Source organism: Odocoileus virginianus, chromosome 20, assembly GCF_023699985.2.
Source record: "Odocoileus virginianus isolate 20LAN1187 ecotype Illinois chromosome 20, Ovbor_1.2, whole genome shotgun sequence".
Lineage (NCBI taxonomy): Eukaryota > Metazoa > Chordata > Mammalia > Artiodactyla > Cervidae > Odocoileus > Odocoileus virginianus.
In genome coordinates this window covers 11,466,074-11,684,090 of record NC_069693.1, presented here as the reverse complement: position 1 = coordinate 11,684,090, position 218,017 = coordinate 11,466,074, and the positions used below count along the sequence as shown (strand labels likewise).

At 48.8% G+C, this 218,017-nt stretch overlaps 12 protein-coding genes, 1 long non-coding RNA gene and 1 pseudogene across 33 annotated transcripts; 6 read left to right on the top strand and 8 right to left on the bottom strand.

The window, feature by feature from the left end:
- Positions 1–19,332: 19,332 nt before the first annotated feature.
- On the bottom strand, positions 19,333–43,304 carry NUMBL (NUMB like endocytic adaptor protein). Of its 3 annotated transcripts, none has more exons than XM_070450840.1 (10): positions 42,944–43,304; positions 38,686–38,770; positions 36,696–36,835; positions 34,902–34,976; positions 34,742–34,816; positions 33,672–33,812; positions 28,342–28,531; positions 24,025–24,330; positions 21,838–21,960; positions 19,333–20,782 (listed from the first exon to the last, which is right to left on the bottom strand). In XM_070450840.1, the coding sequence occupies exons 3-10, from the start codon at positions 36,819–36,821 to the stop codon at positions 20,145–20,147; spliced, it is 1,674 nt and encodes a 557-aa protein (XP_070306941.1). In that variant the 5' UTR covers positions 36,822–36,835; positions 38,686–38,770; positions 42,944–43,304; the 3' UTR covers positions 19,333–20,144. The 3 variants fall into 3 exon arrangements, with proteins under 3 accessions (XP_070306941.1, XP_070306939.1, XP_070306940.1); XM_070450838.1 differs by lacking the exon at positions 42,944–43,304 and adding an exon at positions 42,548–42,784; XM_070450839.1 differs by lacking the exon at positions 42,944–43,304 and adding an exon at positions 42,548–42,784 and having other exon boundaries at positions 24,025–24,327.
- A 298-nt stretch (positions 43,305–43,602) lies between these two features.
- COQ8B (coenzyme Q8B) lies at positions 43,603–64,455 on the bottom strand. 11 transcript variants are annotated; one of them, XM_070450831.1, is made up of 16 exons: positions 62,016–64,455; positions 61,571–61,788; positions 60,862–60,966; positions 60,606–60,725; positions 60,399–60,484; positions 58,568–58,645; positions 55,355–55,477; positions 55,138–55,223; positions 53,765–53,905; positions 53,584–53,665; positions 52,520–52,613; positions 49,728–49,869; positions 49,468–49,575; positions 47,119–47,184; positions 44,886–44,972; positions 43,603–44,441 (listed from the first exon to the last, which is right to left on the bottom strand). In XM_070450831.1, the coding sequence occupies exons 3-16, from the start codon at positions 60,891–60,893 to the stop codon at positions 44,160–44,162; spliced, it is 1,527 nt and encodes a 508-aa protein (XP_070306932.1). In that variant the 5' UTR covers positions 60,894–60,966; positions 61,571–61,788; positions 62,016–64,455; the 3' UTR covers positions 43,603–44,159. The 11 variants fall into 11 exon arrangements, with proteins under 11 accessions (XP_070306932.1, XP_020759504.2, XP_070306933.1 ...); XM_020903845.2 differs by having other exon boundaries at positions 60,399–60,465; XM_070450832.1 differs by having other exon boundaries at positions 61,571–61,717.
- Positions 64,456–64,635: 180 nt separating this feature from the next.
- On the top strand, positions 64,636–82,402 carry ITPKC (inositol-trisphosphate 3-kinase C). The gene is made up of 7 exons (XM_020903844.2): positions 64,636–65,888; positions 70,451–70,550; positions 73,138–73,351; positions 74,789–74,993; positions 77,190–77,291; positions 77,906–77,977; positions 81,008–82,402. Exons 1-7 carry the CDS (start codon positions 64,755–64,757, stop codon positions 81,209–81,211), a joined length of 2,031 nt encoding a protein of 676 aa, XP_020759503.2. The 5' UTR covers positions 64,636–64,754; the 3' UTR covers positions 81,212–82,402.
- Positions 82,403–82,959: 557 nt separating this feature from the next.
- On the bottom strand, positions 82,960–89,904 carry ACTMAP (actin maturation protease). Of its 3 annotated transcripts, none has more exons than XM_020903847.2 (6): positions 88,851–89,904; positions 86,575–86,643; positions 85,931–86,055; positions 85,024–85,153; positions 84,849–84,919; positions 82,960–84,113 (listed from the first exon to the last, which is right to left on the bottom strand). In XM_020903847.2, exons 1-6 carry the CDS (start codon positions 89,162–89,164, stop codon positions 83,776–83,778), a joined length of 1,047 nt encoding a protein of 348 aa, XP_020759506.2. In that variant the 5' UTR covers positions 89,165–89,904; the 3' UTR covers positions 82,960–83,775. The 3 variants fall into 3 exon arrangements, with proteins under 3 accessions (XP_020759506.2, XP_070306942.1, XP_070306943.1); XM_070450841.1 differs by having other exon boundaries at positions 84,025–84,113; positions 84,849–84,924; positions 88,851–89,903; XM_070450842.1 differs by lacking the exon at positions 85,024–85,153 and having other exon boundaries at positions 84,025–84,113; positions 88,851–89,902.
- Positions 89,905–90,117: 213 nt separating this feature from the next.
- SNRPA (small nuclear ribonucleoprotein polypeptide A) lies at positions 90,118–100,791 on the top strand. Of its 2 annotated transcripts, XM_020903848.2 has the most exons (7): positions 90,118–90,223; positions 90,693–90,787; positions 93,670–93,842; positions 96,095–96,274; positions 98,371–98,544; positions 98,957–99,045; positions 100,413–100,791. In XM_020903848.2, the coding sequence occupies exons 2-7, from the start codon at positions 90,715–90,717 to the stop codon at positions 100,570–100,572; spliced, it is 849 nt and encodes a 282-aa protein (XP_020759507.1). In that variant the 5' UTR covers positions 90,118–90,223; positions 90,693–90,714; the 3' UTR covers positions 100,573–100,791. The 2 variants fall into 2 exon arrangements, with proteins under 2 accessions (XP_020759507.1, XP_070306944.1); XM_070450843.1 differs by lacking the exon at positions 90,118–90,223 and having other exon boundaries at positions 90,486–90,787.
- On the bottom strand, positions 93,020–95,350 carry LOC139029865 (uncharacterized). The gene is made up of 2 exons (XR_011482113.1): positions 95,215–95,350; positions 93,020–93,993 (listed from the first exon to the last, which is right to left on the bottom strand). It is a non-coding gene; the product is annotated as an uncharacterized lncRNA (long non-coding RNA).
- Positions 100,792–100,888: 97 nt separating the features above from the next.
- Positions 100,889–104,696, top strand: MIA (MIA SH3 domain containing). The gene is made up of 4 exons (XM_020903854.2): positions 100,889–103,454; positions 103,546–103,679; positions 104,154–104,264; positions 104,605–104,696. Exons 1-4 carry the CDS (start codon positions 103,328–103,330, stop codon positions 104,626–104,628), a joined length of 396 nt encoding a protein of 131 aa, XP_020759513.2. The 5' UTR covers positions 100,889–103,327; the 3' UTR covers positions 104,629–104,696.
- Positions 104,697–105,410: 714 nt separating this feature from the next.
- On the top strand, positions 105,411–117,128 carry RAB4B (RAB4B, member RAS oncogene family). 3 transcript variants are annotated; one of them, XR_011482112.1, is made up of 9 exons: positions 105,411–105,577; positions 106,775–106,855; positions 107,120–107,234; positions 108,764–108,826; positions 108,910–109,064; positions 110,690–110,785; positions 110,877–111,007; positions 113,455–113,606; positions 114,011–114,410. XR_011482112.1 is itself a non-coding variant. In XM_070450844.1 (8 exons), the coding sequence occupies exons 1-7, from the start codon at positions 105,562–105,564 to the stop codon at positions 110,990–110,992; spliced, it is 642 nt and encodes a 213-aa protein (XP_070306945.1). In that variant the 5' UTR covers positions 105,411–105,561; the 3' UTR covers positions 110,993–111,007; positions 117,044–117,128. The 3 variants fall into 3 exon arrangements, 2 of the variants coding, with proteins under 2 accessions (XP_070306945.1, XP_020759512.1); XM_070450844.1 differs by lacking the exons at positions 113,455–113,606; positions 114,011–114,410 and adding an exon at positions 117,044–117,128; XM_020903853.2 differs by lacking the exon at positions 113,455–113,606.
- A 151-nt stretch (positions 117,129–117,279) lies between these two features.
- On the top strand, positions 117,280–124,581 carry EGLN2 (egl-9 family hypoxia inducible factor 2). Its single transcript, XM_020903856.2, has 5 exons — positions 117,280–118,098; positions 123,244–123,363; positions 123,813–123,949; positions 124,127–124,194; positions 124,493–124,581. The coding sequence occupies exons 1-5, from the start codon at positions 117,280–117,282 to the stop codon at positions 124,546–124,548; spliced, it is 1,200 nt and encodes a 399-aa protein (XP_020759515.1). The 3' UTR covers positions 124,549–124,581.
- Positions 124,582–124,759: 178 nt separating this feature from the next.
- Positions 124,760–127,813, bottom strand: LOC110144036 (cytochrome P450 2A6-like). 2 transcript variants are annotated; one of them, XM_070450845.1, is made up of 4 exons: positions 126,910–127,813; positions 126,048–126,185; positions 125,534–125,633; positions 124,760–125,411 (listed from the first exon to the last, which is right to left on the bottom strand). In XM_070450845.1, exons 2-4 carry the CDS (start codon positions 126,138–126,140, stop codon positions 125,188–125,190), a joined length of 417 nt encoding a protein of 138 aa, XP_070306946.1. In that variant the 5' UTR covers positions 126,141–126,185; positions 126,910–127,813; the 3' UTR covers positions 124,760–125,187. The 2 variants fall into 2 exon arrangements, with proteins under 2 accessions (XP_070306946.1, XP_070306947.1); XM_070450846.1 differs by having other exon boundaries at positions 126,048–127,813.
- A 5,067-nt stretch (positions 127,814–132,880) lies between these two features.
- LOC110144037 (cytochrome P450 2F3) lies at positions 132,881–144,546 on the bottom strand. Of its 2 annotated transcripts, XM_020903858.2 has the most exons (10): positions 144,410–144,544; positions 142,939–143,130; positions 142,685–142,847; positions 140,063–140,212; positions 137,085–137,245; positions 136,657–136,833; positions 136,133–136,274; positions 135,187–135,374; positions 134,517–134,658; positions 132,881–133,365 (listed from the first exon to the last, which is right to left on the bottom strand). In XM_020903858.2, the coding sequence occupies exons 2-10, from the start codon at positions 143,107–143,109 to the stop codon at positions 133,184–133,186; spliced, it is 1,476 nt and encodes a 491-aa protein (XP_020759517.2). In that variant the 5' UTR covers positions 143,110–143,130; positions 144,410–144,544; the 3' UTR covers positions 132,881–133,183. The 2 variants fall into 2 exon arrangements, with proteins under 2 accessions (XP_020759517.2, XP_070306928.1); XM_070450827.1 differs by lacking the exon at positions 140,063–140,212 and having other exon boundaries at positions 144,410–144,546.
- Positions 144,063–166,406, top strand: LOC110143997 (3-oxoacyl-[acyl-carrier-protein] reductase-like; annotated as a pseudogene).
- A 29,217-nt stretch (positions 166,407–195,623) lies between these two features.
- LOC139030036 (large ribosomal subunit protein uL23) lies at positions 195,624–196,146 on the bottom strand. Its single transcript, XM_070451908.1, has one exon. It carries the CDS (start codon positions 196,139–196,141, stop codon positions 195,665–195,667), a length of 477 nt encoding a protein of 158 aa, XP_070308009.1. The 5' UTR covers positions 196,142–196,146; the 3' UTR covers positions 195,624–195,664.
- A 4,903-nt stretch (positions 196,147–201,049) lies between these two features.
- LOC110148802 (cytochrome P450 2A13) lies at positions 201,050–212,987 on the bottom strand. 2 transcript variants are annotated; one of them, XM_070450825.1, is made up of 10 exons: positions 212,887–212,987; positions 212,373–212,465; positions 208,277–208,439; positions 207,051–207,200; positions 206,662–206,822; positions 205,106–205,282; positions 203,722–203,863; positions 202,847–203,034; positions 202,051–202,192; positions 201,050–201,554 (listed from the first exon to the last, which is right to left on the bottom strand). In XM_070450825.1, the coding sequence occupies exons 2-10, from the start codon at positions 212,373–212,375 to the stop codon at positions 201,373–201,375; spliced, it is 1,308 nt and encodes a 435-aa protein (XP_070306926.1). In that variant the 5' UTR covers positions 212,376–212,465; positions 212,887–212,987; the 3' UTR covers positions 201,050–201,372. The 2 variants fall into 2 exon arrangements, with proteins under 2 accessions (XP_070306926.1, XP_070306925.1); XM_070450824.1 differs by lacking the exons at positions 212,373–212,465; positions 212,887–212,987 and adding an exon at positions 208,958–209,185.
- Positions 212,988–218,017: the final 5,030 nt, after the last annotated feature.

Sequence of the window (218,017 nt, the reverse complement as noted above, 5' to 3'; positions counted from 1 at the left end):
TGGGCTTCAGCAGCTGTGGCCCACGGGCTTAGCTGCCCTGAGACATGTGGGATCTTCCTGGACCAGAGATCAAACCAGTGTCCCCTGCCTTGCACAGCAGATTCTTAACCACTGGAGCACCAGAGAAATCCCTCCCCTTTCTTCGGTATGTCCCACCTTGTGTTGGACAGTGCTGGTTTGGACAATGCTGGTGACAATTTCAATGCCCAAGCAATCCCTGGTCTCTGCCTTCAATGAGCTCCAGTCGGAGACAAAGACAATGCATCGTCAGACGTGACCATTTGTGCTGGGATGGGAGAGTCACAGGAGAGGGGTCAGGGCTGGGATAAGGAAGATTAGAGGCTATCGGTTCCCAGGGGAGATGGCACCTGACCTGGCCTGAGAGGACATCAGGAAAGGCTTCCTGGAGGAAGAGATAGAGTTCTGAACAGTCTGTATTCAAAGATCCCTTTGAGAATCTGTTGAACACTCTGGACATTCAAAGAAGAAAAAACACACAAACACTGTGGGCAATTCCCAAATACTATCATTCCCTCAAGCACCTGTGCCTAGGCAGCCCATAATTATCCCATGACCCCCTCACAACCGCCTTGCTATCTAAATGTCCCAAGAATGGGGCTGGGGGATGGCCAACAGTGCTGGGAAACTTTGAGATGAAATTTCAGCATCCTGGGTGTGGGGTGGGGTTTTGAGAGACCCAAATATCCCTCTCATCCACCGCCGAGACGGGAGGGTGTGCTGAACATCTATTTTTTCCCTGCCTACATTCTCCCCAGTAACCTCTAGCTCCGGCGCTGGGGGGCCCTTGGCACGTGCAGAGACCAGCGCGTTCTCCTCTGGAATGTCCAGAGGGAAATGGTCCAGGCTGTCCCCACTCTCGCCAGACAAGCGCCGCAGCGCCCCCTGACGGTCACCGAGCAAGCGCGTCCCAAACTGCCCTCGCCCCCTAGTGGCCAATGCTTATTCAGAATTTACACAGTCATCAGTTAGCATCAACTGCTCCTTTACAACCTTTGGTCTGCTGGCTAGAGTCATCCTCGTCGCAGTCGTCAATGTCATTTCCTTCTTCATCACCACCACCATCATCATAGCTATTACATAAATAGTGCATCCTACGTACCTGGCGCTATATCACCTCATTTAATCCTCACATCAGCCCTGTGAAATGGGTTGTTACCATCTTCGTTTTCCTCATTTGAAGCACAGAGACATAAGTAAACTACTTACCCAAGATCACACAGCTACTAAGTGGCTGAGTCTGGGTTGAACCTAGGCAGCTTGTCTCCGGAGGTCACTTTTCTTTCTTTCTTTTTTTTTTTTTTGAAAAATTTGGTTTATTCAACTAAATGCAGATACTTTCAAAAGGTGTATCAAAGAATTATTTCTAAATGACTTTTTTTTTTCTTGCTATACACAGTGGTAAGGGCAATCCTGTCAGCTCTTAAGCTCTTTTTTTTTCCATTTATTTTTATTAGTTGGAGGCTAATTACTTTACATCATTACAGTAGTTTTTGTCATACATTGAAATGAATTAGCCATGGATTTACATGTATTCCCCATCCCAATCCCCCCTCCCACCTCCCTCTCCATCCGATCCCTCTGGGTCTTCCCAGTGCACCAGGCCTGAGCACTTGTCTCATGCACCCAACCTGGGCTGGTGATCTGTTCCACCCTAGATAATATACATGTTTCAATGCTGTTCTCTTGAAAAATCCCACTCTCGCCTTCTCCCAGAGTCCACAAGTCCTTTCTATACATCTGAGTCTCTTTTTCTGTTCTGCATATAGGGTTATTGTTACCATCTTTCTAAATTCCATATATGTTAGTATACTGTAATGGTCTTTATCTTTCTGGCTTACTTCGCTCTGTATAATGGGCTCCAGTTTCATCCATCTCATTAGAACTGATTTAAATGAATTCTTTTTAATGGCTGAGTAATATTCCATGGTGTATATGTACCACAGCTTCCTCATCCATTCGTCTGCTGATGGGCATCTGGGTTGCTTCCATGTCCTGGCTATTATAAACAGTGCTGCGATGAACATTGGGGTGCACGTGTCTCTTTCAGATCTGGTTTCCTTGGTGTGTATGCCCAGAAGTGGGATTTCTCGGTCATATGGCAGTTCTATTTCCAGCTTTTTAAGAAATCTCCACACTGTTTTCCATAGTGGCTGTACTAATTTGCATTCCCACCAACAGTGTAAGAGGGTTCCCTTTTCTCCACACCCTCTCCAGCATTTATTGCTTGTAGACTTTTGGATAGCAGCCATCCTGACTGGTGTATAATGGTACCTCATTGTGGTTTTGATTTGCATTTCTCTGATAATGAGTGATGTTGAGCATCTTTTCATGTGTTTGTTAGCCATCTGTATGTCTTCCTTGGAGAAATGTCTGTTGAGTTCTTTGAGGCTACTTTTCTGAACTGTTCAAAAATAATCCCGAAGTAATAGGATGGTTGGGGATTGCTTCACATTAATTCCACAGAACAGCTGTGTGTCAGAGTGGAAAGAAGCTGGGTCCCGGAATCACCATGTTGCTAGCTTGGATTATTTAATCTGTGGTTATTCAGTGAGAATAAACTTCTTAGCTATGGTTTTCCCAGTAGTCATTACGAATGTGAGAGTTGGACCATAAAGAAGGCTGAGTGCCAAAGAATTGATGTTTTCCAACTGTGGTGCTGAAGAAGACTCTTTAGAGTCCCTTGGACTGCAAGGAGATCAAACCAGTCAATCCTAAAGGCAATCAACCCCGAATATTCATTGGAAGGACTGATGGTGAAGCTGAAACTCCAATACTTTGGCCACCTGATGCAAAGAGCTGAGTTATTGAAAAAGACCCTGATGCTGGAAAGATTGAGGGCAGGAGGAGAAGGGGATGACAGAGGATGAGATGGTTGGATGGCATAACCGACTCAATGGACATGAGTTTGAGCAAACTCAGGGAGATAGTGAAGGACAGGGAAGCTTGGCATGCTGCGGTTCATGGGGTCACAAAGAATTGGACACAACTTAGCAACTGAAGAATAACTTTTGTTGTTGTTTGAACAACAATTTTGAAGTCTCTTTGTTGTAGCGACTTCGCTTTGATCCTAAAACTAGGGCACCAGAATCACCTGAAGGGCTTGTTAAAAGACAGAATCCTGGGTTCCACTCCCAGTAAGTCTGGAATAGGGACCTAGAATTTGGATTTCAAATAAGTTCCCAGGGGCTGCTGCTGATCTGGGGACCAGACTCCGAGAACCACTGCCCTCAGGAATACAGGTCCTTACCAGGTGTTGTTTTGTATGCCTATTGCTCATTCTCTCTCTTTGGGAGAATTACCTTTTTCACTCTGAGTCGTAAGGCTGACCCCACTGGAAGACTCCCAGCCTGGCCAATAAGTGAATCCCTCCCCTTAGCCTTTGCAATTGGTTCAGAAGTGGGCGTGGTCCTGAAGTCGGACCAATGAGAGTCAGTCCTCGGAGTATAGCGGGATTGTCGGGGAGGGGCCTCCTAGACTTGCTGTGCGGGAAGGGCACTGGCGTGGAGCGTTGGGGGCTTCCCTGAGGGAAACCTAGTCTGGAAGTGAAGCCAACACAGGCGAAAGCAGGGCTGGGAGATGAATAGAGACACTGTTCCTGACATGTGCCTCTGGGTCCAGTGAATCCCCAGAATGTTTCAGGAATTGGGCATTTTCCTTCATATCCTACATCAAATCTATAAGCAAATTCTGTCAGGTCTACCCCTAAAAGATATTCCATCCTGTATTTTTTAACTGAAGTATGTGCATGCTTGCTAAGTTGCGTCAGTCGTGTCTGACTCTTTGCGACCCTATAGACTGTAGCCCTCCAGGTTCCTCTGTCCGTGGGATTTTCCCAGGCAAGAACACTGGAGTGGGTTTCCATGCCCTTCTCCAGGGAATCTTCCCCACCCAGGGATTGAACCGGTTTCTCCTGCGTTTCCTGCGTTCCAGGCAGATTCTTTACCGCTGAGACACCCGGGAAGCCCCTAATTGAAATATAGTTATGTATACACTATTATATGTTACAGGTGTACAATAGTGATTCAAAATTTTTAAAGGTTATACTTCATTTATCATTATTATAAAATATTGACTGCATTCCCTGTGTCGTACAATATATCTTCCTGTCCTGTACTGGAAGAAAAGTTAGGTTCTTGATATAAATTAGAACATTATTGGGTCAATGACAAAATTGGAATACAAATAGTAGAGTAGGAAACTTTTGCATATTAATGTTAAATTTATGAAAGTTAAGTCATTGTACCGTGGTTATGTAAGAGAATATTGATATTCTTAGGAAATGCACACTTAATTATTTAGGAGTAAAAGGCCACCCCCCCCACACACACACATAACAGAGCAAATGTTAAAGAGGGTAAAAATGGGGTTTCCCTGGTGGTTTAGTGGTAAAGAATCTGCCTGCCAACACAGGAGACCCAGTTCCAACGATCCCTGGTTGGAGAAGGCTGCATATTCCCTGGAGCAACTAAGCCCGTGCACCACAGCTATTGATCCTGTGGTCTAGAACAAGGGGACTGAAACTACTGAGCTCATATGCCACAAGTACTCAATCAAGCCTGCTGCCCCAGACCCGGTACTCTGCACCAAGAGAAGCCACACAATGAAACAAAGAGCAGCCTCTGCTCACTACAACTAGAGAAAAGCCCATGCAGCAACGAAGATCCAGTGCAGCTGAAAAATACATAAATACAAGTATTTTTAAAAGAGAGTAAAAATATTAACAAGAGGTGAACCTCAGTAAAAAGTATATGAATGTTCTTTATACTATTCTTAGTCTGGCAACTTTTTTTTGGTAAATGTGAATTTATCTAAAAAAAAAAGTTAAAAACATGTTTTGAGAAATGAGAGATCTAAAATTCTGGACAACAATATCAGTATAAGTAGAACTGGGGAGATTAAAGATAAAATGCTCTACGTTCCAGGTAGTATTTGGTCTGAAGATTAAACTTTTAATTAAACTTCAGATCTGATTTTCTTTACAGTGTGTATGGTAAAGTTTCAAGGATTACTGCTAAAAGGATAGAAGTGGTACCTAGATTCGAAATTAGTAGAGGGAAAAGGAAGAGTAAGAAAATATGACATAGCAAACAAAAAGCACAATCACTTCAAAGAAGTCTTAATAAGAGCAAGGGTGGCGGGAAGCATAGAAAAAAAATGAGGACAGTAAAATTACAAAGTAATGGGACGTCCCTGGTAATCCAGTGGTTGAGACTCTGAGCTCCCAATGCAAGGGGCTCCGGCTTAATCCCTGGTTAGGGAACTAGATCCCACTGAGACCTGACTTGGGCTTCCCAGGTGGTGCTAGTGGTAATGAATCTGCCTGCCATTGCAGGAGATTCAGAAGATGCGGTTTCAGTCTCTGGGTCTGGAAGATCCCCTAGAGTAGGAAATAGCAACCCGTTCCAGTATTCTTGCCTGGAAAACTCCATGGACAGAGGAGTGTGGTGGGCTACAGCCCAAGGGGTTGTGAAGAGTTGGACACGACTGAGCGACTGAGCACGTGCGCGCGCGCACACACACACGCACACACACACACACACACGACCTGGCACAGCCAAATAAATAAATATTTTTTAAAAACTGATATAAAGAAATAAATAAAAATCATTTAAAAAATAAATAAAAAATAAAAACCACAAAGATGGTAGGAGTGAATGAAATACATCACTAATCACACAGAGAAAAAGTGTATTCTGGGTCTAAACACTTCTGGTTTACTTCACTGCTTCCACCTGTGTCCCACCCTCCTACCCAGACTTCCTGCTCCCACCCCTGCCCCTGAGTCCCTTTCTCAAGCAGCTAGAGCAGGTGTCCCCAATCTCTAGGATCTAATGCCTGATGATCTGAGGTGGAGCTGACGTAATAATAATAGAAGTAAAGTGCACAATGTAAAATGTGATGTGCTTGAATCATCCTGAAACCATCCCTACCCTATCCGTGGAAAAAATCGTCTTCCATGAAACCGGTCCCTGGTGCCAAAAAGGTTGGGGACCACTGAGCGAGAAGGACTCTGTAAACACCCAAGTCAGATCCAGTCCCTCCCCTGCTCTATCTCACTCATAAAAGCTGGGGCCCCCACTGCAGTCCACAGGACGCTGCTTCTGGTTTTAGAAGGACCATAGGACCATCTGCTTCTGGTTCCATTCCACACCTTCCCCTCCCTGCACATGGATCTCCTCATTTCTGTCTCTAAGAAACCAGACGTGTTCTCGCCCCAGGACCTTTGCACTGGCTGTTCCTTCTGCCTCGAGGACTCTTTCCATTGGCTCACTCCCTCACCAGCAGAGACCAGATAAATGAACTGGGTACAGCCACACAGCAGGATCCACCAGAATAACCTGTAACTACACATGATTACAAGAATGAGTCCCACATTGTGTTGAGTGGGAAAAGCCAGACATTTGAGATAATACATTTTCTGATTCCATTTACATCAACTTCAACACAGGAGAAACCAGTCCATGTTGTGAAGTCAGAATGAGGGCGACTCTGATGGGAGGGCAGATGGGCTGAAAAGAGCCCACCTTGGTTGGAGAGCTGGTGACAGAAGTGTGTTCAGTTGGTGAAAATTCACTCTACTGAGCACTGATGGTCTGCCCTGCTTCGCATGTGCGACGACTTCAATAAACAACTTCAAGAAACGAAACAAAAGAACACAAAATGCAATGAACTCTCCATGTTCCCACCACTCGGCTTAAGAAACATTTCCAGCCCTCAGGGCCCTGCTCTCCCTACACAATATGCTTTTATAGCAACATACCCAGCCCCTCTGCCCCAGTTAACTTTCCCCAGTTTACTAAGCACATCTCCCCACTCTGGCAGCTAGCAGGGAGGGAGTGTATGGGGAGGTCTTGGGGGTGGGGGAAGGGAAGAGGGATGGGATTTCCGGGTCCCATCCAGGCGGCGGGAAGTTAAGGCTCCTGAGATGCCCTTGCCCTGAGTACTGATGGGGGGACACTTTGCAGGGGGCCCCCCAAGTGCTCAGGGCCAGTGCCTGGAAGGTGGGACTCAGCACTGACCCTTCCTGCTAAGTAGACACTGGAAATGCAACCTGCTTGTTTGCACACTCTCTCTCGATCTCTTTCTGTGTCTCTTTCTCTCTCTGTCTCCCTCCCGGCTCCCTTCCTCCTTCACAATCTCTCGCTCCTCAAGAAGAAAAAAACTCACAACTATTTACATAAACTTTTATTACATCAGACTGTAACCAAAGGAACCACGTTCCAACTCTAAATCTTTCAATAAACTTTGAATAAATAGCAGGGCTTTTTATTTTCTTTTCTGTACTGTAAAGTTTATTTTTAAATTCTTTTTTACTGGCACGATTTTATATAAATGAGGTTCAAGAATAGTTCAGCCTTCATATTTCTTTTCTGGCCATTAATATTATTCATTTCCCGATTATTATGGGAAATAATCTTGTATAGCGAATGGAAGTGCTTGGCCGGTCTCTGTGATAGCCAAGCAGCATGCCAGAGGGTGTGGTGACATTTAGGAAGCGGGGGGCTGGGAGTGGGGTGCTGAGGGGGCCCAGATGACTTAAGGGAAGACAGGAGGTCAGGCGGGGACCCCAGGTGGGACAGGCCTTGGGGACTCTGGGCTGGAGGAGGCGATGAATCCCAGTCCCATTGAAAGTAGAAACCACAGAACACAATGTCATGTCGGTTGCAACGGGGGAGAGGGTAAAAGGAGGGCATGGCCACTCTGTGCCGACCGGGTCCCCACACCAGGAGATGGCTTAACCTTCGGGGCTGTGGATAAAGAAGGAAGGGCAGGTCAGACTAACTGCTGCCATCATTGAGTGCTTCTTTATAATTGTAAGGAAGGGCGCCCTTCCTTACAACCTGGGTCCTCACAGCGCCCATCTTACAGATGAGAAAACTGAGGCTCCAAGAGGAAGGCCCCAAGCTGTAGAGCAGGACTAGAGCTCTGGTCTCCTACTTAACCTTGTGCTTTGAAATCTTAACTTCAGGGCTTCAACCACTTCCGATTACTGCTTTTTCTCCATTAGGGGGGAAAAAAAATACAGAAACATAAAAAGCAAACATGTTTGATTACAAAGCCTGAGGGAATTTTTGGAGTGACAGAACTGCCATGAATCCTACTTGCGGTGGTGGTTATACAATTCTATGCATTTGTCAAAATGGAATACACACAGATACCTAGCCATTGATGACTTCTATTGTTTGTGAACAAGAATATTTTTAAAAGTGAATGTACTTTGTCTGGATCCCAATTCAAACAGAACAACTGTAAAACGATGTTTTGGGAACAGTGGGGGAAAACTTGAATAAGGAATAATTAGGAGATGACAGGTCCTTCTCCGTTGACTCTGTGGTAAAGAATTCACCTGTGATGCAGGAGCCACAGGAGAAGCAGGTTTGATCCCTGGTTGAGGAAGATCCCCTAGAGGAGGGCATGGCAACATATTCCAGTATTCTTGCCTGGAGAATCCCATGGACAGAGAAGCCTGGAGGGCTACAGTCCATAGGGTCACAGAGTCGGACACAGCTGAAGCGACTCAGCACGCACAAGAGGTGATATTTTAAATTTTGTTAGCTCTGATAAGGCATCGTAGTTATATAAAAATATGCACCCCTTCTTTATTTTTAGGTTTATTGTTGTATTTAAGAACGAGCATGTCCATCACTTGTATTTTTTTTAATGGTCCCAAATAGAGGGGAAAGAAGATGAAATGGCAAAATGTTGATATTTCTTGAAGTTGGCTGATGGGCCTATGTGGCTTTATTGTCTCTCTGCTTTTGGTATCTGTTTGGAAATGTTCAGGACCTAAGTTAAAATTTTTGAAAATTAAATTAAAAAGAAGAGTTCATTGTTGGTTAAGCACAATTTGGAAAATAGAGAAAACTAGAAGAAGACACTACTTCCCTAATCCCACATCACTATTGTAATTAAGATTTTGATGTATTTCCTTTCAGCGTTTTCTATTTTATTCAGGCTTTAAAAGTGGTGTGTGTGTGTTTTACATAACTGTGTGAGCAAACTGTTTATACAGTCCTGCTTTTTCCCTTCTTGAAACGTAAGCTGTTCCCTTGTTAAAACATCTTTGTGTAAACACAATCTCTAATGTTTGTATGGTGTTTACTCAACGGGGCAGTGTTGCCAGACATTGAAGCTGTTTCCAATTTCCTCCCATTATAAATAATGCCTCGATGCACATCCTTGTGCGTCCCAGAGGTGGAATTGCTGGGCCAAAGGGTGCGGATCCCTTGGCAAAATCTCCATAGTGTTTCTGCCTGACCCGAAGCTGAAATGACCTCATACGGTTAAAGTGAGATTTCACTGCTATTTGTTATTTCCTAAAAGTTTGATTCATGACTCGAGTTCATAAGAGGGTGTATTATTTTTTCCCCCAGTTGCAGGAAACAGAAATCCATTCACACCAGCTCATGTCAGAAGAGGGTTGTGTCAGCCAGCAAGTAAAGCTAATATTCAGTTTTGTTGGCCTGAAACAATAAGCCAGGTATTTTACCAGCAGAATTGGGTTTGCTTGGGAACAGGAAATTATAATTTGGGAAACGCACTCCACAGCAACGAACAAGCAAGTGGCGAGAACAAAGGAGAAGAGCATTCTTTTATAGAGGGGCGGAGCTCTTGGAGGAAGTCCATTGGAGGAAATTTGGGAGCTTGAAGTTTAGCGGCTTTTCATTGGCTGAGTTGTAACTTTCTCTCACTGGCCACGGAGTTGCCAGGCAAGAAGAAACTCTTCCTGCCTCCTACTGGGTAGTAAAGCAGTAACCTTCTTCCTGTTGGAAGTAGAAAGTCACACCTCTTCCTGTTCAGTCTATAATTGCCCCAGAGAGGCGGAGCATAACAGCTCCCCCTTCTGGCCTCGCCACTTCATACTTTTAATTAATAAATATTATTTTTGGCAGCACAGGATCTTTGTTGCTTTTTGCAGGCTTTCTGTAGTTGCGGCAAGTGGAGGCTACTCTTCCTTGCCCAACATAGTCTCTCAGGCTTCAGTCGGTGTGGCTCACGGGGCTTAGCTGTTCTGCAGCATTTGGAGGCTTCTCAGACCAGGGGTGGATCCCTGTCTTCATTTTAAGTGAGGCTTCTGTTTACTAATTTTCACAGCTTGGACAAGCTATCCTGCTATGGTGACTGTTGAGATACTAGATTATTTCTGTATTGGTTGGTAAATCGTGCTGCCTCAAGACCTGCACATTTCCCCTACTATGACCACTCCAATTTCCCCCACTTGCCAGACCACCCACAATGCGGGGGGTGGGGGGGTGGGCGAAGAACCTTATGATGAGGCACAACATTGAAGCATTCTGATTGCTCAGTGCCCAAATTACTGGTTGTTAAATATTTTGATTAATCTTGGATACTAGAACAGAAAAGCTGACTCAGATGGCTTAAAGGGTACAGGAAATTTGTAAGTCAAAATTCCACACTTGCCTGACTTGAGCTAAAATTGACACATGTGTTCAGCAGTGTCACCAAGGACCCTATATCTTTTCACCCCTCTACCCCACCTTTTCCAGGGGCATCTCCCAAGAGAGCCACCAGCAGCCCTTAGGCCACAGGGACCCTCATTCATATCCGCCAGCTTAAGGGAAGGACCTTTATCTCAGGTTCCCACACACACAAAGTAATAAGGCTGACTCTGATTGGCCAGCTGAGGTCACATGCTGTGCCAGAGCCAATCACTGTGGCCTGGGGTGGACCCAAATGCCCAGATTGGCTGAGCCAAGTCACCTGTTCCTCAAAGGTAACACCCTTTATTTGAAGCCACAACAGAGGTTCAAATTCCATTTGTCTCCATCTTTATCCGATTCCCCACTGTCGTCTCTGGCCAGTTTCCGGTGAAACAGAGATAATAATGACACTCACTTTCTAGGATTGCTGTAAGGATTAAATGAGTTCATTAATGCTGAGCACTTAGAATGGTGCTCATAGACAGAAAGCGCTTAAATGCTAGCTGCTATTACTGTCATTAGGCGATTATTTTCAGCTTTCCAGGCTGCCATTCTCTGCAAGTTTCTTATTTTTGTACTCCACCCTCTTTCTTGTTACTATTGCTGGGTAACAAATCCCTCCAAAACATGGTTGGCTTAAAGCAACAATCAGCCTTTTATCTCTCACCATGTCTGTGATCAGATTTTTGGGAAGGGTCCAGCCGGGCAGTTCTGCCGTGGGATCCCATGTGGATGTAAATAGTTAGTGGCTGAAGTTGGGATGGTGACAAAGCTGGAGGTGGGTGGGCAGCTCTCTCTTTCATTGTAGCCTCAGGGCTTCTCCAAGTGGTCTCTCCACGTGGGCTGGTTTGGGCTTCCTCAAATCATGAATGGCCTCCAGCAGTCAGACTTCCTGCACGGCAGCTCTGGTCTTCAAGTGTCAGTGTCTCACCCAGGAGGCCGAAACAGCCTCACCTCTTCTGATCTAGCTTTGGAGATCAAGCGGTATCACTTCCAGCACGTGCTACTGGTTACAAGAACTCACAAACCTGCTCAGGTTCAAACAGAGGGCAGGCAAACCCCACTTCTCAATGCGAGGAGTGTCAAGGTTCTAGAAAAATCTGCGGGATGGGAAACGTCATTGCAGCCCTCTTTGGAAATTACAGTCTGGCTTCTTTTAGTACTAACTTAAGTCCCACCTTGGTACAATCAGTGCCCAAGGTGGGTCACATTCTCCCAATCCCAATTCTAAATGGAAATAGTTTATTGAGAAGTTTCAATTCCTCGGCATCAAAAACACTATCATTTCCTTTTGTTTTTTTAGTGACTGCCTCCACCTTTGCTCTGTTAATTTACTTTTTCCTGCCAGAGAAAGGCTATGGGTGGCTCAGATGGTAAAGAATTTGCCCGTAATACAGGAGACCTGGGTCAATCCTTGGATTGGGAAGATCTCCTGGAGAAGAAAATGGCAACCCACTCCAGTATTCTTGCCTGGGAGAATTCCATGGACAGAGGAGCCTGGGGGGGCTACAGAACATGGGGTCACAAAGAGTCGGACACGACTTAGTGACTAACACAAAGGCTATAGGGAATTTTAATGACAATGTCACCAGATTCTCTAATGTTTCCCATATTTTCTTTCTGCTTTTGGCTGGACTGGGTCGTTGCTGTGGCGTGTGGTTTCTTCATTGCAGCGTGAAGGGTTCCTCTAGTTCGGTGTGTGGGCTTCCCTTGTTGTGGGAGTGTGGGCTTCAGGAGTTTCAGGGCTCAGACTCTCTAGGTCTGGCCCCTGGGTTAAGTTTCCCTGGGTCATGTGGGATCTTACTTCACTGACCAGGGATCAAACCCATGTCCTCTCCATTGGAAGGCAGATTCTTAACCACTGGACCACCAGGGAAGTCCCTGTTTCTCTCATTTTCATTCATTTTAAAACACAGTCTTGAACACTAGATTATTTTATGAAACAATTGCTCCCGTTTTTTAGGTGTAATAGTAGCATGGTTCTATCAACTTTTACTTTCACTCTGTAAGAGAATGGCCTCATTCTGAGAGGATACGGGCTGAAGTATTTAGCAGCCACGCCTCGGTATGGTTCAGCAAAGGTTCACACATGTGTGAGCACGTGTGGCTATACAGAGAAAGAAGGGAAACACCGTGAAATGTTAACAACTGCTTATTCTTGGGTTTCCCAGGTGGAGCTAGTGGTAAAGAACCTGCCTGCTGATGCAGGAGATGTAAGAGATGGGAGTTCCATCCCCGGGTTGGGGAGATCCCCTGGAGAAGGAAATGGCAACCCACACCAGTACTCTTGCCTGGAGAAACCCACGGACAGAGGAGCCTGGTGCGCTACAGTCCATCGGGTCACCAAGAGTCAGACTAACTGAATCAGCACGCGTACCTGCTAAGGCAGAGGGTATGCTGGAGTTCGCTGTACTGTTCTCTCAACTCTTCCATAGACTGTTTTTCCTAACAAGTATTTGAGGGGCGGAAAACGTCAGCTGAAACCAGATTCAAATTTCATGGGTGAGGGAAGTTCCAGCTTCTCCCAAGGACTCTACCCTTTCATCTCCCTCCAAAGAGGATGACACTTCCTTTCCCTCTTCCATCGTTTTCTGGGGGAGATGACAGAGGTTAGGCTAGCCCTGTGTCGAGATTTCAGGGTAGGTGGCTGGTTCCTGTTGTGGTGATCTTGAACTGAAGCAGTGGGGTAGTTGGCTGCTTTTGTTCCCATCTTTGGACCTAGTACCAATTCTGGAGATCCTGGGAAAAGTTCAATTTAACATCCTCTGACAGAAGCCTAAAGGCAGAGACTCGAGGTGGCTTTCAACAACTGATGGCTGTGATTCTCACCCAGGGGCAGTGCCTGGGGGCCTTTTCAAAAATGTGTGGGATATTTGGTGATTGTCACAATGACTTGGGAAAGGGTTGCTAAGGGCAGCTGTTCTGGATTTTGTAAAAAACTTTTTATTTTGTATTGGGTCAATTAGGGGCTTCCCTGGTGGCTCAGTGGTAAAGAATCTGCCTGCATTGCAGGGGCCACTGGAGACATGGGTTTGATTCCTGGGTAGGGAAGATCCCCTGGAGGAGGGCATGGCAACCCACTCCAGTATTTTTGCCTGGAGAATCCTGTGGGCAGAGGAGCCTGGCAGGCTACAGTCCATAGGGTTGCAAAGAGTTGGACATGACTGAAGCGACTTATTCCAAAGGACTGGTTCCAAAAAGGAAAAGGAATACATCAAGGCTGTATATTGTCACCCTGCTTATTAACTTATATGCAGAGTACATCATGAGAAACGCTGGGCTGGAAGAAGCACAAGCTGAAATCAAGACTGCTGGGAGAAATATCAATAACCTCAGATATGCGGATGACACCACCCTTATGGCAGAAAGTGAAGAAGAACTAAAGAGCCTCTTGATGAAAGTAAAAGAGGAGAGTGAAAAAGTTGGCTTAAAGCTCAGCAGTCAGAAAACTAAGATCATGGCATGCGGTCCCATCACTTCATGGCAAATAGATGGGGAAACGGTGGAAATAATGGCTGACTTAATTTTTTTGCGTTCCAAAATCACTGCAGATGGTGACTGCAACCATGAAATTAAAGGACGCTTACTCCTTGGAAGGAAAGTTATGACCAACCTAGACAGCATATTAAAAAGCAGAGACATTACATTGTCAACAAAGGTCTGTCTAATCAAGGTTATGGTTTTTCCAGTAGTCATGTATGGATGTGAAAGTTGGACTATAAAGAAAGCTGAGCGCCAAAGAGTTGGTGCTTTTGAACTGTAGTGTTGGAGAAGACTCTTGAGAGTCTCTTGGACTGCAAGGAGATCCAGCCAGTCCATCCTAAAGGAGATCAGTCCTGGGTGTTCATTGGAAAGACTGATGTTGAAGCTGAAATTCCAATACTTTGGCCACCTGATGTGAAGAGCTGACTCATTTGAAAAGACCCTGATGCTGGGAAAGATTGAGGGCAGGAGGAGAAGGGGATGACAGAGGATGAGATGGTTTGATGGCATCACTGATTCAATGGACATGAGTTTGGGTAAACTCCGGGAGTTGGTGATGGACAGGGAAGCCTGGCGTGCTGTGGTTCATGGGGTCGCAGAGAGTTGGACACGACTGAGCGACTGAACTGAACTCAAAGTGACTTAGTATGCACGCATGCATAGCCAATTAACAATGTTGTGAGTTTCAGGTGAACAGAGAAGAGACTCAACCATACTTATACATGTATCCATTCTCCCCCAAACTCCCCTCCCATCCAGGCAGCCATGTAACATTGAGCAGAGTTCCATGTGCTATACAATAGGTCATTATTGGTTATCCATTTTAAATGAAGCAGCGTATACATGTCCATCCCAAACTCCCTAACTATTCCTTCCCCCATCTTTCCCTGTTCTGGAATTTTGATGTCAAAGCCCCTTTTACACTCTTAAAAGTGTTGAGGACCCCAAAGCGCTTTTATTTATATGGGCTAGGATGTCCCTGACAGTCCAGTGTTTAAGACTCTGTGCTTCCAATGCAGGGGGCGAGAGTTTGATCCCTGATCAGAGAACCAAGATCCCACATGCCACATGGCTCTGCCAAAAAAGTTATAACTATTGATATTTACTATTGTGAATGTCAAGTCACTATATTAGAACTTAGAACTGATACTTTGAGTATATAGGAATCCACAAACACATATTCCGTTAGTTGGCAGAGCAATGACATCATCACATGTCATTCTGGAGCTTCTGGAAAACTCCACTGTACACTCAAGAGAAAACGACAGTGGGCTGGCCAAAAAACATCCTGGCATTATTACAAAAATAATGTTAACTTTGTGGACAAAAGGTCTGGGAAGCTCCCAGGGTACCCTGGACCAAACTTTGAGACCTGTTCTAAAGGCATTTATAAACCTGGGATGGTTAGGTATGCCAAATAGACTGCAGAGTACAGGACAATTCAGCCCCAAATGTCCAAAGCGCCCCTTTGGATGGATTGCTACCCCTTTCATCCAGTTATCTGTGACTTGGAGGGGGTCTCTTGCATATAAACAGTGTTGGTGGAGTGTTTATACATTGTTCCCTCAGATACAGGCTTGACTCCTTCATTTCAGTCAGGTCCCTGATCAAATGTTTTCTTCTTAGAGAGGTTCTCCCTGATCACTCTTAAAACTGAACCCCTTAAAAAAAAAACCGAACCCCTGGGGGGACTTTTCTGGTGCTCTAGTGGTTAAGACTCCATGCTTCCAATGCAGGGGGTTCTGGTTCAATCCCTGGTCAGGGAACTAGATCCCACATGTCATGCAGAGGGGCCAATAAATAAGTAAAACTGAACCACTAGAAATTCCCTGGCAGTGTTTAGGACTCTGCACTTCCACTGCATGGGAACCAGATTCTATCCCTGGTCAGGGAACTAAGATCCCACAAGCCTTGTGGTGGGTAAAAAAAAAAAAAAAAAAATCGCTACCTCCTCCCCTGGTTTATTGTCTTCACAATACTTTTCATCACCAGCCATTATATCACATATATACTTATTTTTAAAATCCTCTCATTAGAATATCAGCTCCAGCAAAACAAGGTTTTTCCTCCCCCCACCCCCAGTGCTATATCCCCAGGGTCTAGAACAGTAGCTGGCACAAGTGTTCAATTCATATTTTTGAAGGAAGAAATGAGGGACCAGACCTATTTTCCCATTAGCCGTGGGACCCAACAAGACTCTGAGGTCCCTGAAGGCAGAGCTTGTGTGTGTCATTAAGTATCCTCAACACTCAATACCTAATAGAAGCAAGCATTTCGAAAATGCTTGTAAAATGAAGAGAAGAATACATAATGATGGGAAGTCATCAGTGGTTGCCTGGGGCTGAGGCTGGGAACCAGAATGGGAATGGACTGAAAGAGGGCACGAGAGGAGAGATCCTTTTTGGCTGACAGAAATGCTCTAAAATTGGATTGTGGCGATGGCTGTATAACTCTGTAGAAACAATCATCACCCACTTAAAACAGGTGGATTTTATGATCTGTAGATTACACATCACCAAAACTAAGCACCGTCTGTGTGAGGGAGTAAATGAATGGGCACCCTAGGAGGTGCAGGGCGTCTGAGCCTTTCGCTGTACTGCCCTGGACGATGCTGGGGACACGGTGCTGACTAAGACCACCCAGAGCTCGGGGCCCGGAGGTGGGAGACATAGGCACAGGGGTCAGGGCAGGGATGGGGGAAGCCTAAGTGACTGCAGGAGATTCAAATGAGAAGTCAGAGACGACTTCCTGGCGGAATGAACGACTGAGCCAGACCCTAAAGGATCATGTTGTCCGTGACCGTGACACTAGTGTTTTGGGTTTTGCTGTTTTCCTTAAGCACTTTTCCTGTTAAAACCTTAGCACGGGTCGGGCGGGTCTCTCCACTAATCCGGCCCTTCCGCGAGTTCCGCAGGAAAGGGCCACAAGGGGGCGCTGTTCTATTGCGCTCTGGGAGAATCTACCGTGGTCGCCTTGGCCTTGCAGGAGCCGGAGACGGGAGCGGCGCGTTCAGGGCGGAGCGGGGAGATGGGGGTTGTGTGTCGGGGGAAAGGTTTCCGAAGGGCGACGCGTGTCCCCTTCGTAGGGTGGCGGAAGCAGCCCTGGGGAGCCGCTGATCGTCAGCGGAGCGGAGGGCCGCTCTCGGTCCTGCGCCGGAGCCCGCGGCGCAGCGAGCGGCTTTCGGAGGCGCTCCGAGAAGGGGGCGGCCCGGCGCTAAGCGCAGTCTGGCGTGGAATTTCCCAAAATAGCCCTGGCCGCTGCCGAAGGTTCCTGGAGAGGAGGCGCCGGGGCGGGGGTTTGGGTTTGGGGGGGGGAGGAGCTTTCCAAAGAGAATAGGGAAGGGGGCGCTCAAGCAGCCTGAGCTGCACGTCTCCCCAAAGATGACCTCGATGCGGGCGTGGGGTGGGGGGGATGCATCACGTGGTGTTAGGTGGGACGAGGTCACTGGGGAGGGCGGTGGCGCTAACTCCGCGTCCCTGGGTCTATTCTGAGAGAGTCTTCCTTGGGGAAACTGGCAAAGAGGAGGCCGTGGGAGGTCTTTGGGAGATAACGGGTCCGTGGAACTCCACAGCTGCTTCAGCGGGGGTTGGGGGGAGGGGGTTCGTGTGTGTGCACGCGAGCGCGCGCGTGCAGAGGGAGGGCGTCTGAGAAAGACTGCTTTGGGCACAGCGAAGAATGGTTTTCTGTAAAGATCGGCCTCTGGCACGGGAGACGACGGTCTTGACTCTGTCCTTGATTTTCTGTGTGCTAAGTGGCCTGTTTCCCCATCATACCAATAATTCGAATCACCTCCGAGTCCTAGGCTCTTTCTGCCCCTCTCACTCGCCCGTGGTTTGTAGAGGTGAATTGCTGAAATGGCCTTTTCTGGGCCTGGCCTTGTGCCCGGACATCAAAATGACCAAAACAGCCCCAGACCCATCCCTCACCCATAGTCCAGTGGGAGATCAGATAGTGACAGAGCAGAGCGGGTCGGGCCTGGTCTGGGAGAAACGGAGAGGAGTTAGGGCCAGGAGGGGGGACGCTCAGGGCCCCGGAGGACCCAACTGGAGACTGAGCGCTCTAGACTTGCCCTGGAGGGTGAGGGAGTTTTGAAAGGATTGGGTGGGGGCGGGGCCTTGAAGAGGTTCCACCTCTACAAAAAAGATCTTTGAACTGAGGCCTGAAGAATGAATGAGTAGCGTCCTGTGAACTGTTAACCGAGAGCTGACACGGATTTATATCTGATTCATCGATATGAAAGGGCATATCCAGGACATTTTATTATTAGGGGAAAATAAAGCAAGTGTTAGTCACTCAGTCGTGTCCGACTCTTTGTGACCTCATGGGCTGTAGACCGCCAGGCTCCTCTGTCCGTGGGATTTCCCAGGCAAGGATACTGGAGTGGGTGGCCATTCCCTTCTCCAGGAAGTCTTCCAGACCCAAGGATTGAACCCAGGTTTCCTGTATTACAGGCAGATTCTTTACTGAGCCACCAGGGAAGCCCCAAAGTAAAGCAAACTGCAAAAAAGGTTTTAAAAGGAATGAGTAGCATTCTTCCTGGAGAAGGTGCAGTGTCAGGAAAGGGTATTGCAGGCAGAAGAAATGGCATTTGCAAAGGCTTGAAGCACAGCTCCTTCTGAGCAGAGTCCTTTGCTTGCTCCCTAGGAACCCTCTTTGGTGCCCAGGAAGACCATCTGTCACAGGTCCCCTAGTCCAGGATCCAGCTAGTTGACGGGCTGTAATGTAAACCCTTGAGGGCAGATCCTAGGCTTCTCCCCTCACAGCCTGGTGGTTGAATGACTGGCCTTGAGGTCAACCAGAAGCTGTACTTGAATCCCAGCTCCCCCACTAGTCAGATGTGTGACCTTGGATAAGTGACTCAATTTCCTGATTTATCAAATGGGGATATGGGGTTGGGTTTCCTGAGACCAGCCTCCTCATTTTAAAGAGCTATAAAGGATTGAACATGTCATCTATATAGTATGTATTTTTAAATATATGACTTTGTAGATTGTTATCAAGGAACCCAGGAAACAACAGAGAAACTTAAAAACGTGCTGCCATGTCAAATGACACTTTGGCCTATGTTACAGAAAATGCAATTGGTGGCACATGAAGTCAGCTCAAAGCTGTGCTTCCAAACCTGATTATTTAAAATATTAATACTAAACTTATTAGCAGCAGATTTTATACACACACACACACACACACACATACATAATTCCTTGGTTCAAAATCTGTAAGAATTAGAAATGGGGTGATTAATTTGGGGTGCCCACTAATACCCACTTCCTGAGTCCTGGGTTACCTGCTACCATGCTATGACTCAGAGGTTAGTACACAGGGAGATCCTTTTTACTCCCTTTGGTTTTAGATGACAGAAGAAAGGCTCGGTCTCCACACCGTCTCCCCTGGATACACACCCTGCTTTCTCGAGGGGCACCATTATATTCTTCCTTTATTGGTTGTCCTTGTATAATACAAATCTGCAAGTTTAGATACAAAAAAATCTGGAAATAAAAGATAGAAAAGTACCCGCCAGGCACCCCTTCCTTCTTCCTGGAACCCCTCCCCAGCGGGCACCAACGTGAGGTAACTGAGCTTCTTCTTCTTCCCTTTCCCCTTCCCCCTACCCCACCTCCTGGCCCCCCAACTTGGCCCCCTATCCCCTTGAGACCTTGGTCCAAAGAAGAGGTGGGCCCCCGAGGGGAGGGGAGGGGTGGGCACAGCATTGGCAGTGAACGCAGCAGGTGGGCAGAAGGAAGCCCTTCGCTTGTGCTGTGTATGGGGGTGGGATGATCAGACCTGGGGGTGGGCACTCGTGTGGGGCCCGCGAGGGCCCCTAGGTGGGTATCCCACCTCCATCCCACCCAACACTGGAAGGTAGAGAAGGTCAACAACAGAAACAGGGAAATGTAGCTCGAACCAAGGCGCTCAGTGGGACTGTGGCCATCCCCCTGTGTCTGGAGTGAGGGGAGAGGAGGTTGTGTCAGCCTAAGTCTGGCAGAGAAATGGGTCCCTTAGCCAGGCTGGGTCCGTCCCTGAATTCCATCCCGTTGCAACCTGGGCGTCACAATGTCAGTTCCATAGTGGTTGTGGGAGGTGGTCGAGAGAAGGGGTTAGAGGGGCCATGGGAGGGAGCAGGACTAGGGGAGAGGCTGGGCCTCCACTCCGAGGAGTGGGACACCGGGAGATGAGGGGTGGGCAGGGCGGCTCGGGCTACAGTTCAATCTCGAAGGTCTTCTGCAGGTCGCCCGAGAAGGGGTTGGAAGGCTTCTCCACAGCAGGTTTGCCTTCTAACGCTGCCCACTGGGCCTCAAAGGGGTCCAACTCAGCGGCCGGGGCCGGTGCCGGCTCCGGGGGCCAGGGCGCCCCATTGGGGCGTGGACGGGCCTGGCCCCCAGGGGCGCTGGGGGTGGCAGGGGGTGGGAAGGCCCCAGCTTTGCCGAGCAGGGTGGCGGGCTGGGGCTGGAGCTGAGCGGCTGAGCAGAAGGCGTTGGCCACCATCTGTGAGGGGGTGATGCCCACCACGGGCACGCGGGGCATGGGCGGATAGCCCAAGCCAGGGTAGGCGGGCACAAACGGGGGCTGCATGTGCGGGGCCGGCAGGAACACGGCCACCTGGGCAGGTGTGGCGTCGAAGGGCCCCACAGGGGCAGGGAAGGGCTGCAGGCCGGGGTGCACAGTGGGCACTGGGGCCGCCTGCTGCTGCTGCTGCTGCTGCTGCTGCTGCTGCTGCGCCTTTGCCACTTGGGACACTTCCTCCAGCCACCTCTCAGCCTCCGAAGGGGTCCGCTTGTGCCCAGGCTGGAAGGCAGCTGCAGGGGGCACGGCGGGCTCACCCCAGGCAGAAGTCCCTGGAGAGAGAAGAGGGGCAGTTAGGGGGCGTGGGCTGCAGCAGAGAGAACCCCAGGTTGGCGACCAGACTCTGCACCAGGCTGCTTGCCTTGCCTCTAGCCTGGCTCCTCATTAACTTCACGGACTTTGGACAAATGACTTGACCCCTCCTGAACCACATAAGGTCATACAGCGCTCAGAAAATTCAGTTCTGAGATGCTAAGGTCCTGAGATGGAAAAATATAGGCAAGGGTGACAATCACACAGGCTGGCTTCCCTTCTGGTTGGTCAGTAACAAACCTGTTATTAAATACTTTCCAATATTACCCTTGGCTCTAATATTTTGACAGTATTGTTTCAGAAGGCTAAGATTCTAAGATCTCATGGCTCTTTCTCAGTATGTACTATTCTAACATGGTGAGTAAGTTTCAGTAGTTTTAAGTTTGTGTTTTTGAAGATTCTAGAGATTTACATTGTTTGGAATTCCAAGGTGCTTCCCCAGTTCTGGAATAAGCATTTGGCTCGAGGAGGATTGCGTGGCATTATTTTCTCAGAGAGCTGGCTTTCAAGGCTGTGAGATTCCAAGTTTTTGTGGCTCCAAATCTATTAGGCTCTAATATCTTGTGATTCAGAGACTGTAGGTGTAGATTTTACAGTTCTAAGACAGGAAGGTTTAAACATTGATCCCACAGTTCTAAAGTTCTAATCCCATAATTCTTATGTTATTTCATGGTTCTAGGATGAATTCATGTCCCTGAGATGACCTTGTGGTTCTAAGATGGTGCATGGTTCTAAAGTGGTAGATTCCATGATTCTACGATGATTCATAGCTCTTAAATGATCCATGGTTCTAAGATGATTCCATGGTTCTACAGTGATTGACTCCATGATTTTAGGATGATATTGAATGATACATGTTTCTGTGGTAATCTCATAGCTCTTAGATGACCCAGAGTTCCATCCAAGCTTGTGGGATTCCAAGATTCCCAGAGTCTCTGCAGTGGGCCTGAAAGGAGCAGGGGGATGCAGGAGCAGCACTGCAGGGCATCTGCCTCAGGAGAAGGCCAGAGTTTACCTGTCGAGGCTGGCGGTGGCCCTGATGCTGGGGCTCCAGCACTGGCGAACGATGAGCTGATCTGCGTGCACAGGGCACTGATGCTGTCGCTGTCGCCGGCACCAGGCGGCTCCATCTCAGGCACTGGGAAGTCAGGAAAGGGTGGAGGTCAGCGAACAGGCCCAAGCTCTGCCCTTGACCCCAGCCCTGTGGGTGGCCCTCACAAGGTGTGTGCGTTGATGGATTCACTCTGCCGTAACTAAGTGGCCATGGCCACAAAAATAACTGCATGCGTGTGTGTGTCACACCTGAGTGGTACAAGAGCCAGGAGTATGTGACAGCAAAGTGATTCAGTTATACATACATCTGTACATATATACATGCGTGTGTGTGTATTCGCTTTCATATTCTTTTCCATTATGGTTTATTACCGGGTATTGAATATATTAATAGTTTCCTGTGCTATACAGTAGGGCCTTGGTTACCTATTTTATATATAATAGTTGGTATTGGGTATGTGTTTTCTAAGTGTGTGTAATGGTCACACCTGGTTCTGCAACTTCTGTGTGTGTATGTGATTTTCGTTTGCTCCTCTCTCTCACTGTGTGACTTCCGACTGTGACACCCACAGCAGACTGGGACATCTGTGTGAGTCTATGAAATTTCTGGGTGGCAAGTCACATCCAAGCAAGTGGCTACAGGCGTGCGAGGCCTCCACATAAAGCCTGGGGTGTCTGCCCCCTCAGAGAGCAGATGTGAGCGCCCTGGGGGTGTGCTTACTGGCAGGCTGCTTAATGAGGACAGCAGATGCAAGGGTGTGTGCAGGACACGGGAGTGAGCTGCAGGGTATGGAGTGAGCATGCGTCATTCCCAGCAAGCGTTGGCACCTGCTCTGCAGTCACCTTGTGGACTAGCCCAGCCTCCTGGATACAGATCAACACTCCCACACCAATCCCCGGGGCCATAAGGGGGAGGTGTCACAGATCTGGCATTTGGGAACAGGAGAGCGAGCCAGACCGCATGACTTCACTGACAGCTGGGAGGAAAGGCAGCCCTCCTGCCTGTTTCCCTCGGGCAAAACATAGTTCCACGCCACCTCTCTTCTCTCTTCCCCATGGCAGACGTTGTTTTTAAATCATGACATATGCCATGTCTCTCCCCTTCCTGGTTCACGGCAGACATTAGTAATCAAACACGATGCTTTTCTCCCGTGAAACTCTTTGCTCACTTTACCCCTCACCCGGCCAGACCTCGTGGCTCTACTGGCCAAATGCTGGAAGAAAGGACTGGTAATGCCATCTTTCCTCCAACATAAAAGGGCATTTTTATTGGCTCTCTCCTATCACCAGCGTGGCAGACATTGCTAATCAATGATGACATACTTCCTTTTGCCTTGTCACTCTCCTAGGAAGGCATGTCTAATCAATACATGGGTGCTGCCTCCCACAGTCTTTATCCACAAGCAACATGACGAATTCGTCACTGTGCTCCCTGATTCCATGATCCCCAGACTACTTGTGCCCTTCGTCTTCTGCTTCCATAAGCCAAATTCTGGGAGTCATCTCTTGAGCAAAATGTAATACTCCTGCTCTCTCTTCTTGCTTGCCCACAGCAAATTTTGGTAATTAATCACGTGGTGTGCCACCTTAGTCTCTTTTCTTGTTCATGCCAGACACTGTAAGGAGACCGTAATGTCCATCATCACTCAGTTCTCCCTGCCCTAAACAGGCATTGCTCTGAACCTGTATCCTTCACCTGTATCTCATGGCTCTAATGGGCAAAAGCTTGGAAGGGAGCATTAGCCTATGGTGCTTCAGTCTCCTCCTGAGCAACAGCATGGCATCCGGGCCCAGCTGCTCTCCTCTGCCCTGCCCACGGAAGTTTTGCTTGCTCGTCAATCATGATGTACACCACCTCTCTCCTGTCCCTAACTACGGCAGACAGCACTAATTGATCATGACTTGAGCCACCTTTGTGCGATCCCTTATCGGAGCAGACTTTGCTAATGGCTCACAGCTTACACTACCTCTCTCCTAGCCCAGACTGATGGCAGACATTGCTAATTTATCATGATGCGTTCCACCTTTCCTTTGCCTGTGGCAGACTGTGCTAATCAATCGTGATGTGTACCACCTCTTCCTTATCTCTTGCTCACAACAGTCAGGGGCATAGATCCCAATGTTCCTTCTTGCTGAGTCCTGGGCTCACCTGTGCCCTTCACCTGGAAGTCAGTGCGGCGCTGCAGCGTGGATGGCAGCTCATTCAGCCGTAGGCTCAGCTGCCGTTTGAAAGGTGAGTTCTTCTGGCTAAGTGCTGGGAACCCACGGAAGGAACCCTGGCGAACCAGCTGCTCCAGGGGGGCATGGCGCCGGGGGATGGCAGCTGCAGTGGTGCCTGCAGCCACTGGGGTGCCTGCCTCACCCTTCTCACCAGGGGATGTGGTGGCCGGTGTTGGAGACACGTGCCCAGGCTGGGCAGGGCCAGGAGCCGCAGTTGGGGCAGCTGCTGCTTCTGCTAGAGACATGGGAGAGAGAGATGGTTAGATACCTCCCCTTGGCATGGGGGCCTCTCCGCAGTCCCCTTGATTGTTTTCCAACGCTGCCTTCCTCACCCCATGTGCTCTAGCCTTAAGACAAGCTCGTCAGAGCCCTGAAATGTCCCTCATCCCCACTCAAGCCAAGACCACTTTCCCCAGGAGGCCCATGCGGAGTCATCACCCAACCTGACCCTCTGTGTGTCTCAAGCTTTCTGTCCTCCATCCATCTTCCTTTGCTGCTTCTGCTATTTCTCCCTCTGAGATCTCCTGTCTCCCTTTCTAATCAATTTAACAAACACTTCTTTGGTGCGTGACCAATGTATCAGGCATTGTTCCAAGTGCCTTGAAAGGATGAACTCATTCAATCCTCACCACCACCCAATGAGGTCGAAACTATTTTACCCCATTTTACAGATGTGGTAACTGAGGCCCAGCAATGGCAAGAGACTTGCCTGAGCCACACTGAGAAGGAAGGGGTGGGCTGATTCCACAATCTGAGCTCCAAACGACTGTGCTAACCTGCCTCTTCCTCTGGCCTGCTCTCTCCATGTGATGCTGTCATCCTCCGTCATTCCATCTGCTCTGTTCTTTGTCTGCCTCCCACCATTCTTCCCGCCTCAAGTACCTCCTCCATTCCTTCAGTTGCGACCCATTGTTCTAGACCCAGCTTGGCACACTTCCTCTGAGGAGTTTTCCAGATTGTTTCAATCCCTCAGCTTGGGATCGCTCCCCTCTGGGGCTGCGCTTTGTCCTCTGTGGGCACTCGGTCTCCCCACTCAGCACAAAATGGCTGCCTATACACAAACACGCAAGCATCCTCCCACGTGGGCTCACCTGAGCCATAGCCTGAGTGCTGTGTGTGTGTGCTTAGTCACTGTTATGTCTGACTCTTTGTGACCCCAGGGACTGTAGCCTGCCAGGCTCCTCTGTCCATGGAGATTCTCCAGGTAAGAACACTGGAGTGGGTTGCCGTGCCCTCCTCCAGGGGATCTAACCGACCCAGAAATTGAACCTAGGTCTCCCGCATTGTAGGCAGATTCTTTACTGTCTGAGCCACCGGGGAAGATGAGTGCTAGTGAGGTTAAACTCAGGGGCTTCCCAGGTGGCACTAGTGGTAAAAAACCTGCCTGCCAACGCAGGAGATATGAGTCGCGGGTTTGATCCCTGGGTTGGAAGATCCCCTGGACTAAGCACAAGGAAGGCAGGGAGGCTGCCCAGCGCTTCTCCCATCGTCCACGAGGGGGCGATGAGGCCCTCCCCCAAGGTCAGACTTGGGGCAGTGGAACCAGGCTGGGATGCGTTAGAACCACTAAACCACTTCTGCCCCCACCACCTGGGGCCTCAGAAAGTCTCCTCCTATCCCTGGGCTGCAGGTTCCCCAACTGAACCTGGAATAAACATCTCCCTGCTGCCTCCCCAGGCCTCCTGAGAGCCTCAGTTGAGACAGTGAATGTTCAATTGCTCTGGAATCCCACAAAAGCTTGGTAAACAACTTTGTGGAAAGGGCACTGTTCTCCTAAATTGAAGAGAGCTCTTTTGTAGATGTGCGGTGCCTCCAGACTGTGAATCAGTGCATCATCGGGCAAAACATGGTGATGTGTTCAGCAAATCATATACCACACTTTGTAAACTCTCATTTTTGCGGTGCAAACTCTAAAATGCTTTCTACCTGGAAATTACAGTATCCTTTGGATGGAAACAGCAAAATCCATTGCAAACTCTAAAGCACATGATATTCTTGGTAAATTCTAATATCCTATATAAGTAGTAAACTTACCCACCCAGTGTGTTCTTTTGCAAACAATAAAATATTCAGGCCCTCTGTTAACTATACTTTGTAATCTGTTTTGCCACTGTTCTTTACAAATTCTGATAGATGATGTAAACAGAAAATATTTTGTAAACTGTGAAGAAATCTTTAAATTTGTCAAGAGGTTTGTAAGCGGTCCCATAATTTACCAAGAAAAACAGATGTTGTAAACCTGAATATTATAGCAAGTGATAAAAACTTGTTTTCCTAAACTTTTTAGCTAGAAATGTTTTAAGCTTACAGAAAAGATGCAAAAATGGAACACAGAGAACACAGGTTCTCTTAACCAAAGTTCCCCAGCATTAACTTGTTACGGTATTTGATCTGTCTCTCCTTCCATAATTGTCTTTCTGTAACATTTAAGTTGCACACAACAGCCAAGACATGGAAACAACCATCTGTCCATTGACAGATGAATGGATAAAGAATATGTGGTATATATATATGTATGTATGTATATATATATATATATATAAAATGGAATATTACTCAGCCATAAAAAGGAATGAAATAATGCCATTTACAGCAACATGAATGGTCTTAGAGATGATCATATTAAGTGAGGCAAGTCAGACAGAGAAAGACAAATATCAAAGATGTCACTTATATGTGGGATCTAAAAAAATGATACAAATGAACTTATTTACAAAACAGAAATAGGACTTCCCCTGTGGCTCACTGAATCTGCCTGCCAACACGGGAGATAGAGTTTCCATCCCTGATCTGGGAAGATCCCACATGCCACAGAGCAGCTAAGTCCATGTGCCACAACTGTTGAGCCTGTGCTCTAGAGCCCAGGAGCAGAAACTAGTGAGTCCTCTTGCTCCAAATATGGAAGCCCTCAAGCTTTAAAGCCTGCACTGCAACAAGAGAAGCCACCACAATGAGAAGCCCCCGCTTGCTGCAACTAGAGAAAAGCCCAGGTAACAAAGAAGACAGCACAGCCAAATATAAATAAATAAGTAAAATTAGGAAAAAATCCAAACAGACATGGAAATAGACTCACAGACACAGAAAACAAGCCTATAGTTACCAAAGGGCAAGTGGGAGGCGGGATAAATTAGGAGTTTGAGACTAACAGATACACACTACTATATGTAAAATAGATAATTTGTAAAGAATTTTATCACAGTATAACGTCTCACTTTGGGAATTAAACATGGATATGATACCATTAGGTAACCTAGAGTCCATATTCCAACTTCTTCCTACTCATATTCTTTATGGATATTAATATATATTTCAACACATATATATTCAAAAAATATATATTGAATTGAACATTGAATACATATATTTATATAATATCCAGGATCCAATACACGATCAAACATTGCATTTTTTATTAATAATATCTGTCAAATCTCTTCAGTCTCCTTTATCCTGAATCCCAATGGTAAATTCTTTGTAATTCTAAGCAGTGTTTTCCAAAAATTTAAAAACTAAAATCCACAGTAAAAAAAAATAAAAAATTATGTTTTGACCCAACACATAATACACTCAAATATTTAAAAAACACAGTTTGAGAACTTACAAACTGTTTGCCTTTGACCTAGAATGTTAAAGCCTGCCAGGTATTTTTCCAACTTTCATGACAGCAATCCACAGTAAGAAATACTTTTTACCTGGCAACCCGCCCCCCTCCCCCACCACGCACATAGACCCACTGACATAAAAGCACATAACTACACTTACCCTTATTACATTCCCCTACGCTGATATTTTTCTGTCGTTTTCCATTTTATTTCTTAAAATGCCAACCACAACCCAGCAATTTGACTTCGACAACCCATTAACAGGGTGGATACAGTTTGAAAAGCCTGGGAACCTCCTTGGGTTAGCAGATAATAAAGCGCTCGGTGAGCTTTGCCAGGGTTTGTGGCCGGTAGAATATTGCCCAAAGGACTCCTTAAACCCAAGAATGCTGCAGAAACTGTAACCAGACTTCGTGGTCGGTGCCTTGCTTTGTTTTTATTTTTCTTTTGGGGGGTGGCTTGTTTTGGGGTTTGTTTTGTGTGTTTTCTCCTCTTCTTTGTAAACTGTAGAGCCCCTGGACCCCTGCTCTGCTCACCCAAACCGGATCCCTTAGCCACACCCCCGGCCATCCCTTAGCCACACCCCCGGCCCATCCGACGCCACGCCCCGCCACGCCCCGCCACGCCCGCCGGGCAGCACCCACCTTTCTTTTTGTCCTGGGCCTCTCGCTCCGCCGGCCGCCCGCCCCCAGACAGGCGGAAGGAGCCCTCGCGGGCGAAGCTGGTGCGGCTGGCGTCGAAGGCAGCCGTGACCCCGCATTCCTTCTCCCGTCGCTGTTTCCGCTCCAGGCAGGCCGCAAAAGCACAGCCCACCGCGTGGCTCAGCCTCTCGCCCTGAGGGAAGAGGTGGAGTTGGGCTTAGCGACTCTGTGTGGTGCAGACCGGAAGCCGGGATCCCCGGGTTCCGGCAGCTGGGTGACCCCGAGTCCCTTCACCTCTCTTGGGCCTCCGTGCACAACTGCCCGAGGAGGGACAAAAGCCGCAGACAAGAGCGTAATAACTGTATGGCTCTGTCGAGCTGTATTACCCTCTGTGAACTTACAGAATGGGCAAAACTAGCCTGTGATGAAAAACCATCAGAACAGTGGTTGTTTCCTACAGAGTGCGGATGGGTACTGATGGAGCACGAGGAGGCCAGTCTGGGTTGGTGGCGATGTTCTAGATCTTGATGTTACACAGTTTCGTTATACAATGTACACAGTTGTCAAAACTCGACAAAAGTATACTTCAGGTTTGTTGGCAGCATGAATTTCACTTCAAAAGAAGACGAGCTGGAGGGACTTCCCTGGTGGTCCAGTGGTTAGGACTCCATGCTTCCACTGCAGCGGACATAAGTTCAAACCCTGGCCAGGGAACTAAGATCCCATGTGCCTCAACTTGAAGTCAAAAAAGAAAGCTGGAAACAAATACGAATTCTGCTTACTGGTATGCAAGCTGAAGTGTTTGGGGGAAGTATTCTGATGTCTGCAACTTTGAAATGCATCAAAAAATAAGATGTGTAGGTAAGTGATATCAGTTCAGTTCAGTTCAGTTGCTCAGTCGTGTCGGACTCTTTGCAATCCTATGAACCGCAGCACGCCAGGCCTCCCTGTCCATCACCAACTCCCAGAGTCCACCCAAACCCATGTCCATTGAGTGGATGATGCCATCCAACCATCTCATCCTCTGTCGTCCCCTTCTCCTGTCCTCAATCTTTCCCAGCATCAGGGTCTTTTCCAGTGAGTCAGCTCTTGACATCAGGTGGCCAAAGTATTGGAGTTTCAGCTTCAACATCAGTCCTTCCAATGAAAACCCAGGACTGATCTCCAGGTAAGTGATATAAGTCCAGACAAATGTTAATTGCTGGATCTGGGTAGAGGGGTGTACAAGTGACTGGTGACTGTACAAGTCTTTCAAGTTCGCCTACTTGAGAGGCTCCAAAGCCAGAGACAGCATCACTGACTCAAATGGACATGAGTTTGAGCAAACTCCAGGAGATAGTGAAGGACAGGGAAGCCTGGTGTGCTGCAGTTGATGGGGTTGCAAAGAATTGGACATGACTAAGCAACTGAACAACAACAACAAAGGCCAGAGAGCCTGAGATTGATGCTGGCTTCCCATTTCTCAGCTGTGTGACCTCAGGAAAATCACTTCCAGTATCCAAGCCTCCGCATCTGTAAAATGAGGGCTGTAATAGCACCCGCTTCATCGGGTTGTTGCAAGAAAGGTGAATGAATCTATGCAGGGCATGTGGCACAAAGCCAGGCAGAGGGAAACCCACATATATGTCAGCAAAAATCTTCTGTAGCCCTGGGTTGAGCCCTGGTTTGCATCCTTTTACAGAATCCTCACAAGAGTGCCAGGAGGTGGACAACCTTGTGAACCTGTTGTACAGATGAAGAAACTAAGGTTCGGTCAACCTGCCCATTATAACAAGTGAATGGCAGAGTCTGGATGCTGATGAGTATGTCTGACTTCTGTTCCCTGAACAAGAGGCTCTGCTGCAGGTGCTGCTAAGTCGCTTCAGACGTGTCCGACTCTGCGACCCCACGGACAGCAGCCCACCAGGCTCCTCTGTCCACAGGATTCTCCAGGCGAGAATACTGGAGTGGGTTGCCATTTCCTTCTCCCAGAAACAAGATGCTTAGTTGCCTCTTAAAGTTAAATTTGAGGATAAACATCCTCAACCCAATGCCAGCAATCTGTACCCAACAGCACATTAAAAGGGTTATGCACCATGATCAAGTGAGATTTATTCCAGAATGCAAGGTTGGTTTAACATATGAAAATCAATCAACCACATTAATAGAATGAAAGAAAAAAAAAACCCACATGACTCTCTTGATTCTCACAGGAAAAGCATATGACAAAAGTTGGAATAGAAGGGAATTTCTTCAACCTTATAAAGGACATTTATGAAAAACTCACACTTAACATTATCCTCAGTGGTAAAAGACAAAGCTTTCCCCTAGATCAGAAACAAGATGAGGATGCCATTTTCATCATTTCTATTCAACACTGTACTGGAAGTTCTATCTAGAGTAACTAGACAAGGAAAAGAAATAAAAGGCACCCCAAGTTGGAAAGAGAGAAGTAAAATCACTTCTGTCTGCAGAAAGCATGATCATATAATTAGAATATCATAAAGGAGCCACAATTAGTGCAAATAAATTCAGCACAGTTGTAGGATACAAAATCAACACATGAAAAAATCAGTTATATCTGTATACATAGGCAGTAAACAATTTAAAAATGAAATTAAGACAATTCCATTTACAGTACCATTAGAATAATAAAATTTATTTATTAAGAATAAATTTTGGTTAAGAATAAATTTAACCAAGGAAATAAAAGATGTAAACATTGAAAACTACACAACATTATTGAAGGAAATTTAAGATTTAAATAAATGGAAATACATCCTTGTGTTTGTGGATTGGAAGACTAATATTGTTAAAAGGGCAATATTTTCCAAAGCATTCTGCAGATTGAATGCAATCCCTTTTAAAATCTCAATGGGCTCTTCCACAGATGGAAAAGCTGATCCTGAAATTCTTATGGAATTGCAAGGGACTCACAACAGCCAAAACAATTTGGAAAAAGAATAAAGTAGAAGAACTCACACTTTCCAGTTTAAAAACTTACCCAAAGCTAAAGTAGTCACTGCAAAACAATGTGATACTAGCTTAAGGACAGACATATAGGCCAGCAAAACTGAGAGCGCAGATCCTGGAACAACTGGATATTCACATGAAAAATAAATGAAGGTTGATTCCTACCTCACATCATTTATAAAAATTAACTCAAAATGGATCAAAGACCTAAACAGAAGAGCTAAGGCTATAAATGGATGAATGGTTGGATGGCATCACCAACTCAATGGACATGAGTTGGAGCCAGCTCCAGGAGATGGTGAAGGATGGGGACGTCTGGTGTGCTGCAGTCCATGGGGTCGCAAAGAGTCGGACACGACTGAGTGACTGAACAAGAAGACTCTAAAACTCTTAGAATAAGACATTTGGTAAATCTCTATGACCTTGGATTTGGCAGTGAATTCTTAGATATAATAGATGACACCCAAAACAGAAATAACAAAAGAAAAAAATTGAGAGATTGAACTTCATCAAAATGTGTACATTTGTACATCAAAGGACACTATCAAGAAAATGAAGACACCCCACAGAATGAGGGGAAAGTTTTGCAAATCACACAACTGCTAAGTTCCTGGTTATCCAGAATATATAAAGAGCTCTCACAACAGTAAAAAGTCAAACAACCCAATTAAAAATGGGTAAAGGATTTGAATAGATATTTCTCTGAAAAAGATGTACAGTTGGCCAATAAGCATATGAAAAGATGCCCAACATCATTAGTCATCGGGGAAATACAACGAGATACCCCTCACATCTACAGGATGGCTATAATAAAAAAAAAGTGTTGACAAGGATAAGGAGAACTTGGAACCCTCATACAGTGTGAGTGGGAATGTAAAATGGTGCTGCCACCAAGGAAAACAATGTGGCAATTACTCAAAAAATGCACACTGCTATGTGTAAAACAGATAGCTAGTGGGAACCTGCCATATAGAATAGGGAGCCCAGCTCAGCGCTCTGCAGTGACCTAGATGGGATGAGAGGTTAGAGGCAGGTCCAAGAGAGAGGGGATATATGTATACATATAGCTGATTCACTTCACTGTACAACAGAAACTAATACAACCTTGTAAAGCAACCACACCCCAGTTTCAAACAATGAAATTTACTATATGCCCCAGCAATTCCACTCCTAAGTACATACCCAGAAGAATTAAAAACAGGTATTCAAACAAATACTTGTATACCAATGTCCATAGAAGCACTAGTCATAATCGCCAAAAGTAGAAACAAATCAAATGTTCATCAATGGATAAATAAAGTAAAATGTGGTATGTCCATACAATGGAATATTATTTGTTCATTAAAAGGAATGAAATTTAAAAAAAAGGAATGAAATACTGAGTCACGTTACAACAAGGATGAATCTTAAAAACATTATGCTAAGTGAAAGAAGCCAGTCATAAAAGATCATATACTGTGTGACTCAGTTTGTACACACTGTCTGCAATAGACAACTCCATAGAGATAGTAAGCAGGTAGTGACTTCTTAACGGGTATGAGGTGTCTTCTAGAAGTAATAAAATGTCTGGAACTAGATAGAAGTGATGGAATTGTGTAAACAGCATTGTGAATATATATGTCACTAAATCGTACACTTTACTTTGGGACTTCCCTGGTGGTCCAGAGGTTAAGTCTCCATGCTCCCATTGCAGGGGGCACAGGTTCCATCCCTGGTTGGGGAACTAGGATCCCATATGCCCCGTGGTGCAGACAAAAATACATAAATAAGTAAAATTTCAAAATAAGGAAAAATTCATGGAGTTGTGCCTGGGTCATCTGTACATGTTACTGTATGTATATGCTCCTCAAATGAGATAAGCTGGAGAAACATGAAGAATTATTGACAACGAGGAGGAAGATGATAAATGTTTTTCTGAGTGCTTCCTATATGCCAGGTATTGTTCCAAATTTGTTCGGTATCAAACCCGTCAAGTCTCACAATAATCCTCTGTTAGGGTCTGTGAATGGGTTTCCCAGGTGGCACTAGTGGTAAAGAACCTGCCTGCCAATGAAGGAGGCATAAGAGCTGTGGGTTTGATCCCTGGGTCAGGAAGATCCTCTGAAGGAGGGCATGGCAACCCACTCCAGTATTTTGCCTGGAGAATCCCATGGACAGAGAAGCCTGGCAGGCTTACAGTCCATAGGGTCACACAGAATCAGACACGACTGAAGCGACACAGCACGCACACACTCAGTGACTGTGAACACACCCCCTTTTCCAGGTGAAGACAGAGAGGAGAGGTAAAATGAGTGACTTGCCTGATACCACACAGAGGGCTGAAGTTGGGAATACCAGGGCATGGGAGTCAGTCAGTGGCTTTGGGCTTCGGTGGTACTCACTGAATCCTTGAGCGCCAGGAAACAGTGGCAGATCCAGCGACGGGTGGTCCCATCACGGCAGATGTAGGAGAAAGCCTTGTCCAGGTTGCGGTCAGGAGCACAGAAGGAGACTTTTTCGATGGTCTGGTCCACCAGCAGGTCCTGGGAGGGAGGCCAGGAAAGGAATATGAACTGTCTCCCGTGTATTCATTCAGTATTCCCTTCGTGTCTGCACTGTGTCCATCCCAAAGGCTTGGGGACCCTGCATTTGTTGAAACAGCTGTGGGCCCTGTTTACATGGGACTCCCAAGTTTAGGGCAGGAGTCAGACTCATCACCCAAGGAAGACAGGCCAGAGTCCCAGCCACGCTGTTCTTGATGGGCGGAGTGCTCAGGGCTGGATCTGGGAGGTGCAGGGGCTTTTGGGAGCAAGATGAGGTGCCTGACCCAAGCTGGACGGGAGTCCGGCAAAGCTTCCTGGAGGGGGTGAATCCTTTTCAGTCATTAACCTAATTGTCATCACGTGCTGGCTGGCTTCCCGGGCAGTCTCTGGGCTAGGGGCAGGGAATTCAGTGGTAAGCAGAGACCCAGGTCCTGGTCCACGGTGCTTCCATCTGGCCAGGCAGATGGACAATAAGCACGTAACAGCTAACATTTATTGATTGGAACACTTCTGCTATACCGGGCGTGGTTTTAAACTATTTGCACATACATTCTCGTTGAATGGTAGGCTCCACTTTTATCCCTATTTTTGCAGATGAGGCAAGTGAGGCATGACAAGGGTTATATCTTACCCTGCGCCCCCTTCATGCCCAGAGTCACCCAGCTGGAGAGTGGGTGGGCTGGAAGGCCAGCTGAGGCAACTGCTCTAGAGTCTGTGCTCTCACCCACACTCCACGCCAGTTCACAAATAGCCACAGGACTCATCCTGAATTATGACTGTGAGGAGTGCCGATATATTACAGGAGCACATAGCTGAATCTCGAAGGTCTCCAAGGGAGGGACACCCCAGAGGTGGGTGAGAAGGCCCCATTCGAGCAGGCTGAGAGGGGGGCCCACTGGTGCCCACTCCCAGGCCCACAGGTCTCCTACCTTGGTCTTGTCATCCACCACCCGGAGCCCATCAGCTGACACCCACAGGACAGACTTCACGGACTTCCGACCCATCTGAAATGCAGGCAGACAGCAGGCGTGGTCAGGGCTGCCTCTCCTGCTCTGACCTTGCTCCCTCCCGCTCCAGCCCCTCACTCACCGCCTTCAGCTTCTTCACAGCATCTTCACACACATGCATCCCCCGGGACTCCTCCACCTCCACGTGGCCCAGGTACTTGGTGGGGAAGAGAAGGGAGGACACGAAACAAGCACAGTCATCAATGCTTCTGAGTGTTCACTGGGCTGCAGTGTCCTATCAGGCAATGTCCTAAGCACATCGTGTGGATTAACTCATTACCCTGCATCTCAGACCTACAAGGTGGGGAACTCCATTCTCCTCCCATAAATACAAGTGAGAAAACTGAAGCACAGCTCGCACTAGTGATTCTCACTCTGCCTCTATCCCTGGGCGTTTGTGTGTGTGTGTGTGTGGAATATAATTGCTTTATAATGTTGTGTTAGTTTCTGCTGTACAACAACGTAAATCAGCTGTACATATATCCGCTCCCTCTTGAGTTTCCCACCCATCCCCTACCCCCCACTCCGCCCCTCTTGGTCATCACAGAGCACCAAGCTGGTCTCCCTGGGTTATACGGTAGCTTCCCAATAGCTAGCTATTTTATTCATGGTAGTATACGTATGTCAATATTACTCTCCCAAATTCGTCCCTTCTCCTTCCCCCACTATGTCCACAAGTCCGTTCTCTACGTCTGCACCTCTCTTCTTGTATCCCTGGGCTTTCTTAACACATCTCGGTGTCCTTCTGAGTGACACTGTCTGCCTCTGCGCCTGAGGACTGGCCTCATGCGATGACTGATGGGAGCTGGGGTACACATGCTCCAGCTCCCTCACCCCGCGGGTGGGATGGTTCCATTTCCCAGAGTTCCCCAGTGGCATCAAACTCAGTCGCTCACAACTGTAGTTTAGTAAAACACCCTTTACTGGCCGCCTTCCAGTCCTCATTCTCTCCAGCATTTCCTGCACCTCTCAATAGCCCCTCACACAAGATCCACTTCTAGGGGAAAGGAAAATAAGGCAGGGTGGGGAGGAGAGGCAAGTATGTGTGTGTGGGGTGGGGGACCCCCCGTTCTGTGACCATCATCTGTTGTCTTCTAACCAGGAAGATACTGAGTGGAGATTTGAACCTGAATCTTGCCATCTCCCTTATAAATTTTAGTGTTTGTTGTAAAGGGTCGTGGTGGTCTAAACCAGAAAGTACTTAACAGTAGTGACAGTGAAAGTCGCTCAGTAGTATCGGACTCTTTGTGACTCCCATGGACTATACCGTCCATGGAATTCTCAGGCTACAATACTGGAGTGGGTAGCTTTTCCCTTCTCCGGGGATCTTCCCAACCCAGGGATAGAACCCAGGTCTCCCGCATTGCAGGTGGATTCTTTACCAGCTGAGCCACAAGGGAAGTCCAGGAATACTGGAGTGGGTAGCCGATCCCTTCTCCAGCAGATCTTCCCAACTCAGGAATCTAACCAGGGGCTCATGCATTGAAGGCGGATTCTTTACCAACTGAGGTATCGGGGAAGCCCACTTAACATAGAGGGCTTTGCAAATGCTACAGAATCTTTGTGACCTTCTAGTGCCCCCACGGAAACTGTGAGCTCCCACAGAACAGCGTGACTCCAGGCGGGACGCGCCCCCCAACACACACTGCAGGTAATATTTTCCTGGCACAAGAGAATGTCTTGGGTTTTAATCCCAACTGTGAAGGACCCAGGTAGGGGAGGGGGGCGCTAATGTTGCAGGATCCACAGTTCTTTGCGGATGTCAAATCTCTTCCACACAGGCTGTCTCAGTCACCTCCCTGGGCACTGGAACGCCTGCGCACATGAACCGTGGCACACAGCTGCAGCCACGCCCAGCCGAGCCCCGCCCACTCACCCTGACCGGGAAGCTGCACGTGCCCTTGCGCACCGCGTCCTCGTCCGCCTGCCACTGGTGTGGGCGCGACGCTTCAGGCACGTAGGCTGGCTTCCTCCGCCGCAGGCTCTGCCTTAGCTTGTTCATGGTGCCCGCCCCGTCTGCTGACACAAAACAGGGGCGCAGGTCAAGGGCGAGGGTCAGAGGCATGGTGCTCAACATGGGGGGAAAACAACGCGCAGGGAGCACAGGGTCAGGTAACATGGCAGTAGGTTACAGGGTTAGGGGGTCACTGGGTCAGAGGATCTGACATTTGGGGGTCATGGATCAGCAGCGGTTAGGGGATCCTGGCACGGGGGCACCTGGAAGGCAGGGGAGTGAGAGAATTGGCAGCAGGGATTCAAAAGACATGGGGCTAGGGACTTCCCTGACTGTCCAGTGGTGAGTGATTCAGACTGGGTGCTTCCAACGTAGAGGGTACAGGGGCACAGGTTCCCCCTGGTCGGGGAACTAAGATCCCAGATGCCCTGTGGTGAGGCCAAAAAAAAGGCATAGGGCTAAGCGGCATGGAGTTCTGGGATGGGGTGTCCTGAATCACAGCTTTTAGGGGTCTGGAGCTTGGAGATGTGACAGTCAAGAGGCATGATGATCCAAAGTGATGGGAAGTTAAGGCAGTGGGGGACCTGGGAGGTAGAGGGCATAGCAGTCAGGGGCCGTGAGGTCAGGGGGTTTAGGGGTAAAAGGTCAGAGGTGGTCAGAGGCCACAGAAGTTGAGAGTTGCATGGGTCCAAATGGCGGGGTGGGGGACACAGAAGGTCCAGGGGTTGAGATTCAGAGCCCAGGCCAGAGAGTGTTGGGGACGGGCTGGTCTCTGATGCAGATACAACCACTCAGACGACTACTGTCTGTGAGTGTGTGTACAGCTGAAGCTTGTGTGGAAGGACGCAGGTCTGAGAATGGTTGTGTCTATGAGTCTGAGAGTATGTGTGTGAATGCTGTCTGTGAGGGGATGTCTGTGGCCAAGATTGTGATTGTTGTCTGAGTGTCCCTGAAGCTCATGGCTAAAGAGAGTGGTGGTAAGTGTGTGTCAGGGAATGTTGCCTGTGAGGATGGGTCTGTGTTTGAGCATGAAGCTGTTTTCTTTGAAAGGCCATGTCTATGACTGTCATCTTTGATGCTGTGTGTCTGTGTGAGGATGTTGCTGTTGTCTTTGATGACTTTTGCCCATGACAATGTGTGTCTGTGAGGGATACTCAAAACACCATGTTTGTCTAAGAGTGAAGCTGTTGGTGGTGAGGCTGTGTTTCCATGGCTGTTGTTTGTGACAGTGTGTCTGGGTCAGATCACATGTTGTTACAGAGAGTGTGGGTCTGTGAGTGTTGTTCTGGGAGTGTGTCTGTATGCAGCCATGTGTCTGTGAGGGTATGTGAAGACATGAGGCTGTTGTCTTTGACACTGTGAGTGTTATTTATGAAGGTGTGATGGTGTGAGAATGTGGCTACTATCTATGACAGTGCTGACTATTATTTGTGAGACTGTGTGTGCAAAAGTGTAGCTCTTATAAAGGCACGAGCACATGGGTGCTGTCTGTGAGGCTGGATCTGCTTGTGAAAGTGTGGCTGTGGTCTGTAAAGTGTGGGTCTGTGCGTGTTGTTGGAGAAATTGGATAAGAGGACATTTCTTGAGAGTCCCCAAGTCTGTAGCACTCTCCTGGGAGGGAGTTTGGATGTTGTTGAGGATTGTGTCTGCATGTTTGTGTGACCCTACACCTGTGCGTGCAGAGATGTTGGTGTGTGTCTGAATGTGTGTGTGTGTGTGTGTGTGTGTGTGAGACATAGTCTAGGTAGGTGAGTCTGTGAAGGAGGTCACTTGAATGTGACAAAAGTCATTCGTTGATGTCCACTCATAAGTGTGATTAAGCCTGTGTGACTGCAAGGATATTTTCTCTGGCTGTGCTAGGCAGACCCACCCCCTCAGTCACCCTTCACCCAGTCCCCAGTTGGCCACTCACCTGGCTCCGTCCTGGAGATTTCAGGGGGCCCCAGGGCCCCACAGGGGGCAGGGGGCAGATGCTGCTCAGGCCTCCTGGGTCCGCCCTGCCCGAGGAAGGGAGGGAAAGTTGAGAATCTGGCTTGGGGTGGGGCTCAGTCCCCCACCTCACCCCTTCTTTGGATATCAGCCAACCCCCATTCATCTCAGGATCCCTGATGAGAGTCCTGGTTGCTATAGCAACTGTTACTAAGGCGATCAGCCACCTGGTTGCAAGGACCTAGGAATGAGTAGGTGTGTTTGGGGGCATCCGTTGGGGGTGTCCTGGCCTCAGAAGGCTGTCCGTACCCAAGGGGCTGGTGCGGAGTGGGAGCGAGCGGCCCTGCCCTCTAGACACATGTCCAGGGCTGCACACACACATACAGTCACAGGTGTACATGCAACTCTGGTCTCCAGTTGTCTCCAGCACCTGGTTATAGCTCTGCACAATTAGTTACATACAGACACAACCACAGCTACACACACAGGATCACACAGATACACATCGACAGTCACAGCCACTGTAAATATCTGGCCACATATCCATGTTCACAGACACACAGTCTCTGCTACAGACCATTTGTCCACAGGTAAAGAATCCGCCTGCAATGCAGGAGACGCGGGTTCAATCCCTGGGTCAGGAAGATCCCCTGGAAAAGGAAATGGCAACCCACTCCAGTATTCTTGGAGAAGGAAATGGCAACCCACTCCAGTATTCTTGCCAGGAAAACCCCATGGACAGAGGAGACTGGGAGGGCGGCTACAGTCCATGGTGTCACGAAGAGTTGGACATGACTGAGCAACGAGGCACACACACATACAGAGTGCCAGGCTGCCTTGGCAGCGCCACAAATGTCTGGTCATACCAGCAACTGATACTCGGTCACTTCTCTTTTCTCCGCCACATACAAAGAGCCAGGTCCAGGCACACCCACCAGGGCAGCCCGTGAACAACCACACCCAATGAGAGCTGTTTCCTCAGGCACCCATCCAAGATATTCATGTCACAGACCCACCCATGAAGAATCACACCCTGCTGGAGGTCACCTATTAGCACCGAGGCACACACAGTGTTCACACACAGCTCCCCTGCTGCCTGTTGACATCCGGTCAGGGACACATGTAGACGTACTAACACACATTTGATCACATTCAGCTGCAGCCACATGTGTCTAGTCATTGACCAGCACACGGCTGTACAAGGACACCTAACCCCAACTGTATTGGTCACACCAACACACCTTTTTAGTCACACACTGTTACACAGTCACACATCCCAGTCAGAGACATACCTTTGGTCACAGTATCAGCCACACTTCTATGGATGGTCCTCCATACGCAACCACAAACAGGGACCCTGATGGCCATGGCCCGCGCATTAGAGAGAAACAGACACACAAACTCAAGACAAGCATACAACCATCCAGAGAAAGATCTCCCCGAGCCCCACTCAGACACAGCCAGACAGTTGGTGGCTCAGAGTCAGTCATACGCATTTCAGAAATGGTCATGTATCCAAAATCCCACCCCAGGAGTGTCCCCATTACCCAGACATGTATCACAGTCATGGTACATCTATTGCAGTTATCCACCATCCAACTCCCAGCTGTACTATGTCACATTATCCCAGAAAAACAAACAGTCTCTGTTCCTGCAAACACGTAAGTCACACAGACAAGTATAGGACCATGTACAATCACAGCCCCATGTGGACAGACACACCATATCTCACACACAAAAACATCAGCACACAATTTCCATCTCACACACCCAGATGGAGCACTTACAGCTATATTTACACAGAAGACTTGGTTCTGGATGGAGACATGTGTGCTGTCAGGAGACATTCACTCTGTCACCAAATCACACAAATTCAACAAAGCAGCCTAGCATGCCTGCAGGGACACACACCCACCCACCCCAAACAGCCACACTGCTACAGACTCACAATCTTACAGACCATGACACAGACACAAGTAGGCAGAGTCACCCAGGGTGACAGACATGCAGGTCACACACAAATATAGAAGTCACAGTCTCATACACACACCCCCACAAACACACGCAATCACCTGGTGCCAGCACATACAGACCCACCTATAGGTTGAGTCACATGCAATTAAATAACTCACTATTAATAGTCAGGGTTCCAGACTCTTAAGTCAAATACATAACCCAAATCACACATACACAACTACAAATGCAGTCAGTATCAACACACAGACCTAAATGTAGTCATTTATACAATCCCGATCACATACATGGATGTGGTTATGAACAGAAATATACAAGTCACAGTGCCAGAACACAACCTGTCACATAAGCACAATGTGACTTCATATACAAAGGCAGTCATACACCCAAAACTGCAGGCAGAGTTGTGTGTCACTCATGTGTTTGTGACAAACACATGGGTGACACACCTATAAAATCAGCTAGAGACACAACCACAAAGACTAGAAGTCATTAGAACAGTTGCACATGGACACAGAGTCATAGACACAACTCCACTTCCAGTCACAACTCCACCCACATCTTCAGTCAGCCATACACATGCCCAACCCCAGACTCAATGGATACACTGTCACATACCCAGTTAGAGTTACCAAGGTACATATGTGAGGGTCACAAAAGATGTAATCAAAGATACAACCAGAGTCACAACTACGCACACAGAGACAAAATGAAAAGTACAGGGTTCTGCACATGGAGCTAGCAGCTGTCATAGATAAACACAGTCACACAAATGCTGGGGTCACACACAAATACAGTCACAGGCACTATCAGACACAACCACAAGCATGAAACACACACACACACGATTCCTCACAGTCCCCAGCAGCAGCTCACACAGACACACACAGGCAGCCACAGTCACAAAAACACAGGGTCACACTCTTAGCCACCTCCCCTTCGCTGGCTTCCCCCCCTTCCCCCCAGGTACCACACACAAAGCCGCCGTCACCAGCACGGCAGACACTGCAGACAGACAGGGCTGTACCAGGTCCCTGGGGAGCCGCCCCCTGGCCCAGCTTGAATCCTGGAGCCTGGGGGGCCAGAACTGAAGAGGGAGGCGGTGGATTGTCTGCGGTTCGGGCCCCTCCCAGACAGCTGGGCAGCCCCCGGGACAAAGAGGGTGGCCCAGGAGACCTGTGCCCTGGGACCCTTGACCAAGCCTTTTTTTGTGTGTGGGGGGTTTGCCTGAAATTCCCATTATTTTATTCAGGCTTGAGGGGGATGGGGTCCCAGCCACAGAGACCTTGTTTTGAGAAAGGGATGTTCCTGGGACAGCGCCCAAGTGTGGGGGCGATGCTCTGCCCGGGATGCCTCTGAGGCCTGGGGACAGACTGTGCTTGGAATCCCCCCAGGCCTTGCCTTGGTGGGGGAGCTGTGCTCAGGGACCCCATTCTCAAGACCTTGCCTAGAGGGTTGTTGCGTTCAGAGACCCCTTCAGGCAGGGAGGGGTAAGGATTGTGTCTGGTGTGGAATCCCCTACTAGAGGCCTTGGCTTCCCACGGAGGTTGTGTCTTAGACCCCATCCCCAAAATCTTGCCTAGGAAGTTGTACCTAGAAGCTGTCCCCCTGTCTTTGATTATTTGGAGGGGGAGATCTCTTTCTGGGATATTTATCTTCAGAACCTGGGCAAGAGAGGGCCTGTGCCCGAGACCCCTGTTTCCCAAGATTCGGCTTGGAGCGGAGCGTATTCCTGGACCACCCCCCAACCAGGACCACCCTCTCCAGCCTTGGCACCCTCTCCATCCGGGTGCCGCGGCCACCTCCCACCCTCCGCCACATCAGCAGCGGCGCCGCCCCCCACCCGAGCCCCCCTCTCCTGCCCTTCTCACTCTGGCCGCCGCGCTGCGGGACATCCAGGGCTTGGGCGCCCCCGCCTCCCGCGGCCCCGGCTGGGCCCGGATCCCCGAGTGCTGCTGCTGCTCTAGCGGCGGCGGCGGCAGCTCTGTCTGACGCGGGCCGGGGATGGGGGCCGGGGGTTGGTGCGGGATGCACGCTCGCTAGCCTGCTCCGCTCCCTGGAGGATTCCGTTCCAGGGGCGGAGGAGGGCCCCTCCCTCTTCGGCTCCCCGCCCTAGCCCCGCCCATTGGCCTGCCGCCTGCTGGATATGCAAAGAGACCCCGCCCCTTGAGCAGCAGGCCCCGCCTATACGCAAATATAATCCCGCCCCCTTCGGTGTGGCCACCGCCCCGCCACGCCCATTGGCCCGTCGTGGGCTGAGCACGCACGTGAATCTCGCGGACACTGCTTCCTCTTGGTCCATCCAGGCGTGGGCTCCTTTCCCCTCCGTGACCCCTGACCTCAGATCCCCTTAAGTTCCGCGTCCGAAAGATTTGCCTCGGGAGGCGCCTCGCCGCCCCACATCCCCAAATCTTCCAGCTAACCCCACGGATCTCCCGGCCCAGCGGGGGCGGGCAGAAGCGGTGACGAGGCACTTTTTGCTGGGAAGGGGAGGGGGAGTGAACAGACCCCGACGTCCTGGTGCGCGGTCGGTTCAGCTTTGGGGGCGGGGGCGCCAGGCTGGGACGGGGGAGCGGCTTCTGGCCGCCCAAGCGCCTCTGCTCCCGCCCAGTCCTGTGGGTTTGGCAAAGCAGCTGGCAGGGGCATTAAGGCCCATTAGCAAAAAAGCGAGGTTGCTGGGAGCCGAGCGGAGGGAGCCAGGAGGCTGGGAGGTGGTGTGTGTATGTGTATGTGTTCTGGGGGGTGGGGAGGAAGGCCTTCTCAGCTGCCGCAGCCTTCGGAGCAGGTGGTCAGCACGTGCGGGAGGGGCGGGGGTGGGGGGCTGTAGGGAAAGGAGAGAAGGAGGTTCCTGGCAACAGATGGCCCAGGCAGGACTGGGGCTTTCAGACAAGAGGGTGGGAGGGGGCTGGCCATCTGCACCTGGAAGCAGCCTGCGGACCGCCCCCCCCCCACCCCCCAGCAGAGAAAAGAACTGGGGGAATGGGAGGGTCACTTTTATTGGGACTGAAGATTCACCCCCACCCCCGCCATGCCCTCCCCAAACACACAGGGGATGCCACCAGGGAGAAGGCAGCTGGTGCAGGGGTAAGCAAGGCAAAGGTGAGGGCTGCCTCCACCAACCACCACCCCCTCCTCTTTCACGGACCACATCTATGGAGGACCTGAGGCAGGTGAGGGGATCCCCCTCTAGCTGCCTCTGCATCTCCATGATGGCAGTGCAGAGGGGCCTAAGACTCTCTCAAATGTTTCCAGAAATAAATTAATACCAAGGTAGAATTCCTGGATGCTCCCTTTGGAGTGGGGAGGGCAAGACATGGGGATATGAAGCTGGGAGTGTCCTACTCCCAAGCCCAAGGTGGGTCCCCAGGCCTAGAGCAGGGAGCGGAAAGAGGTCTCATAGCAGGGGATGGCCTGCTATGGGGCTGGAGTCCTGAGATGGAGTCTCTCTGATGGGTCCTCTGGTTAGGAGGCTATGGGCCATGGCTATGCTTGGCGACTGGCCCAGTAACGGTGGTAGGTGTCCTGGAAGAGGTCCCGGCAGGCGATGTGGGCACGGAGGCGGGCGCAGGCCAGGAAAGCCCCGGCCAGCTTTCGGTGCAGGGCATAGGTTTCCTCGGGTGGTGGGCGAAGCCGGTGCCGCAGTAGCACAGGGATGAGGCCCTGCACGCGGCGGGCAGTGTCACCCGCCCCAAAGTCATAGGGGCCCTGGGTGGCGAAGGGCTCCCCCAGGATCATCACGGCCTCCACGTGGGCGTCTGAGAATGCCTAGGGGTCGGGGGGACCAGAGGCACCCAGTGTGGACATACAGCCCTCTGCTCCCTCAGAGTCTCAAGAACAAACAAGCCCTCAATTCCCCAGAGAGTAACAGGCAGCCTCGCTCCTTCCGGAGCCCCTAAGAGACAAGCAGCCCTCCTCTACTCCCCAAAGCACCCTTCCTGTCCTCTCAGGGCCTCCAGTAGACACATAGCCTTAACTCTCCTGGACAGAGATGCAGCTTCTGTTACTCAGCCCCCTGCCCCACCGGATGTACAAGCAGCCCCCCACTCCCTCTCTAGAATAGATGAGTGGTACCCCCATTTACCCCTCCTCCCCAGAGCCCCCAGTACAGAGAAGCAGTCCCCCTAGAGTCCCCCACTCATCCACAGTTCCCCCAGTAGAGAGAAGTGCTTTTACTCCCCGCAAGGAGACACCAGCTCCAACTCTCCCCACCTTGGTCTCAAAGCCTGTGAGAAATTTGAGGTCTCTCGATTTCTGCAGGACCCGGTCTTTATCTCCATTGGCTGCAGCCATCACCACCTGCACAGGCGGATGTGGGCACAGAGGCAGAGGGGTTCAAGGATGGGTCTGGAGATGGGAGTTGGAAGCCTGGCCCTGCCCGGATCCACTTCCGTTCTCCTCCACCTAAGCCCGCTCACCTGGAAGCCTCTCCCTCTCCACCTTACCCCTGTTTGTGCCTCTCTCAAGACTGTTCCTGAGCCTGGGGGTTGGGGTGGCCAGGCATCCCACCCACTTGGCTGGGAAGGCAGAGGCTGCCTGGAAGCAGGACAGAGGAAAGAAGATGCCAAGTGATGCTCACGGGTCTAAACACTTAGTTGCTAAAGGGTGTGACCATGACCCAGAACTGCCTCTGAGGTTGCCCTCTGGGATCACTTGATGTCTGGCTTCCATACTGGATTTGGAGCCCCAAGAGGGCAGGGATCCCAGTTGGGTGTAGTCCCAAGTGGCACAGGGTCTGGCACTCACTCAGGAGGCCCTTGGTGAAAACCCTTGTTTAGTAAATCAGTGTTTGGAGCTAAGCAGCTCTCCAACCATGTAGGATGGGCAGGAGTTGAGGGCACAGGGACAGACAGACAGAAGCGGGAGCCAGCCTGCTTGGGCTCCATCCCAGTTCTGCCACTCACTGGCTGAGTCTGGGCAAGTCGCTTTGCTTTGGGGGCCTCTGCTTTCTCATCTGTGAAGTGGGGATGATGAAAGTGTCTTCCTCATGGGGCTCTGGGAGGATGAAGGAGGTGTATCTGTGGAGTGCTTCGCATGGTGCCTACACGTGTGCGTGTGTACTCAGTTGTGTCCAACTTTTTGTGACTCTATGGACTGTAGCCCTCCAGGCTCCAAGGGATTGTCCATGGGATTTTCCTGGCAAGAATACTGGAGTGGGTTGCCATTTCCTCCTTCAAGGGATCTTCCTGACCCAGGGATTGAACCCATGTCTACCCGTGTCTCTTGCATTGCAGGTGGATTCTTTACCACTGAGCCACCAGGGAAGTTGCCCACATGAAGGAAACACCATAAATATCATGAATTCCTATCACTACAGTAAGTGCCCTACATACAAATGAGTTCCTTTCTGAGAGCACTTTCCTAAGTTCAGTTTTGTTCCTAAGCCCCCAAAAATTAGCCTGGGTACCCAGTTAACACAATCAGTTATATACTGCTGCTTTTACTCTTGCTTCCAGACATCTTGGGCTTGAAAGAAAGATGTTGTACTACTGTACTCCATACTGTACAGTATAACAAAAGCATAGACCCTTGTAGAGGATGCACGCAGGTGACAATAGAGGTGACAGTATACGCCAGACACGTGAACTAACTTACGTGACCAGACATGTGAACACAGGTTCGCATCTTTGAAAGTTTGCAACTTGAAGGTTCGTGTGTAGGGGACTTACTGTATTAAAAGGTGGATAGGAGGGTCCCTGCTTCCCAGAAGAGGAACCAGGCTCAGAATGGGGAATGGCACGGCGAGGAGGGGAAGGGAGACGAACCCTTCACCACTGGGTTGCCCCTTCTTGGGAGGAAGAGGGATACAGGATTAAATCTGGCAGTTCTGGTCTGTCCCAGCTCCTCCTGCCCCAGTCTGTCTGGCCATCTGTCATGCCTGTGGTCCTCGGGGGACTCGTGTGACAGGGCTTTTTTAAACTGGAAAAGGCTGGGGAGGCGGCAGGAGGGCCATGCTAAACAGGACTGTGGGGGTGGGGAGGGGATGTCTCAACTACCCAGAGAGGCCTCAGCTTTGTGCCTCAAGAGTGGCCTGCGGAGAGAACTCCAGGGAGCCTCTGTGTGTGTGTGTGTGCGTGTGCGCGCGCGTGCACGGGGGCGGGGGGCGGTAACCAACTCCTTCCTCTCCCCATCCAAAGGGGACCCCCCCACCCCACAAGGACCAGCTCCTCAAGCCAGAGCCCTGGGCCTTGTCTCTGACAACTCTCTTCGGCCAGCTCCCCCACCCCATTCCAGCCTTCTAGGGTTTAAGAAACCACTTGTTATTCAGGAGTTTCCTAATTCTATGTCCCTCCCCTGCTCACAAGCTGCAAAGCCTGGCTTCAGAGATCCAGAGCCTTATTATTTATTTCTTAATGCCAGATATTGTATTTCTCCTTCTCTGCAAGCCTTAGTATCTGGCTTGAGGCTTGGCCCTTCAGAGACCCCAGGGCTGAGGGGCACTCACCTCAATGTAATGGTCTGTGAATTCGGTCCCAAATTCCCGGCTTGCCCCGAAGTCCAGCAAGGTCACCTGGGATTGAGGGATGGTGAAAGTGACGCTGGGTGTCCACCAGTGCTCCCCATTGTCTGCCAGGGCCCATCCCTCTGTCCCACCCCACACACCTCCTCCGGCCCGAGTCCCTGACCAGCCCCCTCCCGTGACTCCTGGCTTCTGGTCTCCACACTTCAATCCATCCTCACATGAAGCTGAAGGGACCTGGTTTTTATTTTGGGGGTTCTAGTTGTTTTTATGATAACATGTTTCAGGCACAGAAGAAAAAAAAACATCCAGAGAATAAGAAAATACATGGAAAAGTAAAATCAATGCTCACAAATCCTACTACCCAGTTTAAAATTACTACCAATCAAAGTGGGGCCTGATTCTACCTCCCTCAGTCCCTAACCTCTCTTTCAGGGTCACTACTTTCCTGAAATTATTATTGTTTCCTGAAATTCCCATGCATGCATTGCTACATTTTCTACATATATGTGGACCCATGAACAATACATAGTCATGTTTTACATATTTTAAAACTTCACATACATGGCATTTACGATAGTTATTCTGTAAATTCTTTGTGTTTAACATGGTTTTGCAATTCACCCCCCACTGTTCTAGCTCTTTCATTCATTTTTTCACTGCCCAGTTAAGATCCTGTTGGGTGAATATATCACATTTATCTACTTGATGGGCACTGTGGTTATTTTGGGGTTTTGCTAGTGAATGAACACATGTGTAAGTTTCTCTGTAACCGTGGAGTTCAAACTATTGATCACAATCCACAGTAAGAAAATGCAGATTCAAAAATGAGGGGATACAAGGATACGCATGGCTAATTCATTGAGCTCTACAGCAAAACCTGACACATCAGCGTAAAGCCACTATTTGTTGTTGTTTAGTCGCTAAGTTGTGTCTGACTTTTTTGAGACCCCATGGACTGTAGCCTGCCAGGCTCTTTTGTCCATGGGATTTTTCCAGGCAAGAATACTACAGTGGGTTGCCATTTCCTCCTCCAGGGGATCTTCTGAAACCCAGGGATGGAACCCACGTCTCCTGCATTGGCAGGCGGACTCTTTACTATTGAGCCACCAGGGAAGCTCTATACTCCAACTTAAAAAAAAAAAAGGGAAAAGAAAATGCAGATTATTCTGGGCTCCAGTGCTAATGCACACATAAATATAAACATCAAACACAAGCGTCCTGAAACAATATGATCCCTCCCACTGGCAACATAGTCTATGCCTTTAAAATAAAACTGCTTCTGAGACCCGACGAATTGATGTCAGGACTCAGATCATCGCCCTCCACCCCCACCCTGGCCCCCAAGTTGGGAAAACTGCCCTCCCTGCCGTGGGAGTCTTGGAGGGATGCAGGGTGTCTGTGCACTTGGGGGAAGAAGGTGGCAAGGGACAGAAGCTGGATACAGTGGGGCCATGTCATCCTCAGCACATGAGAGGGTGCTGGAAGCTGTGGAAGGGACTTGTGTTTTAGAAGGACCCCTCTGGGGACAGAATGGCACAGATCACTGTGGAAAGCTACTGAGCAACCGAGAGCCTTTCAGTGCAACCTGTCACCCCCAGGCCTTTGGATGGCCTGTGTCCTTTACCAGGAAAGCTCTTTATTCCCTGCTCCTTAAATGGCTGTGCCTCTCCTGTCTTTCTGGCTTCAGCTTCCTTGGCCCCACTCACCCCAGGCACGTTAGCCACTTCCCCTGGCTTCCCACCAACCCCTGAGCCTCCCCCATCACTTGACCCCTCTGTGGCCTGTGCTTCCCTGCCAAGGTACTAACTGCAGGTCACACTGTCTGGTGATGGGGCCCTGTGTTGGGTGAGGAACTCTGGGAAGGCAAGGGTCGGTGCTCAAGAGGCAGTAGGTGTTAATACTTGGGATGTTCTAAATGAATGACAGGTGAGGTAATGACTCTTCTCCACTGCCACTAGGAAGTCACTGCCTAGCCAGAGAGTTCCCAGCATCCCTTGCACCTAGATAAGTCATGTGTCCGGTTCCTAACAACAGAATGGTGAAGAGAATGATGGGTCATTTCTGGCCAAAGCAGTGAGGCAGGGGTTACCTTCTCAACCTCTCTTTCCCCTTGCACTGGAAGGAGAGCCTTTCAAGGCCTGGGGTGGGGGTTGGGGGGGCAGGGTGGCACACTCACAAAAGGGAAGGAGCCTGGGTCCCTGAATCACTGCATGGAGGAGGCCGCTCCAGCCTGCTACAGTAGCTATTGGAGCTATTGTGCTGAGCTACCGACACATTGGGAAATATCTGTTACAGCAGCTGATGCACCCTGACACATCACAAGAAACCCACCTGGTGACTGGAGGCATCATACAGGAAGTTGGCCCAGTTGGGGTCCGTCTGCATGAATCGGAACTCAAACAGCTCCCGAAGACAAAGCCTCAGGAGCTGGAAGCAGATCTGGGGTGGGGAGAGGAGTAACAGAAATCTCAGAGTCATGTGCCCCTGTAAAGCCCTCTGGAGCCTGGAGGGGGACTGTGGTTCTGACCTGCCCCACCCGGCCAGCCCTGCCCCAGGGTAGCACCTTCTGACTGCCCCATGAGTCCATGTACCTGGTTCCGGATGTCCTGGCTCAAGCCCTGGCACTGATCCAGGGGGACCCCTCCAGCCAGCTCCATGCCCAGCACCCGTGTCGTGCACAGCTCCTGAATCACCGCTGGCACCCGAAAGAAGGGGTCATCTGCCAATAGCTGCCTGGGGCAGATGGGAGGGTAGGGGTGGGGACCTCACTCTTCAGGCCCCTGTGGCCCTTGGCGTGAGTCCTCCCCCTCCTCTGAGAAGTCTTCCATGGGAAAGTCTGTGTCTCGTCTTCTTTCCTGCCCTCTTCTTCCCTCTCTGCCCTGAGTGATGGCCAATACCTGGCTGGACTGACACCCATTCAGACATTTCCTTTATTCACTCATGCATTCATGCAACAAATATCTCTGTGCCTGCCCCTAAGTGTGGCTGGAGACCCAGGGACCACTTCCCTACCGGAAACACTTCTCACCCCAGGATGAGCTCAGTGTATTAAACTCAATGAGCATTACTTTCTCATCAACTTATTAATTCATCTATCTGAAAAACAGTCACTGGTATACAAATCTTTGAGTCCACAGTGATACTCACTGGCCACTCCTTGGAGTCATTATTCCAAACACTGACTAATAAAGGGCATTCTCGGTGTCCATCCCTGTGTTGGATGATGCTGGGTGACAGAGCAGTAAGAGGAGCCCCAGGCATGCCCCTGCTGCCCCCACCATCAGTCACAGAAGACCACATTCTAACAAACAGACCAACAGTAGATTGAGATAAATGTGTCACTGTAAGATATGGGGGGCAAAGAATATGAGCAAGGCCTCTGGTTGGGGACCTGTGGGAAGGCTGGCATTGGGGGTGGGGGGACAGGGAGCTGGGGAAATGATGTGGGTTTTATCCTAAGAGCACTGGGAAATTCTGGGAGGGGGTGGTCTCCCCATACCCCACACAGGGGTGCTCTGGCCCAGCCCACTTGACACTCCTCCTCCAGGTTCTACTTTGCTGTGCTGTGCTTTGTCACTCAGTCATGTCTGACTCTTTGTGACCCCATGGACTGTAACCCTCCAAGCTCCTCTGTCCATGGGGATTCTCCAGGCAAGTATACTGGAGTGGGTTGCCAGACCCTCCTCCAGGGGATCTTCCCCACCCAGGGATCTAACCCAGGTCTCCTGCATTGACATTCTGCTTTGGGGGCTGGTATTTTTGTGCTTGTTGATTAGATCTCTGATGTTTGAACTGCTCCTCATGGGCCAGGCTTCTGCTGAGCATTTAGTCAGCACAATTACCTCTTTTTAAAAAAATATTTATTTGGTTGCACTGGGTCTTAGTTCCAGCACACAGAACGTTTTAGTTGTGGCCTGTGAACTCTTAGATGTGGTGTGTGGGATCTAGTTTCCTGGCCAGGGATCCAACCCCGGGCCCCCTACATTGGGAGCAGGGAGTCTTAGCCACTGGACCACCAGGGAAGTCCCAGTATAATTCCCCTTTATCCTCACTTCCCCTGAGGAGGATGCTCTCTCAAGGCCACCAGGCGGATTAAAGCTACCCAGTCCATTAAGGACTGACCCAGGACTGAATCCTGAAACTGGATCCCACATCTGAGCCCAGGCCCCTAACCACTGCCTTCTACTGCCTTCGTATCTACAGAGCTGGGCTCAGTAAACATGTGGGCCACGCTTCGCACTGTGGAGGGTCTCACTGAGATGTAATTAATTGCAGTTTATCACGATGCCCCTAAGATACAACCACTGTTCCACAGAGCTGTAGTTCATTCCTTTTCAATGCTACGTGATACTGTGTTGATGAATATGCCATAATTTATTTATCCGCCCTGCTGGATAAGTTTGATAGATTTGGGTTGTTTCCAACTTGAGGCTATGAGTGTTCTGAGTATTCTGGAAAAGTCTGATGGTGTGTACTGCCCTAAGTGTCCCTAGAGTATTTAGTCAGGAGGGCAACTGTTGGGTTAGATGTGGATCCTGAGCTTTGATGATGCCAAACCATTCTCCAAAATGCTTCTATCCATTGTTCCTCCTGCCCATAGAGTATAAGGGATACCCTGGAGCCCCCAGCTCTTTTTTTTTTAAATTTTATTTTTTGGCCACTCTGTGAGGCACATGGGAATTTAGTTCCCTGACCAGGAATTGAACCTGTGCCCCTGCATTGTAAGGGCAGAATCTTAGGGACTGGACCACCAGGGAAGTCCCTGGAGCCCCCAACTCTTGACACACAGACACACACAGATGGCTTCATCTCTGTTAGTCCAGTGGGTATGATGGTATCTCGTGTGACTGAGTGCCTGTTGACAAGTCTGTCTTCTGCATCAGACTGCAGTGGTTCAGTGTCCCATTTGACAGATGAGAAAGTAGAGACGTTTAGAGAGAGGAATTTAGAATGCTCACAGAGGACACAGGGTGTGAATGAAGTAATGAGTGAAGGGCTGGATGGATGATCAAATGAATGAAGAGAGAAACAGTCTGCCAGCCCCACCCCAGGACTCCAGCTGCCAGAAGCTGTGGGGATACCCACTTCCCTTTCAGCCCATGAAGGAATCTGCAGGGAGGAAGGGGGCCTCCAGGGGCCTATGTGTGTGTGTTAGTCACTCAATCGTGTCAGACTCTTTGCGACCTCATGGACTGTAGTCTGCCAGGCTCCTCTATCCTTGGGATTTCCCAAGCAAGAATACTGGAGTGGGTAGCCATTCCCTTCTCCAGGCGATCTTCCCCACCAAGGGATTGAACCCAGGTCTCCTGCATTGCTGGCAGATTCTTTACTGCCTGAGCCACCAGGGAAGCCTGTCCAGGGGCCTGTAGGGGCGTCAGCTCACCTGAAGTTCTGGGCACAGGCCGCCTCACGACGATAGTCACACTCCCACGCCAGCTCCCGCTGCAAGGCCTGCAGGCTCTGCTCAGCAAACAGGCCTGGGGGTGGGGAGTGGGGGCGGGGGCGGGGGCAGTGCAGCCATGTCAGGCAACGAAGGCCACAGCCTGCCTCCTGCCCCCTGCCTGACCCCTCAAGCTCCCACTCAGGGACATCTTCTCTTCGCCAGTCGTGTCTGTCACTCTGTCTCCCCAGCCCTCATCCCTTCTGTTCCATGTTTTCACCCACACGGTCTGGGTACACACTCCCCTCGGCCCTTCACACAGCTGCGGGCTCTGTGGAAGCCTCTCGGCTGGGGTCTCTTTCTTAGGCATGCACACCGGTCCTTGGGCCCCTTTCACAGTCACATCTGCCACCTATTCTCTGTCCCTTTTTTGGCCACGCTGCACACACCATGGCATGTGGGATCTTAGTTCCCCGACCAGGGATCGAACCTGTGCCCGCTGCAGTGGAAGCGCAGAGTCTTAACCACTGGATGGCCAGGGAGTGCCCCTCTGTCCCTATTTCTTACTCTCTCGCGCTGCTTCCAGTGTCTCTGAAGCTTCCTTCTGGGCCTGACTGTCTCATTCTCGCTCTCCCCCTGCCCCCTCTCTCACACACACTCTGCTCCATCTCCCTCAGGCGCTCTCTCACATACTGCAACACACTCCGGAGGCCCCACTGACACCCCCTCCTGTTTCTGTGGCTCGTTCTCAGACCTCCTGTCCCGCTCTGCACATCCTGTGTGTCTGTTTCTGGATTTCTGTCTGGGCTTCTGTCTCTCAGGATCTCTGTCGGCATGTCCAAGCTTGACTTTGTCACACGCCTGTACCCTGGGCTCTCCCCACCTTGGTGTCCCTTCATTCTGTCTCAAACACCCAGACTTGGGTGCTCACTCGGGCTCACACATGTGAAACACTCTGCCCTGAGCTGCTGGCTACCCCTGCTGCATCCAGCCCCCACCTCCTTTATCTTCAGGGCGCCACCCCCCACAGTCGGGGTCGGGGTGAGGGGGGGTACTGGGTGCCTCACCCTCTGGCAGGGCCACGCTCATCTTGAGCACTGCCAGCAGGTTCTGGACGTCGCTCTGGATGCTCTGGGCAACGCCTGGGTACTGGGAGAGGAGGAGGGAGGGGAGGAGGGACGGAAGATGGGAGTCACCCCCTGGGGTGGCCAGGTGCCCACCCCACTCCCACCCTGCCTCCCCTCTCACCTGGATCTTCACGGCCACCTCTGTGCCGTCCCTCAGCATGCCCTGGTGCACCTGTCCAATGGAGGCAGCTGCAAAGGGCACCTCCTCCAGAGAGGCCACCTTGGCCTGCCAGTCCCCGCCGAGCTCCTCTTCGAGAACTCTCTGGGGAGAGTGGTCATGACACTCATCATCGTGGTTTCAGGCAGCTGGGTCCTCGCCCTGTGCTGGGCGCTTCATGTGTTAATAACCCCACTCGCCACATGCAGGGCTCTAGGCCAAGCTCTTGGCTGCTACTCCACTTTACGGATGAGGAAACTGAGGCTCAAAGAGAGGCCTCCTGGCCCAAGGTGATGAGCCAGGCACTGACAGACTGGAAGGCCCACACTCCCGAGGCTGTGCGGGCTGCTGTGGGGAATGCTATTATGTATGGTTAATCCGTCTGCAATGTGGGAGACCCAGGTTTGCTCACTGGGTCGGGAAGATCCCCTGGAGAAGGGAATGGCAACCCACTCCAGTATTCTTGCCTGGAGAATTCCATGGACATAGGAGCCTGGCAGGCTATAATCTATGGGGTCACAAGAGTCAGATACAACTGAGCAACTAACACTTCTACACCTCAAGATTGATAATTGTCCTCCATTATACCCATATACCCGTATATTGTTTTATTAACTCTACAGTTAACATGGTAAAAAAGAGCTAAAATTACAGAGCTCTTCCTGTGGGCTGGGCCCGGTGCAGAGTGGCTCAGAGATGGGCAGTAATTGCCCAGAGTCATATGGAGAGGGAGAGACCAGTGCTCAGAAGGCAGGCGGCTGGATCCTGGACTCCACACCCTTGCCCCAGTGATTAGAACAGCTCATGTCCTGGGCAGTTACTCAGTGCCAGGCGCTGTGCCAACCTATTTACAGACACACTCTCCTTTAATTAAAAAATGGTAATAAGAACAGCGAACATTTGCATGTCACTCGTGGTGCGTCAGGGGCCCTCCCAGGTGCTTTGCACACACTGGTTCCCGTAACCCCATGATGTGGGCATTGTTAAGAACTACCACCAATCATAGATGAGGTCACTGAAGCAGAAAGGGCAGGCCACGTGTCTGACCGCACAGGTAGCAAGTGGCAGAGCTGGGGTTTGAACTCCCAAAGTCTGGCCTCTGATCACAGTGCTTCACAGCCTCTTTCAGAGCCCTGAGCCTGCCAGGAACCGGACGAAGTGCTTTGTGCCTTCTTCTCACTGACTCATTACCACTATCCTCTGAGATGTGGGCTTTAGTGATTCCCATGTAACGAATGGGAACACTGAGTCAGACAGGGAGCTGAGCCATGAAGCTAGGAGGGCCAGGCAGGTGGGGCAGGCCTCCCTCACCAGTCTTTTCCGCTCGGAGCACTCACCAGCATCTGCCAGCGTGGCATGAAGTCGGCGCTCTGACGGACCCGTTCGAAGATGCGCTGCAGCTGGGGGCTGATGAAGCTGTTGTCTTGGAGGAAAGCGGGGAGAAGGAAGCCAGTGAGAGGGGAGGGAGTATCTGAAGCTGGGGCTTGGTGGTAGGTGGGGTGGGGTGAGGCTGAGGTCAGGGGTCAGGAGTCGAGAGTCATCATGCTGCTGTACCCTGGATGCTGAGCATTTGGCCAACCTTGAGGGCGGCCCCCCGAACTGTACACAAGGTCTGCACAATCCTCTCGGCGTTGGCCTCCGACAGGAAAAGGCTGGAGCCTGGCTGGGAGCCTCCCTCTGGGGTGGAGAGAAGCATCGTTAGTACGGCAACCACCAAAAAAATCATTATGACACCACTGCACAGACACCAGAATGGCTAAAAAAAGATGACAATACCAAGTGTTGGCAAAGATGTAGAACACTGGAATGCTGACACTGCTGGTGACTGTGCCACAGCCCAAGTCCTTTGGGAAACAGTTGGGAAGTTTCCACTGAAACATACAACTGTACCCAATTTCCCTCTGAGGTATATCCCCAAGAGAAATGCAAAAATGTGTCCACCAACAGATGCCCCAAGAAGGTTCACAGTAACACTGTTCCTAACAGTCTCAAAATGGAAACAACCCAAAGGACCATCAGTAGAAACAACAAAGGGACTCTGGAAGAGTCACGGGGTGATGAGGACAGTGTTGAATAAACAACCTATGACAGCTCACGGTAACACGGACGCACCTCTTAAACAGAATGCTGAGCGAAACAGGCCAGACACACGCAAGGATACACTGTCCGATGACACGGGTGCAAGGAGCAAAAACAGACACAACTAATCTCGAGGGTCAGAAGCCAAGACAGTGAGGATCCCTGATGTGGGAAGGACGTGCCAGAATGGGTACAGAAGAGCTTCTGGAGAATCAGCACAGCAATTCTCCAAGTGTGGTCTGGGGGCCCTGAGACCCTCCAGGAGATTCTGTGAGAACAGAACTTTCCTAATTATATCAATACATTATTTGCTCTTTTTTACCCTTATTAGCCTATAAATGTTCAGTGGAGTTTTCTAGAAGTTCTATGACTTGTGATGCTGTAATTGCTCTGATAACAGATGGAGTGAGTGTGTATATTCTTGTTTACAACATTTTTCAGTTTTTAAATTTCAATTTATTTTTTTTGGCAAAACTGTGCCAAAATAAAATGGGATCTTCAACCAGGAATTGAACCCAAGCCATTGGTGGTGAAAGCACAGAGTCTTAACCACTGGACTACCAGGGAATCTTCCCAAATTTTTCAGTTTTAATCTCCAGTACAGCACATATAGTAAATATAACCAAAATAAACAAGTTCTTGGGGTTCTCATTCTATTTTGTAATGGTTTTATTGAGATATAATTCACACATGATATAATTTACCCATTTAGAGCACACAGTTAAAAAAAAAAAAAGCACACAGTTCAGTGACTTCTAGTATTTTCAGTTGTGCAACTATCACCATGATCAATTACAGAACATTTTCCTCACCCGCAAAAGGACACCCATACCTATTAGCAGTTGTTGTTTACTCGCTAAGTCGTGTCTGACTCTTTTATGATGCCATGGACCGTAGCCCGCCAGGTTCCTCTGTCTATGGGATTTTCCAGGCAAGAATACTGGAGTGGGGTGCCACTTCCTTCTCCAGGGGGTCTTCCCAGGGATCAAACCCGTGGCTCTTGCATTGGAAGGCGGATTCTTTACCATTGGGCCACCAGGGAAGCCTGTGAGCTGTTACTCCCTCCCATTTCCCTCACCCACCTGCCCTTGAGCCCCTGGAAACCACAAATCTACTTTCTATCTCTGTAGATTTCCCTCCTCTGGACATTTTAGATAAATGGAATCATAAAATATGTGGCCTTTTGTGTCTGGCTTCTTTCACTTAGGATAGTATTTCAAGATTCAACCACACAATAGCATGGATCAGTCCTTCATTCCTTTTCATGGCTGAATAAAATCCCACTGTATGGATATAACACATTTGGTCTATCCATTCTTCAGTTTTAAAGGTGTAAATGGATCTTAAGATTAAAAAGTTTGAGAACTGCTTGTTTTAGGGTTTTTTGATACGGGTGCACAGATGCGTCCACTTTGTGAAAACGGCCCATGCTGTACAATTAGATGTGTGTGGTTCTATATGCAAATTCTATTATTCAATAAAGTGTTTATTAAGCTTTTACTAATTTCATAACAGTTATTGAGCTCTTTATTGAGGGCTCACCTTGTGCCAGGCAGAATTGTAAGTGTTTCTATGGATTCTTTGGCTGAATCTCTACAATCACTCCAGAAGTAAGAAAAGCCAATGCCTTAAATTTCAAGGTGAGGAAGCCAGAGATTCAGAAAGGTACCTTGCCTGGCTCTAGGTCACACAGCACAGAAGTGGCAAAGCAGGTCGTAAATTCAGTCTGGGCTTACCTTAAAGCCAGACTGTTCCTCCACCTACTCCCAACTTTTTGCTTTGAAAAAGATCCAAACAGACAGAAAGGATGCATTCAATCCTGTGAATACCCACACACCTGATTCAAAGTTTTGACATGCTCCTTCACCTGCTTTAACTGTACCCAGACACTGACCATTATTTTTGCTGACTGATTTGCACTCAACCTGTGCTAAGAATAAGAATAATCCCCTACACAATCACCATGCCAAAATCACATCCAAGAAAATTAACAATGGGACTGCCCTGATGGTCCAGTGGCTAAGATTCCATGCTTCCAATGCAGGGTGCATGGGTTCAATCCCTGGCCAGGGAAGTTCCACATGCCACATGACCAAAAAATACAAAATTAATAATAGAGTCAATAAATTTGACATTAAAAAAAAAGAAAATTAACACTAATTCTCAAATATCTACTACCCAGTCATATTCTGGTTTTCCCAATTGTCCCCCAAAGTCTTTTATAGTAATTTTTTTCAAACATTCAATCATGGCTCACACATTCCCTTTGTCAATTATTGTCTCTCTAGTCTCTTTTGCATTTAGAATATCCACCCCTGTTTTTGTTTCAAGACATTGACATGCTGGGGAATCATACCCACAAATGCTGATCTCTACACTACCCAGTCCATCTCTATTGGTCGCAGACTCTCAGCAGCTCTCCTATTTTTGTGCTTCCTCTTCTGCTTACAGTTAGGAACTCCACTGTGGATGGCTTACATTTTTCTCTCCCATGACCTGCTTCTACCCATCACCACTTTGACAGCAGCTTCACCTGCTCTGAGCACTCCACCATGACCCAAAGAGGTGGCTGTGTCATCAATGGCTCCATTCTCTGGATGAGGAAACGGAGGCTCAGAGAGGTGAAGCCACTTGCCCCAGGACACACAGCAAAGCCAGGGAGTGGACCTGGGCACATGGCTCACTTACCTGATTGTACACCTCCTCCAGGCAGGGACTTCTTGGCCACCTCAGCCAGTGCTCCCAGCCCCAAGCTCACAGCCAGTCCTGGGGAAGGGAGAGGAAGGCCTGAGTGCTCGCTTGCCCTGGGGCGATCTTCTTCCCCATCCCCTCACCACCTCCCTGACCCTCTTTCCTCTCTGTCTCCCTCTATGTACCCCTGTCTCCCATCTCTTTGTAGTCAACTCTCTGCATCCCTCTGACTCTACATCAGTCTCTTACTCACTGTCTCCCTGCTTGAGGTTCCTGTTCTGTTTTCATCCCTCTCTCCTTGTCTCTGTCTCCCAGGTCAGTGTTTCTCACCCCTGGCTGCACCCAGAGTCATGTGAGGAGCTTTTGTAAATGCGATGCCCAGGCCCCACCACTGAGGTTCTGGTTAAACTGCCCTGAGACGAGCCCTTGGCATGTGGGATCTTAGTTTCCCGACCAGGGATCGAACATAAGTCCCCTGCGTTGATTCTTAACCACTGGACCACCAGGGAAGTCCCTAGCGCTTTTTTTTTTTTTTTTTTTAAGATTTTTTGATGTGGATCAGTTTTAAAGTCTTTATTGAATTTGTTACAATATTGCTCCTGTTTTATGTTTCAGGTTTTTTTTTTGCCACAAGACACGTGGGATCTTAGCTCCTAGACCAGGGATTAAACCCAAACTTTCTGCATTGGAAGGCAAGGTCCTAACCACTGGATTGCTAGGGAAGTCCCTCAGAATTCTTTTTATTTGGGCATCCATCCCAGATGATTCCAGCATACAGCCAAGAGTAAGAAGGTCTGGAAACGATCCCCTTCTCCCCCCAGGTCGCTCTGTCTTCGTATGACTCCTGTTTCTCTTCTTCATGCTCACCTCTCCTTTTCTAAGTCATTTTATTCTCCATCTCTGCCCTTCCCTCCACCCAATATGTCTGTCTAGGCCTCCTCTCAGTTCCTCCTTTTGATGTTATCTCTCCAGCTCTGATTTCCTCTGCCTCCTCTGTCTCCTTGTCCTCAAAGACATCTTAAGTCACTCGGCCTCTTGTACTCTCACCATTTCCATAAATAATCATAGTTCGCATTTTCTGAGCACTTTCTCCATGTCAAAAACCATTCCCAGTGTCTTTTATGCACTGACTCATTTTGTCCTCACACCCTCATGAGAGAAACTTTACAGAAATACTTCCATTCTACAGAAAAGGAAATCGAGGCTAAGAGAAGTAACTTATCCAGACTCACAAAGTCAGGATGCATAAGAATCATCCCCTTGAACCCCGGGCAGCCTCGTGCCAAAGCTCTAAGCAGTGCATTTGACTCCTTCTTTACACTGTGAATCAGTATCTTTAAAACTTGAACCATGACTCATAGTCAAGAAGACATTTGCATTATAACCGATAGAGACCAGTGATACATAATGTTTCATGAAACAAGACTTCTCCCTGACTCTACATCTGCAGTCATATTTTCCATTCTTCTTTTAAATGCTGGTTGCAACCTACTAAATTATTTCATGCAGGTTGTGACCTGAAGTCTGAATAATCCTGGTGCAGGACCCAGGGTTTAGTCCTGTTTACCTCCCTTAGCGTCCAATTCCTCTATAGAATGGAAACACTCACTCACTGATTCACTGCAGAGACCACGTGTAGGGGGCCCTGCACATTCCAGGTTCTCAATAAACACAACATTCCTCTCTGTTTCTCTTGGTTTTAGAGGCCCTTGCCTTCATTCTCTTTCCATCTCTCCCTCTCCTCTCTCTGATTCACTCTCTCCCTTGCTTCATTCTGTAAATGTCACCTCTTCTGATCTAGGTCACAGTCTCCCACAGTCACACCTACCCCCAAAGTTGGCCAAGCGGCTGATGCGGGAGGCAGGCACCTTGCGTTCTCGAGAACGGTCACTCAGCTGGTGGGGAGAAGAAGGTCTGAGAGGGAAAAGACGGACAGAGTACCCAGGCAGTCCAACCAACCTGCCACCACACCCTTCCCCAAGCTCCGGAGGCCAGCTGCCTTCATGGGGGTGTTTCTGACTGGTACCAATGATACCTGGGGCCGGGGCGTCTTTCTGATCCGGGCCTCCCGGGCCTTGCGAATGTCCTCCTCACCCAGGCCCCTGCCAGGCCCATCTTGATGAAGTTTTTGGGCCCAAGAACCCCTACATGGCCCCTGCAAGAGACGTGAACACTGGTAAGGAGTGGAGGACAAGGTATCTGCATGGCCCTTTTAGACCCCTCCCTGTCCTTTGGCCCCCTGAAGCTGCCTTCAGCCTCTTCCCCTTGGAAACCCCTCCCCAGACTCTTACCCAGCAGCGGGGCCCTGGCCCCAGGGCCCCATAAGGCAGACCAATAGTCCGGCCCAGCTGTCCACAGGTCGCACGCAGTAGGCCTCCCACCTCCTGCCACATTGTCTGGGGGAGAAGAGGAGGGACTATATGGGTAGGAGTTGTAGGACTGATCTCTCCTTTGCCTCACGTTCCTCCGTGTCTACCCCAAGGCTCCCACCCGCCAAAGACTTCCTTCCCTGTTAATAGGCCCCCAGTTACTCCTGGTTCCTTCTCTCATTGCTAAGAACCCATGGCTCTTCCCGCGCCCCTCTCCAAACCACTTTCCCCAGTCCCATCTCCGCCGTTGCTAGGGTCCTCCCCCGTTGCTAGACACCCACAGATCCTCCAGGGCTACCTCTCCACTGCTCTGAGTACCCCCTCGTAGCTAGGCACCGCCTTCCTCTCTGTTGCTAGGCACCCACAATTGCTCCAGTCTTCCCCCCACCCCGTTACTGGGCACCTCCCCTGGTTGCTAAGCACCCACTCGCTCGGGGTCAGCTACGCGCTGGGGGCCTCGCGCTTCCGGGAGTCTCCTCACGCCCGCCCCGTCCGGTCAGTTAGCCAATGATGGAGGAGTAGGTCACTGACTGGCACAAAATACGCCCCGCTGTGCGTGACGGGGCGGGGCCTAAGGGTGGTTAGGGGCACTACAGGAGCTCGCACGTGCCATTTTATGCCTTCCACTCACCTCAAAGAACCTTGTATGCAGCAGACCTTTCAGTTTTCTACACGTCTTTTTTGCAAACTTTCCTCTCCTGTAGAAACTCACTTCTCCGTTGCGTGAACATTTCGGCAACCTCTTATTTGTACTCTCAGTAGGTTCAACGCATCTCTCCTTTGAACACATATGTCCCCAGCAAACATTTCCCTTGCACATGGAGCCCTTCCACTTTGCAAGTTCACTCTCTGTTTCAAATAGCCATATCCTGGTACCCAGCCTCCCTTGCACATAAAATCTCCCTTCCTTGCTCACCAACTTCCCGCCTCCCTGCCGCCGCCACCGCCCCGCCCCCCCCGGACTCCCCCCCCGCCCCCCGCCACCGCCCCATGTGAAAACTCCCTCACATTCAGCCCTTTGCACACCTGGGCCCCCCTGTTCCCCATACACCCTGCTCTCTTGGCTCCCCACCCACCTGCAGGATGGTGTGAGTGGGAGCTCTTTGTTTCCTGTAGGCCTGACATTTCCCAGAACACACTCAGCCAAGATTCCCTGTGTTGACTCAGGAGCCGCGGCATCCCAGAAAACCAGCTCCCAGCCCATCTGGGTGTGTGTGTTGTTGATGGGGGAAGGAGGACAGGCTTCAAGCATGCTCCCCCCACAATAGGCTGACTCACCCCTCTTCTCAGTCTGGAATAGAAGGAGCTGGCTGGGGCATCTCTCCTACCACTTGAAGAAGGGATATGACACCGCACAGAACAGTCTCCCCCGGCAACCGTGTCTATCCCCCTTGGTCAGGAATCTGACCTCCCAGTCTCTGTCCCTGTGCTATTCGACCTCTGGACAACTTTAGGCTTTTCTGAATTTCAGCTTCCCAGCCTGTATAATGCACTAGGGGGACCCTGCTATGAATTCTCATTGGTCTGTAAAGAGATGACTCATTTTAGAGCCCTGGGTCTGTGCCCAACACCCTTTCCAGGTGATTCAGTTTCAAGACAGAAACCACCCCCTGTACCGTATCAGACACAAGGGTCTGACTCAGGAGCTAGGTGGCAGCTCACCCCAAGGGGCAAAATACATAAAAAGCACCTGTGACAATAACTCATCCTACAAAGCTGTGACTGATGGTACCAAGCTGGGTACCACATGCCTCACGTACATGAGATCATATTAGCTAGCCTGGTGACTACAAGCAAAGGCTACAAGCTGGCAGAGCTCTGAGCCTCAGTATCCCCATTTGTAAAGTGGGGTCATGGCATTCCCTCTAGGGTTAGTGAGAGAGAAATGCAGTGAAATAGTGTCTGTAAAGAGCTTGGCACAGAGCCAGTAGAGAACAAGAGCTCTATACATGAGAGAAATTTCTTATAGTAAAACCATTCTTTTCAAAATTTCTGTGAAGTGCTTACCATATGCTTTTCTAGGCTCTGGGGACACAGCAAGAAACAATACAGACAATCTTTGCCTTCTTGGTACTGGTTTCTGGTGAGGGGCACAATAAATAAGTATATGTAATAAATAAATAAATGAGTATATGTAATTAGGTGACACTTGTTAAAGAGAAAAATAAACCTGGGAAGGACAGGGAGAGGAGGGAAGACTGTGCGTTTAAATAGGGTGGTTCAGGGAACTTCTCTGATGGTACAGTGGTTAAGACTCCTCACTTCCACTGCAGGGGGCACTTGTTCTTTGATCCCTGGTTGGGATCTAAGATCCCACGTGCCACTTGGTGCGGACCAAAAATAAATACATAGGGCAGTCAGGAAAGGCCTCATTGAGCAGACGTCATTTGAGTGAAGATCTGATGGAGGTAAGGGAAGGAACTATTGAAATAGCTGAGGGAAGAATGTTTCGGGCAGAGGGAAAAACCAGTCCAAAGTCCCTGCGATGGAAGAAAAATAGGAAAGAGGTTAATGGCAGAGTGAAAGGGGCGAAAAGGATAAAATGAGGTCTGGGAGGTAAACAGAGCCAGCTCAGGTATGCTACAAGGAGTCACTCACTAGTCACTCAAGAGTTGGACAGGACTGAGTGACTGAACTGAACTGAAGGTTCAAATCTATGCAATTTATATGGATGATCCTTTTTTTTTTTACCTCTTTGCCCGCACAGGATCTTAGTTACAGCACACAAGATCTTCCATCTTCTTTGCATCAGGTGAACTCATTAGTTGTGGCATGTGGGATCTAGTTCCCTGACCAGGGATCAAGCCTGAGTCCCCTAAATTGGGAGTGCAGTCTTGGCCACTGGACCACCAGGGAATTCTCAGATGTGTGATCTGGACTCACTGCTTTGCCTTTCTGTGCCTCTGTTTCCTTGACGGTGCGATGGGGATGACGATGATCCAACCTTTTAAGATTTTGGGTATATAATGGTAAGTGCAGCTCTTGGGACAAAGCAAGTACACAAATGTGTCATTGTAAATAAATTAAAAATCCCCATAAAAACCCTTTTTACAGATGGGGAAACTGAGGCTCAGAAGAGACAAGTCTGTTGGGAAAGGTAATCCTGGAAGTCAGTGTTGGAACCAGGATTTGGCCTTAAGACAATTTCTTTCACTGCTCTGGGCCACAATTTCCCAGTTGGTAAAAGTAATTGGCTCCTGTGACACTGAACACACCTTTTTCCAAACAATAAAGTAACAGATCCTCATTTTACAGATGAGAAAACTGAGTCTGGGGCTCAGACTGGGGGTTGGGAGCGGAAGTTACTCCCTCAAGGGGACGCGGCTAGGAACTAGCAGAGGCGGGTCTCAACCAACGCAAATGGAATTCCCAAGTTTCTGAAAGTCCTTCCCGGCGCAGCGTGAAGAATGAGCGGACTGCTGGACTCGTCGCAGGGGGTTACAGGGAGACTAAACTAGCCAGTCGAGGGCGTGGCGAGTTTGGACTAATTGCGGGGTGTAGCGAGGGGTCTACTCGGCCGCGATCAGGATACCAGCGCCACAAACACGACCTGTCAGGGACTCTCAGTCCTCCCAGCCAAAGGAGGTGGGAGGAGCCAGACAAGGCTCGTCCCTTACGTCACGTCCGGCGAGGCGGGGCTTCGGGGCTTTCCCCGGGATGGAGGAGGGAGTATCGGTTAACCCCTCCGTGGCTGGGCGGGCTGGAGCTCCGAGGGCCGGAACCCACGAATTGGGGCTCCCCAGCCACACCCCTCGTGGGATTTAAAGGGACAGGAGGGGCTGGGCCCGGTCGAAGCCCGAACCTTGCGAAAGGGCATGAGGCGCTGCCCGTGCCGGGGAAGCCTGAGCGAGGCGGAGGCCCAGGCGCTGCCGGCGGCAGCCCGCATGGGACTGGCGGCGCCGCGAGGGGGGCGGCGACGGCAGCCAGGGCAGCAACGACCTGGGCCCGGAGCTGGGGGCTCGGTGGGGCGGCCGGAAGGGGGCGGGCCCCGGGCCCGGACCGAGGAGTCCAACCTCCACACCGAGTCCCAGAGCGCCAGCCTCGGGTTTGAGTCGGGGGCCGACGGACGGGCTGAGCCTGAAGCAGCTGGCCTCGGAGCGGAGACGGAGCGGCCCAACCCAACGACGGAGCCAGGCAAGTCCATTCTCCGGACACATCCAGGAGGGAGCAGCCACTGGTCAGAGCTGGAGACAGCCGGTGACTGGACGGAGACCGGGACAGATGGCTTTTGGGCTGATCCACACAGGACTGACCTCCATTCTCAGCCCCAGAGGGCTAACCTCTGGGCACAGCCAGGGGTTGACGGGCCCTGGACAGAACTAGAGATACATGGGTCACAGACCCAGCCAGAGAGGGCCAAGCCCAGGGCTGATAACCTCTGCACCCACCAGAACAGGTCAAGCGTCCGGACCCAGCCAGAGGGGGTCCCTCTCTCAACAGAGCCGGGTGCCGACAGCTCTTGGAAAGAACCGTTCACCGAGTGCTCCAGGACGCAAAAAGGTACCGAAGACTCCTGGACGGAGCTTCACGCTGATGGCTCCCAGATACAACAGGACACTGAAGCAGCCTGGAAGCAGCTTGACCCCGGTGGTTTCCCAACACAAGATACCGATGGCTTGTGGTCACAGCCCGGCACTGACGGACCCCAGACAGAGCCTAGGACAGACTGCTTTTTGGGGGAGCCCAACCAAGATGACTCATTAGAGGAACCAGAACACAGGGAGTTGGTGACTCACCTGTACTCTCACCTGGAGGGTAGCCCCCTGACCCCTGTGCCCCGCCTCATTATCACTCCGGAGACCCCTGAGCCTGAGGCTCAGCCAGGGGGCCCTCCCTCCCAGCTTGAGGCGGGCAGTGGGGGCTTCTCCTCTGCCTCCTCTTTCGACGAGTCTGAGGATGACGTGGTGGCTGGGGGCGGAGGTGCCAGCGACCCCGAGGACAGGTCTGGGGTGAGTGGGACCCACCCCGCCCTTGAGCCAGACCCCCACAGGCCCCATAGCCCACCCCCGACTCCCCCACCCCCGCCTTTCCTTTGAGAAGTTCTCTAGAACTCCACCAGCAGTTTTATCTCCAGGCACCTCTTCCATCCACCAACCTCTTCCCTCTGACGGCAGGGTTTCTAGCTCTCCAGGTGCCTTCCTCTTCATTCTCTCCTTCCCCCCGCCTCCAGTCCTGGGGTCTAAAATGGATGGCTGCTGGCCGACTTCATGGCACCCAGGAACCCCTAAAAGTTGTGTGAGTCCTGTGAGTATATACACATGCTTTTGCAGCAAGGGTCTGTGACTTCTGTTGGATCCTCTGGACAGTGTGTGATCCCCCCAGACTTTAAAGAATACTAGTTTAGGGAGACAAAGGGTGCACTTTCTACCCCACTTTGCTTAGTCTGGGGCCCGTAGCTGCCTTAAGGAATCATCAGCCTTCAACACCCCTAAGCTCATTCACTTCTGTAGGCAGCAAGCACCCAGTATTTTTTTCTTATCATTCTCAAAGGGCTGTGTGAACCCCAAATGCTCAGGGACCCCAGCCAAGGACTCTGCAATCTCCCCACTGCGCTGTCCCCAGCTCCCCAGAGTGCTCCTGCAATCTCTTGTTTACATTCTCCATCCTCAAGCTTGGGTGCGGTTCTCTGCCGGTGAATCAGGAGGGCTGGCAGGGCAGGTTCAGGGAGGGAGGGTCAGTGCAGAGGCAGGTATGAGAGCCTCCTATGGGTCAGCCTGCTGGACCATCCCATTGTCCTGGGGCCCCTGGCTGGAGTCTGCCCTGAGCCCTGCTCACCCCACATGCTTCGTTCTCTGAACATGCTCACACATGTGGCCGCAGATGTAAGAGACAGACCTGCCCCAGCTTGCCTGCGCTGACCCTCTGGGGCTCTGCTGTTGCTGTTCCCTCTCCCTATTCTCTCACCTCCTTGGCATCTCAGAGCAGCTGAGCTGAAGCGAATGAAGAAAAGAAAAAAAATAACAACTCTCAAAAAAAAAAAAAAAAAAAAAAGCAACAGCTCTCACTCGCTCATGCCCAGCCCTGTGCCAAGCTCTTTCACTGATTTATTTATTTTTTGGTTGCAGCTTGCTGCACAAGGGATTTAAGGTCCTCAATCAGAGATCAAACCGGCTCCCCCTGCACTGGGAGTGCAGAGTCCAAACCACTGGTCCGCCAGGGAAGTCTCTGTGCTGAGCTCTTTGCTTGTATCAACACATTTAAACTTCACAGCAGCCCTGTGAGGTAGATACTATTATCCCCATTTTACAGATGAGGAGACTGAAGCACAGAAACTCATCCAAAGTCACAGATCTTGGAAGACACAAATTCCAACTTTTACTGAACGCTAGGCACTTTTTCTCAGTGCTGTATATGTGTTAACTTGTTCAATTTTTATAATGGCGCTGTAAGTTTGGGATTATTGTCTCCATTTTACAGAGGGGACACTAAGGCCTAGATAGGTGAGATCACTTGCTTAGAGTCGGCCTCGTCCGGTCGGAGCCTAGATTCTAACTCAGTTCTGACTGAGTTGAAAACCCAGGCATTTTCACCCCTATAATGTGTGGATCCATTCCTCCTCATCTGCCTTCCTCTGGAGCCTTTCTGTCTTCAGTGTTTCCTCATCCTCTAGAATCTGCCTCCAGGGCCCAGCTGTGACCAACATTTGAAGGTGCCCAGCTCCAGAGTCTTCCATGGCTCCCCAGGGCTTTCCTGATAGCAATCAGGAGTTTGGTCCTGAGTTCAGAGCTTCCTGTCTCCAGGCTCCTTCCTCTGTTCAGCTTCCCTTCTCCCCTCCTGACCCCTTCTGCTGTTGCAATGGAGCCTAAGTACGAGCTGTTCCCCGAACACACTGCTGCCATCCTGCCTCCGATTGTTGCTCAAGCCATTCCCACCGCCCTGAATACCCCTCGCTTCCTGCTCCCTTCGTTTTGAAATCCCATCTGACCTTAAAGACCCAGCTACTTTCTTCCTTTCCTCCCCGCTTCCTTCCTTCTCACGTGCATCCTCCTAATCAGGCAACAGACAGTCCCCAAGTCCCTGCTATGTGTTTGGCTCCATGTTGGTTTTGCCGGGAACACAGCAGTGACCCAGATGCTGCCTGCATGGAGCTCCTAGGTCACTGGGAGGAGACAGACCCATCACCAGGTAGTGATAGCTCGGAGGGGTCAGGGCTGGGATGGGGGAGCCCACAGGGTTGTGGGAGTCCAGAGAAGGTGATTGGCCAGACCTAGGGTATCAGAGAGGGCTTCCTGGAGGTGGGGAGGGGGGCATGTGAGCTGAGGGCATGATATCTAAGACAGCCCAGATTAACCATCAGATCTAAGAAAAAAAGAGAGATAAAGAAGATACTGCTTCCCATACTGCTTATGATTAAAGGAAAGAGAAACATACTTTCAATCAACTTCCTTCAACCCAAACTATATTTTTGGAGTACTTATTCTGTGTCGGGCCATGACTGAGGACATGCTTGTAACCATGGTAACCTCAGTTCTGCCCTCAATCAAACCTTGTAATCTGGCAGGGCTGTAGTGGATAAGCCCAGGGCAGTGAAGGCAGACCAGAAGTAGAACCCCCAACACTACACTGTGTGATTTAGGCAGGTGACTTCACCCCTCTGGGTCTGTTTCTGCCCATGTAATACAGTCAACAATTCTCCTGGGGTGGTGTTTTTAGGATTAGGTGGGTTATGCCACGCTGAGCCTTTGTCATTGTGCCTGGAATATTCCAGGTGCTTAGTAAACAGGAACCTTCATTCATCACCTCCTCTCCATGGCTGGCAGCTGGAGAAGGGAGGGAAGAGCCCTTCCTGAGTCCTGCAGTCCCACTCCCTGGTCTGTGTTTGACCTTCCCACCATCCATTAGATGTCTGCTAGGTAACAGGGCTTCAGGGTATAGGAGATAACATGGCTTTGACTCTCAGGTGGAGGGAGATGAGCCACGTAGGTTTTTTTCTCTGAACACAACTCGTTTTCCCAATCCTTGCTAAGAGTTTGGTATGTGTTTGGAGCAGAGAAGGTATTTGTGTGTGTGTGCGCGCCTATGTGTAGAGCTTCCCAGGTGGCACTAGTGGTAAAGAACCCACCTGCCAATGCAGGAGACATAAGAGATTCGGGTGCAGTTCCTGGGTCAGGAAGATCCCCTGGAGGGCATGGCAACCCACTCCAGTATTGTTGCCTGGGAAATCTCATGGACAGAGAAGCCTGGTGGGCTACAGTCCACAGGGTCACACAGAGTCGGACAGGACTGAAGCGACTTAGTATGCATGTGCTCACGCACACACACACGTGCGCGTGTGTGTGTGTATGCACATGGGCGTGTGTGTGCATATGCAGTGAACTCAGGCACTAACCAGTTCTCAAGATGCTCTTGGTTGAGTCAATAGGATACAACTAAATCCTTGTTTTCTGTTTGCTTCTCTTTTATTTGCTGTGACCACTTTTTCTCTGCATCTATGTTTCATTTTCTTTCTCTGTCATTGCTGTGTCTCCCATTCTGTTTCTGTTTCTTTGTCTTCTAGTAACTCTGTGTCAGTGGGAGGAGGTCAGGACTGCTGTAGTGCAAACAGCACCCAAACATAGTGACTTGGAGCAACAAAGGATTTTTCTGTTTTGGCTGTGTTGCTTGTGAGATCTTAGTTCCCTGACCAGGGATTGAACACGGGTCCTCAGCAGTGATGAGTGAGGTGAGGGGCCCCTGCTCCATGCTGTCTTCACTCAGCTTCTGTTTCTCTTCCCACAGTGCCCTGCCCCCCTTCCTTCTTTAATAGGAAAAAGAACATGGAGTCAGTCGGTGGCTTTAAGACTCCACCTAAAAGTGACACTTGCAGTCACATTTCATTGGCCAAAGCTCAGTTCACGAGGGCAGGGGTATTCCTGGCGGGGAGACAGGCCTGAGGCCTTCAGTGGGCAGCTGTTGGGGCTGCCACAGTCTCTGTCTCTGTCCCTGTCATCACTGTCCCCCGTCTCTATTTCTCTCTCTGTTGTTCGGCTTCTGTCCATCAGCTCCTTTATCATTTTCCCTGAGAGACCTGCCTTCATTCAGGAACAGCAGGCTCCCCCATTTTTGGTGTGTGTATGTCGTGGAAAGATTTGGGGGGGTTGCTGGTGACTGCAATAAAACCTAGCCTATCTTTACTCCTTTGAGAAGGACAGAGAGACACAGATAGAAAGTGATCCCACTGAGGGACTTCCCTGGTGGTCCAGTGGTTAAGACTCTGTGCTCCCAATATAGGGTTCGATCCCTGACTGGGGGAGATCCCTTATGCTGTGCAGCCAAAAAAAAAAAAAAAAGTGATGACACTGAGATAAATGGCAAGGGACTCTTCTCCTTTGCTGAGGCTTTGGGGGTGCTCATGATTACTAAAGTAAGTGAGCTTTGCTCACCCCAATGAGCTTAAGCCCAGTGATCCCAGGAAGACCCCCTGGCCCTTGGAAAGACCCCAGGCTGCCCCTTGGTTCCCTCTCAGGGCACTCGCCTCATCCCCCTCCCTACCTGGCCTCAGCCCTGACCCCACCCTCTTTGTCCTACACAGAATAAGCCGTGGAAGAAGCTGAAGACGGTTCTGAAGTATTCGCCCTTTGTGGTCTCCTTCCGAAAACACTACCCTTGGGTCCAGCTGTCTGGACACTCTGGTGAGAGCGGACAGGGAGAAGGGTGACTGGGGGCAGGCTGGGCTGGGCAGAGAAGCCTGGGCGGGGAAGGAACCGTTCTTTGTACTTTAGGTCCCCCATCTGTAAAATGGGCTCAGTGACAGATTCCAGTTCCTGGAACTGTTGTAGCATGTGCTTAGGCCTGGGCCAGGCCATTCATCCCTCAGGATGGAGGGCTGTCTCCTGTTAGCCTGGTGTCAGGGTGGTGGGGGGCAAATCTTTGACCACGGAGACAGAGGGGCCTGAGCTCGAATCCGAGTTCTGCTCTTTATTTGTGGATGGCTCTGGGCAAGTTACTTTCCCTCACTGAGGCCCTAGCCCTCCTAAATGGCAGTTCCCAGTCCCTGTCCCCATCCTGTGTCTGGAGCAGAGTAGGCCCCCAGGAAACAACAGCTATGGGGCTTCCCTGTTGGCTCAGTGGTAAAGAACCCGCCTGCTAATGCAAAAGATGGGGGTTCGATTCCTGGGTGGGGAAGATCCTCTGGAGAAGGAAATAGCAAGCCACTTGTATTCTTGCCTGGGAAATCCCATGGACAGAGGAGCCTGGCGGGCTACAGTCCATGGGGTTGAAAAGAGTTGGACTCAGTTTAGCAGCTAAACAACAATAAACAACAGCTTTAATGTCCCCCGTCCCCCCCCCCCCCTCCCCCCCAGGACCTAGCACAGTGTCTTAAGCACATAGTAGCATGAGGCCAAGCATCTAGCATTTTTGGTAAAGGGCTAGATAATAAATACAAAGTACTCAGCTCTGTTGTTGCAACACATAAGCAGATATAGATAATGTGTTCCAATAAAGCTTTTTTGTTTTCTTCTTTTTACAAAAATAGGCAGTGGGCTGGACTAGACAAATTGTTCCCATCAACAAAGGGAAGGGAACTTATCTTCCTGTTCATCCTCAGATCTGAGTCAGAGAAAGGCAAAATCTCCACCCCCCTCACCCCCTGCCCCCGGCCCCCCTTGCTGCCCCACAAAACTGTCAACACAGGCCTGCCATCTGTATGTATCCTAGTTACTATTGCTGAGTTTAAAAAAACTGAAAACAGAAAATTCAAAGCTTAGTGGTTAAAAAAAAAAAACGTAGTGGAATAAAACAACCATATTATTACACTCATAAGTTTTGGGTGATACCTGGGAATTCAGACAGAGCATAGCAGGGATGACTTACTGCTGCGCCATGATACCTGGGAACTCAGCTAGGACAATGGAAGGCTGCAGGCTGGAAACCTTTGGAGATTCATTCATTCACACACCAGGCAGTTGATGCTGGCTGTTGGCTGGTTCTCCATTGGGGCTGCCAGCTGGAAAGCCCATATGTGACTTCTCTGTGTGGCTGCTTGGGCTTCCTCACAGTATAGTGGCCTCAGCAGTCAGATTTCTTACTTGGTAGCTCAGGACTGAAAGGCAAGGGTCTGTGACAACAAAGTGGAGGCTGCGTCTCAGACTCTGAAGTCATAGTGTTGCTTCTGCCATAAGAAGCAAGATTCTGTCAAAATCAAGGGGAAAGGAATTAAAGAATTAGATTCTACTTCTTGATTGGAGTGGCAAAATTCTAGACGAGCATGTGTACATGAGCTACTCTTTACTTATCATATATATATGATGAAAACAAAACAAATGCCCCAGGAGAAGGGTTCGTGATTACTGTTACAGACATTTTGGAAAATATAATCTGAAAATACTATCTGCCTCAGTAAAAATTTGTCATTCTAATCTACACTATCTGCATGGCCCAGGAAATGCCAGATTTGTGAATTAACCAGGTCCATTTGTTAGCACTCTGGGACTCCAAGGTGAAACAAATTCGAATGTGCTCTGGAGAGTCATGCTCTTGACTCAGCTCTCACAAAGGTTCTCACAGTTGATCGTGAGCTCATAATCCAAAATTACAAAACAAATGAGGACATAGTGTGCTGGGAACCCGACTCTGTTTAAACAAAAATGCAGAACTAGGCCCTTCCTTCACCAACTCTGGCCAAGATTTTTTTTTTAATTGAGGGATAATTGCTTTACAGTATTTTGTGGTTTTCTGTCATACATCAACAAGAGTCAGCCATAGGTACACCCATGTCCCCTCCTTCCCAAAACTCTCTCCTATCTCCCTCCCCATTGCACCCTTTTAGATTGTCAGAGAGCACCTGTTTGAGTTCCCTGAGTGCTACAGCAGATTCCCACTGGCTCCCTATTTTACATATGGTATTGTAAGTTTCCATGTTACTCTGTGGATACATCTCACCCTCTCCCCTCCCCCCATGTTTATAGGTCCATTCTCTATGTCTGTTTCTCCATTGCCTCCCTGAAAAATAAATCCATCTTTTTAGATTCCATATATATGCATCCGTATACAATATTTATATTTCTCTTTCTGACTTACTTCAATATAATAGGCTCTAGGTTCATCCACCTCATTAGAACTGATTCAAATACATTCCCCTGGCCAAGATTTTGAGAGCTGCAGGGAGGGAGATAAAGTATTGCAGACGGGTCAGGCAAGATGATGGTGGCCAGGATCTGAGACACACGGGGAGGTGGCTCATTCAGTTTCTGACCCTCTTGTTGCTGGTGCTCATAGGGAACTTTCAGGCAGGGGAAGATGGTTGGATTCTGAAGCGTTTCTGTCAGTATGAGCAGCACAGCCTGGAGCAGCTGATGCACGACCCCCTGCGGCCTTTTGTGCCAGCCTACTATGGCGTGGTGCATCGGGAGGGCCAGACCTTCAATCAGATGGAAGATCTCCTGGCAGACTTTGAGAACCCCTCCATCATGGACTGCAAGATGGGCAGCAGGTAGGTTCAGGGGCAGCCATGGGGCAGAAGTGAAGGGTTGGGTGGATGTTTTTGAAGATAGCACCAAACTGATCTTCTTTTTCTTTTTAAACAATACTTATTTATTTCGCCATACCTGGTCCAACTTGTGGCATGTGGGATTTAGTTCCTTAACCAGGGATCAAACTGGGCCCCCAGTACTGGGAGCACAGAGTCTTAGCCACTGGACCACCAGGGAAGTCTTAAGCCAATCTTCAAAGTGATTGTATTAGCATCCTTTCCCGCCAGCAGTGTATGAGAATTCCAGTTGTTCTGTCTTGTCATCAATGCTTTATATTACCTGTTTTACTACTTTTAGCTATCTTGGTGTATATCTCTTTATTTTTTTAATTTCTGTTTCTCTGATGACCAAAGAAGTTAAGCATTGATTAGCCATTTGGATATCCTCTTTTGAAAAATGCCCATTTTACTATTTCGTTTTGCCCATTTTTTGACCAGGCTCTCTTCTTGTTATAAAGATTTGTAATTCTTTATATATTCTGGATACAGGTCCTTTGCTGGAGATACAAACACACACACACACACACACACACACACCATTCTCTCTCTCTCTAGCTCTCCCATTTTACTCTCTTAATGTCTTTTGATAAACAAAAGTACTTTTAATGTAGTACAGTTTATCAATTTATTTCATTATGGTTAGTAGCTTTTAAAGAAATCTGCCTACTTTAAGATCACGATGATCTCCTGTGTTTTCTTCTATAAGCTTTGTTTTTTAAAAAAAATATTTATTTATTTTTGACTGTGCTGGGTCTTTGTTGCCGTGGGGGCTTTTCTCTAGTTGCAGCGAGTAGGGGCTACTCTCTAGTTGTGGTGCACAGGCTTCTCATTGCAGTGGCTTCTCTTTGTTGCAGAGCACGGGCTCTAGGGTGTGCAGGCTCAGTAGTAGATGTGGTTCCTGGGCTCTAGAGCACAGGTTCAATAGTTGTGGCATGTGGGCTTAGTTGCTCTGTGGCATGTGGGATCTTCCTGGACCAGGGGTCAAACCTGTATCTCCTGCTCTGGCAGGCAGATTCTTTACTACTGAGGTACCAGGGAAGCCCCTACAAGCTTTGTTTTAACTTTCACATTTAGATCCGCAATCCATCTAGATGTAATTTTTATATATGGTGTGAGGCAGGGATCGAGGTTCATTTTCCCTTTCCATATGGATATCCTGTTGACCCAGTATCATCGATTGAAAAGACTAGTCTTTCCCCACTGAATTGCAGTGCCTTCCTCATCATAAATCGGGTGAATGTACTTGTGTGTCTGTTTGTGGACTCTGTCCCAGTCCATTGATCTATTTGTCTATTCTTGTGCCACACTGTAGTTTTATAACACTCCTTGATATCAGGGAGTAAAAGTCCTCCAGTTTTGTTCTTCACAGTTTCCCTTGTTACATCCTTTGTGTCCCAGGACCTACCTGGAGGAGGAGCTGGTGAAGGCGCGAGAACGGCCCCGGCCCCGGAAGGACATGTATGAGAAGATGGTGGCTGTGGACCCCGGGGCCCCCACCCCCGAGGAGCATGCCCAGTGTGCGGTCACCAAGCCCCGCTACATGCAGTGGAGGGAGACCGTGAGCTCGACGTCCACCCTGGGCTTCCGGATCGAGGGCATCAAGGTGAGGCCCAGGAGCTGCTGGCCTGTTTCCGGAGGGCTGAGAGCTAGGTCTGAGACAGAGTGACAGAAAAACCAACCAACTAGGATGTCAGAAGAAAACTGGAAAGATGCCTGATTTGGAGAGCGAGCAGGAGACTGCAGAGGATGGAAAAACAGGCCGGAGAGGTCCGCTTCTCTGTTCCTGCCATGTCTGTCACAGACCAAATTTTGTTTATCTACCTGCCTGAAAATCTCTTGATTCCATCTTCTTTCCCCCTCCCGAGGCCCTGTCCGAGTCCAGCCCCATCTTCTCGTACCCCAGCCCCTCTGGGCTCCCGGATGCTGAACTCACCCACTCTGATCCATCATCCGACACAGCAGCTGGATGGGCTTTTTTCTCCTTATGCAGAAAAGTTTTCTCTTTCTTCTTCTTTTTTTGTAAATTAAATCTATAGCTATCCACCACAGTTTGAAAGTCAAAATAATGTAAAAGAAATCTCTCTCCCAACCCTGTTGCTCTCCTTCCTGTTCTGTGCCCGCCCCCCGCCTCCAACCCCACACCTGCTCATGGGGAACCACTTGATCAGTTTCTTATATTTCTTCCTGTATATACAAACAAATGCAGCTGTGTATCCTACATTTTCCTCCCTTTCTTAAAAAGATGGCATGGTCCTGGAGAGTTTTCCTTATCATTGCAGAGAGAGATAGATTTTCCTCTCTCCCTCCTTCCTTCCTTTTCCCACTGTATTAGCTCTCTGTGGGTGTGCCACAAGCCCCTATAGATGGCACAGTGAAGTACTTTCATTTCTTTGAAAGGGTCCTCCTGTCTCCTGCCACAGGCCCTCTGCACTTGCTGTTTCCTGTGCCAGGGCTACTCTTCCCCTTTCCCCTGGTTGACTGACTCTCAGTTATTTTCCAATCTCCTTCCAAATTCCACTTCTTCTGGAAAGCCCTCCTTGATTTCTGTCCTACTAGTTCAGGGCCTCTCTTTACCTCCTTATAACTTCCTATATACTCCCTTATCTTATCTCCCTTTATGATGATCTTATTCAGTGTCTGCCTCCCTCATCTGATTATACCTGTGCTGTTACCTCTATGTTACCATTGCCCACAGGGCACCTGGCTGGCATAGCCTGGTAGGATGACTCAGGGGGCCCTTTGTACCTCTCTCAGATGTAACAAATAACATTATTCTCCTTTATTTTATTGCTTCTCTGCCTTTTGACTAAGATCAAGTGTAGCATGAGAGCTTTTCAGATGGCCCAGTGGTAAAGAATCCACCTGCCAATGCAGGAGATGCAAGACACGCAGGTTCGATCCCTGGGTAGGGAAGATCCCCTAGAGTTGTTGAGTCGCTAAGTCGTGTCTGACTCTTTGTGACCCCATGGACTGCAGCACTCTAGGCTTCCTTCTCCTTCGCCATTTTCCAGAGCTTGCTTAAACTCACATCCATTGAGTTGGTGATGCCATCCAACCATCTCATCCTCTATCACCCCCTTCTTCTCCTGCCCTCAGTCTTTTCCAGCATCAGGGTCTTTTCCAGTGAGTTGGCTCCTCACTTTAGGTGGCCACAGTATTGGAGCTTCAGCTTCAGTATCAGTCCTTCCTAATGAATATTCAGCGTTGATTTCCTTTAGGATTGACTAGTTTGAGCTCCTTGAAGTCCAAGGGACTCTCAAGAGTCTTCTCTAGCACCACAGTTCCAAAGCATCTCCAATATTCTTGCCTGAAAATTTCCATGAACAGAGGAGCCTGACGGGCTACAGTCCATGGGGTCACAAAGAGTCAGACACGACTCAGTGACTGAGCACTTTATTGAGTGGTGCCCAGCACTGTGCTATGGATCCTACACACTCAGGCTCTCCTAATCCTTATACCAGCTTTAGGAGGTGGATATTAACACAATCCCATTTTCCAGATGAGGAAATCAAGGTTGAGGCAGGTGAAATGACTTGCTCAAGACCACTGAGTTAGAGAGTATCAGAGCCATGATTCAAAGCCACATCCAAGCCTCTCCAAAGCCCACTTGGCTAGAGCAGTTCAGCCACGGGGTTCAAGGTCAGAGCCGAAGGACTGGTTGCTCAGGAGTCTGACCAGGTGGGCTGCTTCCCCTGACCAGCAAGCCAGCCTGGAGGCAGGTAGTTGCCCCCCAGAGGTGTCTGAGGCTGCTTGGTGTTGGGTGTGGGAAGGAAAACCCATGACACCCCTCGTCTTGCAGAAAGCTGATGGGACCTGCAACACTAACTTCAAGAAGACGCAGAAGCTGGAGCAGGTGACAAAGGTGTTGGAGGATTTTGTGGATGGGAACCACACAATCCTGGTGAGCAGGACACCCATGCCCCCATATTTAGAAGCGTAGGACTGCCACATCCTTGTTCCTCCCATGTTAACCATCTTTTGCTTTGGCTGACACTGCGCTGGCATTGTTCACTATCTTGTCACGGTTGGCAGGGCCAGGAGCACCCTGCTGTCATGTCTGGTGGCTGCCTCAGTCTCAGCTCCAGGCTTGATTGCCCAGCAGGCTGGCCTGGGCTTGTTCTCACAGTAGAAGCAGCAGGACAAGAGAGCAAGTGAAAAAGCAAGGTCTCTCAATGACTGGGCTCAGAATGGCCACCTTCATACCTGCAAGGTTCTATTGATCAAAGCAACTCATATGACCAAGCCTAGATTATAAAGGAAAGAGTCTGCCTCTTGATAGGAAAAGCTGCTAGGAATTATGGGCATTCATATAATCTACCAGCTACACTCTTGTCTGTGCCACCCTGATGCCTCCAATCCTGCCCCCCCCCCTCCCATTTCCCCATGGCTCCTCTCATCTCATCCTGCCTGGGGTCTAACCACTCCTTTGGGGGAATGAGATGGAGTCAGATCTCAAGGTGGGTAAGGACCCACAAAGTCCATGAACTAACAAAAAATCTTCCCTTTCACCCACAGAGAAAGTATGTGGCACGCCTAGAAGAACTTCGTGAAGCTCTGGAGAGCTCCCCCTTCTTCAGGACCCACGAGGTGCGCTGCCATGGGAACAGAGGGCCCTGTGTGTGTAGGGTATCTGGGTCCAGGTGGCCTCAGGAGAAACCGCTGACAGGGTCACCTGCCAAAGCTATAAAAGGAGACCCTGAGGGAATTCCCTGGTGGTCTGGTGGTAAAGACTCTCACTGCTGAGGGCCTGGGTTCAATCCCCAGCTGGGGAACTAAGATCCCACAAGACTTGTGGCACATCCAAAACAAAAAACCAAGAGGCCCCTCCCCCAGGTTTGGGGGGTTTGCTTCTTTAGGGTAAGCAGCATTAGGGATTTCAGGGAGGGGGACAGTTAGGAGCATGGACTGCAGGCAGCTGGCCTGGGATGAAGGCTGGCCCGGCCATGTGACCCTGGGCATATGACCTGCCCTTCTTGGGCCTTGGTTTCCTCCTGATACAGGAAGGGAAAATAGTACCTTCCTTATGGAGCTGCTGAGATGGACCTGAGCGAATACAGAGTGCTGTTCAGAGTGCAGAAAAGTTCCCAGCTCTTGTGATGATTTGTAGCCATAATTATTATTTAACATAATTTTTCTTTATTTTTGGCTGCATCAGGTCTTAGCTGTGGCACGTGAGATCTTTGTTCTGGTGCTCAGGCTCAGTTGCTCTGGGGCATGTGGAATCTTAGTTCCCCAACTACGGATTGAACCTAAGTTCCCTGCATTGGAAGGCAGATTCTTTTCTCATTGAAGAAAATAATTTTATTTATTTTTGTATCTTTGGCTGCACTGGGACTCTAGCTGCAGAGAGCAGGGGCTACTCTCTAGTTGTGGTGCAAGGGCTTCTCACTGCAGTGGCCTCTCTTGTTGTGGAGTGTGGGCTCTGGAGCATGTGGGCTCAGTCAGTACAGTTCCTGGGCTCTAGTGCACAGGCTTAATCGTTGCGCATGCATGGGCTTAGCTGCTTCACTGCATGTGGGATCTGGAATGCAGATTCTTAACCACTGCATTGCCAGGGAAGTCTCCATGATTACTTACAGTTATTGTTCCCTGCATTCCTCCTTTGGCAGCTCTCCCCCTCCCTTTCCCAGCCTGTGTCTCTTTGGAAGCTGTCACCTCTCTGGGGCTGTCTCAGGAAGTCTGTGGTGATGTCACCAGGTGTATCTCCACGCTCTTCCATCTCTCTCATCCAAGTCCCTCTCTCTTCTTTCTCCTGTTATCACTGACAGATGAAAGAGCCACATTTGGGAGTCGGGCGGGCCCGTGTTTGAACCCCAGCTGCCTGGGCAGTGGGTCTGCAGGCCTGTCTCCTGACCCGTAGGACAGGGTACCAGTAGCACCTGCCTCCTGGGTGTTGTGAAGTTTAAGTGGATTAACTTAGGTAAAGCCCAGCCCACAGGAAACCCTCAGTGTGTGCCAGTTTTTACTGTCACATTTGTCATCAGTGACCATCACCCTCATCATCGTCACTGCCTTTGAGCTTCACATGCGAGGCACAAAGAGGAGGCTTGGGGACTTTGTCTCTTCTATCCTCGTGTTTGGTTTCACTTGACTGGTGACTAGAATCTGAAAAAAAAACGAGTTGCCAAGATTTAAAATCTGAGACTTCACACCAAAACCGGGATTTCTAGTTCCCTTTGGACCACAGGAGACGTGGCAGTCCTGGGCCCCTCCCTATATGCCAACAGCCGTCCACACCTGGGCGGCGTCGCCTCTCCTGACAGCCATCTGCTCAGCTGCCCCATCATCTGGGTTCTCTGGAAGAACTGATGTTTGAAACCCAACTAGAACAAGGGAGGGGCTTGCAAACCTGGTTAGACAAGAGGAAGGAATGTGTGCTAATTAAAAAGAAAAAATTGTTTTATCTATTTATTTTTGGCTGTGCTGGGTCTTCACAGCTGCTGCTTGAGCTTTCTCTAGTTGCAGAAAGCGGGGGCTGCCTTCGTTGCGGTGTGCAGGCTTCTCATTGCAGTGGCTTCTCTTGTTGCAGAGCACAGGCTGTAGGGCACGTGTGCTTCAGTAGTTGTGGTTCCCGGGCTCTCGTGCACAGGATCACTAGTTGCGGCGCGCCGACTTAGCTGGTCCACAGCATGTGAGATCTTCCTGGACCAGGGATCAAACCCATGTCTCCTGCATTGGCAGGCAGATTCTTTACCACTTAGTCTCCAGGGAAGCCCTGTATTTCTAATTAAAAAAAAAAAAAAAAAGCCCAGTATCTCCCTAGGGCGGTGTGCCCAGCTCCACAAGGCAGTTTGTGAGCTGTGGAACATGGAATGCTGCAAAGATCCCAGGAGGGAGGGGCTCTTACCATCATCCCCATTCTACAGATGAGGAAACAGCCTGGAAAAAAGGAAGCCCCTTGCCTCGGGTCGCCAGTAGCAATTCCCTGGGTCTGAGCAGCTGCTGCCTCTTACCCTGAGGAGGCATTATCCACACCCTCAGTCCCCACCAGGCTCCTCTGACCCATTTAGGATCCTGCAGGCATTGGATTTTGTACCCCAGTTTGAAAAGGGGTAACAGCTAACACTGTTTTACATTAAATTTTTTTTTATTTTAGCTGTGTCAGGTCTCAGTTACAGCTCTTGGGCTTCTCTAGTCATTGACTTCTTTCTAGTTGCATTGCACAGGCTTAGGAGTTGCAGCACTGGGGCTTAGTTGTCCGAGTCCTTGTCCCTTGCATTGCAATGCAGATTCTTAACCACTGGACCACCAGGGAAATCCCTATTTTGCATTTGTTTATACAGGCCAGTCTTCTAAGAGCTTTATGTGGATTACTTCCTATATATAATATGCATAGCAGTCTTCGATGTAAATGGTACTTTTTCCATTATTCCCTCTTTGTATGTGATGACATAGAGATAAGGAGAGTTAAAAGTCCCCTGCCCAACTGTGGCAAAAAAAAAGAAAAGAAGAGTCCCCTGCCCAGAGCCCTGCAGCCTGTAAGTGGCAGAGCTGGGGCTTGAACCCAGGCAGCCTGGCTCCAAAGTCCATGCTATCAGCCACCCTCTCAGCTGTCTGCTGGGGCAGGGACCTTGGCCGTGCCTGCCCCTCCCTTTAACCTCATCTCTCCCTCTGCAGGTGGTAGGCAGTTCCCTCCTCTTTGTTCACGACCACACCGGCCTGGCCAAGGTCTGGATGATCGACTTCGGCAAGACTGTGGCCCTGCCTGACCACCAGACGCTCAGCCATCGGCTGCCCTGGGCTGAGGGCAACCGTGAGGATGGCTACCTCTGGGGCCTGGACAACATGATCTGCCTCCTCCAGGGCCTGGCCCGAAGTTGACCTGCTCCTCCATAACCAGGTTCATTTACTGGATGGTGCCCATCTGACTGGAGGGGCCCCGAGATGCGAGGGGGCCTGAGGTCAGCCACAGGGGAGCTGAAGTCCAGGGATGGGAGAGGTTGCATCGCACACCACACAAGACCAGAGTGGAAGATCCGAAGGGCCTTGGAGATGGGGGTGGGGCCTGCCCCACCCTTTGACGAGATGGGAGGTTATTAAGAACCGGAGAGGCAGTGTGACCTGGCTGGGGTCTGCAGTTGAGTCAGAACCAGACTGGGCCCCTGACCAGCCAGGAGGGAATGCAGAGGCTGCAGCTAAACCACGCGCCCTGAAAGAACACAGTGCACATGATTGCACAGTACAGGCGTGACCTCGGGCCTGTCACCACATGAGTGACTGTAACCACAGCCCCTCCCTCTGCGGGCTGGTTGCTGGCGGGCCGGGAGAACCAGACCTCATTAGTGAAAAAACGCAGCAGCTCTCCTCCCACCCAGCAGAGTTACAGCCCCCACTCTTCATCTGGGGGCTGCCAAGGCTGGCAGAGGCTCTGAGGGTGTGGTGCTGGGGGTCGGGCCTGAGAGCTGACACTGCTGGGCAGGGCTTGGTTCACCCTGTCCTACCTGCCCTTGGCCACGAGTTCCTCCCCTGCTCCTGGGAGAACTGCTGACCCCCTGCCGACCGAAACCACAGCCACATCCCATGCCGCCACCGTGACAGCACCACCTCGATCCTCAGGCACCAGCCTCAGCCTGGGGACTTCCTCCTTCTGCCCTCTGCCCTCTTCTGTCTCCTTCCTCCTAGCGGGCTGCGGTCACAGGAAGGGCTTTCAGACGCCAGGCAGACTTGGGCCTGGCTTGGGACCCAGCCACTTTCCTCAGTGCCCCCTCTCTGGCCTCTGCTGAGAAGATGCCCTGCTTGACTGGGCTTGAGGTGCAGGGTGGGTGGGGCTGGCAACTTGGTCCAAACCAAAAGACCCCAGCACCCTGAGGTGTGGGTGGAGCCCCTCCCCCTCAGCCAAAGCTCTGGAGTGGTCTTCCAGGCTGAGGGTTGCTCCTTTTCTACTGACCATCTTTATACTTATTTATACGAGAGAGGCAGTTGTTAGATGGGGCCGCGCTAGGGATCAGGAGGCAACATCGCTTCACTGCCTTCCCCCTGTGACAACACCCCAATAAACACATTCGTAGTCCACTTCGTGGAGTCTTTCTTTTGTAGAGTCTTTTTTTTTTTTGTATCTGAAGCTTATGGGCTCAAAGCTCATAATTTGAGCGTCAGCGCTGCACGGGGTGAGGGGATAATGACAGGTCTCAGGTAGAAGTGGGCTCAGAGCTGGTGATTCATTCATCAGCTTCACTGAGTTGCTACTCCTGTGCCTGGCTCTGTGCAGGGGACAAGGGTGACTGAGACAGCTCGGTTCAAGGGCTCCCAGGACGGTGCACCAGACACTGCCAACCTGGGTGTCAGGGTGGGATGGGTAAGAAACACTCCACTGTACAGTGTCTAATAAAACCCTCTTCGGACACTGGGGACACAGCATGGAGCGAGACAGACCTGTTCCTCCCCTTTCTCAGTGGATGCAGCAGGCAGTCATTGAATGGTAATCTCTCTGTCCCTGCCACCGGTCAGCCGTGACCTCAGGCCAGTGACAGCACTTCTCCAGCCTGTTTTTCCCTCAAACTGGGAGGACCTAGTACCCTCCTTACATGAGTTAACAGGGTTGTGAAGGGGTTGGCACAAATAACTAGCAGTGGGAGCTTTTGCTTTTTAAATCAGGAGAGAACACAGGTGGGAGAGGTGCTGAGCCTGAGGGCCTCTTCCCTGAGGAAATGACAAGCAGCCAGGACTGAGGAGTTCAGGAGTTGTACCGGAGGACGGGGTGCAGGGACCGGACACCACAGGCACCTGAGACCACAGGCAGTGGTGGCAGAAAGTGTGAGAAGGAAGAGCCTGGGGTGAGTTTAGTATCCAGGAGGATGCTGCATGAGGAGCATACAAGAGGTGCTGGAAGCTTTTCTGGAAGGCAGTGGTGAAATGTGGTTTGTGTTTGGATTTTGTTTCTGGCCACACCATGTGGCATGCAGGATCTTCGTTCCCAACCAGGGATCAGAACCTGTGCCCCCTGCAATGGAAGCACGGAGTCTTGACCACTGGATCGCCAGGAAGTCCATGGTTCGTGTTTTAAAAGGCTTCCCCTGCTCGACGTGAAGACACTGGGAGGCAGCAAGGGGTGCAGGGAGAGGGTGGTTGGCATCCAGAAATGGGTGGGTGCAGCACTGATGGTGGGGGATGGACAAGTCCTGGGGTCTCAGCAGTTGTCAGTCTTTCCCCTGCAGAGAGGCAGCTGGTCTGTGTGGCTCCTGGCTATAACCCCAGCCCAGAGTAGGTGCTCAGTACTGGCAGGTGGGCTTGGGGGAGTTGGGGGTGATGCCCAGGATGGATTCGGGGGGACCCTGCATGAAGAATCTCTGGTTGGAGGTCCAGTCCAACCCCTCAGGCTGTCACTCAGAAGGAGAAGCTGAGGCACGCTGTGTATGGTGACACAGCTGAGCTGGGGCCGCAGCAGCCTAGTGGCTGGAGTCGTATGGTCGGAGGAGCAGGGCCTGGCCACAGAGGCCGGCCTGCACCCCGCCGGCAGGCACCACGTACTCCCGGCCATCCGCAGCCCGAGAGGGCGAGAAGTCCGTCAGCTGCAGGTTGCTATCTCGGACCTGGTCATAGTCCCACAGCTGGTGGTGCCAACTCTTGCCCTGCTTGGCGAGCAGGTAGACAGCCCCCGGGGAGCCTTCTTCCGGCAGGGATGGTGGCTGGTGGGGTGTGCCGGGCACTGGGTGGAATAGGCCTGGCAGCTCGGGATCCTCCGAGTAGCCAAGGCTGGGCACACGCTGCACACCTAGCAGGACCCCTGGGGGGAGAGGGGGAGGCTGTGAGGAGCAGCTGAGTCCTGACGAGGGGCTGGGGCTCCCGGAGTCCCCCCACACCCCCCCCCCCCGGGGGGGGGGTGCTGCCAAGATCCCTGCACTGTACACAGCGAGGGCACAGCTGGGCTTGGATCTGAACCCACAGTGCTGGGCTGGAGAACTGCAGGCATTTTACATCCTGCCGATAGCCTGGCAGCAGTGAACAGAGCAGACATCACCGCCTAGCTGTTGCGAGCTGTCCCGGAGAGCCGTGCTCAGAGGCGTGCACACCAGGGCGCCGCCTTCTAGCAGGCAGGCGGAGAGACGAAGGTGCTGACTATAGCTAACAACAACAGACGTGGAACATACCAGGCACCATTTAAAGAATTTGAACATTCAAACAGCCCTCTGTCCTGGGAACTGTTGTCACCCTGATTTCCAGATGGGGACCTGGAGGCCCAGAGTCACAGAGCCTGGGAGTGTCTGGGCCAGGTTTGCAGTCCAGTTTGATCCTCCTCTGTGCTCTGAGTTTCTTGTTTGGGAAAAACCCTGATTGACAGACGCTGAAGTACCTGCTGCCGGACCCTGCTAACTACCCTGTAGGGACAAAGGTGGTCCAACCCTGGCTCCCGCCTGGAGTACTGTGGAAGGGCTGGCACGAGGGTGAGCATGTGAGGAGGGGAGACTGGGGATCAGGGAGGCCCACGGTGAGGGTCCAGGGCAGGGGAGGGGGAACCCACCTGCGCTCACAGCCCAGTGGGCCTTGTGGCCCTTCCTCTGACACGGCTCGTGGTTGAAGTCCTCGTCGTAGCTGCACTGCAGTCAAGGTCAATGCTGCGGGGCGGCCCCGGGACACCCGCCCCCCTCGCCGACTCCCCCCATCCCAGCCCAGCTCCCTCCCTGACCCTGGGATACGGGATAAGGAGGGGGTGTCCGGCGACAATGTGCTGCAGGACGTGGTCTCTGTTGGGACTGCCAAGGCCACCGCAGAGCACCTCTGCCTGGCAGCCCAGTGCCTCTTGGGCCAGCCTGCCCATGTCAGCCACTGCAGGGACAGAGCAGACACACGAGGAGCAGTCACTGCGCACCAGACACTGGGAAAAGGCTTTTAGGAATCAGTGCCTATAACCCTCACCTTGACCATCATCTCTTTGTACAAATGTGGAAAATGAGCCACAGAGAAAGACACAGATCCTGTATTAATGCATGTGTGTGCAATTTAGAAAACTGGTACACACGATCCTATTGGCAAAACAGAGACACTGACACACACACGCAGAGAATAAATGTGTGGGTACCCAGGGGGCGGGGGTGGGAGGAACTGGGAGACTGCAACTGACACATGTATACTATTGATACTATGTGTGAAACAGACAACTAATGAGAATCTGCTGTCTAGAACAGGGAACTCAACTCAATGCACTATGGTGACCTAAATGACAAGGAAGTCCTACAGAGAGGAGATACATGTCTGTGTATGGCTGACCGATCCTGCTCTCCAGCAGAAAATGACACAGCATTGTGAAGCAACTCTATTGCAATAAAAACTAAAAAAAGTGTGGGGAACAGAGAGGATAAGTTGCTTGTCTATGGTGACGCAGCAGGAAGCAGCAGAGCTGGGCTGGGAACCCAGGTGGCCTGGTTCCAGAGTCCACCTTGTAACACTCTGCTCTACTTCAGCGGGGGTGGGGGGTGGGGGTGGAGTGGGGTGAAGGGCGCAAAGAATGGAACAAAGTTCCCCATGTGCCTGATGTGTCCCAGCCAAGCTCTCCAGTCCCCTCCTGCAGGACATCTGGGTGACACCCTTCCACACCCAACCTACCTGAAAACATTTCCCCCTGGGCCGTGTATCCTCTCTCCATGGCCACCTGCACGAGTCTCTCCAGAGGGGTGCTGCCGGGGGGCGCCAGGAGGGTGCCTGCCATCCACAAGGCCACCAGCCCACACCTGGGGAGAGACAGGCCCAGTCCCCCAATCTCTAATTCGAGTCTTTCCTGGCCCCCTCGGCCCTGGAAGCTGGAGTGTGGGGAACAGTTTGCCGCCCTGGGGGAATTCCCTTCTTGTCTCCCACGGTGAGTGGGGAGACCGGACTTCCTCCTCCTAGGAGAGAGGATGGCCAAGGCCTGAACTCAAGGCTGGAGGGCTGTGGTGGGGTGAGAGGGTGGGAGGTTAGGCAGACATGTCACCTGGGCTTCCAGGAGGAGCAGGTGCCAACAGGGAGTCAGAGATAACGGACCAGATTCATTTGTCCACTTGCTTGTTTGTTTCAACTGTTTACTGGGCATGCTCCCAGGACCCTGACCTGGGTAAGTTCCCCTTCTCCCTCCCCTCCTCCTTCCCCCTAGGCTGCCTGGGATGAACCCACTCTTCCCACACTCCCCGGTCAATCCTCACAGAGGCTGGTGAGGGCAAAGGCTTGAGGGCACAGCTGGCCAAGGGGCTGGGGTCCCAAATCAGGGTACGTACTGAGGGCCTTCTTGGATGAGGGAGGGCAGGTCAGCACAGAAGAGGATCCACTGCAGGTCACTTCTGAAACTGAATCAGAGGCACATTCAGGTCATGAGGCAACCAGTTCCTAGGGTCTCACCCTCGAGGGCTGCTCTTGGCTGGGTCAGACTGCCTTCATCCCTGATGAGACACTTCCCTTCCCCACCTCTGTTTTCTCATCTGTTCAATGGGAATCATTCTTCTGCCTGCTATTCCCTGCTTTTTCTCAGCTATTGAAGGGGTAAAGAGCAGATGTGCAAAAGCTTTGCAACTAGGAGTCAGAGGAAGTTATTAGCAGGGATGTCTCTACATCATGCTGAGCCTTGGTGGCTCAGTGGTAAAGAACCAGCCTGCCAACGCAGGAGACTCGGGTTTGATCCCTCAGTCGAGAAGATCCTCCAGCAAAGGGAATGGGAATCCACTCCAGTATTGCTGCCTGGAAAATCCCATGGAGAGAGGAGCCTGGTGGGCTACAGTTGCAAGGAGTTGGACAGGATTTAGCGACTGAGCACCCATGCATGCTCTACATCATGGATTAAAAAATTAACGAAAGAAAGAAAGGGAAAATTTTATTGGAGCCAACCTGAGGATTATAACCTGGGAGATAGTCTTTCAGAACGCTCTGAGGACTTCTCCACCCACCAGATGTCAAAACACAGTCATATGTTAAGTTTTTGAGACAAAGCGTTATTAAAATATTGAGTTTACTCAATCCAGATTGAGTACAAAGCAAGTTGTGGGACATGGGTCATTTTGATCCCTTAACAAGATTAAGAAGGAAAGTCTTCTGATGATATTAAGAAGGAATGTTACTAAGGAAGTCTGATAAATGCACACTAAATAGGAGGGAGGAGGCCCAAACAGGCAAGGAAACATTTTACATTTAAATTTTATCTTGCTGGGATTTCCCTGGTGGTCCAGTGGTAAGACTTCACCTCCCAAAAGCAGGAGATGCAGGTTTGACCCCTGGTTGGGGAACGAAGATCCCACAAGCCTCAATAACCAAAAAGCCAAAACATAAAAAACAGAAGCAATACTGTAACAAATTCAATAAAGACTTTAAAAATGATCCACATCAAAAAAAAATTTTTTTTCTCTTGTCTTGCCATAAAACAACAATTTAATTTCATCAATGCCGAAACTCTGCATGTTTTCCACTCTCAAGCCTGTTTTTCATGCAGTTGGACAGGATAGAAATCCCTTTACTCAGCCTTAAGCAAAACCAGGTGATAGCTCCAGACCTAAGAGATCACTGATAGAGTCAGGCCCAGCCCCATCCTAGGGGAGGCCGCTCAGAATATTTTGGTGATTCCTGTCCTTCCCCCCTCCCAGCTAGGGCTCAGGAGGTGCTGGGCAATGTGCTTATATCTCTATCCCAAAGCCAATGAAAGGGGAAGGCTGGGAGGCATCCTCCTGATGAGAGGAGATATCACAGCACAGTGGTTAAAAGCAGGGTGTGGCCCCCGCCCCCCCACCAAAAAGCTTCGAGCCCCACCACCATGCCCTTCCTCTTTGAAGCATTGTGGCCAAGTGACTTAACCAATGTGAATCTCAGCTTCCTCATCTGAAAAATGGGGTAACAATAGTTCCTGCCCTGAGCGGGGAGAGAGAAATTAAAAGGTTGAGTTTAACACAGATACACTATTATGTACCTGGAGGAGGGCATGGCAACCTACTTCAGTATTCTTGCCTGGAGAATCCCCAAGGACAGAGGAGCCTGGCGGGCTACAGTCCATGGGGTCACAAAGAGTTGAAGTGACTGAAGCGACTTAGCATGTATGCATGCATGAATATACATACATACATACACATATTTATGTGTATCTGAATCACTGTACTATACACCTGAAAATAACATGACATTATAAATCAACTATACTTCAATTAAAAAAATAATAAATAGTAACTTCCTCGACAGCACTCAGGGGTTCCCTCCTCCAGGCAAGTCCCTGGGACCCCCCACTCCTGGGGCACTCCCTCTGGACTCCCTCCCGATGGGTTGGACCTCTCCTCTCGGGGCTGTCGCTGTCTGGTGGAGTGAGAGATGTGTTTCTCCGAGTGGACGAGGTGCTCTCAAGGAGCAGGAGCTTTCTTCATTGCTGAAGACACACAGCCACTGAAGGCCTTTAAATAGGGAGCTGAAGCAGACTGTTTGCCCTTGAGGAAATGGGAAACCCCAAGAGATGACTGAAGTGATGGGGGGAGAGGTGGTTGGGTGAGACCACGGGTGGGAGGGATGGGCCCTGGGACCCTACCGGTCCTTGTGCAGCTTCAGGAGCCTCTTCACATCCTCTCTGCTCCCAGGGACTGGGCCGGCCCTCTCCAAGGCCTCCTTCAGGAGCTGACTCTTCTCTAGGCCGAAGACATGAGGGGGAGCAAACCCGGTGGTGGGGGGCGGAGGCGGCAATGGAGGTGGTGGGGGAACAGGGGCCTGGAAACTCGAGGGTGGAAAAGCTAATTCGGGGAGGTTTGGGGTAAGGGGAGGAAGTGGGATATTAAGGGCCTGGGATGCAGGGGTTTCAGGAGGAGGAATTGGTGGCTCTAGAGGAGGAGAACATGGAGAAATCATTTTGGGGTCTGTGACTTAGGCTGAAAGATCGAGAATGGGAGAGGGGACAGATCCTCCAAAATGTGGTCACAGGGATGGAGAGTCTGACGGTCTTAAAGCTGAGCTCCTGATCTGGGAGCTGAAGTTGGGATTGCAAAAAAAAACAGGGCTAAAATCTGGAACCTTGGGAGAAGGGATTGAAGCTGACGCAAATCACAAGGAATCTGAGGGTTAACGGGTCCTTTAATGTGCAAACAGATCTGTGGTACAGAGTTGGGATGCAGAGCTCAAGGAGTGAGGCTTAGTAGGAGTTAACTTCTTATTCCTGGGCTAGTTTAGAAACTTGGGAAATTATGGGACACGAAAGCCCAGGCCTGGGGCAAGGCACCTAAAGCGTGGGATTTAGGACCCCTGGGCTAATAACTGGGAGAATTTAGAATAGATCCCACCCCCTCGCATCTCAGACCCGTTAGGAACCTTAGAGCTGACCTTTGAGTCAGGAGGTCAAAAGGACACTTGGCAGGGAAAATAGCCTAATTGTGGAGGAAGTCCTGAAATCGGGGCGCAGCAGGAAGTCTTGTGGGCTGGAGAAGGCTCGCAGATCGGAGATCGTTGTGAGCCCCTAAAACGGGTGTGGTAACAGGGTAGGGGTGTAAAGCGCGCCTACCCTTGCCGCAAAATGGCTGCCGCAGCGAACAGCCTTTCCCAAATCCCGCGGTAAAACTCGCAACTCAAGTCCGCCCCTTTAACGATCACGTGACAGAGACGGGCTGCCAAAGAAAGGCCTTGGAAGAGACTGCCGCGAGAATCGAGTCCTGATTGGCAGGAAGCGGGTGAGGGGCGCGGCCTTCACTGATTGGTCCGTAGTCGCGTGCGCCTCTGCTGAGGCGGGAACCCAATTGCCGTTTTTATTGGCAAAATCTGGGTCTGGGAGCGAGCCTTACTCTGATTGGCCAGGCTACCAAGTTTCCGCGCAGAGATTGGCTTGTAGACAGACAAAGGCGGGTCCAGAGGAGGAAGTTTTGTGGTCGGCGCTCAGCAGCGTAGCAGGCACCGCTTGCGGAATCTGAGACTATTCCGGTGAGTATTGGGTAGAAGCGGCCGTGGGCGCCTGGCGGCGGAGCGCTTGGCGCCCGGGCTTTCCTGCGCCTCGTGTAGCGGGAACTATTTTTTTTCTGCGCGAGGCCGGTGTTCGGGAAAATCGTGCCGCCTGCCTTAACTGGCTCTTACATCCGGGCCTTTTCTCCTGGGCTGGCCTTTGAGCGCGTGGGCCAGTGGGAGTCGCCACCTAGGCGGAGCCTAGGCCGCTCCGCCTACTAAGTCGAGTAGAGCATCCTGGGACTCGTAGTAAACCTCACGAGATTTCCCTCACCACGCGGGGAGGAGAAGCTGTGTTCTGCGTTTGCTTTGTTTTCCGAACCGTGCTTCCCTCTTCCCTCCTCTTTACCTTACTTGACTTTCTCTTGGAAGGAAGATCCTTAAGCAGCCCGTGTGGGACAAAAGGATTTTCAGAAACCCAGGACTGAGTGGGACTTTTTCGTTCTTTCAGACCTACCTCAGCAACTTACTCCATGGCAGTTCCCGAGACCCGCCCCAACCACACTATTTATATCAACAATCTCAATGAGAAGATCAAGAAGGATGGTGAGTTTTAGGGATAGTCCGGACACCAGGCTATCCCACACGAGCCTGCCCCCTCTTCTGTCCCCAGCATCCATGTCTGTTCCTCAGCCTTCTCCCGCCAAACTCTTTAAGAGTCCACCCTTCGGCCTTTGCACAGGCAGTGCGTTTGGTATTTCCTCATTTTCTCTTACACTTTTCCCGTTAACCTGGTCTTTCAAGGTCTTTCACGGTTTCAGCTTCAAGACCCCCCCTCCTCCAGGATGCCTCCCCCTTCCCTTTTCCACCCACGTGCCTGCCTCTGACTTCCTAAAACCCTTAACCTCCCCAGTCAAGTCCTGATGTGGCTATCAGGGGGCTGTCTCTTTCCTGGCCTTTGAGCTCCAGAAGGGTAAGAACTGCAATTGTTGGTCACTGTCATGCCCTCAAGTGATTAGCCCACAGTGAAAACGTTTCATTTCAAAATAAAGTGAAATGAACCATGATGGTGGGTAACACTGGGTACCAGGTGCTGATGTATAAATAATAATTACATTTAACTTTCACAGCAACCCTGCAGGAAGGACCTATTGTTCCCACTTCTCAGATAAGGAAACTGAGACTGCGGAGAGATATGGTTTGCCCAAGGCATACAGCATGGAAACGTGGTTGAGACCACTATATGGAATTCTGGTTAAGAACTCGATTCTAGATGTGACATACTTTTCTTTTTTCTTGAGCAAGTTATCGCTTTTTATTGAGCCTCATTTTTTTTATATATAGGAAAGCTGGGCAAAATCATATAGGAAAACTGGGCAAAATCTTTGCACAGGTGTTATGGGGAATATATGAACTAAACTTCTATGCTTTTTTTTTTTTTTATGGTACCTAGCAGTTAGTAAGGGTTGGATATAAGTGTTAGCTCTTATTATCTCCTCAAGAAAACTGTAAGGAGAACTGAAGAAGCATGCTGGCATTAAGTTGAAGTTACCGATAAAGTTGCTATTGAAGATAATAAACAAGCCATGTAAATTCCTCATATATTATTAGAGCATTGTGCCCAGCCAGTTCTCTGTGGAGCTGTGGACATGGTGACTGAGACAGTCCTGGTCCTGACTTCATGGAACACAGTCTAGTAGAGATGACAGACCTGCTCCCAGACAGTGATAGCCCAGAGTAGCTATGGCCATAATTGGGGGAAGTTGAGGCATAGTAGTCAAGGCTGGGATTGGGCACTTGGAAAGAGGTATTCAGGTTCATAGAACAGGAGACATTTTGGGAACGCCTACCAGGTAGAGGAAGCAGCATTTGTGTTACAATGAGGCAGAAGAGTGACTAACCTGGACCAGCACGTGCAAATGTCCAGGGGCAAGAGAGAGCCCAGGGCATCTTGGGAACCACATGTACTGTTTTGGGTGCCTGAGACCTAGAGGCTGGTGATGCATGAAGAACATTCAGGCAAGCAGTGCACGCTGGCTCCTGAGGCCTTGAGGGCTGGGTGGGGTGTTTTACTTCATCCTGAGGGCTTTGGGGAGCCAGGCAAGGGATGCAGTTAATTGTGGAAGATCTTTCCACCTGTGGAGGCTGAACTTGCGTGGGCAAGAAAGGAGACTGGGGAGAGGCCCAGCACCTAGGGGAATGACTAAGGCCCACACTAGGTTCATGGGGATGGCAGGTGGAGACAAATCTCGGAAATGTCATCAGGATTTTTGGCTATTTGCTTTCCTCTTTACTTGATCCCCCTTTTCTTTCCTAATGTCTCTTCGGCCGGGTATCTTAAGCTCAGGTGCCTTCTTTGCATAAGGCTGGTACCCTTTCCTGGCTGTCCATTTGCTAGGGAGGTTTGGTGGTCTTGGGTTCAGATGGACTTGTGTCCTGAGCCAGTGACAGATCCTCTGAGAGCCTCTATCCACATTAGTAAAATTGGGGCAGTTATAATTGCTACCTCATGGAGTAGAGGTAAAAATTCGGTGAAGTTATTCCCAGAAATCATTTACTACTATGTTTCTTCAGGCAAATGTATTTGGAGATTTGTGTGCTGGCAACTATACTGTTCATTAGGGTTTTTTTTTTTTTTTTTTGGGCTCACACCAAGGGGCTTAGGAATTTTAGTTCCCTGACCAGGGATCAAACCTGGACCCTTGTCAATAAGAGCACAGAGTCCTAACCACTTGACCACCAGGGAGTTCCCTGTGGGGATATTGTGATAAACAAATAGGATAGACTTGTACCTCTTCAGAAAGAGGACCAAACAAAAAGGAAACAAACATAATGTCAGGAGGTGGGAAATGCCTTGAAAGAAAAGCAAGTAGGTTCTCACAGTGGGGGAAATGACATGAGGGGCCTCTTATTTCACCAGGGTGGTCACGGAAGGTCTCAGGTGGGAACATCTCTGCTGAGTCCTGGGTGACTGGAAGGAGGCAGCCATGTACACATCAGGAGAAGGTTGCTCCTGGTAGAGGGAGCAGTCAGTGCAAAGGTCCTGAGGCAAGGTTGCTGTGACGGGCCTGAGAAAGGGCTGGGAGGCCAGTGTGGCTGGAGCTATAGGAGTGAAGATGGGTCATGGGGAGAGATGAGGTGGGAGAAGTCAGCCAGGGCCACATCAGAGGGGCTCATGTCAGGGTGCTGGAGACAGAGGAAAAGTGCTTGCATTTATCAAGCATTTACTGTGTGCCCTCTGTATGTGTGACTCGTGTTCCCCTGCAGCGACCTTGTTGGGTAGGTATCTTGATTGTTGACCTACTACAGAGTCAATGCACACGACCATCTGAGTGGTTCTAGGCTGCTGATGGTATCGCTCAGTACTCTGTCAGTGGGCTGATGGTGTCCCCTCTGGGCTGCGTTTCCTCTGAAAAGCGGAGCTCCAGCCCGAGGACATGATACCCTGGCCTACAGTCACCGCTGGGTCTTTGCTCTCCCCACTGCAGAGCTGAAGAAGTCCCTGTATGCCATCTTCTCCCAGTTTGGCCAGATCCTGGATATCCTGGTGTCACGAAGCCTGAAGATGAGAGGCCAGGCCTTTGTCATTTTCAAGGAGGTCAGCAGCGCCACCAACGCCCTGCGTTCCATGCAGGGCTTCCCCTTCTACGACAAGCCCATGGTGAGCACCGGGTGTGGAGGGTATGGGCGTGTGCTTGTGCCAAGTGCTGTTGCAGGCTGGATGGGTCTGGACTGCTGTCCTGTAGATCAGAGCCTTAAGGATGGGAGTTCCTCCTGTTGGTCCTCGGCATCCACTGTTCACTGTACTGGGGCTGTGGGGACACAAAGCAATCAAGGGAAGTCCCAGCTCTGCGCTCGTAGACCCACAGTGCCACTGGAGAGACACGCCTGTCTCCAGGTGGCGACAACCCGAGGGCTCAGGGCTGGGACGAGCGAGTGCACAGAACTCAGGGAACTTACTCTCACCCAGTCTGGGAGTTCGCAGGGGAACCTTTCTGGATGAGTAAGAGTTGGAGAAGAGTAGCTGAGAAAGACAAATGAACTAAGAATGGGAGATAAGCAAGAACCTGTGTAACTGAGGGAGTGAGTCACATTCATTCCGCAGAAGTGGAGGGTGGGAGATGGTGGGATGGGCATGGCCTGGAGAGTTGTCAGAAGTCAGGCTAAGGAGCTGATCCTGAAGGTGGATTTGATTTCAAGGTTGCTGGCAAACCATGCAAGGGTTAGGGAGATGCCTGTGGCTGTTGGGGAGGATGGGTTCAGTTGTGGGAGATGGGGTTCAGTTGTGATGGTGAGGCTGGGTCAGGATCCCAGATCTGGGATAAGGGGAGATTTCATCTAGGATCAGGGTTACAGTGATGGCTAACACTGGGTACCAGGTACTCATGTATAAATCATGGTTACATGGGGCCATGGGATGGGAGGAAGTGGGTTACAGATGTTCAGCAGGCCTTGAACAGACAGGGGTTCTGTTATTCAGAGTCCATGCTCTGATCCAGAATTCCTGCCATATCAGTCAGTTCTCTCTCCCTCTCTCAGTTCTTCTGAGTTTCACCTGTTGGGAATATGCCTCCCTGAACCAGCAGGGTGGTGACAGCAAGTGTCAGTACCTGCAGGTTCCAGGCATGTCATTTCACGTGGAACACATTGGCCCCAGGGGCACAGAGGCGGCCTGTGCCCTCACCTCCTTCCGGATGGGGCTGCTCTCTGACTCCTGCCTGTTGTCTCCTGTTGTGGGTGTGTGAGACCACAGTTGCCACATCTTCCATTGCTTTTCTGGAGTAGCTGGAAATTCCCTTTTGAGGACTAAAAATCATAAATCATTTTGTGTGGACCTTCCTCCCCTGCTTTTCTCTGACATCAGTGCTTGAACCATAGAAAGCACTGAGCCACTGTGAGTTCTGTCAGGGAATCCTGTCAACTCTACCTGGAAAACTTCCACTGAAAACATAAAGTTAAAAAAAAAAAAAAACCAAACTTCCACTCCAAAAAAACCCTCCACTGATTCTTCCCACTCCTCCCCTGGTACCCACCTAGTCCCAGCCACGACCCTTCTCCCTGTTTTGACCCCCTGCTCCTCCCAGGCCTCTCCATCCCGTGGCCACAGCGCTCCTTGGGAGTCACAAGTGAGAGCTCGTCATTCCCCTGCTTATAACACTCTGTGACTCCCAGCTTGCTCAGGAAAAGACAAAGTCCCCCAGGCCCCCTGTTGCCTCTGTGATGTCACCTGCCGCCTCATCCACGTAGGCCTCCCTTCTGTTCACCCCATACTCTAGCTCTTCAGTGGCTCTTCCTTTGCTCGAACGCTTTTTTCCCTCGATGCCTGCGTGCCTCCCTCCCTCCCTCCCTGTCTCTTTACCAGCATTATCTCCCTGAAGTCTTTCTGGCTGCACTCTGAAAATTTCAGTTCTTCTCAGCTCTTCACCTCCCCTTCTCCTGTTGGTTCACTTTTTAATCTCTGTCATAACTTCCCCAGAGAACTAATTCCACAAGAGCAGGGGCTTTTGTGTGATTGGCTCATTGCTGAATCCTCGGGGCAAATTTGGGTGCTCTGTAAACCGGTGAATGAGATTTACTTTGGAGAAGGTGTGATGGAAACCTCCCTGCATAGTGCTCCTGTCCTGGCCTTGTTTCCTTCTACCTTGAGCTGATGGTTGGAGCTGTCCCATCTTCCTATCAAAAAATCCCATCAGCCACTTCCTGAGAGCTTGCTACATGCCAGGCACTGTTTAGAGCACTTTTTAGCTCCTAGTCCTGGTCGTCCTTTGAAGTAGGAAATACCTCAGTACCCATTTGACAGGTAGGGACATTGAGGCCAAGGGATTTCGATGATGTTTCCCACCAAGCTCCAAGCAAGGTCTGATTTTGGCTCCTAAGTCCAGTCTCCTTCACCCTCTGCTCTCTGTTGGGCAGCGCATCCAATACGCCAAGACCGACTCGGATATCATTGCCAAGATGAAGGGCACCTTCGTGGAGCGGGACCGCAAGCGGGAGAAGAGGAAGCCCAAGAGCCAGGAGACCCCAGCTGCCAAAAAAGCCGTGCAGGGAGGGGCGGCCGCCCCTGTGGTGGGCGCCGTGCAAGGGCCTGTCCCGGTAAGCCAGGGCCCACAGACGCAGCGCTCTCACCACCAGGTCTTCCTTGGCCTTGTGGGCTGGCACAGGGTGGGGTAGGGAGAGTATCCCCTTGGGGATTCAGACATTTCCCCCCACTTCCATTTTTCTTGTGAGATTATGTGTGTATCTGTAGGGGGGGTGAGCATATGAATGATGCTGTCTCCACTTGGAAATGTCTAATGTCTATGCCTCCCTGCCAATTTCTCGGGATCTTTTTCTGTGTGTCTTAGTCTTTTTGTTTTTTCTCTCCTTGACCTTGGTTTTGCCGTGTCTTCTAAAGTCAGTGTCTATGAAGCAAATCCAGAGGAAACCACTAACCAGCTATTAGGATTAAAAGAATTTCATTTAACAAGGTCACCAGATCAATATGGAAAAGTCAGTTTTATTTCTGTACATTAGCAATAAACAAGGATACTTCAGATTGAAAAACACCTCCAAGAAAAGTGTGCAAGGCCGCCCACTGAAATGATAGAACATGGCTGAGAGAAATTGGAAGACTCAGTGCTATTAAGATGTCGTTTCTCTCCAAATTGGTTTAAGAGTCAACTCTGTTCCAGTCAGAATCCCGAGAGGTATTTGTGGGCACAGCCAGGCTGTCTGTAAATGTCTGTGATGGCAAAGCTGGGGCCTGTTGTTGAGGAATAGTATGGTTTCCTGAGGATGGGAAGATGGACCAGTGGGGCAGAGTGGAGTCCAGAAACCTGCATGTGTGTTTGTGGTCCCTCTGTATGTGACTGAGGTACCACTGCTTTCCAGTGGTGAAAGGGCTTTTTCCCCTAATAAATCGTACTGGACCAATTGGATATTTGCAAGAGGGGAAAGTTAAGCCCTGCCTGGGCTACATATAAGTTAATTTGAGATAAACGGTAGACTTGAGTATGTCAGCTCCAGTAATCAAAGTTCTTGAAGAAAACAGAAAAATGTCTTTATGACCTTGGTGAGACCGTAAGTAGAAACATCCTGTTTTCTAAACAAGATACAGAAAGCATAAAGTACTAAAGAAAAGATGAATGAATTGGACCCACTCTGGTCTCCAAACCTCCGAACCTTCTGATGGGTCGTCTTGTGTCGGTGTCCGTGTCTAGGTTAAATTGCCCCATCCTTACCCTCTCTGCTCTTGCTGTGCCCAGCTTTCTGTCCAGCTTTGACTGTTCACATGGGTTCAGCTCCTGTCTCCCCTGGGAGCACATGCTCTTTGCCTGCAGCCTCTCCCTTCCTCTTGCTGTCACCCCTTACCTTGTCTTTCTGCATCAGCCCTGACCATCCTCATCTACCTCTGCCTTCCACTGTCTGTTCTCCGGGCCTGTTTCTTTCTCCATACACTCTATTTATTTATTTGGCCGGGTCTTAGTTGCGGCATGCGGGATCCTTCTGTTTTGATGCATCAACTTTCCAGTTGTGGTATGCAGTCTTAGCTGCTCCGCAGCACATGGGATCTTAGTTCCCAGATGAGGGATCAAACCCGGGTCCCCTGCATTGCAAGGCACATTCTTAAACACTGGACCAAGGAAGTCCCCATAAAGTTTTAAAGCAGTACAGCATGCTGCTTATAGTGTTTATTTCCACCCCTTTTAGTTGATAATGTTTTTATTTTTCTTCTAGTCTTTTTTTTTTTTCCCCCAGTAGGCCCCCAAATTTGTTCATATGTCTACAAGCAAAGTTAGGCCATTCTGACCAATTTTTCTTTCCTTTTTTTGGGGGGCCATACTGAGTGACGTGTGGTATCTTAGTTCCCTGACCAGGGATTGAACCTGTTCCCCCTGCAGTGGAAGCACCAAGTTCTAACCACTGGATGGCTAGGGAATTCCCCTAACCAATTTTTATATGTTAAAAAAAAGTTTCTGTTTATTTTTAACTCTGTCTAATTTGGTGTCCCCTGTGACCTTGGGCCTGATCTGCTCCATCCATCCCTCTTTGGATGCCTTTCTTGCCTTTTCCAAGTCTGGATCTTTTCTCTGTGTCTCATACCCGGGGTTTCCTGTAACAATCTTTTCTCCTGTTTCCTCTCAACACTGAAATCACACCTCCTCCCACCTGCTGGTGCCCCTCTCAGCCCTGCCCTCCTCTCCCCACAGGGCATGCCGCCGATGACTCAGGCGCCCCGCATCATGCACCACATGCCAGGCCAGCCCCCTTACATGCCACCACCGGGCATGATCCCGCCTCCAGGCCTGGCGCCCGGCCAGCTCCCGCCAGGGGCCATGCCACCACAGCAGCTTATGCCGGGGCAGATGCCACCTGCTCAGCCTGTAAGTGTCTGGTCCTCCCAGGGTCTAGTATAGTCAGGAGACAGGAATGGCAGGCAGGGCACTGTTTTAGGTTGGGTGGTCTGGGCAGGCCTCCCTGAGGAGGTGCTGTTGGAGGATGAAGATTTAGCAGTGGCGTCAGGCCCTGGGACAGAGGAATTGGTGTGTTTGCTGGAGCAGGTCAAGGGGAGGCTGGAACGGGGGTGGGCTGCACCTCGCTTCACTCTGTGAACTTCTGCTGAGCACCGGCTTATGGGTGCAACTGTGCTCCCTTGTGGCTTACAGTCTAGGGACGGGCAACAACACGGGGTCTGTTAGGTGAAAGACTAGAAAGAATTCAAGCAGGGCGGGGCTGGAGGGCAGGAGGGCCATAGATCCCCGACCAGACTTACAGTCTCCCGTCGCTCTCCTGCAGCTTTCAGAAAATCCACCAAATCACATCTTGTTCCTCACCAACCTGCCGGAGGAGACCAACGAGCTCATGCTTTCCATGCTCTTCAACCAGTAAGTGAGGCCTGTGGCTGGGCTGGGCCCGGAGGGTGGTGGCTGCGAGGTGGCACCACAGGGACAAGCCTCATAGTTCTGTTGGTGGAGCCTGAGCCTGTGCAGGCGGGGACAGCGCCTGGAGGCCAGAAGGAGGAGGCTGAGGCCGGCCCTGCAGCGGCCGGGCATGGACGTCAGCAGTGGCCAGGATGGGCAGGCTGTCCTCTGCCCTTAGGGAGATGACTCTGGATCTCATCTTTCCAGTCTCTAACTTAGACAATGGCAAGGTGCAAGTCCAGCAACAGTGAGATGTCACTGAATGCTGGCTAGACTGGAAGAAGTCAGCCTGTTCAGACTGCAGGTGTGGGAGTGGGGGGTGCTCGATCCCTCAGGGATGTGGGTGGGTGCGGGCCATTGCATGGGGTAACTGTGCACTGTTTAGTCAAGTGCTCACCTAGACTTCTCTGGTGACTCAACGGTAAAGAATCCGCTGCTAATCCAGGAGATGCAGGTTCAATCCCTTGGAAAAGGAAATGACAACCCACTCCAGCATTCTTGCCTAGGAAATCCCATGGACAGTGGAGCCTAGGGTCACAGAATCAGACATGACTTGGTGACTGAAGAACAACACTTGATGACTGCTCCTGTTTATGTGAAATTTTAACATGCCCAAGGGACTGGGTGGGGCATTCCTCATGGTGTGGTCGGGACCTGGAGGCAGCCTGGGAGAAAGGCGAGGTCACGTGAAGGTGCTGGCAGCTAGAGGGAACAGGAAGAGCATGCTGCGTGGTTTTTTATACCAGGGTCGAGAGGAAATTTTGAGAAACTGAATGAAACAAAAACCATACCATTCAATTTTATACCATGTCCACAAAACAAGGCATAGTTTCTAAGAATACTGATGGAATAAAGGATACCTGGTAATCCTGAGGATGGTTGCCTAGTGGGGAAGGAATTAAGGAATGAGAAGAGGGAAATTAAAGAAACAGCAGATCATAAAAGTAGAGGGTAGTGGTTATTCTGGGGCTTCCCAGGTGGCTTGTTGGTAAAGAACTCGTCTGCCAGTGCAGAAGATGCAGGTTTGATCCTGGGTTGGGAAGATCCCTTGGAGAAGGGCATGGCAACCCACTTCAGTATTCTTGCCTGGAGAATCTCCATGGACAGAGGAGCCTGGTGGGCTACAGTCCGTGAGGTTGCGAAGAGTCGAACTCAACTGAGCACATCAACTTAGCATTGTCCCCATTTTGGGCTGGATGATCCTTTGTTATTGGGGCCGTCTTCTGCATCATGGGGTGTTTAGCAGCATTCCTGGCCCCTACTCACTGGATTCTTGAATATTCGAGGGCAGTGCTGAGGCTGGATCCCTGAGGTCTCTGCCTTTCTCTCAGGTTCCCTGGGTTCAAGGAGGTCCGGCTGGTTCCTGGGCGGCACGACATCGCCTTCGTGGAGTTTGACAATGAGGTGCAGGCAGGGGCCGCTCGAGACGCCCTGCAGGGCTTCAAGATCACCCAGAACAATGCCATGAAGATCTCTTTTGCCAAGAAGTAGCACCCTTTCCCCATGCCTGTCCCGGCCCCCTGTTCTGGGGCCACCCCCTACCCCCTTGGTTCAGCCCCCTGAAGGTAAGTCCCCCTTGGGGGCCTTCTTGGAGCCGAGTGTGAGTGAGTGGTCTCCACACAGCATTGTACCCAGAGTCTGTTCCCAGACATTGCACCTGGCGCTGTTAGGCTGGAATTAAAGTGTTTTTTGCGGTTTGTTTTTTCACAACCATTTGTTTTTATTTTCTTGTCTTTGTGTTTCCCTTCCCTGCACACCAGAATATTCTTAGTGTTTGAGAAGCTCAGCACATTGGGGATTGCAACTTTGGGAAAATACAGAATAGTGTAGCAACACTGTCCAAACTTAAGTTGCTTTTACTATTTTGGCAGATTTCTGTTTTGTCTCAAATCAGAATTCAGGGCAAGAAGTTAAAACCCAGGCTGCCAAGTACAGTTGGGCAGGTTCTGTACTGCACAAGGATGCTTCTTTTAATGGCACACCATTCACTATAGACTCGTATGTTGATTGCAATAATTTTCTGACATGATAGAGTGTTAAGAAAGAGGTTTTTTCTTTACCTTTTTCTAGACAAAAATGCTTTCTCTCATAGCAGGAGTCTCACGGAAACCACTATAGCTGCTTCAGAAAGAAAGGGAAGGAAAATGAGTATTCACGAAACCATTGAAAGGATGGTAGGAATGGCAGTTTGGGTTGGAGATGCTGAGTTCAACTTTGCAGCCCCTGATTGAGCTGCAGTCTCTGGAATTCCGGAAGAGGTCCCTGCTGCTGCTGCAGGGAGGGTCCTTGCTGAATTGGTCACACATGGGAGATACCAGCCAGGAGCTTCGGGCAGGAGGCTGATTCAGTCTCCCTTCAGTGCTGCAGCTGCAGTGGAAGCTAGATGTGGTTTCTGGCTGAACAGCTGAAGCTGGATAAGAAGGGAGATTGAATGGGGGACCTTTGAAGCTTAGCAGTCTGTCACAGATCTGACTTGACAATTTTTAAGTTGACTAAATGTGTGTGTGTGTGTGTATAAATATATATATATATATATATATATATATAGCTTAAAACCCTTTCTCACACCATATAGATAGCAAAATGAGATCCCTTGCCAGAAATAGAAAATTACCACAAAAATAAATACAATGAGGCACAGTGTTAAATTCTCCCTGGATGTCCTTTCCCGTGTTAAGGCTCTGAGCCCCAGCTTGCACTTGCTCTGCTCTCTCCATTAAAGAGGAACGACGGTGTTGGAAAGGCTGAAGACTTAGGGCACCACATGCACACTTCCTCCTTGTAGGATCTAAAAGATGGAAGCAGGAGGGTGATTGTCATCTTCACCACATAAAGTTATTGCAGACAGCACATGGGAACGTGGGGTCTCTGGACAGCCCCCCCGGCCCCCACGATAAGACAACTGATGTCCCCACTCTGAGTTTCATTTTTCTTCCTGAGCTGTGCACCCCACCTCAGGTACTTAGCAAGCACTCAGTAAATTCCACAGATAACTTTCCAAGTACCTAATACACACCAGGTACTGTTGTGGCATAGGATATGCAGTAGTGAATGAAATAAACAGGCTAATTTTAGATGCTGAGTTCTGATAGAAGTAGAACTGACATGATGGGGTGGTGGAGGTGGGGGGCAGTAATGGGTGATCAAGGGAAGCCTCTGGGTGGTGACATGAATAGAGCTATTTGATGCTTGTATGGTACTTGGTGCTGGGTGTTGTGTGTGTGGAGATGGCTTAGGCCCAGTATTTGACCAGGAGGAATCCTTCCCCACTCCAAGCCAGTGCGTGTCCATCTTCTTCCCCTAAAACTAAAGTTTGGACTTGCTGGCCAGAGGTGAGAATACCTGAGGAAAGAGATGGGTCTTCAGGCAAGTGGATCTCTGTGAAGCGTGGTTTGATAGGAGACTTGAGTTCACATCCTCTGCCACTGTTTCATACTGGCCTTGGGCAAATGACAGCTCCAAGCCCAGTAGTGATGGGTATGGGCCTACAGCCAGATCTAGCTTTTCCACTTACTGACACTAACCTTGGACAAGTTCCTTAAGGCTCTGTGCTTCCATTTCTACCTAGAATGGGATTATAATGGTCCCCCTTCAAGGTGGTGCAGGGTATGCATTTGAACTAATAAAAATATGTATGGTGAATTCTTTATTAAATAGTATCCCAGATGAGAAAGGTGAGGTTCTGAGAGTAGTTTAGGGCAGTCAGGAAGTGGTTTCTGAGAAGAAATAGTGATCGTGGTTGGACATCGCCTAGCCTAAGGCCCAACATATAATATTCACTCCGTACTTGAGAGCTGGGGCTATTTCTGGCAATCAAAGGGCTGCCTTGTTCTGCTGCCCCTCAGCACAGGAAATTCCAAGGTGGTTTTTCCATACTGGCTCCTCTTGTTCTGTCTCCGGGGGCACAGCTGAGGGGCCTAGGTCTCCAAGCCAACTCGGGAAAGATGGAATTGGATATTTTAACCTGCCTGTCTGAGCCTCTCTGTTGAGGGGGGTGACTTGTTACTTGGAGTGGCCTGGGCTGCCTTGGGCCTCTCTGGGTATTTCCTTGTGCTGGCAACCCTCACCCTGTCCTTGAAATGGTTCTGCCTGGGTAGCAGCCTCTAGGTGGTGTGGGCGAAATCTGGGGCTGGTTTAAGGAGGGGACCAGACCCAGAACACAGTTTTTCTTATGCTACTGCCGAGGGAGGGCAGGAGGAAACTGGAGACCTCATTCCTGCCTTAGCCATTGTCTTGCCCAGAGTCCATGATGGCTTGGTCCTTGGTGTTTCTCGGTGTCGTCTTGCTGTCTGCCTTCCCGGGGCCTGGTGCTGGCGGCCGCCCCATGCCCAAGCTGGCTGACCGGAAGATGTGTGCCGATGAGGAATGCAGCCGTGAGCGTTAGGGGTCCCGGGGGGTGTGGAGGGCTTTGGTTGCTAGCCTGTGTGGAGGGTGCTTTCACTCCCTTCTATATTCCTTCTCCAGACCCCATCTCCATGGCCGTGGCCCTTCAGGACTACGTGGCCCCTGACTGCCGTTTCTTGACCATACACCAGGGCCAAGTGGTGTATGTCTTCTCCAAGCTCAAGGGCCGAGGGCGGCTCTTCTGGGGAGGCAGCGTGAGTCTTGGAAGAACAGAGGAGGAAAGGAGAGAGAGCTGGGGTGGGAGTGTACCCTACTTTTTTACCTACAGGGCAAATCCCAGGGAGTGAACTGAAATAGTCGGCAGGGGGTGGCTGCTGTGATCCACTCTGTTTTTCTTTCTTAGCAATTATTAGGGCATGTCCTGTAGTGCCAAACTGCTATAGACACTGAAGGTACAATAAAGAATGATGCCTTTTATTCTGATGGAAGGAGGCAAGCCATCAAAAATACCAACTCGTGTATGCTGCTTTGAGAATTAGTATAAAGTGACTGGGTGACTAATTCACATGGGGTGGTCAGGGAGGACTTTGCAGCAGGCGACTTTAAGCTGAGATTGGACTGACAAGGATGGGGCCAGCTAGATCAGGGAGGAGCAAGTGTGCACAGGACTTCAGCAGGAATGAGCTTGCCATGTTCCCAGACCCCGGCTTTTAACTCCTCTTCCCCAGGTTCAGGGAGATTACTATGGAGACGGAGCTGCTCACCTGGGCTATTTCCCCAGTAGCATCGTACGTGAAGACCAGACCCTGAAACCTGCCAAAACCGATGTCAAGACAGATGTGAGTATCTTGGGGGCTGGCAGGAATCTGGAGGGAGGACCTTTGGGTTGCAGTGACAAGCAAAGATGCTCCTAACCTCAGCACCCTAGCAACCTCGTCGCCCTGGCAGCCTCGCTGCGTGTGCTGGAACAGACTGCCTGCCTTTTCTTATCTGAAAGATGAGTGATTTCTAAATCCAAGTTCGATTGAAAGCTGCAGAGTTGAGCACTCCAGGCTAATTTGCATAGCACTTGTGCAGCCAAACCTGGTCCCTGAGGCTGCAGCATTTGCTAAAACCACTAGATCCTTTGTGGTGTGACCACTGGTTTTCTCCCCACTGTTTCCCCTTTCTCTTTTTCAGATATGGGATTTCTACTGCCAGTGAGCTCAGTCTATGCTGTCAGTGCTGTTGTTTCTCCCCGACTTTATGCAAATACATCAGCCAAGTGCAAACTGGGTCTCTGTGGTCTTTGTGGTGGGGATCTAGAAAAAAAGTTTCTGAATCTAGCCAATCAACCCACCAACTGTGGTGACATAAGTGGTTGCTAGGCAGAGTTTCAAGGACTGCAGGCTCTGCTCCAAGATCGGTCGAGGTGGGCTCCTAAGCTTAGCTATTACAGACAAATGAGAAGATGGAATAACTGAACTGCCAAATTGGGGAATTATACTGTCCTCTCTAGACTAATAGAACTATTGAACTGTTAGGAATGAGCCAATGGGACCATGAGCAAGACACAGATCATAGAGCAGAGGTTTTCTGGGTTCTCTTGTTAAGATTTTCCGCAAAGGCAGGTAGGAGGTTAATTTGTGCGTACCATCCCAGTTTTCATCCTTCCTGCCTTTGAGATCAGTACTTCCAGCTCAGGGTAGTTCCTCTTCTAGGCTCTGTCAATCTTACACTTATTCCCTTCTTTGCATCCGTATCCCCGCCCCCAAGTCCGCTCCTACCCAATCTGGAATCTCGACTCTGCCCCTGGGCTCCTGACCAAATCCGTTTCTGAGCTGGGCGAAGCATCTGTGGCACCACCAATCGCTCGTCTTGGTCCCGCCCCTTTAGACCCTGCTCCTCTTATCACCAATCTGCGCCTTTGTCCCGCCCCCTACCTGCCGAGTCCTCCAATCCCGGCCTTGGGGAAGCGTTCCCTAGTATCCCGCAGCGTTAGCGGGTCGCGCCGGAGGGGGGTGGAGGCGGAAGTGGCGGCGCCGGCCCCGGGAGTAGGAAGGAGCCGGGGCTGCACCCCGAGCAGAGCGGCTGCCAGCCGAGGAGCAGGCGCGGCCGTGTCGCCATTTTGCGGCTCTAAGCGGCCGCCACCGAGTCATGGCTGAGACCTACGGTGAGGGTGGTGGGCGGGCGCTGGGGTCTGGGGTCTGGGCCCAGGAGGGATGGGGCCTGTGTATGGGGCGGGGCCTTATATGTCAGGGGGCGGGGCCTGGTATTATGGGGCAGAGCCTAGAGGTTGCTGGGAGGGGTTTAGTGGGTGTGAGGCTGAGCTTAGTTAATTTGGGCGGAGCCTGAGGGTCGGGTGTGGGCGAAATCGAGCGGGATTTGAGGGATGCAGTGAGGATGGGTCGTGGTAGACCTTGAAGGAAAGGATGATCCTTACTGTGTCTGGGCGCAGCCTGAGTGGATGGGGCGGAGCTGACTGTGAATGGCAAGGATCAAGCTTGATGGGCTGGGGGATACTGAAGGGATGCTCTGAACCCAGGGATTACCCTGGGAGAAAGGCTGGAATGCGGTTGCGGGTGCGCTTTTCTTTAACTAGGGGGTGGGACTAGCGGCAAGGGGTGGGGCTTAAGCTTGAGACTAGCAGTAGTGCTTCGGACTGCGGGAGGGAAGAAGGGACAGAGTTGGAAAATCCGGATGTATGGATGGTTAGAAAGTGAGAGAACAGGATTCAGTAGAAAGAACAATGGATTAGGAGTCAGAGGGAGCTGCATTCATTCAACAAATAGAGAAAAGCTGAGGGAACAATACAAAGAGGCTGAGGTAGGAAACAGCTTGTCATCTTCACGGAGTAGACAAGGCCAGAGGCTGGAGTGCAGTGAATGAATCAGAAAGTGGTAGGAAGCGACGTTGTGGGGCGGGGAGGGGGGGGGGGGCAAGGACAAGATTGTAGTCCTTGATAAAATGGTTTTCCAGAGGCTTTAGCAAAGTAATAGTTACTTGGACTCTGGAGCCAGTTGGTCTGGGTTTGAATCCCAGCTGTACCTAGCAGTGGGATCTTGGGCAAGTCAGTTAACCTTTCAAGACCTCCGTTTTCTCATCTGGAAAATGGGGATAATTATTAGTATACCTCCTTCACAGAGCTTTCCTGAAGGTTAAGTGAGTTGTTGATGTAAGAAAAGACTTTTACTTGTGCTGGGTATGTGGTAAGCACTCTGCAAGAATTATCTGTAATGGTTGTTACCCACAGTTCTGTATCTGCTTGTGTCTGTTTCTCTCCCTGTAATTGTGATGTTCTCCTGGTTTCCATCTTTCCTTGTCTTTCTCTCCGAATGGGTTTTTCTTGAATTTGGCTCCATCCGCTCAGACTTCCTCTTCAAATTCCTGGTGATTGGCAGTGCAGGAACAGGCAAATCATGTCTCCTTCATCAGTTCATTGAGAATAAATGTGAGTTTCTGGGAGTGGTTCTGGGTGCACTAAACCATGGACAGGGCCATGGTGGGGGCAAGTAGGCAGCTGTTGGGCAGGGGTGGGGCTGGCCTTAGGTACAACTTCAGTGCTGGCTGCCAGGTCCGTCCTTTGGTATACACTCTTTGCGAGGTCCTCCTTGAGCCTCAGTCAACCCAGCAATGAGAATGGGTTTGCACAGGCCTCAGAGGACGGGGAATCCTCTGAGTGCCCTGCTGTCTCTTCTCTCCCTCCCACTCCCAGTCAAACAGGACTCCAACCACACAATTGGCGTGGAGTTTGGATCTCGGGTAGTCAACGTGGGTGGGAAGACCGTGAAGCTACAGATTTGGGACACAGCTGGCCAGGAGCGGTTTCGGTAGGTGGGCTGGGCTCCCAGTGAGAAAGCATGGGGGAGAGGGGAGGAGAGAGAAGGGAAAGAGGCATGCAGAGTTACCTGGAAACATAATGACAGGAGCAAGGGCACACTGAGAGGGTGGGCAAGGTAGAGAGAGAGGGCAAGAGAGACTGCGATGAGCAGGTCCTGTAGTCAAAGAAAGAAGGTATCTTGGAGAGAGGATGGCAGACAGATAAAAAGAGATTGAGAAGGAAGCATGATTAAGAGTGGGAGGGCCAGGGAGGGATGACCGACCCTAGCGAGACCCTGTGGGATAGACCCATATGGCTGGAAGGATGGAGACTTATTTCCAGGGAGCAATAAGGCCTGGAGAGGAGGAGATGCTTTAGGTGGGGCAAGGAGCAGAGAGTAACTGAAAATGACCGAAACAGAAAAGGAAAGTTGAGAGGTACAGACACTCAGGAAGGGAGAAAAAGAGACAGACTGAGAGAGAAGAGGGAGATTAGGACACTCAAATAGAGGTGAGAGACAAAGACAGGGAGAATGGGACAGGTGTGGCCAGAGAGATGGAGAAATGGATGTTTTGGGGGGACAGGCCAATGTGGAGGGCTCAGCACACAGTATGTCTTTGGGAAATGTCTGCAGAAAAAGTGATAGACACATGGAAACCCTGAGTGAGAAATAGCCAGCAGAGAGAAACGAGGGAATCCAGCTCCTGGGAAAGGGTGGTCCCTGGTCAGCACTGAGTAGCTGCTGAGTTAATATTCATGTGAGAGTTCATTCTGTGAGCTGCCCAGAGACAAAGAGAGGATGCAGGAGAGAGAGGTGTGCGACTGCGCCAAGATGGCAGTAAGTGTTCTGTAAATGGTTGTGGTGTGATTGCACGAGTTCCAGAGGGATCCAGCCTGGTGACACAGCAAGAAGCAGACAGTTAACCACCCTGGGAATGGGGCCTCCCCAAACAGCAGGAGAGAGCTGAGCGGATGTAGTTGCATAGTGCTTGCCCAGGACTGGGCAAAGGGGGGATGACAGAAAATGTTGAATGAATGGGAAACAATGAATGAAAGGGAAAGGTTGACAGAGCCAGAGCAACAGAGATGGAGAGAAATAGAGAATTAAAGATAGATACGCATACAAGAGATAGAACGGTACATACCAAGGAAGAGATGCAGAAAGACAGGGACACAGAGAGAGTCAAAAGTGGGGAGAGGGGATTCCCTGGTGGTCCAGTGGTTAGGATTGGCACGTTCACTGTCGAGGTCCCCAGGTTCCATCCCTGGTCAGGGAACTAAGATCCTACAAGCCATACAGTGTGGCCAAAGACAAATGGTAGGGAGAGATTGTGACAGAGGTAGGCAGCCAAGATAAAGATTGAGGGAAGTAGGCTACCAGTGGGAGAAACTGTAGTGAGACCCAGACCATGGCCAGGTTTAGGAGGAGGGGCCAGCAGTGCAGAGGGGCCTCCGAACCACCAGTCTCTCTCCGCAGAGGGGGGCAGTCTTGGGGCAGACCCCAGCCTCGGGGGTGACTGGGTCCCCCTGGCCCCACAGGTCGGTGACACGGAGTTATTACCGAGGGGCAGCCGGAGCCCTGCTGGTATATGACATCACCAGGTGGGTGCACGGAGCGGGTGGGGTGGGGCCCGGGTTGCCCCCTGCTGCTGCACCTGCCTGCCTCCTGGCTCCCTTTTCCATAGCCGGGAGACTTACAACTCGCTGGCTGCCTGGCTGACGGATGCGCGCACACTGGCCAGCCCCAACATCGTGGTCATTCTCTGTGGCAACAAGAAGGACCTGGATCCGGAGCGTGAGGTCACTTTCCTGGAGGCCTCCCGCTTTGCCCAGGAGAACGGTGAGGGCTAGGTGGCGGATCAGTGGGGCAGGGGACCAGCAGAGGAATGGGGGCCATTCAGGGGGAGCCTGGGAGAGCCCCCTAGCTCTCTGTGGCTCTGCTCAGCAGGGCAATGTGCAACTTTAAAGGTCTGCATTCAAATCTGGGTGTTGGCCATGTGCGGGCTATATGACCACTCCGTTTCCCCATCTGGAAAAATGGGTGCCCCCCTGGACCACCTCCCTTAACTATCTATCACACACTCTGCTTTACATGGTGTATGATGGTTAAAGGGAGCTGGTCCAGGGGAACTCTCGGCACGGCTTGGATGAATGGGTGCTTGATGAATGTTGGCTGCTAAGAAGGTTTCAGCCACCATGGGGAGGCAGCATAGAATATTGGTATAAGGTGGAGACTGCAAACCCTGATGGCCATAGGGGACAGGCACGTTTTGTGAATAAGGGAGAAGGGCAGGGGAGACCCTCAGGTTAGCAGGCACTGATGTTAGGGGAATGGACAAGACTGACAGCCACACTGAAAGGTATGTAAGTACACTATCATCATAAAGACCACAAATAACAAATGTTGGTGAGGATTTAGAGGAAATGAACACCGGTATGCTGTTGTTGGGAATGTACACTGGCGCAGCCACTTTTGAAAACAGTATGGCAGTTTCTCAGAAAACTAAAATTGAACTACCATGTGACACAGTAATCCCACTCCTAGGTATGTATCTTAAAAAAACAAAAAACAAAAAATGAATTAAAAAAGATACCCCAGTGTTCATAGCAGTATTATTTATAAATGCTGAGATATGGAAGCAACCTCAGTGTCTATCGACGGATGAATGGATAAAGTGGTATATATACACAATGGAATACTATTCAGCCATAAAAAAGAATGAAATAATGCCATTTGCAGCAACATAGATGGACTTAGAACATATTACTAAGTGAAGTAAGTCAGAGAAAGATAAATACTGTTTGGTATCACTTATATGTGGAATCCAAAAACTAAACTAGTGACTACAATAAGAGGTATGCAGGTCTAAACTCATTTGAAAACATTGTGTTGGTCCACATCTGCTGACTTAGGGTCTGTCCATGTTCCTTCATTTTGTAACCTCTAGGTTTAGAGGATTTGCTATCAGAAAGATGTGGGTTTGAATGCTGGCTCTGACTTACTGTGAGGCCTTGTCACCTGGCTAATGATGGGTGGACTATGAATGGGGCCTGTGCTGGATGGTGCTGGGGACACAGTGATGAAAACAGCCCTGGGCCCAGCTCTCATGGTCCCACAGTCCAGGACGGAGGGAGGAGGACCATTTCCAGAGAGTGACAGTGCAAAGAGGTCAGGGCTGGGAAGGGGGAGGCGAACAGGTCAATGAGAGCCCCGGGAAGGCACCTGATTCACCCTGGGAAGTCAGGAGGGCTTCCTGGAGAAGGAGATAGGAGCTGAGTTCTGAAGGAAGATCCCGGTGGGTACCTGGGGAAGGGGGCATTCATGGCAGGGGAACATATTGTATGCAGGCCCGATGTGAAGGCTTGAGGGACAGAATGAGAGGTAGCAGGTCAGAGTCTGAGTGGAGGTTAGAGACTGACTGAGGCCCTGACCCTCTTGAGTTTCTGTCCCCCTGCCCCCAACAGAGCTAATGTTCCTGGAAACAAGCGCTCTCACGGGTGAGAATGTGGAGGAGGCATTCCTGAAGTGTGCCCGCACCATTCTGAACAAGATTGACTCAGGTGAGACCCCCAACTGACTGGCCTGGGAGTGGAAGGCAGAGCCCAGAGGTTTCCAGGGACTGGTCCTGACCTCTCCCCTCCCTCCCCCCAGGTGAGCTGGACCCCGAGAGGATGGGCTCCGGCATTCAGTACGGTGATGCCTCCCTTCGCCAGTTGCGGCAGCCTCGGAGTGCCCAGGCCGTGGCCCCTCAGCCCTGTGGCTGCTGAGACCTGCAGAGTCAGGTGGGATTCTGGGGACCCGGGAGCTGCAGGGCTGGTCTCCCAGCAATGGGGAGGACAGAGCAGAGACAGCGACATAGAAAAGGAGACACAATCAGGAAAAGGGGCTGTCTTCCCAGACACGGGAGATCCACCCATTCTTCCCATCCCACTGCCAGCTCTCTGCCCTGCATCTCTGACCCTCCCATTCATAATTCCTCAAATGTCTGTTGAGCACCTACTACGCGCCAGACCCTGTTCACAGCATGGGGGATAACAGCAGTGGGGAAAACAGGCAAGAATCCCTGCCTTCGTGGAAGAGACAGACAATAAACAAGACCCAGGAGCAAACTGTACAAAGCCAGAGCGATAAAAGCTATGGAGAAGAATCAAGCAGGGTGGGGAGGTGGAGGAGTGGACGGTCAAATGGGATGATGAGGGGAGGGCTCACTGAGAAGGTGACATTTGAGCAAAGACCTGAAGGAAGTGAGGGAGGGGGTCGTGTGGGGACCTGGGGGAAGAGTGTTATAAGCAGAAAGAAGAGCCAGTGCAAAGGCCCTGAGGTAGGATCCTGCCTCCCCTGGGTGAGGAAGTCAAGGTGGCCAGTGTGGCTGCAGTGGAATGAGTGGATGTGTGTGTGTGAGTGTGTTGGGGGGTAGGTGAGCAGAAGATGAGGTTGGGGTGGGGGAAGCAGATGAGTGAGGGCCTCGTGGGCCACGGGGAAAGCTCTGGCTTATACAAGCAGAGAAGGGACAGGATCTGATTCAGGTGTTCATAGGGCCCCTCTGGCTGCAAACAGAGAGACTGCGGGGGAGTGGGGGTGGGGTGGGCAGGGGTGGTTGCCCAGAGACCAGTGAGGAGGCTACTGCAAAGTCAAGACTGTTTGACCAGGGTAGGGGCAGGGGACAGGACCAGGGTGGGGGCAGAGGAGGGGTTGAAAGGTGAGTTAGGTTAGATCATCCTGGCCTCCAGGCGTGTCGCCTCTTGATGTAATTGCTGGGTCATCCTAAAGCACAAATCTGCTTCTTTCCCTCTGTTCTTCTGGTAACCTCCCCTGCCTCCTCCAGGAAGCCTTGCTTCCCCTGTGCTTCATTCAGAGTCCTTGGCAGGCTTGAAAGACTTGGTCCCATCCTCACCTCTCTGTGGGCGACTACATCTTGACAGTTCTTGTCTCTCTGCTTCAAACCCACTCGCCATTCCCCCCCCCCCCCCCCCCCGCCCCCCTCAGCCATTGACAGCTCCAGGATGGCCTTGGAGCAAAGTGGTTATACCCTGGAGACAGGTACTTTGACAGCAGGGCCAACCTAATTTCCAGATGAATGGATTTGAGAGAGATGAGTCAAGGGTGAGCTCTTGGGGTGGGGCTCCTTTCCTTCCAGGCCTCTGCATCAGCCGTGCCTGTCCTCCTACCTCCCTTCTCAGGCCAACTCCCATTCATCATCAGGTCTCTGCTAAAATGTCTCTTCCCAAAAGGGGTCACTCTCTCTAGATGGGCAGTCTCACAACTGCCCCTCCTTTTTATTATTATTTCCTTTTTTTGGCTGTACTAAATGGCTTATGGGATCGTAGTCCTCCAACCAAGGATGGAACTCTCGCCCTCCACAGTGAAAGCGCAGAGTCCTAACCACTGGACAGGGAAGCCCCTGTCCCTCCTTTTTAAAGTGTTCAACTCTGTCCCCTCCATCATTATTTACATTGTGTGGTGTTTGTCTCCCCCATCTGAGAAGGTGACACATCACAGACTCCAGAGCTGGGCTGCCTGCATTTATACTCCGACTCTCACTGCATAGTTGCGTGACTGTTGGCAAATTATTTAACGTCTCTGGGCCTTGGTTTCCTCATCTGTAAGTGGGGTTAATAATAGTACCTACCTCAAGTGAGTGTTGAGAAGATTAAGTCAAGTCATGTAAAGTGCTGAGAACAGGGCCTGACAGTCAGTAAACTAAGACTCAATAAACTAAAGACTGTTTATTATTTTTCTTCTTATCCAATTTAAAGACTCTGGGCTGTGTAGAAACAGATGGGTTTCACCTCAGGACATAATTTTGAGTCTGTTTCAGGGTTTTCTCAGTGAATCAAATCTAATGAGTGCATTTTGAAACTGTTGATTGCAATCTACAGGAGGAAATACACTCTGTATGTTGGTCTAATGCAGTCACACACATAGAAAACTAAAACACACATTTTCCTCATACTAATATTCTTAAAACAGAGGTGAAATTCACATAAATTTAGCTATTTTAAAGTGTACAATTCAGTGGCATTTAGTACACTCACGAGGTTATGCAACCATCACCTCTGTCTAGTTTCAAAGCATTTTCATCATTTTAAAAGGAAACCCCATACCCATTAAACATTCACTCTCTGTTTCCCCTCCAGCTTCTGACCTACACCCACTTGCTTTCTGTGTCTATGGACCAACATTATTATGTATGAAGCACTCTGGTATTTTTTATTTTATTCTATTTCAGTGAAAAATTGCTCAAGGCCCACCAAACTGATTTCCCTCCCCACTAATGCAGTTGTGCACATTGGGATCACCTGGAGAGCTTTAAAAGCTACTGATGCCTGGGCCTTACCCCAGAGATTCTGAAGTGATCTGGGTATTTCTAGAAGCTCACAGGTAATGCTGTCTTCAGATAACCACAAAGCAAGAACCGATTGTCCAATATATCTCTGACTTGGAAAACACTGGAATGAGACCTAGAGTTGAGGTAGTCCAGGAACACAGAGGAACACAGAGATACAAATGTGGGGATACAGAATGTAGACACCAAGACGTCCCTCTACAGACTCAAGGAGACAGCTCTCTGAGGCAAATACACAGGGGAATGTGGGTGCCCTCAGAGTGAGAGCTGCACATTACCTGCAGACAAGAAACAGAAAGTCAGAAAATATAGCAAGTTAGGGAGAAAAAGTATAGACAGAAGGGCACAGATAGGAGGGCAGGAAGATAACCAGAAAGGCGACAAAGCTGCAGCTGACAGACCCGGGACCCCCCCAGTTCACCACACACTTTTCTTACAGCTCACCTGCTCTCCAGGACCAGCCCTGTCCTTCCGTCTGGGGCCCAGACCCAGGCCCTGGGAGGCTGAGCCCCTCACCTGCCCTGGCCCCAGAGAAGCTGCCCTGCCACCGGCTTCCCTTCCCTGGCCTGGTGGGGCCTGGCTGAGGGGCAAGACTGAGCCATGGGGGAAGGGGGAATCTCTCCGTACCTGCTGCTGCTTCCTCTGTCTTGGCTAACCCCTGTTTCCCCTGAGCCCCTCACTCCTCTTTGAACATACTCAGAGAGTTCAAAAAGCCTGAGACCAGGGCCATTTGGCCTCAGCATCCCTGGCCCTGCCATTGCGAGTACGTGTTATTTATTACCTGGAGGCCTGTCCTGTCCCAATGCCCCTCCCCCCCATAAAGCATTGTTTACACCTGTGTCATAGCCTCTGTCATTTTGGGGTGGTGGGGAGGGAAGGGAGGCAGATGAAGTCCCTGATTATGTTTGGAGTCCATGTTTTAGGGTTGGACACGGTGTGGGGGTCCACTATGACTCCATGGCTCAGGTGTATTGTGGAGGAATTTTGCCCACATATGTAACACGAAGGTCCTTCTGTTTGTGATGGGTGTGATGGGATCTGTAGGAATGGGTGCTACTTGTGTGTGTGACACTTTGCTTGTGAGTGCTCTGTGCCTTTGGTGATTGTGTCTACAAGGGTGGTATTGTCTGGGACACTGAGGCTAGGGAATGAGAATTCAGGCCTGTGGGTGAGCCCTGGGTCAGCCCAGTGGGTGATACTTATGCATTTCTGATGCCTGAAAGTCTGAGGCAGTGTCTAGTTAGTGCTTGACTGTGTATATGTGCCCCTTAGATCTGTGTGTGTTTTGGTGTGTATTTGGCTCTGTTGACACACCTGTATGTGATCATGAACCCTGTGTGTGCCCCTGAGGACTGTTGTGGGCTTTTGTACTACCCTGACCCCCATGCATAGTTAAGATCAGTGTGTTACCTCCAGTGTCCAGGTGGACCGCTGACTCCTGCACGTGCTCTGCCAGGGACTGGTGTAGCCCACTGAGGACACTCCCAGTGACTCTGTCTCCCCTAGGCTGGCCTTAAACTGCCCTCAAGGGAGGCCCGAGGCCCTGCTCAGCCTGGGGGCTGGTGGAGGGGGCGGGGCATTTAAATGACCTCATCTGCATTTTATCCCCCGAAGTCAGGTCGTCCAGAATGTTCAAAAGACGAGACAATCATGCAAACGTCTCTGACTGGCTTTCCTAGCTGGTTTTATTCGGACTGCACACAGTTGTCCCGAAGGGGCAGAGCGGAGCGGGTCAGAATCTGCACATCCCTTCTAGTCCTCTCTCCCTTCTGTCAAGGACGTTCCGCTTTTTTCTTCTCCTTTATAAAATGTCCCTATGTAAATTACTTGCTGTCGTGCAAATTTACATACATTTCCCAACTATTTGCCCAGACACTTCTCAGTAATCCTAATCTTGGGCTGTGAGAAGGGGAGCTGTCCATGTAAATAATATCGATGATCTACATGCCACTCCCCGACCCCGCTACTCATCCTTCCGCAGCGTTCTTCGCTCCAAGGAGACGGGCCTGTCTATGTAAATGAATTAATTTGCATGCCCCTCCCACTCGCTGGATAACGTGTACGAGCACCACCCCCACCCCCGACCCGATCCAGCCCTTCACAACTGCGTTCCTCCTCTCGCACAAAAGGGGCGGGGCGGAGGGCGCAGAGAAGCCCGGCGTCAGCGTCGGATCCATTTATTTCCCTTTTCTCCTGGAAGAGGGTGTTCTGAACTCCATGGCCCCGCCCTGCGCGGCTCGCGCCTGCGCCTGTTCATCTCCTCCGCCCGGACGCGGTCACGTGTTCACCGGGCGAGGCGGGGGCGGGGCGTCGCGGGTGGTGGGGGCGGGGTATGGCGCGCTGTACGGCGCAGGGCGGCTGGCACAAACGGCGGCGCCGGGGCCGGAGGAAAAAGCTCGGTGAGGAGAGCTCGGGAAGGGAAGGGAACGAGGCGGAAAAGGAGTTGGAGGTCGGGCTCCGGCGCGAGGCGGGCGCGGTGTGGGGGGCGCGCGCCCGGCACTCTGTGGCGGAGCGCCGCGACCCCGGGGAGGGGAGGGGAAGGTGGGGGTGGGGTGTGGGGGAGGGAGCGCGCGCCGGGCACGTCGAGCGCCGGCCGTTGGGGGGGTTGGGGTGGGAGTCGGGAGCGCGCGGCGGGTGCAGGCGGAGGAGGGGAGGGGAGGGGGCACGGGGTCCCAGCGGTCCCTAGGCCTTGCCTTCGCGTCCTGCTGCGCCCCGAGGGCCCTCAGGGCCCGCACCGAAGGGACTTGGGAGGGGGCCTCTTTTTTCCCCCCTCGTCCTGTCCCCGAGTGCGTGAACCCTCCTCCACCCTTCGCTCTGTCTCCGTGGACCCTGCTCCCACGGCTCCCTTCCGTCTGTCCGTCTCAGGACCTCCCTTCCGTCTGGGTGTGTGTCAGCCCCTAACGGGCTTTCCTCCTGTTGGGCTCGGGTCGACCCCTTCACCCGGTTCTGCCGGGCTGTCTCAGGCCCACTCTCTTCACTTCTCCGCTCTGTTATTTTTTCTGTTTCGGGACCCCCCCCCCCCTCATTTTCCACTGTCTGTAGATCCCCACCTTCCTTCTGTGTTTTCCAGGCTGATCCGCCCCCCCTTCCCCCAGTCCTCGCCGTTTGTTTCTAACTTCTACTTCCCACTCCGCCATCCTTTTCTACTAAGAGTCCCCTCCTCTACTTTTTTGTTTGTGGGTCTGTGTCTGAGGATGTGTTTCACCCATAGCCCCCACTGCAGTCCTTTGGCTGTGGGTCACCTAACCAGCCTCACTTCTCCAGCTGTCCCTTTTATTGCCCCTTGTCTCTTCCTGACTCCCCCCAAGTCCCAGAGTCTCCGCCGCCCCCAACCCCCGCCATGACCTCAGGTTTTGGGGTCTTTGTAGCTAAGTCTGTCTTCCTCTCTACTGCCCCTACTACTGCCCCCACCCCCCTCCAGTGCACTTGCCTGTGTAGCTCTTCTTACTTTCCTTTTTTTTTTTCTCTCCAGCCACTGTGACAGGTCCCTTCCCAAGCCCCTAGGGACAGCAGAGGACTTGGGGACCAGCAAGCACCCCCAGGGCAAGAGAAAAGCCTCTGCCACCTGCCCTGCTTCATCCTGCCCCACGCCAGGCCCAGCCACCCCGGCCCCCGGCTGCATCAAGTGGAGGAGGAGGAGGTGGAGGAGGGTGGCACCATGGGCCTGGGCCGTGCCCTCCATGCCCGGGGGATGAAGACACTGCTGCCATGGACAGCCCGTGCCAGCCCCAGCCCTTGAGTCAGGCTCTCCCTCAGTTGCCGGGTTCGGTGTCAGAGCCCTTGGAGCCTAGCCGGGCCAGGATGGGGGTGGAGAGTTACCTACCCTGTCCCCTGCTGTCCTACCACCGTCCAGGAGCGCCCACTGAGGCCTCGGCAGGGAGCGGGACCCCCAGAGCCACAGCTACTTCCACCACAGCCAGCCCCCTGCGGGAGGGCTTCGGTGGACAGGATGGCGGCGAGCTGCGGCCGCTGCAGAGTGAGGGTGCTGCGGCACTGGTCACCAAGGGGTGCCAGCGGCTGGCAGCCCAGGGCGCCCGGCCTGAGGCCCCCAAGCGGAAGTGGGCAGAGGATGGTGGGGATGCCCCCGCACCCAGCAAGCGGCCCTGGGCCAGGCAGGAGAACCAGGAGGCGGAGGGTGAGGGCTGCAGCAGTGGCAGTGGTGAGGCCAGCGCCGGGCTGAGGGAGGAGGTGCTGCCTGTGGCGCCCGAGCGCCTGGCCCTGGACTACATTGTGCCCTGCATGCGGTACTATGGCATCTGCGTCAAGGACAGCTTTCTGGGGGCAGCCCTGGGTGGTCAAGTGCTGGCGGAGGTAGAGGCCCTGAAGCGGGGCGGGCGCCTGCGAGACGGGCAGCTTGTGAGCCAGCGGGCTATCCCGCCACGCAGCATCCGTGGGGACCAGATTGCTTGGGTGGAAGGCCATGAGCCGGGCTGCCAAAGCATCGGTGCCCTCATGGCCCACGTGGATGCCGTCATCCGCCACTGTGCTGGGAGGCTGGGCAGCTACGTCATCAATGGGCGCACCAAGGTGAGGCTGCAGGGACCTGCTGTGAGGGGTGGGGGGACGGGGACTTGGCACTTGGATGCCTAGTGTTCTGAGCATCAGTGGGTTTGGGGACAGGGTTTTAGGCAGCCCTGGTGCAGGGAGTGTCAGAGCTCACTGTGGACTCTTGTGTCCTGTGGGCCTTAGTTTGTGCACCTGCAAACTGTGGGTTTGGCCCATAGTCACTGGGATTCTTGACTTTGCCGGGGATCCTTTCAAAGAACCTGAAGAGAGGTGCCGCCATTCATAGCCCCACATCTGTGTCTGAGCCCTGGTGGGGTCAACAGCCCCGTGATGTCTGTTCACGGGCCTTAGAGCAAGTAGACGAGGTTTGTGCCTCTGTCTCTGCTCATCTTGTGTTCTTTTTGTCCCCTTATTTTTTCATCCATCCAAGTGTATCTGGTCCATCCTGTCCACTGTGCGTGTCTTGTCTGTCTAGTCTCCCCAAGTAGGAGAACCGGGAGGGGAGGGTGGCAATGGTGAGGCCCATGCCAGGCTGAGGGAAGATGCCCACCACGCCTGTGCTGGGCTGCACTGCACCCTGTATGCCATACTGTGACGTCTGCCTCATGGACGGCTTCCCAGGGGTGGCCGTGTGCTTGCTCAGGTGGGGGTCATGACCACATCTCTCCCATCCTGCCCCAGCCTAGTCCATGTCCTCCATCTTCTCTGTTCTGTCTGTCCCTCACTTCATCCTGGTCTGGCTCTGGTCTGTTTCCTTGATCTGCTTTTGGGTCTCCTCTTGACCCCCTTTTTTTGTTTTAGACTAGTAGTTATTAATCTTTTTCTTTCCCTTAAATCTGCTGAAAACCAAACCCTGTCTTAAGAAAAACGCTCATTTGATTGGAGTTTATGGGCAGTCATCAGGGCCTTCTGGGCCTCCAGCTGCCCATTCAGGAATCTGGGGTCAGGAGCCCTGCACAAGACAATAGTCCATAGGGCCTTTCAGCCTGCCAGCACATTAACTGTCTTTCATGGCGGGGTGTGAGGGCCTGGCCTGGAGTTCACGGTTTGGTGGTGGTTGGACAAGGCCCTGTAGGGAGTGCCCGCTGCACTGCACCAGTGATGCCTGGCTGATGGCACAGGCTGTGTTCTGCCCTGCAGGCATGAGGCTGTGCTCCTGGCGTCCCCTCCCTCCTCCCTCAGATCCCATCTTGGGTTCTGCCTCTGTGCAGCTTTCCTCTCAGGCAGGAACTGGCTCAGGGACCAGGGCTCCCCCCAGGCTGAAGCCATACTGGGCTCCCCCCCTCCAGCTGGAATTTTGCTCTCCCTCCTGTTACCTTGGTTCTGGAGGCAGCCCTTCAGGGGCAGGAGGTCAGTGGGAATCCTCCAGCCACAGGGCGCCCAGCACCTTCTCCCCAGGGTCACCCATCCTCACGGGAGGGAGGTTAGGGGGAGACCACAAAAACTGGATAGCCCAAGCGGGATACTTCTCCGAACCTCAGTTTGCTTATCACAGGATGGGAAAACCAGGTTAACTGCCTGGCTGGTCTGTGGCCATTTTAGGAGGGAAAGGAGAATGTGTGACTGTCCTCTCCTTCAGTGCCTTGGATGTGGTTGGAAACGGCCCTGGAGGGGGTGGGTGGCTGGGGGTTGAGACTTTTTTAGCCCTAGGAGGTAAGAACAAGCCTGGCTGGACTGAGAAGGGAGGGGAGGAGCCAACCCAATCACTGGAGTTCCTCTCTGACCTTCCTCTGCCCCAGTGAGACAGCAGCTTCAGCTTCCTCACCTTCAGAGGGCAACATCTGGGTTCTGCCCCAGGCTCGAGTAAGATGGCGTGGGGTGCTGAGATGCTGGGTGGCCACAGTGGTGGGGGGCTCAGGTCACCAGTGTGGCTGCAGCCAATCAGCCTGAACTGTGTTCCTCTGCCTGCCTTCTCTTCCTGGTTCCTTTGCTCAGTTGACCGGCAGGTGGGAGGGAATTGATTTGCACTGGCTTCAAGGTATACCATAGGGGTCCTGGGGAGGCCCTTTTAAGACCAGTTTGGGGTGGGGCCTGCTGCTGTTGGCTCAGTCCTGGGATTCAGACTTGGGATGGGTGGGTACTGTGTGTGTGTGCTTTGCGGGGCTCTTAGCATGTTGATTTTAGCTGCCCCTTAAGCTAGCTGCCCTTTCCCGGAGATGGAAGTGTAAAGAACACGTTTCCATGTTACTCTGCTTGTTGTCCCTTTCCCTTGTGGGCTTGGAAAGTAGATGCTTCTCAGGCCAGAGGATGCTTACCTCACCCCCAACTCCCAGGTGAGTATCTGTGGGGGGAAGGGTGGGGCCTTAAAGGGCCTGCTTCTGTGTCTAGCCTGACACAGGAGCCCTGCTTCATGAAAGACTACAATGTGTGTCCCTGCCTGCACGGTGGGAGGTCCTGTGAGGGTGCATGGGCAGGACACATGGAGACCCCGAGACCCAGAAGAGTACTTTCAGTCAGCAGCGCCCTTCTTGGCCCTAGGGAGCCCGGCCTGGCCCTGGGGGGCAGTGCTGGGTAAACAAGTGCCTGTGCTGATTTCACTTTGAGGGGGACGGCAGGGGAAGTCAGCCCAGGTGCTCCTGGTCCTGAGACTTGACTAACAAGGGGGACCAGTGAAAGACTGTTCCCGGCAGATGCAGAGGCCTGGGGGGTGAGCTCAGCCTGGTCAGGGAAGAGTCAGGAGGACTGTGAGGCCGGAGGTAGTTTAGGAGGCTGGTGGCCTTGGAGGCTGTGGTCAGGAATTTGTGTTCGCTGGGGATGCACTGAGGAACTTAAAGGGGTTTGAGCTGTGGTGAGGGGGAGTAAAGGGTCTCTGGCAGCTGTGTGGGGATGGTATGTGGGGGAAGAGGTTTCAGCCCTGGACCCCTTTGCCCACCCCATCCTCAAACAAAATGGGCAAACTCTCGGCTCGTATTCTCACTGGGGAGGAGGGCTTGCCTGTCCCTAATCAGTGACTCACTGGTTCCAGGCCACCCCCCAATTCTGGCCACAGCCAGGGATCCTTTGATTGTAGTGAGGTAGTTGCTCAGAGCACTGACCCGTCTGCAGGGAGTGAGCAGTGCAAAGAAAGTTCTTTGGAACCTGGGGCTGTGGGGGCCAGGACCTTGCCCTCATGTTGCCAGAGAGAAAGGTGCCCCACTGGGTGGCCATGGTGGTGGCCGTTGTCCTGGCTTCTTGCCCGGGGCAGGTGCTGTGGTGGGCCAGGTGCACAAGTTTACACAGAGCAGCTTACTCTCTGCTGGGGTGAGCCCCGGGGAATAATAAGCTGGGAGGAGGCCGAGGGCTTGAGTCAGCCTGGCCTGCCATGGAGTGCCTGGTAAGCCTCCTGGTTTTGGCAGCAGATGCCGATCTTTTTGATTGGGAATGTTTACCCCAGGGCTGTGGCAGATGGCCGTGGCCCCCAGGTGTAGCTGAGCATTATAGGGAGCAGGGGCCAGCGGAGTCTGTCCTGGCATCAGTGTGGGTCGAGGGGTCGACATAGAGAGTCCCCAGGTGGGGAGCTTCATGCCAGTGCTCCCTCATTCACCTTGTCCAGCCTTCCCAGTGGCTGTGGGCAGAGGACAGGACAGGGACCTTTAGACTTGCAGCCTGTGCTTTTAACTCTGTCATGTGTCAGGCATCATGCTGGGCGCTTCCCCAGACATTTGTCTTGTTTAGCAAGCTGTGAAGTAGTCGTTAAGCTCCATTTCAGGGATGAGGAACCTGAAACAGAGTTCAGTCCCCTGCCCAGCATCGCAGTTCTTGAGGCCGCAGTGAGACTTGAACCCAGGGGTTAGCTCTGTGGGAAAAGTGAAAGTGAAGTTGCTCAGTTGTGTCCAACTCTTTGCGACCCCATGGACTGTAGCCTACCAGGATCCTCAGTCCATGGGATTTTCCAGGCAAGAATACTGGAGTGAATTGTCATTTCCTTCTCCAGGGGATCTTCCTGACCCAGGGATCGAACCCAGGTCTCCCACATTGTAGGCAGACGCTTTATCGTCTGCTACCAGGGAAGCCTGCTGGGCCTATCCCCTCACACCAAACCTGTCATCTTGTGGATACCTCATGAGAAACAGGCCCGGAGTGGCCAGGCCCAGAGTTCGGCATGGCTAGGGTTGGCTTGGGCAGTAGCAGCAGTCAAGGAGAGAAGGGGAAAACCCTGTGGCTAGACCTCTACCTATGGAAGCCATGGCCCGGAATGAGGCCTAACTCTTAGGTCTGTGGGGATCAGGAGCCTACAGAGTCATATTCTCGGAGGGGTTCATGCTACTGCTGTAAACAGGAGGTGTTTGTTATCCCCGTTTTATCAGGTGAGGCATTTGAGGTCCGTTCAGGTGATGAGACCATCCAAGGCTACTTGACAGGTTATCCTTGGAGCTGTGATTAGATCTCAGGTTCTAGTCACGTTACACGTTTTGGTACTGTTCACATGTGTAGGAGACTGTATCTATCAGATAGTCTCTGTCGTTATAATCAGTGCGTCTCAATAATGGTGCAAATTAGAGTTACCTGGGAACCGTTAAAAATTCCAGGCTGCACCTGAGGCCAAGTACCTCAGAACCTCTGAGGTGGGCCTGGGCATCAGTGTCCCAGGTTATTCCAACTCCACAGCTCTGGGAGAGAACTCCTTGTGTGGGGCTTTAAGTCCGCATCCCTGTACAGAAAACGTTTAAATAACATTTAAATTGACTTTATTTTACTGAAAGGTTTGAGATTGGGATTGGGTTGTCTTAGAAAACCAAACTCTCAGTCACTGAGCTGCTTCTTGGTTCCACATTCTGGGCATGTGTGTGTTGTTCAGTTGCCAAGTTGTGTCCGACCCTTTGTGACCCCACGGACTGCAGCATGCCAGGCTTCTGTCCTTCACTATCTCGAGTTTGCTCAAATTCATGTCCATCAAGTCAGTAGTGTTATCTAACCATCTCAAACTCTGTGCCCTCTTCTCCTTTTGCCTTCAGTCTTTGTGTGCCTCATGTGTGTGTGGGAAGTGGGCTCTTGGGGCCAGGAGCAGAGGTTTCTTGTGGATAGAGGCTTGGCTAAAAAGGAGCGTCTGGGAGTTGGAACACTTGGAGCCCCCAGGACCCTTGAGGAGAGGTGAGGGGCTGAAAGGGGTGAGAAAGAGGAGGTAATGGCTGGCTTGCTCAAAAGTCCCTGCCTATCAGTAAACCCTATCTCCATCATCTCTGCCAGGCCATGGTGGCATGTTACCCAGGAAACGGGCTGGGGTACGTGAGACACGTTGACAATCCCCATGGCGACGGGCGCTGCATCACTTGTATCTATTACCTGAATCAGAACTGGGATGTCAAGGTAGGATGGTGGGGTGGGATGGCATTCATCCACAGCCTTTTCCTCTCCCCCGCTCAGCTGCTTGTATGGTCCAGGTCCTCTTCGCAGCCCACTGGGGGGCGGTGTAACGTTTTAGGGCCCTTCCTGGAAACGGCACCGCCGCCTCCTCTCCAGCTGACTCGGGGGTGGGGGCTCCTGGTGTTGGGTAATGGTGCGGTCTGCCCAGCCCCCAGCCTAAGGAGCACTTCCCCCGCCCCGTTTCCTGTCGTCTTCTGTAGCTTCCTGCCCATTTCCATGGTGATGCAGACTCCGGGTTGTCATTCATTTTCAGAGTCTTGAGTGGTGGGAGGGAGTGATGTATGCGGTTACTATGCCCCCTGGTGGGCCCTTGTGGGTTGGCTGTGCAAGGCGAGGCGGGGCTCCAGGCAGTGCTGGCCAGCCTCCTGCCTCATCCTCTGGCCCGCCCTTAGGTGCATGGCGGCCTGCTGCAGATATTTCCTGAGGGCCGGCCCGTGGTAGCCAATATTGAGCCCCTCTTCGACCGGCTGCTCATTTTCTGGTCTGATCGGCGGAACCCCCATGAGGTGAAACCAGCCTATGCCACCAGGTACGACCTGTATTTCTGGGGATGTGCCCAGCTACTCTGCCTGCGCCAGCAGTCTTATCAGACCCCTGGAGTGACTAGGAAGTGACTGGGATGCCAAGAGGGGGGTCCCTGGGGGGATGGAGACGGTGGAATTAAGAGTGATCTCTAATGGCCCTCTGGGGCTGCTCTGGTCCCCAGGTACGCCATCACTGTCTGGTATTTTGATGCCAAGGAGCGAGCAGCAGCCAAAGACAAGTATCAGCTAGGTACCTGCTTCCCAAATGGTGATCCCGCCTCTCAAGTCCTTCCTGTTCCATGTACTTCCTTAGGCCTCAAGCTGTCTCATCAATCTCTGATGAATCTCATCATCTCTTGATGAATCTCAAGTTACTGAACCTTACAGCTCATTTTTCCCCATCTTCGCCTACCTTCCCTAGACAGTTGACTCACCTGGTGTCCCCAGCATGAGCCCCATCTCTTGTGACGCTCTCCCAAGCTTCCCGGTTTTCCTTGGCCTCTGTTCCTCCCCTGATGACTCAGTCCGCTGTCCCTCTTCCTCCACAGCGTCAGGACAGAAAGGTGTCCAGGTGCCCGTGTCACAGCCGGCTACGCCCACCTAGTGGCCAGTCCCAGAGCTGCATGGACAGACAGCTTGCCCTGGCTTCTGGAGAGCCCTGGGCCCCGGTGCTGCCAGTCTTGGTGCCTGCTCCTTCCCCGCCACCACCACTGCTTCTGACTTTGCCTCCGTCCTGCCTGGTGTGGAGGGCTCCGTCCACTGCTGAGGACCAAGGAGGAGGAGAGGCCTCTACTGCCCTGGGATGGGGACGGGGGTTGTGACCTGGACAGGAGCCAGTGTTGGGGGCTGCCGTTACTGGAGCTGGGGGCCTGTGTCCTGCCCTGCCTGGTCATGGCCCTCTCAGGTTTGGAGAGCTGGAAGGAGGCATCGCCACCTCCCGCCAGGACGCAGGATCTGGGGTTGGGGTGAGTCATGGCCTCTTGCTGGCAAAGGTTTGTGGGGGACTATCCCCAAGCCCCCCACTCCTCCAGCCTGGAATGTGAAGTGACTCCCCAACCCCTGTCTCCATGGCACCTTTTGGACTCGGCTGCCACTGCTTGGGCAGGATAAAAGGTGCTGGGAGGAGCATGGGTGTGCAAGTCCTGTCAGCCAAGAAATAAAAGTTTACCTCAGAGCTGCACACATCTGACTCTCTTGTTACCTCTTTTTGATAAGAAGAGTCCTCCATCTGCAGTTCAGGCCTTCATGGACCGAAAAGGGTAAGGAGGTCTGAGAGCCAGTGAGCTGAGCTGAATCTGACTTTAGCAGGCCACGAGGTGGAGCTGTAAGGCTGGGGGCACTTTGCCCAGGCTAGGGCACTGCGGGGCGAGGTCTGTGTCGGAGTGGCTCCCCGCAGGGAGCAGGCAGAACCGCAGTAGAATGGAGGTGAGGTTGGGGCCAGGCCTGCACCCAGGCACGTCTGCTTTCCTGGGTAAACGGGTGCGGAGTGAGAAACCGATGCATGCCAGAGCACGTCCTGACTGGTCCCCTCCCTGCCCAGCCCAGACCTAGGGCAAAGGGCATGAAGGCGTTGTTGATTTGGAACTCACCCTGGTCATTCAGGAAGTTGGTGGGGTTGAAGCATTCTGGGTCCTTGAATTGGGTGGGGTCCCGGTGTGCAGACACAAGCAGAGGAATCACAAAGGTGTCCTGGGGAGATGTGCCAAGGTTACTCAAAAAAAAGACCCCGGTTAGAAGCCAACGCAAGGAATCCTTTGTCCATCAGCGGTGAACGCTCAGACCAGCTGATAGGCCCTCCCCGGCCCTGTGCAGAATCCCCAGACTCAATGGGCACCTTGGGCAGGAAGTAGCCACACAGGTGAGAGCACGCGGGAGCCCAAAGGCCACCATGCTGATGAAGTGCTGGATCTCGTGCAGCACAGCGTTGGTGTAGGGCAGGCGCTCTCAGTCCAGGGTTGAGGCGCGCTTTCAGCCAACGACATTATCCAGCTCAGCCTGCACTTTGGCTGGGGCCACCAGAGGTGTAAACTATGCATACCTAAGCCTCCAGCTGACCCCAAACCCCAGCCCCCTCATCCCTAGCTCTCCAGCTTGCAGACCTACCATCTCTGGATATTTGAGCAGAATGAGGAGTCCATAGCGCAGGGCGGTGCTTGTGGTCTCTGTACCACCAAAGAAGAGACTATGTGTCGTCATCACCAACGTCTCTGCCTCGAAATGGCTCTCCAGGTTCTTCTGTTCCTATGGGTACAGAAGACAGGTGCTGCTGTGTGCCAGGTGCCTGCTGGTGGGCAGCAGGGCCCTGTACCTTATCTATTTGATCTAGGAAGCTATCGATGAAATCGCGGGGCTTCCCGGGCTGCCGCGTCTGCTGGTGCAGCTGGATTTGCTGAGGGATGGAAACCCGAAGCTCTGCGAAGTTTTGAAGATTCAGTGGTGTGGGCCTGGGAGTCAGTCCAGGAGGGAGGGGAAAATGTTGTACATCTGGGGGGACAGGAAATCAATAGGACCTTGAACAAGACCATTAATTCCCTGTGGACCAGGACTTCGCTGTTGTAAGTTGCGAAACTTCCAACCTTCTAAGACTGCCCCATTCTAATGATCCATGCACTTGGGTTTGGCATAGACTGGGCACATGACCCTCTCACCTCGCCCCACCTAGAGCTCATGATGTGAAAGTTTTCATTGAAAAGGTCCAGGAGCCTCAGGAACTCCATGTCCTCATTGCCATAGCGGTTCCCAAAGACCATGGAGCAGATAACATTAGATACAGCATTATCCAGTAACCACCGGGGTTCGAACGGGGCTCCTAGAGGTGGGAACATGACGAGGTCATACGCTGGGTGGTTCAGATCCCACCCAGCTCTTGGGTTACTGACTTCGTTCCACCCAAACGCCTTCGCTCGGCCTTTTCTAGACCAGAGTCCACGCCCACAAATGGTCCCTCTCTTTTTCCAGGCCGTACCTCCAGTGGCTTGAAATTTCACCAAGCAGACAAGCCGCCTCTTCCAGGACACGCTCTTCGATGGTCCGCATACCCAAGCCGAACTCTTTAAGTGCTCCAAGTGCAAAATTGCGCAGCATCGGCCAGCGCGGCCCATTAGAAAACGCTATGCCTTGGGGGAGGTGTTGGGGGTGGGGATTGTTGGGAAGAGGTGAGAGGTGGTAAGTTGGCCACGCCCCATCCCAGAAGCCTCCCGCGAGGGAGCCGACTTTCTCGCAACTCTTCGCTCAGCTTTTCCAGATCTTTTGGACGCCACCCCAGCCTTCTCGGCCCTATCCACACATTGACCCCGCCTCTGCTCGTTCTGACCCCTGACCAGTGCTTGCTCTGTTTGGCTTTGACTCTTAGGCTCTTCTAGGGGCTGCCCAAGGAACCAGCTCCCCTACTCCCATTCGACCCCTACAGTGTAGCTCCGCCCCAACCTCTCCTCATTACCCTTGACTCTAAGAGGCCCCGCCCCATTTCTCAGATCCGGGTTTTTTTCGCCAACTGGATATTCCGGGTCCGCACTTCCGCCGCCCCCCGGGCCTCACTGTTTCCGCGTGTGAAGCGTTCGAAGACTGCCGTGGCCCCGCGGCCGGAGAAGGCATCTGCTTGCAGCACCAGTGCGTCCCGCAGCGTTGCGTAGACGCACAGCACCACTGCAGGCCCAGCCACACCGCAAACACCAGACCCCAGCGGCCAGAGAGCTACACGGAGCCGGTGGTCAGCGGGCCCCAGTCTGGGCTCCTGACCCCTCCGCCGCCGAGACCCCAGAGCCCGACCCCCAGCTCCCTTCTCCTTCGGATTCAGGAGCCCAGCCCCTCCGCCTTCCCTCAAAATCTAGAAGTTCAGGTCCCCAACCCCCTGCCCCCTCAGAACTAGGTGTCTGGGCCCTCAGTACCCGCCCCCCTCCCCCCACCGCCTTGAGCCAGAACAGACCTCTCTGCTCCCCTTCCCCTGGGACCAGACAGCGGCCGGCCGTAGGCGCCCCCCCCCCCCCTCCCCAGGACCCGGGAATGGGGGTTGGCTGTGGCAGCGAGACTCCGCCCTGAACCAGGAGCTCAGGCCCACTTCCCATTTTCCCTCCAGATCCAACTTCCCACCCCGTCTCCTTCCCCAGGAAGCAGGACTCTAGGCCCCTCAACCTCTCTCAGGACTCTCTGGGTCTAAGCCCTCAGCTCTGTCTTCATTCAGGGAGCTAAGAATTCCAGCCCTCAGCCCCACTTCCAGAAATCCAGAATTCTGACACCCCGCCCCCCGGCGCCACTCGGGGCTACCTCCATGAGGGCACGGTCCAGGCGTCCAGACTTAACTGCAGCAAGTTCCCCAGCAGCGGGGGTGGAGTGGTCCGGGGAGGTAGGGCTCTGAGTGCTGCGTGCACCCCAGCCCCGCCTGACTAGTGCCAGTAGCAGGACCAGCAATGACAGCGCTATAATGCCAGAGATCATGCCCTGATCCTGAATGCCCGCAGCTCCTCATTTCTTCTATTTTATTCCCCTGGGGTCTTGGGTGGAGCAAGGGTGGAGACTGAATGTGGGAGGAGTGGGCACCTGCCAACCTCTCTTTCTGTAATTTGTCAACCCAAAGTCTGCGCTCAGTTCTTTTCCCTGTCATTGGTGTGCTTGGATTCTCCTGGCCTTTCGTGTGTGTGTGTGTGTGTGTGTGTGTGTGTGTGCGCGCATGCGCGACGCACGTGAGCACCTGCCTCAGGCTGTCTTATTTGGTAGTCTTAACGCACTAGCATTTTCATGTCAGTGCACCAAATCAACAGGTACACCCTCCATAGCATCTTTGGGTCCATCTTACTTGTCCTGTAGTTGTGCATTCCTAAGTCCCCTGGACACCTCTGGGCCCATGAATGCTGGACCTTATGCTTTTTTAAAAAATTAATTGGCTGCACTGGGTTTTTGTCGCTACGAGTGGACTTTCTTTAGCTGTGGCAAGCAGAGGCTACTCTCTAGTTGCGGTGTGCCGGCTTCTCATTGCAGTGGCTTCTCTTGGTGCAGAGCACAGGCCCTCGGGTGCCCAGGCTCTAGTAGTTGCAGCTCAAAGGCTTAGTTGCCCCGAGGCATGTGGGATCTTCCTGCACTGGGGATCGAACCTGTGTCCTCTGCACTGGTAGTCAGATTCTTAATCACTGGACTACCAGGGAAGCCTGTACCTTGTACTTCTGATTCCTGAATACACCCTGATTCCTAAATGCACTTCATAAAACACTGCTAGTGATGTGTGCATTAGCCTGGCACTCCTGTGCTCCATGCCTGCGTTACCTAGGGACTCACACCCGAGCCCTTGTCGATTCCACACCCATTGCTCTTGGAGCCTTGTATGCTGTACTTGTCTCCCAGATGCTCACTAGGAGTCCCCTAGTGCCATTCAGCCTGGTACTTCCGTGCCTATCCTATGACTCCTGGGTACCTTCCCACAGTTGACCCCCCTGAATCTCCATACTTAGGCCCTGTCCTGAACTCCTCCATCTCTGTTCCCAATGTCCTGGCTCCCAGATGCCCCAAATGTCCTACACCCTTGCTGCTACACCCTGGTCTCCAGTTCCCCAGGCCCCTCAGTGGGCATCTCCACCTGAGGCCAGGCCATGATGGCAGATAAACGTGCCCTCCCTCCGGCTGGCCCTGGGAGTGTGGGCTGTGCTGGGGTGGGGTGGGGCCGACCCAGGCCTGGATGGGCCAGGGGTGGGGGATGTGGCTGTGTCTGTACTTGGAGCAGACTGCTCAAGAATGCAGCCCACCCTCCCGCCCACCCTGCCCTGCTGGACCCAGGCTTCCGCCAGGTGCCTGGCACAGGGCCCAGGCCCAGGGTGATGATGGGGGGGACTGTGCAGAGTCCAGGACTGGGCTTGCCTTTGGAAGTGTCTCTCACTCTCAGTCCCTCTGTTTCTCTATTCGTCTCTTTCTCTCTCTTCCCATTTCTCTCTGTTTTACTTTCAGGTTCTGCCTCTGTTTGTGTCTGAAAACAAATTTTCTCTCTGGCGTGTTCTTTTCAATGTCCGTCTTTTTCTCTCCCTGAGCCTCTTTCAGTTTATCTTTACCTTAATCTCCCTCTGTCTCTGCTTCCCCATCTCCCTGTCTGTTTGTGTAGCGTGTCTCCCTACCTGTCAGCCTTTCTCTGTCTGGTGAATGGCAGAGGTTTGGGGCAGGGCTCTGTTTAGAGGCACTGACCCTTCAGATAGCAGGGTTGCAGCAAGTGTGCCCTCCCGGACTTCACCCTCCAACTTCCCTCCCAGATGCTCAGATGGATCCTCTTTCTCAGCTATTTTTAAGAAGTTTTTACTGGATTTGTTACACTATTGCTTCTGGGTGGTTTTTTTTTTTAACTTAATTTTTTTTTTTTTTGGCTGTGTTGGGTCTTCAGGTTTTCTCTCGTTATGGCAGACAGAGGCTACTGTATAGTTGCCGTGGTTTCTCTTGTTGTCGTGTGCGGAATCTAGAGCACAGGCTCAGTAGTTGTGATGCATGGGCTTAGTCACTCTGCAGCATGTGGGATCTTCGCAGACCAGGGATCAAACCCATGTCCCTGGTGCTGGCGGGTGGATTCTTAACTGCTGGTCCACCAGGGAAGTCCACTTCTGTTTCATGTTTTGGTTTTTTGGCCACAAGATATGTGGGATCTTAGCTCCTCGACCAGGAATCGAACCCACACCCTCTGCCTTGGAAGGTGAAGTCTTAACCACTGGACCTCCAGGAAAGTTCCTTTCAAGCTCTTTTCAAGAGCAAGCGTTGAGTATTGTTCACTTCTGTATCCCCAGCACCTAAAATAGTGCCCAGCACACGGTGGGCACCCAGTAAATGTTCATTGAATGAAGGCATGGCTTTGTTTCATCCCTATTTCTGTGTCTTTTTTTTCTCTGTCTCTCTCTAATTCAGACTCTGTTTCTCTCAGTCTGTTTTTGGCTGAATCCTTGTAAATGTCTCTCTTCCTGCCTTGTCTCTATTTCATCTCTTGAGGTTTCTCTCCAGTTCTCTTTTTGTCCTCTCAGATCGCTGTCTTTCATCAGCTCTGTGCCTCTCTTAATTTCCATCTTGGCTTTAGCATCTCCTTGTCTTCCATCTCTTTGGACATCTCTGTCTCTCCCCTTTTCTCAATTCCTCTCTTGCTCCCAGTCTTTGATTTTCAAGATCTCACTCTATGTATCTTTCTGTCTCTTCCTGTCTGTCTCTTTCTGTCTCTTTTTCTTCACCATGTGTTTCTCTTTGCTGTCTCTCCATCTTTCTTTCTCAGGATCTGTGAATCTCCTTTTCCCCCTCCACCTCTGCATCCCTGCCTGGGCCTTGGGGCAGACTCAGCTTGGTGTGGGAACAGCACAGGGATTAGGGAGCCGCTGCTCCATGTGGGGACCGCCTATAAGCCTCCCTCTAGCTGGCCCCATACTCAGCAAAGCATGTCCCAACTTCTGAATGACCTTGGGGAAACTCCACTCAGGGAAGGGCCTCCCATGTCACCTCTGCCCCTGGCTGGGGGGCCAGCCTCATTCTTTCTGCCTCCAGCTCAGTGAAGCTTGAGATGCTTGCTCTTTGAGAAAAGCTACTGTCAGCAGGATTGTCAGCTTGTCAAATCCAGTCCCAGGTTGGGAGGCCCCATGCCTGGGACTGCTATCCCCACCCCAAAGGGAGGAACTGCAAGACAAAGAGATAATCCAGTGAGAGGGATGAGAAATGAGGGAGAGTTTCAGTCTTCCAGTGCCTCACTTCCCCATTCATTGCCCTTCCTCTCTGTCTTTCCCTGGTCATTGTTTTGTTTCTTTCTTTGTATCTTCTATTCTCTTTACCTCCCCAGGTCTCAGTTCTTGTATCTCTCTACTTTCCTCTGTGTCTCTGACTCATAAGATTTCGAAGAGCAGGGTGGGAGCCAGAAGATCTGCTTTCTACACCCAGCTCTGCTCCTTTCTGACTGTGTGATCTTGGGCAAGTCGCTTCACCTCTCTGAGCAACCTCAGTTTTGCTGTAAAAATATATAATAGCACTTCCCCGGTGGCCCAGTGGTTAAGAATCCACCTGCTAATGCGGAACATGAGTTTGATCCCTAGTCTGAGAAGATCCCACACACCGAGGGGCAACTAAGCCCCCGTGTCGTAACTGCTGAAGTCTGCACACCCCAGAGCCCATGCTCCACAACAAGAGAAGCCACTGCAATGAGGAATCTGTGCACCGCAACTAGACTGGCCCCTCCCCCCGATCACTGCAACTAGAGAAAGCCTGTGTGCAGCAAGGAAGACCCAGTGCGGCCAAAAATAATTAAATAAAAGCCTACCTTATTTAAAACAATGTATAACAAAGTTGCTTTGCGTCATGTGTATGTGTGCTAAATCGCTTCAGTCATGTCCAACTCTTGGCGACCCTATGGACTATAGCCTGCCAGGCTCCTCTGTCCATGGGATTCTCCAGGCAACAGTACTGGAGTGCGTTGCCATGCCTGCCTCCAAAGGATCTTCCCCACTCAGGGATGAAAGCCGCCTCTTATGTCTCCTGTATTAGCAGGCAGGTTCTTTACCACTAGCACCACCTGGCTTTGCCCCATAGGAAGATTTAAATGAGGCATTTGGACCAGTGTATGAATAGGAAGCACTACATAAGTAGTGGTACTTGTGATTTCCCAGTCTCTGTGTCTGTTTATTTCTCCGTATCTCTCACTTTCTCTGCTTACATCTCCATCTTTGTACACCACCCTGCATCTCTGGCAGACCTAGTCCATACCTCTCTGGGCTGCTGTCTTTTTCTTGGCCTTGGTTTCTTTACCTCTATCTTCACTCAGGCCTCCCAGCCTTTACCTCCCAGTCTGTCTCCAGGAAACACTTTCTCCCATTTTTTTTTAAACCTCCCTAAGAGTGAGGGTTGAATGCATCCAAACCAGGTGTCTCCCTTCTCTGCAGCCAGACCTTCCTTCTGTCCATCTTAGAGGACTGTCCTCCCTTTAATTCAGCCAAGGTAGGTTTGAATCTATTCTAAAGATAATTTAATAGAAACTGATACAAAAAGCCTCCTCCACCAAAGGGTGTGCAGTAGAACGAATTCTGTGGATTAAACAGGGCACGTGCTTTCCCTTCCCCATGGCTTTTTCTGCTTCGGGGGCGCAGAAGGTAAAGACAGGAATGTTGGGGAAGGGCATGCAGATGGCGCAAGGTGATGGGAAGCGAGTGTGACAGCGAGAGGGATGGGGCGCAGGGGGACGAGACGATGGATTGAAGCACCTCTCCAGGCAGGCCCCATCGCTCACAGACGAATCAGGAAGGGATGCGGCGTCAGCGCGCGCGCACGCAGAGCTGGTAAGGCCGGGGCACATTGCCGAGACCAGAGCTGAGCGGGGTCAGATCGATGTCCTCGGGCGCCCCCAGCGGCTGCAGCGAGAAGCTCTGCAGGATGGCGGTGAAGTAGAGGAAGAGCTCCATGCGCGCCAGCGCCTCGCCCAGGCACAGCCGGCGTCCTGCAGGAAGAGAGGACGGGGAGGAGCGATGAGACAAAGTGGGGGTGAAGGCCTCCTCCACTTTCAGAGGAAAGCATGAGAATAATGACTGGGGACTCACAGACCCATCCATCTAAAGGTCCGGGACAGACAGTTTAAGTATATCGTGGACCTCCTACAAGTGCAACCTTGCAGGGATTCGAATCCTGACTACCATTACTAGTTCTGTGATCTTGGGCAAGCCAGAGTTTCTGGGTAGGTATCTGAAATGGGGAGGATAATAGTGCTTCATTAGGTTGCTATGAGGGACTTGCCTGGTGGCTCAGACTGTGAAGAATCTGCCTGCAATGCAGGAGACCTGGGTTGGATCCCTGGGTCAGGTAGATCCTTTGGAGAAGGGAATGGCTACCCACCCCAGTATTATTGCCGGGAGAATTCCACGGACAGAGGAGCCTGGAAACCACTGAGCAACTAACGTTTTCACTTTTTTTCAGGTTGTTGTGAAAGGTAAATGGAGGTGAAACAATATAATGCCATGTCAGTTTTAGTATGTGTGTGCCCTCGCTGCTCTAAGCCCTATTATCAATTAATTTTGTCTTTATAACAACTCCCAGAGGTAGGCCTTTTTATGATCGCCATTTTATAGATGTAAAACCCGAAGCACAGAGAAGAGAAGGAGCAAATCCAAGGCCAAGTGGCTAGAATATAACAAAGCTGGGGTCTGGCAGCAAAGTGCATCTCTTAGCCACTGCTCTTACAGTTCTCAGAGGTAGCACTGGTGCACAGTAGGCAGTGTTGTGGGTTACCTATTATTATGCACCCTACTCCCTTTTCGAACACTCAGTTAAGCAGGAAAGATTTTTTTCAGCCGTTTAAAGACCAAAGCCAAGAAAAACCAGAACCACTTCAACTGCACCACCCAGTGGAGAGACTGATAATGACCATGTCCAAGTTAGATGACAATCCTGTCTCCCTGCCTCCCTCCACAAGGCTTTCAGTTGCCGTCAGCCTGTAGGGGAAGGCTTGGGGAGGAGAAAGGATGTCTGCACATCTAAAGCAGAGGATCGGGTGGGATGAAGAAGTAAAAGGGTCTGGAGAGTTGAATTAGGCTCGGGGAATGTAGGTGGAATATTGGGCCAGAAAGACTGATCGTTGCCCCCCACCACTCTCACCAGCTGAGAAAGGCATGAAGGCAGGACTCTTCTTGAAGGACATATTGGCATCCAGAAAACGTTCAGGGTTGAATTCCGTGGGCTTCAGAAATTGGCTGGGGTCGTAGTGGACTGTATGAAGGAGGGTGATGACATCCGTGCCCTGCGTGGATGGGGAGGCAGAATCAGTGGCCGGTTAGAAGGGCTGGGAGGTTCTCAGTAGAGGATTTCCACTCTACAGAGCCTGGGTCTCTATCAGGAGTCCAGGAAATGGGTGTGGGTGTCTAGGGTTCCCAGTGATGGGTGCCGAAAACAATTCTTTTGGGGTCTGAGGTAGGGATGTGGGATACCCTCCTTGTAGAAACAAATCTGGGGTTCCTGGGGAGGGAGTAAGGTCTTCCAGAACAGAGTTTAGGTACAGGAGGTCCCCAGAATGAAGTCTCAGACCTTGGGGATTTCAGAGAGGGGTCCTAGGGGTCACAGGGAAGGGGCCTGGTGTTCAAGACAGGGTCTAGTCCAGTATGGTATAGGATGAAGTCTTGGGAAGGGGCTGAGGTTCTGGATTTAAGGGCCTCAGATGTCTGTTGCTAGGGCCTGGGTCTTCCTTGCTAGAACCCTGGATGCCCGTATCAAGAGTGTGGGATGCCTCTTCCTAAGGTTTTAGGTATGGTTTGTCAGGTGTCCACCTCACCCTGGGTATCGTGAAGCCTCGAAAGTTCGTGTCCCGAGTGACACGGTGCGGCAAGCTCATGGGGATGACGTCTGCGAAGCGCTGCACTTCGTGGATCACCGCGTCTGTGTAAGGCATCGCCGGTCGGTCCTCCACTGTCGGCAGCCGCTCGCGTCCCACTACGCGGTCGATTTCCTCCTGGATGCGGACTGGGGTGGGAGGAGGGGAGAGCGGTTGTTGAGGGTATCACCAGACTCGGCTATACCGAAAAGAGGTGTGTGCGTGCGTGTGGAAGCAATCCAGCCACTGCTTTCCAGTCGAGGTCGGGGTCGGGGGTCGGGGGCGCTGCAAGGGTGCATGTGAAGGTTAGTTGGAGGTTCAGAGGGAGGGATGGGTTCAGAGATGCAGTGAGGGCTAAAGTTTCGTTCCCGCCTGGGCTTCCAGGGGCGAGGTTGTGCGGACGGGGTACAGGGCTGCTTGGAGTCCAGGTCCCACATGGGATTGCCGGCGGGGCTTGGAGGACTAGGGCCGCTGGAGGATGGATGGAGTGAGCGGGATGTGCAGGACAGCTGAGAAATCAGGGGTGGCGCGGGCGGCAAAGACCCAGTAGGTCTCCGCACAGCGTCCAGGCGGCCAGGAAGGTTCAGGGGAAGACCCAAAAGCGGGGTTCGGGAAGGCGGGGTCGCAGGCCGTGCGCTGGGAGGGGAGGGGCTCTTGGGCAGGCCCGGGCTCTGGGCGTCTGTGCGAGTTGTGTGTAGGGTCAGAGATGGGTCCCAAAGCAAGACCTTGCGGACGGGGTCTCCGTCCGGACAGAAGTATGCGGATCGGGGGAGCCACGTGAGTGGGGTCAGCCTCCGGTGGGCTTGCGGGTTTGGCTGTGGGACCCAGGCGTGAGCTGGAGGGTCTCGCTACCAGGCACACTGGGCAGGCACTCAAGGTCTGTGGGCGGGGCTCCCGGCGCTCGCACCTTGCACTTTTGGATACTTCATGAGCAGGAGGAAGGCATGGCGCAGCGTGGTACCCACGGTCTCGGTGCCGCCGAAGAGCAGATTGTGTGTGGTCATCAGCAGAGTATCCATGAAGAAGTGGCTCAGTGGGTCCTGCTTTTCCTGCAGGGGTTAAGGGCCGAGGATGTGAACCAAGGCGGAGGGAGAACTTTGGGCGCCGAGACTCTGCGACCCGCTCCTCGCAGACCTGCACGACTGATACTGGGTGCCAGTTCAGCTCCTCCTCTGTTCAATTTCCTTTCCTTGGAGGGCAGGGAAGGGAAAATCTCAGCCATGCGGCCGATAAAATAAACCTTGAAGGATTTTTAATGAGCCTGTTAATTGGCGGAGGCCCTGAGTGGCCCCAGAAAAGCCAGATGATCCAACTTCACTTCCTGGATGTGGGGAGTTCACACCCAAACGCGCTCATCTCGAGATCCTTGTTGGTTCGAAGCAGAATGGAAGGTCAGATCAGAGATGGGACTTCCAGATAGGGCTTACTTACCTCTGCCATCTTGGTAAGGAAGCAATCAATGAAGTCCCGGGGAGAGTTTGGGTCAAGGGAAGCCTGGTGTTCATGGACGCTGCGGGCGATGAGGTCCTTCATGCGTCCGTAATTCTTAAAAAGGCGTCGGTGTGGCCCGGGCACCCAGTCCAGGAGGTTCGGAAAGATATTGTACATCTAAGGATGGGGGGTTGGGAGGAGCAGGCAGACGAGAAGATAAGGTGAAGGGGTGTGTGTGTGTAGGGTGGGGCGGGGCCTGGGTGCCGGCAGAGCCCCTGCGGAGTGGGCGGGGCCGCATACCTCGGGGGCGGGGGTCAGACGGAGAGGGCGGGGCCAATAGCAGTTGCTTCCCTACCCACTGCTTCCCCGATAGCCCCGAACTGGCTGGACCCCCCAACCCTGTCGCCCGTGGAATTCGGTCTCCTGACCTCTCCCCAGGGGCTGCTCATGATTTGGAAGTTTTCATTGATGAGGTGGATAATGGTGAGCAGACGGTCGTCGTCGTAGTCGAAACGGGAGCCGAAGATCACAGAGCAGATAATGTTGGACACGGAGCGGCTCACCACAAACGTGGGGTCGAAGGGCTTGCCTGAAGGTGAAGGGCGAATGGGTCAAGGGGCACGGCTCCGGAGACACAGTGTGCGACAAACCAGGCTCCAGGCAGCAACCGCACGACATCCAACCCAACCATGTCAGTGTGACTCACAGCACTGAACGCCTGCTCCTGGCCACCTGACGTAGCACAGCAGCCCCCACAAAGCCTCTGGCCACACAACAGACAGCACAGAGCGCACGTTACCCTACAGCACATCGACAGCAATACTAAACAGCTGCACAGGGTATTCTTGGTGATGCAATACACGCATACACACAGTACAACTTTACACCCAGTGCCTGGCAACACTACAGCCTCACTCAGCAATGGCACACAGCAACACAACACCTCACACCCAATGATCTGATGACCCAGCAGGTCACAGAAAGCAGTACCAATACAGCGCATCCCCACACTGGCCATCACACAATAGCACAGCCCGGAAAACTGAATCTGGAGTTAACTAGACATAGTCTGGATTTTGGCTTGGCCTCTTAGTCTACATGTGACCTAGGGGAACCAAATTCCCTTCTCTGAGCCTCAGTTTCCCCATCTATAAAATGGACTTGATGATAGTCTTCTCCTCATGGGGCTCTTATAAATAGTCAGTACATGTTTGGCTGGGAAATGCTTAGCTAAGGGCCGTCATGCCATCATGAACCAAAGAAGGGTGGTATGGTAGGCTGAGTAATGTCCCCCGCCATGCTCCCCCCCCCCCCAAGATGTCCATGTCCAAATTCCAAAAGCCTGTGCATATGTAATTAAGTTAAGGATCTTGGGATGGGAGATTATTCTGGATTATCTAGGTGGGTTTAATGTAATCACATGGGTCCTTATAAGGAAGCAAAGGATCCGAATAGAAAAGGTGATGTGATGGGAATTCCCTGGTGGTCCAGTGGTTGGTTCTTTGTGCTTCTATTGCCAAGGGCTCAGGTTCAATTCCTGGTTGGGAAACTAAGATAAAGCTGCACAGTGTGGCCAACCCCCAACCCCCAAAAAAGTGATGTGGTGATGGAAAGAGGGAGAGAGAGAGGAAGAGACATTGGTGGATGCTATGTTGCTGGCTTTGAAGATGAAGGAAGGGGCTACAAGCTGAAGAATGCGGGCAGCCTCTAGAGGCTAAAAAAGGTGAGGAATTGGATTGTTCTCTAGAACCTCTATAAGTCAACTCTGCTCACCCAGTTTAAACTTTGGATCCCCAGAACTAGAGGAGAATAAAGTTGTATTGTTTTAAGTCACTAAATTTATGGCAGTTTGTTGCAGCAGCAACAGGAGAATAATTCAGGCAGTTATTATTCTTTTACTTACATCACATCATTTAATCCCTGAGCTATTACCTGCCACTTCTCCCCCCAGAGTCAGCAAGATTTGGAGATCAGGGTAGTGGGCCATTTACCTTTCTCTGCCTCAATTTCTTCTCCTGTAAAATGGGGTTTATGATAGTACTTACTTCTGAGGTTTGGGTGATTTCTCTTTTCTAAAGGAGAACTGAACTGAATGGGACTTCCTGGTGGCCCAGTGGCTAAGACTCCATGCTCCCAATGCAGGGGACCCACGTTCAATCCCTGGCTGGGGAACTAGATCCCATATGCTGCAACGAAAAATAAGATCCTGCATGCTGCAACTAAGACCTGGCACAGCCAAATAAATAAAGAAAAAAAGAAAAAAAAAAGGAGAACTGAAATTTTTAAATTTACTTTGGCCATACTGTGCAGCATGCCAGGTCTTAGTTCCTGAATAAGGGGTGGAAACTGCACCCCCTGAAGTGGAGGTGTGGAGGCTGAACCACTGGACAACCAGGGATGTCCCTGGGTGATTTTTCAAGGAGGTGATATACACAGAGTTTTGGAACAGTGCTGGCATATGGTAAGTAAGCATCACTTAAATGTTGATTATTAACTTCTTTTTCATGGTCAACAGCTTTGACCTGGGTTTATATCCCATCTTGGGCACTTCCCAGGCATGTGACTAAACTTTCTAGGCCTCAGCTTTATCTCTTGTAGTAACTCCCTAGGTTTTCTGGGAGGGTGAAACTTGTCAACACATGCAAAGAGTTTACCATAGTACCCGGAATCCTGTAAGCACTGGATAAATGGGTATTAATGTTTGGCATGAGGACTTTGGTATCTAAGACTTAGGTTTAAATCTTGGCTCTTCTACTTTCTAGCTTTATCATTTCAAGCTGGTTGCTCAATCTCTCTGTGCCTCAGTCTTCTCATCTGCAAAATGGATTGTTCTAAGGCTTAAGGGGCTTTTGGCTGAAAATGTGCTTAGCACAGGCCCCCACACATGGTGAGTTTTCAAGAGCAGAAGCAGCAGCATATTGTCCTCCACAGTGACAGGAGCAGCGCTCAAAATACCACACAGAGACAGCACAACAAAGGGATCAGGACATATTCTGCCACTCTGTGCATGCATGCTAAGTTGCTTCAGTTGTGTCCAATTCTGCGACCCTATGGACCGTAGCCTGCCAGGCTCCTCTGTCCATGGGATTCTCCAGGCAAGAATACTGGAGTGGGTGGCCAGGGGATCTTCCCAACCCAGGGATTGAAACCACATCTCTGACATCCTGCATTGGTAGGCAGGTTCTTTACCACTAGCGCCACCTGGGACGCCCACTGTCACCCTACCTCAAGGAAACACAGTGTCACAAACTGATTCACCTCCAGGGGGCGCCTCTCTTATCACTGGTCAAGTGAGAAGCCTCCAGGAGTTCTGAGTTCACACCCATGCTGTGGTATGGGGCTGCCCTGACCACCTAAGTAGGCTGGAGATGAATGAGGGGTATGGGCTGCATGTGGGGAACCAGACCTTGAGTTTTCCGAAGCTCCTCCAACAGGAAGTGGCCTTCTTCCAGGATCCGCTCCTCAATGGTCCTCTTCCCCATGCCAAAGTTGCGCAGAATTTGAACAGAATACTTTCTAAGGGCCTTCCACCGGTCTCCATTGGAGAAGGCAATGCCTGGGTAGAAGGGAAGGGCCAGCTCCACCAATGACCTATTCCCAAGACCGCTGTCATCTGAATCCCCTTTCCCGATGTCTGATAAGAGAAAGTCCCCGAGTTTGGAATCTCCCCACAGCCCTGCCAGTAAGTCCTTCCAGACCCTCTGGGCTGGGTCAGGTACCTCCTTTGAGCTTCCATAGGGCCCTGGGCTTTTCTCCCCACAGTCCTGCTTACCCTGTCTCTGTTTCTGCTATCACAGACCTGACCACTCTGGGCTGTCACTGTCTGACAAGGAACCTGCCCCTTCAGTGAACTGTGATGGCGGGGTGGGGGCCCGTCTTGGCCATCACTGTGCTCCTAGCATTGTCCAGTGCAGGGTTCACCACCCACAAGGTGCTGGTGATTGCTTATCGATTAATGAGTGCACAAATAAGGGAGAGAAGCCAGAAAAATAAACCTTGAGACACTAGGAACTCATCCAGGAGTGAGACAGACCCTGTTCTCTTTTCTCCCTGGACTTGGGGATTCTTTACACAGGCTGGTTATTCTTCCAGAATACTATTCCCTTGCTGTCTGCTCCTGAGTGGTCATTTCTTTCTTTTAGATTGCTATTCGGAGGTCCCTTACTCCAGGAAGCCTTGACTGGTGCTTCCTTCCTGGCTGGCTCAGGTGTTTCCTCTGGGCTCCCACGGCTCTGCGGGCTTCCCTGATCCCAGCCCTGACTGTGCGGTGTCTTTGACTGGGCTAGGAGCTGCAATAGGATATGCGGTCTCACATGTCTTTATTCTGAGTCCTCTAGTCCTCCAGTCCTCAGAGAACTGGATGCTAAAGAGGAAGAAAGTATCATGTTTTGCCTTCATTGTGTGCATCATCTCATCGACCTCTCGTAGCAGCCTTCTCATGATAGTAGACTGAGGGTCGGAGAGGGGAGTGCCCAAAGGTGCAGGCTAGGTGGCAGAACCCTGCTGTTACCCTCTGTACTGAATAATTAGATGCTGGCTATTTTTAGTAACAGATGATGTATATATCCAGATGTTTTCTGTCTAAGAGTAGCGGGGGGCATTTCTCTACCTCCTTGCATCTGCACAGGTAAGGTCATAAGATCAAGCCAGGAGACATGAAGGCAGCAAGTGTACTCAGTATCCAATAGGTGTTCTTTCTTTCTCTCTCTCTTTTTTTTTAAAACTAGAACTTTCCAACTTCAAATCCTGGGGCAGCTGGGACCCATCTAGTGTAAGGGCAAGGGGGAGCCTTAGTGATTCTTTAGGGGGAGACAAATAGTCCAAGATACAGGTCTCCAGGACCCCCTTTTCATTTAGAGCAACTTTCTTCTTTCCCTCCCATCTCCCTCCCCCTCCTTCTTTTCCTCTTTCCTTCCTTTTCTTTTTGTTCTTTCTTTCTCATATATTGGGCCATGCCACACAGCTTCCTTTGAGTAAGAGATTTATGTTACAAGAAATCCACAAGACTAGGTGACTTCCAGACCTACAGAGGACAAGATACTGAGCTAGGAGAGGTTTGGAGTGAGTGATGTGAGTTGCTGGATGGCTGGGGATAAAGTTGGGTGTGAGTTGGGATGGGGATGAAAGTGGGAATGAGGGGAGATAACGGGGTAGATGAGAAGTTGGGTCTGAGATTAGTGTGGGGATGGAACTGGGTAGAATGAGAGTGATTGGTAGACTGGAGTTGAGATTGAGCTTGGGGTGGGTCGATACGTGGTAGGATTGGTTTTGGTGACAGTAGTGGGATATAGCTCAGAAGTGAGACCTAGGGACTGGGAACTTCTGTAGGTGACTGAGATAGAAAATGGGGCTGGGGAGGAAAATGATAATGGGATTGAATTTGACTGAAGGATCAGGATGGGTTAACACTAGATGTTAGTATGGAGATTGGGAGAGGTTTGTAGTGGGAATGGAGGCTGCAGTGAGGTATAGTCAGTGTTGAGAGAGAGATGGAGTTGAGATTGAAATGGGGAACATGGAAGCAGGGTTGGGGGGGACTGGGGCTAGGTGGATAATGCAGACTGGGGCCAGATAATTTGGCCACTTGACTGAGATGGAAATGTGATGATGTGGTCAGGATAGAGAGAGAGGCATTGCCATGAGAGCAGGGTTGGAGGTGGGTAGAGATGGGAATGGGTATAGAAGTACAACTCAAGATGGCTAAGGGAGGGATTTCCCTGGAAGTCCAGTGGTTAAGACTCTGCTTCAAATGCAGGGAGTATGAGTTCCATCCTTGGTCAGGGAACTGAGATCCCACATGCCACATGGCACAGCCAGAGAAAGAAGAAGAAAAAAAAAAGGTGGTGGTGGGATTTCGGGGTGGTGAAGGTGGGACAGACTTCACCCTACTTGGCTCCACTCTGCCTGGCATCATCGGTGAGATCAGAAGCCCTGAGTGTCACCAAAATTGAGAGGACATTCTTCTACCCTTATTCCCTTCCTCGGTGTGGAATGGTTTGGGAGTGGAGGAGGTGGGGAGCAGGCTTACCATTGCCCTTGGTGAAGTTGAAAAAGACAGGGTAGCTGCCGCGGCCACTAAACTCCTCTGCCTGGTCCACCAGCGCCTCCTTCACGGCCTGGTACCCGCTGAGGACCACCACCCGTCTGGGTCCCAGGTATACTGTGTACACTGCGCCGAATTCCTTGCTTAGCTGCGGGTAAGAAGACAGAGGTCACAGTGGGCTCTGGGGCCAGGGACCCCTCTCCCTTATCCCTCCCTTCACCCAAGCCTAGTCCTTTGACCTTGGTGAAGGACGTCAGCATATCTTGGGAGCGAAGCTGCAGCAAGTTTCCCAGGAATGGGAGGGCCCTGGGGCCTGGGGGCAGCCGGCCCTTGCCCTTTGAGCCGGTGGTCAGGAGTAGACAGATGAGAGCCAGGATCAGGAACAAGATGGCTGTGCTTATGCTGTCCATGATGCAGGTAGTTGCAGGCACCTGGGTTGGGAGTTGGGTGCAGGGTGGGGGGTGGGGAGTGGGAGAAGGCAGCGCTGGGGAGGGAGTGGGATCCTTTCACTCCTCATCTCCTCCTGGAACTTGCCTCCCCCAGACCCCAGAAATGGGAGCAGATGGAGAGAAAAAAGGAAGTAGAGAGAGGGAGAGACTGGGAAACGGCCAGGGGATGGGGGAAGAGATGGAAGGAGAGGGGAAGGGAGGGAGAGAGAGAAAAGAGGGCATGAGGGAATCATAATACAGAGAGACAGAAATCAAGACCGATGGAGAGGAACAGAAGAGAGATAGAGACCGAGAGACAGAGACTAAGAGAGGCAGAGTTACATGTGGAGATAATGAGGAGACAAAAAACAGAGTCAGCTCTCTGGATATCTGTGGATGTCTGCCTTCTGTGTATCTATGTATGTATCTATCAGGACTCAGACACAACAACAACAATCTATTATCTATCTGTTGTCTATCTTCAGTCTGTTTTCTATCTATCTATGTCTGTCTATTTAACTATCTGCCTGCCTATCTAACACTTATCATCTATCATCTTTCACATAGTGATATAGAGAGATACAGAGACACAGGGACTGAGACAGACAAATCAAGACAGAGAAATAGCCAGACAGAGAGAAATCACAGAAAGACAGGCAGACAGAGAGAGACTAGAGAAGGGAGATAGAACTAGAGAAGGCACGGAGCTAAAGAAAGAGACGAGAGAGGTGGGGAGACAGAGCTATGCCTTGACTGAGAGACATACAGATGGACACGGACAGATAGGAGGAAGAGGGTGACAAGCAGATGGAGGGAAGGGGCAGAGGCAGACCCAGAGGCCGGTGGAGAAGAGAGTGACAGAGACAGAAGAGAGAGATACACAAAGACAGAGAGACACTCAGACGGACAGACAGACAGACAGACAGGCAGGGAACATGCGACAGAGGCAGGCAGAGACAGAGAGACCAAGACAGATGGAGACAGCGGGAGCGCAGAAGCAGAAACAGGCCGAAAGGTGTCCTGAACCCAGGAGTCACATTTCAGAGAGAGATGCCCCCTGGCTGGGTGAAGTGAGTCACAAAGAGTGCGCGGGACCAAACCCTGGCTCGGAACACTTTGGTAAATTCAAGAACAGGGTCCCAGAGACAGCCCCTGAGAGGTAGACCCAGAGACGCCTCAGACGGGCTGACGAGGCAGACCCTGGCCAGTCTCAGGACAGGGAGATGGAGCCAGTGACCCTCTCTCTTGAGAGTCACCCCCTCTTCTGTGACCAGCCCCCTACCTGCTGAGCTGCTGAGGTGTGTGAGGAGGGACCAGTCAGGCCGGCAGCAGCTGCTCCAGATGTGTGCCCAGGAGCCCAGAACTGAGGGGTGGGGGCTGCTCTTAAATCACCTCCGTCCACCCACTGCTTACCACCCTTTTCCCTTGTTCATCCAGTGACTTTTAATCCCTCCCACTTCCCTGCCTTACTTGCCTGGGCCGGGCCTCACAGCCAGCTGGAATGAGGCCTCGAAAGAGTGCCTTGGGAGCCCTGCCTTCTCCTCCCCTGGGCTGATCCTACCTCTTCTCACTGTGGCCAGTGCTGGCCATCTGTCCTGGAATGGGGGTGAAGTCTCTAATTTTTGTTGTTGTTGCCCTTGGGGATCCCGGATCTAGTTCTGGGTCTGGTTTAGAGTTGCAGGGCTTGGGCACAATGAAGGGGTAGGGATGAGGTCGGGGTCTCTGTCCTGGGGTGGGGAAGGTTTCTCATTCCCTGGGGCCCCATTTTCACAACTCTTCTCACCCTTCTCTGTCTCCTGCAGTTTGTCTCTGAAGTTCTGTACGTGTCTCTGCTTTGGCCTCTGCATCTTCTTGTCTCTTTTTTATGTCTCTGTCTCTCCCCATCTCTCTTCCTCTGTGTCTCTGTCTTTCACCATCTCTTCTGCCCCCTGATTTTCTTTGTGACCTTTCTCTTTTCTCTCTGCTTCTCTCTCTCCGCAGTCTTTCTCAGTTGCTGTCTCCTCCTGACTGTCTGAGTGTCTCTCTGTCTCTCACACCTCCAAGAGGTGGCGTGCAGTAAACAGGACAGAAGCCAGATTGAGGATCAAGGAAGATTTGAGAGAAGGGCAGGGCAGGGCAGGGCAAGGCAGAAACCTCACAAGACAGGGCCTCAGATGTGAAGGATACCCCTGCGACTGCCCACCTCCACTTCTGCCTCTCTCCTAAGCCCCCCACCTACTCTGATTCTGCCCTTGTCTCCTTCCCCCCCGAAACTGACCACAGTTACTCAACTCCTAGCTAGGTCAGAAGGGCAGATTGCAAAAACCTGAAGGTGGGCTAGGACTCTAGTTCCTTGGAGGGTAAAGTGTGGGAAAGAGCCCCAGAGGTTAAGAGTCTGGGAGGCCATATGGAGGTGTGGGTGGCCGCACCGCCCCCCAACCAGGTCCATTGGTAGACACCATGGTGGTTGTTTTTCCCATAGAGGGTGGGGGAGGAAGTGCTTGAAGGTCCTGGGGAATTTGACATCCCAGCTCTCAGGCCCCTGTTGGGATGGAGGTGGGGCCTGTGCTACTGTTTCAGTCCCAGAAAGGCTGGTTAGGGCAGGTCCTGAAAGAGGGGTGAAGGCTTGATTATGGGATTATGGATCTCTAGTTTCCCTTGGCATGAACCCCTACTTCCGGGGGAGAGGAGTAATACTTGATCTGTGGGAACCCCACAAGTGACTTTTCTCTGACCCCAGAGCTTGGCTGAGAGGGACCTCTTGGGACTTGCCTTTGTGGCGAACTTGGGACTCCTGAGAAGGGAAGTTTTAAGGGGCTTTGAGTTCTTCTTCTTCTTTTTTTTCATTTATTTTTATTAGTTGGAGGCTAATTACTTTACAATATTGTAGTGGTTTTTGCCATACATTGACATGACTCAGCCATGGATTTACATGTGTTCCCCATCCCGATCCCCCCTCCTGCCTCCCTCTCCATCCCATCCCTCTGGGTCTTCCCAGTGCACCAGCCCTGAGCACTTGTCTCATGCATCCAACCTGGGCTAGTGATCTGTTTCACCCTTGATAGTATACTAGTTTCAATGCTATTCCTTTGAGTTCTTCTTATGGTCTGACTTGCTGCCCTGCTGCAGAGGGAACTTGGGGTAGGGAGGGATGTATTGTGAGTTTCCTCAGCCTCAGCACTGTTGACATTCGGGCTCGTAATTCTCTTGGGGTGGGAGCTGTCCTGTGAGTGGCAGGATGTTTAGCAGTATCTCTGGTTTCTACCTCCTAGATATCAGTAGCAGCCCCCTTCCCAGTTGTAAAAATAAAAAATGACCCCGGATATTATTTAATGTCCACTTGGGGGCAAACTCCAACCCAGGTGGGAAGTGCAGGTGTGATGGGAGAAACTGAAAGACACCCAAGGGCAGCTGAACTTTCCTGATCTCCAGTTGGCCTCTCCTTGACTTCCAACACTTATGTTTAAAAATTTTTAAATTAATTTATTTTATTTTTGGCTGCTCTGGGTCTTTGTTTCTGCACCTGGGTTTTCTCTAGTTGTGGCAAGCAGGGTTTACTCTCTTCGGGTTCAATCCCTGCAGTTGGGAAGACCCCCTGGAGAAGGAAATGGCAACCCACTTCAGTATTCTTGCCTGGAGCATCCCCATGGATAGAGGAGCATGGCGGGCTACAGTCCATGGGGTCGCAAACAGCTGGACATGACTGAAGCAACTTGGCATGGCACGGGGTCATTCTCTAGTTGTGGTTCTCAGGCTTCTCATTGCAGTGGTCTCTCTCGTTTTGGGGAGTAGGCTTGACCAGGGTTCAGTAGCTGTGGTGAATGGGGCTTAGTTACTCCGTGTCATATGGAATCTTCCCAGAGCAGGGATCAAACTCTTGGCCCCTGCATTGGCAGGCAGATTCTTTTTTTTTTTTTTTTGACAGGCAGATTCTTAACCACTGAACCACTGAGGAAGTCGCAACACTTACATTATTCCCTGCCCTCTCAAGCCTCCAGACCCTTTTCTCCCTCTGTTGATGGTCTCATTTCTTATCCCATAGAAAAAGCAGCAGGCTCACCCGCCTACCAGAATCTGAGCCACATATGTAGCCTTGCTTTCCTGACAGAGAAAGGGCAACATTTCCTTCTTCTTCTCCTTTTTTTTTTGTGGGATCTTAGTTCCCTGACCAGTGATGGAACCCGTGGCCCCAGCAGTGGAAGGGCAGAGTCTTAACCACTGGACCACCAGGGAATTCCCAAGTGCAGCTTTTCCTGAAGATGACAGGGCCTCCCACCCCTGTCACTAGCTAGACGGCTTTCTTTCTCTTTATTGCATCGTGTTTTGTGTGAATGTGGGCAGATGGATTTTTTTCCTAGTTTAAATTGTTTGAGGTAAAATTTACATGTGATGAAATATACAAATCTGGGATTAATAGATACAAACTACCACATATAAAATAGATAAATAATATGGTCCTATTGTACAGCATAGGAAACTATGTTTAACATCTTGCAATAACCTATAATGGAAAAGAATATGAAAAGAATATACATATATGTATATGTATGTGTGTATATATATATATAGGGGCTTTCCTGGTGGCTCAGTGGTAAAGAATCCACCTGGCAGTGCAGGAGACACGAGTTCGATCCCTGGTCTGGGAAGATTCCCACATGTCTTAGAGCTACTAAGTCTGTGCACCTCAGATATTGAGACCGTGCTCTAGAGCCCAGGAAGCCCATGCACTGCAGCGAAGAGTAGCCCTGTTCATCAGACGTAGAGAAAAGCCCTCAGAGCATGAAGACCCAGCACAGCAAATAAATAAATAAAAGTATTTAAAGAAAGAATTGAAGATTGAAGGCAAAAGAAGAGGGCAGCAGAGGATGAGATGGTTAGATAGCATCCCTGAATCAATGGACATGAATTTGAGCAAACTGCAGGAGATAGTGGACAGGGGAGCCTGGTGGCTGCCTTCCATGAGGTTGCAAAGAGTAGGACATGACTCAGCAACTGAACAACAACAACAACAACAGCATTTTACAAAAGAATACATACATATATATATCTATATCTGAGTCACTTTGCTGTATACCAGAAACTAGTGCAGGGACTTTCCCGGTGGTCCAGTGGTGAAGAATCTGCCTTCCAATGCAGGGGATGTGGGTTCAATCCCTGGTTAGGGACCTAAGATCCTACATGCTGTGGAGCAACTAAGCTGGACTGCTGCAACTACTGAGCCTGCAAGCTTAGAGCCTGTGCTCCACAACTGGAGAAGACCCTGCACACTGTAACTAGAAAAAGCCCGAGTGCTTCACTGAAGACCCAGTGCAGCCAAAATTAAAACAAAACGAAGCTAATACAATATTGTAAACCAACTATAGTTCAATTAAAAAAGTATACCAACCTTGCATGAACATTTACTAAGTTTTGACCGCATATGCAGGTGTAGGGCTTCCCTGGCAGCTCATCTGTAGAGTCAATTTATAAAAAAAGGAAATATTTAAAAACAACGGTACAATTTGATTCTGAAAGATTCTGTATGGGAAGAAATTAGGGTCTTACTTTCTAGATTATTTTATTTCCAAAAAATTACTTATTTTTGGCTGGGCTGGGCCTTCATTGCTACAAGCAGGCTTTCTCGAGTTGCAGCAAGTGGGGGGCTACTGTTCATTGCAGTGCATGGGCTTCTCATTTTGTGGTTTCTCTTGTTGCTGAGCACTGGCTCTAGAGCACAGGCTTCATTAGTTGTGGCAAACGGATCTAGTTATCCCTCCACATGAAGGTTCTTCCTGTACCAGAGATTGAAGCCAGGTCCTCTGCACTGACAGGTGAATTCTTAACCACTGGGTCACCAGTGAAGTCCCCTAGATTGCTTTATGTTACTCAATTATAGTCTTTTGCTCCCCCTTCAGTGTGACACATAGAAAGAGCATGGATTTTGCAGTCAGTAGATTCAGATTCAAATCCTGATTCTGTAACTTGAAAGTTGTGTCACGTTGAATGAGTTACCAAATGTCTCTGTACCTCACTTTCTTTAGGAGTGAAATGGAGATAATGGGCTTTATATTGGGCTTTATATAATGGGCTTTACATTCCAGCCCATAATGAAGTGTCTGACCCAGGACTCAAGATGTGTTAAACAAGTGACTGAAAAGTGTCAGGAATGTTCCTGGTACATGGCCTGCATTTAATGATAAATCTTCTACACACTAATGTATGCCTGGTAATTTTTGATTGGATGTCAGTCTTCATAAATTTTACCTTGTGGGTGATGGATATTTTTGTGTTCCTATAAATATTCTTGAGTTTTATTCTGTGATGAAGTTAAGATATCTTTTGTGAACATTAACAAAAATGTAATTTCAAACTTAATGAAAAGCTTCAAGAATAGTACAAGGAACTTTTATGTACAATTTCCTCTGATTTGCCAATTGTTAACATTTTTTCACTGTTTATCAAAATCTCTCTTTTTCTCTATGAAATGAGAGTAAATTGTAGCCCAGGTGCCCTTATATCTCTAAAGTGTTCAGTGTGTATTTCTTAAGAACAAACACACTTTTTATTACTTTGATAGTAGTAGTATTAAAATAGGAAATTTAGTATTGCTGCAATATTATTTAATCTTCTGGTAATATTTCAATTTTACTAGTTGTCCAAATGATGTTCATTATAATAATATTTTTTTCTGGTTTGGAAGACCGGATGAGAGTCTCTTTTCATCGAAGTCTGTTCCTCAACCTTTATTTTTTTTAATTTTTATTTTTGCTGTGCTGACAGACCCTTGTCAGTGCAGGGGAGAAGTCCCAACTTCTGAACCACCAGGGAATTCCCCTTCAATCTTTATTTGTTTTTTGAAGCCATTGGTAGATTTGGCAAATCCTAGCCACTCATTTTTTTATACCAAATGTCTCTGTACTTCACTTTCTTCATGAGTGGAATGGAGGTAATACCTTACATTCCAGCCCATAATAAGTTCCTGACCCAGAACTCAAGATTTGTTAAACAAATGACTGAATAACATCAGGAATGTTCCTGGTACATTGCCTGCATTTAATGATAAATCTTCTACACATCTATGTATGCCAGGTAATTCAAAAAAATTAACTTAGTTTTAATTGGAGAATAATTGCTTTACAATATTGTGTTGGTTTCTGCCATAAATCGACATTAATCAGCCATAGGTATATACATGTCCTGTCCCTCTTTAACCACCCTCCCACCTCCCACCCCATCCTATCCCTCTAGGTTGTCACAGAGCACTGGTTTGAGTTCCCTGAGTCATACACCGAATTCCCACTGGCTATCTATTTTACATATGGTAATACACGTGTTTCCATGCTCCTTCTCCTTTGGTCCCACCCTCTCCTTCCTTCCTTGTGTCCACAAGTCTGTTCTCTATGTCTGCATCTCCACTGATGCCCTACGAGTTGATTCATCAGTATCATCTTTCTAGATTCCATATATGCATGTTAATATATGATATTTGTCTTTCTGACTTCATATAATAGGCTCTAGGTTCATCCACCTCATTAGAACCAACTCAAAAGCATTCCTTTTTAATAGCCGAGTAATATTCCATTGTGAATAAGTACCACAACTTCTTTATCCATTCATCTGTTGATGGACATCTAGGTTACTTCCATGTCCTATCTCCTGTACATAGTGCTGCAATGAACATTGTGGTTCATGTCTTTTCAATTATGGTTTCTCAGGGTGCATGCCCAGTAGGTGGGATTGCTGGGTCACATGGTAGCTTTATTCTTAATTTTCTAAGGACTCTCCGCACTGTCTTCAGTAGTGGCTGTGTCAATTTGCATATCCACTAACAGTGCAAGAAGATTCCCTTTTCTCTACATTATCTCCAACATTTATTGTTTGTAGATTTTGATGATGGCCATTCTGACCAGTGTGAAATGGTACTAATTGTAGTTTTGATTTGCATTTCTCTAGTAATGAGTGATGTTGGTCATCTTCTCATGTATTTGTTAACCATTTGTATCTCTTTGGAGAAATGTGTGTTTAGGTCTTCTGCCCAATTTTTGGTTGGGTTGTTTGTTTTTCAGGTATTGAGTTGCATGAGCTGCTTGTGAATGTTGGAGATTAATCCTTTGTCAGTTGTTTCATTTGCTATGATTTTCTCCCATTCTGAGGGTTGTCCTTTCACCTTGTTTACAGTTTCCTTTGCTGTGTGAGAGCCTTTAAGTTTAATAAGGTCCCATGTGTTTATTTTTGTTTATTTTCTATTACTCTAGAGGTGGGTCATAGAGCATCTTGCAGTGATTTATGTCTGAGAGTGTTCTGCCTATGTTCTCATCTAAGAATGTTATGGTTTCTGCCTGGTAATTTTTGATTGGATGTCAGTCTTTGTAAATTTTACTTGTCAGTACTGGATATTTTTGTGTTCCTATAAACATTCTTGAGTTTTCTTCTGTCATGAAGTTAGGTTACTTAGGAATCTTTCGTGTACATTTGAAAAGTATATAATTCCAAACTTAATGAAAAGCTACAAGTAGAATACAAAAAACTTTTATGCGCATTTTCCTCTGACTCATCAATTGATAACATTTTGCCACCCTTTATCAGAGACTCTCTTTTTCTCTATTTCCCTGAATTAGATAAATTGTTTGAGAATTAATTGTAGCCTTGGTGTCCTTATACCTCTAAAATGTTCAGTGAGTGTTTCCAAAGAAGGACACTTTTTATTACCTTGAGAGTAATATTATCAAAATAGAACAATTTAGTACTGAGATTATTTAATCTTTTGGCAATATTTCCATTTTGGTAGTTGTCCAAATAATGTTCATTATAATAATTTTTTTTTTTCTGGTTTGGAAGACTAGATGAGAGTCACTTTTAATTGAAAACTGTTCCTCAACCTTTTTTTTTTTAATTTAACTTTTTTTTTTTTGCTGTGCTGACAGACCCTTGTCAGTGCAGGGGAGGAGTCCTAATCACTGGACTACCAAGGAATTCCTCTTTAACCTTTGATTTGTTTTTGAAGCCATTGGCAGATTTGGCAAATTCCTAGCCATTCATTTTGTATACTGGATATCTTTGTACCTCACTTTCTTTATGAGTGGAATGGAGGTAATGCTTTACATTCCAACCCATAATGAAGTGCCTGACCCAGAACTCAAGATTTGTTAAACAAATGACTGAATAACATCAGGAATGTTCCTGGTATGTTGTCTGCATTTCATGATAAATCTTCTACACACCTATGTATGCCAGGTAATTTGTTTTTAAATTTATTTTTAATAGAAGGATAATTACAATATTGTGTTGGTTTCTGCCATACATCAACATGAATCAGCCATAGGTATATATGTGTCCCCTCCCACTTGAACCTCCCTCCCACTGCATCCCACTCCTCTGGGTTGTCACAGAACACTGGTTTGGGCTCCCTGAGTCATATAGCCAATTCCCACTAGCTAGCTATTTCACACATGGTGATATATGTGTTTCCATACTACTTTCTCCTTTAGTCCTACCCTCTCCTTTCCCCTCTGTGTCCTCAAGTCTGTTCTCTATGTCTGCATTTCCATTGCTGCTTTGCAGATAGGTTTATCAGTACCATCTTTCTAGATTCCATACCTAAGCATTAATATACAATATTTGTCTTTCTCTTTCTGACATACTTCACTTTGTATAATAGGCTCTAGGTTTGTCCACCTCATTAGAATCTCATTCCTTTTTATAGCTGAGTAATTGTGAATAAGTACCACAACTTCTTTATCCATTCATCTGTTGATGGACATCTAGGTTGCTTCCATGTCCTAGATCTTGTAAATATTGCTGCAGTGAACATTGGGGTCCATGTGTCTTTTTTCAATTATGGTTTCCTCAGGGTAGATGCCCAGTAGTGGGATTGCTGGGTCATATGGTAGTTTTATTCTTAGTTTTTTAAGGACTCTCTATACTGTTCTCCATAGTGGTGTATCAGTTTGCATTCCCACCAACAGTGCAAGAGGATTCTCCACAACCTCTCCAGCATTTATTGTTTGTAGACTTTTTGATGATGGCCATTCTGACTGGTGTGAGATGATAGCTCATTGTAGTTTTGATTTGCATTTCCCTAATAATGAGTGATGTTGAGCATCTTCTCATGTGTTTGTTAACCATCTGTATATCTTTCGAGAAATGTGTGTTTAGGTCTTCTGCCCACGTTTTGGTTGGGTTGTTTGTTTTTCAGGTATTGAGTAGTATGAGCTGCTTGTAAATGTTGGAGATTAATCCTTTGTCAGTTGTTTCATTTGCTATGATTTTTTTTTTTTTTAACCATTCTGGGGTTGTCTTTTCTCCTTGTTTACAGTTTCCTTTGCTGTGTAAAAGCTTTTGAATTTAATTAGGTCTCATTTCATTATTTTTGCTTCCATTACTCTAGGAGGTGGATCATAGAGAATCTTGTTGTGATTTATGTTATAGAATGTTCTGCCTCTCTTTTTCTCTAAGTGTTTTACAGTTTCTACCTGTAATTTTTGATTGGATGTCAGTTATTGTAAGTTTTTCCTTGTTGGGTGCTGGATATTTTCGTGTTCCTGTAAATAGTCTTGAGTTTTATTCTGTGATGATGTTAAGTTACTCAGAAATCTTTCGTGAACATTAAAAAATATATGTAATTCCAAACTTAATGAAAAGCTTCAAGAATAGTACAAGGAACTTTTATGGACATTTTCCTCTGATTCACCAATTGATAACATTTTGCTGCACTTTATCAAAGCCTCTCTTTTTCTCTATTTCTCTATGAATTATTTGAGAGTAAATTGTAGCCCAGGTGCCCTTATAAACCTCTAAAGTGTTCAGTGTGTATTTCCAAAGAACAAGGACACTTTTTATTACATTAGTAGTAATATTATCAAAATAGAAAAATTTAATATTGATTCAATATTATTTAATTTTCTGATAATGTTTTGACTTTACTAGTTGTCCAAAGAATATTTGTTATAACAATTTTTTTTAATAATCTAATAAAAATCCGTTTTAACCAAAGACTGTTGCTCAACCTTAACTTTTTTTAATCTTTTTTTTTTTTTTAACTGCGCTGACAGACCCCTGTCATTGCAGGCACAGAATCCTCACCACTGGACCACTAAGGAATTCCCCTTCAACTTTTATTTGTCTTCGAAACCATTGACAAATTTGACAAGTACTAGTCACTCATTTTGTATACTGGCCCTTAATTTTGATCTTTATTTTTTTCATGATTAAATTCATATTATGAACCTTTGGCAGGAAAATCACAGAGGCATTGTTTTGTTCTTCTTAGTGTATCGTTTCAGGAAGTACCAGATATCATTTGGCCAATTATTGGTGGTGTTAACTTTGAACAGATGGTTAATAGTGTGGAAGTTCTTCCAGAATTCTTCATTGTGAAGTTATTTCCCTTTGTAATGAACACAGGTTCCCTCCTACTTACTTTCTTATCTTGGATTCCAACAGAGCTTGACCTCCAGTTCCTCCAACCTCAGTGACTGCTCCTAATTGTGTCCTCATCTCCCCGAGTTCCAAATGTTGGAACTCAGTCCTTGACTCAGTTCTCTTTTCTCTAGTATTCTTTCCCTAGTTGATCTCTTCCAGACCTACGGCTTTGTTTCTTTCTTTATTTTTGGCTGCCCTGAGTCTTCGTCTCTGCCAGCAGGCTTTCTCTAGTTGTGGCAAGTGAGGACTCCTCTTTCTTGTGGAGTGCAGGCTACTCATTTTGGTGGCTTTTATTGCGGAGCACGGGCCCTAGGTGCCCAGTCTTCAGTAACTGCCACCCATGGGCCCGGGAGTTGTGGTGCATGGGCTGAGTTCCTCCAGGGCACGTGGGATCTTTCCAGACCAGGGATCAACCCTGTGACCCCTGAATTGGCAGGCAGATTCTTGTCCACTGTACCACCAGGAAAGGTGAGCCTTAGGGTCATAAATACCATATACTGTTGACACCCAAATTTATCACTCTACTCCAAGCTCTCCCTTGAGTTCCGGACTGTAATCAAACTTAATAAATCCAAAACAGAACTCTTGATATCACAATCCACAACTGCTCTCCCCCAGGCTTCTCCTCAGACAATGAAACACACATAGTTTTCCATTATCTGGATCCTCTCAAATTCTTAAGTTCTACTTCTGCCATTTTGCTTTCCTTTTTCTGCTTCCTCTGTGCTCACTTCTTGCTCTTTCTCAGTGTATCAAGTTTATGTCACCTCAGGGCCTTTGCACTTACTGTTTCCCCATCCTCTTCTCCCTCTGCCTATACTGATGTGGCTTGCCCCTGTCTTAGTCTGTTTAGGTTACTTTCACAAAAGCATCACAGGTTGGGTAGCTTATAAACAGTAGAAAAATCAATCGCTCACCGTTCTGAAGCCTGGAAGTCTGAGATCAGGGTGCCAGCACGGTCAGGTGGCAGCCCTAGTCCAGGTCTGAGACTTCTTGTGTCTTCAAGTGGTGAAAAGGACTAGGGAGTTCTGAGATCTCTCTCTCTCTCTTTTTAAAGATATTTATTTATTTGGCTTCACCAAGTATTAGTTGCAGCATGGACTCTTCAGTCCTCATTGAGGCATGCAGGCTTTTTAGTTGGGGCAGTTGGGATCTAGTTCTCTGATCAGAGATTGAACCAGGGTTTCCTGCATTAGGAGCATGGAGTCTTAGCCAATAGACCACCAGAGAATTCCCTGTAGTATATCCTTTATCAGTACACTAATCCCATCCATGAGGTGTCTACCCTTATGACCAGATCACCCCCAAAGATCCCACCTACCACTATCATCACCTTTGGCAACATATGAATTTGGGTGGGGGGACATGTTCAGATGTGTCCTCATATTAGTTAGGCTTCAGTTCAAATATCACCAGTCCAGAGAGTCCTTTCCTGACAAATTTGTCTAAATTACCAGTCTCTTACCTCATTGGCTTATCCAGCTTAATTTTTTTCTTTATAGTAATTATTACTGTCTGAAATATTATGCTGTTTGTGTTTCTAGAATCAGCTTTCCCCACTAGCATATCAGCTCAGTGAGAATGAAGGATTTGGTCAGTTTCATTCAAAACCATGTCCCCGGTGCCTGGGAGAATGCCTGATGTCAAGTGGAATATTAATAAATACTGGTTGAATCATTGACTGAATGAGTGAATTGAATGGGATCAGAGGCTGGTCTGCTTAAAAGTCTAGAGTCTTAAGACTGGAATTTGAAGGCATCTCAAATTTGGTTGACTAAATTAAAAACGAAAACACACTGTTTGATTCCATTTACATGATGTTCAAGAACAGACTATGTGAATCTAAGGTGATAAAAGTCACAGTAGTCATTAGTGAAGCTGAGCATCTAGAGCCCATGTTCTGCAACAGAAGCCACCGCACTGAGAAGCCCACACATCATAGCTAGAGACTAGCCCCTGTTCACTGCACTTAGAGAAAGCCCGTACACAGCAGTGAAAACTCAACGCAGCCCAAAATAAAGAAATGCAATTAAAAAACAGCAGACTGTAAAGGGTGGTCAACATATATGACACAACGGAGTCATGGCTTAGGGTAATGAATAAAGGATGATGTTAAAGAGTTTTAGAAGTCCTTTTTATTGCCTGGTTAAAAGCTTTCATCCTTCCTGCAGTGTAAGGATACAAAAGAAGATCAGAAATGGCGGATCTTTGAAGTGTCTTTTAAGAAATTATAAATTTTGAATTTCCCTGGTGGTGCAGTGGATAAGAATCTGCCTGCCAATACAGGGGGCATGAGTTCAATCTCTGGTCTCGGAAGATCCCAGGTGCCCCAGAGCCCGTGTACCCACAACTACGAAGCCTGTGCTCTGCAACAAGAGAAGCCAACACAAAAAGGCTGTGCGCTGCAATGAAGAATAGCCCCTGCTTACCCCAACTCGAGAAAACAGCCCATGCACTAACAAAGACCCAGCACAGCCAAAAATAAATAAATAAATTAAAACAAAAAAGAAGTTTTAAATTTTGAAATATTTCCAGAGGCACAGAAAAGCTGCAAATGTTACAGTTTTATTGAATTCACTTGAATTCTCTTAATGAGAACAAGTTGTGTAAGCACAGTATAAAGTTCAAAACTAAAATAGTAAAAACGAAAAAACACAACAAACCAAAAAGAACTAAAATAGTGTTGGTGCAACACTCTTAGCTAAACCACAGACATTATTTATTTATATTTCACAGCTCTTCCACTATATTCTTTTTCTATTCTATTCCATGATGCCATCAATATCTCACGTTGCATTTATTTTTTGTGTTTTCTAAATCTCCTCTCTTTTGTAATAATTACTCAGTCTTTTATGACCTTGACATTTAAAAAAAGTACGTGTCAGTTACTTGTAGAATGTGCCTCAGTCTGATATTTAAAAAAATATTTTCCTGGTTTTTCTGATATTTCTTTTCTGGTTTATCTTATGATTATATTGGGGTTGTGCATTTTTGGCAAGAATAGTACAGAAATGATGTGTCTTTCTTAGTTCATCCTATCAGGGGATACACGATGCTGCCCTCTGATATGTCTTATTACTGATAATGTCAACTTTGATCACTTGGTTAAGGTTTCTTTACTGTAAAGTTACTATATTTTTCTTTGCAATAATAAATATCTGAAAGAATATATTTAAGACTGTATAAAATTCTGTTTCTCTTCGAACTTTTGCCCATGAATGTTGGCATCCATCAGTGGATCTCACACACAATTATTACTGTGGTGTTTGTTCTAAAACTGATTTTCTGTTTCCCTCATTCCTTCTACATTTATTTGTTAATATTTAAAAATATTTATATTTATTTATTTGGCTACAACAAGTCTTCATTGCATGAAGAATTTTTAGTTGCGAAATGCAGGCTCTAGTTCCCTGACTGGGGATTGAACCCGGGTCCCCTGCACTGGGAGCCACTGGACCACCAGAGAAGTCCCCCTTCTACATTTATTAACTGAAATTCTTCCATAGGTAGAACTGTCTCTTCTTCCCAGTTTTTTATTTAGCCAATAGTTTATATGACTATGGTCTCTTATCCAAGAGACCATTTATTTTATTTCATGGATTAAAATCCAATATTTTGTTTATTTTGTTGCTCAAACTGTTTCAACTTTATCATTGTGAACTCCTTCAGATTGGCTCCTGTTTCTTTTTGACATGCCCCATCTTTTTTCAACTACTTTTTTTCTGGCATCATAAATTGTTCTTATATTTTCCCTTCCCCAGCCCTAGAATCAGCCATTTCCTTAAGAAGTCTTGCTTCCTTTTATTGGAAGGTGGTATTTAGACACCAAGATCTGGGTACTAGCTGTGCTCATTGCTACTGGGATATCCTTGCTTACTGACCCTCTCAGCAGATAGAGCTTGATTTCTCTCTCTCAAAAACAATTCATATTGATATCTCTGATTTCAATCTAACACACAGGTTCCATTCTAGCTTCCTCTATTTGAAAATTCTTTCCTTGATAGCAAAAATTTAGCTCTCATTTTTACACTATATTTACTTATGTGTTCAACCCTCATAGGTATATAAATAGTCTCACAACAGCTGACCCATACCCAGTGAGAAATAAATTTAGACTGAGAGAACTTTATACAAACAATTCTTTCTTTAAATTATTTTTTATTGAAATATAGTTTAATTGCAATGGTCTGTTAGTTTCTGCTGTGTGGCAAAGCAAATCAGTTATACACACACATATATCCACTCTTTTTTAGGTTCTATTCCCACTGAGTCATTGTGCCGTATGCCTGAAATGAACACAACATTGTAATTTAACTACACTTCAATTAAAAAATAATTGGGAGGACTTGGTGATGGAACAAGCACTTAGATGACTTGTCCGACCCCCTGAACTGCAGTTGGCCAGGTTCCTCTGTCTGTAGGATCCCCCAGGCAAGAATAGGGGGAGTGGGTTGCTATTTCCTCCTCCAGGGGATCTTCCCGACCCAGGGACTGAACCTGTGTCTTCTGTATCTCCTGCATTTGCGAGCAGATTCTTTATCACTGAATCATCTGGGCAGTCCGTTAATACCATGTGAAACACATTAAAAAAAAACAAACCCTGGGAGGTGGTTGGGAAGAGCGGACCCTTGTAGCATCCCTATCTAGCCCTGGGGCCAGAGGTTTTCTGTCTCAGATGGACACGGGCTAGGGGCATCAACAGGGTAGCAGACTGCTTGAAGGCACAGAGACACTACTGACTGGCCTTCATTGCCTGGAATCTCCGAGGGGTCAGAGCCTGCATTTGGAGACCTGGGTGGAGTTTATTTGGCATTGAGCTTTGAGGTGGTCATTAAGAACATGATGTTCAAAACACATTTGTAGGAGCAAACGCAAGAATCTGGGTCCAGTTAATTTCTTGGTAAATGCAGCTGGGATTAATAGGGATAAACTCTTAGTAAGGAAAAATGCTGAGAATATGCTATCTCTACTTCATACTAACCTCCTGGGCGCCTTGCTGACCTGTAGAGCTTCCGTGAAGACAATGATTAAACAGCAGAGACGGTCCATTGTGAACGCAGGAGGTGTTATTGGTTTCAGAGGAAATTCTGGCCAGTTTATGCACAGTGCTAATAAAGGAGAATTAGTCAGATTTTCACACGCTCTTGCTAAAGAAGTAGCAAGAAAGAAAATTAGGGTAAATGTACTTGTACCAGGATTTGTTCATGTGGATATGACAAAAAGACTTGAAAGGAAAACATTGAAAGAAAAATATTCCTCTTGGGAGGTTTGGAGTCCCTCTTCATGTGGCCCATGTAGTTGTGTTTCTTTTATTTACTTATTTTTAAAATAATCTGGATATTTATTAGAGAATTATCTAGCTTACTTTCAACATACTAACATTGAAAAGAGAAACAGAGCAGAGAGTATATCACCAAACTGGATTTTGAGCAACATCCAGACTTAAACAGTGCTGGAAGTCTCGTGTCACAACATATATGGAGTCCCAATTGGGAAAGTGTCCCAGGCAGCACATGGGTGAGAATTCAAAGATGGCAGTTCTGGGTTCCATTTATAATCCCAGGACGGATGAAAATCATTATCATCATCAATCTGTGACCAATTGCAGCTCTGGTTTCATATTAATGCTGTTTGTTTTGTTGTGTAAAACTTGGAATGTAGTTAAGCCTAGGGCTCAGTAGGCCAGGCCCCCTCCAGGGGCTCAACCATCTCAAGATGTCTTCCCCATTTTATCTATGGTGCTGCAAGTCTTGCACTCATAGCAGGCAGTCACTCACAGTCACTCCCAGTTAGGGCAGTGTCCAGGCAGATTAGAAGCAAGGTCAGAGGTCTGCCCTGCTTTGTCCTTGAGGCCTAAACAAGATTATTCATGTAATTTCCCTAACAGTCAGCCCCAGGATTGCTTAGGCTGAAGAACATAGGAACAAGGCAAAATAACACAAGCAGTCTTACTAATTCTATAAGTAACAATGTAGGATATATTGTAGGTTTTAGTGAAAACAGTCCATTCATAGTTAGAGATGGAGTGTTCCAATAAGCAGAGTTCTCAAACTTGAGAAGTTGGTTCATAGCAGTCCTTCCATTGCCTCTGTCAGTAAATGGGTACAGTTATCAAAGTCCAGATAATTTAACCACCTTTGCAAGAGTCTATGATTTTATACTTCTATTGGCCAACAGTAGGGCAGGTGAACACTTAGGTGTTGGCCAGGTGGTATTTTTGTATTACCATTTGGAGATCCACTTGCTGCATTCTCAAAGAAGCAAACTTAACAAGAGCAGTTCAGTTCAGTCACTCAGTCGTGTCCTACTCTTTGCGACCCCATGGACTGCAGCACACCAGGCCTCCCTGTCCATCACCAACTCCCAGAGTTTACTCAAACGCACGTCCATTGAGTCCGTGATGCCATCCAGCCATCTCATCCTCTGTTGCACCCTTCTCCTCCTGCCTTCAATCTTTCCCAGCATCAGGGTCTTTTCCAATGAGTCAGTTCTTCCTATCAGGTGGCCAAAGTATTAGAGCTTCAGCTGCAGCATCAGTCCTTCCAATGAACACTCAGGACTGATTTCCTTTAGGATGGACTGGTTGGATCTCCTTGCAATCCAAGGGACTCTCAAGAGTCTTCTCCAACACCATAGTTCAACTGAATCAATTCTTTGGCCCTTAGCTTTCTTTATAGTCCAACACCCACATCCATCCATATATGACTACTGGAAAAACCATAGCTTTGAATAGATGGACCTTTGTTGACAAAGTATGCTTTTTAATATGCTGTCTAGGTTGGTCATAACTTTTCTTCCAAGGAGCAAGCGTATTTTAATTTCATGGCTGCAGTCACCATCTGCAGTGATTTTGCAGCCACCAAAAATAAAGCCTGTCACTGTTTCCACTCTTTCCCCATCTATTTGCCATGAAGTGATGGGACCAGATGCCATGATCTTAGTTTTCTGAATGTTGAGTTTTAAGCGAACTTTTGCACTCTCTTTCACTTTCATCAAGAGACTCTTTAGTTCTTCTTTGCTTTCTGCCATAAGGGTGGTGTCATCTGCATATCTGAGGTTATTGATATTTCTTCTGGCAATCTTGATTCCAGCTTGAGCTTCATCCATCCCAGAATTTCTTATGATGTACTCTGCATATAAGTTAAATAAGCAGGGTGACAATATACAGCCTTGATGTACTCCTTTCCCAATTTGGAACCAGTCTGTTGTTCCGTGTCCAGTTCTAACTGTTGCTTCCTGACCTGCATACAAATCTCTCAGGAGACGAGTAAGGTGGTCTGGTATTCTCATCTCTTTAAGAGTTTTCCACAGTTTGTTGTGATCCATACAGTCAAAGGCTTTGGCATAGTCAATACAGCGGAAATAGATGTTTTTCTGGAACTCTCTTGCTTTTTCGATGATCCAACGGATGTTGGCAATTTGATCTCTGGTTCCTCTGCCTTTTCTAAATCCAGCTTGAGCATCTGGAAGTTCATAGTTCATGTACTGTTGAAGCCTGGCTTGGAGAATTTTGAGCATTACTTTACTAGCCTGTGAGATGAGTGCAGTTGTGCGGTAGTTTGAACATTCTTTGTCATTGCCTTTCTTTAGGATTGGGTTGAAAACTGACCTTTTCCATTCCTGAGGCCACTGCTGAATTTTCCAAATTTGCTGGCATATTGACTGCAGCACTTTCACAGCATCATCTTTTAGGATTTGAAATAGCTCAACTGGAATTCCATCGGCTCCACTAGCTTTGTTCATAGTGATGCTTCCTAAGGCCCACTTGACTTCACATTCCAGGGTGTCTGGCTCTAGGTGAGTGATCACACCATCATGGTTATCTGGGCCATGAAGATCTTTTTTGTATAGTTCTTCTGTGTATTCTTGCCACTTCTTCTAAGTATCTTCTGCTTCTGTTAGGTCCATATGTTTCTGTCCTTTATTGTGCCCATCTTTGCATGAAATGTTCCCTTGGTATCTCTAATTTTCTTGAAGAGATCTCTAGTCTTTCCCATTCTATTGTTTTCCTCTATTTCTTTCATTGATCACTGAGGAATGCTTTCTTATCTCTCCTTGCTATTCTTTGGAACTCTGCATTCAGATGGGTATATCTTTCCTTTTCTCCTTTGCCTTTAGCTTCTTCTTTTCTCAGCTATTTGTAAAGCCTCCTCAGACAACCATTTTGCCTTTTTGCATTTCTTTTTCTTGGGGATGGTCTTAATCACTGCCTGCTGTACAGTGTCACGAGCTTCCATCCATAGTTCTTCAGGCACTCTGTCTATTTGATCTAATCTCTTGAATATATTTGTGACTTCCACTGTATAACCATAAGGGATTTGATTTAGATCATACCTGAATGGTCTAGTGGTTTTCCCTACTTTCTTCAATTTAATTCTGAATTTGGCAATAAGGAGTTCATGGTCTGAGCCACAGTCAGCTCCTGGTCTTCTTTTTGCTGACTGTATGGAGCTTCTCCATCTTTGACTGCAAAGAATATAATCATTCTGATTTCAGTGTTGACCATCTGGTGATGTCCATGTGTAGAGTCTTCTCTTGTGTTGTTGGAAGAGGGTGTTTGCTATGACCAGTGCATTTCTTAGCAAAACTCTGTTAGCCTTTGACCTGCTTCGTTTTGTACTCCAAGGTCAAATTTGCCTTTTACTCCAGGTATCTTTTGACTTCCTACTTTTTTTTTCCATTTATTTTTATTAGTTGGAGGCTAATTACTTTACAACATTGCAGTGGTTTTTGTCATACATTGAAATGAATTAGCCATGGATTTACATGTATTCCCCATCCTGGACCCCCTCCCACCTCTCTCTCCACCCAATCCCCCTGGGTCTTCCCAGTGCACCAGGCCCGAGCACTTGTCTCATGCATCCAATCTGGGCTGGTGATCTGTTTCACCCTAGATAATATACATGTTTCGATGCTGTTCTCTTGAAACATCCCACCCTCGCCTTCTCCCACAGAGTCCACAAGTCTGTTCTATACATCTGAGTCTCTTTTTCTGTTTTGCATATAGGGTTATCGTTACCATCTTTCTAAATTCCATATATATGTATTAGTATACTGTAATGTTGACTTTCTACCTTTGCATTCCAGTCCAAATATAAGCTTTAGAAACAAAATTAGAGTGTCCTTTTAAAAACTTGATTAAAATCTTAATAATACAACAATAAGGAATTATCTCAGAAGTGAGTAATAAAACTAGAATTTAATGTTCAGTGAAACACGAATAATTTTCATTGTGAGGGCAGTAACCCAGCAGCCAGGGAAGGCTTTATCCCATCAAATAAAAATGAGGTTTGTCAGGGAGCCAGGAAAAAGCCAAGGGGCTATCTTGGATTTCCCATAACCCAGACAGATTTACAGCTATGGCTTACCCATTTTAAATTTCCTAATTTAGGAATAGACTATTGCCATGTTTTAAGGACATCAGATAGTAATAGTGAAGGAGGAAACAGACAGAGCTGGACTCCATCTCAGGCCAGGCTGCGAACATTAGGCTACACGCATGGTCACCCTCCCAATGGGCTCTGAACTTTGTGCCCTGTGTCTATAGACGTGGCAGACCAATGGGAAACCAGACCCCCGGATAAAAGAGCTTCAGGACTGGTACTTGGACTCTCCATTGCCTAAAAGAATATGCTAATTATCTCTGTAACAGAACAAAGTCATAAATTCCATTATGTTTATCGGGATATGACCACAGTCCTCTTGATACATGTTCACTGTTTATCTAGTCTTGTGACACATGAATCATGGGTTAACTTTGATCGCATCTCTCTTTTGCCTTGTCCAGACTAGTTTCAAGGAATTTGGGGAGGTGGGTTTGAACAAGTACACTCAGGGTATGTAAGGTTTTCATAAAAACTGGTCGGGGTCCTTGGCTAAGAGGAGACTCTGCCTTGGGCCCGCCAGTGTAATAAACTGCACTCCACTATCTGCATTGTCCTTCTGAGTGAGTTTGTTTCCTGGAATGCGTGACTACAACATTTGGTGCATGGGCCGGGAAACTCCTCACTTTGAGGAGACAAGTCCCATTTGGGACTACTCCAAGGCCTTGTGGCTTGAATCTTCTAGAGGGGGGAAGGCACCTCGCCCTTCTGGAAGGATTCTGCTTCTCAACGCCCGGACCTTTCACGTTAGCAGGTAGTGGACGACAGCAGGGTAACTGAGCACTCAGGTGAGGAGGAACCTACCCAGCAGGGTGGAAGAGGGGGCCTGATCACCCTCCCTGGGAGGGACTAGAAGGGGCACGGACCCACAGGAGCCTGGAATAGGCAGGTGGCAGCGATCGCTTGGTACACAGGTCGACAAGCGTGCTAGGGCTTAGGAAGGGGATTTGTGAAGATCATTTAGGAGGTGTGTCCATGCCATCTCAGGGAAAATTATTACCAAGCGATCGCCAGGGGATTTTAGGATAAGCAGGTGGCGGCGATTGCTTGGTACACAGGTCGACGAGCGTGCTAGGGCTTAGGAAGGGGATTTGTGAAGGTCATTTAGGAGGTGTGTCCACGCCGTCTCAGGGAAAATTATTACCAGCAATCGCCAGGGGATTTTTAGAATAGGAAACTGGTCCTTGTATGCTCGTATTCTGCCCTCCCCCAGGAGATGTCCCATCTGCTGTGAAATTCTTGACCCCCTCGGAATTGTTAGGCTAGAAGGAGGAGGATAGTATGAATTGTCTTTTCCGGAGATGGCCTGGGACATGGGATATTTAACCCATCTGTGTTTTCATTCGCACCTGATCAAGCCCACCAAGGCAGAATGGACTTTAAGGGAGAAACAGTCTTGGACCACATGGTGTTCTGGTTCGGCTGTGCTGACTGGCAGGTGAAGACACACTGATCCCCCTTCTCCCTCTGGGATCTGGCAGGTAAGGCTCTTCTCACCCCAATTAGGAAGGAGGCAGAATGGCAATTTAAGTGTCATTGAGTGGAAATATCAGAATTACATAGGGTACTGAGAACTTTGTAGACAGAACGAAAAGGATAAGTAGAAGAAGGTCCGAGAAGGTAAGCAAGATGGGGGGAAGTGAATCTAAGGCAACTGTATTGGAGTGCATGATTAAAAATTTAGAGAAGGGATTAGAAGAAGACTATGGGGTGAAGATGAAGCCTAACAGCCTTCACATACTCTGTGAGGTCGAATGGCCACCAGAGGACACCATGAACTTAAAAACAGTGGAAGCAGTCCATACAGTAATCACAGGAGAGCCAGGACAGCTGGATCAATACCCATCTACTGACTCATGGCTAGGGTTATCTCAAGACCCTCCTACTTGGACAAGGTTCTGTATCCAGAAGGTAAAGGGAAAAATATTAATGGCACAAAAATTGACTGAAGATTAATAAAGGAAATTCTACAGGATTTGGACAGGGATGACCTGACCCCCTCCCCCAGACTGGATGATGACGCGCCGGCCTCCCGGTGCTCCACCCAGACCAGAGGCCGCCAGACCAGAGGCCGCCTTAATGCCCCGATCCAGGGCCAGGTGAAGTTCCTGCGGCAGCCTCTGCTCCTCCGCCAGCTCTCTCAGAGTTCGCCAGCTCTCTCAGAGTTCGTAGAGCCGCCGTTTTGGCAGGCTCCAATCCCGATGACAGAAGCCTCTGGCCAACACTTCCAGGATCCAGCTCCAGCCGAACAGCCCAAGCTATACCCGCCTCTCCCGGTGAGAACTGACAAGAAGGGGAGGGAGACGTTGGAATTAAACAGAGACTGCTCTCTGCCAGAGAGCTGGAGGGAACGAAAGAGAACAGACAAGAGATTTACAGTGCAAGCTGCTGCTCTGGAAAAGTCTATCTCGGGCCCTCCAGAAAACCTCATCTGCCCCAGGGACAGGACAGTCCTTCAACCGGTCCCAACGGAGGCCCCAGGCCCCGTTACAGCCAAACCAGTATGCCCGGTGCTGAGCTTCTGGCCACGGGAAGAATGAATGCCCTAAGGCAAGGAAGGAAGAGGAAGCTCCCGCAGTTGTGGGGCTTGCTGACTTGGAAATTAACTAGGGCTGCTGGGGCTCAGGGATATCAGGTCCCCGAGAGCCCATGGTAACCTTAAAAGTGAGGGACCAAAACATTGACTTCATGGTGGATACAGGAGCAGAACTGTCGGTAGTAACAAAACCTGTGGCACCACTGTCCAAATAGACTACCGCTGAAACTGGGGTATCAGGAGAAGAGATGATTAAACCGTTTTGCCAGCCCAGGAAATGTCAGATGGGGGGGCACCAAGTGATTCATGAATTCCTCTACATTCCTGAGTGCCCAGTACCCCTGACGGGAAGAGACTTGCTCTCCAAACTAGGAGCACAAGTGACTTTCTCCCCTGAGGAGAGGCCCACCTTCTGGATGGACTCTATGATTTATTTGCCCTCTCTCTCAAGATGAGTGAGAGATTGCATGAGCCTCTGAAGGAAGAACCGGGTGGGCCGGAAGAGCATGAGAGAGCTAACTCGATTATTCCCTGAGATCTGGGCGGAAGACAACCCCCCTCCACCCAGGCTGGCTAAACATCACGCCCCAGTGATAATAGAACTCAAAGCAGGCACCACCCCGGTTAGAAAGCGCCAGTACCCGCTACCAATAGAGGCCTGAACCGGCATATTGCCCCACATCAATAGATTGAAACAAGGGGCATTCTAGTAGGGTGCCAGTCGGCTTGGAATACGCTAATCCTGCCAGTCAAAAAGGAAGGAGGACACGACTATAGGCCTGCACAAGATCTCAGGCTAGTCAACCAGGCTACTGTGACTTTACACCCCACTGTTCCGAACCCCTATATCTTACTTAGCCTCCTCCCACCAAGGACCAAAGTTTATACTCGCCTAGATCTCAAGGATGCCTTCTTCTGTGAACGCCTCGCCCCAGCGTCACAGCCCATCTTTGCCTTTGAATGGGAAGATCCAGTCGAGGGCACCGAACAACAGCTTATCTGGACTCCCCCATGAGGGTTTAAGAACTCCCCAGCCATCTTTGGGGAAGCCTTGGCTTCTGACCTGAACTCATTCCATCCGGAAGAGTATGGATGTCGGCTCCTACAATACGGGGATGACCTGCTGCTGGCTGCCGAAACCAAGGAAAAATGCTGGAAAGGGACCAAAGCACTGCTCCAGCTGCTGATGGAAGCAGGTTACCGGGTGTGGAAGAGGAAGGCACAGATCTGCAAGGAGGAGGTAAGGTATCTGGGGTTTGTTTTAAAGAAGGGCTCAAGGTTCCAGACCCTAATTGGGTCCTATATACTGATGGCACTAGCCTGATAAAACAAGGACAATGGCTGTCAGGTTAGCCAAAGCAGAAGGGGCCATCAAGACTGAAAAGGGATGGTGGGAATTGCCAAGTGGCAAATTATTGGTACCAGAGGAGCTGGCACACACTCTGGTAAGCCAAACACACCAAGTGACCCACCTCAGCCATGCTGCCTGCTCACAGGTTAATGCTGCCTCTCATGTATTCAGACAGAAACCTCTGGGTATTCAGCTGAAAGGCTTGCTGCCCTTTGAACACCTGGGAGTGGACTTCACTGAAATGAAACCTTACTGATACTACTGTTACCTGCTGGTCATGGTAGTGTATTTACGTTCTTGGAATGGGTGGAAGCTTTTCCTACCTGGACTGAAAGGGCATCAGAAGAAGTCCGGTGCCTGCTTAGGGAAATAGTTCCCAGATTTGGACTTCCTACCAGCATTGGTTCAGGCAATGGCCTGACTTTTGTAGCTGATTTAGTACAACAAGTAAGCAAAACTCTAAACATCAAATGGAAACTGCATACTGCATATAGGCCCAGAATTCTGAGACAGTGGAATGAACCAACTGAACACTTAAAGAGACTCTCCAAGTGGATCATAGAGACTGACTGCTCCTGGGTGGACTTGCTTCCGACGGCTCTGCTCAGACTCAGGATGACCCCACAGTCCCAAGGCTATTCTCCATACGAAATTGTGTATGGGAGGCCCCCTCCCATAATAAAACAGGTGTCAACAAATTTACCTCAGGTGAGGGGGGATAGGATTTCATAGCAGATGGAACTGGGTAAGGTAATAAATCGGGTAACTAAGTTTGTACAAAAAAAGGGTGCCATTCCCCCTTGGGGAACAGATTCATGAGTTTACGCTTGGTGACCAAGTATGGGTCAAAGATTGGAAACATGATTTGCTAGACCTTTGGTGAAAGGGCCCTTATGTTATTCTAACTACCCCTACTGCAGTTAAAGTTGCAGGTATTGTCCCTTGGATTCTTCATATGAGGGTGAAAAGAACATACCACACAGATCCAGAAAACGCTGAGTGAACTGCACAGAGGGACCCCACTGACCCTCGAGAGACTAAGACCGTCCTTAAGAAGAAGGAAAAGAAGATCCCGGACGAGCCCCTTCAGGATGAAGCCGCACAATCAACTCTTGCTTCTTGGCCTCATTAACGTGATTTTGAATTTAATTTCCGTTTCAACTCAGGACAATGTTTTCATCTCATGGGCACATTCCTATGCGGACTTGCACACCACCTCCAGCTGCTGGATATGTGGGGCTATGCCTCTGTCTGTGATGGATGAACTTTGTTGGTGGGTGTCCCCACTCCACCAAGGAGATTTTAAACCACTCTGCTCTTTTCTGGGATGACACAAAGAGACTTTCCCTCTCTTGTCAATCATAAACTCTCCTTGCTCTCTTGGTGTAAGACCTACAGTCAGTAGACTCGGGTCATAGGGTTACATTTGATATAAATGCCAGTGTAACATGAGCCTAACCTACAACAAGCCCCGATAAATCTTACATGCTATGTGGACAAGATCTATGTTTCAATGGTATGAGTATATTGCTGCCTTATTCGTACCCTCTATAAGGACAACAGATATTATGATTAAAGTAGAGGTCTTGACTAATTTCATAAAACAGGCCCTCCTAGATAGAACAAAAGCCATCCAAACCTTAAATGAAGAGCAAATCCAAATGAGAAAAGCGGTAATTCATAATAGAATGGCTTTGGACATACCAACAGCTGCTCAAGGAGGGACCTGTGCTATAATTAAGGTTGAATGTTGTGTATACACTCCTGACTTACCTGGCAATGTATCGACTGCTTTAGATGACATGAAAAACCAGGTAAAAGCTATAATTAAGGTTGAATGTTGTGTATACATTCCTGACTTATCTGGCAATGTATCGACTGCTTTAGATGACATGAAAAACCAGGTAAAAGCAATGTCAAATGAAAACATTCCTTTCTAGACTTCCGGCCTATCTTGGGTGAAGGGCAGTTGGTGGAAAACTATATTTACCACTGTCATAGTTGCCTTGATAGTTCTGCTTTATGGACCCTGAATTTTACAATGTATTATGAACTTTGCAACCCGAAGGTTGATGTCATTCTCCCAAATTGGCGGTCGGAGAGCCAGGGTGCAATATATCCCTATGAATGATGCTCATAATATGAGTTAAGAGCATCAAGAGGGGGGAATGAAGGAGGAAACAGACAGAGCTGGACTCCATCTCAGGCCAGGCTGCGGACATTAGGCTACACGCATGGTCACCCTCCCAGTGGACTCTGAACTTTGTGCCTGGTGTCTATAGACATGGCATATCAATGGGAAACCAGACCCCCGGATAAAAGAGCCTCAGGACTGGTACTTGGACTCTCCATTGCCTAAAAGAATATGCTAATTATCTCTGTGACAGAACAAAGTCATAAATTCCATTATGTTTATCGGGATATGACCACAGTCCTCTTGATACATGTCCACTGTTTATCTAGTCTTGTGACACATGAATCATGGGTTAACTTTGATCGTATCTCTCTTTTACCTTGTCCAGACTAGTTTCAAGGAATTTGGGGAGGTGGGTTTGAGCAAGTACACTCAGGGTATGTAAGGTTTTCATAAAAACTGGTCGGGGTCCTTGGCTAAGAGGAGACTCTGCCTTGGGCCCGCCGGTGTAATAAACTGCACTCCACTATCTGCATTGTCCTTCTGAGTGAGTTTGTTTCCCAGAACACATGGCTACAACAATAGTTTAATGAAAGTGAAGTTGCTCAGTCATGTCCGACTCTTTGTGACCCCATGGACTGTAGCCTACCAGTCCTCCATCCATGGAGTTTTCCAGGCAAGAGTACTACAGTGGGTTGCCATTTCCTTCTCCAGGGGATCTTACCAACCCAGGGATCGAACCCGGGTCTTCTGCATTGCAGGCAGACTCTTTACTGTCTGAGCCATCAGGAGGTCAAGTGAGGGGTTACTTTGTAGAAGCAGAAGGAGCTTTATCTACATGTACCATAGATCATTGTGAAATAATACTTATTTACTTTCCTGGAGAATGAAATGGCAACCCACTCCAGTATTCTTGCCTGGAGAATCTCATGGACAGAGGAGCCTGGTGAACTACAATCCATGGGGTTGCAAAACTTTATCAAAGCAGAAAAAGATTTTACAAGCAAATATAAATCACTTAAAGGCAAAGAAATTCACAATCTGTTATCAAAAGCTGCGTTCTAAGAAAACTTTGTTCTTTTAACAGAGACAGAAAACCAAATTCCGGTCTGGTACTAGTTAACTGTTAAAAACAAAATTTGTTTGTTTAGTTAATCTTAGAAAGTCTTTTCCATAAATCTTGAAGAAGTAGCAATATTCTTCTAACAGCATGAGAGTGAAACCACAGATGGCATGTTTAAAATGTAACTATGTTGCAATTGACAAAGCAACCTGGTCATTGTTGTGACATGTAACACTTTAATATGATAAATAGAATTATAATTGACAACACTTTATCAGGACATATCTGATCTTTATGACTTCCACATAATTTTTAGGATGTCTATATTAGTAACATTAACCATACGTATAACCTGAGATTTATCACTCCTCCAACAATACTTCCCAAGTAATTTAACATATCAAATGAACCCATGTAGTTTATTTTATTATTTTTTTATTTTTATTTTTTTCCATTTATTTTTATTAGTTGGAGGCTAATTACTTTACATCATTGCAGTGGTTTTTGTCATACATTGAAATGAATTAGCCATGGATTGAACCCATGTAGTTTAATACCTCTCTTTGGGATGTCTCAGGGGCCCTCTGAAGCATCCCAAAGTCAGCTAGAGGTGAAAAGAACTTCATTAGATTTTAATTTAGGAAGTTTTGCCAAAAATATCAGCAGGGTTTATAACACTCAGTCCAAGAGGATTGTATCAATCATTGTGAAACAATAGTCATTTGCTTAGCCATAGTTAACAAAAGATTTCAAAGGTAAACAGAACAGATCACTTCAGAGGTAAAGAAACTTAAAATCCGTTATTGAAGGCAGTTCAACATCTCAAGAAAACTTGTATTATGTACAAAATTTTTCTTGAGGTCCACTTGCCATAAAACCTCTTTCTCTTTTTAAAAAATCACTTTGTTTATTTAGAAACAGCCACCTGTAAGTCAGATCTACTTTCTTTTTTCTTAATAAGATGCAATTTCATTTCTCATAGCTTTTTCTTAAACTTAAAACACACATCTTATTTTCCTTAAGCAACTATGAACTGTACTTTTTATTAGCATTCTGTAATAGTTTGGCCACCTGATGTGAAGAGCTGACTCATTTGAAAAGACCTTGATGCTAGCAAAGATTGAAGGCAGGAGGAGAAGGGGACGACAAAGGATGAGATGGTTGGATGGCATCACGGACTCAATGGATGTGAGTTTGAGTAAACTCCGGGAGTTGCTGATGGACAGGGAGGCCTGGTGTGCTGCAGTTCATGGGGTTGCAAAGAGTAGGACACGACTGAGTGACTGAACTGAACTGCTCTTGCTAAATTTGCTTCTTTGAGAATGCAGCAAATGGATCTGAAATGAGCTGAAGCCTCAATTGGGAAAAGGGTCTCAGGGAGTGAGTCCGCTCCGTGGGTGAGACTTCAATTGTCTTTTTTTTAGTCTCCAGACATTACAGGGCATGTCCTGGTGGTGGATGGGGGCTTGCACTTCACCATGTAGCCTACTCATATCTATTATTAGAGTCAAGGGCACACTCTCTTATACCTGTGTTTGCTAACCAAACTTATTCACGCTACAGATGTTGATTTCTATCTTTGTATGAACATGTCTGTAAAGAACAAGCTGTGTTTTCTAAATGACTTGCATATTACAGGCTGTCACAATGTTGGTATACAGCCGCAAGCATTGGCTCCAAGAGCCCTAAGAGTCGGTCAGATAGTCCAGTCTCTAATACAAAATATCATCCATAGTATTTGCATATAACCTACCTCTACTTTAAATCATCTTTAGATTACATCTATTACCTAATAGAGTGTAAATGCTGTGGAAATAATTGAAATACAGTGTAGGTGCTTTGTGAATGGTTGTTTTTTGGAATTTTCTGGAATTTGGGGGGGGGGGGCGATATTTTCTGTCCCTGATTGACTGAATCCATCGCTGTAGAAGCCATGAATGTGAAGGGCCGACTGTACAGACATTTTGCAAGTGATATAAACAGATGTCATCTTAATTTATACATTTGGTTGCAAAAGTAGGAACAAATTGTATGGTCTGATTGTCATTAGTTGTTTTGTTGTATCAGGCTGAGTTCTCTGGAAGTTAACTTTGTGGGCCACTGCCAAAGTAAGAGTATTTACAGGGCATTGGATAGGTGTCATTACCTCATTAACCCTGCTAGGGTTAATTTTTTTTCCTTTTGCCTGTGCCTTGGATGATCAATTAGTATACATGTTGAAAAAAACAGACACAGACATAAATGTGGAGTCTGGTTTCTCTGAGTGGCATTGCTCTTCTTTGAGCAGCTGGGCACAATAAACTACAGATGTGCACAATTGACCCAACTTGTGGAAATTCTCAAAGATGGTGAGGCTTAACCCTTACTGTTTTATTTTTTTTTCCATTTATTTTTATTAGTTAGAGGCTAATTACTTTACATCATTACAGTAGTTTTTGTCATACATTGAAATGAATTAGCCATGGAACCCTTACTGTTTTAATACCTGGTACAATTGTGAGCTGCATAGATCTCTTCAACTTAGGAAGTGGAAGTGGTATTTGTTTGTTTGTTTGTTTTTTTAATCCACAAAGCATTCACTTTGGCTGGCTACTTAAAAACAGTGAAAGAAATAATGACATTTGAAAAATTAAGAGTATTTTCCATTAATGAGTATAATGATTCTTGAAATTTTAGAAAAATAATAATTATGAACAATCATAAATAATTTAACTAAGTATGCAAAAACAAGGATGTCTTTACAAGGAACAGGTAAAGCATTAGTCTTAAAAGAAAATATTTGCCTGAGATTAGAGATGAAGACCCAAACTGTGAGTGAAAATATGAGCCATTTTGTATTGATCTCTTTTGTGAGAAGAGAATGATAATTTTATTTTTTATTTATTTTTGACTGTGCTGGACCTTCATTGCTCCTTGAAGGCTTTCTCTGGTTTCAGTGCTCGGGCTTCTCATTGCAGTGCCTTCTGTTGTTGAGGGGCCTGGGCTCACTATTTATGGTGTATGGACTCAATTTTCCTGCAGCATGGGGAATCTTCCTGGACCAGGGATCGAACCTGTGTCCCCTGCACTGGCAGGTGGATACTTAACCACTGGACCACCAGGGAAGCCCCCATGATAATTTTAAATGTCACCAGATTCATGTTGATTTTTATTATCTATCATTTCAAAATGTTTTAAATATTTATTGCATTTAAATAAGTAATCTTTTTACAGTTTTATTGGAGCTGAGCATGATTTTATGTAAACAGATTAATTATATATTGAAAGTTTGTATAAAAGTATTAATAGGATATATTAAATAAATGCAGAGAAATTATAAAATTAAATTTGTGTTCTAGAAAAAAAATCTGCCTGCTGGGTTTTAGCTCCACAGAATATCTTCTCTCTTCTCCCAACTCATGTGCCTGGCTCTGAAGTGGCTCTCTGCCTCACTACAGATCTATGCTCAAAGTCTACTCTGCACAGACACCTTCTCTGATCCTTCTATCAGAAACGGCCACCAACATTTCTCTGCAGCTGTTAGATGCAGTTATTCTTTTTTTTTTCTTTTTTTACATGCAGTTATTCTTGTGAGGCACTCATCACTCCCTGACATGAGAATGTGTGTATCTGTGGGGCTCAGTAGTGTTTGACTCTTTGCAACCCCAGGGATGGTAGCCCAACAGATTCCTCTGTCCATGAAATTTTACAGGCAAGAATACTGGAGTGGGTTGCCAGACTGAACCCACATCTCTTACGTCTCCTGCATTGGCAGGCAGATTCTTTACCACTAGCATCACCTGGGAAGCCCAAAGTCTAATCACCCCCAAATGGGACATGAACCCACAATCCCTGGCTTAGGATGCCAGTGACTGAGGCACTCACTACTCCCCGACATTAGAATGGACATGTTTACTTATGGGCTTCCTAGGCAGCTCAGTGGTAGGGTCTGCCTGCCAATGCAGGAGATGGAGTTTCGATCCCTGGGTAGGGAAGATCCCCTGGAGAAGGAAATGGCAACCTGCTCCAGTATTCTTGCCTGAGAAATCCCATGGACAGAGGAACCTGGTGGGATACAGTCTATAGGGTCAGTCAGAGTCAGACACAACAGCACACAGCCTCTCTGCCCTCCTAGAAAGTCATCTGGGAGAGAGTAGGACCTGTTATGTCTGTTTGCTATGATGTACATATATTGCTTGACTCAGGCCCTGAAGGAATGTTCAGTGACTCAGTAGATGTTATAGAGGCGTGGACTCTGAAAGAAGGAAGACCCTGACATGAATCCTAGCTCTGCTTCATTCTTTCTGGGTGTCCTGGATAAGTGGCCACTCCTTTCTGAGCCTCAGTGACCCTGTCTGATAAATGGGGATGTTGGTCTTTGCACCAAAGGGTTATTGAGGGAAGTCAGTGAACCCAAGCTTGTCACAGGCTTAGCAGAGCGCCTCACGGTGTAAACAGCTGGCACCTGAGAACTGCTCTTAATCCTTCCTGGGGCCTCCCAAATGCAAGGTGAAGGTTCTCTGATATCCTCTCCCTGGGTGAGGCATGGCTGAAAAGAGAGAGAGAATTCCAAACAAGAGGCTGAGGAGGTTTGCCGTGGTGTCAGTTTACAGCCTTGAGTTTGAGTTGTGACCCAGTCCTGACCCTTTCTTCTAAGTCAGTGGCAGGTGAGGGTGGGGCAAAGGGTGGAGAGAAATGGTAACTCCAGTCCTACCAACAGCCAGCCCAGCTCTGAGACCCCCTTGCCATCCCTGGAAAGCTTTAGATGGGGTTTCAATCATTGAATTCTAGAACTTGAGAATCCCAAACCCACCCTATGCATGCGTGTGTGCTGAGTCGTGTCTGACTCTCTGTGACCCCATGGGCAGTAGCCCACCAGATTCCTCTGTCCATGGAGTTTTTCAGGCAAGAATCCTGGAGTGGGTTGCCATTTCCTCCTTCAGGGGATCTTCCTGACTGAGGGATCGAACCTGCACCTCCTAAGTCTCCTTCCTTGGCAGACGGATTCTTTACCACTGCACCAGCACACCAGCATTAATACGCGATTCCTATAGAAGTGTGAGAGAATTAATTGCCCTCGAGTCCTGCAAATCCTTTCTTGAATCTACTTCCGATCCATCTGCCTGTTGGAATGCATAGTGGTACTGTCTTCCTTTGCCTCCGTTCCTGGGCATAAGGAAGCTCCCTGCAGAGAAGAGCACTCACGTCTTCCCCCCAGCTCTGAGCCTTCTTCATCACAATCCTGGGGACTCAGAGGCACTCCCCCTCATTGTCCCTCAGCCTCCATTTGGCATTCGAAGGGTAAAGGGTAGTGGGGATGTGGCTTCCTTATTCAGTCACAGACTTGGACAGTTGACCTGCGGTTGAGAGATGGGGGAGTTAATGAAGCAAAGACAGACTTAAGGAACTGGGGATTTGAGTGGAGAAAAAGGAGAGGAGGATTTCCCTGGTGGCTCAGCTGGTAAAGAATCTGCCTCCAATGCAGGAGACCTGGGTTCGATACCTGGGTTGGGAAGATCCCCTGGAGAAGGGAGGAGCTACCCACTCCAGTATTCTGGCCTGGAGAATTCTGTGGACTGTATAGTCCATGGGGTTGCAGAGTCAGACGTAACTGAGCGACCTTCACTTAACTCGAAGGAGAGGAACTTCCCCGTCATGCTGTGGACAACTTAACCACCTGTTAGCAGTTCCACTCTATACAGCAATGGCGGCTGGATTGGACAAGAGAACAAGAAAGAGAAATTGAGAGGAGCACAGATTGGAAGAAAGGTACAGACAGGATCAAGCAGTGGCAGATGTTCCCCTTCAGTGGAACAGAAGACAGTCCGGGGAGTATTATTTTTTTTCTTCTGAACTTTTTATTTTGTTTTGGGGTACAGCCGATTAACAATGTTGTAAGTTTCAGGTGAACAGTGAAGGGACTCAGCCATACATGTACATGTATCCGTTCATCCTCCAACTCCCCTTCCATCCAGGCTGTCGGATAACACTGAGCAGAGTTCCCTGCGCTCTACTGCAGGTCTTTGTTGGTTATCCATTTTAGATACAGCAGTATGTACATGTCCATCCCAAACTCCAGGCGAGATTGAAGGACAGCAAGGAAAAGCTGCTTGTTTAGGAGAACATAACTGAGAGATGTACAAGTGTAGGCGTTTCAGAGAAGGGGCAAGAAGGGCCAAAAATCAGAAAAACAGAGCAAGGCATCAGGAAGGGAGTTATCACACATGGGGACAGTCAAACACAGACACTCCTGGAGGCGGAAGACCCGAGAGGGGGGTGAAAGACAGACAGAGAAGGGGCCCGAATCACTTGCTGGTTACTTCTCAGGTCCCTGGGGACATTTAAATAGGGCGCGGGGTGGGCTTTGGGTATTCAGGGGCTCTGAAAGCCTGGCTACGGAGCTCAGACTTTGTTTTCTAGGCCCCTGTACAAGGATGTTGAGGAAGTCTCACTGTCCACAGTGTTTAACTCTTGGTTGACTGGTAAAGGCCAGCTTAGGAATCTCCTGGCCCAGAGTGAAATCAGAGACCTTCATGTTGTCCATACTCAGAGGATGAAGGAGATGTTTACTGGGGAATTGGTGGATAAATAGGGGAGGGACCACCACTCACTCTGACCCGGTCTTCACCATCAAGGACCCTGTCACTTCCCACCATCAAGGACCACTGAATCACTGCATACCTTCTCTCCACTTTTTTAAGTTTTTTTTTTATGTGGACCATTAAAAAAAATCTTTATTGAATTTGTTACAATATTGCTTCTGTTTTTTGTAATTTTTCAAACTTTAAACTTTTTATTTTGTGTTGGAGTATAGCTGATTAACAATTCTGTGGTTGTTTCAATGAAAAGGGAGGGCTTCCCTTGTGACTCAGCAGCTAAAGAATCCACCTGCAATTCGGGAGACCTGGGTTTGATCCCTCGGTTGGGAAGATCCCCTGGAGAAGGGAAAGGCTACCCACTCCAGTATTCTGGCTTGTAGAATTCTCTGCACTGTACAGTCCACGGGGTCACAAAGAGTTGGACATGAGTGAGCAACTTTCACTTCACTTCAATGAACAGGGAAGGAATTCAGCCATACATATACAGGTATCCATCCTGCCTCTAAACAGCACTCCCATCCAGGCTGGCATATCTGTTATTTATTTTTTTAATTGAAATACAACTGATTTACAATTTACTGATTTACACCTGCGCTGATTTCAGGTGTACAACAAAGTGGTTCAATTATACATATATATACTTTTTCAGATTCTTTTCCCTTATAGATTGTTATAAGACACTGAGCATAATTCCCTGTGCTATATAGTAGGCCCTTGTTGGTTACTATTTTATATATGAAAGTGAAAGTATAGTGAACTATACTCAATATTTTATAATAGTCTGTAAGGGAAAAGAATCTGAAAAAATGTGCATATGTGTAACTGAATCACTTTGTTATACACCTGAAACTAATGCAGTATTGTAAATCAACTATATTTCAGTTAAAAAAAAAAAAAACCAAAACCCCATAGTAGTGTGTATATGTTAATCTCAAATTCTTAATTTATCTCTCTCCCCCATATATCTGCTTTATGTTTTGGTTTTTTTTTAACCTTGAGGCACATGAGATCTTAGCTACCTGCTGCTGCTGCTAAGTCGCTTTAGTCGTGTCCGACTCTGTGTGACCCCATAGACGGCAGCCCACCAGGACCCTGACCAGGGACCAAACCCACACGCCCTGCATTTCGAAGACGAAGCCTTAACCACTGGGTCCTAGGTGGGACTAGAGGAATCTTTCTCAATATGACCATGTCATTCATTCATCAAGTCAACAAATATTAATTAAGGACCAACTAGCTACAGTTGAGCCTTGAACAACATGGGTGTGAATAGTGTTGTGGGCCCACTGACTTGGAATATTTTTTCAGGAAATATGTACTACTGCAGCACGACATGATCGAGTTGAATCTGCAAGTGTGAAACTGAGAGTAGGAAGGGCTGGCTGCCAAGTTATAGGCAGATTTTCCATCGCCAGGAAGCAGCTCCTCCAGAGTCTGCATTGTTCTAGAGTCAGCTGGATAGGTACTGGCACCATGTGCTTAGTCGCTCAGTTGTGCCCGACACTCTGCGACCCCATGGACTGTAGCCCACCAGGCTCCTCTGTCCATGGGATTCTACAGGCAAGAATCCTGGAGTGGGTTGCCATTTCCTTCTCCAGGGGAACTTCCCCACCCAGGGATCAAACTCAAGTCTCCTGTGTCTCCTGCATTGAAGGTGGATTCTTTACCACTGAGCCACTGGGGAAACAGCAGAGTATAAAACAGAAAAAAAAAAAAGCCCCAATCTTACCAAGTTGACACTCTTGTCAGGCTGTGTCCTTGTGTACAGCTGTGAGAATTTTTCCTGGGTCGATTGCCGGAAGTGGAATTGCTGTGGGTCGCAGTGTACGTACCACTTGAACTCGGCCAACCATTTACAAATTCTCCTGCAACGTTAGTTCAACTAATATATACTCCCCAAAATGGCATTATAAAGATTCCTGGTGTTGTCCTTCAATGTTTGTTTCTATCAGTTATGAAATTTTGCTAATCTGATCTAATCTGTGCTAATCTGGTGTGAAATGATACCTCGTTTTAACTGACTCTTCTTCAAGTGACCACAGAGTTGAGCATTTCCTGTGTGTATGAGTCGTTCCATTTTCTCCTTTGTGAACTGCCTTTTAATACCTTTTAGTTTTTTCTTATTGTTTTATAGTTTAGTCTGACCACTGATCTTTTGTTGGAAGGGACAATTCTTTTGAAAAGCTTGTCTGACTGTGTCAGGCCCTCCCAGGATAATCATATTTATGATTAACTAAAAAAAGAAACAGATTTGGTGCTCTAATTAGTCTTCAAAATCCTCTTTGTCATGGAAAGTAACATAGTCATGGGAGCATGCCATCCTATTCACACATGCACCTACACTTATGAGAAGGGATTATATGAAAGTATGGGTCATGGGGCATCGATTAAAGAATTCTGCTTATCACAAGTATTGTAAGAAGTTAAACCATGTTTTTATTTTTTCTTCTTAAAGGAGTGGTTTTTGGTTTTGTTGATTCTACCTCTTTTTTTTTTTTTTCCCAACACTAGTTTACTGGTTACCAGCTTATTACTGAGCGACATCCTGAACATAGGTACTCTGTCCATGGAGTTTGGAAGTTGGCACATTGGAGCATTCTGGTTCCCTAACTTGGAAGCTTGCTACTACTTTGTTTTTGTGTTCATGTGTTTGTTGTTGTTGTTTGTGTCTGTTGTTCATTCATTTCTGCTATTACATTATTTCTTTGATCTTTTAAAAAGTCTTGCTCAGTTATTAAACTGTTTTTTTCCTATATTGGATGCTGAACTCATTAATTTTCAGTTTTCTTATTTTCATATAAGCACTCCTCTCTGAAGTCTGTATCCTTTAATGATTTGAGATGCAATAATTTCATCATTCACTCTAAACATTTTAAATATCGAATATGATTTCTACTTGGTCCATCCATTGTATCAGTTCAGTTCAGTTGCACAGTCATGTCCGACTCTTCGCAACCCCATGAACCACAGCACACCAGGCTTCCCTGTCTATCACCAACTCACTCAAGAGCTTACTCAAACTCATGTCCATTGAGTCTGTGATGCCATTCAACCATCTCATCGTCCCCTTCTCCTCCCGCCTTCAATCTTTCCCAGCATCAGGGTCTTCTCCAATTAGTCAGTTCTTCCCATCAGGTGGCCAAAGTATTGGAATTTCAGTTTCATCAGTCTTTCCAATGAATATTCAGGACTGATTTCCTTTAGGATAGACTGGTTGGATCTCTTTGCAGTCCAAGTGACTTTTAAGAGTCTTCTCTAACACCACAAAGGCATCAATTCTTCAGCACTCTGATTTCTTTCTAGTCCAACTGGACTACTTTGTTGGCAAAGAGACGTCTCTGTTTTTTAATATGCTGTCTAGGTTGGTCATAACTTTTCTTCCAAGAAGCAAGCGTCTTTTAATTTCATGGCTGCAGTCGCCATCTGCAGTGATTTTGGAGCTCAAGAAAATAAAGGTTCTCACTGTTTCCATTGTTTCCCCATCTATTTGCCATGAAGTGATGGGACTGGATGCCATGATCTTAGTTTTCTGAATGTTGAGTTTTAAGCCGACTTTTTCACTTTCCTCTTTCACTTTCATCAAGAGGCTCTTTAGTTCTTTGCTTTCTGCCATAAGTGTGGTGTCATCTGCATATCTGAGGTTATTGATATTTCTCCTGGCAATCTTGATTCCAGCTTGTGCTTCATCCAGTCCAGCATTTCTCATGATGTACTTTGCATATAAGTTAAATAAGCAGGGTGACAATATACAGCCTTGATGTACTGTTTTCCCAATTTGGAACCAGTTTGTCCATTGTATAGAAGTATGTTTTAAAATTTCTGAGCATTTTGGTGTCTGTTTTTCTCTTTTTGTTATTGAATTCTATTTTTATTTTTTAACATTGTGGACAGATTGATTGTCTATACTATTATTCCTTTAGCATTTTTTAAGGTTTGTATCTTGGCTTGGTATGGGGCTAATATTTGTAAAACTTCCATGGGTGTTTGAAAATAATGAGGATCTCTAAGAGTCCAGGGTCCTTCCTATAGCTGTTAAATGGGTCTCTCTAATTAAATATCTTTTTCAAATATTCTATACTCTTAGTATTTTAAAAATCTGTTTGATTTATCAATTACTCATAAGGGTAAATTAAAATAAGGACTGATGTTGAAGCTGAAACTCCAATACTTTGGCCACCTGATGTGAAGAGCTGACTCATTGGAAAAGATCCTGATGCTGGGAAAGATTGAGGGCAGGAGAAGAAGGGGATGACAGAGGATGAGATGGTTGGATGGCATCACTGACTCGATGGACATGGGTTTGGGTGGACTCCGGGAGTTGGTGGACAGGGAGACCTGGAGTGCTGTGGTTCATGGGGTTGCAAAGAGTTGGACACGACTGAGCGACTGAACTGAACTGAACTGAACTAAGTTAAAATCTTGTAACTTAGGGCTATCTTGTTATGTGTCAGGATTGTCTTATTTTCCAGGTACATATGTCCTTTTATCACCGTGTTCCTGTTAGTCTTAAGAATTTTTTTCTCCATAGTGTGAATCTTGTTTCATCAAGTATCTATAGCCACATTGTCTTTTTTTTTTGGGAGACATTAGGCTAGTATACCTTCTCTTATTCATTTATCTTCATCCTTATTGTGTCTTGTATGATATTTTAAAAAATTCAATCTCTGAGTGTGGGTCATTGAGGAGTTTATTAATTGCCAAGTATGGTCTGTTTTTTCTTATTATTGTTACTTTTTTAGATTTAATTTTTTTAATCAAAGTATAGTTGACTTAGGGACTTCCCTGATAGCTCAGTTGGTAAAGAATCTGCCTGCAATGCAGGACACCTCGGTTTGATTCCTGGGTCGGGAAGATCCACTGGAGACGGTATAGGCTGCCCACTCCAGTATTCTTGGGTTTACCTTGTGGCTCAGCTGGTAAAGAATCTGCCTGCAATGTGGAAGACCTGGATTCAACCCCTGGGTTGGGAAGATCCTCTGGAGAAGGGAAAGGCAGAATCCCCACAAAGATGTAAAATAGTGAAACAAGTAGAGCATTTTATTAGGGGGAAAAAAGAGTACAGTATATGTGGATAGACACACGGGCAGATGCAGGGAGAGAGAGGCACACCCTTGTGGCCGTTTGAATTACTTGTATGGGGCATTTCTTCTGGTTTTCCTTTGACCCATTATTTTGATTTGCCTGGTTCACAGTCCACATTTGGTTTATCTTGGGATCCTTCCATGTGTACACACGCATCTCTTAGCCAAGATGCGTTCCACTGAGGAGGCCTATGGGTAGTTAACAACACTTAGCATCACTCCTGTTTTGACCTCCAAGGAGTCTTTCTGCACATGGGTGGTCAGGGAGGTCTCCTGACTTGGAGAGTGAGAAATATGTGGTCTCTTACCCTCTGTCTGGGTAGGGCTCACCCTCTTTCCTCGATGGTCCTGCTATTCTCTTCTTGGAGTATCTACCCTGGGATAGGGGTCATCTACCTCCTGTCTCAGAACCAGACTGCATTGGATGAGTTACTTAATTCCTCTGTGCCTTAGTTAACCTCCTCTGTACAATGAGGATAATAACAGCATCTAACCCTTGGGGCTGTTGTAAGGATTCAACCAATTGAAAAGTGGAAAGTGCTTTGAAGAGTGCTTAATGCATAGGGAGCACTCAGCACTTGCTTGATGATCATTGCAGCCTTGGACTTTTTCCAAGCTCCTGGCTATCTGGTCATACCTTTAGCATTTACTGCAGACTTTTTAAGGTGGGAGAAGTGGCATCATCATACCCAAGATGACACAAGGAATCATGGCAAAGCCTGGGCCAGAACGCTGCACCCCTTCCTTCCAAAGCCCTTCCCTCTCCTACACCCCAGAGATGCATGGGATTTCAGTTGAAAGCTGAACTGAGCTTAGTTGCTAAATGGGGAGTGGCCATTGTAAAATCTGGAGTGGGGCTGAGCAGCTCCAGTTCGGGTAAGATCTGAGAAGCTGGTGCATGGAAGTTATTTCCTCCTGTTGTTTCTTGTTCTGTTTTCAATCACACCCATGTTCTTTCTAGTGTTGGGATTATAGGAATTAACCCACATTCCATCTCTGTCATCTTTCTGTGTGTTCAGCCAATCTCAAACCTTGGGTTATTTCCAATCTTTCATTATTTCCCCTGGGGGGAACTTTGTGTTAGAAAAGCTGGTTTCAGTCATCTGCTTCCTCACAAGCTATGACTAGGAAGGATTTAGGATGAGTGATGGAAAGAGACCTCACCTTCTCAGGACATTTTTGCTATCATGGAGACGCTGTGGACATTATCTGTAAAGGCTAATGCAGAAGAATCTCAGGATCAATGCCCCCTGCATTGGAAGCACAGAGTCTTAACCCCTGGACTGCCCGGGAAGTCTCACCCAGTTCTGCATTTTTGAGTGTCATTGAATCTAAGGTTTCGGGAGTCTGAGAGTCTCAGATTCTTATTTTAGTGCTTCTAAGTGTCACAGGATGTCTCGTTTTGAAGGATTACAAAGTGATGCTATTTGTGAATTAAGGGATGAATTAAGGAATGACATCTGCCATTTATATTGAAATGCATTAAAAAAAATCCACCCAGATAGCTTGGGTGGATGAAAAGATACATAGATGGACAGATTTGTTTGGGGCTTCTCTGGTGGCTCAGATGATAAAAAAGACTGGCTGCAATGTCGGAGACCCGGCTTAGATTCCTGGGTTGGGAAGATACACTGGAGAAGGGAAGGGCAACCCACTCCACTATTCTTGTCTGGAGAATTCCATGAACAGAGAAGCCTGGTGTGCTAAAGTCCAGGGGGATCGCAAAGAGTTGGACATGACTGAGCAACTAACATTTACTAATGCCAGTTACAGAACCTAGGCAGTGACTTACTGTACAAAATCATTCAACTTTTCTGTATATTTTCAAATTGTCCTATTAAAATGTTAGGAAGCTATGACGTTATTGGTCTCAGTCTCTTAGTGGAGACAGTTGATTCCTTTGGGAAAGTTCATTGGTTGAGATTTTCAACCAATGGGAGTTGAGTCAGTGCTCATGACTGATGGGAGAGTGTAACAGAGCCTGATGAAGCCTTTCCCTCCAGAGATGTAGTTCTACTGCTGTAAGCAATGGAAACCTAACTCAAATTCATCTAGGCAGAAATGGGAATCTATTTTAGGAGCTTTGGGGCCGGCCAAGAGCAGACAGACATGCTGGATTCAGGCTTTAAATGATGTCTTTGTTGTTGTTCAGCTGCTCAATCATGTTCAACTCTTTGTGATCCCATAGACTGCAGCACGCCAGGCTTCTCTCTCCTTCACCATCTCCCAGAGTTTGCTCAACTCATGTCCATTGAGTCAGTGATGCAATCCAACCATGTCATCCTCTGTCACCCCCTTCTCCTCCTGCCTTCAATCTTTCCCAGCATCAGGGTCTTTTCCAATGGGTTGGCTCTTTGCATCAGGTGGCCAAAGTGTTGGAGCTTCAGCTTCAGCATCAGTCCTTCCAATGAATATTCAGGGTTGATTTCCTTTAGGATTGACTGGTTTGATCTCCTTGCTGTTCAAAGGACTCTCAAGTCTTCTCCAGCATCACAGTTTGAAGGTATCAATTCTTTAGCTCTCAGCCTTTTTTATTGTGATGATGTCTTTAGCAGCAGTAGTAGTTTAGTCGCTAAATCATGTCTTACTCTTGCAACCCCATGGACAGTAGCCTGCCAGGCTCCTCTGTCCTTGGGATTCTCCAGGCAAGAATACTCTGGTTTTCTCAATCTCTCTGCTCTCTTTGTCTTTTTTGTTGACTGGTATTATCCAAATGGTGGTAGGAGAGTTGCTGGAAGTCTCATCTGTGGTAGATTGTATTATTTTCAAAATATTTTCTTCCCTCCCACTGGTCTTTCCTAAGGAGAGGATTTTGTTTTCCTCTTCCCCACTGATGAGTTTGGTTGTGCAACTTGTTTTGGCCCTGACTCCTGTTGGCCTTCTTTTTCTTATTTTTTTTTTTTAATAACTTCTCATTCTTCTTTATTTACTGCTGCAAAATCCCAAATCTTATCTAGGAATTCAGTAGTCTAGTTAAGAGGAACATTTTTTTTTTTCATTTATTTTTATTAGTTGGAGGCTAATTACTTTACAATATTGTAGTGGTTTTTGCCATACATTGACATGAATCAGCCATGGATTTACATGTGTTCCCCATCCCGATCCTCCCTCCCGCCTCCTTCCCCATCCCCCCCCTCTGGGTCTGCCCAGTGCACCAGCCTCGAGCACTTGTCTCATGCATTGTTGGCCTTCATTTGTACCCATAGGTTTCACCGGGTTCCAGGGACTGCTCTCTCCCCTTGACCCTTCAAGGATAAGAGTGTAACGGAGCCTCTCTGTGGCTAGTTTACAGGCGTTTCACCATCCCTCATTGGATACCCCTCACTTTGTAAGTAGTGCTATTATTAAATGCTCAATTATCTTACTTGTGTGTGACTTACTTTTCTGCTGGGATCCTGACTGACACAGAATTCTATTGGATAGATCCACCACAGTTTTTTTTTTTTTTTTTTTTTTTTTTTGGAGGGGCTTCCCTGGTGGCTCAGCAGTAAAGAATCTGCCTGGCAATGCAGGAGATGTATTGCCAGTCTCTGGGTGGGGAGGATCCCCTGGAGCAGGAAATGGCAACCCACTCTGGTATTCTTGCCTGGAAAATCCCTTGGACAGAGGAGCCTGGTGGGCTACATACAGTCCATGGAGTTGCAAAAGAGCTGGACACGACTTATCGACTAAACAGCAAAACCACCACCACCACAATTTATCAGCCGTTTCGTGATGAACACTTGGGTCATTTCCAGTCTTTCACTACTAAACAAAGGTACAACAAATAGACTTTCACATGCGTCATTTCACAGGCGTTTGAGTACATCTGTAGGAGAAATGATTAGATGTGGAATTGCTGAGTCAAATAATACATTTCTTTATAATTCTGGCTGATGTTGTCAAATCATGTTTAGAGGCTATGCCAGTTCACAGCCCCTCTCATATTGGCTGAGAGTGAAGATTGCTCCCTTCCACTAAATTTGTAGTCTTAAATGTTTGGACAACTGTGGCAGAGGCTACGAAGAAGGATTCTCAAGATGACACCAGATTTCTGGCAAATAGGAACAGGCAGGTATACTGAATAGTTGATGGAATAAATTAGGTGTGTGATTGCATTTTTTTCACGATTTTGGACTCTCTGGTCATAGTGGTTAAGGAGAAAAAAATTTTTTTGGTATTTTTTAAAAACTGTATTTATTTATTTTAATTGGAGGATAGCTACAATATTGTGATGGTTTTTGCCATACATCAGTATGAATCAGCCATAGGTAAACATGTGTCCCCTCCATCCTGAACCCTCCTCCCACATCCCTCTCTACCCTATCCCTCCAGATTGTTACAGAGCACTGGCCTTGGATGCCCTGCTTCATACATCAAACTCGCGCTGGTTATCCATTTTACATATGGTAATGTGTATGTTTCAATGCTATTCTCTCAAATCATCCCACCCTCTCCTTCTCCCGCTGAGTCCAAAAGTCTATTCTTTATGTCTGTGTCTCCTTTGCTGCCCTGCATGTAGGATTGTCGGTACCGTCTTTCTAGATTCCATATATATGCATTAATATACGGTGTTTGTCTTTCTCTTTCTGACTTACTTCACTCTGTATAACAGGCTCTAGGTTCATTCACCTCATTAAAGCTGTCTCAAATGCATTCCTTTTTATAGGTGGGTACTATTCCACGGTGTATATGTACCACAACTTCCTTATCTATTGGTCTGCTGATGGACATCTAGGTTGCCTCCATGTACTAGCTATTGTAAATAGTGCTACAACAAACATTGGGGTCCATGTATCTTTTTCAGTTCTGGTTTCCTTGGAGTGCATGCCCAGTAGTGGAACTGCTGAGTTATATGGCAATTTTATTGCTAGTTTTTTAAGAAATAGGAGAAAATTTTAAAGGTTCGTATTACAACATTTTAAAGAGAGTTTGATTCAGTGTATAATGGTTATACTATTTTAAGCCTTTGTTTTTGAGACTGTGGTTCCAAGATTTCATAAATCTTGATAACAATCAATACAGATAGTTTGAGTCAGAGATTTTCAGCCTTCTACCAGGAGATTGTGCACATGGATGGTAATAGTCTGAATGGGCACATTAGTGTTTGTTAGAAAACAAGACATTTGGTTTTTGGGTTTCCTAATAGCCCCTCTTTATCCTTTCCCTTAGACTGTGGAAAGCAGCCAAAACTGGAACCTAAGCTAGTAAAACAAATCTGAAGACATTTGAAACTCGATAACTGTGTGTTGTGAAACACACAAAGCTCTAGAGGTTAAATTATTTCACATTTACTTCCTTTTTTTTGGCCTGTCTAGTTTGGGAAAGGCAAGAAAGACTCAAATAGATCTGGTTCAAGTCTGGGCACTACTATTTTTTAGCTACGTAATGGTAGGTATAGCATTCAAGTCTGAAACTCAGTTTTTTCGGCTGCAAAATGAGAATAATAACAACAATAACAGTAATAATAGTCCAGAAATGGACCATAGAGACTGCTTCTGATGAATTGAAGCATTGCAGAGTAAAAGGCTGAGTTTGGAACAGGCTTCAAACTCAGTCCCCCTGTTCCCATCATGATGATTTAGGAACCATATATGAACACATGACATACAGTAGAAGCCCAAACGTGAAATGTCACTGGTTCATAGAGAGAGGTCTTAATGTGTTAGTTAAGTGCACAGCACCGAGCTGAGCTGGAATCCAGGTCTGCCTCTTGTTCTCCGTGTGAACTTAGAACACTCAGCCTCTCTGGGATGTAGCTTACTGATCTGTGAGATAGATGTAATGATCGTATCTACTTCAGAGGGGATTGTTGAGAGGATTGAGTCACCATCTATAGAATAGTACCTAAAGATGGTTAGAGCCCTGTGATTTTAGCGGTGATTATGTTAACCAGCTAAGTAGCCAGCAGTCTCTCTCTCTCTCTTTCCTAATTTCTTTTATTGATATATAGTTGATTTAGAAGTTTGGGTTAGTTTCTACTGTACAGCAAAGTGATTCAGTTATACATATATGTGTATATTCTTTTTTATATTCTTTTCATTATGGTTTATCACAGGGTATTGAATATAGTTCCCTGTGCTCTTCAGTAGGACCATGTTTATCCACTTTATGTATCATAGTTTGCATCTGCTAATCACAAACTCCCGATTCATCTCTCCCCACCCCTCTCCCCGTTGACAATTGCAAGTCTCCTCTATATCTGTGAGACTGTTTCTGTTTCATAGATAAGTTCATTTGTGTCATATTTTAGATTTCACATATAAGTGATATCACATGGTATTTGCCTTTCTCTTTCTGACTTCACTTCATATGATAATCTCTAGGTCCATCCATGTTGCTGCAAATGGCATTAATTCATTCTTTTTTATGACTAAATAGTATTACTTTGTGTATATGTCCTGCATCTTCTTTATCCATTCATCTATTGATGAACATTTAAGTTGTTTCCATGTCTTGGCTATTGTAAATAGTGCTGCTATGAATATATGAGTGTGTGTATTTTGTATTTTTTTGAACTATGGTTTGTTTGGATATATGTCAAAGAGTGGGATTGGTGGATCATATGGTATCTCTATTTCTGGTTTTCTGAGGAACCTCCATACTGTTTTCCATAGTGGCTGTACCAACTCACATTCCCACCAACAGTGAGGGAGGGTTCCCTTTTCTTCACACTCTCTCCAGCATTTGATCTTTGTAGACTTTTTAATAATGACCATTCTGACTAGTGTGGGGGTGATACCTCATTGTAGTTTTAATTTGCATTTCTCTAATAATATAAAAGCTTAACGTTCAGAAAACTCAGCAGTGGCCTCAGGACTGGAAAAGGTCAGTTTTCATTCCAATCCCAAAGAAAAGCAATGCCAAAGAATGTTCAAACTGCTGCAAAATTGCAAGCCAGGTTTCAACTACACATGAACCATGAAATTCCAGATGTTCAAGCTGGATTTAGAAAAGGCAGAGGAACCAGAGATCAATTTGCCAACATCCATTGGATCATTGAAAAAGCAAAAGAGTTCCAGAAAAACATCTATTTCTGCTTTATTGATGATGCCAAAGCCTATGACTGTGTGGATCACAACAAACTGTGTGGATCACAGCAAATTTCAGAAAATTCTTAAAGAGATGGGAATACCAGACCATCTGACCTGCCTCTTGAGAAATCTGTATGCAGGTCAGGAAGCAACAGTTAGAACTGGACATGGAGCAACAGACTGGTTCCAAATAGGAAAAGGAGTATGTCAAGGCTGTATATTGTCACCCTGCTTATTTAACTTATATAGAGAGTACATCATGAGAAACACTGGGCTGGATGAATCACAAGCTGGAATCAAGACTGCCAGGAGAAATATCAATAACATCAGATATGCAGATGACCCTTTCTTATGGCAGAATGAAGAAGAACTAAAGAGCCTCTTGATGAAAGTGAAAGAGGAGCATGAAAAAGTTGGCTTAAAACTCAACATTCAGAAAACCAAGATCATGGCATCCGGTCCCATCACTTCATGGCAAATAGATGGGGAAACAGTGGAAACAGTGGCTGACTTTATTTTATGGGGGCTGCAAAATCACTGTAGATCGTGACTGCAGCCATGAAATTTAAAGATGCTTACCCCTTGGAAGGAAAGTCATGACCAACCTAGACAGAATATTAAAAAGCAGAGACAGTATTTTGCCAGCAACTGTCCGTCTAGTCAAGGCTATGGTTTTTCCAGTGGTCAAGTATGGATGTGAGAGTTGGACTATAAAGAAACCTGAGTGGTGAAGAATTGATGGTTTTGAACCGTGGTGTTGGAGAAGACTCCTGAGAGTCCCTTGGACTGCAAGGAAATCCAACCAGTCCATCGTAAAGGAGGTCAGTCCTGAGTGTTCATTGGAAGGACTGATGTTGAAGCTGAAACTCCAATACTTTGGCCACCTGATGGGAAGAACTGACTCATTGGAAAAGACCCTGCTGTTGGGAAAGATTGAAGGCAAGAGGAGAAGGGGACGACAGAGGATGAGATAGTTGGATGGCATCACCGACTCAATGGACATGAGTTTGGGTAAACTCTGGGAGTTAATGATGGACAGGGAGACCTGGTGTGCTGCAGTCCATGGGGTCGCAAAGAGTCGTTCATGACTGAGTGACTGAACTGAACTATTTAGCTCTCCTGCCCATTTTTTGATTGTGTTGGTTTCTATTTTGTTGTTGCTGTTGTTGAGTTGTTTGTATCTTTGGAAATGAATCCCTTGTTGATTGAATCATTTGCAAATATTTTCTCTCAGTCCATGTGTTTATAGTTTTCATTTTGTTTACTTTCCTTTGCTGTACAAAAGCTTGTAAATTTGATTGGGTACCATTTGTTTACTTTTGATTTTATTTCTATTGCCTTGGGAGACTGACCTAAGAAAACATTGGTGAGAATTCCTTGCTGTCCAGTGGTGAGGGTTCGTGCCTTCACCTTCACTGCTGAGCGCCCTCGTTTGATCCCTGGCTGGGGAACTAAGATTACAAACCTTTAAGTGTGGCAAAAAAGGAAAACAAGCAAACAAAAAAAGACATTGATACAATTTATGTCAGAGAATGTTTTTTCTGTGTTCTCTTCTAGCAATTTTGTGGTGTCATGTCCTATATTTAAGTCTTTAAGTTATTTTAAGTTTCCCAGGTGGCTCAGTGGTAAAGAATCCTCCTGCAGTGCAGGAGACACAAGTTCAATCTCTGGGTCTGAAAGATCCCCTGGAGAAGGCAATGGCAACCCACTCCAGTGTTTTGCCTGGGAAATTCCATGGACAGAGGAGCGTGTCACTCTATAGTCCATGGAGTCCCAAAGATTCGGATATGACTCAGTGACTTAACAACAATAGCAATAATGGCAACATACTGCTTTAATTACTGTTGATTTGTAACATATTTTGAAATCAGGAAGTCTGATGCTTCCAGGTTTTTTTTCCCCCCTCAAGGTTATTTAGTCTATTTGGGGATCCTTTGTGGTTCCATATTAATTTTTGCTTTGTTCTATTTTTGTGAAAAATGCTATTTGGATTTTGATAAGGTTGCATAGAGTCCATAAATCACTTTAGACAGTATGAACGTTAGTAACAAATACTGTTTTCCATCTTTTCACGTGCTTCTTGGCCACATGTGTGTATTCTTTGGAAAAATGTCTATTCAGCTCTTCTATTCATTTGTAATGGGTTGTTTGTTTCTTATTGTTCATTGTATGCATTCTTTATATACCTGGAGATATTCACTCCTAATCAGATGTATGACTTACAAGTATTTTCTTCTATTCAGTAGGTCATCTTTTTTGTGGTGATGGTTTCATTTACTATGCAAAAGCTTTTCAGTTTTATGTAGTCCCAGAGTTTTTCTTTTTTTTTTTCCTTTTGTTTCCCTTGCTTGAGAAGACATATCCAGAAAGATATTGCTAAGACTGATGTTCAAAACACTGTGAAAAATTTCTCTTCAATTTTTTAGGAAGAGTTTAAGAAAGATTGGTATTATTTCTTCTTTAAATATTTCATAGAATTCACCAATGAAGCAATCTGGTCTTGGGCTTCTCTTTAATGGGACATTTTTGATTACTAATTTCCTTATTAGATGTAGATCTGTTCATATTTCTGTTTCTTCATAATTCAGTCTGTCTAGGTAGGTTGACTGTTTCTAGGAATTTGTCCACTTTTTTCAGGTTATTCAATTTGTTAGTGTATGATTGTTGTTATATTTGAGTGTCTATGCCCACTATAGCATATTTTAGGGTAATGAGTGCTAGGTCCATGGGGAACTTAGAAAAGGCAACCATTCCAGTGGCTAATACAGGCATACCTGTTGGTCTTGCAGTATGTTCAGTTCAGTTTAGTTTATGTTCAGTTCAGTTCAGTCTCTCAGTTGTGTCTGACTCTTTGCAACCCCATGGACTGAAGCATACCAGGCTTCCCTGTCCATCACCAACTCCCAGAGCTTGCTCAAACTCATGTCCATCGATGCCGTCCAACCATCTCATCCCCTGTTGTCCCCTTCTCCTCCTGTCTTCAATCTTTCCCAGCATCAGGGTCTTTTCCAATGATTTAGCTCTTTGAATCAGGTGGCCGAAGTATTGGAGTTTCAGCTTCAACATCAGTCCTTCCAATGAACACTCAGGACTGATCTCTTTTAGGATGGCCTGGTTGGATCTCCTTGCAGTGCAAGGGACTCTCAAGAGTCTTCTCCAACACCACAGTTCAAAAGCATCAATTCTTTGGTGCTCAGCTTTCTTTATGGTCCAACTCTCACATCCGTCCATGACTACTGGAAAAACCATAGCTTCGACTAGACAGACATTTGTTGGCAAAGTAATGTCTCTGCTTTCTAATATTCTGTCTAGGTTGGTCATAGCTTTTCTTCCAAAGAGCAAGTGTCTTTTAATTTCATGGCTGCAGTCACCATCTACAGTGATTTTGCAGCCCAAGAAAATAGTCTGTCACTGTCTCCACTGTTTTCCCATTTGCCATGAACTTACGTTCAGTAACTCCCTTAAAATTATAGGGAGTATCTTGTTTAAATTTAGTGGGATCTCCAGGTGTAACTGTATTGAGCCCTGTATTGATTACGTTCACAAAGGCTTGCCAATTTGCACATTTCAGCATGCTAATTTGGAATCTGTTGTGTAAAGGCACAAAAGCCATTCAGTCTCTTTTATCTTTTGAATGTACAAATTCTCTCTATAAATCTTGGACTTCCACTTAGATCAAATTGGGATTTTTTTTTCTCCAGTTTATTTATTTATTTATTTAGCTACTCTTGGTCTTAGTTGCGACACACGAAATCTTCCATCTTCATTGGGGCATGTGGGATCTTTAGTTATGGCATAAGGGATCTTGTTCCCTGATCAGGGATTGAACCCAGGCCCCCTGCATTGGGAGCATGGAGTCTTAACCACTGGACCACCAGGGAAGTCCCTCCAGTTTTTGTTTTGTTTTTTCTTCCTGTATCCAGAGCTCTCTTTCTCTCTCTTCCCTGGCACCTTCTCTCTCTCCTCCCTCATTCCTTTTCTTCCTTCCTTCTTTTTTTTCTTTCATCATTGGATATACTTCAGAGGAAGGGGTAGTTACCTCTAATCTGATCATATTCATACATTTCTTACTCCGTGTGTGCCTGCTAAGTTGCTTCAGTTGTGTCTGACTCTTTGCAATCCCATGGACTGTAGCCCACCAGGCTCCTCTGTTCATGGAATTTTCCAGGCAAGAATACCAGATGGGTTGCCATTTCCTATTCCAGAGGGTCTTCCACCCGGAGAGATTGAACTTGCATCTCTTGCGTCTCCTGCATTGGCAGGCAGATTTTTTACTACTGCACCACCTGGGAAGCCTGTGAAATAGAATACTAAAAAAAAGTGGGGTGCCACTGTAATAAATACCTGAAATGTGGGTGGCTTTGGAGTTGTATAAGGAGTAGAGGCTGGAAGAATTTTGAGGCACATGATAAAAGGTGTCTCGACTGCCTTAAATAAATTATTGGTAGAAATATATATGTTAAAAGAACTGTTGATGAGGACTCAAAAGGAAGGAAATGTGGAATGTGCTTTGAAATTGGAGGAAATATATCGTGGCAGAAAGCTTAGCTGAATTGGGTGTTACAGTTGTATGGGAAGCAGAACTTGTAAACAATGAACTTGGATATTTAACTGAGGATATTTGCACGCAAAACATTGAAGGTGTGATCTGGTTACTTTTTACCTCTTACGGCAACCCACTTCAGTATATCTTGCCTGGAGAATCCAATGGACAGAGGAGCTTGGTGGGCTACAGGCTACAGGGTCTGAGAGTCAGACAAGACTGAACGGCTTTCTCTTCTTTTTCCTCTTAGTGCTTATAGTAAAATGAGAGCGGGCAGAGATAATTTGAGGAAAGGGATATTAAGCAAAAAGGAGCTGGGACTTGATTTCAAGGAAATTCAAGAATAGGACTTCATTAACCCCTTTGTGTAAATACCAAAGAGCACATTTGCTGGGTCATGTGATAGACAATGTTCAGCTTTGTAAGAAGCTGCCAAATTGTCTTCCAAAGAGGCTGAGCCCTTTTGCGTTCCCACCAGCCACCAGTGACAGAACCTGCTGTGCTACATCCTTGCCAGCACTTGGTCTTGTCAGTGTTCTGGATTTTAGCTGTTCAGTAGATGTGTATCCCAGATAGCTCAGTATTTTTAAGATTTGTTAATTCCCTAATGAAATGTGATGTCAAGTATTGCTTCTTATGCTTATTAGCTATGTGTATCTCTTCTTTGGTGTGGGGGTCTGTTCGGAATTTTTGCCCATTTAAAAACTGGGTTGCTTTTTCCTTTTCCTTTTCTTTTTTCAAGAAACATTTATTTTTTTAGCTGTGCTGGGTCTTAGTTGCACCATGCAGGATCTTTTTAAATTGCAGCATGTGGAATCTAGTTCCCTGACCAGGGATGGAAACTGTGCCCTGCATTGGGAGCACGGAGTCTTGGCCACTGGACCACTAGGAAAGTCCCTGGGTTGTTTTTATCTTACTGTCCAGTTTTATGTCTTTTTATTTTGGTATATTTTGGATACAAGTCATTTATCAGATATGTGCTTTGCAAGCATTTGCTCCCAGTCTGTAGCTTGTATTTTTCATTCTCTAAACTGGCCTTTGCAGAACAGAAGTTTTGATTTTTGTTGTAGTCCACTTATTAATTGGATTGTACATTTGGTGTTGTGTCTCAGAAGTCATTGTCAGACCCAAGGACACCTAGATTTTCTGTGTTATCTTCTAAAAGTCTTCTTTTCCATTCTACGTTTAGATCCTTGATCAATTTTGAATTGACTTTGGTAGACAGTGTCAGGGCTGTGTCCAGATTCATTTCCTTTATCCATGTGGATATTCAACTGTTCTGGCATCATTTGTTGAAAAGACTATACTTTCTTGGTTGAATTGCATCTGTTCCTTTGTGAACATTCATTTTTGAATGTTGATCCAGGCTTTACCCTAGGAATAATCTTCACTGGCTGTATTGCTCTTTTTTTTTTTTTTTTTTTTTTTTTACATAGTGAAAACTTTTATATTTGGAATTAGCCAGCTGGACTCAGTTTAGATGATCCCAATTTTGTTGGCAACATCCAAAGCATCATAGTCAGGAGCCAGTCGAACATATGCCTTCTTCTCTCCATCAGGCCTTATCAGAGTATTGACCTTAGCCACGTCAATGTCATAGAGCTTCTTCACAGCCTGTTTAATTTGGTGCTTATTGGCCTTGACATCCACAATGAATACCAGTGTGTTGTTGTCTTCTATTTTCTTCATGGCTGACTCGGTGGTGAGGGGGAATTTGATGATGGCATAGTGGTCAAGTTTGTTTCTCCTAGGGGCGCTCTTCCGAGGATATTTGGGCTGCCTCCTGAGCCGCAGTGTTTTGGGCCGCCGGAAGGTGGGTGACGTCCGGATCTTCTTTTTCTTGTGGCTGTGGACACCTTTCAACACTGCTTTCTTGGCCTTCAAAGCCTTTGCTTTGGCTTCAGCTTTAGGAGGGGCAGGGGCTTCCTTCTTCGCCTTCGGCGCCATCTTCATGAAAAAAAAAGCTGTATTGCTCTTTTTTAAATTTTTTTAACATATGTTGATGGGTTTGATTTGCTAATATTTTGTTGACAATTTTTGTATCTGTATTTATGAGGGATATTGGTCTGTAACTTCCGGTTTTGTACTATCATTGTCTCACTTTGGCATCAGGAGAATACTGGCCTCCTAAAACAAGTTGAGAAGTATTTCCTTATCTTCTGTTTTCTGCAAGAGATCATGGAGAAGGATGCTAAGTAGCCACTGTAGCCAACACTGTCTGAAAAATTACACGTCAAAGCCATGTTTTGATACTTTCCTTTGTGGTACTTCTTTGGAAAGCCTGGGAACCATTTTTTTTTTCCTCTCCACTTCCTGCTGATCCCACTGGCCCATTTAAAGGAGAATGGAATGTCCCTGGTAGAGGAAGAAAGGATTCTTTCCTTCCTGTTGTCTTGTTATTCCTGCCAATATCACCACAGCAACAGAGAGGGCAGGAATGGCATTCTATGTAGAGGGAACAGTTGATTCAAATGCCTGCAGATGTGATGAATCCACACACAGTGACAGAAGTTTGATGAGCTTGGGGAATAGGATCTATTTAGTGTCATGGAATGGATGCCATGAAATGAAACTGGGAGAGGAGGGCAGAACCCAGGCTGGAAAGGATCTTGGAGACTAACTCAGCAAGTTAAGCTTTAAGCTTTCGCTCTTCAAACTGATGATTCATAAAAGCAACTTGAGGGGTTGCCACCAGCATTAAAAAAATAAAACAGAAGACAATACAAAATATCAGCATGCCTTTTGTGAGTAAGAAAAGCACTGCTTCAGTTGTTTATACAGGTTTACATGCATCCTGGGAACAGCCACATGTGGAACATCAGTCATCTGAGTCAGGGGTGATGTGACATCTGCATTTTCATCCCTCTGCCTCCTTTCTCCAAAACCTTTCTTCCAAGCACCATTCCCCTCTCTCAGAATTCCTCTGGGGGCAGGAGGTCCATCCGAATCATCATTGGAACCTCCAGAGAAGCACACTGGAGCCCAGCTGTCTGCCTTTGTCCTGTCCTGTGTTACTTACGCAGATTCTTTTTTTAAAAAATAGTTATTTATTTGGTTCTGTCAATCCTTAGTTGCAGTACTCGGGATCTTTGCTGTGTCATGTGGGATCTTCCGTGGTATCACACAAATTCTCTAGTTGAGGTGTGCGGGCTTAGTCGCTCCTCAGCATGTGAGATCTCAGTTCCCAGACCAGGGATCAAACCCACATCCCCTGCACTGGTCCTACTGGACTGCTAGGGAAGTCCCTGGGCAGATTCTCTAACCTTCCTCTGAGTCCCCCTGCTCATCTGTAACATGAGTTCATTATAGTCTCACCTTGCAGACACTTGTAAGGTGTCTGGTTTGAATGAGTGCACGCGTAAGTGATGTTATGGATTAAACTGTGTCAAGAAGCTATGCTGAAGTCTGAACTCCCAGCACCTAAGAGTGTGATCTTATTTGGAAAAAGAATCACTGAAGATAGAATCAGTAAAGATAGAGTCATCCTGGAGTATGACTGGTATCCTTACAAAAAGATGGCCATGTGCAGAGAGACAAACACAAGGAAGATACCATGTCATGACAAAGGCAGAGTTCCCAATTGTACGGCTGCAAGCCAAGCAACTCCAAAGACTGTTGCAAGCCACTGAAAGCTAAGAAGAGGCAAGGAAGGATTCCCCAGTGGTTTCAGAGGGGGCGTGATCTGGCTGGCCTTGATTTTGGGTTCAGGTTGCATAACTGTGAGACGATATATTTCTGTTGATGTAAGCCCAACTTGTGATACTCATACAAGGGGCTCAACATGGTGCTTGGCATATAGCAGGCACTCAACACACGCTACTTGTGGTTGTCATTATGGCAACAACAGGTGTCTAAGGATTCTTGGCTAGGCAGAAGACAATAGTGAAAAACAAGCCACACAGAAACATCACTACTCTCATCCTCTCATCCCTGCAGCCACTGAGTTTTTAAGTTCAGCACTACGCCATATTTCAATCTTCAAATAATTCTTGTGAGGAAGGAGTCAGATGAGAAAGAGAGGCCAGAGAGAGGCTCAGGAAGACCCAAGGACTTATTAATAGCAACAAAGCTTGGACCAGAATCCAGGGCTCCTGTTCACACCTCCACCCCAGCACTGTCTCTTTGCTGGGTTGGGTCACTGGCCCTTCCAGAGCAACAAAGCTGGGAGCGTCTATCTGGACAGGTGAGAAGGACACACTGGTGGTTAGAATGTGACTTCTCCTGGCACCTTTGGTGATGCCTTGATGGAGTCCCGATTTTCCCTTTTCAAGTGTAAGTTTGAAGATTCCGGAGATTAATACGTGTTCTCTCTTCCCTCTCGTCTCCCTTTTTGCTGGACAAAGACCTACTAGCCACTCTACCTTTCCCTGGAGATGTGCCTCATTGTCAGAACCCAGCTAGCTCCAGCCCTTCCTTTGCTCTCTTAACTCTTTCTCAGAAGGAAATTTCAACTTGGAGAAATGACATTTGCCACCAGAGGGGCTAAGAATGCAGTTCCCAAGGATGTGGGCAGGGGAAACTCTGATGCTAAAATTCTGAGCTTCAAGAATTCCAAGCATCAGTAATTCAAACGTTCTGTGTCTAAGGTTGTGGGAACCTGAGATTCCACAATTATGATTGTGGACCCTGCAGTTCCAAGAGTCAACAGTTTAGTTACGCCACGATTCTGAGATTTCCCCCAGGTGTGGTTTCTGGAAGCCTCTTAAAGTGACATGCATATGGATGGGTAAGGTTTGATTCTGTCTCTGGATTGTTAGGGACTTCCCTGGTGGCTCAGATGGTAAACAATCTGCCTGCAATGCAGGAGACCTGGGTTCTACCCCTGGGTCAGGAAGAGCCTCTGGATAAGGAAATGGAAACCCACTCCAGTATTCTTGCCTGGATTATCCCATGGACAGAGGAGCCTGGCAGGCTACAGTCTATGGGGTCACATAGAGTTGGACATGACTAACGCTTTCACTTTTCACTTCACTGAATTGTTAAATAGTGTGCTTGTAATAATAAAGAACGTGACACTGGGGATTCTTAGCTCTTCCCAATGAGTATGAAGCAGCCAATTCATGGAACCCAAGTGGTCAAACACAGACAATGGAAATTGAAAATCCTGAGAATCAGCCTGTTAGGAAACTTGCAGCGTTCAAAGGACCAGATTTCCTCTCACTTGATCTCAAATCACTGGTCCTTCAAGTGTGGCAAGTTTTGTGGAGGCAACACCTGTGTAGCATTTAGATCTAAGGTTAGAACTAACCAGAGGTCTAACACAAAGATCTAAAGCTGATGTGTGTACTGGGAATTCCTAATAATGTACTTTCACAACCTTGAGAAATTCCACAGAAATAACACCTGGAAAAATAGAATATATTAAGAAACTGTGTTAATGATTATCTTGCATGTTTTTCTTAAGAATAATCACCTTGTTACAAACCCCAAGGCCAGACCCAGCAGGGAGTATGACTGGGATCATGAAAGCACAGACCTTGGAGCCCTGGGTCAGCGTCAGACATGAACACTGCCTGTGCACTTGCTGATTGTTCCCGAGACTAGCCCAGGAGGGAACGACCTGGGGCAAACACAAGGAGATCTGGACTATGTCAGTGTAGTCCATGGCACTTAGGAGTTCGTGATTAACACAGCATGTGTCTTGAGAAAGATAAGCTCTGAGAAAGTCTTGTAGTCTGCAATTAGGAATAAAAACTGGACTCAGAGTGGACTCTGCACCTCAGTCCCATAGAGGATGCAGGTCCTCTGATCCATTGCACCAGACTTCGTTTTCTGTCTTCATTCTCGTTGCTCGCACCTGGACCACTAGGGCAACAGATGTGTATGAGTTTTCAGGCTGTGCAGTGCTGAAGGATGCCACTTCCAAGGGGACATACACAAACTTATCTGAGAGTAAGCAAGTGATTCAGGGACACACCACAGATCTCAGATCCATCAGAGAGAGCCCCACCTTCAGAAACTCATAGGAAATATGACCTCCTGCATATATTCTGGAGAACAGGTGATCATATACTTGCCCGTGTGCATGCACACACATGCACACACACAAACATGGCTGCATTGCTACCAAACTTCTGGCATTTCTCTGAAAGCGCTTCTCTCTCCCATCCATTTTATTATGAAGTCTGACTTCTAGGGCTTCCCTGGTAGTCCAGTGGCTAAGAATCTATCTTGCAATGCAGGAGACACAGGTTCCATGCCTGGTCCGGGAAGATCCCACTTGCTATGGGGCAGCTAAGCTGGGGCATCACAACTACTGAAACCCGTGCCCCTGGAGCCTGTGGTCTGCAACAAGAGAAGCCATCGAAATGAGAAATCCAAGCTCTGCAACGAAGAGTAGCCCCTGCTTGCTGCAACTAGAGAAAAGCCTGTGTGCAGCAATGAAGACCTAGCACATCCAGAAAAACAACACCAACAACAGTCTGACTCCTGTCAGACACAGTAGCCTTATCTAGTGGTAGGCACAAAATACGCTTTGTCATCCAAAGTGTGCCCGAGTGGCGAAGAGCGTAGGCAAGTGTGTAGTGAAGCCAGGTGAGCTGCCTGTCAGGACTCTAGAAAAGTCCCCTGGACAGAGCTGTTCAGGTTGTGTAATAATGTAATAAGTTGCTGTGTTTTCACTTGAGGAAGGGATGCTACCCAAGGACTGTGGGTTAAGTATGGCCACGTGTACTCACGTACTTGCTGAGTACTGACTGACTTGTGTTCTGTGGGACCTCAGAAAGACTTAACCTTTCTGGGCCTCATCTTTGCTATCTGTAAAATGGGCATATATACTGTTCCCTATCACAGTAGGTTTGTGAGCATGAAGTGAGGTGAGTTTAAGACACTTTAAGCATAGAACTGACACAGAATACTTGCTCAATAAATAATATCTGCTATTGTTATTATTCAAAGTATAACATAAGGTGTCTTTTCCTCTCATCTAATCTCTAGCAAGCTTAACAAAGAGTCCGTTCTGTTTCTTCTTTCTCTCCTATCCACCTTGCCCTTTCCTCCCCACCGTCCACTATTCCCCATCCTTAGCCCCGCCCCTTCCCTAACCCCGCCCCTAGCCCCTCCCCTCCACTCCCATACCCCTCCTTTCCCCATCCTTAGCCCCTCCCCTTCCCCATAACCCCGCCCAGGCCCTTCCCTCCCCCATTTGCTCCTCCCACCAGCGCTACCCCGGGCACAGCCCTGACTCAGCGGGGCAGGAAGCTCATGGTGTAGTTTGGAGGGATGGTGGCAAAGCCCACTAGTTTTGGGGACACGTCGATGTCCTGGGGCAACTGTGGGGACTTGAAGCGGAAGTTCTGCATGATGGTTGTAAGGAAGAGGAAGAGCTCCATTCTGGCGAGGCCTTCTCCGAAACAGTACCGCTTTCCTGAAGGACCAGAGTGGGAGGCACAGAGGTGAGGCCTGTTCTCACTGTTGCCCGACCCCCACTACCGACCCCCAGCTGCATCCTCTCAGGGAAGAAGGGCTGGAATATCGAGGCTGGAGAGACTTGCAGAGAAGTTGCTACTCCTCTCTGAGCCTGTTTCCCTAGAACTTTTGGTGGGATGAGCCCAGACTGTAGCAATTGGAACTTTGGATGCCCCCTGCCCCTAAATACACTCTCAAATATGACTACTGCTGTCATCGCCTTTCTAAGAATCTGAAGGAAATCTCTCACTCTGGGCCTTGATTTTCCCTATCTCTGAAATGGGTATGATCATTCCTTTTCTTTTGCTTTGGCCCAGGCTCTTGGTAGTTATGGGGATTGCTGATTGGCCCCAGGGTATATGGTAAGAAGGACTTCCACGCTGGAGAAAGAAGCTAGGTTAAGCCTTAGCGATGAAGGAGGCCCCTGTGGGTGTTGACTTGGCGGTGTCTCTTACCGATGGAGAAAGGCACAAAAGCATCATTCTTCTTAAATTGCCCCTTTTCGTCCAGGAAGTGCTGGGGGTTGAAATCTCGGGGGTTGGAGAAGAACTTGGGGTCTCTCAGCACAGAGCCCAGCATAGGGAACACTTCGGTGCCCTGGTTGAGAGGAGGGAGGGGACTTTGATAAGGTGGAGTAGGGGATGGGTATGATGAAAGCACACTGTGGGCAGAGGGGGAATTTGGGTGCCCTACGTGAGGACAAGTGGAAGGCATGGGAGTTGGGGTCCTCCGAAGGAGGTGCTTTGGGGGACATGAGATTCATGTCCTCGGGACAGGAAGTTTGGCTGACATGAGGCTTATGTCCCCTGAGAAGGGAAGTTTGAAATGCACGGGTTCTATGTCTCCTGGAGCGGATGGTTTTGGGGACACGTAGTTCATGCCTCCCATGGGAGGAGGTTGAGGGGGTGGGAGGGTCATGTTCCCTGAGACAGGAATTTTGGGAGACATGGGGTTTGTGTCCCTCTAGGAAGGATGCTTGGGGGACATGAGATCATGTCCTTGAAGGTCTAGGGGAAATGAGGTTCATTTCTCTTAAGACAGAAATTTGGGGGGCACATAGGGTTCATATTCCTTGAGGCAAGAGGTCTGGGGAGGTGTGAAATTCAGGAGTCTCCAAGGGGGAAGGTGGCAGGGACACGGTAGTGGGGAAAGTCTTTGATTAGGGGAGTGGGTCCCATGGGTCACGGGCTGGGAAGGTTCTAAGGGCAACGGGGTTTAGGGTCACAGGGATCGGGCTGGGTGGGGCAGCACCTTGGGGAGGAGGAAGTCTCGAAACTTGGTATCCTTGATGACTCTGCGGGCCAGGCCCATGGGGATCATGTCTCCGAATCTCTGGATCTCGTGGATCACAGCCTCTGTGTAGGGCATCTTGGCTCGGTCCTCAAACTTGGGCTGACGGTTCTTGCCGATTACGCGGTCAATCTCCTCATGGACTTTGGCTAGGGGACGGGGGAGAATATATTTAGCTCTTGAGGGGACTCGGGGCAGGAATGAAAATCCAAATATGTACAACATGCATGACATCCATGTGTGATGTGGATGCAGACCACTCAGATCAGACGTCGGCTGTAGACACTGTCAGGGCAGGGTCTTGTTCACTTTGTTGTTGTTTAGTTGCTTCTGTCGTGTCTGACTGTGACCCCATGGATTGTAGCCTGCTGGGCTTCTCTGTCCATGGGATTTCCCAGGCAGAAATACTGGAGTAGGTTGCCATTTCCTTCTCCAGGGGATCTTCCTGACCCAGGGATTGAACCTGCATCTCCTGCACTGGCAGGCAGGTTCTTTACGACTGAGCCTCCAGGGAAGCCCACCTGTTCACCTGGTCCTATGGAAATCACAGGGGAGGTACAAAGGAGGAGTCCTGGGGAATGTCTGGAGGAGGGGGCGGTGGGCACTTGGTTGGGTCAGCCGCAGGAACTATATACCAATCTGTTCAGATATTTTCAATGTTTTAACAGCTGGTGAGACTTGGCTGGTGCTTATCAGGCAAACATCACCTAGTCTCTAGAGAGCAGAGCGTGTTTGAGGGTCCATGGCCCTGAGAGAGGTGGGACCACTGCAGCAGGCTCAGAGGAATTTGGGGGAGGGGTCCATGGTGCCCGCTTCCCTGCCCTGTCCAGCCTTACCCTCCACATCTGGGTGCTTCATGAGCAGCAGGAAGCCATACCGCATGGTTGTGCTGACCGTCTCTGTGCCCGCAAAGAAGAGGTTCAGTGTTGTCATCACCAGGTTCTTCCTGTAGAACTCCGTGTTGGGATTCTCCTTCTCCTGCATGGACAGAGGGCTCCAGGTAAGCTCACTTCCCTATGCCCATCTGGGGGTTTCCCCTTTGGACCTGCCTCTTTATTTTATAGGGGCTTCCCCAGTGGCTCAGACAGAATCCGCCTGCAATGCAGGAGACTCAGGTTCAATCCCTGGATCAGGAATATCCTCCGGAGAAAGGAATAGTTACCCACTCCAGTATTCCTGCCTGGAGAATCCCATGCATGGACTGAGGAGCTTGGAGGGCTACAGTCCATGGGGTCGCAAACCATCAGACACGACCAAGTGAGTAACAACACTCTATTTTATTACTTTTTCAAATTAAACCCCCCTTTTTTTTGGCTGTGTCACATGACTTGCAGGATCTTCCCTGACCAGGGATTAAACCCTGGGCCCTTGGCAGTGAGAGCGCAGAGTCCTAACCACTGGGGCCTGCACGCTAAGTCGCTTCAGTGGTGTCCACCTCTTTGTGACTCCATGGGCTGTAGCCCACCAGGTTCCTCTGTCCATGGGATTCTCCAGGCAGAAATACTGGGTTGCTGTACCCTCCTTCAGGAGATCTTCCTGACTCAGGGATCAAACCCATGTCTCTTATGTCCCCTGCATTGGCAGGTGGATTCTTTACCACTCGTGGGTAACCTGGGAAACCTGGTGCACGGTAGTTTTACAGAAACGTTTGCTACCATGATTCACATTCATTAAGTCCTGCCTGTGGGCAAAACGGCTCAATAGGTGGAATGTGTGCTGTGCTAAGTCATTTCAGTCGTGTCTGACTCCATGAGACCCCATGGACTGTAGCCCGCCAGGCTCTCTCTCCATGGGATTCTCCAGGCAAGAATACTGGAGTGGGTTGCCCCGTCCTCCTCTAGGGGATCTTCCTGACCAGGGATCAAACTCACATCTCTTATGTCTCTTGCATTGGCAGGTGGGTTCTTTGCCACTAGTGCCACCTGGGAACTCCAGTAGTGGAAGAGTGATGGTTAATTATCCCTGGGATTGTGAAGATTATTAGGTTCAGTTCAGTTCAGTGGCTCAGTCGTGTCCAACTCTGCGACCACATGGATGGCCACACGCCAGGCTTCCCTGTCCATCACCAACTCCTGGAGCTTACTCAAACTGTCCATAGAGCTGGTGAGTTATTATTAGGTTGGGGGGGGGTGATTTCAATGGGCCTCTGTCCTCCTCCACCCCCAGCCTGATTTCCCTCTGCCTGGCTCTGGACCTCTTCATCCTGCTGTGGGGGTGTACCTCCTGCATGCGGATGAGGAAGGAGTCGATGAAGTCCCGTGGGGAGTTGGGGTCCAGTGTGCGCTGGTTTTGTTCCACCTTCTTGGCTATGAAGTCCTCCAGTCCCTGCAGCTCCTTAAAGGCCTGTTGCTGTGGCCCTGGCAGATATTTCATCACTGAGTAGAACATCTCGTAGAGCTGAGGATGGGAAGGGGAGAAGGGGAGGGAAGGACAGCTGTCAGTGTGCAGGACCTGGTGGGAGTGGGCCCTGACTCAGGACAAGGCAGGTACTGGGTTATAGGCGCCTGCCCTGATGTTTACACATTTTGATGAGGCTGGATGGGAATGTGTTTTCACAATGAGTTACGTGTGAGGGCCCCTGTCCAAGGATTAAAGTGAGATGGACTGGGACACCATTCAGATATTCAGATGATGTTGGATTGGAGAAACACACCCGGGGTTCATATATTCAGATGAGGTTGGGTTGGGAGACACCTGTCCAGGTGTTTAGCTATTCAGGCAGGACTTGTATGGGAGGGTGGTCACCTGCCTAAGTGTTTAGGCATTGGTGTGGTCTCAGTTGGACACAACTGTCCCAATGTTTAGAGGGAGGGGTCTGGGTTGGGGTTTCTGTGCAGGTGTTGAGGTACTAAAGTGGGGTTGGGGTGCAGGTGTTAAGGTGGGGAGATACCTGTTCAGGTATTCAGATATTCAAATGGGCCAATGGAAGGCACTTCTGTAGGTGCTGGAAATGAGCTGGATCAGGGGACACTTATTTGTATGTGTGGGGAACAATCTACTTAGGTGTTTATGCATTTAGGGGTCTTGGTTGGGGTACCTGCTACATGTTCAGCTATTTAAGTGAACTGGGGAGGGGGCGCTCTCTGGAGATTCCAGTGGGCTGGTTTTGGGACATCTGTGTGGAGAACCAATGATTTTGGTGGGCTGAATTTTGAAGCACCAGGTGTCCAGGTAGTCAGGAAGTGGGCTGAGGTGACCACTTGCCAGGTGTTAAGAAATTCAGATGGAAAGAAAATATCTTTTTTTTTCTTTTTTTTTTGCCATGCCAAGCAGCATGTGGGATCTTAGTTCCCCGACTGGGGATTGAACCCATGCCTCCTGCATTGGAAGCACAGAGTCCGAACCACTGGACCACCAAGACGTCCCCTCCCCTTTTTTGAGATGGAGTGTCTAAAAAGGGACCACTTGTTAAAGACTAAGATAAGCTGGGATGAGGACACCTGTCCTGGTAAGAAAGCTGGGTTGAGGACATGTATCTTTTCTGCAGGGTATTTTTTTTTTTTTCTTCTTTCTTCTTCTTTTGTTTTTTTGGTGGAGGGTGCATCTTTTGAGATATCCAGGTGTCCTTGGAGACTGGGTATTGGGCTTTGGTGCAACTGTTGAGTTGTCCAAGAGTGGTGGTCTGGTTTTGAGGGGACCCTGTCTGGGGGAGGATGGGAGTTTGGGGCACTTGTGTGTGTGTGTGTGTGTGTGTGTGTGTGTGTGTGTGTGTGTTGGGGGAGGGCATTTGGCAGGTTGCGGTAGGGGCAGGGTAGAGCCAGGTCGACTTGGGTTACCTGCCCGGTAGACGTAGCAGTGAACTGGAAGCTTCCCAGCATCATTCGCAGTAGTGACAGGAACTCTTTGTCCTCGTAGTCAAAGCGGTCCCCGAAGACAATGGAGCTGATAACATTGGAGACTGTTCGGCTCAGGAAGAAGGTGGGATCGACGAAGGCGCCTGGGGGGATGAGAGCGGAGGGAGTTGGGGAGAGACAGGGATTTAGCGGAGAGTCAGCTCAGCAGTCTGATGCCGTCTGAGAAGTGAAGGAGGGCACGGCAGTGCTGAGCTAAACTTCCAGCACCGGACCCTAGGGTCTAGACCAGCCCCGGGCTCCCTGGCTCACGGGCCCCCTTCCCGGGTGTTTCCCTCCTCCTCCTCGCACACTGCGGGGTCCCCCCGGCTCACCGCGAGTGCCCCGGAAGGCCTCGATGAGGAAGCCCGCCTCCTCCTGGATGCGTTCTTCGATGCCGCGTTTGCCCACGCCGAAGTCCCGCAGCGTCGTAATGGAGAAGCGCCGGAGCTGCCTGGCGCGCTCCCCGTTGCTGAACGCCACGCCTGCGGAGGCAGCGCAGGAGTTGGACGAGGGCAGAGCGAGGCAGGGCCCAGACCAGCCCCGGGCTCCCGGGCTCCCTGGAGGGAGAAGGGGCGGGCCGAGAGAGCAAGGGGCGCGGAAGGGGGTAGAGAGCCAGAGTAGGGTGCAGAGGGGAAGGAGGGGTAGAGGGTGGGCGAGAGCAAGGGGAGAGGGAGGGAACGGGGAGACAGACAGAGACAGACTGAGGCCAACAACGCAGAGTCAGAGAAATGCAGAGACCGAGGGCGAAGAACTGAATCGGAAAGAGTGAGGCGAGACAGATGTGTCAAGAGACACAGAAGCACTCGGGGGAGAGGAGACAGAGGAGGGAAGGAGGGGAAGTAAGATGCATGGAGATCTGGGAGGCAGACATAACCATGGCAAATTCTAAGGAACTCCCCTGCTGGCTCAGACGGTAAAGAATCTACCTGCAATGCAGGTGACCTGGGTTCCATCCCTGGGTTGGGAAGATCCCTGGAGGAGGAAATGGCAACCCAGTCCAGTATTCTTGCCTGGAGAATCCCATGGACAGAGGAGCCTGGCTGGGTACCGTCCATGGGGTCACAAAGAGTTGGACTAACACAGACACACGCAAGGAGAAGAGAGAAAAATAGGGAGAAAGAGACAGGGAGGCCCTGGGGGGAAAGAGAGACTGTTACTAAGAGATGGAGGCATGGAGATTTTGAAGCAGAGATAATGTGAGATTCTAAGATGAAGGAAGAAGAAAGAGAGAGGGCAGGAAAGAGAAACTGGGGGGACGCCCAGAAGCTGAAAAGAAGAAAAAGACCAAAAGGCATATGGAGATAGAAGACCGGGGTTCCAAAGCAGAAATCCCAAGAGGCTCTAAGAGACACAGAGAAAGAAGAGACATCAAGTGAAAGGGGACAGGGGCAGAGAGAAGCCGGGAGAAACAGAGATGCAGAAACTCTAAGACCAGATAGAGCAGGGGGAGGCAGAAGTGCGCAGGACTGGAGAAGGAATAGCAGAGGCAGTCAGGAGAAAAAAGCTGGGGACCCCGAAGTCTGTCTGACCATGCCCCCTTCCCCTCAGTCTCCCTCACCATAGCCTTTGAAGAGCCAGTCAAAGGTAGCCTGCTCGCCTCGCCCACTGAATTCTTCAGCCTGGTCCACCAGAGCCTCCTTCACAGCATCATAGCCACACAGCACCACGATCTGCCGGGTCCCCAGGTGGATGGTGAACACAGGGCCGTAGCGCTCACTGATCTGATAGAGGTGAATGGGAGTTAGTTAGTGGGAGTAGCCCCTTTTCTGAACAGGCCCTGTACCCAGACCTCACATACTGGGATGCATTTCCTCACAGGTTCTGACTATCAAGGAGCTGGACAGCCCAAGATATGGTCTTCCCTGGTTAGGACCCCGATTGTTGTTGTTGTTAAGTCGCTCAGTCATGTCTGACTCTTTGCGACCCTATGGACTGTAGCCTGCCAGGCTCCTATGTCTATGGGATTTCCCATGCAAGAATACTGGAGTGGGTTGCTATTCCCTTCTCTGGGGCATCTTCCCAGTGCAGGGATCAAACCCGAGTCTCCTGTATCAGCAGATGGGTTCTTTACCTTTGGGTCACCAGGGAAGCCCCAGGACCCTGGTATTGGATGTTTAAAATTCCCTTCTTCTTTCCTAAGACTCTTGCCCAACATTGCCCATCCCCTGCCATAAAGCCCCAGATGAACTGGCCAGGCCGCCCCCCCCAACCCCGTCCCCCCATCTCTGCCCTATGACACCTTCATGAGGGAGTTGTACATCTGCTCAGTGTTCAGCTGCAGGTAGTTCCCGATGAAGGGCAGAGGAGTGGGCCCTGGAGGCAATTTCCCTTTGAGCTTCCTTTGCCGCCAGACAGACATCAAGACCATGACAGTCAGACAGGCCAGCAAAGCCACGAGGAGCAGCCCTGAGGCCAGCATGGTGGCAACTGGAGTGATGGCCTGTTGGTGATGTCTGAGATGGTTGCCTTTATACTACTTGGGAAAGCAGGACAGACTTTGGTCCTGATTATATAATTGTCTTGTTTCACCTCTCATGTCCACTCCCCACTATGCTCCCTGCCTAGCTTGGGACCCAGCCAACCAGGAAGGAGAGGGGTGGACCTCAGGTCAGGTTCACAAGGAGAGGGCCCCAAGGTGGAATTTGTGGTCTGTGGGGAGAGACTGCCGTAGGGCTGTGGACTTTGGAGTAGACAGTAGATATGTTCCAGAACTGAAGATTTTGGGGAGCCCATGAGCTTTGGACTTGGGATCTCAGAGTGAGAAGGGACCCCCAAAGTTGTGGATTTGGAGGTCTTGGGAAAGTGGAAATCACAGATCTGGATGTAAGGGTATTAGAATGGACAGGATATGTGGCTGTGGATTTGGGGGCCTTTTGGTGAGGAGGGATGTAGGTTGAAGGGTCTCGTGATGGCAGGGGGAATTCCAGGGAATGGATTCAAGGGTCTTGAGGTGAGAAAGGACCCCTGCTGTGGGTGTGGGGTTCCTGGGAGCAGAGTCCAGCTGGATCCAGACTCAGTATCTGATTCCAGATGTTGACTTGCTTTTATTTTGGACACGTTGCTCGCTCTCGATGCCCAGAAGCTTTACTGGAACCTCAAAGTGAGGTCACAGTGGGGGTCATAGAACTGACCATCTATGGTTGGGCAAGAGGTAGAAGACCAGAGCTGTGCATCTGTGGAACTTTCCACAGAACTGGAGAGTAGTAACTCACAATCTCAACCCATAGAGGAACTGGCCAGGGCTTGAGAAGTAGTAATAACCATCAGTCTGATACCAAAAAAAATCCCCAATGTTTCAAGGGTTAGAATTCACACAGCATCCCACTGGTTCCCTACCCAGATCCTTATGGAAGTCCACTGTGTTGACTGTATCATTTCTATTATTGTTAATGTTTCGCATTTCACATGTGAGTATAATGAGGACAGAAGAGAGAGAGTGGGCAAGAGGCACGCATGTGACCCCTCTCTCTCCTGCTTGGCACTTATTTCCTCTTTCTGGAATTGGGTTTCCCCACTTCCCAGAAGGTGCAAGTGGTAAAGAACCCACCTGCCAATGCAGGAGATGTAAGAGATGCAGATTCGACCCCCTGGAGGGCATAGCAACCCACTCCAGTATTCTTGCCTGGAGAATCCCATGGACAGAGGAGCCTGGTGGGCTGCAGTCTGCAGGGTCCCACAGAGTTGGACACGACTGAAGGGACTTAGCACGCATGCACCAGCGCAAAGAGAGTATTTGGAAGAGAAAGTTGTATTGGAGAGTGTGTGAAGTCCCTTTTAGAGGTGATTCCTGGTGTGTCAGGACTTTTGTTAGCAGGCAGAGGGGACTATGTCAGGAGAGATTTGGGTAAACTCCAGGGTCAGGAACAGAGAGAAGTCCTGGGATTCTGAAGTGGGTGAAGAGAAAAGAGGAGTGGTCCCATGTCCTCCCTTCACTGACATTTTTCCTTCATAATGACACTTAACCCCATCACAGTACCAACTGTGAAGATTACGTCCACATCCTCATCATCTTACTGAATCCCTATAACAGCAGGGCTGGTTTATCATTGTCTTCACTTGGCAGTTGAGAAGCCTGGGACCCTATAAAGCCACTTGCTGGAGGTCACACAGGTAGTAAGTGAGGGAGCTGGAACTGGAACTCTCTCCTGGTTCTCCTTCCATGGACTGGCCTAGCCCACCCTGGGGGCCATGTGAGAGTCAAGGTTAGAGGCAGGTGAGTGCTGACATTGGCATCAGCCTTGGACACAGGGATTACATTAGCAGGTTCTGCTTTTGGCATCAGGTAGCCCTGGGGAGGCAGGGTATCCTGTTGGCACTGAGCCTGCCCCCAGGTAGACTCTAGGGTTAAACACGTTGATACTGAACCTGATGCCAGGAAAACAGTAATAGAGCCACTTGTATCAAGAGGGCTCTGAGGGCTGCCTTCAGGACAGCATAAAGCTGGCAGCATAGAGATCCAGAGGCTGGTCCCAGTGGGTTCTGATATGAACATCCCATGGGTGCTGAGATGGATCCTCTGTGGGCCTGAGAGGGGGCCCCGGATGGACCCCAGACAGGCTCTGACAGTCGGACAACCCTGCTCAGGTGCCACCTCTAACCTTGGACAAGAACAGGTGGGTGAGGCTGGTCCTCCCGGGCCAGCATATTGCTAGATCATTCTAGGCTGCTGAGCTCTGAGTCCTTTGGGGCAGGGTCAAGGGGCAGAGAACAAAGCAGAGAGATGAAAGTTGTTTGTTGGTTTTGGAGGGGGAAGAGGAGGGCAAGAGGATTAACTCCGGGTTGGCAGGTATCAGTCTCGCAAATCCTGATCGCCAGCTGCACCTGGGCTGGCCCCATGCCTGCGTCCGCCTCTTCCCCCTTATCCCATGACAAGGAGGGAGGTAGAAATTTGGGGAGTTTGTTTTTCAATGAAATTGGCACCAGCGAGGGCACTGAGTGTTCAAACAGGCTGCTGCGAGCTGGGCGGCGAGGAGAAGCCCTTGGGGGACGGCAAGGTCAAGTGAATTTGATTTTGATGTTGGCCCCTGGAACATGGAGCGAGAGGCTACTGTCCATCATCATGTGTTATGTCTCCCGGAGGCAGGCAGGACGTGTGCTAGCCTGTGGTGGCCTGGATATGGGCTTCTAGAGTAGTAGCCCATAATCAATTAATAGACTTCAATTTTGTATATCTGAGATGCAGACAGTTGGGATCGTCAGTCCAGATGGAAAGTGAGGTTAATTAGTTCCATTTTACTACAATGGAAAAAAAGTCTGTAAGGTGAGGCCAGGCCATTTCCATCCTCTTTTGGTTAAAATATTGAGTGGTTGGTAAAGTTTTGTATATTATAAAAGTATAAAAAGCACTGAGAAAAGTAAAAACAACAACAACAGACAGTTTAAAGAGTAGCTCGTGGTGAACCCGGGAAAATCTTCTCCTTGCTGGGTCTCAGCGTCCCTTTCAGGACAATGGAATGGTAGTTAAGAGCAAGATGAAGACGTAGATTGGAATCCCCTCTGTGGTTGTGTCGCCTCGAACAGATAACCTCACCTCTCTGGACCTCATGGGGCCAATGATGGTAGCCACCTCTTAGTCTCTTATGGTGAGGAATCAGTAGGTTAATGCATTTGAGCTGCATGGTGGTAAGCACTCAGTCAGTGTTATCCGTTCTTACCATCAATCCATGGAATGAAGGCCACAGATAAGAGTTTCTCTAAGCATTCCTCTGTATTTTACATTCTCTGTCACAAAGTCTCGAAAGTTTTTCCTTTGGAAAAGGAGAAAGAGAAAGTTTGGGGGGAACCTTCCTCCCCATTTCTTCCTCTGGACAGCAGAACCGTATTCCCTGGACGTCCCTGGTGGCTCAGTAGTAAAGAATCCCACTGCCGATGCAGGAGACACTGGTTCGATCCCTGGGGTCTAAGAAGACCCCACCTGCTACAGGGCAGCTAAGGCAGTGCATCACAACTATTGAGCCTGCGCTCTGGAGCCTGAGAGCAACAGCTACTGAAGCCCCCACGATCTGCAGCAGGAGAAGCCACCATAATCAGAAGCCCGTGCACAGCCATGAAGCGTGGCCCCTGCTCACCGCGACTAGAGAAAGCCCGCGCAGCAATGACGACCCAGCACTACCAAGAAAACAAGATAAAATAAAGACGTCTCTTCTTAAAAGCAAACGAAAACTGTACCTCCTGGAGCAGTGCTAGGAAGTGGATCTCTTAGGCACCTCCTGGAGGGATGGTGGTTAGGCAGTGTCTGAGGAAGACCCTCTGGGCAGGCATGGAGCTCTGCCCAGGACTTTGCCCAGTGTTCTGTTTGTCTTTCTCCCCCCGTTTCTGACTTTCTGTGTGTCTTGCTCTTTCTCTTTCCCTGCAGGTCAGTCTGCCCTTCGACCCTCTTGTGTGCTTTTGGATTTGTTTACATTTGTGTCATTTTGTCCAGTGGATTTTCCTAGATGCCTCAGTCATTTTTCTCCTTATTTATTTATTTAGAGACATATCTTTCAGTTGAATTGATAGGCATTTATTTTGTACCTCTGAGATGCAGGCAGTGGGGATCCTCAGTCTAGATGGAAGGTGAGGTTAATTAGTTACATTGTACTACAATGGAAAGAATTCTGTAAGTTAAGGCCAGGCCATTTCCACCCTCTTTTGGTAAAAGTATTGAGTGGTTGGTAAAGTTTTGTATAATATAAAAAAATAAAAAGCACTGAAAAAAGTAAAAAAAAAAAAGACTCTTTTAAAGAATTTTATATCATAGAAAAATTGAGCATTCCCATGTTCCACATTCCCCCAATACACAGTTTCTCCAATTATTGAATATTTTACATTAGTATGATTAGCATGGTTGTTGCTGTTTAGTTGCTAAGTCACGTCCAACTCTTTTTGTGACCCCATGGAATGTAGCCCACCAGGCTCCTCTGTCCGTGGGATTTCCCAGGCCAGAGTACTGGAGTGGGTTGCCATTTCCTTCTCAAGGGGATCTTCCCAACCCAGGGATCTAACCCACGTCTCCTGTATTGCAGGCGGATTCTTTACCACTGAGCCTGGAAAGTCTGGTTAGTATGTTTCGTATTAGAAGTATAAACCAAGGCCAATACATTATTCTTATTAAAGTCCATGCTTTACTCGGATTTCCTCCCCTTACCTAATGCCCCTTCTCCTCTAGGGTACCACATTACATTTAATGGTCACATCTCCTTCAGCTCTCTTTGGCTGTAAGTTTCTCAGACATTTCTGGTTTCTTTGTTTTTGATGCCCTTGGTAATTTAAATGAGGACTGGTCAGATATATTGTAGAATGTTCTATGAAGCTTTTCTGATGTCTCCTTATGTATACATCTGAATGTGTGTGTACTTCTGGGTGCATGTTTGAGGTGTCTGTGCATGTATGTTTCAGCGTGTCCGGATTGATGTATGACTTTATGCATCTTTGTGGAGCATGTGTGTGTGCATGAGTGAGTATCCATGTGTGTTTATGTGTGTGAGTGCATGATGGGGTGTGCACGTGTCTGTTGCCAGTATGGCTGAATGCGCGCCGGCCTCTGCATCTGTCTGTGGGTAACATGAGTGCCTGCTTTGGGATATGTCTGATAGGGGATATTTACATGTGTGTCTCTGGGTCCAGTCTGATGTGTGACTGTGTGTGCGCACCTGTGCTTGTAGGACTCATGACCGTGCCTGAGCGTATGGATTTGTGTGTGTGTGTATTCTGGTGTATGTAAGCATGCGAGCCACGCTGCACACATGGGAACGTCAGCTCTGCTTGTGCTTCTCTGTGTTTGGATTCCAAGAGCCCTGGCCCAGCTCCACTTCCTTCTTAAAAAACAAACAGTTCCCTTATTTTTCAGGATATTACTTCCTTCAGTTTTTAAGGATCGTATTAGGTAGAAAAAGCCTCCATAGGACAGGTGTGTGTCCTGAGATCATTCTGAGGTAGGTTACTCCCATTGGATCAGCTTCTCAGGAAATTCTCTTTCCCACGGTATTATCCCCAGGCTCCTAATTAAGCCTTCTAATAGAGGCATTTGACCAGTGTTCACAGAACCCACTGCTTCATGCCAGCCTATGCTGGGTGATGCTCAGGGCACAGGGTGGCCAAGACAGCCCTGGGACCTGCCTTCATGGAGCTTTTTCTCCAGAGGGGGAGACAGATCAGTCGCCAGACAATGACAGCCCAGAATGGATAGTGCTGGGAGGAGGAGGAATGGCTAGAGGGGTCAAGGCCATGATAGTGGGACTCAGGCAGAGGGGTCAAGATCAGGATGGGGGGACATGGGCAGAGGGGTCAAGGTCAAGATGGAGACACAGGGAGAGGGGTCAGCGCTGGGATGAAGGAGGCAGAGGTGTCTGTCCGAGTCCAGAAATAGCACTTGATTCAACTTTGTAGGTTCTGGGTTAGCCACTAGAGGCCTCAGTAGGGACTCTTCAATGGGAGGATAGGGAGAGTGGGGAGGGAGAGTTGCTGGCAGAGTCAGCTTGTATAAAGGCCCAGAGGCCTGTGGAGTGTGGATGAGAGCTGTTAAGAGCACAGAGATCTGGGGCCATGTTTACTGATGAGTCTGGAGCCATGAGCAGGAGCTGGATCTGGGGATGGGGTGCGGGGGTGGGGAGTTTGGACTCTGTCCTGAAGCTCCAGGGGTTCAACAGAAGGCTTTTAAGCAGAGGAACAAAATGGTCAGATTTGTGTTTTAGAATGATTTTTCAAATTTTTGGAGATGAGACTACAGGCCAAGAGATGAGGAAGTGACTTATACAGGCAACCAGGTGAGAGAGGACAGGACTATGAGGATGGAGAGAAAGGAATGGGATGGAGAAAGATAGAGAAGGAAGAACTATTTCTTCCTTGATTCTGTGTTGGCTGTCCTGGGATGAGGCTGAGGGAAGAGTCTAGTGTGGGGGAGAGATGGTTGTGTTATTTGTTGGTTTGGGGAGACAGGTCAAGAACAGGTCTGAGGCAAGAGAAAAACGAGCTCAACTTTGGAATGTTGAACCATGGCATAGTCCCTGTGCTTAGGGATTTCTTAGACTAGTGGGAGAGCAGACCTGGATAAATTAAAGGCCTCAATGATGCCATTAGAATTAGTTAGTAATTTTTAGTGATAAATTGCCACTTAGGGTTGAGGATTGGGAAGGCTTGGTAGAGGAGGTGTCATGTCATTTAAACTGGGTCTTGTGGGATGAGTTCACAGTGAGGGAAGAGAGTGGGGTGGTCCAAGCGAGAGCGGGGTGGTCCAAGCTAGGTCTGGGACGTGTGAGACAGATGGAGCACAAGAGATGTATTTCACAGCAACACCCCTCTTGCTCTTTCTCCCAATCGTATCCATCAACTTTCCATCCTCTACCTGCTAGCCTGACCCAAAACTCTTAGGAAAAACCTGGCTCATGCCCGCAAGGAAGTCTTTTTTCAAATTTGAAGTGAAATGTGCAGAACTCTTTATTTTTTTTTTAACCATACATTTTATTTTATTTTATTTTCCATTAATTTTTATTAGTTGGAGGCTAATTACTTTACAACATTGCAGTGGTTTTTGTCATACATTGAAATGAATTAGCCATGGATTTACATGTATTCCCCATCCCGGTCCCCCCTCCCACCTCCCTCTCCACCCCATCCCTCTGGGTCTTCCCAGTGCACCAGGCCTGAGCACTTGTCTCATGCATCCTACCTGGGCTGGTGATCTGTTTCACCCTAGATATACAGAACTCTTTAAAGCAAACAGTTCAGCGGCACTTGGGACAGTCACAGGATTGAGAAACTACCACTTCTAACAAGTTCCAAATGAGAATCTTTTGTTTTGTTTTTTCTCCTTTTTGGGGCCACTCCGCGTGGCTTATGGGATTTTAGTTCCCTGACCAGGGATTGAACCTGCACCCTCAGCAGTGAAAGCACAGAATCCTAACCACTGCACCGCCAGGGAGTTCCCCCCAAAAGAAGCTTAAGTGAGCCTTCTTGTTTTAAATTTTAAATACTAGTACTGTGATAATGATATCATTCATTGAACTTAGCATCTTAATGTATGGAATTTTTAATGAGTCTGATCTTATTACAGTTCTCATAGCAAGCCTATGGTGTTGGTTTTGTCATTCTCATTTTGTGCTAAGTAAGACCCAAAGAGTTGGAAGTGAGTTGCTTTGGGTTTTATCTCCAATAAAGATAGAGTCTGGACATAGTCTTGTGTGATTCTAAATTCCATACTCTTCACCACCACTCTAGACTGCCAAATCCTACCTTTTTTTCTTTATGAATGATCAAAAAACTGCCCCTGATAGCCTGTCATTTTTAAAAAACTTCCCTTTAAAAAACTTTGTTTTGAAAAAAAAAATCCAAAATGTTAAAATATATGTTTAAAAGGTATCTTAATAGGGAGGAGACTTAACATTCTATTGAGTTTGCATTCTTTGGAACAATAACCAAAGACTTGGTCAACCAGTGTTACCATTCCAGGTCATGGGCAGTGAAATGGTAAGTGAGCCTGGAGAATAAGAGGCTTTGATCAGGGAGTGAAATGTTTGTGTTTCAGATTTCAGTGATGACAGGAATTAGGGTGGGTTGAACAAGAGTGTTCGTTGGAATGCAGTGAAAGAGAAGGTCAAAGAAAGTCAAGGTTTTTTTGTTTGGACAGCTCACACCTATGGCCACCGAAATGCCTCCTTCCCAGAAGAATGGCAGGTCTTAGAGTTGAGAGAGGGGGAAAGTTTGCCAGATGACAACAGGGATGAAGGAGGCAGACTCGAAAAAATAAAAACAAAATTTACAAGTGGGTTGAGTGGTCATACTTTGGAAGTGCTTTGAGGAGTTTCTGATTCTGGTAATGGTTGAATAACTTCTATGGGGTCAAACAGGGCTTCCTAGGTGATGTGAGTGGTAAAGAACCTACCTGCCAATGCAGGAGACACAAGAGAGATGGGTTTAATTCCTGGGTTGGGAAGATCCTCTGGAGAAGGGAATGGCAACCCACTCCAGGATTCATGCCCGGAGAATTCCATGGACAGAGGAGCCCGGCGGGCTCCAGTCCATGGGGTCACAGAGAGTTGGACTTGACTGAGTGACTGAGCACCCACATAGGATCAAGCATCCTGAAAATAACAACTATAAATTCAGAATAAAACATTAAAAACCCAATTCCCTGAAATTTCTGGATAGTGAATAAAGCAGGCAGATACTGAAGGGGGCTAGAGGAAGATAATTTTGTGTTTTGTGTGTAATACACACACACACACACATATATATATGGGCCTGAAAGCAGGCACCCTGGAAGGTACCATGGAGGCAGATAAAACCCAGATAGAAACATTGGAATTTTTCTGACTTGAAGGAT

Excerpts from the sequence above, each read along its gene's own strand:
- SNRPA (XM_020903848.2), top strand. The coding sequence starts at position 90,715 with ATGGCAGTTCCCGAGACCCGCCCCAACCACACTATTTATATCAACAAT. Across the intron at positions 93,843-96,094 it reads CCTTCTACGACAAGCCCATG|CGCATCCAATACGCCAAGAC; the intron begins GTGAGCACCGGG and ends TCTGTTGGGCAG. Across the intron at positions 98,545-98,956 it reads AGATGCCACCTGCTCAGCCT|CTTTCAGAAAATCCACCAAA; the intron begins GTAAGTGTCTGG and ends GCTCTCCTGCAG.
- ITPKC (XM_020903844.2), top strand. The coding sequence starts at position 64,755 with ATGAGGCGCTGCCCGTGCCGGGGAAGCCTGAGCGAGGCGGAGGCCCAG. Across the intron at positions 77,292-77,905 it reads ATGGGAACCACACAATCCTG|AGAAAGTATGTGGCACGCCT; the intron begins GTGAGCAGGACA and ends TTTCACCCACAG. Across the intron at positions 77,978-81,007 it reads CCTTCTTCAGGACCCACGAG|GTGGTAGGCAGTTCCCTCCT; the intron begins GTGCGCTGCCAT and ends CTCCCTCTGCAG.
- COQ8B (XM_020903845.2), bottom strand. The coding sequence starts at position 62,118 with ATGCCGCGGCTCCTGAGTCAACACAGGGAATCTTGGCTGAGTGTGTTC. Across the intron at positions 60,726-60,861 it reads GGCCAGGGCCCCGCTGCTGG|GGGCCATGTAGGGGTTCTTG; the intron begins GTAAGAGTCTGG and ends CGTCTCTTGCAG. Across the intron at positions 49,576-49,727 it reads GCCAGGACATCCGGAACCAG|ATCTGCTTCCAGCTCCTGAG; the intron begins GTACATGGACTC and ends TCCCCACCCCAG.
- RAB4B (XM_070450844.1), top strand. Across the intron at positions 108,827-108,909 it reads CTGGTATATGACATCACCAG|CCGGGAGACTTACAACTCGC; the intron begins GTGGGTGCACGG and ends CCTTTTCCATAG. Across the intron at positions 109,065-110,689 it reads CCGCTTTGCCCAGGAGAACG|AGCTAATGTTCCTGGAAACA; the intron begins GTGAGGGCTAGG and ends TGCCCCCAACAG.
- LOC139030036 (XM_070451908.1), bottom strand. The coding sequence starts at position 196,141 with ATGAAGATGGCGCCGAAGGCGAAGAAGGAAGCCCCTGCCCCTCCTAAA.
- LOC110148802 (XM_070450824.1), bottom strand. The coding sequence starts at position 209,137 with ATGCTGGCCTCAGGGCTGCTCCTCGTGGCTTTGCTGGCCTGTCTGACT. Across the intron at positions 203,864-205,105 it reads TCCTCATCCGCATGCAGGAG|GAGAAGGAGAATCCCAACAC; the intron begins GTACACCCCCAC and ends CTGTCCATGCAG. Across the intron at positions 202,193-202,846 it reads GAGACTTCCTCCTCCCCAAG|GGCACCGAAGTGTTCCCTAT; the intron begins GTGCTGCCCCAC and ends CCTCTCAACCAG.
- NUMBL (XM_070450838.1), bottom strand. The coding sequence starts at position 42,571 with ATGTCCCGCAGCGCGGCGGCCAGA. Across the intron at positions 24,331-28,341 it reads GGCCCAGGACAAAAAGAAAG|CAGAAGCAGCAGCTGCCCCA; the intron begins GTGGGTGCTGCC and ends CCATGTCTCTAG. Across the intron at positions 21,961-24,024 it reads CTTCCAGGTGAAGGGCACAG|TGCCTGAGATGGAGCCGCCT; the intron begins GTGAGCCCAGGA and ends CTGACTTCCCAG.
- LOC110144037 (XM_020903858.2), bottom strand. The coding sequence starts at position 143,109 with ATGGACAGCATAAGCACAGCCATCTTGTTCCTGATCCTGGCTCTCATC. Across the intron at positions 140,213-142,684 it reads CAACTTCACCAAGGGCAATG|GCATTGCCTTCTCCAATGGA; the intron begins GTAAGCCTGCTC and ends CCTTCTACCCAG. Across the intron at positions 136,834-137,084 it reads TGAGCAGCCCCTGGGGAGAG|ATGTACAATATCTTTCCGAA; the intron begins GTCAGGAGACCG and ends CCCCATCCTTAG.
- EGLN2 (XM_020903856.2), top strand. The coding sequence starts at position 117,280 with ATGGACAGCCCGTGCCAGCCCCAGCCCTTGAGTCAGGCTCTCCCTCAG. Across the intron at positions 123,364-123,812 it reads ATCAGAACTGGGATGTCAAG|GTGCATGGCGGCCTGCTGCA; the intron begins GTAGGATGGTGG and ends GCCCGCCCTTAG. Across the intron at positions 123,950-124,126 it reads AAACCAGCCTATGCCACCAG|GTACGCCATCACTGTCTGGT; the intron begins GTACGACCTGTA and ends TCTGGTCCCCAG.
- MIA (XM_020903854.2), top strand. The coding sequence starts at position 103,328 with ATGATGGCTTGGTCCTTGGTGTTTCTCGGTGTCGTCTTGCTGTCTGCC. Across the intron at positions 103,455-103,545 it reads TGCCGATGAGGAATGCAGCC|ACCCCATCTCCATGGCCGTG; the intron begins GTGAGCGTTAGG and ends TTCCTTCTCCAG. Across the intron at positions 103,680-104,153 it reads GGCTCTTCTGGGGAGGCAGC|GTTCAGGGAGATTACTATGG; the intron begins GTGAGTCTTGGA and ends CCTCTTCCCCAG.
- ACTMAP (XM_020903847.2), bottom strand. The coding sequence starts at position 89,164 with ATGATTTCTCCATGTTCTCCTCCTCTAGAGCCACCAATTCCTCCTCCT. Across the intron at positions 84,920-85,023 it reads GGACACCCCCTCCTTATCCC|CTACGACGAGGACTTCAACC; the intron begins GTATCCCAGGGT and ends ACTGCAGTGCAG. Across the intron at positions 84,114-84,848 it reads CCACTGGGCTGTGAGCGCAG|GGGTCCTGCTAGGTGTGCAG; the intron begins GTGGGTTCCCCC and ends CTCTCCCCCCAG.
- LOC110144036 (XM_070450846.1), bottom strand. The coding sequence starts at position 126,140 with ATGACGACACATAGTCTCTTCTTTGGTGGTACAGAGACCACAAGCACC. Across the intron at positions 125,634-126,047 it reads TGCTCAAATATCCAGAGATG|GACACCTTTGTGATTCCTCT; the intron begins GTAGGTCTGCAA and ends ACATCTCCCCAG. Across the intron at positions 125,412-125,533 it reads CAACTTCCTGAATGACCAGG|GAAAGCAGACGTGCCTGGGT; the intron begins GTGAGTTCCAAA and ends CCGTTTACCCAG.